Source organism: Sciurus carolinensis, chromosome 4 (genome assembly GCF_902686445.1).
Source record: "Sciurus carolinensis chromosome 4, mSciCar1.2, whole genome shotgun sequence".
NCBI classification, from domain to species: domain Eukaryota; kingdom Metazoa; phylum Chordata; class Mammalia; order Rodentia; family Sciuridae; genus Sciurus; species Sciurus carolinensis.
Window position 1 is genome coordinate 144,673,255 of NC_062216.1, and position 288,358 is coordinate 144,961,612.

Here is a 288,358-nt window from a genome sequence, read left to right on the forward strand (position 1 = left end):
ATCTTTAAATAATAACTGTGCCAGTATTCTACTGTAGATGACAGAGATTGTTCTAATTTAAACAGAATAAATTCATAAATGAATTTGGTTCTTACAAAATAATTATAGAGACAGAAATAATTTGAGTCTTGGCTTCAATGAATGACTTAAAAAATAATACAAGTGAATTCTGTTTCAAACCAAAGTGAAATAACAGGCACTGGATTTAGATTTCTGCCTAAAATAACCATCATGTACAATGTACTAGAAAAGGATGCACTTCAAAATATTGGACTGAGATGAAGGACAGTGATTCCTGTGTGACAAAACAAACGAAATGAGTTTAATGATTTCCCCACTTTTCTGACTAGAGAATTTCCAAGACATGGGAGTATTCAGAAGATGGAAATGCAGAGTAGACAATCCAAGGAAATCAAGGCAGCCATAGTTGCTGATGAAGAATAAGACAGAGAAGAGAGATCACAGAAAGAACATTGTGCATATCCGCAAAATGTCAGCAGACATATTCTCCATAGCACTGTTTCACCCTTATGCATAGGGAACCACACAAAATTGGATTTGGAAAAAATATGTAAAGAGGAAATAATGCCAAGTCCCAACTCAAAATTAAGAATATTTCCAGGTCTCATCAGTCAGAGTAGAAAACCTCATAATATAATAGACATTGGGGAAAGGACTGAGAACATCTCGAATAGCGCACACAACAAAATAGCCCTAGAATGAAGATGGTTGGGTCCTAAATAACAAATACCAAAGATTCAAAGAGAGAAAAATACATGTATATACCCACACACAAATACCCAGCAAATTATAAGGCACATTTCACAATGTAAAGGCATCTGAATAAAGATTGGGTGTATGAAGAAGTAGGAAAACATGGCCCATAATGAGAAATCATGCAAATAAATCATTCAAAACAACCACAATGGCACAGGTGTGGGAATTAGCAAAATAACAGCATTAAAAGTTACTATAATTGCATTCAGTGTGTTCATACAGATAAGTACATACATAGAAGACACAAAAAGAATATTAATGGAACTTGTAGTAAGGAAAACTGTACAGGATGTGATTAACAGCAAAGTAAAATATAGTGAACTTGAAGAAATCACATTGGAAATGGAGCAAAATGAGACATACAAGGAAAATTGAAAAAATTAAAAAGACTTCCTAGGCATATGGAACAATTTTAAGCCAACTAATAATGCAGTTGTAATGGGAGATCTTGAAATTAGTCGGGAAGGGTCAGTAAAATTAGTAGAAGATATAATGGCTAAAATGTACACAGAGGTTCAACAACTTCAATAGACTTCAAGAAAATAAACATGAAGGAAATTATAACATGACATATCATGTTGAAATTACTAAAGGAATGAAGAGAAATTAAAAGGATCAGGAAAAGAAAAATAGACACAGTATATTCAAAGAAATGATGATGAAGAGGATAACAGTTCAGACATCACAAACAATATAAGAGAGAAAACAATAGAGCAATATTTTAAAGTACTGAAAGAAAAAAAAATCTGTAAACTTGGAATTCTATACCTAGTCAGAATATCCTCCAAAAATGGATGTAAAATAAATACTTTCTAAGATTTATAATGGATATAATAATTGACTACAAACCCACACTACAAAAAAATGTAAAAACAAGTAATTCAGATAATATGAAAATCTCAGATGGAAATTTGGATCAACACAATGAAATTGTAAGTATCAAAAAAGAAAACCATATGGGTAAAATAGGAAATATTCCCTATTGTTTAAGTCTCTTTAAGGATAAATAAGCCTTTAAGCAAAAATAGTAACAATTTATTTTGATCTTTATAAGATAATGTAGAATTTAAAATAAGAAAATAATAACAAAAATATCAGAATAAAGAAATTAAAATATACCATTTTAAAAAGGAAAATTAAATATAGCCATAAGTAAATAATCCAAAAACAGAAATAAGTTAAAGTGAAAATGAAATACAAAACGAACAGAAAACAAATAGGAAGACAAAAGATTCAAATCTAACCATATCAAAAGTCACACCAAGTGTTTGTGGTTCAAATATACCAACTAGGAGGTAGAGATTGTGATATTGAATAAAAAGTAATGTCCATCTGTATTCTGTCTACAAAGAAATTCACTGGAAATGTAAAAACACTAACTATATGTAAATGAATGGGAAGAAATATATCAACTAATAATCACAGGAAAGCTGGATTGGCTATATTATCATGAGAAAATTATTTCAGAGTAAATAATATTACAAGGGATGAAGAGATCATTTCATGATTCTAAAAAGGTAATTCACATAGGAAGACATAATAATTCCAAACATGTTCAAGCCTGTTAATGAAATTTCAAAAATATGTGAAATGAAAACTGATACAATTACAAGGAAAATTAGACAATTCCACAATTGAAATCATACAACTTAATATCCTTTTTTCATTATTTGACCGGGTAAGTTAAGAGAATATTCAGTGTGGACACAGAGGACTTGAACAACACAATCAAATCGCTTTTAATGACATTAATTAAGCATCATTCAGAAAAATCACCATATATTTGAAAAGCAAATAACATGCTTGCAAATAAATTACGGGTGAAGAATAAACTAAAAGGAAATTTTTGAAACGAATAAAATAAAAAAAACAAAACATTAAAATACTACAGCAGTTTTTAGGGGATAAATTGCCTATACTAGGAAAAGAAGAAAGATTTTAAATCAATGATCTCAGCTTCTACTTTGAGACCTAATAAAGGAGGAACAAATGAAACTGAAGGTAAGTTAAAAAAAAAAAAGAAAAGGAATTGGAAAGGATCAGAGTTTAATCAATGAAAAGAGAAATACAAAAAATGAACTCTATGAAATCAAAAGCTCATTTATAAAATACTTTTAAAAGATCTTTATTTAAGAAAGGTCAATAAAATTGATAAAACCTTAGAATGCTGAAGACTAAAAAAAGTGTCCAGACAAAAATTATCAATATCAGAAATGAGAAAAGTAATATCACAGCATATTCTAAAGATATTAAAAGGATATCAAGAAAAAATACTAACAACTATATGCTTATAAATTTGCCATCTGTGATTAATTCATTGAAAAGCACAACCTGCTGAGCTCACACATATATTTATACAAATAGATAACCTGAGTAGCTTTCTAGCTATTATAAAGAAATTAATTTGTAGTTAAAAAGTGATATCCTCACACAGAATACTCCAAGACCATTTGGCATTACTGGTAATAGCTACCAAATATTTAAATAAAATAATTCTAATTTCAGATAAACTCTCAGAAAATTGAAAATTAATGACTGCTTTCTCATTCATTCTACAAAGTTATCTTAACTCTGCTATCAAACTATATAAAAATGTTCAAAGAAGACAAAACTATAAAGATCCTTCATAATATAAATGCAAAAATTCTGAATAAATTTTTAGTAAATCAAATCCCCTCAAAACCTGATACATCCTGACCAAGTAAGGTTTATTTTAGGAATGCAGTGTTGATTTAACATCTGAAAATCAGTGACTGTAACTTCTCTTTGACATATCACTGGATGTTATAATCAGTGCAAAAACATAAAATAACAGAAGGTATTCCTATTAGAATGGAAGAAGTGAAATTGTTTTTAAAAATGATCTGTTTTGTAAAAATGTATAAGAATCCACCAAAAAAGCTACTTAAAAATGAGTGTAGTATTTGTGACACATGATTAATACACATCGTTTTGAAATTTTTTTTAGATGCTGGTAGACCTTTATTGTACTCATTTATTTATATGTGGTGCTGAGAATTGAACACAGTGCCTCACACATACTAGGCAAATGCTCTACCACTGAGCCACAACCCCATCACCACATATAAATAAATAAACTTGGATTCACTAAAAAATATGACTAAGTAAGAGTCTGAGTACTTTTAAAATGTCAATTCTTTTTAAATTATCTAGAAGCTAAACCTAAATCTCACAATCCCTAGCAATCTTGTTTTGTGTATGTAGAAAACCATTGAGTCTTAAACTCAGATGGAAAGATAAAGGCCCTGTAATAGTCAAAATAACTTAGAAAAAGAACAAATTTGTAGGTAAACAGGATGGATTCCTAGTTGAAACACAAAACTGTAAGAGTCAAGACAGCCTCATTATTAAGACAGATAAATGAAACATAAATTAAACAGGTTCAAGGGTTTAGAAATATATATATATATACATATATATTATATATAGGTTTATATACACATATAAACCTATTTTAATAAGTAAATATAAAAATTTAGTTAGGTGAAAAAAATAGTCTTTTAAACAAATGGTGCTGAAACAATTTGATACTCACATACAAAAATTTTAATTTGACCTATATCTAATAGTAGGTACAAAAATTAACTCAAAATTCATCATAGACCTAAATATATAAACCTAAAACTATAAAACAAATAGGACAAAAACTTTCTAACTTTGGGATGGATAAATGCATCAAGGGCAAAACTGGTCAGAGAAAATCATTGATGAATTTAATTGATCAAAATTAAAGATTTTGCTTTTTGAAAGCTCCTGTTGAGAGAATTAAGCATAAAAACTCAGACTAAGATAAAATACTGCAGAACATACATAAGAAAGTACCTCATCCAGAATATATGTGAAGTTTCAAAACTCAAAAATCCATTTTTAAAAAAATGAGTAAAAAGAGTTCATTTCATTCCATTCAGAATGGCAATTATCAAGAATACAAGCAACAATAAATGTTGGTGAGGATGAGGGGAAAAGGTATACTCATACATTGCTGGTAGGACTGCAAATTGGTGAAACCACTGTGGAAAGCAGTATGAAATTCTTAATAAAGTTTAGAATGGAACCACCATTTGACCCAGCTATCCCACTCCTCAGCATATATACCCAAGACTTAAAATTAGCTCTATAGTGACATGACCACATCAGTGTTTATATCAGCTAAATTCACAATAGCTAAGCTATGGAACCAACCTAGGTGCCCTTCAACAGATAAATGGACAAAGAAAATGTGATATATATATATATATATATATATATATATATATATATATGCACACACAATGGAATATTACTCAACTTTAAAGAAACATGAAATTATGGCATTTGTTGGTAAATAAATGGAGTTGGAGAATATCATGCTATGCAAAATAAGCCAATCCCCAAAAAACAAAGACCTAATGTTTTCTCTGATATGCAGATGTTAATTCACAATGTGAGGGTGCTGGGAAAGAGTAGAGTTGCTTTATATTAGGTAGAGGAGAATGAAGGGAAGGGGAAGGTGTCTGGGGGTAGGAAGGATAGTAGAGTGAAACACCCATTATAACCTCATTTACATATATGACTGTATGACTGATGTGATCCTACAAAATCAGAAAAAATCCTACAATCGGAAAAATCCTACAATCAGAAAAATGAGAAATTACACTCCTTTTATGTATGATTTATCAAAATGTGTAAATGCAGTCTACCGACATGTACAATTAGATCAAATTTTTAAGAATTTTAAAAATGAGTAAAAACTTTGAACAATACCTAACAAATAAAACTGATATTGCATATATAACCTGAAAAGAAGCTCAACATCATTAGTCATCAGAGAAATTAAAATTGAAATTACACTGAGATACCACTACATCTTTTTAAATGGTTAAGTAGTAACACTTCAGCCAACGAAATGTTGGTAAGGTCATGGAGTAACAAGAACTCACAAACTGTTGCTGTGAATACAAAATGGCATAATCAGTTGGGAAACAGTTTCAGAATTTCTTTTAAATTTAAATATATAACTATACTGTTTTAGTCAGCTTTCCATTGCTGTGACTGAAAAATCCGACCAGAACAATTATAGAGGAGAAAAGTTTATTTGAGGGCTCACAGTTTCAGAAATCTTCGTCCATAGAAGGTGGGCTCCATTCCTCAGGGCTCGAGGTGAGGCAAAACATCATGGTAGAAGAGTACGATAGGGGGAACCACCTCACATGCTGATCAGGAAGCAGAGAGAGATTCCACTCTCCAGATACAAAATATACCCCATAGCCACGCTCCAATTTCCACCTCCTCCAGCCACGCCCTACCACTTCAGTTACCTCTCGGTTAACCCCCATCAGGGGATTAAATCACTGATTAAGTTAAGACTCTCACAACCTCTGAATCTTCTTGCATTGTCTCACAGGTAAGCTTTTGGGGGACACCTCACATCCAAACCATAGCATGTACTATGATCTAGGTATTCAACCACTATCAATTTACCTAAGTAAAATGACTGCAAAACACATCAATGCAAACACCAATATACAAACACTCAGGGCAGCTTTATGTGCAACAGCCAAAAATTTTAAAAGATCCAGTTGTTCATAAATAAGTGATTGAATAAGTAGTCCATGGTATATCTGCACCATGATACACAATCCATTGATTTAAAAGTAGTATGAACTTTAAAAAAAGAAATATTAAAAAAAAACTACAAATTGTATGATCTCATCGATACACATCTTTAAAAAATGAAAATGTATGTATTGCAGTGGATACATCTATTGCAATGGAAAGCAGCCTGCCTAAGGATAGAAAAACTGAGAGGGACAGGAAGGAGGAACTACAAAGAAGAAAAGAGAAGACTTTGGGGGACATAGGCATGTCTTGATTGTAATAACAATTTTGTGCGTATGTGCATATGTATGCATGTATATATATATATTTACAATTTTTCACTCTAAATATACCCAATTTATTGTATTGTTCTTCACAAAATCTGTTAAACATATGTAGCAGAACCAGTCCTTCTAAGGAAACATAGATACCACCGTTGACCTGTGATGAGTTCTGCTCTCTCTAATGTTGAAGTTTGAACACTAGAGAAGCCCGGCAAGGCAAACATATTAAGCAGGATTTATTTAAAGGTAATAATCCAGACTTCTCCCAGGAGAGAGAAGGGGGCCGTCGCTGATGTTCTAGAATCCCCAGAAGTGAGTGCACCCTACGTCTCTTATAGGTTAAGGTCTGTTTTGTTATCCAGTTCTCTCCCCGCTTATCTTTCCGAGATGTAAAAAGTGAGAAGTGAATGGGGCAGGGGGAGGGCCAAAGTGATTCAGCCAGGCAAGGGTCCAGGCAGCTCCTTGCCTGCAGTCCTTGATAAGGGCAGGTAAATTTGGTAATCAGTGGGCTCCCGAGATCCTTGACATTCCATTCTCCCAGGGGTAGTCACCAACTTCCAGAGGCAGATGGCTTTCATGGACTCCATTTTCTCAATTTGACCCGATCCCCTGTTTCTACACTAACTGCCTGTCCCTAATTCTGACTTCAACATTATCTCTACAACTGTTAGTAAGGACAGGTATCAGGAAACTGTAGTCCATCAAAATGGGTAGATCTAGGAACACGTGTGCCCAGAACAAAACGAATTGACAATTTACTGTTATGCGCCGCCTCTCTTTTCACATAACTGTTCTGTATTATGTCTTAAACAAATGTATCTGATTGGTGGAAACTAATTTATATCAGAATTCTAGATGCAAGAGCCACACGGAATGTGACTTTTAACTTTCCACTTACAATGCACAATAAAACACAAAGAGAGTTTGTACTATATATGGAGAAAGCCAGTAAAATGTGTGGCACTGTGTGGCACTGTGTGGCAGTGCATTAGGCTGAGTTAATTTTAACATCTATTTTTTTATTTGTATACATGCTATTATTTAAATTACTTATATTTTCTTCCCCAGCACCTCATCTGCATTTAATCCTGTCCAGTACATGTTTTACCTCAAAGATACATTTTTTCATCCGTAGGAGTTTGAGTCTTTCTATGATATCTCCCACGTTCAATATAGATCCAAGCTCCTTCAAAGTATTTCATATGTTGGTAATAGCTGATATAATGTCCTTTTCAACTAATCCTATTATCTGTGCCTTTTGAGGACTCTTTTAATTGATAATTATTATTTTTCATTTGTTCTAATTTGTTATACATGACAGTCGAATGTAATTTGTCACATCATATATAAAAGGAGTATAACTTCTCCTTCTTCTTGGTGAACATAATGTAGAGTCACACAGGTCATTTAACCACATATGCACATACAGTAATAATGTCCAATTTGTTCTACTATTATTCCTACCCCCAAACCCCCTCCCCTCCCTTCACTCCCTAAAGCGCAAAAGTAAAATCAAGAATCAATTAATGAGATGAAATTGAACTGAAAAGCTTCTTCACAGCAAAGGAAACAATCAAGAACTTGAAGAGAGAGCTACAGAATGGGAGAAGATCTCAGATAGAGCATTAATCTCCAGGATATATAAAGAACTCAAAAAACACCAAAAAATCCAACCTGTAATATAATGTAAAGCTGCTCCCCTGCCCTTTCCGCTGTGGTCATTTCCCCACCTCCCAACTACTTGTCAGTCTGTGAAAATCCTTGCTAGCTATTGGTCCATCAGTCAGCTTGCAAGTATCCTTCTCCATTATTGGTCCCCTGTTAGCCCAACAGAATTCAACTGCTTAAGGATAGCATCCCTGCCATCTTTTTCTCATGCTTTCTCTCTCCTACTCACTTTCTTTCTCTCTTCTCCTCACATTCATGCTTTCTCTCTCTTTTTCCTCTCATTTTCTCTCTTACTCTGCAGGGAGACACTCTGTTTGCTTAATAAACCCCCTTATGTGAATTCCCATGTCCGGCATGGTTTTCTGGTTTCTTTCACAACCCAATCAATAAATGGGCTAAGGAACTGAACAGATACTCCACAGAAGAAGAAATATGTTAGATCAACAAATATATGAAAAAGTGTTCAACATCTCTAGCAGTTAGAGAAATGCAAATTAAAACTACACTGAGATTCCATCATACTCCAGTCAGAATGGCAATTATCAAGAATACAAGCAACAATCAATGTTGGAGAGGATGTGGGAATAAAAGTGCACTCATACATTGCTTGTGGGACTGTAACTTGGTGCAACGATTATGGAAAGCACTTTGGAGATTCTTCTGAAAATTTGGAATGGAACTACCATTTAACCCAGTTATCCAACTCCTAGGTTTAATTATTGTTCTTATTATAAGAGACATATTTTTCTGTTTATTTGCATACCTGGTAAAAGTTTAGCGTGTGTAATGTTGGACATATTTGTATTTTTAAAAATAGGTAATTGTGCTACTTTTCTCTAAATGGTTCAGAGAATTATATATAGTTTTATCCTTCCAGTTCCTAATATTAAGTTTTCTCAAGTGGGCCCAGGGAGAATTTAGGCTAGGTTTAATAACTCCTTTACCACTCATACCCTAATGAGGCAAAATTATGTTTAGTACTCCATCCAATACCCTATGTAAGCACAAAACGATGGATGCAAACCTCAACAGATTCAGAGAAGCCCTTTAGTCATTCACAGACTCAGGCACCATTGGAGTTCATTTCCCAGATGCGAAAACGGCTGTCAGTTGTAGAGGGAATTTTGATTTATATGGTACAATGGGGGTAGTTTAATCATTGGAAACTGTACAGTTGGGCAGTCAGGGGCTAGTTGTGCAGGTTAAAACTTTAACTTAGGAGGGTAGTTGTAAAAAGGTTGAAACTCCTTGTTATCAAGGGAGATAGGAGCCAGATTCTGAGGGATGAATACTCAAATCTTGCCCATTACTTTTCTTTCTCTGGGTTCCATTGTTTCCCAGAGTTTCATTATTTGCTGTGCCTTCATTGAGGACTAATTTGCAATGGGAGAAGGTCAAAGTCCAGAGTTCAGCATTCAGTATCCTCCCCTTTCCTTCAGGACTCATTGTTATTAGGAAAGGGTTTACTGGGAGGTTAATGCTTGGCTAGTTTCCCTTCCCTCCTCCAGAGCTGCACATCTCTCTGTTTTTCTTGGGGGGCTATCTTGTAGGAATATTATTTTCCATAACCCTTACCCTGTGCATTATAAAGTTTTCAATTCTGACTCGTAGGAAAAGGAAAAATGTCATGCTCTAGGTAATGTTAGAGATTGTTTCTTCTGATCTCTTTCTATTGGTTCTTTCTCACACAGGGGTAGTCTCATTATATACATGCCCTGATGAATACTCATTTGGAAACTGGAAATGACCCCTGAAAATCTCCAGTGTGCCTTAAAAACTACAGTTATATTTGTAAGAACCCAGAAAACCACGCCGGACACAGGAATTGACATAAGAGGGTTTATTAAGCAAACAGAGTGTCTTGCTGCAGGGTAAGAGAGAAAATGAGAGGAAAAGAAAAAGGGCGCACGTAAGAGAGAGTGTGAAAAGCAAGCGAGGAGGAGAGAAAAAGAGTGAGCAGGAAAGAGAAAGCATGAGAAAAGATGGTGGGGAAGTTATCCTTAAGCAGTTGAATTCCGCCGGGCTAACGGGGGACCAATAATGAAGGATACTTGCAAACTGACTGATGAACCAATAGCTAGCTGGGTTGTTCACAGACTGACAAGTAGTTGGGAGGTGGGGAAATGAATGCAGCATAAAGGGCGGGGTAGCAGCTTTATATTAATATTGATCTTTCAGATTCCCTTTTCCATCTCTTGCTTTTTGGGAGATGGTCAAACTCTGCTTGGGTTCATTGTCTTTTGGTAGCAATGTGGAAATTCTCTAAAGGTAGTAAGCTGGGGAAATTGAAGGGCTCATATGATCTGTATTCCATCTCTCCAGATTTACTCTCCTTTGTATCTGATGTCTTGAAACTTTGTTCTTACAGATATTTGGTCCAACTTTTAAGTCTTTTGAAGCAAGAGGTTAAATCTGTTTCCAATTACATCATCTTGGCTGGAAGTCGAAATATGAAAGACTTTTGATTCTAGAATAAAACTCAAATGATTTGCTTAATAGGGTATATACATAGTCAAGAGGTCAGAACAAGAAAAATGGAGTCTGCAGTTATTTTTATTCTACTTTTACCAATTAGAGGCTGTGGCCAAGGGCAAGTCCTTTAGTCTTCCTTGGCTTGGACATTCTCATTTGTGGAATTAAATTATCAATACCTGCCCTTTGTACTCTGCTTTATTATTGTGAAGCCTCTGATGGCACAGTTTACATATTTTAAATGAAATACTGTAAATAGTTCACTGATGAAAGCATTTCTATGGTAAGGCAATTGATCGTATAAATATTAAAGTGCACACTGGAAAGAAAATGAAATCAGGCTTTAGTCATAGACTTAAAAACTCTTTCTGCTACTTGTTAGGCAAAAGACTTTTTCATTAAACTCTCTGAATCTCAATTTACTCTGCTTTAAAATGAAGGTAACTGAACCTAGATTGAAGGACTGTTACAGAAAAACTTAAAAGAAAATATATACGAACTTTTCCTAGAAAAGTTCACAGAGTAAAATGTCAATAAATGTGCTAATACTTGAATTATCAAATGGGTAGTAAAAGACAACAAGAGTCAGCCTGTAGAAAAACAGACAACTCTGCAACAGCTGTTATATATTTGTTTCCTGGATTTTATCAAAGAAGTGTTTATCAGAAGACTCCACCAATCTACATAGCAACCTCATATGAATTATGGAAAAACATTTCCTGTAAGTGACCAGGGAAAAAAGATGCCTCTTGCTTTGGGCAATACAGCTCCAAACTAGTGTGCGTGTATTTAGGAGCAAAATACAAACTGAAGTTTCAGTCTCTCACTCCCAGGAACAGTCTTTGTGGTGTACAAAACTATGCAGCCTGATATGGAGACCCTGGTGCCAATATACATCAGTACATATTTTCACTACCCTCTCACTTACATGACTTGTTGATCAGAAAATACAGTATGTGACAAAAAGGAATAAACTGAGATTAGAATGGAGCTGGCAATTTGGTCCTGAAATATTTAGAAATAAACTTGTCCTAAATCACCAGAAAAAGTTGAGTTAGAGAGTGGGCTCTTTGGCAGAAGTTAATAACTAAAAATCTATTACCATGTGATCTTCCCTACTATGAACTAAAAAATGCAAGAATTCTTATAAATATTAGTAATTTAAAAGAGGCCTATTCTCTTTCTATAAAAAAGAAATAAAGGAATATAAAATTCTTTTAGAATTTTGCTTTGTGTCAATCAGCTTTTTGTCATTGTGTCCAAAATCTCTAAAAAGAACAACTTAGAGGAGGAAAGATATATTATAGTTCATGGCTTCAGTTCCTGGTTGGCTGGCTCCAAGGCAGAAACATCATGGTGGAAGGGAGTGCTGGAAGGTGGAGGAAAGTGGTTCATGACAGCCCAAAAAAGGGGCCAGGGTTGGGGAGAAGATAAACCCTTCCAGTGACCTATTTCCTCCAATTAGATCCCACATCCCAGTCACCCATTCAGTCATCAATGATTTGATTGACTAATTCATTCCTGAGGCCAAGGCCCTCATGATCCAGTCATTGCCTAAGAGTCCCATTCTGAACTTTACTGCACTGGGGACCACATTTTCAGTACAGGAGGTTTTAGGGAACATTCCATATCCAAACCATAACATTTGAGAAGAATTCCTAAAGATTGTGATGATTCCTTTAAATTAAGTTTCTTGCTTTCAGGTTGCCCCAAAACATAAAGCTAACAATTTTGTTTAGAATTTTTAAATCCAGTGATGAAAACTGTTATTATTGAAGTCTTCCTGTGAAAAATTTGTTGTCGAAAGGAAGAAGTACCAGTAGGGGTAAGAGAGAAGGGGCATTCAGCCAACATGGATTTCTGAAGACCATCAACATTCCAATCAAGACAAATCTCTTTATTTATGAAAAATTAACTAAAACCAAAATACCATAAATATATCTTTGAGTGAGGTAAGTTTTCAGCATTATGAATAAATGTACTATTTTAGTTGACATTTGTATGCAATAGTAAATTCAAAGAACTTCAAAGAACTTCAGAAATATTTACATTTTGTTGTTTACATTTTTTTATGCATATATGTATATACTTACTGAAAATTTACCAGGCCATCCTCCATCTTACTGCAACATTTCTTTACTCACTTCACAGTAAAAGTATACAAAAGTGATGCTCACATTGGCAATCCAAGATTTCTCTCTTTTTCACTACAGTTCACTCCATTTGGCATTATTTTTCAACCACCCTTTGGAACTAATTTCATTAAGTTTAAGGATGACCTCGAGAGTTCTAATTTTAGAAGTATCTTTCTGTTTGTCATTTCATCCAATTTCTTAACAGTATTTAGAACAGTTGACCACATTGTCCTTTCTGTAGCAGTAATTTTTTTTAACTCTATGTTTTAAGGGAAAAACACAAAGAAAGGATTATAACACATACAAAGGTGGAAAAAGTTGGTGGCTTTGGTGACCAGAGGTATAGATGGGTTTCAGCTGCTTTTGTTTTCACTAGGAAATATGAAGCAAAGTAAACAATAGTGAAGGGAGGGCAGGAGAGTCAGACACATTAACAAAAATAAACAGTGATTGGCTTGGGAGTATTTGAGTAGGTTAATTGATTGATAGAAGTAGTGTTCAGAATCTGAGAACAAAATAGGTAATGCAATCTAGTAGCGTGAGTTTCAATTAAGTTGGAAGATTTTAGTGAAAGAAGAGAAATAATTCAACCAGCCCTTACTAGGAAAGCACAGCAATACTCTTTCCAAAATGACTCACATGACCTGCTGGCCTTCTCCTTGTTCCCAGAGGGCTTTCTCCAAACAATTCAACAGACCTGTATAAGGCAGTGTCACTCAATTCTTAATAAAATGATGTTAAGTCTGAGTTAGAATCTTCATTTTTCTAGCTGAGTGAGGAATGTTTAATTTCTAGGTTACAATATTCTCAGCTAAAAATAAGAACAATGGCCACTACCTCAAAGGATAACTATAAAGTTTAAAGTATGCTTTAAAAGTGCTCAGAAGAAATGATTAAAATATAAAATCTCAAACATAAAAAGTTAGGAAATGCAAAAAGCTGGTTATTATTTCATTATTAATTATTACGGTATGGTTCTAAGAAACAGAATTAAGAACAAGAATTAGAACTTGTACAAAAATAAATATTAATTCAATATGTAGATGAACTTTTGAATAGTTCAAACTATCCTCACTGAAAAATTAGCCCAATCTTACTTTCGTCCATGCCGTAGGGCTCATCAGGAAATATGGAGTCAAGGAGTGGTATTTTATCTCACCTTCATAAGAGAACAACAAGGACTGTTTCTTAGATAACTCAGTAACCTTTTTCTCAGGCTAGTATTAAGAGATCTTCTCCTTTTAATTCTGCAATTGATGAGAACTTGAAGTGCTTAATTTATCTATGAGGCACTAAATTTCTGATGGGGGCAGCTCTGTGAATGCCAGAGGATTAAGTAATCATTACATGGGCTGTTATCACAGCCTAAATTTAGCCCAGGGTTAAGATTAAAAGCAGCATGTGTGGATTTGGATAAGGTGCATTTTGGTGACAAAAAGATGCACTGCCAAGGGTTGCTCCTCAAGTATCTTAGACTGTGCTAGCCCCAGGGCTCTTGTGTCATGTCAAGAGAATTAAAAAATAATTTACTGAAATTGAATATCGCAATAACTATGATATATGGGAGATGGGTTAAATCAAATATTAGTAATAACATTGAGTATATTACATCATGCATGATATGAAATAATAAATATTTTCCAGCTAATTAAGTTTCTATCACTGGAAGTGCTATAGCATCCTGCTCTCTAGAGGTTGGATGTCTGGGAAGTTAAAAAAAGAAGGTATTTGTCTTGTAATCCTGGTTGGGTTAACAGTTCTCTAAGTTCTTTTCCAAAATAAAGTTCCATGATTCTAAGATCATAAACCTTTCTAGTTTATAGACTCATTTTTAAAATATCAGATTCAAAGCACTGAGAAATAGATGAAGCATTAAATACATTCCAACAACTAGGATGGAAACACTTTATCATTTTTTGTTTGAAACTATAATCTTGAGACAAAAATAACTTTGGTAAACATACCTATATATTTGGGCAGATTATGTAAATTGGTTTTTTGTGGTATATCTAAAATAGGTATAATATTGAGTGTCTATGCTACTCTGTATACAAGAAGAATATCCCTTAATCAGAATTACAGAGTATGGGATAAATAACTGCCCCACACTTTAACCACCAAAATCAGAAGCAATTCTAATATTGAGATTACCAAGCATAGCTGAGTTTCATCATTTACTTTTAGTTCAACCACATTAACTCTGTGCATTCCTGACAGGTGGTAATAAGCTATATGATTTATTCCATGTGTATTTTGTCTATACGTGAGAGTGTACCAGCATCTTTGTGCATTTACAATTCTTGAGAAAGGAGAGAAAAAAAATCACATAAACATTTACCTATTAAGCCCTTTACAGTTTATTAGATACCATATTATATTCTGAGAATCTAGTCAATTAACTTCAATTGTGCTTTCAAAGTCTCAAAAGGTAATGGGAATATACATCAAATTTGTCACTGAAATTCTACAGCACAATAATGAATGATAGCCTATGAATTTCTAAAAAAGAAAGAAATTAAATATGGTGGACAGGAGTAGAGAAGATGAGTAGGCATCCATACCAAAGGCAGCATTTGAGATGAGTCTTGAAACAAGAGTAAGACACAACAGGTAGAGTAAGAGTCCCAAAGACACGCTAGAGAGGGAAAACCATGAGCCAAGGAATGCACCTGAGACTTGGCAATGAAAGGATACTAAGAAATTATTTCTTCTTTTGTTACAACAGTTGTATGAGGAGGTATTTTTATATACTACACACAAACTAATATTGCAATAGGGCCTCCCCTGCTTTACTAGAATCTAGCCCACTCACTAGATTAAAATTATGATTTTACAATATGGCAGCTTGATCATTATCTCTGCCAGTGGGAGCTATTTCTTACCAGGAAACCATTCCTAATAACTCAGCAGGATGTATATCTCACACCTGGATGATATACCTGTCTAAAAAACCATCTTTATGTGACCTGACAGAACACTCTTCTTATGTGGATATAGACTGAATTGAAAATGACAGCTTGCTTTCTACAATAACCTCTTTGCTATCTGTCTACAATTCCCCAAAGACTCATTTATTCATTATTTTGTTTGTCTTGGATGCTGTGGATTTTTTTTTTTTTCCATTCATGGGCTTTTCTCCAGTCCCAATTCCACATTAATCCCATCCAAGGCATCCAGTAATAAAATGTGGATGCTAATGGACCTGATGGAAAAAAATTCTTCAGTCTGTATTGATTGTACTGAAGCAAAGTACATAATCCAAAAATAGATCCTTTTCTATTTTGCTCTTTCGTCATTTTCCTGGAGTCAGTTACTTTCTTTGTGTAGGTCATTTTTCTTTTCTTGAACAAAAGTTTAGGATTGAAAAGTTCCTGGTTCATCTATCCACAAGATGAGAAAGAACAGATGTAAATATGAGCTGAGTCCTACGAATTGAAAATCAACTCTCTGAAAAGTGAACATTTCTCTTAACCACCTATGAGTCTTCCCAAACATCCCAAACAACAAACATCTAAATTAGGTAACGACAAAAGAGACCAGGCAAATAGACATGAAACACTTATTGGAGCATGTTTAGCAAAATTGCTAAATCTAAATTTCTAAGGGTTTTTATATATATATTCCCATGACCATAGCTCATCTTTTATGCATGACTTTGTTTTTTTTTTTTCTTTCACTCCAGCAGGTTTTTCTCCTTCTGGTGTACTCTGTGGTTCCCAGCCAGGTCAATATTTTTGAAAACATTGTTTCAATAGTGTCATTTGCAGAATCAAAAATGAGCCACTTGCCTCATTTGCCTACAGGATAAATTTTCAGCTTCTTAAACTGGAACAGAAGGGACTGGCTAATCTAAGTAGCCCTATCTTTCCAGAACTAAGTCTGGTCTTCTACTCATAAACCCTTCTCAAGCCAAGTAAATTCATTGCCTGTTTCACTTCACTACCTTTATGCCTCTGCTAAAACAGTATTTCTCCCTGCTATCTGCCTGCCCAGGTTCTTTTCCCGTCAAGGTCCCTGCCAAATTTCATTCCACTCTTCTTTCCATACTGCAATAATCTGGGCTGGCATAAAACTCTGTGGCATAAATAGTTCTATGTTATGAAATAACATGAACGTGTGATAGTATCCTAGTTTCTTAAGAAATTTAGGAGGTCCAAATATTATATGTGAGAGCAAACTGTTCATCATGGGATTTTTATTATAGTAATTTTTATTCTCTCATGTTGTCACTAATTCCTTGTCTAAACAAGTTTATTTCATTTTTTAGATGTTTCATCTTCTATCCAACCAGAATCTTTATCAATAGACTCATTGCATTTTTTTCTTTTTTTTTTTTTCGCTTTTTATTTTTTATTTTTTTTTTCCCACATAGCCCCACAATTCCATAACTGCAGGGAATATGCCTGTTATTTTGTCTCTCTCCTCTACAATCTACTCTGGTAGACTACTCAGCACATACTTGACATCCAGTATGCACTTATTGAGTCAATAAATGGTCAGTCAGTTCCGTAGAATTTTATAGGGATCATCAAACTTACAGTCAGATTTCATCTGAAAGCTGTTAGTGTATGATCTTGGGAAATAACCTATGTTTGGTTAGACACACAACACAAAGGATTTTATGAATTCCTACCAAAAAAGTTAAAAAACTAAAAGAGACTAATATTTCCTTAGTGACTTAGGTATAGCTATTTGGTGAGGTATGATAAATTTGTACACATAAGATGTGTTACTGCCTGATTATATGTCAACATTTATTGATTATAGTCACTGTGTCAGATTCAGGGACTATGAAGATAAAAAAGTTCCTTTTCATCAAAACTCTTAACTAGAGGAAATTGGCAAGTTGACCCACAACTGTGTGCAATGTGATCTGGACTATGAAATAGTTTTTAAATGCAGTAGAACCTTTGTATCTGTGAGCTCCACATCTATAGATGGAATATTCTCAGAAAAACAATGGCATCTGTACTAAACATATACAGGCTTTTTTCTTGTCATTATTGCCAAATAATACAAGTATTTATATACTTTCTACATTGTTTTAGGTATTATAAATAATCAATAGTGATTTAAAATCTATGGGAGAATATGCCTAAATCATATGCAAATACTACACAAATTTATGTAAGTGAGTTTTGAGCATCTGAGTATTTTGGTAGCTGCAGAGGTCCTGGAACTGATACTCCATGGATATTGAGGATCAACTGTACAAGTGCCATGACAGAATTTATTTCAGAGTAGATTATGCAGATAGTTTCTCAGAAGCAGTCATGTGTGAATCGAATATTAAAGAACTAGTAAATATAAGCCTCATTTCAAACAAACAGCAGTAGTATTAGTAAGAGTTTGAAAGAAGGAAAGGTGTGTCGGAATATCCTGTATAAAAGCATAGCAGCATAGACACGTTCCAAGAATTGCAAGTATTTTAGTATGACCAGGGAGTGATTACACTAGGTACCAGGGTGAATATGTGTAGGAGGTTGGGAGTAAATGGGTCATCTATGCCTCTTTAGCATCCATCCTGTAATGAAAGGTGATAATAATGAATGTTTCTAAGCATCAAAGTAAAACGATTGAATTTGAGCTTAGGAAAGACCATTAACATCAAAGTATTGTATGGATTGCAGACAGCAAGACTGAAGGGATACAAGAAAAAGAATTCTGAGATTGTGGAAATAATCCAGGAAAGAAATCATGAAGTCTGAGCTTAGGGGTGATCTTGAGAATGAATAAAAGAGTTCCTTTTTAAGACATGAAAGAGACAGAATCAATAATGTTTGGTGACATACATAGCATTGAGTTAAGAGATAGGAAAGAACAAAGATGATGTTTAAGTTTCTGTCTTTGGCAGACTTTATTAAAGTACCAAAATATTCAAATACCAAGGAATAAAGAAAGAGAAGCAGATCTGAAGTATTATGAATTCTTGTATCCCAAATAAACAGAACACCTATTGTTACAGTCATCATAAAAAAGGAAGAAATATGCTTTTATATTTAAAAATGCTTAAAATAGAATGTAATCCCCTACAAGGATAAGCATTCACTAGTATTGTTTAAAAGTACTTAAGGTTATGTGCAAATTAACATTTTATAAAATGCTTTAAATAAGAGGTACAATTAAAGGACGAAGGAAAAATTAAAGATCTCCCCTGGCATGATCTATGCACACCCTGAATGGAACATCGAAAGAATGCAAACTTCTCAGTAGTTTTGGTTACTAAGGGGAACTCAGAGTCATTCACTTACCTCAAGGCTCTCACTACCTCCCTTAGGGGATCTGGCCAGTCTTTAGCGGGATGAAGTGTCCTTGAGAGGATCACTAGGTTACACAGGTTGTTAGAACAGAGCTTTCTTTGTTCTAACTTGTATTTAAGGAACCTACTGGGATTAGACTTCGGTGTCTCACCTGTGGAGAGGACACACTGACCAGAACTTCCCAGTTTGGTCTCTGAAAAGCTGCCCTGGGACTCCCCAGCTATAAGACTTCAAATGTTGCTATTTCCCCTGATCCGGTGATGTATTTTTTTCCCTTTCTTTCTCGTCTATCACTTTTGCTTTTACTCTTGCTTCCATATTACTACTAAAATAAATGCTGTCTTGTATAAAGAGAGTGTCTTTATTGTCTATCGGCTCCCATCTGCCAAATTCAGCAGCTGCACACATAAGTAATGTTTTAATGTTCCAACAATCTATACTTAATTGCACATTAACAGTTAGGAATCCTTATCTCTTTTTTATTTTTCCTTCATGGTTGGTTATGGTTTGGATCTGGGAATGTAGCTGGAAAAGCACATGTGTTAGACTATGAAGCAATGTTTCAGAGGTGAAAAAACTGGATTAGGACAGTTGTAATCTCATCAGTGGATTAATTCATTTGATGGACTAATAATTTGAATAGACTACTACTGGGTGATAACTGTAGGCAGGTGAGTATGGCTGAAGGAGGCAGTCGCGGGAGCAGGTCCTTAGAGAGTGTTTCTTGCCCCGTCCTCCCCTCTCTGTTTCTGTTTCTGTCTCTTTCCTTACATGCTGCCACGAGACGCACAGCTTTCTTCTGTCATGCACTTCTGCCATGATGTTTCTGCTTTGGAGCCAGTCAACCATGGACTGGATCCTCTGAAATCATAAACTCAAACAAACTTTTCCTCTTCTAAGTTTCTCTCATCAGTTATTTTGATCACAGCCATGAAAACTGACTAACAGAATGGTTTCAGTGACAGATACCTCTCCTACCACTATTTTTCTAGTAACAATTCACTGAAGTCTTCTTCAGGTGATTACTCTTTATTAACTCAATACTTGCTTGTTCAAGTAGAACAATGACAGAAGTAGGGAGAGGAAGGCATTGAGAAGAAAGCTGTTTAAGATCAGCCCTGCTTTAGGATTCACTCACATCATTGCCCTTCTTTATAGACTATTTCATTAGGAGCTAGAATGTCTTCAGCTCCACTGGGCTTAAAGATCTCCTTTCTTCCTATTTTAGGTAACCTGAAGAGAAAACACCAATGTATATCTTGAGTTCTTGCCTTTAACAATGACCATTTTTGCATCACTCACAAACCAGTGTTACTGCTAAATAATACCTACACTTTTATTGTGCTATCTTCAAATTAATTATTTTTGAAATGACAGAATTAACCTATCTTAATAGTACTCAACTTTCTTATATCATCATGTAATTGATCTTTTCCAATGAATTAATTTTTTAATTGTCAAGCAAAAGTGTTATCAATTTATGGTGTACAACTTGATATTTTGATATATGTGCATGTTGTGGAATGACTAGATCTTCCTATTTACCATAAGTATTACTTGGCTACCACTTTTTTGTTTTCATGTTGAGAATACTTAATTCTGCCATGTCAGGATACTTAAGCAATTTTCAAATATACAGTATATTGTTATTAACTGTAGTCACCATGATTTACCTTAGATTTTTTAAACTTATTCCTGCTGTCAATTGAAATTTTGTGTCCTTGGATCAGTACAGACTTTTATAGAGAGGTTTTAAAACAAACAAACAAAAAGATATTTCATTATAAAAGTCATAAATCCTAACTCTAAACAATTCTAAAAAAAAAAAAAAAAGAAAGAAAGAAAAAAAATTAAAAAGCACCAAAAATCCTATCTTCCTCAGATAGTATATGTTAATATTTGGTAAATGACCTAGAATTTGGTGTGGAGAGAAATATTAATTGATACATATTACATTTATGGAGTTACACTGTACTTCTAATTTTATCACCTTTTTTATTAAACAAAGCTTTTTATCTAGTTTTCCATAGGCACACAGTATTTTCTTATTTGGATACACCATAATTTTATGTTACACTACCTTTTAATAAATTTGAAGATATTTCCTTTTTATGTTAATATTAAATGTGCTTCAAAATGAATCATCATCACTTGATTATCTCCTTAATAAGAAAAAGAATTTTATACACATTGCCAGGATGCATCACAGAAAAGCTGTATTAATCTACACTTTCACCAAGGGCATATAAAACTGACTCTTTTCCTATATACTTTTGCTAAAATTGTTTCTTTGTTCATCTTTACCAATTTTTTAGATAAAAATATCTCATTAGTGTGCACAAATGCTACATAGGAAAAAATTACCTTGATTAATCCCAGTAAAAAGACAGAACCCCATTCTGCAGTCACTCTGACTCCCTTGTCCTTTTTCATAGCATGGATACTACCCAACATGCTACACGTGTATTTGCTACTTATTACCTGTCTACAGGGTATCAGAGTGGCCCTTGTCTTTTTTCTTAATTTTCAATCTCTAGCGAGTTGAGCAGGCACTGATATGTAGTAGGTATTCACGAAATAAAATGTTGAAAGATTTAAAAAAAAAAATTTCTTCCTTCATTCACACTTATTTATGCTTCATCTCCTTATTCCAAATTTTATAATATATAAAATTCTCATATTCATTTATATCTATTTTTCTTCTATCAATTTGTTTTATTCGTCTTCAGTTTCTGGGAATAACTTCCCTTTAAAACAAACAAGGAAACAAATATCTCACATTCATAATCAAGAACAAATTGACACGGCGCTGTTAACATTTTAGGAGTTATTTTGAAAAGTCATTTGAAACTAACTCCATACTTCTGGAAATTGTTACTACTGGACTGTTTTATCAAGACTCAGCTCAGCAAAGCAATGCCTGCCTTTCATAGCAAATGAAAGAATTTTCATCTTCTTTAAAGGTAGCTTATTTGGTATAAGCATGCTGGTCCTTCCTGTTGAGAAGCAAGACCAAGGCAAGGTCTTCTGGATTGCTGGGTCTCTTCCAGCTTTTCGAAATCGAACTCAGAAATCCTTGTAGACCTTTAGTTTTACTTCCTGGCAACCAAGCTACAGTGTTAGACAGCAACCTGTTGTCCCCTCAGACCTTGTTGTTCCTTTGAGAAGTGAAGCAGTATCATTGACTATCAATGTGTGAGAGTTCCTTGTTGATCTACATCTTAACAGCATGTGGTGGTAAAAACCTTTTAATTTAAGCAAAGCCAGTAGTGTGCAATGCTATCTCATTTCAATTTCATATCTGCATCTTCTGAATGACTGATGAACTTGGGTGTGATTTCATGTGTTTACTTGCTGCCCACATTTCTTCTAGGAGGCATCTGTTAAAATCTTTTGCACATTTTTGAAATCAGACTGACTGCTTGCTTTCTTTTGAATTTGAAGAATTCTTTACAGAATCTATTTCTACGGCTTTTTATTTTTTATTTTTTTTAGATGAATTTGGGAGTATTTGCAGTTTGTGGGTGGTCTTTCCATTCTCTTTATTGGTCCTTTCCTATGAACCATATATTAACATGCCTGTTTTTAAATCAATATTATACTTACTTTTATGATAGTTTTCTAATGCATTTGAAAAGGACATGCCCCAGCCCTACTTTCTTTTTAGGATGTTCCTGGCAATCTCTTGCCTTTGTATTCTTACAGATGATCTTTTGATTCATTTAATCAAATTTCAGATAATCCATTAGAATTTTAATTAGGTTTTCATGGAGTCTAGAAAAATATTTAGACATTTAACATCTTATTTTTGTCTTCTCTAAGACAATGTCTATGTTTTCAAACTTTTTGTATGTCTATAAGTCAATAACTAGGTGCATTATGCCTTACTGACCGGGTGAATGAGCAATTTTTCATTACACATCTAGTTGGATTTTGGATTACCCTTTGAAAATGTTCGCATAAGGATTTCTCAGAAATATCACATTATAATGTAAAAAAGCACAGTGAGACAAAACCAAAATTTTAGGTATAAAAGAGCTTACACAATATATGGATTAATAGCCTAAAAAATAGCAAAGTCAGTATACCTTTCCCTGAGGCTAAAAATTTATCTCATTTTTCCAAAAACAAGTATCCATAACAATATATAGAAAATTCTATAGATTAAACTCTTAGATGTTTATACTTAAAGAACATTTGAGAAATGTGACTAAATCATGTTTCCAAGATTTCAGATAGTGATTCTTCCTCTTTTTGTTTGCTTGTTTTATTATTTTTTTTTCTTTTTCCTCTATTAAAGACCTGTAATACGTCCAGGTTTTCTAGAGAAACAGCATCAACAGGAGACAAAAAGGGGATTTATTAGGTTGGCTTACACAACCAGAAGTTGGATAGTCCACAAAGGTCATCTGCAAGCTGATTAATTGGAGGAACCAGTAGCTGCTTGGTCCAAGATGCTGAAGCCTCAGAACAAGAAGGATCAATGACGCTACCTCAATCCAGAACCAAAGGCTTCTGGTAATTTCTTGGTGAATCACTGGCAGCGTCCACTTTGGAAGAGAGAAGGAGTGAGAATCTGATGCTTTCTGGTGGTAGAAGAAGGAATCATGAACCTACTTAAGAAAAATCAAGCTTGTATCATCTGCTGCTGCTTCCTTATTCTTCCAACTTTTATTTCATCCAATCCCCCAATTACTGGACTGTGTTACCCACACCCAGGGTGGGTCTCCACTTTCATTTGCTATCCCACCTGCCACTCATTCCTAGAAACACCTTCCTTCAGACAGCCAGAAGCCTCTTAATTTTACACACCTCTTAATCCAATCAAATTGATGAATCAAATTAACCATTACAATGACCTAAAACTAAAACCCAAGAGTAGATGAGAAATAAATGAACATGGTTAATTAATGTATCACTTTCTAGAATTCAACTAGAAAGAGCTCAGGTATATCTTGATCCTTGACAGGGAGAATTAAAAAGCCTCCCATAGTTGAATCTGCGAGGTTGCTGTTGGTTGAATTGCTTTTGTGTTTGTTCTTTTGACACGACTGCCATGCTGACTTTACACAGTCATGAATAGTTGTGTAGCTTAGCCATTAAAGGGAGATGAGAAAACTCAAAATGAAGAAAGTTTCCCAAAGGTGGTTATAAGCCAAACTATTATTACTGGGAGAATATGATTACCAATAAATGTGTCCACAACTGGTTGAGGGGAAAGCCTAAGTAAGAGGAAAGCTAAATTACAGTCTTCTGAGAATTTCTATGACCATAAGCTTAATATGTTATAGGACTTCTGGGTACTGACTGCTGAATTGATTACAGCTTTTTTGATAGGCCAATTTCTTTATGCCCTATTTTAGCTTGAAGATATAAACCATAATTCCTACACTGTTACATTGCCATGATTTGAATGAATCTTCCTGTGTAATTTCCACTAATCATTTTTATGCCCCCATCTGTGCAAAAGACTCCTTGATATTACTAACTAACCATCTGCACATTTATGGAAAGGCTGCGGAGCTCCTGCTTGTGTGAAACCAGCCATGTCCCTTCCCAACACCCAACCAGAGTTCACTGAAAGAGACAGTGCATAAAAATTTGTAAATGTTCCTTCTGATATTAAATAAAGATACATGAGGTACTTAGTATAATCAAGCCCCATAACATAAATATCAGTCTCAATATTTCAAAAGGAAAGTTTTCTTCATTGTGTTGGGGTGAATGTTTAAAAACTGCACACACAAAATAAGGAAATAGCTTTAAAGCAAAGTTGTGCTAAAATGACAGTTTTGCCCCACAACATTTTCTTAGAAGATAAAAAGGTAATTTCTGTCAGTTTTACAAAGCCGCCTCCCTCTCTGCCTTGGTGGCTATTTCCCTAGGCACTTTATATCTTCTCCAGTAGACTGGGATGCCTTCCCTTTAAGGAGTGAAGGGAGAACTAATCCCACTATTGATATTCACCATAGTGCACTCAAATTTTCTGAAATCTTTAAAGGAAGATCTACGATACAGGGACCACAACTTTTATTCCTGCTCCCATGCCCTACCCTTATCTCACTGGAACCCATACCCACAGACTTAAATAAAGCAGGCTGCCTTCACTACTGGAGTATGAATGTTTTGTGCCTTTTCTTGCAACCAGATTTTGTATCTTTTGAAATATTTGAGTAGACTTGACAACCAGAATCACATATTTTACTAATTTTCAAATATATTTTGGTCTCCAAAATTGTCTTTAATGGGATTTATTCAACAGGCTGCATATTTTAACAATCAGCTGATGTGCTTCCTTGATTGTGCTGCATATTTGAATGCTTAAGGTCTTATATATTTTTTGATTGAAATTCCCATTTTAACGAGCTACACAAATTGTGTCTGTGTAGAGGGAGTCTTAGAAACTTAATACTGAAGTGTTTTGAGGACATTTTTTTTGCAACCTTTTCTGTGTGTGTGTGGGTGGTGGGGGAGAGTTGGGAGCAGGGCTTTCCTGGTGTCTGGGTAGTTGCAGTTAGAGATAAGCCTTAGGAGAATGCATTTGCTTTAAATGCATTTCCACTGAATGGCATTGTGCTTTCATTTTTTAAAATGCCTGAAATCTCATTCCTTTGAGATAACATTAATATTTTAGTGACCAATCTTTTATACATCTCTGTGCATATGTATGTGAAAAGGTGTATAAACATTCAAACACACCAATTTTATAACAATGTGCGGAACTCAGTAGTGTAAAAATCAGTAAATTATTTTATTTTTCTCTTATGAAGGAACTTTTTAAAAAAACCATGTGGTTCTCACTTCCCTGCCCCTTGGCAGCCCTGTGATCTGATCTCAGAACTAAAAGTTACTTTCTCAGACAGTGGAAAATTCTAGGCTAAGATAAATAAGTATTTTAATCATACATTCAATATAAGATTTCTACTTTCACTGCAGCCCAGGGAATAGTGCTAAAAAGAAAGCAGTATGGTCTTTTCTTCCAATCTGCCCCTTCTCTGTTAACTATAATTAGAATGAATGAATGAATGAATGAATGGAGTAAATTAATCAATTAATGGTTTCAAAGTCTTTCAAATAACTGGAACTACCTATGAATCTTTATTGGCTGTCATTATCTTCTGTCAAAACAAGGGTCTAAATGTCCAAACACGGTTTCTCTCTGCCACTTCTCTTCTATCTCATAGAAGACAGATTTTTCTTCTCTCCTGCATTCACTTTCTCACATTGCAGAGCTGACTGACAGGACAATGAACTTTGCGGACTTTAGCCAATGGGCCCCTAGGCTTGCCCTATGGCAATTCACCCCTCATGGACTCTTTCAACTGAGATCCCTTTCAAGAAAAGTCCTTTCAAGGCAGTGTTAACTTTGCATCCACTAAGACCAGGACTTGTCCAACTGTGGCCTTTTTTCCACATTCATTACAGTTTCAATTTTCAAACTTCTTTAAGACCAAAGGCATGATGCAGTCAAAATAGTCTTTTGAACTCCTTCACCACAAACGTCAGTCTAAGAAACACATTGCAGAGCCCCCAGCCTCTCTCAGGAATGTACATGGAGTCCAATTCCCTTAACTGTGATTTAGAGAAGGAAAGGAACATTCCCCGTACCATCTGTTTCTATGAATTCCTTCCCCAAATCCTTATCCCTAGTAAATAGATTTCTCTTATTAGTACATTGGGGTAACAATCATTAGGATGATTTAGCTACTGGTAGTCTCGTGCAGATATGCCCAGCTCCTCTTTAAAGGGAATTATTATAATCCATTGCCTTTAGCTGTGAGGCTGATGCCCCAAATCCTAAGACCACAGGGAGCACCCTACTCTGCATCCCACATACACATGTAGAAATTTACATACATACATTTGTATAGTACATGACATCTTTATCAAGAGCGTCTTCTTATTATGACCCATTTTATCCATTCTTTCCCTGCTTTTCAGTTTTCCACACCTAATGATGGTAACTTGGTAGGTGTCCTTCAATATATTTTATAATTATATACACTCTGTACTAGTCAGATTTCTATCACTGTGACCAAAATACCTGACAAGAACAACTTAGAGGAGGAAATTTTAATTTGGGCTTATGATTTCAGAGGTTCAGTCCATGGATGACCCACTCCATTCTTCTGGGCCTAAGATGAGGCAGAACCTCATGACAGAAGGGTGTGGTGGAGGAAAAGTGCTCTTCTCAAGGCAGCCAGGAAGGAGGAGAGAGAGAGAGAGAGAGAAGCCAGGTATAAGATATCAACCAAAGCCACAGCTCCAGTGACTTACCTTCTCCAGTCACACCCTACCTGCCTACAGTTACCATCCAGCAGTCCATGAAAATCTATAGTTTTAGTAATTATTGGCATTTTCCCACATTTTTTCAGATGACAGATTGCATTATTTGTTGGAGCTATCTGCCCCTTCAAATAGGCAAAGTCGTAAACTTTGAAATTTCTTCCATAAGACAAAATACATTTCTGGGTCACTCAAGTGACCTACTTTGCCAAATGGCATTAAGGGATAACAAATGAGCTCTGAGTTCTGAGCCTATATCTTAAAATGTCATTAAACACCCCAGCAAGACTGCTGATATCAAGAGAGAGATGACAGTTATGAGGAGCAGTGCTGCCCTAAACAACCTACAGCGCTGCAGTAAGCAAAGTCCTTGCCCTATAGACTCAGCATTAAGGGAAAGGCGCCCCATACACCCAGTTTTGTTCAACCAGACTTTCATACTAATGATTGCTGTTTTAAACTCCTGAGTTTGGGGGAAGTTTATTGTGAAATAATTGATACATGATACAATTCATCCATTATCCTTATACATATTGTGAATTTAACCCCTTTTGCTTTCCTACATTACTATTACATCTTCATTTTATAATAGCATCTAAAGGAGAGAAAGCAATCATCCTGATAGATTCAGAAAAAAAAATATGAAAATAAAAGAATCTACATCATGCAAAACCATAGAAATGAAAAGATGTACCCCATTTGTGTACAATGAATCAAAATGCAGTCTGCAAGAATAAAAATAAATAAATAAATAAATAAATAAATAAATAAATAAATGCTGATGTTGTTTCCATAATATAATCTCTCAGTAAACAATAAAAAGAAGGGAACTTCCTCAGACTGATCCAGGGCATCTGTGAGAACCTACAGTTAACATTGTAACTAGTACAGAAACATTGTCTTTTCTCTACAGTTGGGAACAGACAATGATATCCCATCAGAATCTTTAGCCATCCTTATGTTGAATATGCTAGGCTAAGAAGAAAGGCAAGAAAAGCAGACAAATAAAAGCTAAGCAACTGGGGGAACAAAAAAGAAAAAGAGAGAGAAACTGTTTTTGTCCACAATGTACACAATGGAGGGCATTAAAAATCCTCAGCATAAAACTTATTGATTGAATTATTTGTTCAAGACTGGAGTCTTGACTGGAAGAATCATGAAATAGAACATTTGTTCAGAAGGGCATATATTGAACTTTTATGAGTTACGGCATTGAAGAGTCATTTATATGTTGTTCTTTTTACCTCCGGATATCCAAGCTTGTCTCTCAGAAAGTAAGATTTTGTTTGATTTATGCATCTAATTTCTTGAGTAGTGTCTTAACCAGGTGAGAAATTAGATACTATTAGGATAGTGTATCTCTTTGGTAATAAGATATCATCTAAGTAATAATAATAAAAATAACCTCAAGCTCTTATAAAATATCCATCAACATTAAATAGATATTAATGTACCGTCTTAGATTTGTGTGCTATCTAGAACTCTGTGGAAGGAAACCTAAGTACAAGTATTATTTATAATGATCTTTTTCATCTCACTATAGAATGAGAAAAGGGGTATTACTTTGTATTATCCATTCATGGATTGATTAAAGGAAACTATATCAAGTGTTTTCTAAAACCAGATACTGCTTGGTTTCAGGAATATTGCTGTGGTAAAAACAAATAGTCTCTGGTATCAATAGATTGTTCCATTAGTACTGGACAGTTTCTGTTTGTGACTCTCTATAATTCAATTACTCTTCCAATTTTATTATGAGTTGTAGTTTAGAAATTATGAAGGGCTTGCTATTTCTCTATTTGAAAGATAAGTTATCTCACCAGAGTTGTATACATACCAGCAGAAAAAAAAATATGAGCTCTGTGCATTGGATACAAAGGTAGCTTATTACTGACAAAAATAGCAATATTGGTTAATTTCTCTCCAATTTCTATGAACAACATGGTAAGGGCCAAATACTGGTAGTACACACAGTGGAAATGTGCAGAGACATGTTTGGGTAGCCCTAGAATGGTGGCTGGCGTTGAACCAAGACGTGGCGCATAGTTAGTGTTAACACGGCGTGATCTACTTTTGCCTGATTAGTTAACATCTCCTCTGCGCTAGTGGTCAACAGATGTTCCTCATTCTTTCTTGGCACATGCTCCAATCATGCTACTTAATCCTAAGATGATTGACTGCCTTAGGTATATAAGACACACACCTATAGGAAGCACCTCTGATAAGCAGCACCTCTGATAGATCGCAGAACACGGAGATTGCAGATTGCAGAACTCGGAACTAAGAACACACCTCCAGATCGCAGGATGCAGGATGCACCTCTAAGAAGAAGCAGGAGATAATAATAGCCTCTCTGAAAGAGTAGCACCTCTAAAATTAAGCAAAGTCTTTCTTCCTGTAAGCAAAGTCTCTTTTCCTGATAAGCAAAGTCTCTCTTTCTCTAAGCAAAGTCTCTCTTCCTCTAAGCAAAGTCTTTCTTCCTCTCAAAGCCTCTCTTCCTCTAAAACTAAAAGTAAGCAAAGCCTCTTTTCCTCTATAAGCTAGCGAACAAGCAAACAAGCAAGGAAGTAGCCCAGATAAAGATAATGGAAGTACTTCAGTTCCAGTCCACCTCCGATAAATTACCGCAGGATTGTTGCTGTGGGTGGCAACAGAAATGCATGACAAGAGAAGAAACCTGAGATGAAGGAGCCCTGGTTCTTCTACAGAGAGACAGAGATTGCTGGGAACCTATACCTCCTCATTTCCTGAAGCAACTCTCCAGGGATAGGAGGCACTTGGATGTTTATTGGAATATAAATACACCTCAGCAAAATTGACTGCCATTACCTAAACATGATGTAATATGAACAATTCATTGATAATTGACCCAACAAACAGAAGATATGACTATACTCTGCTTTGAGGGTTAAGCTTGTGAATCAGGAGTGATTAGACTCTGCCCTCACTCCATACACATGCTTCTTTAGAAAGTACAAATGACCCAAACTGGTTCTAATAAATATGTCTGAAACTACAGGGAATCTTTTCTCTTTCCCTCTTCTCTGAACATGTAAGGATGGTAAGTTAACAATATTAATCCTATATACAGTCTTCAATAGCATAATGAAATTTTAATCAATGAAACTTATTGAACATTGAATAAATGATGCACATATAGGATGTGAAGATGGAATTGGGCATGATTCTTTGCAAAAAAGGTTCAAATATGAATGTCCGGGTGGGGCAGTGTTGGGCACATAAATAACTGTAATCCCATGCATAAAGGAAGCACAGCAGAGTGGTTAGAGTACTGCCCTGGACAAAGACTTCCTTTGGGGTCCATGTTTGTGGTTTAGGAAAACATTGTTTAAACTTTCTCCGGCCTTCATTTGTAATGATGACGTATGAATAAGAGTTAATCCATGAAAAGTTCTTTGAATAGTATGCATACAAATGGTAAGCAGGCTATCAAATTTAGCTGTTATTATGCTAAGTGCTATCCAGGTTATCCTGGATAAAAAGAACAATAGTAAAACATCATGTCCCTAAAATGCCCCTCTCTGTTTCCAAAATCAGTGCCAAGTTAAGCAAATAATGAAAGTGAATCTGACTGGAATATTCATGTAAATATTTATCTCAAAGGACACTGGCTCTGGCTCAGGTATGCTGTGAATTAGTGCAAATAAGTGTTATCTCTAGACTGCTGCATTCTTACATGCACCCCAAGTATACACACACACACACAAACACACACACACATTACATGCGTTGAGGACTTCTTTCTAAATATATATGTATGATGACTTATTTGTTTAGATCTCCCACTTTTTCATATAACGTAGAAGACAATAGAAAGCATGTTTATTTTATTTTTACTATATTCCAACTCCTAGAAAATTACCTTATACTAAGTAGAATCCTATAAAGATTATTGAGTGAAATCTTCTTAGAGTACTCAAAGAAAGTAAAATGTACTTGGAAATTTCAAAGCATACCTGTATTGGTAAAGCATAATTGGAGAAGCAATTGTTGGCTGGAAATTAAGCTGGAAAGGTATGATGGAACTGATTTTTAAAGTATCCTTTTATACCACAGTTTAGATTTTTATCTTGAAACAAAGACTATCATAAGGACCTCCAACAAGAAACTCTATTGCAATATTTTCCTAAACAAACAAACAATAAAACAAATAGGTAAGCAATTTTAAGAATGCATTGAGGGAATAGAAGAGAATGGATAAGTACATATTATTACACAAAAAGTCATAATTCATCAGGTGTGACATCATAAACACCTATTCTAGACCTCATGGGTTGAATTCAAATGATATTGTACAGAAATGACAGATTGATGAGTAATGAAGCTAAGCACAGAGTTAACAGATTTCAGGGTGAGCATACTGTGTGACTCACTCAGTTAACACTTACGTCAACTACCAGTAATTATGGACAGAGTTCCTAATGGTTCTCTAAGGAGTTGAGAGTTTAAAATAGTAGCCAAAGCCAATCCTTCTCTATCTAGTCAATGCACCAATTTTCAAAAGTCCAACGCCACTAACTGCCTCCCCACAGAATTAAAGAAACAGAAAGAAACTAGTATTTTTGTCCTAAAGGGTGTAAATAAGCTTATCACATGCACCAGCTGGCTGTACCTATTATCCCTCTAATTAAAGACAATGGAATTTGAAACTCTGAAGATTAATAAAGTCAAACCAAAGCCTACTAAAATTAAAATCAGGAAAAAAATAAAAGATTCATTCAAAAAGAACTTCAGTTAAAGATTAAGAACTCCTTCTTTTATAAAGCTTTAAACAGTTCACAACAACAACAAAAAATATATAGCAATGCATTTATCTATCACAGGGTGGTAAAAGAATTTTTTGCTCAAAAGAAAAACACAATATCTCAGACCAAAGAATCACACTCATAATTTTGACTTTGGCCTTAGCTGGTAAAGAAAACAATAGAGGAGGCCTTGGAAATTAGAAAGAGTCATGTTTTCTGTGGATTGGTGTAGGAAGTGGTTTTATAGGAGCAAAATAGAAAGAACTTTGATAAATAAATTCTGAAGATTGAATTTATTTAAAGTTAGCTATTCAGCTATAGGTCCAGAGGAGTCAACATAGCTGCATGTAAAGAAAATCATGGTTTGTTCAGTTTCAGAAACTGTTGAAGAATAAACATTAGACTTCCCGAGGAGAGTTTGGGTACTGACTTTTTGTTTGAAAGGTTTTACCAGCTGAGTGAGATGTGATCTGTATGTCTAAGCAGATGCTACATTCAAAAAAAACAACACTGGTTTATTGGTTTGCAATTTCTTTAGTTTGTCCTTTTTAGCTACTTCTGTTTATATGCTGTAAGAAATAAGGTGTGAAAACCAGTGACATATTGTTCTTCCTTTTGATAAGAAAGCACTTAGACTGAAAATTCTGAAATCCCTTTCTGTAATTACTCCCCAGAGACTTGAATAGGTGGTCCAGAGTGAGGGCAACTCTAGGGTTCAGAATGAAGAAAAGGGCACAAAACATGTGTACAAGGTCTGTCTGTGTATGTGCCAATCTCATTCCTGCTTGAGCTCTTTGCTTCTTTTTGTAAGTGGACTCTTTCAATGTACTGAATTAAGAAAAGGACAGAACCTGTGTTTTAAAGTGGTGTAAGAGATGCTGGCCATGGAGCATGAAAACATCTACAGATGGTTTTCCTTTACTATGTAATACTTTCTATCATATAAAGAGATGCACCACATCCCTCACAATTGCCTGAATTTAATCACAGTTATAAATTTTCAAAGTCCATGGCAAAATAGGGCTTTTAGAATAGAAGAATGTGAGAGGTAAAGGTAAATGAATAAACACGGGAGGCTATTCCTAGGCTGGACAGCTGTTTGATCTTACTTCTAATTCTCAAGACAGCTGTTGCAATAGGTCTCCAGCTATCAGCACATGACAGTAAAGAATATCAGATATCACATTAGAGTCAATGATCTGTCTACATTTATTGGAAAAGAAATTTCCCACAAAAGGGTAAAGGAAGGTGGGAGTGTCATGAACCATTTCAACATTGAACAGATATGTGTTCAAATAAGGTCACTGTGAGATTCTCTTTCCATCTTTATTATCATTATTGCTGTTGTTACCATTATGATTATTGTCTGTGCTCTTATTCTGTTGTTTTAATTTTTTAAACCGATCCCTACTATGCTCAGTTGTGTATGTATATGTAATTTATAATTTTTAAAGAAGAGATGTCATAAGAAAGCAGCTTGGGACATTAGCATTTAGAAGACTAACCCTGCCACTTATTATTTGGTTGGGCAAGCAAATTAATACATGTGAACCTAGTTATTTTTCTGCAAAATGAGAATAATAATATCAAAGATCATAAAGTTGTAAGAATTACATTATCTCTTCCATTTTACTCAGTGTATAAAATATCACTATATTAATGTTATCTAAAAGTAAATAAAAGAGTACCCCGTCTCTCATACAGTGTCTTATGAGACTATAAGGGACCCGGTTGGTCCTGTTGAAGCAGAATACACAGCTGCGTACACAGTGCTGAGACAGTAGGCATGCAGTCAGAAACAGGGCTTCTTCTCTGACAAAGTCACTAGAATCACATGGAATGGGTAATGCTCAGAATCAGAGCAGAAAGAAATAATAGACATATTTAGCTACTTTCTATATTAAGATTGTCCCTAACCTGTGGAGATGGCACACACACGCATAACCCCAGGAGCTCCAGAGACTGAGGCAGGAAGATCAAGCGTTCAAAGCCAACCTCAGCAAAAGAAAAGTGCTAAGCAACTCAGTGAGACCTTGTCCCTAAATAAAACACAAAATAGGGCTGGGGATGTACTTAGTGGTCAAGTGCTCATGAGCTCAATCCCCACTATCCACCCCCAGGAAAAAGTAAAAACAAAAAAGATTTTCCCAGAGTGGAGGAAGATTCAGTGTTGAAATGGAAGTGCTTGGTCCAGGGAAGGGAAGATAAGGCAAGAAAACAGGAGTTGACATCTTTTTAGTCTGGTCCCTCTTCTGTCCACCTGCTTCTGGTGCTCTTCCTTTATGCATCACTGAGTCTGCTTCCCATAATCACGTCCACTTCCTACATCTTCTGATCTCACTATAACTTTGCATGTAGTCAGTGATTTTATTGTTCCCTCCTAGACCTTGTATTGACATGTGTTGTTTTTAGAATATAATTGTGCACTTTCACATTATTAAAGACACCAGTCACTTTGGCTTGATCATCTATAATTTAGTAAAAACAAAATGCACTAATGATTTTATGCTTTACAGGAAAAACATTGTTTTAAACTGGCATAGTTAAGCTGAACCAACAAACTATAGGAAAAATATCCTTATATCTTTCATCTTTTATAGAAGGCAGATTTATTTATTTCTAGGAAGTAAGTAAAGAGTAAGTATGTCATTACTTTAGTCCAATTCTTCCGTCCATTGTGGCCTGACCATAATCTTTTTAAAGATATCTTGGCACATGAGATCTTGGTACAATAAAACTGGGAAATGTCCACCATAAAAAAAATGGTGTGCAAACTGAGCTAAGCAGACCTAACAGTGTTTTTGCCCTTTAGGGATATGTTCAGTTCATCTTCCTTGTTTTTAATGCACTCAAAGACAGCCTGACTAATTCATACTCAGAACAAATTACATAACACTCCAAGACTGACACTTCCAAAGTTCATCTGTTCTGTAGTTGCCTGACATTAGAAAGGGCAACTTTTGAAAAGGAATAAAATAGATTTTCTCACTCTGTTGGTCATGTCTCAAAAAACAACTGAACAGGGTTTTTTTTTTTTTTAAACAACCTTAAATAATCCATCATTCAACATTCACCATTTCAACATTGAAATAATTCAGATTAACAAGTCAAAATTTCTTCTAATATCTAAATACCTCAATATTTTGAATAGTATTAAGAATAATTTATAAGGATAATGGCTCTGTCTCTTTCATTCATAAAAAAACAGAGCCTATCTTTCACTTTCTAAATATATTTTACTTAATGAATATTTCTGATAATGCAATCAATTTAATGAATGAGTAAGAATGATCTTCTTATGGTATATGGGCCTTGCATGATAGTGAAAAGCCTAGGCAGATAACCCTCAAGTTATTTATGCATGACAAATCTTATTTCTGGCATTGAATCAATTACACTCAGATTAATAATTTATGGAACCAAAAATAGGCTAGAAACATTCAAGTGAATTTATAACAGTCCATCTTCTTGCAGATGTATCCCACATGTTTATCTATGCCCTATTAGTCAGGGGTACTTCAATTCGAAGCATGTGCTAAACTTATTCAAGCTGGTTTTGTTAAGGAAAAAAGGATGGTTTGTTGAAGAATGTAAACATGACGTTTAGGACTCTAGATTGATTCTAACGTCTAGATACAGGGGCTAAAATACTGTTTCTGTTTCCCCCTTCCTCTCTTGTGTCTCTTTTTGTTAGCTTTCTCTTTTTGTACATGTATATTTTCAGTTTCATTCTGAATAGAAGAAAGGCTTTTCTGAGGTTTTATCTCTAAGTTAAATCCTGAGGTAGATTGGATGGTGATGTCAAATACCCAACCCTGATCCACCAACGAATCAGATGTCCCAGGTATCAGTCATGTTTCTAGTCAGGAATGTTTCTAGTCTAGTCTAGTTATGTCTTAGCTTCCTTTCTTTCACAAATAAAATTATGTTGCATGAATAAGTTGCACTTGTCCTATGAACTGGTTGCTGGGGTCCATTCTACATAACCTTTTAAAATTTTTACTATTTAAATTTTCTTCTTAGTGTCACTAAACTCAAACAGGAGAGATCTGGAATAAAATGGTAGAAAAGGAAGATATGGAGATAAACTCAATGGATGGGTAAAAAGGGAAGTAGTACATTTTTTCTTAAATATTTAGTGAGCATTTACTTAGTGTCAGGTATGGTTTTACATAAGATATAACATTGAAGACATTGGATAAAGGAGCTGATTCTAAGAAACATCAATTTTTATGTCATGAGATTTATAAGATATTAAAGATATTGAGGCATCAACAAAAATGTAATATCTTTGTACTATGATTAAAAAATATAATCTGCCTATACAATGATTATCAAAAGCAACTGGATATGGTGGTACATGCCTGTAATCCCAGTAAGTTGAGAGGTTGAGGCAGGGGGATTGCAAGTTCAAAGTCAACCTCAGCAACTTCATGAGGCCGTAAACAACTTAGCAAGACTCTGTCTCAAAATAAAAAAATTAAAAGGGTTGGGGATGTGACTCAATGGTTAACCACCCGGGATCAATACCTTATACAAAATAAATAATAAATAAGGTAGAAAATGGGGCTGGGAGTTTTTAATATGGAGATCAGAAAAAACTCTCAGATGTGAGCAGAGAACTAAAATACATGAAGAAATAGGCCAAGATGATAATTTTGGGAAGAATATCCCTGGTAGAGGGAACAAAAATTGCAAAACCCTAAGGTCAGGGCAAGCTTGGATTAGCTGAGTAATACAAACAAGTTGATATAACCAGTGCAGAGTAAGCAGATGGAATCACTATAAGAGGTAATTTAAAAGAGATGGTAAGGCTCCATAAAGGGTATATAGGTCATGGTAATGACTTTGGAAGTAGAAGCAGACCAAAATCCAAAGTTACTCTAAATTAATACATTGCTTCTCATTAATTTGAATTGTTCCTGAAAGCAATTGAAATATTTTCATGCAGTGATTATATCAATGGCAACATCCAATGGAATAATTTTATAAATCCCTATAATGTATATTATGAGAAATAGTAGCATTAAAGTGCATATTCTATTATGTCTATTAAATAGAATAACCTTATTACCTGAGAGATGCAATACTTAACATGGTCAGTAAAAGATCAAAATATTTGGCATTATAAGAAATGGTTGATTGTGTGACTAAATAAATATGACAAAATTTAAAATGGGTATATTGCTGTATACCTTCAAGATCAGTTATCACTCAATTTAGTTTTGAATCCCTCTTCTTTCTTCTGTTTCTTCTCTCTCTCTCTCTCTCTCTCTTCTCTCTCTCTCACAATTTGAAAGAAAACAAGAAATTAATAAATTATTAATTCAAGATACACAATTTAACCCTGAGGATTGACCTCACCTTCTGTCATGATGCAAGGTGAACCCAGGTTGATAGGTCAGATAGTCAAAAAAACAAAGCTTTTTATACTACTAGAGCAGCAGAGTGAATAACAACTTGATATATAAAGCTTAGGCTGGCTGTAGGGAAATTTAGAAAGAGTAAGAAGAAGCCAGAGAGTCATTCTTAATATAATTTTCTCAAAATGATATCATGTTACTCATAGTCTCACTTAATAACTTCTCAAATGTAACTCTTGAGATCCCTCCAGAGAGTATCAATCCTCCTAAAGCTGTCTCTGTACTTTCTACACTGCCATAATAAAGATTAGGCTGGAATTATAAAGGAGATAACTTCTTACACTAACTAGATCATGTTAAGAACAATTTTATGGGATTGTATTTTTCTGTTTAATCAAATCATATGCCGATTAGCAATTACTTGTGTGGAATGAGTCTATCATTTATAAGTTGATAAATGTTGTGTTTTTAATTTTAAAATGGGCATCAAGTCCCTCATTTTAACAAAAACAACAATCAAAGACATTACTGGTGTGAACTTTGTGACTATTTAACTTCTGATTCTTAACATTTCTCCTGAAAGAAAAGTAAAAACAGGGAAAAGCATAAACTCATTTTCATGCAAATTATGTAACATAAAATCTAAAAATTGCAACTTGCTTTTAAGTATTGTTAAAACAGCTGAGACCCATCTAGCACAGTCTAGGAATTTTTGTAAGAAGTTTCAGAGGGACAGACCTGCAGAATTGGGAGAGTTGAAACCCCCAGCAATGCTGGCCAGACCCTTCAGTTACAAAGCATTCATAAGAGGTGAGTGTCCCATCATTAATAAGAAAGTTATGAGCAGGACAGATGTTTTACAAGAAGGAATAAAGAGGGAGAAGGAAGGTGGGAAACGCATAGGGTGCAAAGTTCTGAAAGCACCAGCAAGAATCAACTTCCCAGAGTAGGAGAATCATGGATTCTTGGATGCAGTCATGGTGAGAGGCAGCTGATGAAGACACTCAGAGCACAGGATTGACAGGAAGGGCCTGGACCTGTTTTATGCCTGTAGAGACTACAAAGGTGTGACTGGACACAGCACTGTGTTTGAGGAGCAAGTAGCTGTGGAACAGATAAACACTGCAAACATTCTTCTGAGAATTAAAACATTTATAAAAATGATGGGCCAATCAGAGCATGAAAGAACATGTCAAAGTGGAAATGTAAGAAAGCAAGGAAGACGTGGCCAGATGACCCACAAAAGTGAAAAGAGAACTGACAGATCTCAGAAGTGAAGAGAATTTTAAAATAAAATCTTTAGAGAGACAAAAGTGTCCAACAAGGTAGAACCACCAATTGTAACTACTGATTGAAATGGCCTTCTAATTCTCATATATACCTGAGTCTGTCCTTCCTCCTTCCTTCCTTCTTTCCTTCCCTCCTCTATTTTCTTTCTTTTATCATTTTGTCTACTCATAAGCAAGTAGAATAGGTATTTTCATTACTGATTTAAAAATCAGTAATAAATCAAGTACTACTGATCCCTCATTACTCTTTTTAATGTTTTCTTCTTCTTCCTTATTACCATCATGATCTTACTATTATAAATGCCATGCAAATGATACCTCTGTGTATGAGATTTTTGTGTTTGAAACTGTTATTTGTGCAGGTATGCAAGCAATGAACTTGTGTTTTCTTCTATTTATGACTTTAAGACATTTTTGCATTTGATCCATTCCAAGTTTACGCTAGTACATGGTATATGTATTATGGACTGATTTTATTATTTTACCCAGTCTGAATATCACTAATTTAAGTATAACTCTATGAAACAAGCAGTCATATACACTGCTGGAGAAAGTGCAAAATTATAGAGCTATCGTGGAGAGTATTGACAATGTACATCAAAAACTGTGAATACGATGTCTCAGACAGAGGAATGGCTTTACTGATCTCTTGTGGAAAATGGTCAATATAAGAAATAATAATGCATTGTATACTTCAAAATTACTGGAAAGAAAGTTTTACATGTTCTTCAACAACAACAAAAAAAATCAGTATATATATTAGCCAGATTTAATTATTTCACATTGCAAACATATATCAAAACCCCACACTGTACTCTGCCAATTATATATAATTATTATTTGTCAATTAAAATAAAATTTAAAATTCTGTTGGAAGTCAGCATGTTAATAGAATATAAGGAAAGATTTACAAATAGATTTTCCCTATGACCCATCAGTGCTACTTCCGAATTTTTCTCTGAAGTTATTCTAGGTGAAAAGTGACATATATAAATAAATCTTGGCACTCTCACAGTAGCAAAGATTGGATACACATCATTTATTCAATGACAGACTTTTGTAACTAAAACTAAAGTACATAAATCTAATGAGATAGTATGGAGCTAGTAAAAGAAAAAGAAACTCTGTGGACATGAAATTCAACATATACTGGGTTAAAACTATATGTACACTATCTTTGGCTCAAGAAACTGGGAAAGATAAGCATTTATTCACATTTGCTTATACAACCTAAAGAAAAGCCGAAAAGGTAGACCTTAAGAAGTGAAACAGTGTTTGATATTAGATGGCAGCAGAATGGAGAGAAAAAAAGGGAGCAGAGGGACTTTATAGTGTTTTAATATTTGAACTATTACTTATTTTTAGATTTAGAATGTACTTTTCTTTAGATCTTTCTACTCTGATGAATTTCCACTGAGGCATAGTAGTACAACCAAACAGCATGGCCTGAGGACATCCACCCTTCCCTCACCTCCTCTCCCCTCACTTCCATTCCTTCCTCTTTTCTGTGGTCTCCCTGTTACTATTTTATTTGTGTTTTCCACCTTAGATTCCACATATGAAGGAAAACTATGATACTTGTCTTTCTAATGACTTAGGTTCTCTTAACATTATGATCTCCAATTCCATCCATTTTCCCACAAATGACAGATTTCATTCTAGAATGTGAGTTTTAAGAGAATAGATTTTTATACACTTTTACACCTTTGAGAAAATTAAATACACATAGGCCATTTTCATCTACAATAGTTTAAGTGTTTTTACTAAGTAGAGAATTTATAATGCTCTTTCTTAATTTCCTTGCTTGTTTTAGAACATGGGGTACTACTTGAGCTATTTGATATATAATGTTAATAATACAGAACGATTACCCACCTGAGGATATTATCTTTCAGTCTATGACTCTATTGATCATTGGCTACTAGTATGTTGAAGACAATTTTTCTATGGGCTACTAACATTTCTGAGAGTTGTGTAAGTGTCAGCGCAACAGCCATTGTTCAGATATCATTTGAAGGATGCATGTATAATGAACAGACTTGAAAGAGTGATAGTATCTCCTTTTGGAGCAAAAGGCTATATTTGTCACTGCCTAATCTAAAAATAACGCCTCCTTCCAAGGCAAAGGGACAGGTTTGCTTGGAGCCATGAGTCAGGCTTCCTGATTTTGTGGTTCGTTTTCTGTTATGCACCCTACTACTGTGCAGAATCACCCTTACTTGTTCCATCTTCTGTGGGAATCTGAGCTAAGGTAAGAGACAGAGGAAAATGATTACATGGGATTGGAAGTGCATCTACTGGCAGAGCATTTGGCAAGCACCCATGAAGACCTGGGTTTCTTTCCCAGCACTGCCAAAAGAAAACAAGGAAAAACCCAAAGTGATCATGCATTGAGTACTACTGTGGTAGTAAACAATAAACTAAAGGTGGGGGTATATGGCTTATTATAAGAGCACTTGCCTAGACTATACAAGGTCCTGACCTCAATTCCCAATATTACCAAAAATAAATATATAATACATAAATAATAATCATTTTTTCTCTGAGCTTTGAATCTGCTAGCATCCATAAAACATCAGCACACTAACTTCTTAGTTTGCAAGCAACATAAAGTCTCAAATCCAACATGGTTCTTCATTTAGACTTTCATATTGAATTTGTGATAGACTACTTTCAGGTCACATAAAAATGTCTCTTTGTCTCATGAATAATTTCTCTAAATATTAATTGAATCTTATAATCAATAAACGTGTGTGTATTATATAGAAAATTATGTAGGGACACTAGGAACAATCAAACATTCAATATCAGTTTGAAGATGTACCCTGCATTTCTAGACCTATTTGAAGTAGTTTTTTGAAACAGATTTTTCTCATATTGAGAAAATTATTCATTTCAAATTGGCAAACAGTAAAGGCAAGAACGAAAAAATAACATAGCAGATGCATAATTATATTCAGAACCCCTTTTAAAAGTAGTAATTAGCCTCTTGACCAGTTTGTTATTAATGATTATTTTGTAGGGAACCAGTCAATTGTCATCAAAGGAGTAGAATAAAATGTTTCATAAAACAGCAAATACAAAATAATCATTTTTATAGGAGTATGTGCATAGACCTGAAATAATTCAAATTTTAATAGTGATGTTCCCCTGGGTAATGATATATCATGAATTCTTAATTTGCTTCCTTGTGTTGTTCATATTTCTGATAAAGGAACCGAAGGTAGTTTGATTTCAAAAGTTTTAAACTCTTAGAAAATCATTTTTTTCTTCTAAATTCAACTTTTCAAAGGAATTTATAAATATAGGCAAACTACTCATAAACAGTGTCATCTATATAATCTTATTTTATAGTGGGTTCTCGATATATAACCTAAAAATATCATGGAAGAGATCTATTGTCTCTGTAGCTTCAATAGTTGAAATATCAAAAGTAAAAACTCGGTAAGTGCTTGAATAGGAATAAGCTACGTAATGAACTACTATTTGAGATCTACTTTCATGCACACACAACACAAACAACACACAAACATTTTGTCAATTATTTTGTAAGTTGCTCCAAATGAACTCAATTTCTTAATTTAAGACAGCATGCAAGTTTTAGATATTATTATAGTCTAACTTTTAATCTCTATTTTAGCTAGTTGATTTCCTTAAGCAACGTGTTTTTTTTCTCTCTTCTTAATGTTGTCCTTTCAGAATCATTCAGCAGTTAGTTTTTGTTAATTAATAATATGTGAAGTTGTTTGAAGGGGAAGATAATTTAATATATTATTTCTGACATAGCAGGTCAAGAGGCTGAGACAGATATTTTTTGAATTTATTGAAGATACACTTGTGAGATGCTTAATGAAATACTAGTCGGGTGAGGAGAGCTAAGAGAGTGCTTTTTTCATTCCATATTAAATGATTCACTAACCTACTATCCTAATGACTGTCATCGACATTTATGTAGATTCATTTTGTAAAAGCATATAAGTAGCCAGTTCTTTTCATAGTAAAGAAAAAACGAAAAGAAAGAAACTGAAGAGCTTTTCATTTCTTGTTAATATATAGTATGGCTTATCAAGCTCAGCACTATTGGCAATTTGATCCACATAATTTTACAATGTTGGGGGTGGAAACTTATGAGTGTCCTGTACCATCATAGGACATTTAGCAGCATCCCTCTGAAAATTAAGCTGTTCTCTACCTTTGTGATGCAAAAACTAACTGGGAAAGGATCCACTTTGAGTTCATGTGCTTTTTGATCATATTCTGTTCTTTGGATCACTAGAATGAGGACCATGGCCATTGACCACACAGTTCTCTACAACATAAATGGGGAAAGGAATACAGCGAGTCTTGTTAACACACAATAAAGTCACGATCTTAATGACCTAAAAGGCTATCCCTTTACTTTCCCATTTTTACAGGTTACAAGCTAATCCATAAACTCCTATTTTACACAAAGGATGTCCAATAGATGCCCTATAACTCTGTCTCATCATAACAATCAAAAACATTCTCAGATATTACCCAAATTTCCCTAAAGGTAAAATTATTCCCAGTAAATACCATTGCTAAAAGAAATAATATAATCAGAATTTTCCAGAAGTAGTAAGTAGATATGTTAACAAGCACAAATGGGCATGGTGTGTATAGTTAACCAAGTGGTATGTTTTATAAAATGTTAGTTTTGTTCACATTGTTTTGGTTTTGGTAATTTCATCTTGGTAATCTTAGTTCCTCAACTGCTCCTTACTATATGAGGAAAAGGAAAATTTTTGGTAGGTACTAGGAGAAGGGGTTGTTACCCAGTGAGAATGTGCAGAAATTGTATTTGACCCATAAATATATTTTATTCCCATAAGAAGTCAAGGACAGACAATCAATTATCATTCATCTCCTCTCTGAAAACTCACTTTAAGTAGCCTTTTTGATAAGACAAATGAACCCTCCTAAAAAAATAAGTAACCAATTTGCCTGGGAAGTGGTTTATTTGAGTCTGTTACCCCTTTATATTAATTAATATCAATCCCTTTGAATCTCAAAAGTGTGTTGGTTGAGATTTGGTCACCTTAAAATTTAATCTGTTGCTCCTAATTATCCCAGAATATCTACCTACTCCCATTGCAGGTGACTATTGGACTGGCAGTTTAGTCTGGTGTTTAAGAGCATGGACTCAGGTTTGAAAGTCTAAGTTCAAATTTTGTCAAATGTTAGCCATGACATTCGGGTCTCTGTTTCCTAACCATTTAAAATAAGATAAATAATAGAATTTTCTTCCTAATAAGGTAACATACATAGACTATTGAGAGCATCTTCACATGAAACCTTCCATTCTTACTCCATTATTATGACTCTTTTCTTTCTACTGTGCATATTGGAAAAAGATGAGGGAACATACATGCATGCTTTTTGTTATAATCTGCAATTGTGCCACCAACCTATTCATTATACAGTTCTGATGTTTCCACCTGCTATTTTGGTAAAATTGAATCATTTTGCATTTGGTGATTGTAAATTATTTTTATGTACTTAATTTATTTGCATTGATATGATCTTCAATATGACACTTAGATGGTGATGATTGCTTATAACATGTATTTATTCTTTCTGGGAGGAATTATTTTTGAGTTTTACATGGCTAAGAGTTGGAAATGATTGGGGGCAGATTTCTAAGATATTTCCCAGGGACCCTCACTCCAGATAGTTACACATTGTGTGTTTCTTTCCCTTTGAAAATCGGTTTATAGGACCAGCTTTATAACGTATAAAATGTAGCATGGGTAATGGGATGTTGTATTCATGCTCAGTTCAGGAAAGATTGTGGACTGCCAGGTTACCAGACTTTCTGGAATTGCACTCTTAATTTGTACACTTTGATGGAGCAAACTGTCAAGTTAGAGAGGACCCTGTGGCAAGAACTGAGGTCCTCAGTCCAACAACCTGAAGAACTGAATACTATCATTAACCACCTGAACCTGGAAGTGAACTCTTTCCCAGCAGAGTTTTGAGATGGTGAAAAACAGAGGACATTGATTGCCATCTGTGACAGATGATGTAGCAGGGGGTCCAATTTATCTGCACCCAGATTCCTGATCCAAACAAACTCTGAGAAAATAAATATATGATGTTTTAAATTAAGTTTTGATAAAATAAAGTGCAACAATAGATAACTACTTCAAAAAAGGAAAACTGGATGCATATGCTGATGAGCTTTCTTACCTAAAAGTACGTTCATTCATTCAAAGATACATGTTAGTCTTATTACCTCTCTTCCACAATTCCTTGATCTCTTTGACAATATCATATCCTTTATTTTTCATGTATGTCTGTATTAAAGTTTTCCAGAAATTTTGGAGTAAAAGTGAGCACAAGGTCCTTCAATTGATGAATGGATAAAAAAAACTGTGGCATATATATACAATGGAATATTACTCCACCATGAAGAATGATAAAATTATGGCATTTGCAGGCAAATGGATGAAATTGGAGAATATCATGCTAAGTGAGATAAGCCAATCTCAAAAAACTAAAGGACAAATGATCTCGCTGATAAGCGGATGAGGACATATAATGGGGGATGAGAGGGGTTAGCGTTAGGGTTAGGATTAGGTTTAGGGTTAGGGTTAAGGAGGGTGGTAAGAATGGAGGAAGGAAGGACTGTATAGAGGGAAAAGAGGGGTGGGAGGGGTGGGGGGAAGGGAAAAAAATAACAGAATGAATCAAACAACATTACCCTATGTAAATTTATGATTACACAAATGGTATGCCTTGACTCCATGTATAAACAGAGTAACAACATGTATCCCATTTGTTTATGATAAAAAAGAAACAAAGAAAAGTTAAAAAAAAAAGTGAGCACAAGGGGAAGTAGTGGGAATAAAAGAGAACTTGTTTATTTTTTTGCTTTGTTCTGTTTGGGTCTGAGGTAGGTGAACATAGGGTATGAGGATTTGCATCTTCCACAAATTCATATGTTGAAATACTAACCTTGTGATGATGGTGTTAGGAGCATGGTCTTTTAGATTTGATTAGATCATGACAGTAGAGTCCTCACCAAGGAGACTAGTGCCTTCCTCAGAGAGACACCAGAAGACCCCTTGTCCCTTCTACCATGTGAGAACACAAGGAGAAGGCATGATCGGTGATCTTGAAAGTGAGCCCTCCGAAGACACGAAACCTACCTTGATAGTGCACTTCCAAGTCTCTGGAATTCTAAAAACTAAGCCGTTGTTGTTCATAAGCTACCCAGTTTATATTTTGTTATAGCAGTCCAAAGGACAAAGAAAGAGATCCTATAGGACCTTATTAGACTTACATAAACATTCATAAGAGAAGAAGAGACAGATGACCACGGAGGTGGAAGAGACACCTGCAGAGAAGTTCTGGACCAGCCTGGAGACATCCAGAGGAGCACAGAAGGGGGCAGGTTTATCACTGACAGTGAGGCTAACACTATGTCCTTCACCTCTTAGAAGGTAGGAAAGAGGGGTAATTATTCAAGTGTGCTGGTAAATTTGCCAGGGAAAAGAGAAGAGATTGCATAATTCAGAGTATGAAATCTGCATATTATCAATATGGAATGATACAAATGTAATAAAGTATAACAAACTAGTAAAACATAAAGTCATTTACAATGAAATTGCCTCAATTCTTCTGTTTCACTTTGAGAGAACACAAATATGCTATTCATGGGTGCTATCTTCTATGTTCCACTGTGTAATCATTCTGAACATGTGAGGAAGTACAAGAAAATGTGTGCTTTTATCTGTCATCAGAGATAATTAAGTACTGAAATAGATTTAGTACTGAATCTGCAGCCAGAGAGCTAAAATTGAACCTGTACCTTCAAAGAATTACTTATGTTTTAACTTAGCCTCAAACACTGCTGTTTATTCATGCTACTATCAATTTGTGTTACCCAGTTATAAAGAATCAGCTTTATCCTTGCCTTTGATCCCTAAGGGCACTGAAAAATACCTTCTTTCACATGAACTCAAGAGGATGGTATCCTAGTCTAATTCTCTGAGGCTGCTGGCTTCCTGCCCAGATACCCCAAATGCAGGTCAGCTGGTGAAATGATCATGTTCTCATCTTCAAAAGAACAAATGATGCCCTTTTGCTGTATATACACTCCCAGGGCATGTTAAAACCCATCTGAGTTATAAGACAAATGGAAACAAAAAGATTCATGATAAAAGCTCCTATATACTGAAAATGTTTTTAAATACTAGTGAATTTCCCTTGCTATCTATGAGGAAGCTGTTATCAGAGAGAAGTAAAGTGAGAAAATGAGGACACACAGTGACTCATACCTTTTATGTAAAAGTGTTCTTATTATGGTGATGATTGTAATTTTTATCTTTTGTGCTGAAAGGTCTTTCATTGTACGTGGTTGGTAGGAAGGTTTGATATAATTCTTGACAAATTACAGTTGTTTACTCTATCATGATATCTATATATCTTGCAAACACTAATTTTGGCTATTCAGAATGGTCAGTTTTTAATCTTCTAGCAGAGTGGTTAAGAATGTGTGCTCTAACTGGGCATGGTGGCACAAGCCTGTAATCCCAGCAACTGGGGAGACTGAGGCAGGAGAATCACAAGTTCAAAGCTAGCCTCAGCAGATCAGAGAGGCACTTAGTAACTTAGCAAGACCCCATCTCTAAATAAAACATATATATATTATATATATAAATATATAAATAAATATGTGTGTGTATATATGTGTGTGTGTGTATATGTATATATATATATATATATAATATATATATATATATATATATATATAAGGGGCCTGGGGATGTGGATCACTGATTAAGCATCCTTGGGTTCAATCCTGGGTACCAAAAAAAAAAATGTGTGTTCTAAAGGCAGTTTTTTGGGGTTCATGTTTTACTCATATGAAGACACCATGAGCTTAAACAATGAACTATTCCACTTCTCATATATAAAATAGACTGTATGAAATGAAATGTATTTATATTACATTACATAGGAGCAATTTATTAATTTATATATGTTCAGCATCTGTGTAAGCCTGCTCAATCAGGATGGCCTATTGTCAATTTTCCTCATACAACTCTAATCCATGTTCTTAATAACAACAATGAAGACGCGAAAAATCTACTTACTAATCAGATATTTGTTGTTTCTATTATGTTTCCAAAACTATCCTGTCATTCAGAAATATAAAAGTAAGACAGAAAGGACCTCAAAGAGTTTACAAATATTATTCCTGAATTGTCAACAAGAGGTGTATTTCTTTTAAGCAGGTGCCATTTTAAACTGGTAACCTGTGTTTGGAACTGAGCAACCCTATAAGATTGAAGTTGGAGCAGGTGTAAAGTTAAAGATCAGAGGACACCAGGAAAATTCATCTCAGGGAAGGAGACCCAGAGAGATATAAGTTAAAAGAAACTGATAAATGAGCATTTATTAAATTTTGTGTTCGTAAACTTTTACAATGCAGATATATTATTGAAAAAAGCAATCTTTTCACAGTTTTTCTTCTAACATATACTGAATATTATCCTTTACCTTAGTATTCACCTGGTGTCTTGACCCTTCCCCCCCAAACTTAGAGGGCAACAGGTAAGTTTCCTAGGCAAAGCTTCAGATCCTCTTAACACAAATTTATTGCTGGTTTTTTTTTTTTTTCTATTGCTTTCCTGAGCTCAATTTGGAAAATCCATGCACTAATATATTGAATCAAGATGATATAATCTTGAAAATTCAGGAAAAATGGAAGAGTTCCTTGTTTTTCTGAATCTATTTCTATGATAACAGCACTGTTTCGTGCCTTCTAGATTCATAAAAAATTACTGAGAGAATAAGTAGGCCATGCCTTCTAAGTCAAGGAATTTACCAGCATCCACCTGGGCCAAGGAAGTTGGAGGACCTTAATCACACTTTTACCCTTCTCTGAACATCTTGCACTATAAGATGTTTCCTTGTTCAGTTGCTCATGCACTTAATGATTTATGAGTAAGTCTGAATACATAATTGAAGCAAGAACTTAATTAATGCTCAATGGATAAAAATAGAGCCCAAGGCCAACTGAATAATTTTAAGATATACCTGTGATGTTGCATTAGGTAGACAGGAGGCACACATCTTAGAGATCAGGAACAAATTGAAAGAGGAAGAAATGCAGTTGCGAAAAGTCAAACCTGAAATTTACTAAAAATTTTTTAAAGTAACAATGATAATGACAAATGCCTTGCTCAAAACTAATTCCCTACAATATGCTATTGCTAACATATGGGACAAAGATACAACTGAGGATTATACTACATTGTAAGTCTTTTTCAGTGAAAGAGGCAGAAGGAGAAAGGACAGAATGGGTACACTCTTATGAAATTTTAGTCCATGGTTGAAGTGATGCAGTTACCAACATCTGTCCATTCCTAAAGTATCCATCTAACCAAAGGTCTGTGTCTGATTCTGCATATTAATGAAATAGCTAATTTTCCCTGATGGAAAAGACCTGTGGTTTACAGCAGTAGCTATAAGGGAGTGAGAAGTATCCAGGGCTACATGGCTGCCACCCTACCAACTGCTTTGACTGAACAAATATCTATGTTTATACTTCACTTTAGTAAAGAAAGTATGTAGATTCTTCCTCTCAAAGATTGTTCTTTTAATTGATGTTTTGCAACATTTATTTGAAATTAAAATCTACTAAGATGAAAATATTTTTTCAAATGTAATATATGTTTGCATATAATATTTGTTTATGGTTGGCTTTCTTCCAACTCTATTCAAATTTTAAGCAAGATGTAAGCTCTGGGAGATTTTCTTTTCTGTTTTCTGGTATGCAGTATCTATCTTCAATTGTATGATTTAGAAACAAATTAGTTTGTCCTGGGTATTAAAGTTGGCAGACATTATTGAAAAACAAAACAAAACTAAACTACACTAACCAACAATCCAGCAATAATTCTCAGGTAATCCCACCCCTTTCCCCAGAGGATTAAAATAATAGCTCATCAATTGTTTTTGCAAGAATGTCAATAAATCCAGCTTAAATCACAGCCATGAATTCTTTAATCTTTGGGATCAATTTGTGTGAGGAGGATAAAATTTTCAGAGACATAGTGGAATACCCCAGCCTATCAAAAACATTACCTTTAGTACAAACCAATTATTCATCAGAAGAAAGAGAATACAGTCTCAGAGCTAGACTATTATTTCAGATCCAATTTCTAGTTATCTCTCGAATATTTTTGCTGTCACAGAAAAATATGTTGGCAAATGCACAACATTGATCCAGTGTTCAAAGACATTTTTCAGAATCTCCCTCAACAAAAAGAAATATACAAACTCTACCAAAATTGCATAACACTATTCTCTACCTGATATAGTTTTATATGTTCGTAAACATTATTGCTCACAGACAAGTTTCAATGTGATTTAATACTACAGTGCACAACTGCCGGTTTTTTTTTTTTTTTTTTTTTTATAAAAAGAGGTTTAAACTTTTGATACCAATACAAATACTTTAAAACTGCTTATAGTTAGAAAAATGTTCTCAAATATGGACCTGTTTTCTAATCTCTCCTCATTAGTCTTTTGGTCATCCTTGTCTCATTGCCATGTAAATCCATTCTTTTGGGTTTTGTTTCTCTTTTTGTTTTCTACATTCTCATTCCTCTTATTCTGCAGAAGTCCACTTTATTACGACTGAGAGAGCTTGTTTGAAAATAAATCCGATCTTCACCAAAGGTGTTTACTGAATGCCTGCTATGTATCAAGCATTTTGTAGATACTGGGAACATATGGATAAATATCAGTAAGGCATAAACCCTTAAGAAGCTTGCTGGGTTTCTAATTATTTGTTCACTCCTTATTTTGGCATACGTAAATCTCAATTTCAAACCTGATCTCTGCAGTTTGATTTCTCTTTATTGCACTTCATGCACTCAATCCTCTATTCACACTGGACTTCTTTCCTAACTCTGTCCTTTCATTCCTCTGTGTTTTTGTCCCTGGCATATCTCTCTCACCCAAAATGAAATTCCTCCTTTGCCATCTGTCAAAAAACCATCTACCTTGAGTCCAAGGTCAAAGTTTTATTCGACTCAGTAAAATATTTCCTAAATCCCAATGTAAGAGCCATTCCCTCCTCCTCTGAACTCCCTGAGTATTTTGTTCTTTCCTCACTCAGATTATTTAAATTATATCACAAAGTTACATTTTTCACTTCAGATGAAAATTAAGAACATTTAAAATTTTAATGTTGTAAAAGACTAATGTGAAATAAACAGTGTTGTACATTAAGTAAGTAATACGTCAGGAAAAAGGAATATAAGTGCTGTGTCTTTTCACAGCAGAGTAGACTAGAGGGATGGGGAAAGATAATGGTTTACTTTGCAATAGTATTGAAAAACACATGTGCCAAATGTAAGAAGAAGAAACAACACTGCTTTGTACAACCACAATATATAAATTTTTTTTTCAAACAGTTAATTTTGCAGGATACTGAAATTCCTGGTACTCAAGAAACTCATATTAGCATATCAAAGAAATAAGAGACTTATTTTTTTTCAAATTACACTAGAGCATTCAGAAAACGTGGTTGCTCTTGTAGGCAAATCACTTGAAAGGAATCCATTAAAGTAAGTAAGGAGAAAGTTTGAAAGCTGGTAAATTCAAGGACACACGTGTTGAAATAAATATCTAGTGAGGGTTAATGTAAATGGACCACATGCACTTAATTATATTAAAATCTCCCTGAGGTGAACAAAGAAAAGTTAAAATCATTAAAAATAAAGAACTCATAAAAGTCACAGCGTAGGAGGAAGTAGAGTGTAGTATTCAGTTTTGTGTATTAATTTAGTTATGTTAGTGTCCCCAGTTATTCAATCAAATACTAATCCAGGTGTTACCGTGAAAACATGTGGTTAAAGTCCATAAACAGTGGACTTCAATTAAGGGAATGATTTCAGTTAATCTGGCTGAGTCAGCTTTAGTTAGTTGAAAACGTTGAACTGATACTTGACTGATGAGGAAGATATTCTTTCTGGACATCAGTCTTGGCACATGCCCCAGCGTTGCAGCCTGCTCTTCTTGATGGCCTGCCTTAAGGATTTCAGATTTTCACTGTCACCTCCCAAATCATATAAGCCTATTCCTTGTAGTTAAAATCCCAATATATATTTCCTACTGTTCTGCTTCTGTAATTGAATCCTGATTCATATATAGAATTCAATGCCCTTATATGTCATATTTGCAATTCCTTTCAGTCAATATGTAATCATTCGGCAAGTAATATTAGAATTATGAGCAATTAAGTTACTTCTCATCATTTGGTAAATCATCTGTTCAGTCAAAATGATTACCATCTCCTGGATGAGTAACTTATCATGACCAGATTTAAACTCTTGATCTTGCATCCAAACAAGTTCTTCTTCCAGTTTTCCTAGTCTAAATTGATCCATCGTGGTCCATCCTAGAAACCTGACAGTCATCTCTAGCATTTCTTTCTTTCTCATCTTCCTCGTAAAGTCCATCACTGTTAACCACATCAATTCCAGAAATTTACACATAAAGAATTTAGGGAAGGTATGTGTGCACAATCTCCAGTTGGTAAAAAACTGGGCATAATGAGTTTTTTACATAGAAATGAGAGAATGACAACGGCTGATTACCAGAATACAGCACATTAGCTCCCTCCTCTCTCTTTGCATGATCACTATCTCAGTCTATTTTTTCATTTATCAGATATCTTTGTTCTTACTTCCTCACAAGATCTTGAGTAAATTCTCCAATCTTCAGATTCATAGTGTCTCTAGATACGTCATGTTATGGTTTAGATATCAGGGTTCCCTAAAAGTTCCTGTCTGAGACAATTTAAGATGTAGAGGTAAAATGATTCGGTTATGACAGCCTTAACCCAATCAGAGCATTAATCCCTGGATAGGGATTAAGTGAGTGGTCATTATAGGCAGGTAGGGTGTCACAGGAGGAGGTGTGTCATTGGGGGAGAATCTTTGGGCTTTATATTTTGTCATTGTCACTCTTCCTGTTTCCTGGTGCCAATCTCCTGCTACTTTCCTCAGCCCCACACTTCCACCATTATGTTCTGCCTCACCTTGAGCCTCGAGGAATGGAGTCAGCTGTCTATGGACCAAGACCTCTGCAAGTATGAGCCTCAAATAAATTTTTCCTCCTCCAAAATTGTTTTTGTTGGGTCTTTTGATCACAGGAAAAAATTTTTAAAATGATAAAAAAGAACTGGCTAAACACCTTGATTCAGTGCCTTGCTTAAATCTCTTGGAAACATCTGAGAATATTTTTCAATCTACTTAGTAAAACTCATAGTAATGCAGTGATGCTTATAATTGTTAGTATCTCTCCCATTAGTCCATAAGCTTTATAGGTTCATTGTCAGGTCTGTTTTCTGTTTCTTTGGAAGGAGATGTATTTTTAACTTTCTAATTGAAGGATAAAATTAAGAAGGAAGAGTAGATTTATCACAAGTGTGGAGCCCGATGAACTCTGATATATAGAACAGCTATGTAGCAAAATCCAAGATCAAGGGACAGTTTATTACTAACACTATGGAGTTTTCCTCATGTTCTATTCCTGACTCTTGGCTTCCCCCATGGGCCAACTATTATCCTGAATTTAACAACATAGGTTAATTTTGACCTTTTTGTACCTTATATGAATGGAACACAGTGTCTGCTCTAAGGCTGATAAAGTTTTTCAGCATTAAGCTTGTGAGGTCCACCTGCAGTACCTCAGGCAATTGTTAAATTGTTTAATTTCATCAGAGTATAGTACTCCATTGTACAGGCATATCATGATGTACTACCCATCTTACTGGATGATATTGATTATAAGAGATTTATCAACAATGATACCACTCAAATCTTTTACGTAGTGAGATTTTTATTTGTATATATATATATATATATATATATATATATATATATATATATATATAGTCAGTTACTTTTAGGTGAAACTGGCCTAAGTACTGGAGATACCATAAGATTATTTTTTCTAGAAGTAATATTGATAAAGTAATATGAGTGTATACTCTTAGATTATATTTTCAAAACAACAAATTGTCAACTTTCAAATCAAAGTTTCCGTTTTCTCCCTTTTTAATTTTTTAATTTGTTATTTTTAGTTATGCATGACTGTAGGGTGTATTTTGACATAGGGTACAATCTATTACAATTTTGGTCTCATTCCTCTTGTTGAACAAGATCTCCATAATGCTTTCCAGAGTGGTTGCACCAGTCTGCAGTCCCACCAGCAATATATGAGTGAATCTTTTTCTCCACATCCTCGCCAACATTTATTGTTACTTGTATTCTTGATAATTGTCATTCTGACTGGAGTGAGAAGGAATCTCAGTGTAGGTTTAATTTGCATTTCTCTAATTGCTAGAGATGTTGAACATCTTCTAACATAGTTTTTGACCATTTATATTTCTTCTTCTTTGAAGTTCCTGTTCAGTTCCTTGGCCCATTTATTGATTAGGTTATTTGGTGCCTTAAGTTTTTTGAGTTCTTTGTATATCTTGGAGATTAATGTTCTATTTTTGACATGTCTTTTCACGAACATATGAATGGTTTTATTGTGAGTATATATTTAGAAATAGAAATTGTAGACCATCAAACATATGTATTCAGCTATATTCAATACCTCCAAATGGGTTCTGAGAGTGGTTGGATCAATTTCTGAGTCTCAATTTTTCTGAACACTTGGATTCAAATTTTTTCATTTAATCATTCTAATGAATACAGATGTACATAGTAGAATATGATTATTGCTTTAATTATTATCCTAATCATTAATATGATCAAGCAATTTTTCATTTGTTTTAAATATATAGAGATAGAATTAAATATATAGAGAGATTATTTATATGTATTTTCTTTTCAGTAAATATCTGTTCATATTTTGTTTATTTGCAATTTGTATGTCATTTTTATTTACTAAAGAAGTTCTTGTGATGAGTATGTATTTATGTCGCTGTACAGTTTATTCTGTATATATGGTGACTATTTTTGTCCACTCTATCTGATCCGCTTGCAGACTAGTTGTGGTATTTTTTTAATGACCAGAAGTTCTCAATATTAACATAGTTCAATATATTATTTTCTTCTTATATGTTATTTTTATGTGTTTTATTTTTGTTATTCTAAGGTCACAAAGATGTTTGATCTCTTCTTCAGAATGCTCTATCAAATTCCCCTTAAAAACCAGAACAAGACAGGGATGTCCTCTTTCACCAATTCTATTAAACATTGTCCTTGAAACTCTAGCCAGAGCAATTAGACAAACCAAAGAAATTAAAGGGATAGGAATAGGAAAAGAAGAACTCAAACTATCCCTATTTGCTGATGACATGATTATATATTTAGAGGAACCTGGAATTCCACCAGAAAACTTTTAAAGCTCATAAGTGAATTCAGTAAAGTAGCAGGTTACAAGATCAATGCTCATAAATCTAATGCATTTTTATACATAAGTGATGAATCTTCAGAAAGAGAAGTTGTAAACTACCCCATTCACAATAACCTCGAAAAAAATTAAATACTTGGTAATCAATCTAACAAAAGAGGTGAAAGACCTCTACAATGAGAACTACAGAACACTAAAGAAAGAAATTAAAGAAAACCTTAGAAGATGGAAAAATCTCCCATGTTCTTGGATAGGCAGAACTAATATTGTCAAAATGGCCATACTACCAAAAGTGCTATACAGATTCAATGCAATTCCAATTAAAATCCCAATGATGTACCTTACAGAAATAGAGCAAGCAATCATGAAATTCATCTGGAAGAATAAGAAGCCCAGAGTAGCTAAAGCAATCCTTAGCAGGAAGAGTGAAGCAGGGGATATCACAATACCAGACTTTCAACTATACTACAAAGCAATAGTAACAAAACAGCATGGTATTGGCACCAAAATAGACAGGTAGATCAATGGTACAGAATAGAGGACACGGACACAAACCCAAATAAATACAATTTTCTCATACTAGACAAAGGTGCCAAAAATATGCAATGGAGAAAAGACAGCCTCTTCAACAAATGGTGCTGGGAAAACTGGAAATCCATATGCAACAGAATGAAACTAAACCCATATCTCTCACCATGCACAAAAATCAACTCAAAATGGATCAAGGACCTTGGAATCAGACCAGAGTCACCCTTCATCTTATAGAAGAAAAAGTAGGTTCAAATCTTCAATATGGCTTAGGATCAGACTTCCTTAACAGAACTCCCATAGCACAAGAAATAAAAGCAAGAATCAATAACTGGGATCAATTCAAACTAAAAAGCTTTCTCTCAGCAAAGGAAACTATCAGCAATGTGAAGAGAGAGCCTACAGACTGGGAGAAAATCTTTGCCACTCACACTTCAGATAGAGCACTAATTTCCAGAATATATAAAGAACTCAAAAAACTCTACACCAAGAATACAAATAACCCAATCAATAAATGGGCTAAGGAAATGAACAGACACTTCACAGAAGAAGATCTTCAAGCAATCAACAGAAATATGAAAAAATGTTCAACATCTCTAGTAATAAGAGAATTGCAAATCAAAACTACCCTAAGATTCCATCTCACCCCAATTAGAATGGCAATTATCAAGAACACTAGCAACAATAGGTGTTGGCGAGGATGTGGGGAAAAAGGTACACTCATACATTGCTGGTGGGGTTGCAAATTAGTGCAGCCACTCTGGAAAGCAGTATGGAGATTCCTCAGAAAGCTTGGAATGGAACCACCATTTGACCCAGCTATCCCACTCCTCGGACTATACCCAAAGGACTTAAAATCAGCATACTACAGAGATGCAACCACAACAATGTTCATAGCTGCTCAATTCACAATAGCCAGATTGTGGAACCAACCTAGATGCCCTTCAATTAATGAATGGATAAAGAAACTGTGGTATATATATATATACACAATGGAATATTACTCAGTCATAAAGAATAATAAAATTATGGCATTTGCAGGCAAATGGATGCAGTTGGAGAATGTCATGCTAAGTGAGATAAGCTAATCTCAAAAAACCAAAGGACGAATGATCTTGCTGATAAGCGGATGATGACACATAATGGGGGTGTGAGGGGGACAAGAATGGAGGAAGGAGGGACTGTATAGAGGGAAAAGAGGGGTGGGAGGGGTGGGAGGAAGGGAAAAAATAACAGAATGAATCAAACAACATTACCCTGTGTAAATTTATGATCACACAAATGATATGCAATTACTCCATGTACAAACAGAGAAACAACACGTATCCCATTTGTTTAGAAATAAAATAAAAATAAATAAATAAATAAATAAATAAATATAAAAAAAGAATGGTGTATCAATTTGTCTTCAACAGTTATATTTGAAATCCATCTGGAATTGATTTTGCTTATTTTACAAACTATGCAATTCATAGATATAAGCACTAGGCAAAAGTTATTTAATCAATATTTTTAATAACTGAATAAGTAAATGAATGAGAACATTGGTTTGAATCATTTCTAAAACTGTAAGACATGTAGGATCATGTATACACAGCTGACAGTGTAAGTTAGGGGGGCTATTCAAAATTCTATTTCCAACTACATTATCTTTTCTCTTATATAATATTACATTGTTATGTTCTATCTTCCATTGCAGTTAGAGGCAGCCTTGTAGCAGTATTTTTGGCCAGTGAGATATAAGAAAAAGTTAGCTGTCATCATCCTTTCTTTTTCTTTTGCTCTTGGACTATAATAGACACATATGTGTGCCTGAAGGCACAGTAACTATCTTCTGACCATGAGGTTACAAGAATAAAGGAAAAAAAATCTATGTGCAAATTATTTAAGAAAAATATTAAAGCACAAATATAAAATGAGCCCTGGTCCCCAATAGCTTTATGGAACATCTATACTAACTATATACCTAAATACTTTAAAATAGATAACAACAACAAAAAGAAACCCACTTGTGACGTTTGATTTTGTGGCATATATAGGTTTACTTATCTCTTATTGGCAACCAAAGCATAACCAAATGAGACCAATCTACATTTATGAGAAATTTGAGAATGCCATAAAGTTTTAAAGAATACACTTTCTCATCTACCTTGAATGAAGACTTGGGGACTAACTTTCTTCACCTTGCTGTGCTCATATACATTAGAAAGTCCTGACCTGAACCCTGAATCCTGACTCTCTAGTCTACTAGCTGTTTGTTTCTTGAGAAACCTACTAAATAGCAGTCACAGATTTTTTAATTGCTCAATTTAAAAGAATGGAAAACTTCTTTGAGAGTTTAGCTTATGGTAATGTATAAAAGACACCTGATATGAGGTAAGCGGTCAAACATGTTAGGTATATCCCTTCATATCCCCCTCCCATGGACCTTTCTTTAATTTATTTATTTATATGTAGTGCTGAGAGACAAATGCAGTGCCTCACACGTGCTAGGCAAGCACTCTACCACTAAGGCACAACCCCAGGTTCTCCCTTCATTTTTAATTACAGTAAATTTAAAGAACATTCTTGAGAAAAGTGTCAAGCAAATAAGAAATAAACAGAAACAAATGGAAAATACTTTTTTTTCCTGAATAAGTTACTACATTAATAAAGATGTGCATTAGAAACACATTTTGCCCAAATGGCATCTCTCTGTGAAAATATATGATATATATATGACATATTTGAAATTCAACTGAAACATCTTTGACCTTATAGAAAAAGGGCAGGGACATTTTTTGTCATTTATGATATTAAATATTACCTGTAATCACAAATTTGAATTATTTTGTGGCACAGATTTAACAAGTTAACATGGATAAAGGAAGTTTATGATACTTCCAAAGATACAAAAGCTTTTATCAGAGAGTTTCATCCCTGATAGAATCAGGAAGTGCATTTCATATTACTAGGAAAACAACTCTAATTATTCGATGGGAAAATTAATTACTTATCCAAATATCTAGGACCTTAGGGGAAATGTTTTATGATGCTTTCATATTGTTTATCAAAAAGGTATTAAATTTAATTTTGAAATTTATTATCTCATATCTGTAACCCGTGTATGTGACAATGCGTTAATTAAAGCAAAATTATCTTTTTTGGAATAGACAATTGAATCATATCTTAAATCAGTTTATACTAATACAGCAAACATTGATTCAAATATTTTGTTTATTTTCAGGCAAGACAGATGAGGAACTACAAAGAAAAATAAGAGAGATTTCATGAAAAGACTGAAATGCACTTGAAATTGATAAAGCACCAATTTTAGACAGCACACAAACATTAAGAAGATTAAGAGAAAAGAGCAAAGAAATCAGTAAACCTCTAACTGACCTTTTAAAAATTTAATTAGGCTTAGAAATGTTCTCAAAGAAAGAAAAATAACAAGTCTTTCTGCCTTTGTCGTCATTGTTATTGTTCAGGAATAAATCAAGAAATTTTATTTTAATCAATTGAAGATATGCATTTCAGAAAATCAGTGGGCTGTACTGGAGCAAATGTTTGCAAAGCTTATTACTACACAACCCAGTTATTTCAATATTGAGAAGAGAAAGTCATGCCAAATTTTAATACTTTATAGGAAATATTACAGCAATCGCACACAAGGGAATTCAGAATCTGTTATAAAAGTGTCACCATTAGTTTCCTACAGAAAATTCTGTCAAGACTTTGAAAACTGAAAATAAAACATAATCAAAACTTCAGAGCAGCCTATCAAGTGGCTCAGTACATATATCTGATTCTCTTTGTAAAAAGCAATCTGATATTTCTATAGGAAGAACATGGGAAAAATGATAATAGCTTATATTTAGCATGTGTTCCTGCTAAGGCACATTCACATTTGTTATATAATTTGAGTCATTAAATAACTTCAAAATATATAGCAATTAATATGCCCCACTTTACTAATTAAGAGGTGTATTCCAATAAGCCCCGGAGATTATGACTTTGGAATAGAATTCAGTTCTCCTCACTATTAATATGAGGTTATCATTTTTTTTAACTATGGAAGGAAATAACATCAGAATTCAGTCAGTTTTAAAAAGCTCTCTGTACAGTATATTAGAGGTAAACAGAAAAAATCCAGATGATGGATGAGGCTAAAGGAAATCATTCATGGCCTGAAGTTATTAGTGTATTGTAATGTACTTTTCCTTTACAGTACACATTTCTGAATTTCACAGTTGTACTACCAAATGCTAATCCATTTGTAAATAGTATTTGGAATAGTTATAACTACTCAATGTCATAACTACTCAATGAAAGGTTGAACTGAATAGTTAATGTAAGCCATGGAACAAGATGTGATTTCTATAAAAACCTTAATATGAGATCAGCAGACACACATAATTACTGCACATTTCGTGGGACATGTAGGAAATTTGCTTCCTAGAGATGCAAAAGAATGAGATCAAGGCAATAAACAGTTCACTTCTGATGGGTACACAATGCTAGGAGTGAGCATGTGAAAATAATTGCAAATATGAATAACAGGTATGAATAAAATGTGTTGGAAATAAATAGCATCAGTCTATGCCTTATGAAATACAAATAGTTCTTCCTTTTCACACTCCCAACATTCTTTCCCTATCTTTATGCCGATGATGAAAGAAACCTCAGTTATTATGGGTTCTCCCATATCTTAGGTACTCATGGATACAAATCTGAGGCTTCTGAATGCTACTGCATCAGGCTTGGTATGAAGACCATTAACATGTCTGTAAACCTCATGTTTGGGAAACAAGACCTTAGGGGCACCTTTTGGCTTCCTGAGATGCTGTCATGAACACTAGCACAGCCTCCCCAAGGAGCTGATTATGTTATTTCTAGGCTCAGGCTGGAAACACTGAAAATAAAAATTCAAGAATTAAGATTATTAATACTTTCCTGATGGCTTATGAGACCCAGCTGATCTCAAGTTTGTAGATCAACTGTTCCTTTGCAAGGTATAGGAGACAAAATCAAGGTTAAAATTTAACAGAGAAATTTCAATTCATCCCTATGTAGTTGGGGACGATGGACATCATTATCCTTAGTGGGTGAATTGGAAAAATATAAGGTAATTTATGTCTCAGTTGGGCTATGTATGGAGAAAAATATTATTGAAGGAAGGAGTCTTCTCTAAGAATACCTAGCTATAAACTATAGTTGTAGCAAGTGACCACAAAATGCAAGCATGTAATTTAGTTTTAAATAGTTCAAGATAAGTAATGCATCTTGAAGATTTAGCAGAAACAAAGAATATTCCCTTAAAAAATGCCCATGAGACCCAGAATTCACATTATTTCTACATACAAAATTCAAAGATATAGAATAATAAATTTTAAAAATATTAAAATTACAAATGATCCAGACTGATATAAAAATAGGAGACGACTTTGGAATCAGACTCAAGGATACAACATACAATGGCACTATCAAGCATTAAAGGAAAAAATGCTAAAAATGTTTACCATGTAAAAAATAGAATGAAGTATATGATTAATAAGTAACATAGTTGTCATCACTGATTAGGAAGACTAAAAAAGAACTACATTATTCTCATATAAATGTTTCAAATATAAGTAACAATTTAAATTAGAAACTCAATAGTGTTACTGAGTGGGTGAGAATTACAAACCACCATGCATATTGAGCCAAATTGAAAGGGAAAAAAGGGTTCTTTACTGAGCATGACAAGCAAGGGGTGATTGGGAGCAGGTTAATGCCTCAAAGAACTCCCAGAACCTGAATTTTGGAAGTACAGAGTTTATAAAGGCAAAAACCACAAGAACAATTGAGGCACACGTAGGTCAGAAAGACCCTGTTGAGACAGTCGTTTTGATTACATGAGAGAATTGTTTTGATTACGCATTTCAGAGTCATTTTGTTACACATCAAGACCATAGTCAGGGATTCGGGAAGGTCCTACTGTACTGTCAACATAGATATAGCTGTCAGGAGGCTGAAAAGAAAACTTTATAAGCAAGCATATAATGGAGTCAGGTCAGAACAAAATGATATTACTTTGGGTCTTTTCCATTTCAATAGATGTTTTATATAGATACTGATGAAGAGAAAGCTGTAGAAACTGAATACAGATCTGTCTGAACAAATTACATCTAACAAAGCATAGAGAAACAAAGACGTGGGAAAAGAGTTAAGATATGTAAAGAACAGAAAGGTCTAATGTGTGTCCAAGTGAGCTAAATATGAAATAAGGAAGAATGTGGAGGGATATTAAAGGAGGTAATGTTCCAAAATTCATGAAAGAAAGCAAATTCCAATAGAGAAGCTCAACAGTTCCCAATGAGGATAAATTAAGCAAAGCCGAGGTGAAAACATAATGAATATGCTTAATATTAAAACCAAGAGAAGATGATTAAAACAGTTAGAAATGAAAGATTTTTAACAGGAAAAACAATAAAACTGACCTCTCAACCAATCACTGGAAGTTAAAAAGTAATAGAATCATGTCTTCAAACTTCTGGAGGGTAGTATATGACCAGTAAAAATATCTCAAAAATGAAAACACAATGACGGTATTAATTGACTGTCTGACTGTTACTACAGGAGATCCTAGAAGATAGATTCAGGGGTGGGAAGGATTATGTTGGGTAGATATCTAAAAAGAAAAAAACGTTGAGAAAGTACTTGGGTAAATTTAAATAAATGTCAAGTTCATAAAACATAAACCAATTTACTTAGTCAAAGAAAGAAATAGGAAAAATGCTGTATAATAATTGCACATTGGTGGCAATTACATAGAGGAAATCACTAAATGAAAAGATTCTAAGGTCCTTGCATTTTCATAAACTGCATAAAATATATGATTGATGTTAGTCTTTTGAAAGTTAGACAAGCATGTAACCACTAAATGAATATAAATAGTCCATATAACTTCTAATCTCTTTGGGGACAAAGTGGATTAAGATAACAAAACAAAAATCAATCAGTTCAAATCAAGCAAGAAAATAAGGAAAAAACAGAAATAGTTTAATATCGGCAGAAACAAGATGACAGACAAAAACCAAAATGAGTACATTTATATCAATATATTTATATCTAATAAATACAAGAGTTGAAATTATGCCATTAAAACACTAAAATTGTCACAGCAGACTTATTTACCTAAGATATGTGTAAGAGACCTCAGAAATACTGAAAGAAAATGATAGAAAAAGATAGATGTACCAGAAAAATACCAAACCAACAAACAAAAAAATCTTAAGTAACTCGACTGAAACAGAATAAGAATGAAGATAAAAAGCATTTATAGAGATATACACCCAGACACACGACTCCTGTACAGTGACTTACGGTTAAATTCACCTGTATAGTATAACAATACTAAACTAATTTTTACCTAGCTTTAAGCTATATCTGAAAATATCAGAATTGAATAGTTGGACAAATCTACTACCCCCATAGGTTATTGGAACACATTTTCTCATGAATAACTCATGCAAACAAAATGTTGGAAATTGCAATGAAGATTTGAATAACAAAATTGCATTAGAAAAGGAAACAGATAAACTTAGAAATCTCATTGATTCCTACTTTTTAAATTTTGAAAAATTTAAAGCAAAGACTAAAATAGAACTAAATAATTCTCATATAAATGTTTCTGCAAGTAATGATGTAGGGGTCAGGCTGCTTCCCTTCTGTGACTTTACCATTTTCTAGGAGAGGGCTTTCTCAGCTGGGGGCAAGTTTGAATCCTGTGGGAAATTTGTCACTGTCTGGAGACATTTTTGGTTGCACACCTGGGTGCTATTGGCATCTAGTGCACAGAGACCAGGGATGCCACTAAACATTCACTGATGCACAGGACAGTCACACAACAAAGGATTATCTGGTCCCAAATGTCAATAGTACTAAGGTTGAGAAACAGATCTGTAACTCAAAATCTTCTGTTGGATCTTTTGCATCCTGCCAGCAAATAGGGAGATTAGATTTCCATTGGGATAGTTTTTATGGATGAGGTCTAGATGTTACAGTTATGTCTAGCATCCAGAACTACCTCAATTCCTCAGAAAAAAAAGATAAGAAAAATCCCAAGAAAAAGATGGAGGTGAGTCATATATAACAATGTATGAATAAAAATGGGCTATACATATGAGTATGTACTCATATACCTAATATCATTGGTATATAAAAATTTAAAGCATATGGAGATTCCATATGACCCTTCTCAAACTGACATTAATGTCCAAATATTTAATTTTTGCAAAGATGTGAAAAAGAGGAATTTCCTATACTTTGACTGATTGTAAACTTGTATATCCAAGGTAGAGACCAATTTAATATTACCTGTTGTTGTAAAAATGCACAGATTTCATTGCCAAGGTTCTCAACTAGATTTTAATCCTCTACTAGATTTAAATCAGTTAGGGCTGTGGCTCTCAACACTGTCTGTGGGAACAATTGCCTGGGGAACTTTACAAGGCATCAGTGCATGGGTCCCCTTGCAGTTACTAACTCAACTAGGCTGGAACGGGTCCTCAAGAAAGGGATTCTTTTAAAAGCTTCCCAGATAACTGAAATGTTGTTACAGTTAAAATACATTTCCTCGGAATGTATTTTTCTGTGTACATATCTGCATTATTTGTAACAAAATATAAACAATCAAAAGTCACACAGGTACACACTAATTGGTAACTACAACCATACATGCTTGAAAGAGACAAATAATGGGGTTTGATAATACAGTGAAATTTTATACAACAGAAAAAACAAATCTGCAGCTGGACCTGTCTGGAATGGAATTTTAGAACAAAATTAAACTTTATAGAACATTTTGAACAAAAGTGATTCAAAATACCCTAATACATGCCTGTGTATACCATACAGTTTTCTTTCTTTCTCTCTCTCTCTCTCTCTCTCTCTCTCTCTCTCTCTCTCTCTCTCTCTCTCTGTATACCAAAATTGAACAATATATCCTGTAGTAAAATTCCAAAGGGAGTGGGGGGGAAAGCAAAGGAATGATTAATTCAAAATTCAGGGTATGGCGACTTCTCATGGAACTAAAACAGTTCATTTCATGGTTTTTTCTTTATTTTTAAGTTATGCATTAGGCATAGAGTGCATGTTTTATTATGTCCTTTAAACCAAACATATGACTTCTGTACACTCTTATTTTTAATATGTTTCAAAATAACTTTAAGTGAAAAAAAATACAAAAAAATCTTTGAATCCACCAAAAAGATAAAAATAATGAAATGTTCTCATTCCTTTTATGTATCTATCTCTCCCCCAAAATAGAACACCAATTAACTTCTGTCTAGTGGTGGGTTTCCCAGATGCAAAATCTTTATTTTCCTCCACAAAGTAATATCTAGCTAAGAGATTTATATTTCCCTCTGATCTTGAAGACCTGGGGTATGCATCTGTGAATAAATGTAGTTTTTATCCTCCCAACCTGTTGATACTGCTGAAGAGAATCAGGACCATGTCCCATTTTCCCCGTGTTGAAGATTGAACACCAGAGAAACACCAAGTCAAGAGCAAAAGGTTTATTTAAAGAATAGAAAAAAGAGAGAGAAAGACTCCTCTGCAGAGGCAGAGAGGGAGTACAAGTTGGAAGTTGGTGCCTGAGGAAGGTGGGGGTGTCCTGTCCCTTTTATAGATTTTTAGATTTTGTTTGTTCCCATGCCCCCCTTTCCTCTTATCTGACCAAAAGGTGAAGTGATCCAAGGACTAGAACAAGTACACCCAGGAGTACAGGCAAGAAGGGAGCAGCCAAGGGCATTCTTAGCAACTCTCCTGCAGGGAGGAACACTTCCCTGGAGGCAGGTAACCCTGGCAACAGGTTGGAGGAGGCAGGAGGACTCTGGAGGTATTAGCATTTTATTCCCTTTCCTTCTGTACCAACTCCCATTTTTCTGACCTGACCCAACCATACATTACCTATACTGACTGTCCTTTTGCCGCTGGCCCTTATTATCACCATCCCATCCAGAGGGGTTTGGGTGGGAGTTTGGTAATTAGTTACTTTTGGCATAATTATAGTTACATAGTGAATAGATTTGGACAAGAAGAGTTGACTGATTCTCAACCACAAATTTTTAGAATTACTTTTCTTATTGCTAAGATTTTCCAAGTTTCTAGGTTGTCCCAGTTGAGAGATAACCCCTGTGCCCAGTCTCACCATGCAGGTAGGATACTATTATAACTTGAGCCACATGCCTCTCAAAACCTAGGATTTATCATGGTTTTAAGGTTGCATTTGAAGTTTCTTGTTGATTTTCTAGCTGCCTGGGGATAGACAACTTTAGGTAGAGATTGAACCTAGTGTGTTAGCTTGTCTTTCTGATCTCCTTTTGTTGCTCTGAGGGCAAACAGGTCATATTTCACATGTGTTCTCTTCAGTGTATAGCGATCTTCCCCGAAAGAGCAAATAAAAGACAAAGACTGAAGGGCTTCCTTACAATCTTTGCCAACATTTTGTAAACGCTCCTCTTCTGAAGTTGAGTAGAACTCTTTAATCCCCACCATGGTTCACAGATGTTGCATCAGACCAGGGGTTGGTTATGAGATTAAGGGGTGTGTGCACTTGGCAGTGGATGTGCATCCCTGCACCTTTTTAGCCTCCTCTCAGGGAATGCTGTTCATACCTGATTTACAAATATTCCCCTGAATTGCCACTGCTTTAACAAGTTTCAAAAACTCCTGACTGGCAGGGTCTGGTTTGCTCTATCTTCCTGTTAGGTCTTTTGATTTTCAAAATGGAGTTACTTTGGCCTAAAGACCTAATACTTACAAGGGATAGTAAGTTCTGCAACGTTGTATATGGTGATCAGCATTCTGTCTAGGTTCCTTCCTGCTCTCACCTGTTGAAATTAAACCCAATCCATGCCTTCTGAATCTAAAACCCCTGGACTAGGGTTCTCTGTGCTTTAGGATCTAATTTGACTTTAAATCAAGTTTTTTTTTTTTTTTTCTTTCTAAATCAGTGTTCTTTCAGCATTCTCTGACAAAGCCCAGAAACTACGATGTTCCATTTCTAAAGTTATTTCCTTGATAACCTGTTCTTCATTCTTTTTGATTTGCTAAAACAAACTATCATAGACTGGGTAGGTTATAAACAACAGAATTTTTTAAATTTCAGGTCTAGAGACTGGGATGGCTAAGATCAAGGAGCTGACCGAGTTGGAGTCTGATGAGGGCCTGTTCCTGCTTCAAGGATGGTCAACTTCTAATTGAGTTCTCACTGGTGAAAAGGCAAAGGAAATCTCTAGGGTCCCTTTGAGGACATTGAGGACTCTGTCCTCTCAACCTGATTACCTCTCAAAGGCCCCGCCTCTTAACACCATCATCTTGAGGGATAGAATTTCAACATATGAATTTTGATGGGAAATAAACACTCTGTTCATTGCACAGGGATTTCTCAAAGACCTCTGTGGTACTCATTCCCTAAGTATCAGTCAGTTCATGACTCCAGGTATCTGTTATTAATGTGTCATGTTAGTAACGAATGCTCAATAAGATTTCCTTGCCTTTCTCCTGCTGTGACATTTTCTTCTCTTGAAACCCTCCATTTCTGGAAGGTCATTGCTTCTGCAGGAGTAAAATAGCCTACAGAGCAGTTGGCAGCATACCCAGGCTTGGTGTACCTGGATCCCTGGACCCTCAGAATTCCAACAATATTGTTTATTACATGTCCGTATCTCTCCAGGGAGAGATCACCTTTGGAATCTTTGACACTCTGCCTCCTTCTCACCTTTCCTTTCTGTGTTATATCTTAAGAGTCAAACAGCAATCATTACTAGAAAACTTTTAAAATTTATATTACTTAGTTCTCTCTCTTTTCTGAACATTCTGTTGCCTATTCTTTATCTTCTCAGGTGTTTCAGAAACTACCTAAAATATATTTTCAAAGTTAATCTCATCAGAGTTCACTTTTATTCCTCAAATCAGTAGTAACTTTTGGAACTTCACATACAGCCTGCTCAACAATTCTCTAAGAGATTCACAGATGGCCTAAAAACTAAGTTAAGCTTCAATTCAGGAGTTGCAATCAGCACATCGTACATGTAAGTGTGTTGCAAAACGGTTCTTTTCAATTCCAGAGATGGAACTGTTTAGCAGGTACTTCCTAGAAATCTAGTACATGTTAAACGTCACATTTTATGCGAAATAAGCAATTCCAGCACATCTTGATAATTAGTATGTAATCAAAGTCTTTATGGCTGTGCTGTTGTAGGAGATTCTTGATGCTATTACTTAAGTGCTAAATTTGTCTCTCACTTCAGTCATTTTAAAGGTACAGTTTTATTAAAAAACAAATGATTTCAAGTTTCTAAATATTACATATTGATACAAGTTTGTGGCAAGCTACAAATATTCTGAAATATAGACTCTTTTCTCTGGTTACATAAAGAAAATGGAATTTTTATGATTTTAGAATGACTTGAAATTTTTTTTGTTTGATGAGATATGTTTATGTATGTATTTATTTACATATTGCGGCGTGTGTGTGTTGTGAAAGAGAGAGATAAATAAAGAGAGAGTCTGGATGTATACAGTTGTATTATAGTATGAGTAGAGGAGTATGATATTTAAAAGTTTTCAAAAATGGTAACCTCCAGCTAAAATCACCTTCCAAAATGTATTTGATTCAACTTATGTAGGTTTCTAAGGTCTTTATCCACAGGGTGAGTGAAAATTCAATTTCAAATAATATGGTAGTTCCCTCCTTTTCCTTGGGTTATGCAGTTGGAGAGAGGTGAGAAAAGGCAAGGCCGGACGGGAGAATCTTTCAAAAACTGAAATTGCATTTTCTGAGAGGCATCTTCATGGGGTGAACTGTGCCCTTGCGCTCTTCACCACCCAGAGTACTGTGGGGGCTCGGGTGGTTGAGGTTGGCACAGGTATCCTGAATTCAAGGAGACTCACAAGTTCTACTACTTCCTATCCTAAGACAGTTTTCCTTCACTTTTGCTCACCTCAAACAAAAACAAAGCAAAACACAGAAACTCTCACTTACACTGGACACTTCTCCACCCAGACATTCAATAATTGGAATCATTGTCTTTGATGAGATTAGGCTTTTTTAAAAAGGCAATAAGAACGCTTACCTTTTAACATTTCTCTTTCTTCTTTCATCCCTATAACTTCATCAATACCTCTATTTAAAACTATTTTTTTCCAGCAGCAGCTATCCAATACTATTCTAGGAGCTGAAGAAACTACAATAATCAAAATTCAGTCTCTCATGGCATTTGCCTTTCTCAAAAAAAAAAAAAAAATTGGGCAATAAACACATGAATACATAAATCTGCATATGTTGGGTAATGATAAGTATAATGAAAATGAATCAAGTGAGATAGGCTGTAAGACCAGAACTTTCTTTATGTAGAGAGATCAGGGAATGGGTTGTGGTGGTGTGGTGTATGAGCAGAGAACTGATGATTGGGAAGCCAACCCACGAGGTTCTCTGTGGGAAGACATTTCTCGACCTTGATATAAATGTCCAGGAAAAAACCAGACCAGAAAAGAGTTTAGTTAAAGATGCAGAGAGGAGAGTAAAAGCCCAAAGTAGGACAAATTAATAAAATTGTGCCATTATGCATTGGATTCACTGTAAAAGCAAGGTAAATTCACAAATGGTTGCTGATTGTGGAACTGGTTTCTGGAGTTGGCACTATTCCTTAAAGGAAAGAGAGAAGAGTAGCTGACAAGTTTCTCTCCACATCTTAAAGGCCACATCCCAGTGACACCAGGTTGTTATTACAAGTTTATCGGAGGAACCAGGCAGTAGAAAACACAAAATGAAAACTGAATTCTACCATTTATTCAAAGTGGTTGTCTTTAATGAAACTAAGATTTTGTTCAAGTCTTTATTAAAATTTTATACAACAAATATACTGTTAGAACTAGGTGTATATATTATACATTTTCACTTTCACATTATACAACACTCATTTTCTATTTCTTTATTCCCCATTTATATCCTCAGTTCCTATTCAATATGAATCCCAATGTAGGTACACTATATTAATAGACTGATGTAAATCATTACACAATTTTCCCCATTATGCAAACGCAAATGTATGTTTAAAGATATTTTATTTTCTGTCTATGTGAATTATTTTGTGGAAATATGTGATCAGAAGTAATAAAAGTTTTGGTAATTTGGTTTTTCTTCATTACCATCAAACCATGGAAAGTCCTCCAGGTTTTGTAAATAGCTGCATATAATTTTGCTGTGGGCAACCAGGTGGTTTCCAGATCAGTGGCACTCTGGACAATGAAAAAAGAAAAAGTAACCGTTTTCCTTCTGTACTAGGGTTTTTATCTCCTTGGCATATGTATTGCAGTAACATAAAGGGTATATTTATTTCTCATCTTGGTAGATATTGCCCAGCTTATCTTCCAGGTCACTGTGGTAATTCATATCCTTGCCAGCACTATGTTTTAACGTTTGCTTGTTTATGACAATGTGGCAGCTGAAAAATTAATATGGCATTGTTGCTTCAATTTTTATTTTCCTGAAGTTATATGTGGATTTGGAGGATTTTACTCCATTTTAAATTGCCTGTTTATATCTTTTGACCATTTTCACGTTGGGGTGTAGTTTTTTTCCTATCAGTTGGAAAAACTGTGTATTTTGGACCACTAATTCTTAGATATCATAGACATAGAAGATATTTCCATCTGTTTATCATTTCTTTTGATATCTTGTGCATAAAAATATATGCATCTTTATACAGTTACATTTTTGTCTTTTCTTTGGTAGATTTTGATTTATTATTTTAAAAATTTTGTATGATCTGGTTATAAGAACAGTTAAATATTGTAAAATACACAAAAGTACAGAGAGATATTAGGAAGCCACTATAATTACAAAAACATGATTAGCAATTTTGTGCATGATGTTCCACATAAACATGTAAAGATAAACATATGCATGTGAATATAGGCATTTTATGGTGTTCAACTGTTTTTGAGCTAACAATTAAACTTCATGCGTTTTATTCTTTTAGAGTATTGCAAACCCTTTCTCCATGCCATTAAATTTTTACCAGTGTAATCCATCAACAGTTATTTGACCTTGAAAATTGTATCATTAATTTAAAATATAAATTACAAATTGATGAGATTTGAATACACATAATATTAGAACTAATATATTAGAAATATTATTAGAATATAGCAGTACTATGAATTGAATCCAGGGCCTCATACATGCTAGGCAAGTGTTCTATCACTAAGCACCCTAAAATTTGTCATTTTAAAAATACACAACTACGATTCCTTTTACAAAAGGTTCTGGTGCATGATCATGTTTATCTTAGTCTTAGCACAAAAAGGGTGATGGTTGTATTAAAAATCAGAAAGTTTTAAGGATTTTAATAGTCAATGAAAAACTGACCTTCAGAAAGGTTATAGTAATGTACACTGAAGTAGCAATGACTGACATACCCTTAGACTGTGTGTACATTACTATTGTTTCAAAACAATATAATTCTCATAATGTGTCTTCATAATGTGTCTAAAAATAGCTATATTCTTTATAACTCATCCCATGCTTTCCCAATTTTCATGGAAAATGTTTTTTAAAAACACATTTTAAAATTGATTCAAGTTTTCTTTAATCTAATGATGAGCAAAATTTCAAGTAAAACTTTGAATTATGAAGTGTTCTTATTTTACGTAAAAAAGTTGAAAAGTAAAAGACATAAATAATATGTTAGTGCTGCTACTGTAGTTGATATTGTGTTAATGTGAAGACTTGGGATGAAACAAGAAAAAATAAAACCATACAAATATATCATAATCATAATCTTATTTTCTTTCTTAATGAAGAAATGGAATTCAAACATCTTCCAAAGTAATCGAAGAAAAGAATACTCAGATTAAAAATATCATGTATCAATCTCAATTCGCTTAGGAAGAATATAATTTTTAAGCGTCAATAAGTAGCAAAATTCGCAGGGGAATCAGGATTATGACTAGAAGCAAATAGGAAGTGTAATTAGAATACCAACCTAAGAACAAAATGAATTCAATAAATATGAATTTGCAAACTCCCTTATTAAAAATTCCTCATAATGTGTCTAGAGTATCCAGTGATGTTTCATCACTACTCATCCCATGTATCCCAATTTTCATGAGAAATGTTTTATGAAAGATGCATTTTAAAAAAAGTTTTTGTTTTTTTTTCTTTCTTAATTTGGAAAAAGAGGAAAAGGAAGGGGAGAGAAAGGGAAGGAAGATGGAGCCAGTGAGGGGAGAAAAGAGCATTTTTATCTGTCTTTATGATTACACGAATGGTATGAATCTACACCGTGCACAACCCTAGACACGAAAATATGTACCCATTTGTGTACAATGAATCAAAATGCAGTCTGTAAAAAAATGATTTAAAAAATAAGAAAATAAAAGAAAAAAAACAACAGGCTCCCTCTTCCTAATGCCTGAGATTAAGAGCAATGGACATAAAGTGAAGAAGGGATGATGCAGCTTCCTAATTTATTTGTTGACCTGAGGATTCTGAGAATTGCTAACTTTTCTTGTCTCCCAGGGTCTCTATCATTCTTTTGGATGGTGGAACTTCCTTCTAAGTGTGAGTGTGAAGAGGCCTGGGTAAATGAGGCCTGTCACTTTTTCACTGGCTCTTGTGTTTTATCCTTTATAGAGGTGGGTCAGGGAGGGGAAAGGACATAACTATGACTTATTTTTCTCAGGAAAGTTATGACAACACATGTGTATACTTTTATGTAGAGCATATAGTATTTACAAAGATCTGGCAAGAAAGCTTAGTTCAAAATCCCTTTAACTTGTTTTTTCTGCTCATTCTGAAGGATACAGAAGCATCTGACCATTAAGCTTATTTCAATTAGGTAATAAGTTCTAATTGGATACTCCTTGGGATGAGTGATAAAATATCTCGAAGACTCCTTTCTTTTGAGGAACGAATCCATTTGTAAGCAAACTCTTTCTTTACTGACTCATAAAAAAATGGAGGACCCAGTTACCAGAGTTTTGGAAGAGTCCAATGCATAAGATAGCTGAAACCAATGTGGTAAAATTGGAGAATCATAGAAGAGTGTTTTGAGAAGAAAATTATAGAAACAATATTCCATCTTGCTTTTATATTTATCTTACTCTAGAATTTTTGCCTCCAGAAAGATCAACATAGGGAAGGAAGCAGGTAGGTACAAGGAAGGGGAAGGAGAGGTACTGGGGTCTGAACTAGAACATGAACTATTCCATGTTTTTGCTATTATGTCAAAATAGATTCTACTGTCATGTATAACTAAAATAAATAAATAAATAAAAATAAAATGGTACCTCCAAAATTAGGCTTAAGGAAGGAATCTGCTGCTGACTTTGGTATGTAACCAACCAATCTTGTGAAAAGGATACGGAATAAGATGTCACACATTCAAGATCTCAGCACACTTTATGGAGCAGAATTTCTGGGCTCATATTCCTGAGCTACAGGGCAGTGCATTCAAAATGAAGAGAGGGGGACAAAATGGAATGAAGAGAGTTCAGGAAACTTCTTCCTCTCTCTTTTCCTTTACTTACCAACCCTCCTCTTGTCCTAAGAAACAAGGGGCTGCTTCTCCTGAGGACTTTGGAAAATATGGACTTCTGGAGTATGAAAGATCCTTGGTATTTTGTTATCCCCATTCTTTTTAGTCTCACATCATCTTTGATGAAAGATTAGACTGTGTAGTGGGGGTAGTAATAACTTGGAATATGTGTCTTTCCCACTCAGTTCTGTTAGAGAAGTCTTAAAGTTGTTTTCAGCATTTAGGAATAATCTAGGTGGCATGTAGAAGCACAGAAAATAGCCTGAGATAACTTTTGCATATTTTGACAGAAACCAGAAACTGGCATTGGGAAGGTTATGGGCTATCTACCATTGAAAATTCTCAGTTGACTTGGTGATCAAGAAGGTAACTATGTGACGCATCCATCAACATAGAAACTGCTCTACATTTCAACTTCAAAATGGCAATGATCCAGAAAGAAAAACAAAAATAAACTGGAAGATTTTTAGATGTGGGTTAGATGTGGGATAACAGAAGAAAAGTCCTGACTATCCTGAGTCTTCCCCTCCCTTAGGAACAACTCATAAAAAGAAGACTCAACACAATAAAATTAAAATTCTATGCTTACACACATCTTATGTTATCATTTTCAGCCACAAGTAACTCTGTTTAATATGTGTGAGTTATTCTTTCTGTTTTTATAGATAAGGACGTGTAATTTTGAAATAGGGTAGGGATCTTGAAACTGAAAGTTGAGCAAATATACAAACTAATTAAGTTAAAATTAGTGGTCTGAGACTCAGTCTCAAAAATTATTGTCTATGTGGAAAAGTCACCTTCTAAACACACAATTAAAACTAATTCTTACACTAAACTTCATTGATAAAAGAATGGAAAAATCTTGTGTAATTATTTTGAAGGTTGAATGTGTGATGTGCCCAGAATAGTTATGTATCTGTGTAAATGAGAAATGATTTAATATTTGATACCAAGATAAAGTTCAACCAGTAAAACAATTCTGTTAATACTTTGACTAGAGGTTAAAGCATAACTTTCTTGTTTTTCAGAAGAATTTTTATTCTTTGAACTCCCAAATGGAAATTGTTGGCATAGTAAAACTCTGATACATTATAATTCTCATCCGGGGTCCCCATTATACAAATCCAAAAATATACACAGTGATGAGAATGAACAGTCAAATCAAACTTTTTTCCCCAGGTTTCCTTTCATGCATAAATTCCTATGTCCCTGTATGTAGATACCTTAGAGTTAAGCAACTTACTAGGGTGTAAGGTAAGATGAGGTTTGTTCTGTCTGATCCCCTATCTGCTTACGCTGGTTGCTATGTTCTCCATCCTGCTATTCACTGAAATTTCTGTATCTCTCATGCACTTTCAAAGGTTAAAGCCAACTCATCCCTGTCTGCTCAGCCTCTCCAAACTCCCCTAGGTCCTAGTATCAACCTTCAGCCCTCTTGGCTGTAACCATTATTATAGACAGCTCCATTTACCAACAATATATACTGCCACCTAGAATTAATAGAAATATCCATGTTAGGTATTGAACAAAGGAAAGAGTGAGATATAAATATTTGCAAATTCTTTACAAATATTTGTAAATATTTGTAAAATAATTTCAAAATTTAAGCTAATCACAATAAACATCTCTAGATATCTTATTTTTGTGACTTGTGAATATTATTCTAAAATTTATCTTGGTAATTAACTGGCTGCAATAGGTATATGAAATTATTAATTTAGAATGGCAAGCATAGTGTCACTTTGAGAAAATGACAATGATTAAAGTCAGTTATGGCAGACCACTGAAGTTAGTGATGGAAAAATTGATATGTGTAAATTTATAATTAAGAATAAAATCATTTATTTTAATAATACAACCTATGACAAAATCAAATCAGTGAGGAAAGAAGAAATAATTTAGTAATATGTTAAAATATTTGCTTGGTAATATGGAAAGAAATCTCATTTTACCCAAACCACATAACAGGCACAAAACAACTTGTGTAATGAATAATTATTCAAATATCCAATGTCAAATGAAATGCTAATTTAATAATCCAGTGAGGATATGCTGATCCTAAGAATACAACAAGATTACCCATAAAACAATGCAAGACTTTTTATGCGTATGAAGTTAAAGGGATCCTTGAATTTCTTAGGGGAGACGGAGAATGAGGATGAGACAATGTGGGCAGTGCAAAACCTTCCAAGTGACTGTCCATGTTGATGGAAAGGGTGTACCAGTTTTCCTCAAAAGGATAAGTTTCATTCGGTGAGGTAGCTTCCTTCCTTACTGAGCTCCAAGAGAGCCTATTAGTTTGCATTTAATGAGGTTTGCATCAGATTATTTAAGGATGGACAGGTCTGACATGTAGACAGCCTTATGCCTCTATCAAGAATGTGTTTGTGAAGGATTAATGCACTTAAGCCAGTTACTAAATTCATATAACTAGCACAGCAGGATCCTTGGAGTTTTGAAATCAGGTGACTCTAATTTACCATCATTTTCCAACCTTTAGCGAGATACTACATATGGGCATATATTGATGAAGACATTTCAGTAGTCCTAGAGATCCAGGAGCAAATTAAAATATTTTTCTAATACCCATTTACTCTTTAAGCAATTCTAAGTCAAATACAGTGATTACCACATTGGTACTTAATAATTTTGGTTTGGTTTGGGAATATTTGTGGTTTTTATAAAAAATATTATTTTCAACTTTTTCCTCATCTAGTTTATTTCTCTATTTTTGTGGGAAACCCTAGAAAAGTTTGTTCTGCCGAAACACTCCTATAGTTCTGTGAAGAAATGCAAAGTTTGTTGCCACAATTACCTGGTACTCTGGATGTCATGCTAACTTCCTCAATGTGTTATACAGAATGTTTGGTGAATATATTTAGACAAGATGTCAGATACAGATTTTTTGACCCATTACATATTTAAGATAGAAGTTACCTCACTGAATTGTCACTTGTTGAATTTGAATCTCTTAGTCGGTTTCTGGACACTACATTCAAAAGAAACAACAACAACAACAACAGAAGACCTTTTCAGTTCATTCTTTGATATACTGAAATGTGAGAGTCACTCAGTTGCAGGATTGTTAAAGAAGAAGGAACCTCTAAGGAGTCTTAAAAGAAGCAGACAGAGGATTGGGAGAGAGAGAGAGAGGGGAAAAAGAAAGAATTCAGAAGAGATTCATTTCATTCGTGAATCAAATCAATGATAGTAGGAATAAAATAATGAACTCACTCACATATATTGATTTTCATAAAACTACAGACACTATTCAAAGAATCATATATTGCATTGAGAACATAATATCTATTCAGAGAAATGACAGTTTCCAACATCCACTGAAATCAGATTTTAATGTGGAAATCATGTGCATATACTATGGGAATAAAAGGAAAATAACCATAAACAGAAATTCCGAGAAACACAGGTAATTAGTGTGAATCTGTTTTAGTCAGCTTTTTCACTGCTGTAACGAAAAGATCTGACCAGAACAATTTTAAAGGAGGAAATGTTCATTTGAGGTCTCACGGTTTCAGAGGTCTTAGTCCATAGAAGACTGACTCTGTTCCTCAAGGCTCCAGGTGAGGCAGAACATTATGGTTGAAGAGCATGGCAGAGTGAAGAAGCTCACATGCTCTTCAGTAAGCAGAGAGAGACTCCACTTTCCAGATACAAAATATATACCCCATAGCCACGCCCCAATTTCTACCTCCTCCAGCCACACTATGCCACTTCAATTAATTCCACCAGGGATTAATTCGCTGATTGGATTAAGAATCTCACAACCCAATTATTTCTTCTCTGAACCTTCCTGCATTGTCTCACATGTGAGCATTTGGGGGACCCCTCACATCCAAACCATAACTAACATAATCCTTCTGGAATAAGTATAACAAACTTTTTTGACCACAAAGAAGAAAATGGACAGATGAAATGATGAACTGAAAGCTTCTCCTACAAGCTCTCAAAGGCCAATGTGTATCTCTTAGTTAAAAATATCCATCGTAGAACTATTTAGACCTTAGAAATGGAAAAATACTGTAAATCAACCTCTCTTCTGACCACCATGCCTGAAATGGCAAAAAACTGTCCCCAAAGATGAAGAAAGACAGAAAGAAATTCAGAGAATAACCATTAGAGTTCTGGGCAGGCCAGAGTTTTCTTATAAGAAAAGATAAAGATTAAATAAGTAACTATGTAAAGTCTAGCCAAGCAAAGCTTAAGGGGAAATATGATAATTATCTGGAAATGTGTGCAAAGAAGTAAATACCTGACAAAAGGATCATAGTATAGTTCCAGGCATAAAACAAGGATCAAAGTGAGTAACTTCGGTATAATTCAGCAAAACCTAACTAAAAGTGGAAAATGATAGAATATAAAAAAAAATTACTAAAAATCGATTGCTGTAATAATATCTAGGGGCATTGGAAACAGTGCACCAGAAATATCTGCACTTTGTAGAGAATAATTTTACTCCAACACAGAAACTAGAAGAGCTAATAAAACATGAGTAAAAAATTTTTTGCTATTCTGTTTCATATTTTGATCATACTTATTGTTGTTAATTTATCAAATCTGAAGTATTTTCCTATAAGAGGAGAGTTGTTTATATTCAAATCATTGGTACATATTTGATATAATAAATAGAAAACTGAAAGATGTATACATTCCTCATTTTATGTGAAAAATTGTCAATTATTTTTAATATACAAACTTTTCAGTTTGAAAACTGCAGTCACAAATTCAGGGGGAAAAAAAAGGGAAGTCCATTTTTACAACTGCAATTAGGAAAGGAAGACTAATTCCTGGAATATTCTCACCCCGAAGGCCCATGTATCTATATGCTTAAATTGAATTATCCACAGTTCCTCACATTTCTTAGAAGGAGCATATAATTTAAAGATACAGAAAAATCCCATTTCAGGTTTGGTAAGACCTATTTTGTATTCATTCTCATGCTTGAATTGCTATGACTATGTCAAAGGAATCGATATATTTAGGGCTGAATGAAATTTCTTTATAATGTTTTCCATGGACTGAGCTATTTCTTAGAACAATTGGGAACCATTATGCAGCTATACTCAGAGGTTTTATAGGCCTTTTGTTGAAACTTTAAAAATGTAATGTTACATAAGGGAGTATGATATGCCAATTTTTTGATAAAAGTTCTTTACATTTTAATATTGTGTAAGTATTATGCATAACTTGGCTAGTTCACAGTCATGACCATCACCTCTGAATAACTCAGACTTTTAGAAAAACCATAGTACAATGAATTTCAGAATTTATAATCAGTTCTGTGTGAGGAGTATATGTATTTTACTGTAAGTTGTAGTATTACTACATTTTATAAGATAGCCTTTATTGAAGATTTTGTTGTTGCTTCATTCTTTTCAGTAATAACTGGTTTCATTGAAGAGTGTATTATGGTGTATTATTAACCCATTTGCTCTTGGACTTCCCTCCCACCTATCTTTTCTTCTGCCTCTTTAAGCTGTCAGTCCATTGTATTCAATGGAGCATCAGAAAATACCACGGTCTTTCAGCAAAACAGCAGGTGCGCATTTATGAAGCGTATCTGATATATTCAGCAACAGTCAACAGATTAATGTCACTGCTCACAATACTTGTTAGGAGAAAGGGGGAAACAGTGATATAAATATAAAGCTCCTATTTATTTCACAAATTTAAAGATAACTTTAGAAAATGTGTGAAATGGTCTTTCTAGATTCCTTAATGACAGCAAGTAGCACTTTTTTCAGTCTAGTTTCTAGGCTCATTTTGGCTTTAAAAAATACTAATCAGGTGTTCATTTCCTGAAAGTACACAATATTATGGATGAGGCCAAAGATAAAGACACATAAAATTTAGATTTAGAAGATTCAAAAATTCATTGTCCCATTCTATTTGTATGAGCTTCTACAATTTTCAAATAAATTTGGCAATTGAATATTTCCTCTTTCCTTGTTTCATTCATTAAAATAACAACAGTATAATATTCAGATAAAAAAATTTATGAAGTAAGCATAGAAACTTGAAACATGAGAATATAGAAGTTGAAGTACTCATTTCAGTATTCCCCCATTTTGAGAATAACATGTTTAAAATTAACATTAAATTATGTTGAATATTATGGTAAACTGATTTAATTTATAGTCCTAAGTAACAGCTTCCTGCCTATGAAATGTGACTTCACTAACCCCTCACTTTAAGAGGTGGAGTTCCTTCCTTTCTTCCTTTCTTTCTTTCCCATCATCTGTTGAATCTGAACTGGGTTTAATTCTTACTTTGGTTAATACAATATAGAAGTAAGAGTGGCTATTTCTTTTTTGTTGTTGTTGCTGGGGATTGAACACAGGGACACTTCACTGCAGAGTCACATACCCAGTCTTTTAAATTTTTTTAAATTTTGAGACAGGGTCTCACTAGGCTGTTTAGGGCCTAAGTTAACAGATGCTGACTTTGAACTTGTGATCTTCCTGCCTCAGCCTCCTGAGTTGCTGGGATTACAGGCCTGTGCTACTGAGCCCGGCGGGTATGTTATGTCTAAGCCCAGGTCACGTAGACTTTATGTGATACTATTTCCACTGGATTCCTGTCTTGGTCCTGCAGACAAATCTGCATTAGCCTATAAGAGAATGAGAAAATATATGGAGAAAAGCAGATGCCCTAGCATGCAAACCTCAGAAGCCAGGTCAAGATCAACAGAGCCTCTCCTGTGTCAATAGGAACAATCTGTGTCAACCAACAGATCAGTGCAAAATAATAAGTTGTCTTAAGCAATTATGTTTTGGCATGCTTTTTAATTTAATGACAATTTGCTGATACCAGACTGCATATAAATCCCTCATTCAAATTGTCTGTTCCCTGAGCAATGTCAAGGTCCTTTCACATACGGAAATAAAAAGTAATGTTAAAGTAGCCATAATAATGTGAAGAGATCTATGCAGCAGGATTTTTAAAAACTTTCACTTTTGTCCCCTAACTACCAAATTCTATACCACAAAGCCCCAGTCACACCAAGGTCCAATCCAGTTTCACTCTGTACACTTCCCCTCAACTTTACTCCCACAAATTTTGTTTTATAAATCCTAGAACACTAAGTCTGTCAAATTAGAACTGTCCTCTGAAGCCAGGAAGGAGAAAAATGAAATAAAGTGATTCTAAAAGTCCTTCAGCTAGCAAAGAAGGGTAAAAGATAAAGGTCTGCCTGTCCATATCTCCAATCCAGGTGCTTTACCTACTTGGGTCAGTTTTGACTCATCTAAGCAACCAATTCATGTTTATTCTCCCACTCAAATAGGTATCATTTAGAATTAGTACTGTATAAATGATTCTGATTATGATGATTATTTTAGGTAGTCACAAAAGGGAACTAGAATCCAGGGTTCTGATAGAGCCTGTTTTATTTTTCTTTTACCTTATAAAGCTGATCTCCTTTGTTTAGTACAGCAAAATCTAAAGATGTATTTTTGTTCTTGCCCTAATACTCCTGAGATTGTCTTTTTTCCTTTTTTCTTTGGACTTGCTTCCCAGAGTGTACTCATATTTAATTGCAGTTTAGGATGTGTTTAAATTGCTATTTTTCTTTTAAAAAAATCAAAACCTTGGGGAACTTTTATAAATTGCATAACATTGTCAAAGCTATCTCTGTTGTTAACTATCTTTAAAAAAAAAACACTAATTTCATTTCTGTACTGCAAAAGAGAAAATGGTTTTAATTTTTTAAACACAGACATAAAAAGTAGTACAAAACAAACCTACAGCTTAATGAAATACAAGGCGAAGGCACTTGAAACTACCATTTAGATCATGACATAAGGCTTGGTCAGCTATTCTAGGACCCTCCTCATGTACCTTATTCCATCTCAACTTCCCACCTCTCTGTGAATGTAATATTATCCTTACTTTTATAATGTTATGGTTTGGCTCTGAAATGCTCCCAAAAGCCCATGTGTTGAAAGATCAGTCCCCTAAGGCAGCAAGGTTCACAGATGGGACTGGCTGATAGGTAACAGTTGGATCATGAAGGCTCAGATCTCATCAGATCTTAATCAAAGTAATCCATTGATAGCCGAATGGACTACTGGGAGCTAGGACCTCATTGAAGGAAGCAGGTCACCAGGAGCAAGCTCTGGAAGGGTTTATCTTGTCCCCACCTCTACCTCCCACTACTCCCTTCCTTCTCTTTCTCTTCTCTCCAGCTGCAATGAGCTCAGTCGTTTTTTTCCACTGTGCCCTTCCATCATGGTGTTTCTATCTTGGAACCCCTGATCATGAACTGAACTCCAAAACCAAGAACCAAAATAAAGCTTTTCTCCTCTAAATTGTTCTTTTTGTCATAGTGACAAAAAGCTGACTAAGACATATAAGAATTGCTTTCTTACATTCCTTCAGGTTTTAACCACATATGTGAATTTCTATAAACTGTAATTTATTCTTGTTCATTTAAAATATATCTTTTAAGGCTTCTTGAACTTATTAATTTCCCCTATCCTTCTCTATTACTTACATTTAGCTCTTGAATTACCTGTAGACTTTCCTACACTATAGGTTTTGCTGATTTCATGGTAATAGAACAATTCAACATATACCCTTGTCTTCTATATTTTATACAATTGGCAAGTAGATTCAGAATTTTTATGAGCTGCACATTTAATTCATTAGTCAAGGCTACAGGTGATTGTGTTTTTATCAGGAAGTGTCTGGTTGTCTTTTTTGTGTTTGATTTCAATAGAAGTTGATTTCAAAGTCTAGATTTATTAATTCATATATGTGGCAAAATGGTGATAATTATGTTGTTTCTTTTTTTATATTAGATGACAAACTTTTATAAAGAAGAGGAGGGAATAGATGTAGAGATAGATAGATAGATAGATAGATAGATAGATAGATAGATAGATACTAGATACATATTCTAAAACTTCTATATTTCCAGTTAAAAATTAACATCTAGTACAACAAAATTATAACATATTCTGCATGATCTCTCTCTCTCTGTTTTGTTCCTTCAAAGAATCCTTGTTGCCATAGACACAGTAGATAACCAAATTATAACTTCTTTTATTAATTGGTTACTTTATCTCATATTACCCAGAGAATGGCAGTCATAATACTACCACCAACAGTATAATTACTGAGAAGAACTAAAAGTTTTCTTCAGCTGGTGTTCTTTCCAAATTAACTTATTTTTATACTGACATTTTTATCCTACACTATGCATATAGCAACTCACACTAAATATTTTGTTCTGTTCGTTTGCACTCTCATTTAATCTTGGTTGTACAATTAATAATATGTTTAATGCTAACACAAATCCTTACGTTGTAGTCATTTTGGTTCTCTGAAACACATTCTACAATAGATTCTGAGAAAGGTCACATGCCATCAATATTCTTTTAGTTAATATTTGATGATCTTTATAATTGAAAGTCATTTCTGGTAGGTATAAACACCTTGGCTAGCACATTGCTAATTGAATATCTTAGATATCCTTCTCCATCTTAATCTGTAATGAAGCATTGCTCTCAGAGTACAATGAGAACTGAATTTTTGTTGGATTATGTTTCACTGGCTACTCTTACCTAAATATCAAAATAATTTTTTTCTTTAAAAATCAATATTTTATTAAAATGAGTTTTAAAATGAGATGCTCAAGGTGAATAGTCTCATTAATACATTGTAAAATGTACAATGATAAACTTTTAGCTACCTTGACCAAAGTAAAAAGAGAAAATGACTCAATCATCTCAAATTAGAAATGAAGGAGTAGACTTTACCATCAACCTCACAGAATTTAACAGGATTTTAAAGAAATATTATAAAAAGTTTATAACAACAAAATAGATAATGAGATGGGAAAATTTTGGAAGGAAAAATTATTGAACTTGACTTAAAAAGTGACAATATGAAAAGACAAGTGAAGATATTGAATTAGTTATCAAAAATTATCCAGATAGAATATCTCAGGTCTTGATGACTTTACCCTTTAATTGTACCATGTATTTTAAAAAAGTAATACTGATTAACAGTTTGTTCTTCAAAAATTCTTCCCACAAGTGGAAGCAGAAACTCTTCCCAGAGTTATAGAGTCAGTTTTAAATGTATACTAACACCAAAGACAGCACAAGAAAACTACAGACCAGTATCTCTCATGAATATGGTGCAAAATGTCTAAACAAAACACTGTCAAAATAAACTGAATAACATACTAAAATAATTGTACACCATGATTAAGTGGGATTTATCGTGAGCATGCAAGGTTAGTTCAACATCTGAAAACCAATTAGTATAATGCATCATACCATCAGAATAAAAACCAACTTATATGATCATCTTAATAGAAACAGAAAAAGCATTTGACAGTACTTAATAACTTTCTGTGATTAAAAACTCTCAATAAACTGGAAGTAGATGGGATATTCTTTATCTGATGAAAGAATCTTTGAAACATCATACTTAATGGTGAAAGAATGAATTCTTTGCTCCTAAGTTTGGGACAGAGACAAGGTGTCTGCTTTTATAATATTTCCCCAAAATTTTATTGAAAATGCTAGCCATGATAATTGATCAAGAAAAAGATATAAAACACATCTTTGTTGATAAGTAAGATGTAAAACTATCTCTATTCTCAGATGACTATATTAGTAGCTTTCCTTTTCTAAAAGATAATACCTAAGATGATTAACTTAAAATGAGGAAAGATTTATTTTGGCTCATGGTTACAGAAGATCCAATGCATGATCACTTGACTCCATTGTTCTGGATTTGTTGCAAGGTAGAATATCATGGGGGTGAACACATGGTATAGCAAACCTACTCTCCTCATGGTCACCAGGAAGCAAATAGAGTGAGAAAAAAGGAGCCAGGAATCCAATATTTCCCATAAGGGCACGCCCCAAATGACTTAACTTTCATTTATTAGACCCCATGTCTTAAAGGTTCCACAACCCCTCAATGGTGCCACAGGCTGGTGACTAAGCCTTTCAAGCAGGACCTGTGGGGAACATTTAAGATCCAAACCATAACAATGAAATAGGCTTATAGCCAATAAAATTCACTAAAAATACTACTCTAATTATTTCAACAAGATTAAAGGACATAAGATCAATATACAAATATCAATCTTACTTACAATTACCTGTGGATTTGCAATGGACAATCAGAATATAAAATTAAGAAAACAATTCAATTTAGAATAGTACCAAACATTAACTAGTTATGAATAATATAACAAAACAAGTGCAAATCTTACACACTGAAAAGCACAAAATATTGTTAAAATGAATTAAAAATCTAAATAATTAGAGAAACATTATATATTCATTAGAGAGAACTCTTAATATTGTTAAGATAGTAACTCCACAAACTGATCTAAAGCTCTACATATTCAATGGAGTCTCTATCAGAATCTCACATGACATTTTTGTAGAAATTGATGAGCTGCTTCTAACACTCATATTGATTTGCAAGGGTTCAAAATAGATGTGCACGCACACACACACACACGCACATACACACCTTGAAACATAATAGTAAAGTAGGTTGACTAACACTTCCTGAATTCAAAAGGTAGGACAAAGCAATAACAATCAAGAGAGTATAACCCGACACATAGAGATATCAATCAGTGGAATAGAATATAGAACCCAGAAATAATAACACACATCTAATGGCAAAATGATTTTTTAAAAGGGTGCCAAAATCATCCAATGTAGGAACAGTCATCTTTACAAGAAACTAGATGAAGTCAACTGTGTAGTTACGCGCAAAAAATGAAGTTCGACCCTTATCTCACACATATATAAAAAGTAACTAAAGAAGTCATTGAATAGAAGATAAAAAGCTTCAAGAAATATAAATAATTTCAAGAAGACACAAGGGTAAATCTTCCTGTATAAATTATGCATTTGTGTAAAATATCCAGAATAAAGAAATTTATAAAGATAAAAATCAGGTTAGTGTTTTTCTAGATCTGGGCAAGAGTCCATAACTAAAGGGTATAGGTTTTGTTTTTAGATGATGAATAGGTTCTAAAGTTGACTTTGGTGACATATTTGTGAATACACTAAACTTTGCAAAAATTCATTATGTACTTTCAATGGTAGAATAGCACAGTATATGACCTATATTTCAATAAAACTATCTGAAAAAGTTAACAAGTTCAAAAGAAAATACACTCCAAAGGGCAAAGTTTGAGAGTTTCATTTGATTCTACTTGGTATTTTCAGTTTTTCTTTTTATGTATGCCTGCAATATTATTATAGTACAGCTTTAATTTCATTTCTCTGGTAGTATACAAAAATGAGCACATTTTATATACATATTGTAATTTTGATATCCTCCATTGAAAAGTACCTGTTTAAAACTTTTATTCAATTTTCTGTTGTGTTTTCTTAGAAATTCTGTATTTACTCTGGAGGTAAATCTTTTGTCTTAAATATGTTTTACAAATATCTGCTCCTATTTTTGTTTGCCTTTATTCCCTATACTAATGTATTTTAGCAAACAGAAATCTTTATTTTAAAATGGCCCATTTCACAATTTTTCTTTTTATGACTAATACCTTTAGTATTTTGTTTAAGAAAAATTTGCCCAGGCTAAGGTCAGGAAAATATTCTGTTTTCTCTTAGAAACATCAATACTTTGTTGTCAACTTTAACATTCAAAGTATGTGCAATTTGAGGGAGATGTCAATTTGTTTTCTTTTTTCCATATGTATATCCTTTAGCCCAGCATTAGTTATGAAAAAAGTACCTTATCACATTAAATTTCTAAGTTTCCTTAATCATAGATCAAATGATATATGTTCACACCTATTCCTTGGCCTCTATAGTTTGGACTTTTAAGAAATGTTTACTTAGGATACAACAGTGTTCTAAAAGTAAGGTTGATGTCATTGCTTGGGTAATCTATATCTTTATTCATTTTCTTTTAAAATAAATGTCCTCTCAATTCCTGAGAAAACATTAAAATCTTCATCTATGAAGACTGGAATTATTTCTCCATTTATTTTTGGCAATTTCTGCTTCATGAATTGTAATACCATTTATTTCTCAAATGTGCAAATCATTCATGACTGAATCATCTGAGCCTGCAGTTCTATTCATAGGAAAGTATTTAGTTTCAGATACAACTATGAAAACGAATATAGCAGTTCGTATATTTTCTATTTTTTCTACTTAGATTTATGTGATTTTTTGTAAGTTGTATATTTTAAGAAGAATGTCTATTCTAAGTTGCCAAATCAATTGACATGAGTTTTTAAAAATATCTTCATGATTTTTAAATTATCTTTAAGATGGGTAGTGATATCCTTTTTCTCATTCCTTATATTGTTGATTTCTTATTATTGATTTTCAGCCTGTATTCTTTCTTTTTTGAAAATATAAATGTAAAGCTCAAAATTCCTTCCAAGGAGTCCTTTGGCTGAATTTGGCAAGTTTTGTTTTGTTGTTTTAGTTTGGTGGGAGGGAGTACTGCGGATTGAACTCAGGGGCCCTCGACCACTGAGCCACATCTCAGCCCTATTTTTATTTTATTTAGAGGCAGGGTCTCACTGAGTTGCTTAGCACCCTGCATTTGCTGAGGCTGACTTTGAACTAGCAATCTTCCTGCCTCAGTCTCCCGAGCCACTGTGATTTCAGGTGTGTGCCACCGTGTCTAACTGTATTTGGCAAGTTTTATATATATATGTTATTTATGAGTCAGCGTTAAAAAATTTTCCTATTTCCATTTTGATTTTTTTCATTGTTCCTTCCTTGAGTTGTTTAGAAATATATTGAATAATTGTGCAGCTTTGGGACTTTCTAGATTATTTTAATGTGGCTAAAGAATATACTTTGAATTTTTTAATTTATTGAAATTTGTTGAGGTATATTTTATGAACCAGCATATAGTAAATATTGGTGATGTCCCTATGTGTATTTCATAAGGACGTATTTTCTGTTGTTGGGTGCAGTGTTCCATATTTTCCAATTACAATAAGTTCATTGATTTTGGTGCTTTTTTCTTTTGTATTCTTATTGATGTTTGATTTTATTATTTTTTCTTAGATCAGTCACTAAAAGGTATATTAGAACTTCAAACTATGAATGTGGATATACACTCCATTTAGTTTTATAAAATTTTGCATTACATATTTTGAAACTGTTATAGAAGCATGCACATTTTGAATCAAAATATCTTCTTTATGGGTTGATGATATTTTCTTTCTAAAATGCCCCTCTTTAAAAAAATAAATAAATAAAATAAAATGCCCCTCTTTAGGTCAACTTCATGGCATTTGTGTTGTTTTTGTGATGATGGGAAAGCAGCTAAAAGTGTACTCAAAAGAAGATGAACCCAAACTAGGTTTATTGTATTACACAAGGCATGCAGTTAGGATTCTGCTATTTGGGAAGGAGATTTGACACTACAACCTAAAGAAAATTGGGAGATTAGAGAAGTTAGATATTGCATGTACTGTCTCAAGACCAAGAAATGTGTCAAGCTTTTTTCTTGTGTTATTTGATTTGCCTAAGAATCATGACTATGAACTAACAATTATGATTTTAACCAGGTCCTTCAATGGAGAAGTTGAAGTCCTAGTGAAGTCACCTACAAAGATGCTTGATAGAAAATTTGCACAGAAGGAGAAAGAGGAGTGTAGAAAGAGAAAGGCAAAATGAAGAGGAAAAGAGAATAACCCAAATTAATGTGAAATATAAAATCCAGTAATGAATAAACCGATATAATTCCTCAAAACAAACAATAACAAGAAAGAAAAAGAAAACAGTTGGCAACAACAACAAAAAGATCAGAAAGGGGAGGGAAACAGGAAGGACAATAGAATGAATTGGACATAACATTCCTATCCTTGGGCTGGGGAGATAGCTTAGTTGGTAAGAGTGCCTGCCTCGCAAGCACAAGGCCCTGGGTTCAATCCCCAGCACCGCAAAAAAAAAAAAAAAAAAAAAAAAAAAAAAAACATTCCTATCCTTGTATATGAATACAAGACCAGGGTAACTCCGCATCATGTACAACCACAAGAATAGGATCCTAATTAGAATAAGCTATACTGCCTGTATGTACAATATGCCAAAATATCCTCTATTGTCATGTATATCTAAACAGAACAAATAATTTTTAAAAAATCAGAAATAAATCCTATGCAGGCATTAGAATTCCATAAAGTAGTTGATCAAATATTTTTTAATAATTGTATTTTACATTGCCAAAAATATAAAGGAAGTCATAACTCACATTTCATAATATGAACTAAAATTGACATAAACAATCAAAAATTGCATACGTTAAAGAAATTAAAATGTTGACAATAAAAATATAGTGAAGCTAAAATTTAAAAAGATGTAATTAATGATATGCACCCATTAGTAGAATGAGTGAAGGTGAGAATTAAATGAAGTGGCTGTTTATTGAAATATTCTGCATAGTGCTACAAAGAAACACAGAGGCTACAGCAGCTGGTTAAGGTACATGGAGTTTGAAAGGGTATTTTATATCATATTCTATATGTTTTCCCAACTTTATATTTGTTTGTATTTCTTTATATTTTTGTTTGTATTTAACTTACGGATTTACCAGCTACATTATGTTCTAGGAATGTAGTCCTGTGCATAAAGGGCATCTTTTTGTGCTTCTATGAGTCTTAAACAACCCAAATTCAAATGTTATTTGTACCATGACGTAAGCATCTCTGAACTGACCACTAATGTGCCCCAGATTGTTAAAACACAGGTAAGGCCTACCTTTACGCCCTTGATCACAACATTTCAGACTCCCTCTATTTCCACTGCCAACCTGTCTTAATTCTAATGGATTTTAGTAGGACTTCTGACTTCCTGGTTTTCACCAATAGGAAACCACAACAAAGTCATTATTTCCTTGACAAAACTGCAAACATTTCCAAGTACATTCTTTCTCTTAATGAAATATACTCCATAATCTCATCAGTCAGATTTGTGTTCAATAATGACAAGTTTGGCAACCAAAACTATGCTAAGGAATTAATGATGAATAATGGAAGTTTAACCCTTCTTTGTGGCTAATAAGAGGTTGCCTTTTTAGCTGCAAAATGTACAATCTTTGTCTAAATGCAGTATAAGTATTTAAAAAATATGTTTTCTTCCTATCATTCCTATCATACCTTCTTCTTTATCTACCATTTCCATTTATACACAAATAAAATCAAGTACTTACCTAGCTCTGTTTTCCAAGGTTTTAGCAAGTAAGGAATTTTGTTATACATTTCAAAATTTAGTTCTTTAATCACCTAGTAACATTAAGGTTTTCGGTTTAAAGGATATCCCCAAGATAAGGGACTTAGTGAAATCTTGCTATTTATTGAGAAAGTGAAGAAGGTAATTTCAGGCAAAGCCAAATATCCAATACTAAATCTCATTAGCCCCATATCAACTCTTCTCTGAAAACCCAAGTGCCATGCTGTTAGCAATAAACTGAGATTCTAATGCCTTTCCAGAGCTCCAAATTACAATATGTAAATCCAAGTGTAAATAATTAAATGTACATATATTTAACGTGAATTACCCTGTAGACATGCTGTTCTCACCTCCTGCCCCCCACCAGACCTTGTCAGTTGCTGGTAAAATGAGAACATGGCACTAGAGAAGAAGAAGCAGCAAAGGTGGTGAGCACATTATAGCCCTGCAGTGCTTAATCCATAAACCAAGAAGCACAAATTGGTGAATTGGAGCAACGACAGGGTTACACTGAATTACAGAAAAAGGCCCCTTAGGGGGCTAGCAGGAAGTAAATTGTGTTCTATTTTCTGATGATGGTTCATTTACATTGTTGTAATTATTTAAATAATTAATTTCATAATGAAAGAAGCTTATAAAAGCCAAAGCCCCACTGAGCTGCAAATCCAAAATTTGCTCATGCTAAATCAAAGCTGTTCATCCCCCATAATATATCAGTAGATCTATTTAAGGGAAAAAAAAATAGGGGACAAGACTTAAAACACAAATGACTTAGTTGGTTCTACATTCTAAAGAAAATGTCTTAGTCTTGTAGCTTTTCAGTAGCTGTTTTCAAGCAGTTTTCTAACCCAGAGGAGGTAGAAAGAAGTCTTCCTCCTAGCCAGGAAAACATATTCTCATTCATATCCAGCTTAGGCAAGCCAAGAGCACTACAGAAAGTATCAAGAGGATGTGCAAGGTCAGGACCAAGGGGATTAAAGGAGCAGAACATTGCCAGAATGTAGTAAATCAGGTCAGGAAGGTAGCTGTCAGTCTATGGTAAACAGATCAAGACTATTCGTGAGTCAAAGCATATTAAATAAAGAAAGTGGGTTAAACATCCCCAGGTCAAGTTAGACAGATAACTCTGGAGTCTGGGAAGGTTCTCCAAAGCAGAGGGTCAACAAAGGCTGAGAAGGTTCAAGAGGAACACTGCAGAATCAAACACTACAGAATCAGTTTGACTTTGGCAGATTTCTTGATTTTTTTTTCTTGCCTTGTCAGATGGAAAATAAAAGAATGAGAATAATTCTAGTTCAAGTATTTAAGTGAGACACCGAAGAGGAAAGTTTGAAAATATAACATGACTATTTTTCTTATCTCTGTTAGAGCCTCTCTTCAGAGACACATACATGCTTTTCTCCAATTCTTTGGAGATATTATTAACTTATCTTTAGATATGTAACATTTAGGGATCTTCTCAATATAATTTAGATTCAATTTCATTTCTAAAAATGGTTATAAAATAGTACTTACCTCACAAGAGATATTTCTTAAAAAGGACTTTCAGCATAGTGCTTGAAACACTGTGAACACACAATATATTTGACCTGAATTAGTATGAGTCTTTACCCACTTTCACCACATCAACTATTCCAATATAATACTTGCTAGTATTATTTCTATTATTAAGACTTTGTCTTTCTATCCATACTCACCACAAATTTATAAGCTCAATCAAACATAATTTCATCATCCAATGATAATGGTATTCCTCTCTTTCTTTAGTCCAATTGGCCCTCTTTAAGTTCTAGAACTTGTACCATATAGTCTATGACTTGGAATGAATGTCATACCAAGCCTCAGCCTCAACAGATCCAGTTATGAATGTGTCTTCACCTCTCCTTCTCTCTATGGTATTTTCCAGGGGTTTCCCAACCTTGGTGAATGTGAAAACCAAAGATCCAACTACCAGAAAAAAAGTACTTGGGAGTTAAGTTTGAACATTCATTCTCTTGAAGTATCTACTCGTTTGTTTATTTGGTTCTATAGTATGGATTTCTTGAAAAATACTTCTATAAATCACCACTACCTTAAAATAATCCCCCTTTTCTCATGTATTGCTGCAATGACCTTCTAACAGTTGTCTTTGACTCTACAATGTCTTCCTTCAAAACTAACAAAATTTGTCTCCTTTCAGAACATTCTTCATAACTTTATAACTTTGAACTCTTATCATAAATAGTACTCTAATGTTTAAATGATTTAATGGTTTAACACAGTCATCAATGAAATAAAATTTGTACACATAGATTTATATTTGTTCCATTTAACATTGTGGAGTTTAACTGCCAAGATTCAAATTTATGCTCATATCTACTTCCTGGCTCTGAATCAGGTAAATTACTTAACCTACCTAATTATATGATAATCTCATAATGTAATCCCATATACGCTTTAAAATTCTGAAATTCTATTTCTAATTTATTTCTTTTCAGACATATTGAAAGTAATATAGGATACTTTGGCAGCATACAATGAAGGTTAGATGGAATTACTAATATTTACATGCTAATTTCTTTACAATTATCCCTCATTAGATTCTCTCCACCTATCTTTCTGGTATAGGTACTGTAATCTTCACTTAAACATGTGAGTTTTAGATAGATTAACATCTTTTTCAATGTCACAAATCCAATTAGTAGAATAGTTAGTGCAGATTTGTCAGTCTCCAATTTCTCTGTTTTTTCTATGTCTGCTTTGTTGTCTCTTACAGGAAGTTCAGCTGACATAATTATGCCTGCCTGTATTCTTATTTTTAATTAAAACCCTCAATTGACATGTGCAATTAAAAAGTATGGTTGGCATACTTTCCAGTAACTTGGAAGTCTAAGCAGTAGGACTGCAAATTTGAGGCCAATTTCAGCAAATTGGCATTAAGCAACTTAGCGAAATCTTGTGTCAAAAAATAAAAATGACTGGGAATATAAATCAGTGATAAAGTGCCCCTGGTTCAATCCCCACTACCAAAAGAATAAAGTAAAAAAAATTTTTGGTTGAATTTAATTTTGAATGAGTAAGCGCATGAAAATTTATACCACTAGATTGTATTCCTCAAAGTATTAAGGACAACTTCCATTATGTTCCCTAAAAGTCATTTAAAATCCAAATCTTCAGACAAAAACCTAGATCTTCATCATAGGAATTGTTAATGGTATTTCCCCAAAATATTCTAATGGATCCAAAGAAAACCACTGACTAAAAGTGAGGATAAATATGCAAGATGTAATCACTAATTGTCAAGTTGTTAAATGTGAAGGACATACCAGTGGAGAATATGCTTATCATAGGTACTTTTATCAAATATGTGTCTGGAAAAGATATCAAGAAAGGAACTGCAATAGTTATTTTGTAGAGTCCAATTAAACTGGAAAGGAGAAAGAGAAGGGAATCAAATTTTAATTTTTTATTGCTGGTTCTATAATGCATGTATTGCTTAAATTTCATTGATAACCCATCTTTTTTTCCATTTCTAAGAAAATGGTAGAATTATGACTTCCTTCTGGTGAAGTAACACATGGCTATACCACTTAATATAAGCAATTAAGTATGAGTGGAATTGATGTTTAACATTTCTATGTGGAATCATTGAATTGCTTTTTTTCTTCATTTTTTAAATGTTTACTTGATTGAATTTTTTGGTTCAATGTAATTATACATGAGTGAAATTGATTTTGCTATATTTACACATGCACATAATTTGATCCATCTCATTCCCCAATACCTTGCCTTCCTTCCCTTCTTCCTTCTCCATGATCAGTTTTCTCTACTTTATCAATCCCTCTTCTATTATTATTACAATTAGTGCAATTTATATATATATATATATATAAATCTATGTACATGTATGAAATTCATTGTGGTATATTCATACTTGGACATAGCATGATTTGGTAAATTTCATTCCTTACTACTTCCCCATGCCATTCCCTCCCTCTTTATTTTGGTGGTGGGGTGAGTTCCAGGGATCGAACTCAGGGGCACTGGACCACTGAGCCACTTCCCCATACTTATTTTGTATTCTAGAGACAGGGTCTCACTGAGTTGCTTAGTGCCTGGCTTTTGCTGAGACTGACTTTGAACTCACGATCCTCCTGCCTCAGCCTCCCAAGCTGCTGGAATTACAGTCATGCACCACCTTGCCCAGCTCCTCCCTACCTCTTGGTCACTTTCTTCTATTCTTGGACTTCCTTCAATTTTCATGAGATTTCCCTTTTTCTTTATTCCTTTTTGAAAATGGTTTTGTCTTTCTAAATTGCATATATGAAAGTAAACATTTGATCATTGAATTTCTGAGTGACATATTTCACTAAGTGTGATGTTCTCCAGTTTCACGCATTTACCAGCAAATGACATAATTTCATTCTTCTTTTTGCCTGAGCACACTCCATTGTGTATATGTATTACATTTTGCTTGGTTTTGAATACACCTCTTCCCCAACCCCAGGATAACAGGAGAAGGTATGCATAAGAATTTACATGGTGAGCCATCACCTGATAACCACTCTTCTGAGGAGATGCTGAGTCTCAAACTAAATATCCAAGTAGTAAATCACTAAGGTTTATTTTATGTTTTTGTTATGTTTTACTTTTGCTAAATTAACATAAACTATACCACTATCTTAACTGATATAGAAAGTATTATGTTTATTAAGTGACTTTTTAAAACGTGAATTAATTGAAATATTATTCCAATTAATTAACTAAAGGAGATATGGTTGTTTGATTAATTCATTTAAAATAGGTCCAGTTGCCTCTAGGAAAAAAATGACTTTCCTTACTTTGTTTCAGATAGTAATGTCCCCAAAGAGGCAAAGTGGAAACAATTAAGTGAAATAATCTTCCATGTTGGAATTGTCATCAAATAATTAGATGAGATTAAGGATGCATGCCACCATGCTAGGTGTCATGGGGTTTTCAAAGCTTAAAATTAATCTCCTTTGAACTGCTTTTGACTCAAAGCAACCTTAATTACAATAGTATTCCCCAAGACTAGTCTACTAATGCAATTCCAGACCTGTCTGCTTATTAAAAGATTTCAAAGATGTATTGATATGCATATGGTATGATCCTTTAAAAAGCTACTATATTAAAAAGTAAATGCAAAAAGTTTAACACAAAGCTAAATGTTGGTATTCAATTGATTTTTCCTTTTCATGTGCTAAGAAATCTTGTTTTATGTTTAAAATATCTTTCACATATAAGGCATAAAGAATAGATTTAGATGCGTTTCACTTAAAATTTAGAGTACCTCAAAATAAATAGCAGAACAACTGCCTCTAAATTATTCCCTGCCATCATTTTATGCAGGAAGGAAATTTTCTAGAGTAATCTAACTATCAATTGTGAAAATGAATGGAAAAGCTAATCTTCCAATACTTGTTCTAAGAATTGATGATATTAAGTTTGGGTGTGTACATGCTTGTGAGGGAGGTAGAAACATTTTGAAGTAGTTGATACCAATCTGTTCTGGAAAAGTATGGACATGAAAGACCACACTGCAAAGACTACTGTTCTTCCATTGTGTTTCCTGATTGAGACAGGAATTTGAGGATACATAAAAAGAATAATGCACTGAGTCTCAAAAGGGGAAGACCCATGAACGCTTGAAACAGAGGAAACATCCATGAACCTCTGTAATGTAAAACAAGCAACTCATGAACAACCTAGTCATGCTCTTGACCCCTGCCCTCATCTGCAAAATGTATGAAGGCAATGTGCAAGAGTTAGAAATACTAGGGCAAAATTTTGAACTATGCCCTGACTCCACCCCTAGATCAGCCCTTAGCTACTGTCCCTCTATAAATATTAACACTCCAGACCAAGGGATTGCTGTCTGTCCCATGGAGATGGCCTGCATTCTCCCTTGAACGTGCAGTCCTTTCTTTATCCCCAAAGACATCTCTCTCTTGAGTTAACCCTATTGAGATAGTCAACATTCTCCTCTGAATGTGTGTGGGGCTCTCCTAAATAAATCTGTCTGTATCTCTGACTGGTACATGCTAAAATTCTTTTCCATCACATATGCTAAGTAATTCACTTATCCCGAGTCAAGTTTCCCTTCTCCAAGAACTTTCCCAGTACAACTTCAGTTTGATGAAGAAAGTATTTTGTGTTTGTTTATCATTCATTCCACAATTATTTATTTTGAGCCTATTATTTGCCACGCTTTGTTGAGACACAAGCAGGGGGGGATGCGGTATACAAAACAAGATAGAGTTCCCACCTTGCAGATTATTTTATAGTAGTGTGTAAGATTGATATTAATCAATTACACAAAGTAATTTAAATGTGAGACCATATTCTCAATCTTTTCTTGCTTTTGATCATCTTAACAGTTTTCAGAAGTACCAAATCTCCTATGCAGTATGAATCTCAGTTGGAATTTGTTTGATTTTTTGCATAATTAGAATTGGATTATAGGTTTTTAGGAGAAGGTCTCAGAGATAAAATGCCATTTTCATTACAACATATCAAGCATATATACTATCAACATGATTTATGACTTTTGGTGCTTGCCTTAACCACTTGGCTGAAATGGAGTTTGATGCAGGATTCTCCACAGTAAAGCTGTTTTCTGCCTTTTCCACACTCTCCTTTTTGGAAGGAAGTTACTCTACACAACCAGCATTTAAGGACAGAGCGGCTATTTTTCCTATTGTTTTTAAAAACAATTTTGTAGTTGTAAATAGACATCATGCCTTTATTTTATTTATTTTTTAAAATTATTTAATTAATTATTTATTTAATTTATTTTTTACAGAGTACATTTCCTGGGATCCACTAACTTGCTAGATTTTTTTTTTTTTGCATACATTAAGGTTTTCTCTTTGTATTGTAAAGTTTTGTGGGATGAAAAGATGTCTAATCATGTATCCACTATTACAGTATCATATAGAATAGCTTCACTACCGAGTTATTTTTAAGCCATGGCAATATTCAAGTATTCAAAAATCTTTCTTTTTCAGTGTGTTTTGTACTGGGGATTGAACCCAGGACCTTGTGTATGCTTGGCAAGCATCCTACTACTTAATCTACATTCCCAGTCCTTTATAAATTTTAATTTATTTTGAGATAGGCTGCCCAGGCTGCCCATCAACTTGTGATCTCCCTCTCAGCCTACCGTGTAGCTAAGATTACAGGCACATGCCAAAGCTCCTGACTGTAAAAAAATGTTAATGTCTATAAGTTCCTTTGAAAAGTATTATTATCAAACTGAATTTCTTATTTTTATAAGATGATAATGATAGCTAACTACCATACTTTATTATTGATAATTTAAAATTATTGTTATCATTATTAAGACAAACTTGATGTACAAGTTAATGAAAATACTGGGCCTTTAAAGTGATCTTTTGGGTGATGATATCAAAACATATACCAATCTTGAGCATTTCAATAAAGTGTTGTGTTATAAATCAAATTCATCATGACTCCAGGGAACAGCTTGTATATACCATGTTGTCCTGGAGATACATCTCTCACATATTGTTTGAAATGATTGTGCAATCAGTTCGTAGCTTGAGGATATTTTGAATACAATTTTGTTTGAACAATATTTTTATTACTTCTGAGTAAGTCTTCATGCTGGCCATGAGTTCATGGGATTTGTGAATAGCAATCTTCTTTGCAAGCAATTGAAGAAAAAAAGAACACTCATTTTATTGGTTCAGTGTCATATGTAATAAATAATTGAATTGTAAAATAGTTGGAAGAAAATCAAACAAAATTATATCTCTGAGTGTTAACAAATTGTTAAATAAATGTAATAAGTTCTATAACTCAGAATGTAGGCCTTCATAAGTCTTGAGATTTCAGTTTGAAAATCAAATAAATGAATCTTTCTTTGTTGTTTTTAAAAAATGTGTTGTCACTCATAGAAACCCTGTTCCATAACACCAAAATATTCCTGCCTGAGTCACTATGTCTGTTTTGATTTTTTCAAATCCTCAATTTCACTTTAAAAGTATCCCAAGTCCTCACACCTCTCAAAGGCATGTCATGTAAGTTTATGCCATATTGCACATTCAATTTGAGCTTTTAAAGGATGATTCTAAATGCTGGTATCTTTGTAATTCAAAAACAACTTATACATATATAAAAATAAAATGTTATTTAATATGAGGTTTCTTCCTCAGGGCCTCTGTGTTTGCTCTTCCTGAGTCTAGAAGAGCATCTTCCCTCAGATATCTGTATATCTCGTTTAGTATCCTTCAGTATTTTGTTCACATATCCCTTAATTAGTAGTGCCTTTCTGGACTCCCTTCTATATTTAAATGAGGGTCTATTTTCTGTCCATTACTCTATGTTGGTCCACAGGTACCATTCCTCTCCCCTACCTACTACATTTTAGCCACTCTGGCTCATTGAAGCTCCTGAAAGACATCAAACTCCTACACAACTCAAAGTCTTTGCACTTGCTATTTCTCCACCTGCCCCTCTTATTGCCTGATTTATCTATAGGAATGGCTTCTTCTAGTCCTCCACACTGCCCCTGATACTGGGGATTGAACCCTGGGGTATTCTATCACTGACCTCCATTGTCAGCCTTTTTTACTTTTTATTTTGAGAAGGGTCTTGTTAAGTTGCTTAGGCCCTTCCTAGTGCTGAGACTGGCCTCATATTTGTGATCCTCCTGGCTCTATCTCCTAGTAGCTGGTATTACGTGCCTGGAACCTACTCTTTTTCAAATATAAACTACTCACTGTGATAAGGTACAGGGAATACCACATCAGATAAAAACCCTCATTTAGTAGTGGAAGTTGTAAAGTAAAAAGGTAACCAGTTTCCTGTTACATTAGGAATGGGAACTGAGATCACATAGGAAGTATATACTGCTCAAACCAGGGGAGGTGTCTTATAGACTGGAGCTTAGTGTTAGAAGCAAGTGAATCAAGGACAGATGAGAGGATGAAAGAAGATTTGAAGTTGAAAAACAATATGTGCCATCCAAAGAATTGTACAATGTCTGAAACAGGGTAAATACATTTATAGGTATTTTTTGTACATGATCCTCTGAAACTAATTCTAGAAAAAAATTAGAATTAAAAAATCACTATTATTTGATATTATATCTTACGTGTCTCTACATCCAGTCTTGCCCCTCTAGTACCTCTGGTATTTTCCACTTGGCAACTATTATAATCACTCTAAAAATAGGTCATATCATGTCACTCCCTTCCTCAAATCTTCTGGTAAATATTACAGCCACACTAATCACTATGCTTTTCCTTGAAACAGGTAGACCCCTCAAAGAGGCACTGCACTGGTTATTTTCCTTTCTTGCAATCCTCTTCCCCTGAAACTGTCCCTGGGCTCTTTCTTTGCTTTATTCTTTCTCCAGATGCTAACTCCTTTTAAAGTGTCCTAAACTGACAAGCCTCTCTAAAAAAACCCCACTCCCATCCTCTTACCACTGTCACCTGCCCCTGCTTCTGTCTGTTTTCCTGTCCTCAATATGAATGTCACGTAATTAGGAACCCTGTTGATAATTATTCAGCATTATATCCTCAGTATACATAACAATGCCTGAAATGCAACAGATGCCAAGACCATATTTGTTGAATGAATGAGTAAACAATTACATAGTTGTTGCAATAATTAACAAACACATATTTGTTGAAGAACTTAACAGATTAGGGTGGAGATGTAAGCAAGTGTTATGTATAGGAAGAGATTTTGTACTGGGGGGTCAAGAAGTTTCCCTTCTATCTTGAGGAAAGGGTACACTGAGAATAATTTTATTAAGGAGTGAGACCTGATCAGATTTTAATTTCCAAAAGGTAACCATGGCAACAGGGTTGAAAGCAAACAAAAGGGTTTAAACTTAGAGCCAAGTTTCCCACATAAAAAGGGCTGAAGCAATAGAGTGACATATCCAAACAGGGAGCCCAGTACGAGTGGCAGTGGAAATGGAGGGAAGTAACTATGTCCTGGAGACATTAGAGAATAACTTGTGGTTAATTAGTTAGGGAGTGGGAGAAGAGCAGCACTAACTAGAGGAAGGAGGTCACAGTTTCCTTAGGATTCAGGTTAGGTCATTGGTGGTGTAGACAGTTATTAGGATTCAGGAAAGAGGAAGCACTAGTGGACTAAGAGAAGTCAATGTGCACCTCATACTGCATTTTGGATGTTGCAGGGAATAGCAATCAGCATTTAGGTAAACTGGACAAGAATTTGAGAGGAAAAACCATAGGACAAATATATATTTGGGTATCGTTAGCAGAGAGCAGGAAACTGAAACTGTTGAAATTGACATCCTATCTCTCAAAGACAGTGGATAAAGAGAAAGAGATCAGAAGACAATATTCACAAAAACATAGGCACCTGAGGGATTGGGAAAGAACAAGAAGCCCACAAAGAGACTGAGAAAAGAGAAGAGTGGAAGTCAAATAAGAGAATTTCAAAAAAGGTGTGTCCAAATATGGAGAAAGTGAAAGGGAGAAAGAGATAAAGTAATTCATACTTTCCTTCCTTCTTCCTTCTTTCCTTCCTTCCTTCCTTCCTTCCTTCTTTCTTTATGGCAACAAGAGACTTCCAAGTGGAATTAAACAGGACAAGAATGGAGATTTCAAGATTTCCAATAAAAGTGAGGTAAAAAGGTGAAACCCACATTATTTAGGTAACTTAACCATGAAGATTAAAAGTGATAGGGCCTGAGATAAATATCAGATTAACAGGGTATTCTATGATAAAGATATTGTATGCACTTTAAACAAAGACTGGAAAGGAATAATACACAAGAAAATGTAACTAATGTATGAAAGTGGGGGTGGTAATAGCATTAGGAAAAAGAGATATCAACCAGGGCATAGGTTGAGCTGCGGGCCTTGGACTTGAGGGAGGAGATCGATTCACTGGGGCAAGGGCAAGATGTTATGAAGAAAGGATGCATGAGCCGTAATTGAGAAATTATTTACTGAGGGCACTCTTTTCACTAAGTGGGTGGAATCAACTGAGTTTAAGAGAACAAATGAGATGTAAGTAGACTGGAGGGCAAAAGTTTGAAATAGTAGCTGGTGATAAAGAACTCACTGAAGAAATTAAAATAATTTTACAACAGAAACTGAAATGTCAACTAAAGGAAGAGTCAAGTAGTGATTCCAATCTGGGTGAATAAATGAATTCCTTCAACACTACACTTAGATGTGGTAGCAGAGAGAAGAGCCAACAGCTGTAGTTTAGCATTTTACCATTAGTAGAAATGAAATGTAAAGACAGGGAAGTAGAAAATGTAAGACATCAGTCAGAGTGTACTTAAGTGGCAAACATCAGAATCTGCACTGCATAATAAGTTTAGATTCTTGGACTAGGGTTCAAGAGAAAGGTTGGAAGAGAGGAAGGAAAGACATCAAAGGAGTCTGGGTTTAATCAGTTGGGCAGAGCTTGAGAAATGATAACAATTTTTTTCTTCAGCCTACAATTTAATCAGTGTGGTGACTGGGGTGGAGAATAAGGGTAATCCTTTGAGTGTGCATTCAGCCAGCTTCACAAGCTTGGTCTTTGCAGGGGGTTGGACTTTCCTTAATCTCTACTTGATATTAGGAGTATTGGTTTTATGTCACTCCTATTTCACTACACCTGAGGCTAATAGGGAGCTGAAAATTACTATAATTCTACTTAGCACTGCATAGGCTTAACTAGAGCTACTCACTGGGATCCAAAGTGCTGATGACAGCCCAAAATTCTTTTGGCATTGTCAAACTCATAGAAAAATATTTTGCATTCCTACTGGTATTTCTACTTTGGCAGAGTGCCCAGTTCTTACATCTGCTTTTATTCTACCAAAGTCTGTTTCCAACTGGGAGTCTCAGACTTCCAACACATGATGTCCTTGCTATGTCAGGGAAAATACAAAGAAGTTGTCTCATTTGAAAAAGAAAAATATTATCTTGGTTACAGACAGAAGAAAAGCATGCTTCACTTAAATTATAAATAACAAATACAAATTAGTAGATATTGTTTAGTCCCCAAGTACCCCTGCCCTAAAATGAACTTGGAAAAATGGAAGATGAAGGACATTTAAAATAAGAATTAAATACTTTTCGTTTTTTTAAAAGTACATGAATTTTCTTTAGGGAGTAGCAACTATTAAATGTACAGAATATTTGTACTTGACTATAGTTAATTCATAAATTATGTATATGTATATATATGCATCTATACATGTATATGTACATATGTAGATGCTATGTACATTTCATACTGCATATTATATGTAATATTACTAAGTATACAATATTATGTGCATTGGTTTTAATTATGAAATTATTTAATTTTAGTTTTTACCTCTTATCTTGGTGATACCCAAGTTAAATATATCATTCCTATTTCTTAATTACAAAGAACAGAAACTAAATCATGTAAGTAGTCACCTAATGTGGGAAAAAAAAAAAAAAAAAAAAGGAGGGCTGCATTAAAAGGATACTAGATAGATCCTAAAGTATCAAGAAGGAAAATATCCCAGTCATAGAACTAGCTCTGAAGACACTAATCCCCCAACCTGGGAACACGTATAATTCCAATTACGTCACCAGCTCAGGACACCAGAGTGCTCATGGATACATTAAATCTGCTCTTTTTGGAAGGAGGCACGGAATGACCACTATTTCCACCTTTCATCCGGAATCTTCTTTGTAGTCCATGTTTCTTTGGGTCTCTGGCTTCCACTCAGTGTGCCAGCAGGTGGCGCCACAGTCACAATGCCACTCTGGTTACCAGGTGCCTGGAATGGGAGATTCCCCTTCCCTAGAATACAATTTCCCCTCTTTCAGATGGAAACTCCCATTTCATCAGGAAGGAAAGTGAAGCCTTATTCTGTTCATAATAATCTTTCCACCTTTGTAGAATTTAGGAATAATTTGTAGAAAAATGTTTTTGCCTTTTCCAAATGAGAGTGACTGAAGTTTTTCTTTAAGTCTCTAAAATCAACCTTTCAAGATTTGAAAGCAAGTAAGTGTGGCAGAATTATAGAAACGTTTACATATTCCTGGACATATAAAAGGAGCGTTAATCAATGAGATTCTGTTTTTTTTAAGAACCAGTTAATTAACATATTCTTTTACCTTCTTTTAAATGATTTGACCTCCTCTATCCCAATCATCAGTCCTAGAATAGTCCACCCAAGAAATAGCACTTTAGTTACTTTATTCGCGATTATTTAATATGAGGAGTCAGCTAAACACGTTTCAAAAAATTTTAAAGACTAAAAGTTACACTAAGGCAACAAGGACCTAGTAAGTTTAGAAAGCAGTTATTACCCGTGACGTGGGCAAGGGGAAGAAATTGATGCCGTAAGAACCTAGAAGACTAGAAGAGGGAATTCACAAAACCAGGACACAGGCCACTGTGGAGGGCATTGTCCTATTGACGTGGATTCCTATGTCAGAAACAAGTAAAGCTGGTTCTTGGAGCACCCAAGTGGGGGACAGGAAGGCTACTGCTGAGTGTCATTACTGGCTTTCAGTTGCCCTCTAGCTAAAACCCTATGAATAGGAAGTAACAAGGAGCCACCTGGAGGAAAACTGTGATGCGCAGTGACACAGTTCTAATATCACAAAGCAGAGGTAAAAGGGTTTGATCCGAGAGATAATAGCTTAATGACTAAAAACTCCCATTTCCATTTAAACAAGGTAATATATGGCTGATGTTCTTTAATTAGATAAATCCCAGATTAATGACACCTTTCTAAACCTTTTAGAAATTTTAATCACTAATAGTTCTGAAAATAACCTAAATATAGATAACTAATTTGCAATTACTCTCTCAAAGTAGTAAAAAGTCATCATTTTACAAGGGAGATTGAAATGTGCAGTTGACTTCATTTTAGGCCTGATTTTATTGTTTATAAATTATACCATCTTGGTTCACTTTTGAACTGCTCTGCCTGAGTTTTCTTTTATGTAAATGTGATTTACAAATGCCTTCCGTGTTTTTCATAGTTATTATGCAGATCAAATTAAAATATGTATGTTAAAAAGCCGTGTAAATATCTAGACCTAACATGGCAACATAAATACAGGTTTTAAATTTCTTTCCATTCTGGTGCAACATTTCAGGGAAAAATCTCGTGCAAGAGGCTATAATCTCAATGCCATAACTGATGAGAAATGTCTGCTGGGTCCACTGCACATGGGAAAGCTCAGAAGGATAATCTGCAGGCACCCAACCTGAAAAATATAGCACCTATGATGTTGCAAAACATTCATTCCCATAATTTGGGAGGAAAATAAGACTTCGAGTAAAGTAAAGATGTTGGGTAGCGAGAAAATGACTAATATATGACTTGCATTGTCAGGGATCAGTAGAAATTGAAAAAAAGTATCAAAACAATATGTTGAGGTTGATTTCAACATTACAGCCTGGAGAATATTCACAGTATGGGAAGGGACTTAGGTGAAGTGCAGTGAATCTTAGATGAAGTACAGCTTGATATCTGATGATAGGCTAGGCAAAGAAGGTACTGTAATCAGAATGTTGGCTCTTACTTCAAGAGCTTTGTCAAACACATAAAAACAGAAGGCAGAAGTTAAGCCATTCTGAGGTATAAACCAGTAAGTTCAAAGCTCTAATTCAAGTCACTTTTCTCCCAGTGTATTAGATTACTAAAATAATAAAGTAATTTTTATAGTAGTTTGTTATTTGATTAAAATCAAATCTAAAGAAGATATTGAAAGAGTAATTTGTATAAGGAATGAAACTATGGAAAATCCACCTATTTTTTTCTTGCTTGATGGTTAAAAGGAAGTTTTGGGGACACTATCCTCATTCAAGACTGAGTGAATTATATTGAAACTCAAAGCCAAAAATCTAAAACTGAGTAATGGCAATGATAACAACTACCCTCAGCACAAACAAGTGTCACTATAAAATTAAGAATAATTCAGTTCTCAAGATATAATAAATTCATACTTTTGAAAAAGTTTCAAGAAGGAAATTTTTAAACCTATGAATGAAAAACTTGAAAACAGACTTTAAGAACTAATAGAGGATTTTTTATTACAAAGATGGAATAATAAGAACAAGAATCACCCTTCCACCAGATACAACAAAAAGACTGTAAACCGTATGTGAAACAATATTTTACTAGTTACTGAACTTTAGGCATTGAAGACAGTAAAACCTGACAGATGGGAAACATAAAAAGGAAACCCTTTTTTGGCCCAATTTGATCCCTTGACAGCATTTCCAGATCTAGATGAATTTACTGGTAAATTCTTCTAAAGCTTAAAGAAGAAATTAAACCTATTATTCACAAACTCTTCCATAAATTCAAAGTGGAGAGAACCCTTCCTAATTTATTCTGCAAGGCTAACATTGTTTTGATTCTAAAACCAAAGATAATACTGGTAGCAATGGAAAGAGAAGGAGGAGGAGGAGGAGGAGGAGGAGGAAGAACCACAATAGAACAACATCCCTCAGAAGTCTTAAACAATATTTGAGCAAATAAAATTCTTCAATACATAAAAGGGACAAAGCACCATGAATAACCAAGTTTTATCCCAGGAATCCAAGATGGCTTTTACTTTTGAAAATTAATGTAATCCATTGTAGTAATAAAATAAAAGTACATAATATTATCAGCTCAATAGATACAACAAAAGCATTTGTCAGATGCAAAATCCATTTCTGAAAGAAAAACTATCAGCAAATTAAGGACAGAATGGAACTTTTATCAACTTGATAAAAGGCATCTATGAAAAATCTCCAGTTACATATGAATTAATGATGAAAAACTGGATGTTTTCCCTGTAAGATCAGAGACAAGAGAAGATGCTTGCTTTTGCCACTTCTACTTAGCAAAGAAGTGGCAGCCCTGAAAAGTTCAAAAAGGCAAAAGAAAGGAAAAAAAGGAGACAGAGGAAGGAAAACTGAGTTGGAAGGAAGGAACAAAGAAAGAAGAATAAAGGAAATTAAAGCAACATCCCAATTGAAATGGAATACATAAAAGTTTTGGTAATTCTTGTTGATTTTGTTTTACTTGTTTTGTCTCAGCAGGAAGGGAAAGGTTTATAGGATCTCGTGTGTAGAAATTTGGAAGGAATCTACAATAAAGCTACAAAGTCCATAGGGGAGTTCAGAGAGATAAAGGTATACAGTTTGGATATATAAAATTAATCATATTCTTGTAAACTGATAATAAGTAATCAAAAGTAAAAACTGAAAAGTACTATATTTATCTAGTGTCAATAAATATGAAACACTTAGGGATATAGAGGACTAAAGATTTACAAGATTTATATGCTAAAACTAGAAAAAAGTTGACTGTAAATTAAAGAGGACCTAAACAAATTTGATGTTCCATGTTCATGTATAGGAAGATTCAATGTTGTTAAGAGATCAATTTTCCCAAAATAATCTGCAGATTCAACTTATGCCAAATTAAAATCTCACCTGAACTTTTGTAGAAATCAACAAATAAACTGATTTTAAAATTCATAAGCAAATGTAAAGGACATAGAATAGACAAAATAACTTGGAAAAGGAAGAATGAATGTAAAACCTACTAATACCACCTGATTATGAATTGTCATAAAGTTATAACTAAGAAGACAGTTTGGTATTGGCATCAAGACAGAGATCTAGAACGATGGGACAGAATAGCAAATGTGGGAGTGGATTCACATATATAGGCAACTGTTTTTTCACAGAAGTGCAGAGCAAAGTCGATAAAGAACAATAGTATTTTCAACAAATATTCATGGATAAGATATCTGTTTGAGAAATGCAAAATTTAAAGAGGCTAACAAAAAACAACTTATACCTAAAAGTAAAATCCTCAAATCATAAAACTACTAGAAGAAAACAGGACAAAATTTGATAACTTCAGGTTTGGTAAAGATTTCTTAGAACATTGCATAAAGAAAAACTGATGTGTTTAAAATATGAGATCTCAAAAGACATCTTTAAAATAATCAGGAAACAAGGTAAAAATATATAAAATATATGTGATGAAAGACTTGCACTTATGGATAAAGAACTCCCAAAAATTAAAAAAAAAAAATGATAAAAATTGTCAAAATATTTGATCAGATACTTCACCAAAGAGGGTGTATATATGACAAGTAGGGTATTAAAAGATTTAAATGTTACTTATAATCATTGTTAATCTAAAATTGCTGCATAAAATAATATAGGCAGATGGTCTACCAAATCCTCAGTCATAATCATTTTAGTGAAAAGAAAAGCTCAAAATCATAGGTGACTGGGAATTTTGAAAAATCATGGGAAGACTTTGGATTTTCAGTAAGAATAAGAATGATTAGCTGTGGTTATAGGTAATATAGGATGTGATTTTGATGAATTTATAATATTGATTTTGATTATTTTTATTATCTTATTTACACTTATCTGGATATTGTTTATCACAATAAAATATGTCATTTTAACATTTAAAATACTTGTTAAATATGTGTGATTATAGAAATACATTTCAAATGAAACAAAATTAAAGATGTATAATAAATTACTTGTTAGAATTTAGAGACTAAAGTTGATGATGCTAAAATCTTAAAATATGCATGAGCACATATAAGAACCTGAGGGAAATTTTATTTTTACCTGGTCACTTGATGCAAAAAAAAAAAAGTACCATTCAAACAATACCACTAATTACTTTGTATTTTATTAACAATAAGTGCTTTTGAGATTGATAGAATGCCAAACCAAAGGTGAAGGGTACAATCAATCTCAGTAGACATTTATCAAGAGTACACTGCAAAGCAATTAAGATTACTGTTTAAATCACTGCAATTCATCTCCTTGGAGTGAAAGGGCATATTGAAAAATTCAAGGACCACACCCAGTGTGTATGTGTTCTTGAAGCAAGTTATAATTAGTACACATGGAAGGGATGAATGGTAAATGGACAAATGATTAAAGCAATACCTGATGAGGAAGGACTGAGTAGAAAAAAAATATTAGGGTGATTAAAAATCAAATTTTGCAGCCAGGTGCGGTGGCACATGCCTGTATTCTGGTTGGCTTGGGACACTGAGGCAGTAGGATTTCTAGCTCAAACACAGCTTCAGCAATTTAGCAAGACCCTAAGCAACTCAGCAAGACCCTGTCTCTAAATAAAATATAAAAATGGTTTGGGATGTTGCTTAGTGGTTAAACGCTTCCAGGTTCAATACCTGGTACCAAAAAATAAATTAATATTTTGCATAAGTTTTAAAAATGTAATCTTTGCCTTACAAAGAACAAATTCTTTTACAAACAGTATGAATTTGCCTTTGATTTTGTTACTTTGATATATTTTGAACAACTCGCTAAGACAAAGTAGGAATCTTACTTGTCATTCAACAAGGGAAGGGGCATCAAGTCAAGCTTACAGACTCCTGATATACAAAGAATCAGACAAAACTTTGATGAAATGTCATTAAAGCTGTTACAAAGAAGGGTAGGGAGGGCCAACCTTATGGATATGTGACTTGTGTGCAGTCACTTGGAACTCTGAGTTTAGCAGGGCCCACACTTTATTCAATACTCTGTTAAAATTGTCTTGAAATTCTTAATATTTTTTTTACATGAAGTCCTGTATTTTTATTTTGCACTGGGCCTGAAAAATTATCTAACTCATCCTGAGAGTCTCAGTGAGTAAAGATGTTAAGGAGAAAAGGGATTCCAAGAAAAAAAGATAATATTCAGAGATCATGAAATGCTATGTATGGCACATGAGTTCATAAAAAATAAAAATGACTCTGTATTCCTTGAGATCAAAAGGGAAAATTGCACTTGGCAAGGTCAGTGCAATGGAGGAAAAGTCTAAATTATTAAATGCCTTTTAGGCCAAGTTATGGATTTTGTTTCAGTTCAAGTATTTCAGGAAGCAAGTGCCAAGATATACTTAGAAGTGCAAGGGATTTTGGGGGGAAATGCCTGATAAATATTGTAGCATTCTGGGAGACTTCAGACAATGATAGAGGTCTGACACTTGGGGGGAAAAAGGAGCATTGGGTACAAAGAATTGAAGACAGCACTGCAGCACTAGTAAAGTCTTACTAGCTGAAGGAGACCCAAAGCTAGATCACCTACTAGACAAGTCCACTAATGGTCCACTAATGGGTAGCAATGGACTAGTACTTGTATTCTTACCATGCTTAGTCATTAGCTGCCAGCATTTTGACTTCAATATGAGCCTGGAAGGCAAATTCTTCAGATGAAAGCTGTCAATTAATTCCATTCCGGACAACAAAGTGTTTTTAATAGAGATCTGGGGAAAGAATAAGAGATTTTCAAACCTTCCAGACTTTGATTTTTCTTACCTGACACCAAGGGTCTAATATGGGGTTATTCAATTAGCAATTATTCCACTTCAATTATATATAATGTAATATATATATATAATATATGTAATACATAGATATTATATATAATATATATAATACATATACATATATATATAATATATATAATACATATATAATATATATATGTAACTTGCGAAGTGACCAATTTGTGGATCTTTGCTACTGTGGATCCAGTCTAAGTTGAGTTTTAGCTAGGAATTCATTTACCACCTCATGCCTTATGTCACCAATCTAGCAGAAGGCTATGAAGGTGCTCTGTATCCTCAAGTCAACTAAGACCCTTCATGTACACGTCCTTCAAATGCTGTGGTATTCATCTTTCCTCAATGGTCAGTCAATTAAGTAAATGACTGTAAGTTCTGTTAGGACTGGAAGAATCTTTGTAGTATGTACTTGCAGGGGTGCCATAGGGTCCTTCATCCTATAAACCTATGTGTCATATTTGTGAGAATTATGGAAACTGAGGAAGGAATTGTGACTTTATATTGGGTGTTATAGTTTCAATAGTAGGTGTCTCCCAAAAGCTCATGTGTGAGAGAATGGAAAAAAGTTTAGTGATGAAATGATTGGGTTGTGAGAGTCTTAACCTAATCAGTGCATTAATCCACTGATAGGGATCAATTGTGTGGTGACTGTAAGCAGGTAGAGTGTGACTGGAGGAGGTGGGTCATTGTGGGTGTGTCTTTGTGGTATATATTTGTCCTTGGTGAGGGGAGTTTTTCCTGCTTCCTGAAGATCATGTCCTGAGCTGCTTTCCTCCACCACACTCTTTTGCCATGATGTTCTGCCTCATATGAGTATCCAAAGAATGGAGTTGGCCGTCCGTGGACTGAGACCTCTGAAACCCTGAGTCCCAGAGTAAACTTTTCCTCCTCTAACTGCTTTTGTCAGGTCTTTGGGTCACAGCAGAGAAAAAAAAAACTGACTAAAATACTACGCTTTTGTCATCTATGATCACCCACCGCCCACGGGGACAATCACAACGCGTACGCTCTTCTTGATCACAGGAACCAAAAAAAGTTTATTCCGTAAGTCTCAGACTTATATCAAGAACATCAACCTATCAGAGCGTAGACTACCAGGAAAGTCAGCCTATCAAGGAACAGTCTCCAGGCAGATACCAGGATCGCCTCATGTACAACAGCCAACCAGAGTTACTTCCTAAAACTTGTATATGAGTGCAGCTATGTCTGGCAAGCTGCCAGGCGCCATCTTAGAGATCAGGCCACAGTGCGGCTCTGGGGCCCTCAGAGCCCGCCCCTGACAGTCATCTACCTATTGCTCCTCCATAATTTACTCCTTCTGACTGTTGGTGCTAAGTAGCATCCTAGGACTGCCCTTCTAATTGTCCTTAGTGATGCCTGTTCTATAAAACATCTCCACAATCACCTGTGAGCCAATACCTCTTGGTAACCTTTTGACCTTGCCAGCCATTATGAAAATGGTTTGTCTCTCAATTTGAAAAAAAAGAGGTAGGGAACTCACCTCTTTCATTTAGGTGGGGATAGGAAGCGGCAATTGTATCAATGTGGCAATTCTCCTTAAAACTTTTTTTCACTCCAAGTCTTCTCTGATCTTCCAAATTTTGTCATAATATCTACATTGGATACAACTATAAGAATCATGTGAGCCCATCTCTAATACTCAATCTTCAAATTTTAGTATTAGTATCTCACTTCAGTTTAGCATTTGCATTATTTCTTGATGCTTTGAGATCTTCAGTTTAACAGCCCAGTTACAATTGCATGGAGTGATTTTAACACTTATAATTAAGTGACAGATTGCAATGAGTGTGAGATCAAAAATGGGGAAAAGAAAAGTAGCTCGTCTGTTAAGAGTTATGACTGTAGAAAAGGAAAGATACTGAAAGATAGAGGGAGCCCGCACCTGTATAAACACAGGCTTCCCCAAACTGCCCCCAGCCTCCTGAAAGTGGTAAAGAATTTTCCATCTCTCATCTTATCTGTGAAGGCCAGGGGGGCTGACCCAAGAGTAAACCTTGCTAACAACAACCCTCTCGGAGGTCAGGGTGACTCAGAACTTAAGATAACATGCTTTACAATTGTATATGTTAACCAATTAGGAAGAACACTGTATAACTGCTTGCCTTTCATTATATAAACCCTGCTAACGAGGGCTCGGGGCCTCTTAGCGTCACTGGTTGAGGACGCAGAGGACCAGGCTCAAGCTTGCTAATAAATGACTCTTTGTTGCTTGCATTGATCGTGGTCTCTGGTGGTCTTTGCGGGGTCTCGAGCCTTTGGGCACAACAATACAAGAGTGGTGTAGTTATTCAAGGGGATTGTTTCATTTTCCTTTATTTATTTATTTTTGTGTGTGTGTGTTTTTCAGCTCGAAAATTTATTTCTTTCCTTTTATAATCTCAATCTCTTTTTCACCATTCTCATTTTGTTCAAGTACTGTTTTCTTAATTTACATTTGTTTTATTTTGTTTTGTTGTTTTAGTACTGGTGATTAAACCTAGGTAGGCTCTACCACTGAACCTGTCTCCAGCCTTTTTTTTTTCTTAATTTATTTTTATTGTAAACAAATGGGATACATGTTGTTTCTGTTTGTACATGGAGTAACAGCATACCATTTGTGTAATCATACTTTACATAGGATAATGATGTTTGATTCATTCTGCTATTTTTCCTTCCCCCTGACCCCTCCCACCCCTCTTTTCCCTCTATACAGTCCCTCCTTCCTCCATTCTTGCCCCCCTCGCACCCCCCATTATGTGTCATCATCTGCTTATCAGAGAGATCATTTGTTCTTTGCTTTTTTGCGATTGGCTTATCTCACTTAGCATGATATTCTCCAATTTCATCCATTTGCCTGCAAATGCCATAATTTTACTACTCTTATTGCTGACTAATATTCCATTGTATATATATACTATAGTTTCTTTATCCATTCATCAGTTGAAGGGCATCTAGGTTGGTTCCACAATCTGGCTATTGTGAATTGAGCAGCTATGAACATTGATGTGGCTGTATCTCTGTAGTATGCTAATTTTAAGTCCTTTGGGTATAGGCTGAGGAGTGGGATAGCTGGGTCAAATGGTGGTTCCATTCCAAGTTTTCTAAGGAATCTCCACACTGCTTTCCAGAGTGGCTGCACTAATTTGCAGCCACACCAGCAATGTATGAGTGTACCTTTTTCCCCACATCCTCTCCAACACCTATTGTTGCTTGTATTCTTGATAATCACCATTCTAATTGGGGTGAGATGGAATGTTAGTGTAGTTTTGATTTGCCTTTCTCTTATTACTAGAGATGTTGAACTTTTTTCCATATGTTCTTTGATTGCTTGTAGATCTTCTTCTGTGAAGTGTCTGTTCATTTCCTTAGCCCATTTGTTGATTGGGGTTATTTGTATTCTTTGTGTAGAGTTTTTTGAGTTCTTCATATATTCTGGAAATTAGTGCTCTATCTGAAGTATGAGTGGCAAAGATATTCTCCCACTCTGTAGGCTCTCTCTTCACATTGCTGATAGTTTCCTATCAATAGAAAGCTATTTAGTTTGAATCTGTCCCAGTTATTGATTCTTGCTTTTATTTCTTGTGCTATGGGAGTCCTGTTAAGGAAGTCTGATCCTAAGCCAACAAGTTGAAGATTTGGACCTACTTTTTCTACTATAAGATGAAGGGACTCTGGTCTGATTTCAAGGTCTTTGATCCATTGTGAGTTGATTTTTGTGCAGGGTGAGAGATAGGGGTATAGTTTCATTCTGTTGCATATGGATTTCCAGTTTTCCCAGCACCATTTGTTGAAGAGGCTATCTTTTCTCCATTGCATATTTTTGGTACCTTTGTCTAGTATGAGAAAATTGTATTTATTTGGGTTTGTTTCCATGTCCTCTATTCTGTACCATTGTTCTACCTGTCTATTTTGGTGCCAATACTATGCTGTTTTTGTTACTATTGCTTTGTAGTATAGTTGAAGTTCTGGTATTGTGATACCCCCTGCTTCATTCTTCCTACTAAGGATTGCTTTAGTTATTCTGGGTTTCTTATTTTTCCAGATGAATTTTATGATTGCTTGCTCTATTTCTGTAAGGTACATCATTGGGATTTTAATTGGAATTGCATTGAATCTGTATAGCACTTTTGGTAGTATGGCCATTTTGACAATATTAATTCTGCCTATCCAAGAACATGGGAGATCTTTCCATCTTCTAAGATCTTCCTCAATTTCTTTCTTCAATGTTTTGTAGTTTTCATTGTAGAGATCTTTTACCTCTTTGGTTAGATTGATTCCCAAGTATTTTTTTTTTTTTTTTTTGAGAGGCTATTGCAAATGGAGTTGTTTTCCTCATTTCCCTTTCAAATGTTTCATCCCTTGCGTATAAAAATGCTTTAGATATATGCATGTTGATTTTATAGCCTGCTATTTTGCTGAATTCATTGATGAAGCCTAAAAGTTTTCTGGAGGAGTTTTTTGGATCCTCTAAATATAGAATCATGTCATCAGCAAATAGTGACAGCTTAAGTTCCTGTTTTCCTATCTGTATCCCTTTAATTTCTTTAGTCTGCCTAATTGCTCTGGCTAGAGTTTCAAGGACAATGTTGAATAGAAGTGGTGAAAGAGGACATCCCTGTCTTGTTCCCATTTTTAAAGGGAATGGTTTCAGTTTTTCTCCATTAAGAATGATGTTGGCCATGGGCTTAGCATAAATAGCCTTTACAATGTTCAGGTATGTTCCTACTATCCCTATTTTTTCTAGTGTTTTGAGCATGAAGGGATGTTGTATTTTGTCAAATGCTTTTTCTGCGTCAATTGAAGTAACCATGTGATTCTTATCCTTAAGTCTGTTGACATGATGGATTACGTTTATTGATTTACAGATGTTAAACCATCCTTGCATTCCAGGGATGAACCCCACTTGATCATGCATTTTCCTTTATTTTTGTTTTCCTTTATTTTTTTGAATATGAGCAACTTAAGGACATTAAGTGATATTGAGAAGGTGTGAGTAGAAAGGAAATTGTTGATAATAAAAGAGAAAATATAATGGATAGTCTATATTCCTTGAAACTGTAAGATCTGTAGTTTTTAAACTAACAGTGAAGGGATGGGTTTTAGCAAGGAAAAGACAATGAGAATAAGAAGAAAAGACAGATACAGTCAGGCACCACAAACTGATGTTTAAGTCAATGATCAACAACATATATGATAGTGATCTCAAAAGATTATAACAAAGCTGAAAAATTCTTACCAGTGACATTTTGGCTATTATGAATTATTCCTAATGAAATATGTTACTCATATGTTTATGGCGATATTGATGCAAACAAACCTACTGTGCTGCTACTTGCAGAAAAATATAGCACATATAATTACATACCATACATAATGATTAATATTAATAGTAAATGGCCGTGTTACTGGTTTATGTATTTTCTATACATTTTATCAGTATTTTAGGGCATAATCTTCTATTTCTTTTAATAAGGTTACTGGAAAACAGTATGCTGTGCTGTGCTGGCAAGAGTCTCACTCTTTTGGTTGCATCAGAAGGCCATGTTGAATGATTGACTGACCTTTGTGTAAGTACACACTATGATGTTCACACAACAATGAAATTAACCATTGCATTTCTTGGAATGTATCCCCTGAATGACACCTGACTATATAAGCAAGTTCTAGGATTGGAATTTGATCCTCTTTGTTTTCTTTTCTTTCTTTTCACTGCAAAGTAGAAGTTGAAGGCATCTCAAATGAGTGAGATGATTTTGAGAAGAAATTTTAAAATGTCCTCTAGAGTTTAAACCTGTTCTCCCCTCCAAAAAAAATAATAAATAAAATTGAATGGAGGAAGATACCTAGAGCTTTCAGTGATTATATGGTGAGAGACGAAGATGGAAACTGTTGATCCTAATGCACTTCCACCAGTTGATACCATAATCATGTGTAAATTCCTTAACAGGAAAGAAAAAGAGGAATATATATCTTGGCTGATGTGGGAGGTTTATATCTACAAGGAGGCATCAGGATCTGGGGATGATACTCAGAGGTAGAGTGCTTGTCTAGCATGTGCAAGTCCCTGAGTTCAATCTTCAGTACCACAATCAATCAGTCAATCAGTAAAAAGAGACACTGGTAGATCTTACCATTAATAGTAGGATCAAGGAGGTGAGGTATAGTCATAAAAGATAGCCAGAGTACTGACATTCTATTGTCTGCAAAATTCACCTGAAATAATTAACATTTGTCCTAATGAAGAACATAATGGCCAGCGTGATTTAGTCAAGACAGAGTTTAAAGCAGCATTAACAACATAAAAAAAATCTAAATCTAATTCTGCCATTTGCTTCCTTCCTCCCCAAACTTGAATCTATAAAAATTCGGGTACGGAAATGTAATGGAACAAGAAGAGCAAAGGAGTGCCCACAATCTACGTTTGCATTTCTTAGTCTCTAGTTGGTTCTGATAAAGCAGAAGACCTGAATTGAGTTTACCTATTTAAATGTTATAACTTGAAGAATTCCCTCATACTAAAAATTAAAACTGTGTCCATATTTCCTTTATTCCTTTAATCCATGTACATAGTTAGTGTGTATTTATCCTCTACTATTTAGCTCTATACATAGCTCTTCTGATATGAGAAGTCTGAATTTAGAATATAAAAATACTGTGATCCAGATGGTATTGGTGCTATTTCAGGAAATTTACCAAAATAAAATTAGAGAAATTGAAGGAATGATTTACCTGTCCATTCCCATGTGTTCAGTGATCTGCCATACTGTGATATGGCTAAAGACCATAGTTGGGGGTTGGGGGAGGGGAGAGATGGGTATGAAAGCCCATTAAAAGAAGGTATGTTGGGGGTAGCTCCTCAGTGAATCTGAAAAGTGATCTCTAACTAGAATAAATGAGAACATTAAACTCTGTTTTCCATTAAGTTAAAGGAAAAAAAAAATTATAGAAATCTTGCCAGTCTAGTTACAATTATCTTAGTGATATCTATAAATGTGAATCCTGAAAAACATGTTTCAGAAATGGGGAGGGATTTTAGGGGAGAAGGAGAGATATTGAGTAAGCTCTGCAGAAACTGCAATGTATTATTTCCTGAGCTGGGTAGATTCAGTTCTAAACTCAGGACCTATGAAAGCATGAACCATAGTTTTCTGATCCTTCCTGAATCAGTTGAGAGATTGGCTGGTATGTAAAGGCTTGAGAAATTCTGGAGAAATAGAAGAGTGAGCCATGGGTCTATGCCCTCCTGTCTACCAGATCTTACCAGGGTGAGTCAGAGGAGGGAGAGGATAAAATAACACTTTTTTTTTTTTTACTATAGAGATTCTTCTGGACCAGAAAGAAAGTTATTACAGAAACCTGAGAAAAAAGATAAATAGTTATATAGTCTCCAACATAGCTTCTACCAAACTCTCACACAAAGGATTTCAAGAAAATATTAATAACTGTTAATTCTGATTCCAAAGACAGGGTTCAAGAGTGAATGATTTTTCATGAACACGTTAAAAAGATATATTTTACAGGATATATAAATATAATCTTATTAGGAAATAGAGCATTTACAGGTGTAATTAAAAGCAAGTCATACAGGATTAGGGCATGCACTAATCCAGTGACTGGTGTCTTTGAAGAAGTAGGCCCTATTTTGCTTACAGACACTGGGAGATAAGGATGCTATGCTCCTTGATCATTATATTTCAGAGGCATAAATTTCAGGTCCTTGAGAAAGATTTTCTTAGTTGTAAAAGTGAGAAGCTTGCATCTCAAAGAGGCAGAGAAAGAATTTAAAATTCCAAGTATTTAAAAATACTCCAAGAAAAGAAAGGTCATGCCCTAGAGGCAGGAAGACGCTTGCCTAAAATTTAATGAAATTGAAGGAATCTTAAGGTTATCTTGGTCAGCTTCCAGAAAAATTCAAAGCCGTGGGCACTTTGATTCAGAACTTTTAGCACCCAGCATGGTAAGAGAATAGATTTCTGTGGTGTTAAGCCTCCCAGGGTGTGGGAATTTGTTGCAGCAGCTCAATAAATTAATACAATAAATGATGAAGTGTAACTTAAGTCACCTCTGAAATGGTGATGGTGTATCATCATCACTCTGAGTTCCAAAAAGAAACACAAAATCTGAGTAATAAAAACACTCTCTTAAGGAAAAAAAAAGTGCTATGAAATAGAAAAACTATTTCTGAGATTAAAAGAGATTCTAAATTTAAATAGGCTAGTTTCATCTGAATGTTTGTTATGTCTCAAACATCCTTTGTCCTTATATTTCTTAACTAAAATTTACTAGCCAGAAGTCTACACTTAAACATCACTGCCTCAGCGAAGACCTCACTAAACTCTTACATATGTCTACACTTACCTTACCATGTTTTAATTATGTTATTGAAAGTTTGTCTCTTCTGCTTGGGTCATGGCTCACCTTTATGGACCTCCCATCCCCTCAGACCCTTCCCTGTGGCTGTGGCTTAAATGGACATGGTGTAAGAATTAGTGAATGAATTTCCTTACCAATTCATTGAAAATGCACGTACATCTAAGTGAGATTGAGGATGGCTAATACAACATTAAAATACGAACAAATAAAGATCTGCGGCAAAGGAACTAGATCATGGAGTTCTATAAAAGGCATTATTAAGTATATAAGTAGTTATGGTATGTAAAGATATAACATGGTCTTAAATGGTGTATCCCCAGAAGGATACTATATAGGACAGTATTCATAAACTGACCTTATCAATGTTTGAGGTCAGCGTCTCTCTTTCTTGAAATTATCCTAGAAGTCTATACATTCTTTTACATTACCTAATATGTAACTATGTATTCTACACTGTTTAAGAAGTTCTTTTTGATTCTAATGATGAATATATTAAATTTTTTGTTATTAAACTTTCTCAGCAATTGATTCTTTTTTTAATTTTTTTTATTTTTACAGACTGCATTTTGATTCATGTTACACAAATAGGGTACATCTTTTCATTTCTATGGTTGTACACAATGTAGATTCATACCATTTGTGTGATCATACATGTACATAGGGTAATAATATGTGTCTCCTTCCACCATTTTTCATATCCCACTCCCTCTCATTTTTCTCTACATAATCTAAAGTTCCTTTATTCTTCTCTTACCCCCCACTCCCTCCCACCCCCATTATATATCATCATCTACTTATCAGGGAAAACATTTGGCCTTTTGTTTTTTGGGATTGACTTATTTCACTTAGCGTAATATTCTCCAATTCCATCTATTTATCTGCAAATGTCATAATATTATTCTTATTTATGGCTGAATAATTTTCCATTGTGTATATATACCACAGTTTCTTTATCCATTCATCTGTTGAAGAGCATCTAGGTTGGTTCCACAATCTAGCTACTGTGAATTGAGCAGCTGTAAACATTGATGTGGTTGTGTTACTGTAGTTTGCTAATTTTAAGTCCTTTGGGTATAAACCAAGGAATGGGATAAATGGGTCAAAAGGTGGTCCATTCCAAGTTTTCTGAGGATTCTCCACACTGCTTTCCAGAGTGGCTGCACCAATTTGCAACTCCACCAGCAATATAAAAGTGTGCCTTTTTCCCCACATCCACGCCAACATCTATTATTGTTTGTATTCTTGATAATAGCCATTCTAATCGGAGTAAGATGAAATCTTAGAGTGGTTTTAATTTGCATTTCTCTAATTACTAGAGATGTTGAACACTTTTTCATATATTTATTAATTGCCTTTATGTCTTCTTCTATAAAGTGTCTGTCCAGTTCCTTGACCCATTTATTGATTGGGTTCTTTGAATTTTTTGGTGTAAAGTTTTGTAAGTTCTTTTTAAATTTTGGAGATTAGTGCTCTATCTGAAGTGCATGTGTAGAAGATATTTCTCCCACTCTGTAGCTCTCTTTTCACACTATTGATTGTATCCTTTGCTGAGAAAAAGCTTTTCAGTTTGAATCCATCCCATTTATTGATTCTTGCTTTGATTTCTTGTGCTTTGGGAGTTTTATTAAGGAAGTCTGACCCTGTGCCAACATGATGAAGATTAATTTTTCATCAAAAATTTCCTAAGTTAAAAATAAAGACTACATGATGTATTCGCAATACAAAATTCCTGAAGAGTAAAATTTTAGCAAGAAAATTAATTTTCATTGGTCCCCTCAGATTTCTGTAGCACCTAGAAGATACTTTTGCCCTAAACCAATGTTCATTTAAACCACAGCCAAAGGTGAGGACCTGAGGCAAGAAGAGCTACTCCAAGATGAGAGAGAAATCCTAGCAGGGAAGACAATATTTTAATTAAAATAAACTGGATAAGGGTAAAGGAGAGGTTAGTTAGGTGATTCAGACCATCTTCACTCATCTTGGACATCTCAAAAAATGCAAGTATTTTTAGTCACATGTAAAATACCACAAAATTCATGAAGAAATGAGAGTAAACTTAACTCTGAGAAATTTTAATTTTTTAAAAATCAAATTATAAAATAATGATGTTCATGTTATTTGATAGACATTGTGTAAAATACTTAGAAAATACTTAAGTAACTATGATAGTCAACATTAATTAACTACAACTAACTAGTTTGATAATTGTCATTCTTTGATCCTGACATTAAAATTCACCCTCTGAATTAGGATCACTTTTATCCATAGTTCTTCAGATTGCATTCAACTCTTCTTTTTAGCATATTTAATAGTAGGTATACTGATTTGGGCTTCAGACAATTCTGGATTTGGATCCTTGTGACACATGTAGAAGCAGTGAACATGAAGGGATATTGATTAAACTGTTTGAGGTTCAGAGATTTTTCCAATATGTACTATGGAAAGAAATTCTGAATCTGATTAAAGCAGAATGACATTATTTTATGCAAAAACCCACTCCCTCTAAAACGTATCAAACTACCACTTGTGTATTAAAAGCATGTGCATGTAATATAGTTAATTAATTACCTATTTTTTATTTATTTGTTCTTTATAAATATACATGACAGTAGTGTGTATTTTGAAATATTATACACAGAATAAGTATCACTTGTTCCAGTTAGGATCCCATTATTGTGGTTGTATATGATGTGGAGTCGCATTGGTCATGCATTCATACATAAGGATAAGAAAGATATGTTTGATTCATCCTACTGTTTTTTCTATTCCCATCTGCCCTCCCTCCCCTTTGTCTAGTCCAGTGAATTTCTTATCCTTCCCTCCCTTGTTTTGGGTTAGCATCCACATATCAGAGAGAACATTCTGGCTTTGGTTTTTTTATGGCTGGCTTATTTCACTTAGCATGATATTAGCCAGTTCCATACATTTACCGGCAAATGCCAACACTTCATTCTTCTTATTGGTTGAGTAATATTCCATTTTGTATATATAACACATTTTCTTTCCATTCATCTGCTGTAGGGTACCTAGGTTGGTTATACAGCATGGCTATTGTGAATTGAGCTGCTATCAATATTGAAGTAGCTGCATCACTAAGAGATTGGATACACAGGACTTTGTGTAAATATGGATGTAACTGAGCATGAATGTGTATACTAAAATTCAGAGTCAGAAATTTCCCTCAACTTCCACAATGATGTATTTCTGTAGTTGGGAAAATATTTTTGTTTAGACTTATTGTCACAATTGTCATAGTCTTCTAATGGAGGATCGTTCTCTTTGGCTTTTTATTTCTCTAGTTGTTTTCAATTTAAGTGTGGGTCTTATTCCCTGAAAAGTGAAGGCCTACCCTGATGAATTTTGCCTGTTCTTTTGCACAAAGACGGTCCTTAGAAACATGCTAAGATGTTGAATGATTGTACATGGGACAAAATCCTGGGTGGCTACGCTTTGCATTAGATGAATTAAGATACAGTGCAAAGCATTTCAAATTATTAACTGTATAGCATGTTAACTTGCTTCCTCTGTGAGCTTTTGAATTAGATAGGCTCATATGCCACCATTCAAATGTTGATAGGTCTGAGAATAGAAATGGAAAATGTTAGCTGCAGAATATGTAGCATCCTTGCCCATAACTGTCCTTTGGGTTATAGATGACTGAGATTTATTGAGATCATATACTATGTCTCTAATATAAGGCATTATGAATCTTTGGGGACTTTTTCAAGTATAAATTAATTAACTTATAATACAGATACAGACAAGAAAATAGAAATATAATTGTTCAATAAATATGGTTGATACGAACTGGCATCAGTGAATATAGAGGACAAACTTTAATTACTTGCAGTTTTATTTAGGATAAAAATGGATTCTATTAATATAAATTTCTTATCATCAGTTATTCTGTTCTTCACATTATACTGTACATTGCAATTCAGTACTAGATAATTACATAGTGACTCATTTTGATATTCAATAGAAATCACATTGCAAATGCATTAAGAAAATAAAACTGAATAATTTATATGCCTTTTAAAAAGGAAGAAAATTTCTAGACTGTATGGTACAATATAAAAAAGTAACAAAAGTGGAAACACAGTTATATACGGAAGGATCTAAATGTTCAAAGGGTAGAAGAAAAATTACTTTTCATACACTGAGTTTTTTAATAATCAAAGGTATGTATTTATAATATACAACAGTTAATTGCTGTCATAAGGCTTCCCAGTATAACTGATGATTGGTCCTATGTGTGTTTGGTTTTCTGCTTTTTCAATACCTATAGGCCATCTCTGATGTTTAGTTCTAATTTGTTTCTGATGATTGAAGGATAACCAGTTCATTGCATATTTCAAATATATGCAGCTTTTCTTTTCTTCAAATGTGTTATCACTAGTACTATTAAGAAATTCTATTTGTTTGTATAAAGTATTTGTCCCCATCTATGAAAAAAATGGATGGGAAGGTTGTCATACCCAATGGAATCAACCGAGTCCAACAGCTGAAAAGAACCTGAAGGTGTAGGGTTGCTCTCATGGAGCTTGCAGAGGGACATGAATAGATGAGCAATGCTGAGGTTCTAGGAGGAGCCAAGGGAAGTGCAGATAAACAGACAGTGTCTGATTTAGATTTCTGCCAAGCTTCAAGAAAGTGGAGGCAATCTGTGAAAATACTAGCCCAATTAAGAATATTTTCATCTCTCTCACTCCTTTTTTCTCCCCAAATCCAGCCAAGGAGAGGTCAGAAGTATAAATTAGCCAGTTAGTTGAGGAAAGAGCAAAAAAGAGAGAAGGAAAGAACTGAGGAGAGCAGAAAAACTGAATAAGAGGGAGCTCCTCCTGCCTTCCTGCCTTGAGCTGAAACGCGGGTCTTTCCCTACCTTTGGACTCCTCTTTGAACTGAAATGTTGCCACTTCTTGAATCTGGAGCTACAAGCTTTCCAACTGGAGTTACACCATCTGCTGTTCTGTATCTCAAGTTGGCCAACTCACTCTACATATCTTGGGACGTCTCAGCCTCTACAATCACAAGAGCCAGTTTCTTATGGTAAATGCTTCTCTGACACTTCTGTTCCTCTGGAGAACCATGACAAGTACAACTGTGGAGGAGATATGTTATTAAGTCAAATATGAAAATTTTTATGGGGGACTTTTAGTTATGATTGTTGATTTGAGCTGATATTGGAATATAGTATAACCACAAGTCTGCCTAGGACATTTTAGTTCCTAATCCTGAACTGAAAATTCGTGAATCTGGTTCATATTTTGGGGGTGGGGGGTGTGGTACTGGGGATTGAACTCAGGGGAACTGAACCACTGAGCCACATCCCCAGCCCTATTTTGTATTTTATTTAGAGATAAGATCTCACTGAGTTGCTTAGCACCTTGCTTTTGCTGAGGCGGGCTTTGAACTCATGATCCTCCTGCCTCAGCCTCCCAAGTCCCTGGGAATTCAGGCATGCACCACTGGCGGAATCTGGTTCACATACGCACTTAAGATTAAGAGAAGAATTTTAAAGGAACAGTGTAAGAAAAAAAACGAAGTTGCCTTTTAATCACATCCTACAAGTTGACTGTCGTTAAAAGGGAGTAAGTTTATAATTTCAGTGAAATAATCTACTTATGAGTACAAATGAAAACTGAAGGAGAATGAATGTCACTGAAAAATTGATAGAGTCAGCATAGTTCAAAAAACTGACTCATGATGATAACATCAAGTAAGGCAAATGTAAAGGCAGGAAATATATCACTTTTGTTTCCTAGATTATTTCATTAGGTAAAAGAAATAAGAGTTTTGTTGTTATTCTTCCTCAACTTAATTATTTTATTTGCCGATATTTGGGAGAATTCTCTATTTCCTCAAATCAGAATGTATGGAAACCTATTGTGTTCTATGAGAAAATAAAAATAATCTTTCAATGTATAGGAGATACAATAGTGTCTCAGAAAAATCTTCTAGTTTCATTTTTCCTCCTCTTGTTATGCAAACATATTGAATTTAATAAAACAGTATTAGGAAAAAAATGCAATAAAGAGAAGCCAGTTTTTGTCACTCAGGAAGAAAATTATGAACACAATAGCTTGGTAATGGCTCAGAAAATATTTGTACATTATAATTTAATAAAAGAACTATAAATATCAGTGCAAATTGTAAGTGTCCCACACAATATTATTTCATAAGAACAATGAAATCAAATCTGTCTTCATTTTCATCTTTACAAATATGCAATTAAATACTGCTTAGGTACCAGGCACAATAGTTGCTTGGTTTCCTCAGTGTGTGTGGCATATTATAAAATAGCAATAGCATAGTTGGATTTTAAATGGAGAATCACACTTATTAGCATAAAATTAGAAGTAAGCATACTGCTATAAAATCTAAACTCATGCTAGTAATATAAGATTCAAACTGCATCCTATTTAAAAATATAATTTGAACTTGAAAGTCAAAAATTGCCGTATCTTCTTTATCTTCTGACTTTCAGTGACACAATCCACAGTTCAATACTCTGCCTTCTGCACCGATATTTAGACCACTGGATTCTACTACATGGAATAACACAGGTATTTTTGCCTTGTTTTTTCAATTTAAGATATGATCATTTTGCTGAATTTTACGTTTGTGATTCAAGCTAAGACCTTTTATCTACTCTTATTATTGAGAGGGGGAAAAAAAAGCTTGATGGCTTAATGGATAAAAATTCTGACCTTTCCAAGTCCACATTTAAGCCCTAACCTCCGGTGAGAAGTAATCCATATCTCTAACACAAATACAGAGTTCTATTCAGTCAACCTGGTGATTACAGAAACCCCAAGGAACAGTTTGGGCCTATGTTTTTCAGTTCTTCCCTGTGCTCCTTTATTCCTGAGCCTGAAAAAGGGGCTAACCAAATAAGTGAATACAGACTTTCATTAAGCAGAAAATCTTCTCCAAATGGAAGAGAATTCTTTATCCCAGAATTGCACTTAATATTTTCAGCTATCCAAAATAACTTTCAGTCCTGTTTTGTCTCCGCCAAATTATGACTAGAGTCACCCAAAATCAGAGAGCAGAGATGTTCCCACAAAGTAGGGCCCCAAACTGTCCAGAGATGGGCCAGCTGGGATTCCAGAGAAGGAAACCTAAACATCAGCATGATCACTTCAAAATATTTGTTAGGGGAATTTATTTATAGAAGGGGCTACAGCAACCCTCAAGATGGACAGTGAAAGAGATGCTCTATTTAATTATGTCCACAGAGGTGTTAGGGTATGGAAAGTGTATGAGGGTTTAAGGAATTTGGTTCAGGACCAGGCTGTTTCTTTCAGTGGCTTGAGTAACAACCTGCATACCTTTATCAATGTCAGGGAATGTTCAAACCCCAGGCCTGGGCGTAAGTCTGCAGGCAAAACATGTAGCTGACTGTGTCTCAGGGCAGGTAAGGCATTCTGTATTTCTCCATTAGGACACAGAAAAAGGTGGAGGAACCAAAGAAAACGTTATAGCCCTATTTTAATAATAATATAAAATAAAATTTAAAGTCACTCCTGTGTATTATCTTAAAATAAATGCTTGTCTGTAGCATTATTTAAAAATTGTGATGCTTAACTCTAGTTAAGCAGTTAAGGCATTTAAACCAAATATCTCAGACAACAATTCCAGTTTGTCCATTTTCTATGGCAAATTCTGTCATATTAAGATAACAGAATTTTTAAAATCCGTATCTGTACATCTAAGTTAGCTTTAAGCTTAAGGTTCTCAAACATCTCATTTCTCAGTCCTAGTAATCACATCATGGGGTGCCACACGGAGTCCTGAAGGCATTACATCTAAACCAAATCCACCTTTTCTCTTTTTCACATCCCAATTTGCTCAGAAATCCAAGTCGGAAACTATGTATTCTTCTTTACTTCATCCTCTAAAACACATATCCAACAGGGACCAATGCCTTGACATCTTTCATCACCAACTCTTTCTCTCCAGTTTCACTTTGCTTCTTTGGTTGTAATCCCTGCACATTCTTGTAAATCCTCCTTCTTGTTTCCATCTGTCAGATGGCGCCAGTCAAGCCAGATCAAGCAATTTCAGTTTCTGGTCAGGTTAGACTGAGTAGTGGAAAACTAAATTGATAATCTGCAAAGATGACAAGAAAGATTTACAGCAATAGTTGTGTGTTGAAGCACAACTTGCTGCTTCTCTTTTTATTTCTTGTATCGTTTGATTAAAGGATGGGGAAAGCATATTTTGAATAAATTTTAAAAATGCCAAATGTGGAATTTAAAAACTCTTCACTTGTCATTTTACAAAGATATTGTAACTTATCTTTTCCAACCATTCCTCTGTTTTTAGACTACAGTGTGATTTTCTTCTGCAAGAGATAAAAAAAAAGTTGCCTTTAGCTTAAAATTTTGCTAGCAATGAAATCTAGAGCTTCATAATTATGTTAGTCTCACTGACTTTTTAGAATTAATAAGACATTTTAAAAATTAAAAGAGATTTTCATTTCATGTGGTCATTTCTCAAGACCACCTCTAACTTCTTACAGTCCTAATAAAATTTAAAAGTTCTTCCAATACATGTCATCTTCTTACAAACTTATGAAGTCTTTGTTTTCTTTGTGGTGTTTCAAATACAGATTTAATTTTCTCTGTGGATATTATATACTTAATGTAATAAAAGACTGCTTTAATGTTGTATTTTGATAAGAATGTATAAAAAAATATGCTTACATGCCATGTGCACACCTGTCATCCCAGTCACTCAGGAGGCTGTGAGGCAGGATGATCACAAGTTAGAGCTCAGCCTCAGAAACTTAGCAAGACCCTAAACAACTTAGCAAGATCCTGTCTCAAAATAAAATGTAAAATGGACTGGGGATGTAGCTCAGTGGTAATGATGTCTCTGAGTTCAATTTTCAGTACAAAAAGCAAAAAGTGTGTTACATTAAGATTGACTCTATATAATTTGATGGTTGGCAAATTATGAAATTTCTAGAAAAAAATATACTAGAGAGGAATTAATATAATTTTAGCAAGCATTTATTGAGTGTTATTTGTGAACTCCAAGTTTGAGCAATGTGAGAGACAGACATGTGCATAAATAAAAGGCTTGGGGACATGTAAAATTTTTCTTTTTTTGGTGTTTTTTAAATAACTAGTAAGTACACAGTGTGAGAAGTGTCAAATATAGGCCTAGTATAAGATGTAACGTTTTTGGAGAACTATTGCCTGATGTTTTGCTAAATATTGTATGTTTCATTTTAATTCTCACAGAACTGCAGATTGCTTGATTAAATGAAGAAGTTGAGGAATAAAGAGTTTGACTAACTAATATCACATTGCTGAATTTTAACCGAGATTTTTCTCATTTTAAGTCCATATTTGACCTTTAAAAGAAAATGTACGTATTTGGGAGTCAGAAAAGTTTTAATAAAGGACGTTTAAGCTAAAATCCCAAACAATGATGAAGTACTTTTTCAGTTAAATGAAGTGAGGGGAGAGAAGTTGGTCAACCAATAAGAATAAAGAAGAAAGAGTATATTCCAGGGAAAATAGTTGGTATTTGCTGATTTGGGGAAGTTTCCAATAGAATATCTTTGTAAGAAGGTAAAAAAAAAATAACTTCCTTCTATTCTTCCAAGTTTTCAGCTGGAGCCTCTGAAACAAAATCAGATTAACTAGAAAAAAAAAAAATCAAACAAGTTTATTAATGTGTATATCTCATGTATACAGGGAAATGAGTTCATCTCAGAGGTGACTTAGGTACTGGCTTAAATATCATCTTCAGCTAAAAACAAATAAAGAAGAGATTGCAGGGGCAAGTTATGGAAGTGATCAGGAGAAGCTCCATCATCAATGGAAGGGTTTGTTGTGCAGATAAGTCCATACTTTCTCCCCTGATCAGTCCTGTGATTTAAAGTTACCCTTCCTTTCCCAGAACAGCAGAGAAACAGCTTTACAAATGGAAATTTTCATTCTCTCTTTTGTTGTATTTTTGGCAGTGCTGAGGATCAAACCCAGGACCTTGAACACGTAGGCAAGAACTCTACTATTGAGCTGCACCCACAAACTAGAAATCTTCTTTATAAATTTCCCTTATAAAATAATAACCCACTTTAGTTTCAGAGCCCCTCCCAGGTCTGTCGTTTCTCAAAATACTGCTTCTGGAAAAGAGGCATATTCTGGGGTGGCATATTCTGGTTTACTAAAACTTGAACAGGATTAACATGAAACATGGGAAGGTAAACAACAAATCACAAAGGCCTATCTGCCTTGCTAAAGAGGGTGAACTATATCTTTCAGCTAAAAGCAAATCTTAGCACACTTTATCAAGAAGTTAGGTGATTGGATTTAAATTTTAAAAAGATGATTTTGGCAAGGATGTGAAACTTGGTGATAAGGAGAGATAAGAAGAGTAGATTTAAAAAGTTAGAAAGCCAACATTCATGCATTATTTATCCAAATATATCTAATAAACTGCTATACCTTAGGCATTATGATAGGAGTTGAGTATAAAGCATTCAATTGAATAGACTTGATCTTTATTCTCATGCAGCTCATGGTCTTGTAGTCTGATAGGACAGACTTTAGTAAAGGAAAGGAGAAAAAATTTCTTGTTTTAGGTGTGAGGCATATTTATTTACTGTTTCTTTATATAGATGTTTCTATGTCCTCTCTCTCTCATTTATAAATGCTTTTTGTTCAAATGTCTTCCCTTCTTCCTGTGTTCCTTCCTTCTATAATGTTCTGTATTAATCTGATTTCTCTTGCTAATACCTAAGGTTGGGTAATTTATAAAAAAGTAATCTTCATTTTGATTCATGGTTCTGGAGTAAAGGGGCAAAATACATGGGGGAATCTTGCTTTATTACAGACACTCTCCTGACCACTAACCCACTCTCAAAGGAATTATATTAATCTTCTCATGAAAACAAATCTCTTTTAATGCAAAACACCTTTTAAATACTCTAATAATGTCTCAACATGTATGGGGGAGCCAAGCTTAAACATGAGTTTTGGTAGGGACAAACCAGATTCAAACCAGAGCACACCCTTATTCCCTAACTGGTTTGCTAGCTTTAATGGTGTATCTTATGACTGAGACAGCCTTAACATTTCCATCAACTTGGTTAATATTGGACGGGCTTCTTCCTGTCTCTAGGCCTTTGGCCTCCTGACCTCACTCTCAACCTGACTCTGACAGAATTCAGAAGTCCTAACCACAGCTCCTTTCTCTCTCTCTCTCTCTCTCTCTCTCTCTCTCTCTCTCTCTCTCTAGGTACTGGGGATTGAACCCAGAGATAATTAACCACTGAGTCACATTCCCTGCACTTTTTTTTTTTTTTTTTTTTTTTGGTTAAGAAGACAGGGTCCCACTAAGTGCTTAGGTCCTCACTATTGCTGAGACTGGTCTCGAACTTGATTCTTTTGCTTCAAACTCCTGAGGGGCTGGGTTAACCAGTATTCACCACCACACCCAGTTCCCATCTCCCTATTTTCTTAGTGTCCTTGCTTTTGAGAACTTATTAAAAAAAAACACATACATATATATATATATATATATATATATATATATATATATACTTTCTTTGCCACTTTGAGCAGAAAATCTTTTGTTCTTGCCAGGTTTACAGTCTAGGAATGCTCTTTTCAAGAATCTAGGAGCCATTTATTGAAATGTAATCATCAAGGAAGACGGCATTCTTGTCTGTTTGCACTACTATGATGAAGTAACTGAAGCATGCTGACTTCACAAGCTGACTTTATAAAGAAAAGTGGTTCATTTAGCTTACAGTTTTGGAGTTCAAGGGCATGGCACTGGTATTGGTTCAGCTCTAGCCAGGTCTCATCATGGAATGTTTGTGTGTGTGCGAAGGATCGCATCTTGGAAGAGGTAGCTGAAATGAGAGTGGGGCCCCCCAATCCATTCCCAGGACCTGTCCCAAGTGACTTAAAAACCTCCTACAAAGACCCACCTCTTAAAAGTTCCAGCACTCCTACACTAACACCACACTGATTAAATCTCCAACACATGGAATTTGGAGAGACAAGTCATATCCAAACTATAGCAGCCCCTATGTTTCCATCTCTGTGGAGGACATAGGCCTTTCTCCACGTTCTAAAACTATCTTCGCCATAAAGATAATAACTTGAACGCTTTCTAACACTCTCACCTTATTGTTCTCATTTTTATTTTTATTTATTTTTTTTTATTTTGGGGGGCGATGGGGATACTGGAGATTGAACTCAGGGGCACTTAAACACTGAGACATATCTCCAGCCCTTTTTATTTTTTATTTTAAGACGAAGTCTCACTGAATTGCTTAGGACCTTGCTGAGTTTCTGAGGCTTAGCCTTGAACTTGTGATCTTCCTTTCTCATGCTTCAGAATGGCTGGGATTATAGGTGTGCACCTCCCTCCAAGCTTCATTTTTATTCTCCTTATTGGTTTCCCATCATTCTTTAACTCCCTTAATTAAATACTCAGTTAAATGTATTATCTTCTAGTTACCTTGTGATTTAGTCTTCCTTAATAATATGATTTCATTAGTTTCTTTAATTTCTTCCCTGAATTAGATCATCTTCTTTTTTGAATTTCTGATTGAATTGTTTTCATATTCATAAATGTTTGAGAATATTTAATTTAGTTTGAATGTTCAGTTACAGTTTTATTCTATTGTGTGTGTGTGTGTGTGTTTTAGGGGAACTGGTAAAAGGATCATTTTTATATTTTGATTACCATTTCTAGTTTTTTTTTTTTTTATTTCTTAGAGTAGCTTCCTTTCTTTATTAATCTTCATGAAAAAGTGAGAATTTTCCTAACTTCAAAGATTCTTGTCCCAAGAATGCCCTCTTCTAGTGTGCTGAAAAGCAGTTTCCTTAACTGAGTTTAGAGGAGGACTGATATGTCTTACATTTTGTGATTTTATTTCCTCATTTTTCAGAATCCCAAAACTTTCCCTTGTTCTTCTTGTCTTCATCATTCAGTCTACGAGTGTCTCCTCCTTTCTGTTTACCTCCTTCTTCCCTAGAGCTAATACACTCCTGAAAACAGAGCCTCTGATCTTGAAGTTTCAAGTCCTCTCTCTCTACTCCATTTGAGACGCACTGTTTTTATTTTCTCCTTTTTCCTCCTATTCATGTTGGACCTGTATTATCAAGGAAAAAGATTTTTCAACTCTTTCTGGTGGTTTTATCACCCGCCAGCCTTTCTAAGCCCTTCACTCCCTGTTCTTCTGTACAACATCTTTCATCTTCTCCCACTTTCTGTGTAAGTGGGGTGGAAATGGTGGTAGTGGAGGTCAGAAAAAAACTGTTAACATTTAGTGATTATTTCTCTATGGTTTTGAATTGTGTAGTATTCTTTTTCTCCTACCGATGCTGAAGTTGTATCCTTTTATTATTTGTATTTTTGCCTTGCTAATTTTTTTTTTTACTTACTTGAATTTTTGGAGAGTATTTAACTTTAGGATGATGCTATTTTCAGAAGGCAACATGGAACATTTTCCATCCAAGGATTTTATCCTTGCATTAATTTTTAAACACATATATATCTTCTACTACTTTATTATGCATTAAAATTTGTATGTGTAATTTTTTTCTCTATGACAGTTCTAATTTGTTTTATATGAAGCATCTAGTTATATGATTGTACTTATGTCTGTATCTCTTTGAGTAGACTAATTCATTTGTAACCTTTTATAGAAATAAAAAATATATACTGAAAAGTGCTCATATAATGCTGTCCAACACTCTGAATTTTCACAAATTGAATGCTTCCACAATGCCAACTGCAATACCAGAAAAAGATGGTTTCAGTCACCCTAGAAGCTCCCTTGTGTTTTTTTAAGTCTCATATACTTCCTAAGATTCCTCTGTACCTTCATAGTTCATATTTTGCCTGTTTTTCTCTAATTTTACACACTCCTTTTTTTAGTTAAGTTTTACCACCTTTGTAAAAAGGTGGACCTGTGGTTTCATGTAGTTCAGTTATCATCCTATGTACTACTTTTTTTTTTTATTCAACTCTTTAAAAATTTTTTTGGACATATACCTTTATTTATTTATTTATTTTTATGTGATGCTGAGGATCTAACCCAGTGCCTCACACGTGCTAAGCAATCCCTCTACCACTGAGCTACAACCCAGTCCTCATTCAACTCTCAATGAGAAATTGCAATTCACTTATATTTACTTGATTATTGAGGTCTTTATTCTTTTCACTTGTTTATTTTCTACTTAATGATTCTTCTTTGTCATATTTATGCCATAGTTTTGATTGATTCAGTTTAGTTTGTTTGTTATTTATTTTTCTCTTGGTTTCTTCAGAAAGTAACTCTTCACTTTTTTTTTCCTTGTGTTGCTGGGATCCAACACAGGGTTTCACACATGCCCAACAGGCACTCTACCATTTAGGCACAACCCCATACACCTTAATTCTGAAATATACATATTTCAAAACATACGTTAACATATTTGTTAAGAGAATGCATATCTTCTGCTAGAACTGTCTCTACCGTATTCTTCCCTTTCTCAGTTTCATCACATCTGATTCCTCTTTTTCATTCACTTCTGAATCCAAATGTATATTTCAAGTGCCTAAAATGATGTTTGGCACAGATTAGTCACTATGGGTATGAACTGAATAAATGAGTGAATCATTGAACACTTTTTTCTATTAAAATCCTGAGATGGTTTATGCCCCTCACCCACAAACCAGGGTTTACCATACCTCATTGCTCTCCTTTCTTCTCCATCCAAGGTTATCTGCTAATTTATGATCATCTGAGATAGTAGTTTCATGTGTCTTTTTTCCTCCCTTCCTTCCTCCGTTCCTTCTTTCCCTCTCTCCCTCCTTCTTCTTTCAATGCTGCCTTCCTGCTTTTTCTTTCTTTTACCCTCCCTACATTTCTGCCTTCCTTTGTTTTTTTTTTTCCTTCTTTCAGGTGGTTCGTTCAGTATTGTTTCTTGGATTTCACATATTCCTTTGAGTTTTCTATCTAGCATGCGTTCTCCTTTTTCTGAATACATTAATTCTAATTCAAGTTCTCCTTCACTAAAACTGGTTAACTGTTATACTTTGATGCCATTTATTACTTTTTTTTTTTTTTTTTTGGTTGTTGTTGTTGTATTGTTTTGTCTTGTTTTTAAATTTCTCTCTCCGCTCCATCACATTGGTTTTCTTTAAGAATTGGGGGGATGATAGCATGTTCCTTTAGGGGAAATTTCAGCTCAATTATTTGTGTGCTTTTTCTGTGTAGTGTCCCTGCCTCTAGTGACCATGAGCTTCTGGCCTCTGCATCATCCGTTCATCTTCTGATTGGACAAGCAATAGCCACGGACACAGCCACATTCCATATCACACTCACCCCTCTTCTTTAGACAAATGACTGTCTGAACACTATCGTGGAAGAATGGGAATTGGATAGGGTAGCACCAATTAGCCTTACCACCTCCTTTATAGTTTTTCCACCATTCATCTAAACACTGGTTCCTACTTCCAGTTTCTATTTTTCTGAGATTCATTTACAGTAAAAGCACTCTAAACTTTTGGCAGCAAATACTCTCCTCTAATTTCCTCCTCTTTCTGTTAATCTTCTTTCCATTGTTGAAGATATTTTTCTTCCTCTTCTTTTTCTTCAAATTTTTGTTCCTTATATTAACTTTTACTTTGCAAATTATTAAAGTATGATTCTTTTTCTCCTGTTTCTTCTTTTCATCCTCCTTATTTATTTTTATTAAATTGTCTAAAATTTCCACTTACATAGGAAATTAGGAGAAATCAGTTTGTGGGTTTAGATTACCAATTCAACTTAACCATTTCAATATTCTTTTGGTTATCAAGAACAAAGAAATGAGCGTGGCACAGTGGCACACACCTGTAATCCTGGTGACTCAGGAGACTAAGGCAAGAGGATGACAAATTCAAGGTCAGCCTCAGCAAATTACTGACACCCTAAGCAACTTAGTGAGGCCTTGTCTCAAAATAAAAAGTGGAAATGGGCTGGGGATGTGGCTCAGTGGTAAAGTGCCTTGGGTTCAGTCCCCAGTACAAAAAAATTAAAAAATGAAAAATTTTCTCATAACTAAATTCCACATGGGAAAATTTTTATTTGCAAAATAAACTAGACTAGAAGTCTTATAATAAAATGTTCCCACATGGTTCATTCTCTAATAACTTGACATAGTAGCTCAGTGTCCTGTTGTACATAAAATTAGACATATAATCTTCCATTCCCAAGCAACCGATGTTGTATTCAACAACTTATCTAATATCTTACATCTGGCAATTCCCAGCCTTATTCAAATCTTCTTTTTTCTTTCTGTCATTGGTCTTTTTTTGTTTTTCTTCACCCAGTTGAGAAAAACAGCTACCTTTCTCTGATTTCCTGAACAATGCTCACATAAGGCAATAATAAAAGATTATTATAGAAGACATGAGGATAATTGAGAATATTATGTCACATCAAGCACAGCTGAAAACCTAATTCAAATATCATTTCTCTCTGGATTCACATGCTGTTTGCCTCTCTGCCTGGAACATTGCTTACTTGTTGGCAAGCTCTATGTGCCTGTCCAACTCCACCTTTTCTGGTAACCTTCTGCTGAAGTCCCTTTCTTAAATTAACTACAAACTTCTTAATTAAAAGCAAAAGTCCTTCCTGCAAAGAATTTTGGATAAATTTTGGGCTTTCATCATTGGCGCTAATAATTAAATGGGTGATAGTTTCTGGCTTTTCATGGTGCTCACACAGCAACATTCCTACTTTGTTCCTTAAGATATCTGAAGTATTTAGCATAATATCATTGAAAAAAGGTACATGTCCCTTAATTGATGGCTCTGACCCTTTTCCCCTGAGGCTTGTAGTTGACCTAAATTAATCACACAGGCCAATTATTATACTGGAAAAAAGAGTTGCAAATAACTAATCTTGGTAAGGGCAAGATTGAGACTGACTAGATCTCCTGATAGTAAACAGCTTACTCTAAAGGGGAAGAAAAAGAAAGAAATCTCAAAAATTATCAAGAGGTCCCTAGATAGGGGGAGAACATACCAGCACAGTTGAATGTAAACTCCCTGAAAAGATAGTTTGAAAATAAATGGTCAAACACACAGATAAGCTTGAGGCAAGACTAATTATTGTTGGATATTTGTAGCTTTCATGAAAAAGCAAAGGAAAAAAAATGAAATCTACATGAATACATTTAGAAATCTATGTTTGTATACAACTATACGTAAAGGATACAGATTTAAGAAGTCAGAGGGAGGTGAAAATATCAGTAATCTCCCACATTCCTCAATTCCTCTCTGCTGAGAGACTCATCAAAGATCTGTATGTTAACAGTAGCCATATTTCCCATGTTTCTCCAGGAATAGCCAGGAATAGAAGCTGATCGCCCGCTGCTTATGTGAGTTCATAACTTTTAAAACAATGTAATTTGCCATTTTCAAGAAGACAGAGAGACAAGTGAGGTCATTTATCTAGAGGGTAAATTCTCTGTCTTGGTTTCCCATTTAGATTTGTATGCTAATGCCAGAGAAATTATATATTACATCAAAATTTTAAAAGGCAGGATGAAATCATAGCGTGAGTGTTTATACCATCTTCCAAGAAAGGGAGTGGAATTATGTAATTAGGTGAAAATTTGTTCCTCAGGAAAACCTTAAGAATGACTTGCTTCATGTGAGGTTGGCATTTTTTATTCTCCCTTCTGATTCATGCTCTTTTTCTGAAGACTCATTGAAGGATAGAAACTGTTTTTCAATCGTGTCTTGAATAAGTAAAAGATCAGAAACCTAAAAATAATTTTTAAGACAGAATTTGTGCAACTAAATCATATTTTAAAATCTCTAAAAATAAATTTTAGGAGGTGAAAATTTCCCATCACTTATGATCTCATCCAGAGAATCTCCCTGGGGAGAGGAAGATTAGGAGGCCCAAATACTATGCGTGGTAAGTAGTCAGTGAATACAGGGTTGGGAGGAGGGGGATCAATCTAATCAGTGGGTCAGCTATGTGTTTCACCAGCTTCTAAGAATTCTCATTCATACAGCATAGTATTGGGTCTCTTCCTATTTGCAAACTCAGTCCTTGAGATAAGCTTCTTGTCTTCACACTTAGGTGGCTCTGCCCAGTTCCTCTCTCCCTACTTTTTGGTCCAAATTGATCTGATTTCTAGTTTTATTTCTATAATACAAAGCTGCTCCCCCGCCCCTTCCGCAGCATCACAACCTAACCTTTCAGTCTGAAAGCTGCTCTGCCTGCCCCTTACGTTGCAGCCATTTCCATCCTACCCTGCGGCCATTTCCTGCCTTCCAAGTTACATCCTAGCTTGTCAGTCTGTGAACATCCTAGCTAGCCATTGGTTCATCAGTCAGCTTGCAAGTATTCTCCTCCGCTATTGGTTCCTTCCAGTCCAGGAGATTCCAATATCTGGGAGAAGCGCCCATGCCATTTCTCTTTTTTCCTTCCTTCCAGCCCCATTGGCACTCTAATCATCTGCATAATAAAATCTCTTGCTTGAGGTCTTGTGTCTGGAGTGGATTTCTGGGTGCTGTTGCTGGAGACTCAAACCAGGTGTCTGGAGCGCCTGCTCCCTTGGATTTAAGGGCCAGAGATGCCTTGGTACCCGAGCTGAGCTGCAGTTTCTTACAATCTCCTTTTATTGTCATTTGTACATTAATGCTATCAAGAATTTTATAAGCCATTAAATTTCAAATTTTAAATGCAGTCAAATATGTAAATAAAAATTAAAAACTTAAATTTTCGGTTTTCAAAAACTTTTCCAAACTTAAAGAAATGATTAAAAATACAATATTTTGAAGAAATAAAAGATCCCTGAATATCGGCAATTCTTCAGTTTTGCTTTTCTAGTCTATACTTTCTATGAGAAGTTGATTATGAGTAGTCTGATTAGGAAAGTGGACATTTCATCAATCTATGTAGGGTGCATATGTATGACTCATTCAGCTCTATTCTCATCACTTTTTTAAATTATTTTTTATTCTTACAGATTGAATTTTGATTCATTGTACACAAATGAGGAATACATGAAAAAGTGTTCAACATCTCTAGTAATTAGAGAAATGCAAATTAAAACAACTTTAAGATTTCATCTTACTCCAATTAGAATGGCTATTATCAAGAACACAAACAATAATAGATGTTGACATGGATGTGGGGAAAAAGACATACTTAAACATTGCTGGTGGAGTTGCAAATTGGTGCAGCCACTCTGGAAAGCAGTGTGGAGAATTCTCAGAAAACTTGGAATGGATTCACCTTTTGACCCAGTTATCCCACTCCTCGGTTTATACCCAAAGGACTTAAAATCAGCATACTACAGTAATGCAGCCACATTAATGTTTATAGCAGCTCAATTCACAATAGTTAGATTGTGGAACCAACCTAAATGCCCTTCAACAGATAAATGGATAAAGAAACTGTGGTATATATTGTCATCACTTTTTAGAAACAGACCAGGTCTAAGGAATTCCCTGGTTCCAAACACAATGTCAATTATAAATGATAAGCAATCAAGGTTTTACATCTCTCAATGAGCTCCTTACCCATGTGAAATACTTTATTGGTTCTCTCTTACATGAATAACCATGATATTTTACCTCATTTTCTCCCTTGGACAGGACTCCTAGACCTCCATTGCTCTTCCTAGCCATGTCAATGGGGGAAAGGTTGTAAGGAAGAGGTAACTCTTACCTACTTTCACTGAAACTAGTTTTGGGTTTCCATTTCCTTCTTCCTTTAAATTATTCGTGATTACCAAACTGGAAACCTAATTTCATTATTTTTGCAGTATCCCTTTGCTGTAAGTTTTAAGTGCAAGGACGTCACTGTGGAGATAGTTTTCATCTATTTTAATTCAGGGCAGAGCTGTGTTTTCTACATGTGTGAAGGACTATGCTGAAGATGTAGAAGAAAATGTACTTTTCTGTTTTGTGTGAGTCTCAAAGCCTATCTAGGAACCTCAAAAGATCATTATCCATTTTACAAAGAGATTACAAAGTTTCAAAGATGTTTTACATATTCTCAGCCAGGCACAGAGTCACAGGCTTGTAATCTCAGTGGCTAGGGAGGCTGGACAGGAGGATCAAAAGTTCAAAGTTAGTCTCAGCAATGATGGGGTACTAAGCAACTCAGTGAGATCCTGTCTATAAATAAAATACAAAAAGGGAGCTGGGGATTTGGCTCAGTGGTTGAGTGCCACTGAGTTCAATCCCCAGTTCCTACCTGCCCCCCAAAAAAGATTTTTTACCAAGTTGCAAAGATTTTGAGACTTTATAGAAAGCACATAATTTTAGTAATCTCTAAGCAGAGGAATGGGAGGCTTCAACTGTCTCAGAAGCTCCCATGATTCATTCTTCATTTTAAAAAATTATGGTTCACCTACTGTGTGCCAAGATCTATTTCAGGTAGTTAGAAATATAGCAGTAAGTATCAACATAAAAATAAATATCAATGATCTGTGACTTCAAAGAGCTTATATTCTATAAAGAAGACAGATAATACCTTAAATAAGAAAGTGACATGGTATGTTAGTTACAATTTTAATATATTTATATTTTTGTTTAATAATATAAATATTTAATTTATATTAATTATTAATCTAGTGTAATGAAAAAATTTAAACATTAGGAAAGAAAAGAAAATAGGGCAAGGAGTCATTGAGAGTCAGGGGAGAGTGTTGATGGGTGTTATATAGTGGTTGAGGGAGGCCTTAACAGAAGGAAACATTTGAAAAAAGACCTGGGAGTAGTGAATGAAGGAACGAAACTTCCTCTAAGAAATCTTCTCAGATCTCCTCTGTCAGGTCTCACTTGACTACTTAATCTCTAAAGCCAACATTCTTCTCCAACTCTCCCTCTTTCCTTGCTCTATTTTCTTTCTTTATACTTAAGATATTCTCACTGAGAGAGCCACTAGTGCATAGATTCAGAGGTGGGTGTGCCTTGGCATACTTAAGAAAATGGTAAAGACCTAGGAAAAAAGGTAATCCCAGTTACTCAGGAGGCTGAGGCAGCAGGGTATCAAGTTTGAGGCCATGGTGGGAAATTTAGAGAGATCCTGTCTCAAAATAAGATATGTTCATGCATGTGTAATTTTATCAAAATGGACTCTACTGTCATGTGTAACAGAACAAACCAAAAAAAAAAAAAATGTTAAAAACAATTAATAATAAAAGGGTTGGGGATGTAGCTCAGTAGTAGAGCACCCCTGGGTACAATTGAAAGAAAGAAAGAAAGTGAGAAAGAGAGAGAAAAAGGAAAGGAGGGAGGGAGGGAGGGAGAAAAGAAAGTAGGAAGGAAGGAAGGGAGGGAGGGAAGGAGAGAGGGAGGGAGAAAGAAGAGAGAAAGAGGGAGACAAGAAAAACCCATTAAGAACATGAGCAGCTCTAGTCCAGTGACTCTTGGGGCTGTAGGAAATGACATCAGAGAAGTATGGAGTAAGATTATTAGGACCTCCTCGCCCGTGTGGAGATACTGGCTTTCACTCTGAGTCATATGCAAAGCCACTGCAGGGTGTCAGCCCAAGAGAAATACCACATATAAAGTTTCAGAGGAGAGACAATGATGACAGCGGGGATGGGTGACCAGTAACCTGGATGTATTTGGCAGCAGGAGCTGACAGGTTCTACAGAGAGATCACGCGTGTAGTATAGGGTGAATTCCACTTAAAGATCTCTTTTATAAAAGCCCTGAAGATGGCACAGCAGCCCGTTCCTGTTCCATGACCCCCCGACCCTCAATGCTGAGCTCTTCCAAGGTCACTCTGGAAGCAATCAATGCTGCTCCCACAAAAGCTTTCTCATACACATTTTTGGTTGCCTTTCATTTTTCCAGCCTCTCAGTCAATGGCATTTATCCTGTGTGCTTTCCTCCTGAAATTCCTTTAAACTGCCCTCTCCACCAATTCTTGTTTGTCATAGTAATACATTTCTTTGTCCCTTTTTCTTAATCTTAATTTTCTACGGTTTCCATAAGATTCAAGGAGAGAAGAGATAAACACGTGCTCAGTCAATCATACATTTCCATTTTTTTTTTATTTTAAAAAGGAAGGAAAGAAGGAGTCGTTGCTAAAAGAAAGCAAAACGTAAAAAGTCATTTTCTTTAACATCTGTGTCAGGACTTGGATTTATCTGCAAGTAATAGAATCTGGTAATAGCAATAGCTTAAATAAGAAGATTGTGTTTCTCTCATGTACATGTAAAGAAATCTAAGATTTTTAATTGAGGGCCAATATAACTAACTCATGATGGGCAGAATCTAAACACCATTTTTGCTTTCTCTTTTTAATAAATGGTTTTCATTGTTAAGGTTAGCTCATCATTTAAAATAGTTGCCAGTGGTCCAGACATAATGCCTACATTTCAGACAGAAGACAGGAGCAAAGGGTACAGCATTAAGGTACACATGGTAGCCAACAATCCCTCGAAATTTAAAACAGTTCTCTTTGATTAAGTAATAATGGATAATAGATTTGTTAGGAAACTCTGTTAGTATCACCTACATGCTCCAATCTTTAGTCAGAGAACTTCCACTACACGTTTTACAAAGAAGAATTTTCAAATAAGTTTTGGAATTTTAAAAATGACTTAAAATATCAATCCAAAAAATGAAATTATCTATTGAGAGTTCTTGAAGTTTCACATGAAAACAGTTGCCTAGAAAATCAGAACATGAGTTGACAAAAAAATTATATATACATGTACATATGTGCCATATTAATGAGCAATGAACTTTGACATCAGATTGCCTGAACTTTAATTCAGACTCTAAGCTGTATGCTAGTTCAGCTGGACTGTGGTCAAGCCAATTAACCTCACTAGCTCTCAGTATCCTCAGGTAGCAAATAGATATCTACTTCCAACTTCCTGTATGAGGATTAAAGAGTTATGTAAAACTCTCTGAAGGGTTTTTCGAACTTAAAAATCACTTAAAAAGTGTCACACAATTGTTATTTAAATTAATTTATTTGCTACTGATTCCCAATAATTTTGGGGGGAGTCTGAGAAGACTTTTGAAATGCATGCAGCCATATCTGATGTGAAGCTGAATTTGAGAACATGCATACTTCCCCTCATAAAAGAAATTATTCAAAATCTAGACATAAAGATCACACAAAAATGAAAAATAGGTGATTCTCATCTCTGAACAGCAAAGAATCCTGTTGGTTAGTTAAAAATCTGACTTTTCCTATATAATTAGGATTCAGAAGAGCACTCAGGACCTCTGCATAGGTCTTCTCTGTAAGGGAAGGTATCATTCTAAAGTTACACTTTTCCTCCAATAAAATCATTTAATAATATTTAATCCATATGTTGTTTATACAAATGAAATAGTCTTCATCTTCCAGAATAGATATACTTGGTGCTAGGCAGAGATGTTTGATTTCTCCAGGGAATTACTTACATACAAATAAAAAATCAGGTAGTTTCTTGTTTGTTTTGCATTTTCCAATTTTCCTATATCTAATGTTTACACAATCATACAACAGTGTCCTTGGGGGATTGGTTCTAAGAGCCCACCATGAATACCAAAACCTGTGGATGCTCAATATCCTTATATTAAATGTAGTATTTGAATATGACGTACACACATATTTCTATATACTTTGAATAATTTCTTCATAACTTCCACCTAATACAGTGCCAATACTACATGAATAATTGTCACACTATATTGCTGAGGAAATAATGACAAGAAAACAGTCTGTTCATTTTGTATACAGATTCATTTTTTATTCCAATTATTTTCAGTTGGTGGTTGGTTGAATTCACAGATGGGGAAAGCCATGAGTGGAGAACCAACTTTGTTTCTATCTGCATATTATTTTCATTGATTTTTAATCTCTCACCCCTTCTCTACCTCTTCCTTTTCTTTCTCCTCCTCTATCACTCTCTCTCCCTCTACAATTATTAGGAGGTTTTCTTTCTTTCTTTCTTTCTTTCTTTTTTTTTTTTTGGTTCATTTTGTTTTATTCATCTTTGTCAGGGCTTCTTGATGATGAGTGCCTGACATTTTAGGTCAGATGATTCTTGGTTTTGCAGGTTATCTTGTGCATTTTTGCATGATCAACAGCATCCCTGGTCTCTACCCACTAGATTGTAGTCACTCCCCTACATTCCCAATCATGACAATCAAAGCTGACTCAGAAATTGACAAAAATCTCTGAAGGACAAATCATTCCCAATTGGAACCAATAATTTCAATAATTTCCATTTGTTTTCTTATATATTTTCTGCTGTAAATTTGGATTGTGTTTCACAGCACTTTGTGTTATTTTCTTAACTTAGTTCTCAGGACCTTCCACACAAGTCCATTTGAACACTTAGAAGAATATGGGGGGATCTGCCCTTAGGAGATCTGGACTCGGGTTTCTATATGTGACTGGCAATCACAACTTGGACAACCCCATCATGCAGTTTATCCCTGAGTTGCCTCAGTCAAAAAATAATTGGACTGGGTGATGTCTAAGGTTTAAATAAAATACAAAATGCTAAAATGACATTTCATTTCCCATGAATGATTTCTTAGGGAAGAATTCCATACTACAATATTTATTTTTTCTTTTTCTTTTGTCTCTTTATGATAGCTCTGTTTTCGGACTTTTCCTTCAATTTTAATATTTTCAACATTGTTACACTTTCTTAAAATAAATATAGTTTATACTGTTACTCTTTATAATTATCTCTATTTTCTTCTAATTCTTCCAGTTTATTATCAAAGTGCACTATTTTCCAAATAAATTCACAAACTAGAAAACTGAATAACACTCAGAGAGTTTAAGTTAATTTCTCTAGGTTTGGGATGTATTAGTCATATGTGTGAAAAGTTTTTAAATATAAATATTAGATTTTTTTAGCTACATTGCTTTGCTTTTTAAATAAGATAAGATATAGTCACTGTTTTGAGAAGTTTGTAAACCTAAAAGAGAAATAAATCAATTAAAAAAAACCTTTCCTACAGGCTTGAAAATAACAGCATAAAATTTAAAATTAACTAGAATATTATTGAAATATGGATTTATAACGACTATGTTTAACATGAACTTTCCCCAAAGGATATATTTTGAACTACATTATTAACTAATGACAGTTCATGTAGTAAAATTTATAAATAAAAGCATACTCATATTTGAAGATAAAGGGCAATAGTAATTGTTTTCTTTTGCTGATAAAAATACAAAGAAACACTTTGTAGATTGTTGGTACAAACATCTGTTAAAAGGATGGGAAAAAACAAAGACAAAAATGAGCAAAGAATAAAACTTAATATACAGTAACTAAAGTCTTTTGGAGTGATACATGACATGCGTTATGGTTTAGATGTGAGGTGTCCCCCAAAAGCTCACATGTGAGACACTGCAAGAAAGTTCAGAGGAGAAATGATTGTGATGTAAGAGTTTTAACCCAATCAGTGAATTAATCCCTGGTGGGATTAATTGAAGTGGTAGGGTGCTGCTGGAGGAGATGGGAATTGGGGCTTGGCTATGGGATATATATATTTGTATCTGGAGAGTGGAGACTCTCTCTCTCTGCTTCCTGATCACCGTGATGTGAGCTGCTTCCCTCTGCCAGCTGCTTCCCTGTCCAGTCTCACCTCTAGCTCTGAGGAATGGAGCTAGCCTTCTATGAACTAAGACCAAGATGTCTGAAACCATCAACCCTCAAATAAACCTTTTCTCCTCTACAATTATGCTGGTCAGATCCTTTTAGTCACAGCAGTGAAAAAAAAACTGAATAAAACAACATGTTTTATAAAAAGAGGAATTTGGCAGTCATATTCAGTATGAAGTTGTTGGGGAAAAGAACTGAGCAGTTGAAACTGTAGTTGCAATTTTTAACACAATTTATGTCACTAAACAACTTTTTATTATGGTGTCTTGCATACTGGTTATGATTACGTTCTCATTTCCTGAAGGTTTTTCTCTTGCTCTCTATACCTAAGGAAATAGAAGATGTGAAGTATATTTTAGATCAATGAATGGCCAAATGATCATAACTATTAGGGATTCAGGAGTAATCAGTTTGATGACATTATATCCCAGGATTCAAAGTCAGGAAAATTGTTTAAATCCCTTTTAATGAACCATTATTTCCTCATCTAATATAAAAGTATAACAAAGGTAGCGATAACTGCTTAATCAATAAAGATGTCTTATTTATCCAATGCTATCCCATATATAAACAAGTAAAATTGTATCTATAAAAACAATAAGGATAACAAAACATTAATCACTTAATCATGAAGGCATCTTACTGGCCCAATGCAGTCCTAAAAACAAAGCAAGTCTGATAGCTATCCAGCACATACTTTATGCTATTTTTCTTTTCTGAACATAGACCTCCAAAAATCATTCATCAATTAGTGTCTGAAACTTAACCTAATAGGTAAATATTTTTTGGTTTTCTTATTTCTGTAAGTTTTGGGAAAAAATATCAAAGCATAGTTCATTTTCCAAAAAACTTCATTGGTCTCAAAGAAGAATATTAACCTGATTTCAGTACCCAGATTCTGGAATAGTGATCAAAATGTCAGGGAAATATTTAAGAATGTAATCTCTGTTTTGGGGCAAACAGCAGGTATCCATGGGAAAAGCAGAATTCACCATCACTAAAAATATCTCTGCCCTTTAGGACACCAAAAACCTGAGAGCTTATGATGGTGACTCCAAACCCCAGGCTATGAAATTGTTTAGTTATGGACATATATGGGATTTGAAAGGAAAAAAAAAAAGCATATGACATATAAAAAATAAAGGAACTTCACATTTTGTATAGGGAGATGTATAATCTTTGCAATAACTCTCCACTAGATTTATTGAATTTAAAACTAAGCAAAATTTCCTAAGTGAGACAATGTATCTATATTAAAATGAGGTGATTTTGTTTGGCAAAGGAACTTTACTTCCAAATTTCTCCTCTCCTCCTGGAAGGTATGTGCATTTACTTTATCTGACCCAGGCATGATAGAAGAGGTTAGGTTCTAAGTACAAATATAATAATAAAATAAAGAAGTAAATAAGGAAAAGAAAATCCAGATTTTAAGATGTTCGTATTTAGTTTCCTTGCTTTCTTCCCTCAGTCAAAATCCCTCTCTAGATACAGGCCTGTATAAATATTCCACTTTTTCCCTCTTAAGTACCTTTATTCTGTTCCCTTGATCTATGGTTAAGAGAGAAGCCAGATGACTAGGTCTGCAGTGTTGCATAAGGAGTCAGAGATTGGTCACACTTTGTTATTTGACAAAAGATGTACTAGAACTCTTCCACAAGCAATTCTCATTTTGTTCATGAGTGCTTTTCTTTTACCAATTTAACAAGACTTGTTGCTGATAAAAACCTTGCCATGTTAAGATCAGATAGAAATCTCAAGTATAAAGAGATTTCAACACAAAGGTCAAAGAAAAAAATTGAAGCCATTCGTTTTCAAAACGTAGAACAAGAAACTTGTATATCCACATGTAAAGCGAAGAAGTCTATTATACCTCCACCTTTTCCTGAAATTACTGTATTATGATATTTGTCTTGAAGGGTTGCTTTCCCCCCATTACTTTATAAAGTGAAATAAAGCAATACAAGTTTCTTATATAAATAAGAAAGTAAATTATTCTGATTATAAACCCTGGAGTCTTTTGATTGAGGTAAAAAATATCTGATTGTTTTTATGTGGTAATTTTAGCTGATAAGCTTTCAGAGACAGACTGAAATCATTTTCTTGAAATACAGTTTAGAACTGGAAACTATTGGGGCATTGTGGATAGAATTTCATGCCAACCTGCTTGACTGGTTTTAAGTATAATTTTGAAAAGATATCAGTTTCTAATGAAAGGAAAGAAAAACAGAAAAAGTGTTTAAAAATAGGTATTTTTGTACTCTACTTCCTGACACTTATTTCAACTCTATTGCTTTGTATTTTAAATGGTGATTATATTCTGAATAAAAGAAATGGGTGTTTCAGAATACAATATTTTAGTTAACTGACTTAAATCCAAAAGTGGGAATTTGATGTTTCTAAAATTTAAGTTCTAAATATGTTTCAAATTTATCCTAATTATCTTTTTAACAATTAAAAGATTAGGTAACATATTTATTAACAGACTAATTCATTCATAAATATCTATTGAGTAATACTATCTGACAGACTGTTCTTGGCACTGGAGCTACAGCAAAAAGAAAAAAAACAAACAAAAAAACAGAAATACACCATGTCTTTATGGATTATGATGGAAACACAAACTAGAACATAACGTATTGGCTTATGATAAGGGTGAATAAGATAAATGGAGAGGAAAGTGGTGACAGGGAGTGATGGGGATGCTATTTTCAGCCCATCTGGATGATCTGATTAAAACAGATAACCATTCAATGAGGAGGAACCTAACACACATGAGACAGGGAGGTCTAAGGATACTGGGGAAAAGCATGACACACAAAAGGAACCACATCCAAAGGCCCCACGAGGTGTGTACAAAGGATGCACAAGATGCCAACGCCTCGGTAGCAAATGAGATCGAAAAGATTATTGGTCGCCAGATGCAGGGGACTATGTAAGAGTAGTGATGTTTACTCTGAGACACATGAGAACCTCTTAGTAGGTCTGAGTTGCTCTAACTCCCTATGGCTTGCTAGCTTTGACTGCTGTGTAGAGTGACTGCCAGGAGGTCTGGGGTGGAAGAAAGGACCTGGTTAAGAAGTTACTGCGAGGATCCTGCGGGGAAGCAATGTTTGCCTTGTCTAGGAGGAGCTTAGTGACGGTGCGTAAACAAGATCAGAAGTCTGACTGTAGAGATTTGGGAAAGACTATGCAATTTACTAATGAATGGCAGCTGGTTCTGTGGGGGGAAGAAGGAGTTTAATGATGACTGAGTATTTTTCGTCATGGACAATAGGAGGAATAAAATTCTTAGTCACGGAGGGAGGGAAGATTGAAAGAAAAGGACAGGTTAGTTGAAAGTCAGCAGTTAATTTTAGGCCATTTTAAGTATTTGTTAACCTGTCATTTGTTATGGGATTATCAGCTGTGACCATAATGATATGAGGAAAACCATTACACCTTTCTTGGCCTCCTACAATAACAAATTCTGGCACAGAGTAGGTGCTCAGTAAACCTATGTTGAAATTAAGAATGAGCAGGTATTTGGCTGTAATCCCCAGGAGGAGAAGAAAGGAAGAGTTGAAGGAAAGAAATGGAAAGCACAGTTGATGCGTGTTATGCCTCAAGGAGAGGTTCAGAGACTGACTAGTAGCCATGCAGATGGGTAGAAAGCATCAAAGGAGATGAAGAAGGAGAGTTAATAATGAAAGAGGAGAAGCAATTCCAGCAGCATTCTAAAGAGTACATTTCAAGGTTCAGTGCTTGGTCACAGGTTGCTCATAATCTCCCCAGTTACCAGGTGAAGGTTTAGAAGGGAGAATGTATGCACAGTGATCATGAACAAGTTTTGAAGAATAGTTTTTTTAAAGAAGAACAGATAATATGGGTCAAAAGCCAGAGCTGGATGAAAAATTCCAAGAGAATTTTTAACTATGTGTAACTTTAACAATAAACTTACATATAATTTCCACTTCTAAAACATGTGACCAAAAATCATAACACTTTGAAAAGTGGGATTTCTCAAAACCTTAAATAATTTCTAAATAACCCCAACCCCTTGCTCACAACAGAGTTGCATTGAAAATTAACACTCTAATCTAAAATGATAAAGTTATGGAGTAATCATTTATAGTAATTGGTCTGGCTTCTCAATTAACTCCTTTATTCTGTAGGATTAAGTCCAAACTCTTTAGTATGATGTATATAAAACATTATAAAAGATATGACCCTAAATCAAAGTTTTGACCCCATTACTAGATTATTTCTGACACAAAGTACATCTATATGAGCTATTTTTAAAAATTTAATGTCTAGATAGGTAGTGCATTTGCTGCTCTCTTTGAATCCCTAAAATCTATAATATTGTACACAACAAGTACTTCTTTGGTATATGCATAAATTAAAGTATGAATAAAGTCAAAGTGTAAACTGCTCTCTAACAAGATTGGAAATACTCCTAACCAATCTATAGGATCCTTAATAAATGCACTTCCTTTGTGAAACTCATCCCTCATAGTGTTACAGAAAATCTCTGGGTTAACAAAAAATGTGCTGATTAGAGTGACAGTACAGTAAATTGGGAGAAAGTACTGCATGGAATGGGAAATTAAACTCAGGAATGTTTAAATTGCATGGGAATTTTGGAATAAATTTCCAATATGGTCTTTGGAATCTTTCAGATTTTGCAAACCTCAGTTTAGTGATTTAAAGCAGTGATCTTGAATAAGTGTTCAAATCTCCCCTCATAGGTAAAATAGGCATTATGGTCCCTGATCCAAAGGATTTTTCCAAGGACGAATGAGACATGTGAAATATACATATTCTACTGTGCACTATTTAGGAAGAAGTATTATTACATTTTGTATATCTTTATGTCCCCAGAGTTTGCTATACCTCAGTTTTAATAGTAAGGGTAGTCTGTGTTTCTGTTTTAAGAAGGCACTGAGACCACTTCAGATTTCTTTGTAGAACAGTGTCATGTTAAAAAATCTAGTATCAGCCAGGGCAGTAGCGAAAGGGGAAACATGAATGCCACATTTGGTTAGAGTTTTCATGGAGGCAACTTTTTATTGGTTTCCCTCTTTGGAGAATATTGACTTAATTGTCTCAAAGTCTGAGCATGACAATACAGAATTTAAACTTCCTGAAATGTGAATGCTTTGGTAAATAAGTAGATCGAAGGATAATAAATAAAAATGTAAAAAGCATTTGAACTCAAAAAGTAGATTAAAATGGATGGAGAAAATGAAATAGAAACAATTGTTTGTAACTTTTAGCATCTAATGTCATATAATATGCAAAGGCAATATTTCACATTTAATTATTCTTGGGTCTAAAGAGACTTGAAATAATTTAGTCTGATTTCCATAAAAAGTGACTATTGCACTCAAGTAGTAAGACTGAAGATTGCAGACAATTATACCAGAGGTTTAACAAATCTCAAAAGGAACGCATAATTAATTCACCCCTACATCACTCACGAAAGTCACAGGAGTTCTCTGATGCCTGCAGGGTTATTTTTTTTTCAATCATTTAATATGCTTGATACAGCAAAATGTAACAATGTCCCCAAAGGACAGCTATTTATTATGAAACATACACATAGGTTAAATTCTTCTCCTAAACTTTCCTTCTGGATAAAATGGAAAAATTAGAGTATTAATGTTCTATAAATGACAATAGTTGATGAACAATTTTCATACATTTGTAATTTCAATGCTGAGATATATTAATAGTAGTCAGATATAATTTACAAAATGTATTCAACTCTCATGTGCTCTGCTGCAGTGAGACAAATTCTAGTCTCAGACTCACTGTATTTGCATGATGCTTCATAAGTCATATATCTGAAAAATGAGAGCACGTTTGGGGGTTAAATTAATTGATTTTTAAGATCCCTACTGATTCTATAATTGTGTTATTTTAAGTAGTTAACCATGTTTTATATGAGCTTTAAAGAGTATTATATTGAAGTTAAATAAATTACTCAATTCTAAGCACTGGCAAATATATATTTTTCCAAATAGCTTTCTTTTATTTATTTTTTTTCTGGAATTAATATAAAACTCATTGAATGACTCATTAATTCTGGGCAGCTCAGCTCAGAAAATTCCATCCAAATGAAATGGATATATACACTCTTTCTTGATTCTACCTGAAAATTTCAGCTCTCTACTTTCAGAGTCAGAATCAATCACCCTAGCAAACACAGTAACTTCCATCTTCGCCTCCTGATTTAGAGATATAAGGAGCTCAGTGTGGTTAAGGTGACATTCTTTAACATTCGGTTCAGTGGAATCATTGCTGTGTTTTAAGGTAGAAGCGTTCCCCTTGAGTTACCCCTGTATCTTTCAAGTCCATCATGATGACTATAATCATTAAAGTCTTTCTAGAAATGTGACATTGCTTGTGGTTTAACAAATTTCAGAGTAACATGCATATAGTCACTAAACTCCATACTATACACAAGTTACTTAGCTTCATAAACTGCTTACACTATGGACTATCAATAATCTTTACTACAGAAAAATAGTCATTAGCACCTTTCAATTTAATCACATTAGAGATAATACCAGAAAACTCAGAACCAATGTATAAATAGACATATAGAGATTTATTGTGAGAATTGGCTCATGTGATTATGAAGACTGAGAAGTTCCAGAATTTGCTCTCTGCTCCCAGGAAGTCAGTGGAATACTTCCAGCTTAAACCCTAAGTTCTGATCATAAGAGGGGCTGATGATGACGTTCTGGCCTGAGTTCAAAGACCTGAGAGTCAGTGATGTCAAAGGGTAAAAGAAGATGGACGTTCCAGCTATAACAGAGAGCAACTTTTTCATTCCTCTGCCTTTTTTTAAATTTTCAGATTCTCAATGAATTAGATTATGTCCACTGTATGAATGAGTTTGATCTTCTCAATTCAATCTACTGATCCACTAAAAGTCAATTAAGAGAGATACTCAGAAATAATGTTTTACCAGGTATCTGGTTATTCTGAAGCCCAGTCAAGAGGACACATAGAGTTGACCATCCTGGCCACCAGTAATACACTCATGGAAAATATAAGGTTATAGTAACTTCAATAATTATTGAACAACAAATTTAAATGTCATAAAATTATATCTGAATCCAGCATATGATTTGCAAACATATTCTAAATTGACTAATGAGTTTGATGTCTCCAATGAACCAATCCAAAATGTCTTTTCATTATCTAGCAAAAGCATCATCTATATTGAATATATGAAAATAGAAATGTATGTTCTTGATGATTCCCCACACTGACTTTAAAAATATATTCCTTCAGTGTTTAATTTAGCAATATTAAATTACTTTTTCATGAAACATGCCTATTAAATGACAACCAGCAGTCAAAACATTTGCCCTAATTTGACTTTGTATTACTATTATTGCTTTCTTAATCTGTTTTCAAACAGATTTTTCACTATCATAGTCCATAAAGAAAAACACCCTTTCAAGTCAATACTATACTCATATGTGTCCTATGCACATAAAACTTGAAAAATTATTATTTCAATATTTTTATAATAATTTATACCTAATCTCATCTGAAAAAGAGGTTTTATTGTTTTTCAGGAGCGTTTTATCATAATTTTAATCAGAGAGATTTTTCATCAATATTATCATAAATATAACTTGATTCTTATAATTTAAAAAATTCACCAATTATCCTAGATATATGCTGACGTATACAACCATGCTGATTATATTTATGTTGTCCTATATGTATGTATTTATTCTTTCTAGATAAAATTACCCACGTTAAAATCCTAAACTAATTTCATCACTTAACTCTGTATCTGCATGGTCTCTGTGTACCCTAAGCTGACCATCTGCCTATTCCCCATAAGCTAAAAATGTTATGAAATTGACTCTTTCATCGACTACACAATATCTTTTCCTCCCAATTTCAGGTAATTCTACATTGAAAATCTCTCAAAAGTATAATACTGTGTATCTTCTACTCTGTACTGAGTTATCTTCTCCTAGCCCTTTCAACTGGTCAGTCTGAAAACTACCTCTTCTACCTGGAACCCATTCACCACAACATGAGCAAACTTACCTTTCTAAGAAATATATCTGATTTTGTCATTGTAAATATTAAACCTTTGTATTCTTTACCTTAGATGGAGAGAAAGTCCAAATAGATTTTCTAACAGGGCATACAATCTTTCCACAATGTGTTTGCAAACTTACTCTAGATTCAGTATCACTATCCACTCTCTCCTCAACTCATAATCAATTTGAATGTCTTATGATAGTCTTGCTGTTGCATGCATGGTAACCATCTCTTCCCTGTGTCTACCTGATCTAATGATGTAGAGTTCTCTTATGCATATCCTAAAATTATGCATAGATTTTTTTGAAAACAGACATTATTTTTTCATATTTTAATTTTTATTATTAATGTTTTATAGTTTAATATCTAGTTCCACACAAAATTTTATGCATGTATGATCCTACCTTTAGTCTTATAAATGTATAATCTATGTAATTGATTTTAGCAGATTGTATTACTTTTATTTGTACCTCAGAGAATTGAATAAGAACACCATTTTTCACATATATGTTCAGCATATAATACATAGAAAAAATTAGAAGCTTTAAAATATAATCAATTCACTCTCTACTTTCCGTAAGTATAGCACTTTGATAATATGCTCAATTTCTACAGTTTCTGATTTAATTTTTTCTATTTTATGTCAGATATCACAGATACCAAGTTATTAAAGAAAACAATGCAATTTAATTAAAATTCCAAATTATTATTATGTAAAAGACTAGGATTTTAAAATTCATTTACAAGTTAATTTTTTATAAGTTCCTCCCATTCTTTTGTACTGATTTGTATCTATATTATTGTGCATCAAAATGCCACAAAATTCGCAGCATAAAATATACCAATTTACAAACTCATTTTGTGAGGTCAAAAGTCAATTATAACATACTGATTCTTTGCTAAGAGTTTCACAAGGTTTGGTATTGTGATGTTGACCGGACTGACTTCTGGTAAGGCCCTAGGGGAAAAATCACTTCCAAACTCATTTTTGCTGTTGGAAAAAACCAGTTCCTTATAGCAGAATAAATAAATTTTATTTTATTTTTTTCACACTTCAATTCAGGAGCCACTTTCAGACCCTAGAGGCTACCTTCAACCTTGTCAAATAATCCTGTCTATTTTTACTTTAGCAATGACTCATTGTTATGATTTAGATAAGAGGTTTCCCCAAAAGCTCATGTATGAAAAATTGCAAGAAAGTTTAGAGATGAAATAATGGTTTATGAGAGCCTTAACCTGTTCAGTGCATGAATCCCCTGATAAGGATTAACTGAGTGGTAACTGTAGGCAGGTAGGATGTGATTAGGGGAGGTGGGTCATGACCCATGGGAAATGCCCTTGGGGTTTATATTTTGTCTGTGGTGAGGGGAGTTCTCTCTTTTTGCTTTCTGATGGTCATGACCTGAGCATCTTTCCTCCACCACTATTACACCATGATGTTCTGCCTCACCTTGAGTACTGAGAATTGAGACCTCTGTTGAGTTCTTTTCCTATTCATATTCCTTTAATTTCTTTCAACTGATTGCTCTGACTGGAGTTTCAAGGACTAAATTGAATAGAGGTGCTGAAAGGGAGTATCTCTGTTTTGTTCCAGTTTTTAAAGGGAACGATTTCAATATTTCTCCATTTAGAATGATGTTGGCCTTGGGCTTGGCATAGACAGCCTTTACAATGTTGAGATATGTTCCTACTTCCCTATTTTTTCTAGTGTTTTGAACATGAAGGAGTGCTGTATTTTATCAAATGCTTTTTCTACATCTATTGAAATGATCATATGATTCTTAACTTTGTCTATTAATGTGATGAATTACATTTATTGATTTCCAGATGTTGAATCAAACTTGCATCTCTGGGATAAACTACACTTGATCATGGTGTACTATCTTTTTAATATGTTTTTGTATGTGATTTGCCAGAATTTTGTTAAGAATTTTTGCATCTGTGTTCATCAGAGATAATGAAGTTATCTTCCCTTGATGTGTCTTTGTCTGGTTTTGGTATCAGGGAGAAACTAGCTTCATATAATGAGTTTGGAAGGGTTTCCTCTTTTTCTATTCCATGGAATACTTTGAGGAGTAGTGGTATCAGTTCTTCACTGAAGGTTGTAGAACTCAGTTGAGAACCATCTGGTCCTGGGCTTTTTTGGTTGGTAGGATGTTGATGGCATTTTCTATTTCATTGCTTGAAATTAATTAGTTTAAATTGTGTCTGTCCTCCAGATTCAATTGGGTGGATCATATGTCTCTAGAAATTTGTCGAGGTCTTTGAGATTTTCAATTTTGTTGGAGTATAGGTTTTTAAAATTATGTTTTGTATTTCAATAGTGTCCATCATGATATTTCCTTTTTCATCACAGATTTCAGTAATTTGTGTTTTCTCCGTCCTTCTCTTCATTAGTGTGGCTAAGGGTTTATCAATTTTGTTTATTTTTTCAAATAACCAACTTTTTGTTGTATCAATTTTTTCAATTGTTTCTTTTGTTTCAATTTCATTAATTTCAGCTCTCATTCTAATTACTTTCTGTCTTCTTCTACTTTTGGTGTTGGTCTATTCTTTTTCTAGGACTTTGAGATACAATGTAGGTTATTTATTTGTTGATTTTTTATTCTTTTATTGAATGAGCTCAATGAATTTTCCTCTTATTACAGATTCATAGTGTCCCAGAGATTTTGGTATTTGCTGAGGACAAGATTCTATATTTAGAAGATCTAAAAAATTCCACCAGAAAGCTTCTAGAGCTAATAAATGAATTAAGCAAAGTAGTGGGATGTAAAATCAACATTCATAAATCTAATGCACTTCTATTCATAAGTGATGAATCCTCTGAAAAAGAAATTAGGAAAACTACCCCATTCACAATAGCCTCAAAAAAAAAAAAATACTGGGGAATCAATCTAACAAAAGAGGTGAAAGACCTCTACAATGAAAACTACAGAACACTAAAGAAAGAAATTAAAGAATTTCTTAGAAGATGGAAAGATCTCCCATGTTCTTGTATAGGCAGAATTAAGATTGTCAAATGGTCATACGACCAAAAATGCTGTACAGATTCAATGCAATTTCAATTAAAATCCCAATGATGTACCTCATAGAAACAGAGAAAGCAATCATGAAATTCATTTGGAAAACTAAGAGACCCAGAACAGCCAAAGCAATCTTTAGCAGGAAGAGTGAAGCAAGACCTTGCACTGTACTACAGAGTAATAGTAAAAAAAATGGTATGGTATTGGCGCCAAAAGAGAATAGAAGACACAAAGACAAATCTACAAAAGTACAGTTATATCATACTAGACAAAGATACCAAAACCATACAATGGATAAAAGATAGCCTCTTTAACAAATGATGCTAGGAAAACTAAAAATCCATAGGCAACAAAATGAAATTAAACTCCTGTCTCTCACTCTGCACAAAACTCAGCTTAAAATGGATCAGTGACCTAGGAATTAGACCAGAGACCCTGCACCAAATAGTAGAAAAATTAGGCTGAAATCTTCACCTTGTCGACTTAGGATCAGACTCCTTAACAAGACTCCCCAAATGCAAGAAATAAAAACAAGAATCAATAAATGGGATGGATACAACTAAAAAGCTTTTTCTCAGCAAAGGAAACGATCAATATTGTGAAAAGAGAGCTACAGAGTGGGAGAAAATCTTTACCACATGTACTTCAGATAGAGCACTAATCTCCAGAATTTATAAAGAACTAAAATAACTTTACACCAACAATACAAAGAACCCAGTCAATAAATGGGCTAAGTAACTGAGTAGACACTTCACAGAAGATATATAATCAACAAATATATGAAAAATGATTCAACATTGGTATTAATTAGAGAAATGCAAATCAAAACTACCCTAAGATTTCATCTTACTCCAATTAGAATGGATATTATCAAGGATACAAGCAATATTAGGTGTTGGTGAGGATGTGGGGAAAAAGGTATGTTCATATATTGCTTGTGGGTTTGCAAATTTATGCAGCCACTCTAGAAAGCAGTATGGAAATTCCTTAGAAAACTTGGATGGAACCACCATTTGACCCAGATATTCCACTCCTTGGCCTATACCCAAAGGACTTAAAATCTGAATACTATAGTGAAACAGCCACATCAATGTTTACAGCAGCTCAATTCACAATAGCTAGATTGTGGAACCATCCTAAATGCCCTTCAGTAGATGAATGGATAAAGAAACTGTGATTATATATACATGGTGGAATATTATTCAGTCATAAAGAAGAATAAAATTATGACATTTGCAAGTAAAGGGTGGAGTTGGAGAATATCATGCTAAGCAAGATGAGACAATCCCCCAAAACCAAATGCCTAATGTTTTCTCTTGATAACCAGATGCTGATACATAATGGGGGTGGGATAAGGGAAGAATGGAGGAACTTTGGATTGTGTAGAGGGAAGTGTGGGAAGGGGAGGGAGCAGTAGGTAGGAAAGATGGTGGAATGAGACAAACATTATTACCCTATGTACACGTATGATTACATGAATGTTGTGACTCCACATCATGTACAACTAGGGAAATGAAAAGTCGTACTCCATTTGTGACAATGAATCAAAATGCATTCTGCGGTCATGTATAAATAAATAGGACAAACAATAAAAAATATTGAGACCTCTGAAACTGTGAGTCCCAAAATAAACTTTTCCTCCTCGAAAATTGTTCTTGTCAGGTCTTTTGGTTGCAGCAATGAAAAAGCTGACTAAAACACCCATTGAATCCTTCTCATGTTTTGAATCTCAATCTTCTTCTGTGACCGGTCACAAAATTCTGCTTTTAAAATTTTTATATGTTGACAAATTATAGTTGCATATGTCTATTGGGTACAAAGTGAATGATTCAATTAAGCTAATTAGCATATCCCTTGCCTCAAACATTGAATAGGTCTATGATAAGATCATTTATTTACTCTTTGTGATATTGAAATGTGCAGCACTCAATTTTTAGCTACCATCTGCATGCTTTGCAATTGACCTAAAAAAAAAAATCAGACTTAATCCTCCTGACACTTTGTACCCTTTGACTATTGTCTGCCACTTTTCCATTCTCCAACCTCTAACAACCACAGTTCTACTTCTCAAGTGCTTTAGATTGCACTTACATATATTATTGTTTCTCTGTGTTTGACTTATTTCATTCAGCATAATGTTCTCCAGTTCTATCCAGGCTTTTGCAAATGACAGAACATCTTTTTTTTCAAGGTTCAATAGGAGTGCATGGTATGTCATGGTTTATGTATGTGTTTGCTTATGTATATTTACATACACTAAATATTCTTTATCCAGTCATCCCTCAATGGACCCTTAGGTTGATTCCATAATGAGGCTAGTTAGTTGATAAATATTTGCTAGCTGAATTATTAAAACAATTAATTTTAAAAGTCATCTCATTTTGTTTCTGAAATTCAATGCCTGCAATTTTCTACAACCTGTGTTCAAGACATTAAACGTCTCACCTTTCGCAGAATACTAAGCCATTTCACACATTTTTTTTGTCTTGACACATGCTCTTAGCTATTTTTGTAAAGGCTTTTCTCACTTTCTCTGCTTCCTAACTTCAAGATACATCTCACATGTTTCCTTCAGTGTGAACTCTTCCATGATATCCACAAATATTTTAGTCTTCTTCCCTTTCTATCACGTTGATGACCTTATGAAATTATAAATGGCATAATCATGTCAGGAAGAAAGTTCTATAATGTGATAGTGTGTTTGGAACTTCAAAAGGCTATCATACAGTTTTTGAAAGACGATGAGCTGAAAATACTGCTTGTTCTATAGCGAATTGGGCAAAATGATGGGTTACAAAATAAACAATCTTGACTCATAAAGAAGAAAGTTAACTTTTGTTTTCACTGGATGATAAAAAAAAGTATGTGATATCTATTTATGGGAAGAAATTGCAGTACAGCATATGCATAGAAAAACACTAATGAAGATAGAAGGGCCCAGCACTCGGAATAGCACATACCCACAAGGAGGGAGGATAGGAAGTAGGAGGGGGCCAGAGTGAATTTGTAGACTCCACAGCAGTTCATAGGTCATAACCTCATTCAAGAGCCATTTAGCACTGATAATGGAATCAACTTTAAAGCAAGAATAGTGAAATTGGGATATGCTGGGAACTGGTGACATCTGAGATGATCAAGGACCATAAATGCTATTCCAACAGAATCTGGTTCATATTATCTTATTTCTTCATATCACTATCAAAAATTATTTTCTTCATTTACTTACAAATTCATTTGTCTTCTTCAATTTTTAAAAAGAATTTTGGCTTATTCAAAACTCTGTGCACTTTGAGTTGTGACTATTATGGTTTAGATGTGAGATGTCTCCCAAAGTTCATTCACAAGGCAATGCAAAACATTTCAGACGCAAATTTATTAAACTATGAGACATGTAACCTAATCAGTAGATTAATCCACTGATATGGATTAACTGGGTAGTAACAATAAGCAGATAGGATGTGACTGGAGGAAGTAGGTCACTGGGGGTATCCCTTTGGGGTTGATATTTTGTCCCTGGTAAGAGGAGATCCCCCTCTGCCTCCTGGTGGCCACATCCTGAACTGCTTTCCTCTCTACTACACCTTTCTCTCGTGATGTTCTGAGTAACCTCAGGCCCAAATCTATTAACAGCTAGCCATGAATGAAACTCTGAAACCATGAACCAGTTAAACTTATCCTTCTCTAAATTCCTGTCAGGTCTTTTGATCACAGCAACAAAAAAGTTGACTAAAACAAGTGCCAAGTTCTCAAAAGTTAGTTGAATGAATATCAACAGAAATAATCACAAGCAAAGGAGTCCCTTCTGACTTAACCCCCTACAGTGTTTTGGGTCCACTGAATCTTGCATTGGATGTCGTCCAATATTCTTACATTTTTCTTCCATGTACCATAAGATACCATCATTTTTCATTTACTGAAACCCACGTTTCTAACAGCCTAGTTCAAATTATTGTTATTGGAAAATTTAACCACATAAATTCTTAATATCAATTTCTTCAAAATCAGTTGTTTTTACCAAGGATGACTCCTTTGGCTCTACAAGTTAAGATATTAGAAAAAAAATAAGTTCAAAATTGCAAGATTTCAGGGGAAAACCTTGAATCTAGATTCTTAGATCCTTGCCACATGTTGAAGACATTGATTTCCAGGGCCTTTCCTGAAGGAGAAACTTTCCAACTTCCAGCACCATGTTTTAACCCAGACTTTTTCCATTATTTATTAACTGCCAACTACATGGTAGGCCTCATTCAAGAACTGGAAGATATAGAAGTGAACAAAGCAAAGATCCTGCCCTTAGAGAGATTGGTCTAGATAGAGGGTGAAGACAGCTAATAACCAAGTAAGATTATATTATATAAAATGAATTGAGAGTGATGAAAAAAAATTATGTGCTGTGTTTATATTATTAAATATCAGATTTTCAGAGACATATGTTCATGGTAGGCAAAGTCCTGAAGGAGTGATAATGTATCTCATAAACCTTCATAAAGAAAGAGCATAGCAGGCAAAGGAACTCACCAGTGTAAAATCCCTGAGTGAAACAAGATGGTATCAAGGATATCCAAGAAATAGAAAGGTCAGCATACGTAGAACAATGCAAGCAGAGAGTGGGAGCAGATGAAGTCAGAAAGGTAAAATGCTGAGATGTGGGTTATGAAAAACCTTTAAGATCAATGTAAGGATGTAGGATTTAATCAATTAAATATAAGTCTGAAATGTTAATCTGAGGGAGATTTGAGTACAGGAGTAATAGAGTCTGACATATTTCAGATGAGTCATCCTGTGTGTGAATATTGAAAATATATGTTTTAGTCAGCTTTTTCACCACTGCAACTAAAAGACCCAACCAGAACAATTATAGAGGAGGGAACGTTTATTTGGGGGCTCATGGTATCAAAGGTCCCAATTCATAGACATCAGGCTCTTTTCCTTGGGGCTCAAGACAAGGCAGGACATCATGGCCGAAGAGTGTGGTGTAGGGAAGCGACTCACGAGATGATCAGGAAACAGAAAGCAAGGTCTCTCTCCACTTCCTAGATACAAAATATTTACCCTGAAGCCAAGCCCCAATTCCCACCTTCTCCAGCCACACCCTACCACCCTACCACTTCAGTTACCACTTAGTTAATCTCTATCAGAGGATTAATTCACTGATTTGGTTAAGACTCTCACAACCCAATCATTTCTCTTCTGAACCTTCTTGCATTGTCTCACAGTTAAGCTTTTGGGGAATACCACACATCCAAACCATAACAATATATTTCCTCCTTTTTTTAGTTTTAAAAAGCAGAAAATTAGGATTTTTAAATTTTTAAGCTCCCCAAAATCATTTTGAAAAAATATTTAATTTACAAAGGGGAGACTTTTCTCCAGATTTCATTATATACAATATGGTACCAAATTCTTCAGTTGAATGACTTGACATTTCCAATACTCAAAAGTCATAATTTGCAGAAGGAAGCAATTTCATAAGTCTTAACCTGTTATTAAGTAGTCTAAGAAAGATGCTTTTGTATCTTCTGCTGCTTTTTTATGCATTTTTCACAATAGTCTATCAATTATTATTTTTTGCCACAGTTTTCCAGATCTTTACATCTGTCCCTGTATAATTCTTCTGTGTTATATAATTCACTCTAAATAAGTTTCCTGAACTTAGATGATTTTTCATACTTTACTTCCTCTTTGAACTTATGATGTTTAAGTTTCTAAATTTGGTGAGAAATACAGACATTTAAGAGTGGAATACAATTTTCAATAAAGTTTGAGACACACAAATATAATATTTTCCACACATATAAGATAAAATGACCAAATTATCTTATGAAAATCTCTATTTGTAGGGACTGCTTAGTTTTTCCAGAAATGTTAGATTTCCATCTTCATTAGTGCCTATAAAATGTGGTAAATATGACTTTCTGGAACATTTAAATCATTGACTAGAAAAAATATATAATAATACTAATACTATTATTATTATCATAATTATTATTTTGGTACTGCAGATTGAACCCAGGTGCTCTTTACCACTGAGCTATATCCCCAGATCTTTTTATTTTTTTTTATTTTGAGGCTCATTTTATTTTAAGTCTCATTAAGTTGCCGAGAGTCTCACATTTTGCTGAGGCTATCATCTTAACTTCTGGTCCTCCTCTCTCAGTCTCCTGAATTAATGTGATTACAGGCATGTGCCATTATACCTGACCAAAAATGCTTTAATTTTTAACAATGAGGCTTAGTTTCTGAAAAAAAATTTAGAGGGTATTTAAATTATGATCATGCAACTGTGCTCTTTGAGAAGAAAATACAGTGAAGGCTCTTTTCATAAAATTTCAAAGTTGTATTCCTGTGCTCTTTAGCTAATTTTTATTTTTACCAAGATTAAAATCTGTTGTGATAAACAGTGATACACTGTCATAAAATAATTAGTATGGAGCAGAGTGTGGTGGCACATGTCTGTAATCACAGAGGCTTGGGAGGCTGATATAGGAAGATCAAAAGTTCGAGACCAGCCTCAGAAATTTAGCAAGACTACACAACTCAGCAAAAACCTGACTCTGGGGTTTTTGACTGGGGATGTGGTTCAGTTCCCAATACAAATGGATAGATAGATAGATAGATAGATAGATAGATAGATAGATAGATAGATAGGAAGGACAGGATCATTGACAATTGCAGCTTCAATTTCACTTAGTGAGAGAAATATCCTAAAGAATTGTGCTTCCTCAAGAAAACTTGGGTAAAGGGTAGTTCATGTATATATGATAAACTGTGTTTCAAAAAATAATTGCCAAGGAGAATTTTTCTCTCACTGAGTTAAAATTACATTTTAAGATTGCTAGATATAAGAGATTTGATAAAATTAACTACACAAAGAGATTCAGTAATATTAACTATGGGTTACCAAAGCATAATCCTGAAATAAAATATTCTGTGTCACATGTGTCAATAAACTGACTATTAATGGCCAATCGCAGCAGGAATTTTTTATTGCCTCTAATCTAAGCTTTATTTTATTGTTTTTTTTAAATAAAATTAATTAAGTTTCCTGACAAGTAGTTTCATGAGGCATGCACCCAAACTAATTAAGCTTGTTTTCTTAGGGATTTATGACTTATGGTTGATTGACTTTGTAACTGAATTACATACTAATCTTCTAGGGTTATAATTCCTGATATTTTTTACTTAAACGGTGTTCCTTTTGCCTGATAATGTCTATAGGAATGTTTTCATGGAAATTCTTATTACTGCCATAACACAGATTTGAAATAGTCTCATTGTTGCCACCCGCTCAATCTTATAACAATAGAAATGCTTCACACGTAGGAGTTTTATTAGGGCAATGACCGAATACACTAGGGCCACAGCCATCAGGTATTCAAAGGAAGGCAGTATTGGTAAATACAATCAATAAATGTTTTGGACTGAATGAATTAGTTGCAAAACAACCCTTCCAGGATCTGACATTATGGTATAAATGTAGTTTGATAATGGAGAGGGGAAAAATACCCAGGGTCTCCACCTATCGAAAAGACAAACATTTTAAATAATATCATCTTGAACTTCCATATGTGGAAGCTGTAGAGAGTTGTTAGCCTCTGTCAAGGATTTTATTATAAAAATGTCCAGATTTTTGTGGTTGTACATGATGTAGAATTGCACTGGTCATGTATTCAAATGTGAACATGGGAAAGTTATGTCTGATTCATTCTACTGTCTTTCCTATTCCTATCCCCCTCCCTTCCCTTCATTCCCCTTTGTCTATTCCAGTGAATGTCTCTCCCCCACCCATTCTGTTAGCATTTGCATACCAGAGAGAACATTTGGCCTTTGATTTTGGGGGGATTGGCTTATTTCACTTACCATGAGTCCCCAGTTCCCTCCATGTATGTATAATATGTCAAAATACATTCTATTGCCATGTATAAGTAAAAGAACAAATAATTAAAAAAATAATAATAATGCATTCATTTTTAAAAATGTCCTGATTTTAAAAACATACCATCAAGTTTTTCCCTTCTGCTTACATTATAAAAGTGAACTAGGTTTAAGATGATCTGAAAGATATAACTTACAATCTGTATATTGTTTCCCTCTAGTTGTTCTTGGTTTATTAAAATCTGCTTTTCTGATCTCCTATGGAATGTCAACATGTTCTCACTTGGATCACCAATTACAAACTTCACAGAGAATAGGTGCTTTAAGTTATGTGGTTCTCATAGGTATGCTACTTATTTGGTTTAGCTTATTAATTAATTCTTAATTCAAGCCTGACTCTCTGTGGTCTAGCCTGCTCCTTTCTTTTCAGTACTGAAGAGACATATGCTCTTGTTGACACATTTCACCATCACTTCTCCTGCTACCCATCTAAATACCAGCATCAACCCCACCTCAGTGAAAGAAAAATAAGGCCTGTTCTATGTAACTGCTTATGGAAGATTCAAGGAAAAGTTCCCGGCTCTCAGTTACAAAAACCCTGACTTGTTCATCAGTCCTCTGGATTCAGCTTGAATATCTACGGCCAAGTTAATGTATTTCAGTCTTAGACTTCATGAGACAGAGAAAAAAAAATACTTTATGTGACACCGAAGTGTCAGTATTTTAAAGTTTTAAAAGGGATAAACAACACTGACTGCAAAAAAAGAATTGAAAAATGCAAAATTCATTTTGTTTTTTCTTATTGTAAGTTAAAAATGTGATAGACACTTGTGTATCATTAAGAAGCAGAATAGAGGAGTAAGTTCAGTGCCTGTGTAGAATAAAGAGATTGAAGGCTCTTGCAAATTCAGTTTCTAGATCAACAGTGAAGACTGTCCACTGGGAAGCCTAATGGAACTGCCGTCAATGATCAAGTCCTGAGCACATATGCCTATTGCACAGGCCATGTGAGCATACACACGTGTGCACACATGTGCACATGCAGGCACAAAACATAAAGAGCCAATAAGAGAATCAGTTATGCCCACTAATCAATTACTTTTAAAAGAGATGGCGGTAGAATATACATAATATAAATTTTTATTTTAACTATTTTTAAGCATAACCATTTTCTTTGATAGAGTTTTATCCCCCAAATCCTAGTTGTTGGTAGCTTGGTGTTTTTGAGTTATAAGTAGCAAAATAACCATATGAGCTACCTGAAATAATTAATGTCCTGTCTTCCTTTCTGACAAATGCTTGGAAGCAGTATGCAGAAATACAAAGCACGGAATGGTCAAACACACTCACACAGATCAAGATCTTAACCAAGACAAAAACTTGCTAATGACTAGGGAGGCACAAGCAAACCGTGGCATAGATGCAGCTCAAAGCATTGGTCACTTGAAGGGATCTAAGTCATCAAACCAGTTCAAAAATAGTTATTCTTTCTGCCCTGAAAAATGTTTGTGCAAGTTCTAAGGATGTGTGGAGTGCAACTTAGAGAAAAGAAAGCTGCTCTGATTTGGGCTTCTTGGGATTTATACTTCATTATGCATTCAAGTTGGGAGCCTGCATGACTTAACTTTTTTCTTTACCCAACTATTCACAAGGTAGTCATTGCAAGCTTATTTATAATAAGCAATCTAAACATATGCAATGTATTCTACTAAATACATCCCTCAGTAAGGAGATTTCCTAGTTATCTTCCTGCCAGGAAATGCTATCCCATTGATGTTCACACGATCGACTTCAATAATGTCTGTCAAAGTCCACAGTGCGTCTCACATCCCTAAGGAATGGAGAACAAGTTCCACATCTTCTGCCAACCCTTCTCTTTTCAATGGATCACATCAAAATCATACATGCAAACACTAGCATCAGATTTTCTGAGTTCATATCTAGCTCCACTGCTTATTAAATGTATGACATTAGACAACTTGCACAATTTCTGAAAGACAGTGCCTCGTGTGTGAAGTGGCATTATTATTAAGTCCAAAAGCATTTATGATTAAATGACCCAATCCCATAGATTACTTTCCCCTTATATTTTGCACAGAAAGTTCTGTTTATTTTTCTCACAGATGTAGACTCATCTGGAATAGCAACTCACACAATATTAGGCACTTATTAAAACTTTTTTGCCAGGGGTTGGGGTTGTGGTTCAGCAGTAGAGTGCTCCGCTACCATGTGTGAGACACTGGGTTCCATCCTCAGTACCACATATATGTAAATAAAATAAAGGTATTGTGTCCACCTACAACTAAAGAATAATTTTAAAAAATTTTTGACCTGTTTCAATGAGTGAATGAATGAATGAATAAGGTCAGGGACCACACTGCATCCCTTTTGGGTTTCTCAGCAAGAATATACATCTTGAAGTTGAAAATCATGTTCATCCTACATAAGTATTTATCAAAAACATTTTAATTTACCTAATGGTATAATAGTTTGCAACTTGTTTATTCACTCATATATTTAAGGATTTCTTGATACATGATTTATTTGTATCATACATATATAATTTGATGTCTGTATCATACATATATAATTATGTATTATGTATATATAGACATAACATTCTAGTATATGAATAAATGATTTTATAGTATTCACTGCAGATAAATAATGACAAACTATTTAAATTATCTCTATTTAAGGAATACCATTATGAATATCCTTCTACCTGTATCTTTGTGCAAACATGCAAATTGTTCTCTAAGGTATATACTAAAACAGTAGAGTTAATGGATATTAAAGCATCTCTGTTCTCAATTCTACTATGTATTTTCAAAGTAGTCTCCTAAATTGTGATGAAAATCTACTTTATAAAGTAATGAGTAACTTTTCTCACAACATTGCATAATTCAAGACTGAGCATCATATGAGTTTTTAAATGTATGGCAACCTGACAGGAGAAAAATACTTTGCTACATTCTGTTATTTTCCATCTTTTACCTGTTAGAAAAGTGACTGCCCCTATTATCGTTACTGGCTATTAAAACTTTCTTAATCTGTGTATTAACTGTTCATATTACTTGCTAGTTTTTCTATGGAATTTGATATTTACTCCTCTTTGACTTGTATGTATATTACTGAATTCTGAATACCAGACTGTTTTATTATTATTGAATTTTATGTAAATATCTTTTTTCAATCCATAAAGTATTTTTAACTTTGTTCATGTTGCCTTTGTTTTATAGACCTTTTAAATTTAGAGTAGTAAAATTAATAAGTTGCACCATGATGATTTCCATTTTTTAATGTCACATTAAGGAAAACCTTCATTTCCAATGCAATAAAGATCTGATCCTATAAAGCAACAGCAGTAATAGATTTTTATTACTGTTTTAATTTTTAACAATCTGAAAATTACAAGTAATATTTTTGTTATTTGCATTTGCCCAACTACTCAAAAAGTTAGATATCTATTAATAAAACTGTTAAACTTTTGAATTTGCTCCAAAACGCTTATTCATAATTGTTCCTTACCTATAGTTTGTATTTTTGTCAATTTCTAGTAGTTAATTTTTTTCTTACACACGTTTAGTATTTTATTCATAGCTTCATTTACTATATATATTGTGAATTGTATCCTCCGGTATGTCAGAGTTTTACATTTTAATGTGGTCAATGTCAATCTTCTCTCTTATGGCATTTGAATTTCTAGTCTTGGTTACATTGGTGATATATTTCTATCTATCTATCTAGCAATACATTATTTATTTTTGTTTTCTAAGCTGAAGTCTTCATTTTTTGTGTTTTTATTAATGCACTGAGTTATTCACAATATTGGGGTTCATTGTGACATATTCATACATGCATATAACATGCTTTCCTCCATCTCATTCCCCAGGACATCCCCTCTCCGCACTTCCTTCCTCTAATCTCTTTCTTCTACTCTACTGGACTACCTTCTACTTATTTATGATTTTAATTGATATATTATAATTATAATTATAATAAAAGTGGGGCTTATTGTACTGCTCCTTTATTTTGCATGTCATTACCTGTCCTTCTTAGTGTTTTAATTTTTTATATTTAGTATTCAATTACTTGATCTATCTACATGCACCATTTTACATTGTGAATGAGTCGACTTTTATTTTTCCCAGTTAGATACCCAATTGTGAGAGCCTTCCATTCTTTTTCTCCTGAATTAAACTCTTACCTTTGTCAAATATTTACTTCTGTATAACATGTAAGGGTAAAGTGTCAACAGAAATCTTGTACTAAACCTGTAGTTCACAAATAAAGGCATTCACTTCAGCCCCCATCCCACCTCCCATGAGGATGCTTAAATTTGACTCTGGATGTTTGTATCAGTCACAACCTGGTGGGGAGAACTACTGGCATCTGGTGGACAGAGGCATGGATGCTGCTAACTATCCTACAATGCTAAAGACAACCTTCCACCCCTTACCTCAACAAATGATAATCCAGACTTACAAGTCAACAGCACAAAGATTGAGAAACACTGTCCTAGATCTAGGGCTCTAGATGTATAATGCTGGATTTCCTTTCTTGTAACACAACTATCTTATAGGTGATAAAAGAAGGTAAATGTGAAATATTCAAACTGCACCTGGTTATCAAAATTGTTACTAGTGAAATGACTTGATGATGAGCTGTAGCAGCAATCGGAGCAAATCAAGCGTGCAAATATTCCCAGAGAAACCATGACAAGTATTAGTAAGAGTAATCAGTAAACACAGAATAGATAACTTCTCTGAATTGAATTGGTCCATGGAAGCTTCAACCTGCTTTCTAGCAACCACATGTGCTCCCTGGTGTGGGAAGGCCAGTAAGTTGAGTTTGGCAAGCTGTGATATCTCCTGCTGCGACTACTGATTCACAGGGACCTCTATCACCAGCCATAGCCTAGATACAGCTATGTAAGTTGGGAACATTGTGTGTCTTGTGAGTCATCATCAGGGGCAACTATTTGAGTCAGAAGTCATGTCAAATTCATAATTTCTTTTAATTCTCTATTCCGTGATATTGATCCATTCACTCATCCTGAAATCGCAAACTTAACCGAATGAAGTGCCTTGTTCCAATGGTATATGCTTAGAACCCTATGCGCTATTCTCATTTTCATTGTTTTCTTAGATATTTTTGTGAATTTATTCTTCATTTGATTATGAATTTTAGTCTACCTGACTCTTAAAAATGAAAAAAAGGAAATACAAGGAGTGTCAGAATTCTAGCTAGGATTGCTGTGTATGTGTGTGTGTTTATGTGTGTAGAATTATTATAATATATATACAATATCATTTTTTTCCTTTGTCAAATGTCATTTTTTGACATTGAGTCTTCCCATGAAGAATGGAATTTATTTTCACTTCTACAGGTCTGTATATCTTCAATTATAAGTTTTAGCATTCTTGGCTCTTTCAAAGTGTTTTATTTTATTATATTGTCTAATGCTCTAACATTGAAAAATTGAATTTCCTTAAAGTGAAGGCCAAATGGAAGTTATGGTTTTGTATAAACCTTAATAATATTTGTGTTTTCATTACTGGATTTAGTTTTCTAATATTTTACTTAGAAAAAATCTTTATTAATGATTTTAACCCATGATTTTCCTTTCTCATTTGATATTTGTGCTGTTGGTTCATGCAAATTCTGGCCAAAAACTTAACAGTAATTTTATATTATTAGTTACTTCTAATTTTACAATTTGTGGAAAGAAACTTTTAACATTTTGTTAATAATCTGAATTTACTTGATCCAGGAAAATTCACTGTGCATGAATAGAATATGTATTCAGATTATGTAGTGTTAAAGTCGTAGACTTAATGACTTTCTTCCATTTTTCAAGTTTCACTGATCTGCATATAAAGTAAACCTGGAACCTAAGCTTTATTGGTATCATGTTTGAATTTTAATTACACTTCCACTAATAAACTCATCTCAACAACATGGATTATTGAATCAGCAGAGACTAAAGTTAGTTATCCCCCCTTGCTAAATTTGCAATGTTATATAATTAAAAAATACATTTTAATAAATTAGAGAATTGTCTACTTTTCTCTTTACTTAAAAATATATTTTAAATATGCTTAACTTTAAAGAAGTACAGTTGTAAAATGATTTTTGTAATTATTCATATTCATGTACAGAGTATACAAGTACTCTCTTTAAAAAATGAGTTCTTTATCCATTCATCTGTTGAAGGGCATCTAGGTTGGTTCCACAATCTAGCTATTATGAACTGAGCTGCTATAAACTTGAAATGAAATGATATACCCCATTTGTGTAAAATGACTCAAAATGCAGAAAAAAAAATTTAAAAAAAGAGTTCTTAAACACTAAACACAATAAGTATTTGGAACCAAAATAAGCACAGTTATTGCCACAGGGATTTTTAGATGTTAAAAGATTAACCTGACACCTTCTGCCCCCTAAATTGGAGATTATAATACACAAGCACGGGACCAACTAAGAAAACTAACTAGCATATCTTAAAACTTTCAGTCATTGGCTTCTTCTAGCTCTGTGTAGGCAAAACTAAAGCATCTACTCATTGAATGTGTTGCAATTATTCAAAAGTTGCTAACTTGACTTAAAGCAATTAGAATTCTAATGAAACACTAATGTAAAGTCACTCCAGTGAGTTTCAGTGCCATTCTAAGCCTGAAAATCACCTAGGGAGGTGGTGAAACTTTCAGTCTCTGGTACATCCTAGAAATTATATTTTAAGAGTCATCTTAGATCACTCCAATGCAGGTGGTATCAGAACATAATTTGAGAAACACTACATTAAATCATCCAAACACACTGGTTCACGGGTATTGATGGTCACATATTAGCATGCCTCCTTGCTAGAGAAATTGCTTTCTGGTTTCCTAGTGTTTAAATTACAATATTCAAAGGATGTGGGAAAATCATTGATGGTGAACATAAGGGTCTGAGATAGCATTATGTTTATGTTTAATGTATTCCGTGTGAATTATACAGTGGCTCTCCTTTTTGTAAATTGACAATTCAGTCATAGAAGCTCTCTTTAACTGTCATACTCTTTTAAGCAGAACACCTCCATCTTCAAATGCTTTGAAATAACAAAACATAATTTATTCTAAAAACATAATTACTGTGAGGAAAGGCAGATGTTTTAACTACTTTAATCATGTGTGTGTGTGTGTGTGTGTGTGTATGCATGTATAGTAATTATCCTTGCTCTATTGAAAATTCCCCAAATTACTCAAATTGCTACTAGTAAGCAGTACATTTCTATATATATACTTATAATGTATGGAGATAAAATGTTGGAATTACAGTAAGTCCTGAGAAAGACAGATTTATGGTACTATGTTCCAACTTTTTGTTCTTTTTCAAAGACATGGGATCTTTGCTAACTAGATGACTAAGTGATGCTTATTTCAACCCTGGTTATCACTTTTAATGTTGGTCAGAATCATATGTCATAACTTTAATTTTATTCCTTTTAACATATCTGTAGGTTGTAGAGTATGTATTTGTACAATGTAGATCTCAGTGGGCAGCATGGTCACAGAAGATAGGAAATGGTTTCTTCTTTTAAAAATTCTTTTGATTAAATTTCTTGTTTACAGGTACATAAAATGTTTTAAATTGTTCATACTAATGGAATAGCTTATGATGTTTTGATAGATGTAGACATCATGTTATATTTAAATGGGGTTAAATATATCAATCTCCTGGGAGCATTTATCATTTTTGGTGGGGGGAATACCAGGGATTGAACTCAGGGGCACTCAACTACTGAGCCACATCCCCAGCCCTGTTTTGTATTTTATTTAGAGTCAGGGTCTCACTGAGTTGTGTAGCATCTCACTAAGTTGCTGAGGCTGGCTTTGAACTCCTGATCCTCCTGCCTCAGCCTCCCGAGCCATTGGGACTTCAGGCATGCGCCACTGTGCCCAGCCATTTTATCACTTCTTCATAGTAAAAATTTTCAAAATCCTTTCTTCTCGCTTTTTGTAATGTACAGCATATAATTTTTATTTATGGTCACCCTATTATACAATGGCACAACGTACTTGTGGTTTCTGACTGCAGTTTAGTACACAGTGATCAATCTTTCTGCATGCTTCTGTCTTCCTGCTTCTGCAGCCTGTGGTAACAACTATTCTATGCTTAACTTCTATGAGATCAAACGTTTTAGATTCCACTTAGGATTGAGATCATGTAGTACGTGGCTTTCTGTGCTTTGCTTATTTCATTTAACGTAACAATCTCCACCCATTTTGTCACAAATAACAGGATTTCTTTCTTTTCATAGTTGAATAGTATTCCTTTACATGTATAAACCCATTTTCTTTATCCATTCTTCTGTTAATGGACTGATGTTTCTATTTCTTGACTATTGTTAATAGTGCCACAATGAACATGGGAGAGCAGATGATTTTCTGACATATGATTTGAATTCTTTTGGATATATACCCACCAGTGGGACTGCTGAATTATCTGATATTTTTATTTTTAATTTTTTGAGGAATATCCATACTGTTTTTTTTTTAATGGCTGTACTAACTTACCAACAATGTACAAAGATTCCCTGTGTTCCACATCTGTGCCAGCACTTGCTATCTTTAGTATTTTTGGTTAATAGCTGATCTTACTAGGGGGAGGTGATACCTATTGTGACTTTGATTATTACCTCATATGACTTTGATTAGTACCTCAAATTATCGGTTCTCTAAAGAGATAGAAGAAGTAAGAACTCTGGTAACATTATGTTTGAAGGATCACATTTTTCTTGAGCAGTTTTTGGACAAAGATGATTTAAAAATGTGATCTATTATTCACAGAACAATTATTTAATGAGTTAGAAACTATGTAGCACATGCCAGACAAGGTTGCACAGGTAATCCCAGTTACTCAGGAGGCCAAGGCAGGAGAATCACAAATTTGAGGTTAGCCTCTGCAACTTAGTGAGGACCTGTCCAAAATTTAACAATTAAAAAGGTGTCGGGATGCAACTGAGTGATGTAACACCCCTGAGTTTAATTCACAGCATGGGGGAATAAAGAAAAGAAAAGGAAAAGAAAAGAAAAGGAAATTGCGCATCACAGAGGAAGATCCGTTTCATTTTTTGAGAGTTGTATCAGCTGAAACCTTGCTGGGCAGAAAAAAAAAAAAAAAAAGGAAGAAAAAAAAAAAAAAAAGAAAAAGAAAGACGCCTGTCCTCAGCAATCTGTTCCCCAGTTTTTGACTTAGAGCAAGACCAAAAGAAAAGTAAAGGGGGAAGAATAGTTTCTCAGAGACCCTATTTGGTGGTCAGAAAAAGATGATAGGAACAATTTCTGCTTAAAATGAGATCTGGATAATGATCTTAATTTCCCATTAAAGTATATATGAAGATTTTGAAAACAATAGAACATAGCAAAGGTAAGATTGAGCAATGCCCAGAAAACTGTCGGATTTTATGATTAAGTTCTACTGTTGCAATATCTATGAAACTGGAATTAGAATATCAGTTCCATCACATTATTTATTACCTAAAAAGAAATGGAGAGAAGTTAACACATATCTTTACCCATTCAATATTCTGCTCCTGGTCAAGTTTCTAAGGTCTGTGCCAAAGAAAAAAAATGGGCAGTCGTCCTTCTGGTACATGAATATTGCTTTTCAGATGGCTAAAATAAACAGCATGTCTAAGAGTACAGTTCATTCTATTTTTTGTTCTAGGACTTCATTTACTGGAAAACAACATGTTAGCAAGCAGATGGAATCAACGAAGACACATTGCAACACAAGATCAACATCTTTGGGGTGGGACCCAGAGGTCTTCATGTTTTTAACACACCCAGTAACTAATTCACCTAGAAGGACAAAGAGAACCTCTGACTGAGCTTTAGATCCATTTCTTTTTTACTGTAAAGACCTGACTTTCTTTAAAAAAAAAAAAAAAAAAAAAATCTCTGCTTTAGAATCTTGTCACTATGCATACTTTCTCTGCCCTTCTGAAATCCATGTAAACATTCTTTCATGTTTTACAACCCAGCAACTACCTTTCTCAAGGACCAGGGAATCATCTTTTTCAAATGTATACATCAAAGCAGATGGTACCCCATCACCCAGTCTCTGTGGTGGGAGCCTATCTTTGGTTATAAAATAATGCTCCCCATTGTAAAACTACTTTATGTCATGAAGATAGAAGACAATTTACTTTTTCCTTTGGGTAAGGGCAATTTAGCAAGCACAGATGGCCTAATCCCGAGAAAAACATTTGCAAGTCAGGAGTTACTCCATGCATCAGACATCCATTGATGAACCCCATCTCAACACCCACCAGGACTTATCCACTAGCTCACTCCAGTGCTTAAAAACCCTTCTGCCTTTTGTTTCAGTGGAATTGAGTTCAGTCTCCTTCCCTTTTTTCAATAATCAGAATAAAGTTTCCCTTGCCTGTTGAACTTGACCTGGTGCATATTTAGGCTTGACAACAGTAGAACTGGAGACTTGCACAGCCATCACATTCCGGGAAGGTTTTCTTCCACCACCACCTTCTTCATCTTATCCATCTGGCCAATACCAAAAGACTTAGTTTAACTATGGACTTCATAGAAAGTATTATTTAGTCTCCCTCCATGTTCTCCATCCTTGCTACTCAAATTCCTGATACATGGGGGTGACTGCAGTTTATTTTGTTATAATGAAAACACCATGGGTTTTGGCTTACCATTACACATATGATTTCACTGTAAGCCTGCTTTGTGAACTTAATAGAATCTGGGTTCTTTCAGGTTTGACAAAGAAACAATAATACCTCCTCCCCAAGGAATGTGATTTGATTAAAATGTATAGTTTTAAAGTTCCTATTGTATGATCCTCCATTCTCTTTTGAATTGACTGAATTTTTGTTTATTGGACATAAGTGTGGTTAACTGGGGATATACTTGTCTTCTGAGTAACTTTCTCCTCCCTGGATACAAAATTCCCACTTTCTCTTTGGAGTTACCCTTTCACTATCCACTGACTCTGCAGATTTCAAATATTGAATGGGCTTGTGACTGACACCAAGACACAAGCAGCTTGCTTCATAATGGAAATCAACAGCATCAAGAAAGTTTTTCTTTGAAGAAGAAAAATACAGCCTAACTAATGAGTACAGTCAGTGAGGTAGGTGATGTTCTTCCTGATACAAGCTCCAGTTCTGCTTTCAGAAGAGTGACAGCAGTTGGAAAGCCTCAGATGATTCATGAACACATTTTGAGCAGCACTGACCTTTCTCCAGTTCAGGTATTGGTGGGTATGAGACTAAAGTGGGTCCAAAATACTTCCAGACACCTCCTCCACAGAATAATATGGAAGATGGCATAGAGATTGGCATTTTCTGCTTTTGAGAATGTGCAAGGTAAAAGCAACAAGGCAGAAACTGCCAAGGGGATATTAAAGTGAAGATGGGTCATTGTCTAGGGAAAATAAATTTCTTAAAAAACAGATAGAATTACAGTGAACCCAAAGTTTTGAAGTCAATATTACTGAAATTGATTTTAAATATTCTCATTTACCATGACTTTCAAATTCAGTGATTGACCATATAAAAAACCTTTAGCTATAGATACCTTTTAAAAATATTTCTATAAGACAACATCTAGAAAACATTTTTTTTAAAAAGCATATATAAATGAAGTTATCCTGATTAATGTGATGGTGGTGGTTCCAGAACCTTAATTGTGCCCTACTGGTCATTCTGGCCCATCCATATATCCTAGATGCCATCTCAGAATAATTTCCACATCACTGGATGGTTTCAAAACTCTAATCTGTAGAGACTGTTAATCTCTCTAATTTGTCAGAAGGCTTTTGCAAAGGCAAAGAACTACATTTGACAAATGAATTAATAGTCGTGTATAACAATGGCCTTATGTGATTATAACGAGACTGAAAAATTCCTATCACCCAATGATGGAATCATTGAAACAGTGTAGGGCAACACATTTCCTGTGTGTCTCTGGTGATGCTGGAGTCAACAGATCTACTGTGCTGCTAGTCCTATAAAAGTATAATTATGTATAGTGTGTGCTACTTGATAAAAAAATGGCTGTGTTACTGGATTATGTTTTTCCTGCACTAAACTTTTATAATTATTTTATAGTACATTTTTGTCTACTTATTTTAAGAAAAGAAGTAAAATAGTTTGCTCTGTTTTGGGACAACAGCCTCATACATCCCATGTTTACTGAGTCTCTTGATAGCATCATTTTCTCTTGTGCTTGATTTAATCTCAGCCGTTTTGTTCATGATGACCTCTAAGCATATCAGATTCACAGCTAATGTTGTCAGTAATAGGTCACCTCAAGTGATTTTCCTGGATGTGAAATTAAAGGTGAGTAAGGACTCTGAAGGTAGAACATCAGTGATGGTTATTGTTTACCTGTCAGGCATGTCCCTTTCCACCAGACCTAAGATCTTGAAGAACAAGAAAAAGTGAGAGGAGGTATTACAGGATCTGCCTCATTGAAGGCAATGAGATTAACTAAAACTCAAAAAGGGCCAATATCCAATATGGAGCAACTCCGAACAACCTGGACTGAAGACCAGACAGAGGAGCTAATCCCTCACAGCACCCTGAGGTTCACAGCCAAGGCAAAAAACTTGTTTTTGATGTTGAAAGAAAAGGCTGGACCTGACTCTGATGTTGAATTTACTACCAGATCCGGATGGTTTAAATGAGTCAAGAATCATTATTCATCACACAATGTGAAAGAAGTGGTGAGTCTGTGAGTGCTGATGTGAAGGCAGCTGAAGAATTTTTAGCAACTCTAGATAAGCTGATTGTGGAGGAAAAATCACTTGTCAGAGAAAATCTTCCATATGATGAAACCTCCCTATTCTGGAAATGGATGCCTGAAAATACTTTTATCCATAAGGAGCTAAGTCAAGCCAGATGCCAAGGCTTTTAAGGACAGGCTGAGAGTCTTGCTTGGGAGCAATGTTGCAGGCTATATGTTGAAACCCTTTGTGATCTGACACAGTGAGAACTTCAGGACTTTCAAGCATATCAATAAGCACAAACACAAATGTTCTTTAGGAGCACTATGAAGTCGTGACTGACCCAGCTCCTCATTTAAGCTGCCCTCCTGAAATGTTTTACTGCGTGAAATGGAGAAGCATGTGTGGGGAATAGCACACCTTTCAAGATTTTATTTCTTGTTGTTGATGCTCCCACACATCCTCCTTTTATTGGTGACCTTCATACCTACATCAAAGTGGTGTTTCTCCCCACAAACACCACCTCTTTGAATGATCCATTGAATCAAGGAGATATAACAGCTTTTAAAATCTCCTGCCTGACATTACATTTCCCCAGGCTGTTGCTAGAAATAAGGAAGACATTGAGAACATGTCAACGTGATCTGAAAGGACTGTAACATCGAGAATCTTTTTTGGGCTTGGAGTGATGTCACCAGTGTATGAATGGCAAATGGAAGAAGACATTCAAAACATTCATCTATGAGTTTAGTGATTTTGCCAACGAAGAGGAGACTGCAAAAATCAACAATACTGTGATTGAGGTGGTAAACCACTTTAACCTGAGAGTGGATGAGTATGAAATTGGGAAGTCTTTGAATTGGTTACTAAGGAATTGACTAGGGAGGAGTTGGAACTAAAACAATAATGCATAGCTAAGAAGAGGCAAGAGGAAAGGAACATGATGGAGAAGAAAAATATGAAGAACTCCCAGGAAAATCCATGGGAAGGGATTAACAGAAACTGCTGCAAACTTTAGTAAGTTCCTTTAAGATGTTGAAAACAGGGACCACAACCCAAAAGTTATTCATTAATAGAGGGAATGTTCATGGTGTGTTATCTGCTATAAACAAATTTGTGATGATAAGAGGAAATGAACCAAGAAATTTTCCATAGATGTTTTTTAATTTTATATAATATCTTAATATCTATGCATTGAATTATATCTTAATTATACATCTATATATATTTTGAAAGAAGTAGCACCTCTCAGGTATTTCAGAAGAAAACATTGTTAACAGGAATGACAGCTCCTCTTGAATGCACCTGACAACCTCCTGGTGGGGACAAAACTTGGAGGCATAAGACAGTGATATTGATGATCCTGGCCCTGTGGAGGTCTGAGTGAATATATATGTTTCTGTCTCAGTCAGTTTTTAACAAAACATTCAAATGGTAAAAATATAGAAAATTCTAAAAATAGAAAAAAGTTCAGAGAAAAAGGATGTTTAAAATATTTTTTCACAGTTATATAATGTATATGTGTTTTAAGCTAAGAATTATTTAAAAGGTCAAAATTAAATTTTATGAAGTTAAAAAAACTAGCGTGAGATAAGACTAAATTATTATTGAAGAAAACATTTTAACTAAATATAACATCGCTTAAGTGTGCAATCTTTGTAAAGTCCACAGTAGTATACAGTATATCCCAAGCTTTCACATTCACATATTTCTCATCTACTGCCTCTGTTATGGTTCACATCTGAGGTATCCTCCAAAAGCTCATGTGTGAGACAATGTCAAACATTTCGAGGTGAAATTATTACATTACAAAATATGTATCTAATCAGTGAATTAATTCACTGATATAGATTAACTAGGTAATAACTGTAGGCAGGAAGTGGGTGACTGGAGGAAGTAGGTTACTAAGGTGTGCTTTTGGAGTATACATTTTGTCCATAGTGAGCAGAGTTGTTTCACTGCTCACTGATTTAGCAACCTGAGCGGCTTTCCTCTACCACACCCTTCCACCATGATGTTCTGCCTAACATTGGGCCTAGAGCTATGGAGTTGGCCATATATGTATTGAACCTCTGAAACTGAACATCATTCTAGATTGATCTTGTTGGGTCTTTTAGTCACAACAGTGCAAAGTTGACTAAAGCAGACTCAATAAGAGCAACTATCTTCCTGTAAGTTTATTTATGGTAATTGCCCAATACAAGTACACTATTTTTACATCTTTTATGACACATTTTCTACTATACCTTTGCTATGTTTAGTCATGCAAATATTGGTATGTTAAAGTTGTCTGTAATAGCATAGTAGCAAGCTATATATGTATGTAGTTTAGGATCAATGAGTTGTATTATACAGCCTAGGTGTACAACATTAGTCTATCCAACCTAGGTTTGTGTAAGTTTACTCGATGTCTACACAATAACAGAATTGCCTAAGGATGCATTTCTCAATATATATGTCCAGGTTAAGTGATGATTGACTATTAGGGAAACATTTCCCAAATGTATGTTTGCTTTCACCTAAAAATGATCAGGAAATGGACAATATCAAAAATATGTTTATTCTCAGAGGAGCAAAATATAGATAAATCGATGGAATAATATCTATCCTGGTATAAAAATGCATGAAAAAATTTTCCCCAAAATTCCAACTGCTTAGTACTACTAGAATGGAAACAAATCCATCCCATTCAGTCCCAACATGAAATTTGGCCTTATGAGACATCATTTAGTTGGTTCACTCTTCTGCCTTTGCACATTCTCCCTATCAAAGCAGATTTCAACACGCCAAATGACTCAGATCACTGACTCTACGGCCAGCTGTTGTAATATAGCTTAAGTTGTTGGCTAAGGAAGACATTATTGTCTGTTGAAATATTTATATTTTGGCATATCTTTTTAACAGGTGCGACCCAGGAAGAGAGACTAAAGATCAGGAGGCATTACAGGTGCTAGAGAACAGATCACTAAAATAAAACTAACTTGGAATAGATTTGTCACTTGGCACCTATGGATTTTGAGATATAGTTTGATCAAACTACACTTTAACATTTAGTTGCTGTAGCAGTTAGATTTTAGAGGATGCCCAGTTTCAGTTCATGTAAATATTTACTTGAATGAAATTTACCTTTAGTTATTCATGCCAATAACATTGGTTCTACCATTGCTAATTCTAAAGCTACCTGAAAAAAAAAAATCACTTAAAAAGAATTTGCAGAATATTTTTTTCTAAAAAAAGAACTGAAGGAATTCATGATAGAGGTCTAGAAATAATAATTTAGGGGAATTAAGTACTTTTTTGTGAAATGAGAAAAATTTTGAAAGCCACTAGACTGTGTTAGGTAGGGAAATTTCTGCTTCAATTTTTTTCTTTGCTTTTTATGCAAATGTTGCCTCTGTAGATCTGTTTGAAGTTTAGAGTTTTCATAGCTCGCAGTCACTTTCCATTTAATAACTCACTCTGGAAAAAGCTAAAGGAAGCCTCTCAAAGGACACCTGGCATCTTCAGAAGCCTGAGTTATTTTAAAGTGGACTTCTAAATGAAATCACTGTTTTCATATACAAATGGCATTCACATTTGACCATGAGTGTTAGATTTTGTGATAGAAAAAATTACCATCTCAAAACAAGTATTTTTAACGTGTGTTTTGAAGCAAGGCATATATTTCTAATCAAAAGAATATATCAATTATTTATAGATTTTTCTTATGTTCTAATAAAGGTAGCATTGTATGGGTGGAAAAAAGATACCAAATCTCTAATTATTCCATTGTTTTAAATTTGTCAATAAATTTGTATTTCCTGTACAGTAGAATAAAATTCCTGCAAGTAAAGACTCTAGATTTTTTTTTTGGAGTCATCCAGACATACCTTCTTTGCTGAGTAGTCACCCTGAACATCCCTTTTGCTCTGGCTACCATCATCTCACTGTCACTTTTGTCTGGATGTTCCCAACATCGTCATTCACCCTGGTGTTGCTCTTTCTGCTGTGTGTTGCTGGGTCTGCTCACAGAAATTGATCTGCTCTAAGATGTCTTGGAAAGACCATTTGGAGGTTGTTGACTCTGCAAGGCTTTCAATAAATGCATGTATGTCTTCTACAAGTAGGCCTTCTATTGACAAGGAAGTGAATTGTTCTGCATAAAATGCATAATGTTTGTGTCTATGCCCATTTATGGATAAAAGTGTCTCATAATTCCTGCTGTTTGAATATGGAGATGTCTGCTTCTAATTGTAAATTGCTGCTATTACTGTGAAATAAACTTTTTAATCTGAAATTTTAGGTTAAGATCATCACAAAATACAAATGCCTTCTAAAGGATTTTCCTTTATGCTTCTGTGTAAACAAGGAAACAGGACTGAATTTCAAGTTAGGACAAAGGAAACAGGAATCACTTCAGGATGGGAAACACAAGGGATTTTCAACAGCACAAGACATGAAATCGTAAACTTCTAAGAATTCTCTAAAATTTGGGAAATGTCACTGGACTGAGATGTGGCTTTGGATGCCATAATTTATTTTTGCATATCTCTGCCTGCACCAGTCTCTGTGCAAGATCGCAGGGACATTAGCTAGCTGCTATGATACATATGTGACTTGACAAAACTATATTTTATCACTAAATTTATATCAAAAAATTAAATATACCTTTTCCTGTCATAGTATATCCTCAAAGATTCCAAAATATTGGTAGTTATGTGAACCAAACTTTATGTACCTATACAATAAAGAAAAATACATTGAAGGTCCTTTAAATATTATGAAGATGAATATTTTAGCTGTAAGAATAATAGGAAAAATTAAAAACAATAAATTTTTTAGAGAAAAAAATTTACACTCCAGAAGATTAAAAAGAATGATAAAGAACATTACTTTTGATCATATCATTTTCATAATTTGCATCTATCTTCTTGCTATGTTTCAATAATTTAATAATTTCTAAAATATGTTAATGGAGTCTTAATATGTAGTATATGATATTTTATCTTTAAATAACTGAAAATAAACAACGATGCCTTATAGCAGAAGGATTTTTGAAAACACATTTTGTTTTAGAGGTTCACCTGTGAAATAAGAATGGCCCTTTTTGTAAAAAAGAATGAATACTTTGAAACCTGTTTTATAAAGTATGGAATTCCAAGGAAAAACAACTATAGTACGCCTCACACAGGACAAAGATATTTTCTATAGGAACTAACTTACCCTCTAATATCCTCGATAATATAGACTAAGTATGTTTTACATTGCTTTTCTTTTTATTGTTTCTGTTTGCTACATTTGATTTGACCAGTTCACGACATGTCAAGATGAAGCATGTTGTAGTGGTACTCTTGTGAAAATGCATAAATTCCAGCATGTTTATATTATTTAGCTTTGGTGCTAAACTTAAAGAGTTTTCAGATTACATTTTATGGGAGCTGGATTTTATCCAAATTCCTGAGGTCCCTCATTATGAGATAACATTTTGCCAAGTAACTTGTATAACCATAAGCAATTAAGCAAACTGGATATATCTATATCTATGCCTATATACATATATAATCTCCAGCTATTTTAGGCACAGTATTCACCTTGCAATAATTTATTCACCAGCCTCTTCAGTGGTAGCCGCTCCCATTTCTTCATTTTAATCAATGGCACAGCAGTGAAGTTAATAGTCCATTGACATCCTAATCACTATGAGGTCTTGCAGCTAATGTAGATATACATAATTATGTAATTAGTTTTAAAAATTTTTATATCATTCTCAAAAAGAAAAGCATTTTAATTTATATTGAGAGGAAATAGATTTACAATAATATCTATCTCTAATGTGGTGAAAATTCCCATTAAAATATACATATACTAAGATATTTCAATTAAACAACCCATTAGTAGGGAATTTAATTATTTTCCACCCTCCCCCTTTATCTTCTGTTCCATTTACTATGACTACGTAACAAATTCTCTTAGACCTTAAACATTCACCTTATAGACAGACTCTCTGAGCTTACTGCACACCATCTGATTAATGTAGTTAAGATTCTTATAGCCGGAGTGGGCAAAGAAGTTACTCAACAGAAATTTAGATTCATCTGACAGTGTGTGCTACTGCCCAAGGTGCTCACTGTGGACAGTGCTAAGAGTTGTGGGAGACTCTGGGTGGAAACTAACATGGATTCTGGTTGGGGACCTGTCTGTTAAAGGGGAGATGAGATGATCTGCAATACTACCTATGACATGAGGAATCTGGAGGGTGGTTGAACAGTCACTGCAATTCAGCGAAGATAAGAAACAGCATTGACCTGGCAGGAGCTGATAAGGAGAGTCTGAACAACCCTGATTTATCAAATGTTTTCTCACATGAATGGGTTTTAAAGTTTCAAAAAAAAAAATCATTTCGGTAACTGCAAGTTTTGCAGTGCACTGGAAGGGGATGTCTTACCTACTTTGACTGTGTGTGTGTGTGTGTGTGTGTGTGTGTGTGTGTGTATAAAATATATCTCATATATACACATTGCATATATATACATATCATCTCTGTACTTTATTTTAAAATTATATCTGCTGAACATTTTTTTTCCAAATGCCAAGCTATGAAAGTATTAAAAACTTTCTAAAAAACATGGTTTTATAAAGTTTTGTGACTATCTGGTCATTTTCATTTTTCTGACATACTCTGGGATCCCAAGAAATAAGGCAGGTTGTATTGTCCCTGTTTTTGTTTTTTGTACTTCCTTCTGATAAGTAAACTGCTATCATTTCTGTCAAACAGCTATAAGTAGTTTATCAAGTTGTATATTTCAATTTTGAGATATTTATAAAGATTAAAAAGGTTTTTTTGACTCAAATTAAGCCTGAACATTATTTTTAATTGAATAAATTGGTAAAACAATTCCATTGTCATCACAATTATCTCCCTGAAGACTAAGGAGTAGAAATTTGAAACAATAACTAAAGAAAATTAGTACAAGTAAATTTTGTCAAGTGTAAAAAGAAATTTTTAGAAACTATGTTTTGTTTTAGTTTTACCATAGGTATACATCATGTGTGTCTCGTTTTCAGGGCCCAAGCTTGTAACAAAAAATTTTAAACGTATAATTACAACTTAATATCATTTTTTAGTCAGAATTTTTTGTTTGTTTTGAGACACAGGTCTTACTTCATAAAACACAAGTACAGGGGAAGATTATTGTAAATATTTAAATAATAAATTAATAAGGAAACGGCACTCATGAAAATGTGAGGAAGTGATGGGAGTCACAGAGGAGTGAGTTGGACGTCATTTTGAGGTATCCTGGTTAGCCTAGGGTAGCTTACAAACAGAAATTTATGTCTCATAGTTCCAGAGATCAGGAAGTTCAAGATCAAGGTCCTAATTGAGTTCCTGCCAAAGGGCCCCCCCCCCCACTGGCTTGCAGACAGCCCCCTCTTCACTTGGCCCTCACCTAGTGGAGTCAGGGGAGCACTGAACTCTTCCTCTTCTTACAAGGACACTCATCCCAACATGCCTTCCTCTCTGAAGACTTCATGGAAACATGACCATCTTCCAAGGTCTCCACCACCAAATGCCATTCCACTGACGTTCAGGTTTCAGGATATGAAAGACACGAGTCCTCTCTAGGGATAACAGGACCAGGGATTTGAAGGCAACGATTGAAGAAGTTGGTCTTTTTTGACTCAGCAGCATTTCCCATCTGCTCTTTTTACCCCAACAATAAATGCTTAATACTCAGCAGAGCATCCAGGAGTGGTTTTCCCCCTGGATTTTCAAAACCTCTATTCAAAAATGTATCAGAAATATCTGATGATTCTGTTACTGCTACTTGGAACGATATGCAATTTGATTTATTCTCTTATCACTACTTTATCTTGTGTCTCTAAAAGATTTTAAATCTGTATTAGAAAAATACAAGATAAACTGAAATAGTCTAATTACAAATCTATAACTCAGAAGACTGCATGTTATTAACTAAAAAGATTGAATACATAAATCAAAACAGCAATGGTACTCCAATAATATATACTATTTTTAAATTTTTATGTATCAGTTAAAAATAAATTTATTTTTCTTCAGTGCTGACTGAACCCAGGGACATGCTCTTGCCAGGCAAGCATTCTACACTGAGCTTATGAATTGAAGGCTTATAAATTTAACTTTAAAATATTGTCAAAGAGTCAAAAGAAATAGATTTGTTTGGGAACAAAATTGCAATAGAGGTGCACTGAATCAGGACATCCCTGAATAGTGAGTATCCTGTAAAGCAAGTACAAAAAAGTTTTTTTTTGTTTGTAGATTTATAAGGTTTTTCAGAGGCACTTCATTGTCTGGGCAGAAATTGTAAATTATAAGCCCATTTTGATTGGCTAGTTAGTCACTCCCAGCTGAGAGATACCGAAGGCCTTTGAATACTGACTTCAGTCGTTTATCCAAATCTGTGGGAACATTCTACGCTTTGACCTTTAGCAGGTATTAGTATACCCTTCTCACAATTTCCTCACTCCACCTCAGAAACTCTTAGCCTTAGTCGCGTCATTCTCTTTCACAGTGTTAAAGGCTACATGTTTTATGATTAGAAAATATTGAAAAAAATTTCTTCAAAATAAGAAAAAGAATAAACAAAGAATGAATAAAACTTTAAAAATGAATAAAGGCAAAATAAATAAATATCGGGTCAGCAAAAAAAGCAATACTTTTGCATGTTTCACATGTTTGCATATCAATCCATGTGTGTGTTTTAGAGAATAAGTAAATGAGAGAAAAAGTCAAAATGATCATATTTAGGTTGGTGATATATGGGTTTTGATTGTGCTATCTTTTTGTTTTCTTGTATGGTCAAAATATTTTATGATAGAATTTTAGGGGAAAGTAGCATGAATAAAAATCACTTTTAAATTATTTAATTTAATTAAAATTATATAATTTATATATTTTACATAAATTTGTCACTCTGAATATAAATTTATCACTCTGCCCAAGAACCTCACATTGTTCCCTACATTTTCCATCTTTGAAAGGTAATTTGTGTGAGTGCATGTACAATCTAATTTGCATTTCTCTCACTATCAATATTCTTCAAGGGATTTCAGTGTTTCCAGACTCAAGTGGTTTAAATTCAATCAAAATATAGAAAACTTTCTAATGCATTGAATAAACAAACTTTTCATTTGCCATACATAGGACATGTGCTCCTTCAAACAAATCTCAAAATAATCTTTTAAAATGTAGCATTTATTATTTTGGTGTTCCATAATGAAATTGTGCATGTCCATTTAAAAATATTTGAAAAGTAAAGAAAAGCATAAGGAAAGAACAAAAACTTGTAATTACACTAGTTAATAAATATTTATCTGCTATGGTGTAGATGTGAGGTGTCCCCCAAAAGTTCATGTATGAGACAATGCAAGAAGTTTTAGAGGAGAAATGTTTAGGTTATGAGAGCCTTAACCAAATCAGTGAATTAATCTCCTGATGGGATTAACTGGGTGGTAAGTGAAGGTAGGTAGGGTTTGGTTGGAGAAGGGGAGTCCCTGGGGGCTTGCCTTTAAGATATATATTTTGTATCTGCACAGTGGAGTCTCTCTCTCTGCTTTCTGATCATCATGTGAGCTACTTCTCTCCACCACACTCTTCCACCATGATATTCTCCCTCACCTGGAGCCCTAAGGAATGGAACCCCAAGGAATGGAGTCTCTCAAACTGTGAGCCCCTCAAATAAACTTTTCCTCCTCTACAACTTTTCTGGGAAGGTCTTTCAGTCACAGCAGCAAATAAGCTGACTAAAATATTAGGTAACATTACTTCCTGACCTGTTTTTCTTTTTCTTTTGAAAACTTGAGGTATTTACTTACTACAATACCTTTTTGAATATCACACGTGAGCTTTAAATGTAATTCCATTTACGTAATCTTCTTCATGTGTACTTATAGAAATAGGTCATTAGATTGGGAATCAAACATTTTGTGTTCCCTCCTAAAACATTTTCCTCTTCAGACTTCCTTTTTCCATTAATATTCTACTGGTATCATTTGCTAAGTCTCAATGTCAGAATTATTTGTGATTTATGTTACTGCTTAGAATGGGTGGTTTACAAGTGGCCCCAAGGGTTCATGAGTTGACATCTAACACCCATGTTGAAGTACTCAAGTGGAAATTTAATCCGAATGTGGTGTTTAGAGGTTGGTGTTTGGGTAGTGATTAAGTTTAGCTAAGGTCATCATGGTAGAGCCCTTGTGGCTTTATAAAAAAAGGAAGAGAGGCCAGAAGAGAGACATGCATGTGTGCTCCCTCTCTTTTGCCATGTCATGTCATCCCACATTGCCTCAGGACTCTACTAACAAGAAAGCCATCACCACCAAGGCACAGTTGCACACATCTGTAATCCCAAATCTCAGGAGTCTGAGGCAGGAGGATCCTGAGTTCAAAGTCAGTCTCAGCAACTTAGCAAGGCCCTAAACAACTCAGTGGGATACTGTCTCTAAATAAATTACAAAATAACTTGTTTGGCTCAGTGGTTAGTTGCTGAGTGCCCCTGAGTTCAATCCTTGGTTAAAAAAAAAAAAAAAAAAAAAAAGCCGTCACTTGAAACATGAGCTAATTAAATTCATTTGCTTTATAATGTAACCCAACCTCAGGTATTTTATTAAATACATGATGGACTAAAACAGCCTGTTTATATATACCCTCTCACAAAATCATATTAATTCTTATTTTTATTTGTCCTCAACTTCAACATGGGATTTTAGCCAATCCTATACTCAGTACCTGATACTCAAAATGAACCACATCCCCAAAGCATAGGTATATAAAATTGCCCTCTAAGAATTAAAAGCAACAGGTCCAATATATTTGTAAAGTACAAACAGGCCAAATTAACTAAAAGTAACCAAATGACTGGTTCAACATCCAGGCACCTAGGAGTTAACTGTGACCAATGGTTACTGGGAACCGAGTAAGTCTATCCGAAAAGAAGATATGAAAAGGGAAATTTACGCAATAAGCACATTGTTATGGAAATGTATTCAATTCATATTGATTGCGTGAATTTCTAATAATGCTGTGTTGGTGTACTATCTAACAAGCTGCCTAAGAACCATCAGATACTAGGGAAGAGCTCTTTGATTTACTGTTTATATCGATCAGAGCAGGGCAAGACAGTTTACATCTGCATAATTTTAGAAATTAGCTTATAGAAAATAGGCAAGTTTTAATGACATATATGTCCAATAAAAGAGACAACCCTAATTGTATGGTTTTTATTGTCCTATAATGCATTAATTTGCTTTTTATCTATTTTAGGAACTTTTTAACTAACTACATTAAATCATAACTATTATATTCTTCTATAAAATAGATTTCTTAGTCTGCAAGTTCCCTCATTCATGAGTTAAATCAAATTTGACAAAAATATTTATAGTAAGAAAATGGATATATTAGACTATCAGTAATTGAAATCAAATATATATATTCGTATATATAATATATAAGCATGTATATATAATATATATATATTAAGTTCTTTTATTCTGATTCTAGTTGTTCTGCTTATGATTTGACTGCTCAGTAGCATGTTTCCTGGGAGAGAATTTGATGGTCAAATAACAGGTATCTGGCTCCCTGATTTAGTTGTAAGAAAGTCCATATGTGAGAGAAAAATATATTTTTTTGTGTCTATCTAAAATCTGGTTCCTAAGAGAACTGAAGAACAGGTTCTAGACCATGACCAAATAGATTCACTAGCTCAAACATGCCTTCACAAGTGGCTGGCTCCCTTCACTTCAAGTAAGGAGAATGTATCCCTAAACTGAGCTGGAAAAGAATACTTCTTGTGTGTGACAGGCGATAGGATTTACAATCTTTTCCTGGGAAGACATCTGTGTTCCTAATAAAATGATCAAGCAGGATTTCTATAGATGATTATCAGAGTAAGAATTTGGGGAAGCTATTCTTCCACACTCAACTGAATTTCAGCCTAGTGTGTTACCGTCAAATAAATAGTCTTCTGTTTTTATATCCACTCTAGTCGAATAAAAATAATTTTAAACTTTTTTTCCCCAAAACAAGTATCTACACAAAGAAAAATCTTAGAATGTTTGCTAGTGGCATTTCTCTTGCAGCAAGATTGTGATGAAGTTTTAATGGTCTGACAGTTTATGTCTTTCAAAGTCTTAAAGGCCAGTCTTGCTTGACCACACCTGACCATCTGACCCCTATTTTCTTCACAATCTACTTATAGCAATCAAATTTTTTGTAAAACAACTCTTAAATTGATGTTACTTCCTTGATTAAAGTATCAATGGTTCATCATTGCCAACCTAAACTAAACAAACCAGTGATACCTAATTCCTACCTAAAGGCGTGTGCTCACCCTGAGGCCTTACTGCAAGTACTCTTTAACAGACAATAGCATCACTCACCACTCACTCAAAGATATGCTATGTATTTTATTCCTATTACTTTTACTTTCTTCCTGCTTTTATCAAACTTTACTCTTCTGTCTCACTTTTATACATTAATATTTATATGGAATTGGAGCTCAAATGACAACTCCTGTCATTTATCCTTAATCCTTTCAGCCAAAATTAACCCTTTCCTCCTCAGAAAATATATTAACTTACTACATAGTTGATATTTATTAAGAAACCTAAAGTATGCCACATTATAGCCTCAACAGAAACTGAGGACACAGGGTATATTTGGAGCTCTAGTGGGGTAACAGATGATTCAAAAGTAAGCAAATTATTACATCAGACAGTTTTGAAAGCTAATAAGGAAAGGCCTAAGAAACATTCCAGAATAAGTTAGAGTATACACCCTTGGCAGAAACAAACTTGGGGATTCCACGTAATGCAGTTTCTACTTTTTTGTTGGAGTCGGCTCTCCGTATCCATGAGTTTCACATCTATTAATTAAGCAAACCAAAGATCAAAAATTTTTTTAAAAATTGCATCTGACATAAACATGGAAGGACTTTTTTTGTCATTAATCTTTAAACAATGCAGTATAAACATTTACATAGCATTTATGTTGTACTGTATTATAAGTAATGTAGAAATGATATAAAGACAGCAGGAAGATGTTTGCAGGTCATATGCAAATACTGCACAATTTTATACAAGGGACTTGAGTATCAAAGGATTTTGGCATCTGCAGGGTTTCTGCAGTCAATCCTCCAGGGATTCCAAGGGGTGGTTTTTGTATCCCACCCTTGATAAAGGAATCAACCATGATAACAGCAGAAGGTCATAAATCCCTCTGCTACAAAACTAAATTTATATCTTCAGGAAACTAATAGATAGCATTTTAGTGGACAGGCACTGTGGCAGCTTTGAAATATATGTAATCAGTGCTCTTTAGGAGTAACATTTTCAAGCTTATGTCTAGAATATCAGCCTTTTCTATACCTAACGGTCTCTCCTCCTCTGAATAACACAAAACAATTCTCTAACAAGGTCATAGGTGAGATGTAAAAGGCTTAAAATAACACATTACTAGTTGGAGGAAGAGATGGAAATGTGAATGAAAAAATGCTCCTTTTATTTCTTTCTTATGTGTATGTTTTAATAAATGTCAAACTATTATTTTAAATCTTGTCTGTCACCTTGCTTCCTGTTCCACCTTGTATCATACTTATGGTAGCATCCCTTTGGAAGTAATAAATTCCTGAGGCCAGGGACCGTGCAGGATTCATGTTGGTACTTGCCACCTCACCCATTTTACAGCAGAAGAGTTATTCTTAATACCTTTGTGCTTAATAAGTGACATATATGTGTCCCTTCATAAGGAAAGTCTTTACAACAATATAGGTTCTAAATTTATTGCCTTTTTAAAAAAGACAATTGGTAGAAGTAGCGTTATTGAATATTGACTTGACTTCCAGCAGTCCTGGATAAAGCAGGCTATCAATAAGTATGTCTGAATATTGAATTAAAACATTTCAGGTTTTATTCATCCAAACATGCATTGGTCTTCAAAGCCATCAACTCAGGAGGCCACTTTTTTCTTCCAATAATTCAACCCTTGCTCAAAAAATTCTTGAAAAATAATTAATATACTTTTGAATAGGATCAAAAGTTTCATAGTAAAGTCATGCTGGCTCCTTTGTAGATACATCTGGTTATTTATTACCAAGAATCACTAACTCTAAATTAAAAAAAAAATCATTCCTGCAATAGCAGCATTTCAATGATGAAGTAACAGTTGAGGAATTGTTCAGACTTAAATGGAAAAGTGATCATTTGCATGTAAAACTTCAGATTTGAAAGCATTTGTCAGACACTAATGAGAAAATCAGCTCCTCCATAATACAATGATGCTGTCAGTAGAAAAAAAAAAGTCCTTCTAAAATAAATGAACTATTTTCAAATGTGTATTATTAGTACAGGTTTCAAATAGGCTTTTTGACATTTCTTAACCCAAGGTCTATTCCCTGTGGAGCATCACAAGACAGCTCTCCCCAAGAGTCACAGAGTCTTGTCTACTAATCACAGGGGAATCTTTAGGAGAGTCCTTAGGTACTTATACAAAAAAAATGAAGGAAAAAAAAAAAAGATACAACCTTAAAATCATGATGAGTTGCAGAAACAGGGTTTGGTGGTTGCAAATTATTTGTTCTTTTCCATTCTGCATCTGTGGCTTTTATTTCCCTATATAAACACCTAAGTTCTAACAGCACATTATTAACATGTGATGTATTTTAAAGTATATGCGAGATTCCACTCTGCATAACATCTCAGGAGTCATTATCAATTCTCAGTCATCAGATTTATGTGCAACAACCAAGCATGCCCACAAATGTTGCCTTTTCACGCCACCAGACATTTTTTAATCAGATACGAATCAGGGTGAGTTTAGTCAAGGGACTCATTTTCCTCCGGCGGTGATTGCATTAGCTGTCACAACTGGAGTCTAAACTCATGTACTTGGGGTCACATTTTCCTTGATCCAGTTCTGTTCCTGCCGTTGGCAATATCAGCAGCTGTGATTATTATAACTACCCCCAGGTGCCAGAACTTAGCATTTCATTTTGGGGGAAAAAAAAGAGAAAAGTAGTGAAAAGGGATGGAAGGTTTAGTATCTATGTAATGTTTATGACATTCCCAAGTACCACTCGGCTAGAAGAACAAACTCCATCTAAAGCTGCCTGCCTAGGATGAGAACAGAGGGCACCCTAAATGGGTCATCATTCAAGCAACAGTGCATTAAAAATTCCTTTTCTCCCCAGTAATTGGAGTTGCATTGGAAAAAAGAAAAAGTTGCTGTTATTTCAAGTCATTTTCCCACCTCAGTCCTGCTAGATACTATGTTCATGATTCTCTTTGTTCCTTATTCCTTCCCATATCAGGGAGAAATCGATGCATGAAAATAACATTTTTTTTAAAAGATTGATATTTACGCTGTAATTCAAAATAACAAAAATCTAATGTTTCACCAAATAAATGCTAATTACACTAAAAACAAATTATTTTCTTAGTGAATGGGCAACCCAGTGAAGCTCACATACACATACCACATCAGTTTCAAAGTAATATAGTTTCACAGTTTAAAAAACAGAAAATGGGTTGCACCTGTTAAAAATATCGCATCCTGAGATGCTGACACTCATAGCATAAACATACCCAGTCATTACATTTTGTGTGCAGAGTTTTAAAAGTCCTCCAGTGGGAATAAAGGCAGCATTGGATAAGGTTTGTTTTTCATTTTCCTATTATCTTAGCTGGATCTTTCCTCCATTGTACAAAATCCAACAGGATCTTTTCCTGGCTAGTATATTTGGAAGAAGTTGAGTTTCTGTAAATCTTTAAACGACTGAAGTATTTTTTTCAAACCATCAGGAGGAAGAGTTTTTTGGAGAACTGGTAAATAAACAACACCTGTGCAGAGGTGCACAGCAGTCCTATAGAAGCATTACAAACTCTAATTTAATTCATAATTGTAATACAATTTAATGTTTAGATTCTTGATTCTTACTACAGAAATTTAGAAATGTTGGCTTTTATTTGTGTGGAATCCACCCATGTATCTTACAAACCTACTTATGCTAGGACCCTTCCATATTTGCTTAACAATCTGACCCTCTGCAAATAAAGTCTTCAGTTCCCCCAAGCAACTTGCCATACCACAGATGGCACAGTGAAACCAGGAACTTGACATTTCTGTCATAGGGTGAACTGTAGGGCAAGAACCAAGGATTAAAATACTGATTTCTACTATCTACTATTTTTCCTTGATTCTATGCTTAGTCCCCTTGAGGTCAAGTTCAGCTGGGCTGCAGCATACTGCCACTATGCTTGACACTTAGGGATGCAATACAAACCCCAGTTGACAGTGAAATATGGGGGGAGAGAATTCTTCTGCCACTAAAATGCTCAAGGGCTCTGAACAAGTAAGGAATTTAAAAATATGCCACTTCTCAGCATCCTATCCAACTGGTGTATAAGTGCTATATGAAAGTTGTATCCTTTTAATGACTGGATTATCTTCTCAAGGTAAACAAAACTTCACCTTGAAAGTATAAGCAAGAGAGGTGTCTAGTATAGACTGAAGAGTTTAAGTGTCTTAGATCTCACTTGTTCTATCTCATAACAAAATTTAATTGAAAATATTTGGAAGCTAAAATATCTGGAATTGTTGAAAAATTTGTTGGCTTGCTTTTTGATTATAGTATGTGTATATATTCAGTTGATAAAATAAACAGAATTGGGAGGGTAAAAGAGAAAAAGGAATTAGAATTGTAGAGATAGAAAGTAGAATGGTAGAGTCTAGCAACTGGAAGAAATGGAAATGAGGTGATGGGGCTCTTAGGTATATAGTTTTAGTTTGGGATGATGAAACAGGAAATGGATAGTGGTTATGGTCACAACAATGTGAACATATTTAAATGTCTTTGAATTATATACTTTAAAAGGATACAGTAATAAATTGCTTGTTATGTATAGTTTACCACGAATAGAGAGCAAGAGAGAACATAACTCCTCTGAAATTTGACCTCATTTGATATATTAAGGACTATACCAAAACCTGAGACAATTTTATAAGAATTTGACTTATTTCTGTGCATCTGGCAAAAATAGCTGTCTTATATTGCTCTGAGTAAGGATATTTTGAATGTTAAAACATTATGTTCCCTGCATATAAATATATGGCATTTGTTGGAATTTTAAATCAGGAGATTCACCTATGAAGGACTTAATTTTTTAGATGTATTATTTTCCTGTGATTGATGAAGTAAATATCCAAAAACTGAGTGACTGGAAACAACAGAAATTTGTTCTTTTATGGTCCTAGAAGTCAAAAGTCTGAAATAAACTATTAGATGGACCCTTTCCCTACAAACACTTCAGGAGAGAGCCTATTCTTTTGCCTTTTCCACCTTCTGGTGACTACCAGAATATTTTCCAGGTGACTACATCACTCTGCTATCTGCCTCTGTCTTCACATGCTTTCAATTGCTAAAAATCCAGCACAATCTCCTCATATCAAATTAAGTTAAATATATCTACAAAACCACTTTTATCCAATTAAGGTAACATTCATAGATTCCAGGGATTAGAATATGGATGAATTATTTTTGGGGGGGTACCATGCAATCTATAATAGATGATAATGCATGGATCATAATTTTAAAATTCATAAATAATATATTTGTAAGTCATCCATGGAAAAATATTGTCACTGAAATTACCTTTGTTCTGGACTCTGCTTTCTGCTATGGTCCTCTATAATCTATTATCAGTAGAGCAGAGATGGTGATTCTCTTAAAACATGACTGAATTTATACTACTTATTTGTTCAAAATCTTTCAGTGATGTTCATACTCCCCACTCCAGTCTCATCCAGCATAAGAAGCCAGGTGTTTGTGTACACCTGCTCACCCTGCAAGATCTCTGGTTTCCCTGCACTTTATCTTCTCTGACCTCATTTCACAGTGTTCTCACTATGTACGATCTGCTAGAGGTACACCATTTATTTGCTGTTCTCTGGGCTTGTCAGGCAGGTGCCCACCATTGCATTTGTTTCTTCTGCCTAGAATGTTCTTCTCTGAGGTAATTATAAGACTTTCTGATGACCTTCCTCAGTCATTGCCCAGTCATCACCTTCTTTGTTCTCCTAACCACCTCACTATTTTTCTCCAAAATGCCCATCACCTATTACTATGAAATAATACACATAATATATATGATATATAATTTGCTTATTAATTTTTATGCATTATAAATTGAACCCCATTAGATGGAAATTCCAGGAGTCAGGGGTTTTTCGACAGTTTTGTTCACAACTGTATGGAGATAAGTCAATGCCTGAGACATAAGAGATTCATAATGTATAATGGTTGAGTGAATTAATCTGTAAATAACTCACCCATGAGTCATTATCAATTCCTTATAAATATTTAACAAGAGAGAAGTAATTTTTTTTCTTTTTTTTTTTGTACCAGAGATTGAACCCAGGGGTGCTTAATCACTGAGTCACCTGCCCAACCATTTAAAATATTTTTTATTTAGAGACAGGGTCTCTCTGAGTTGCTTTGAACTTGGAATCCTCCTGTCTCAGCCTCCTGAGCCACTGGGATTACAGGTTGCACCACCATGCCTGGCAAGAAGTATCTCTTGATAAAATGAAGTATGAAAATTTTGGATGGGGAGACTTCTCAGAAAAAAGTAAGGTAGAAGGCATAAGGGAAATTAGATTCATGAAGATGCTCTTGGCTTAATAATTTGATATTAAAGTATAAAGCCGAAAGTCATTTTCCATTTAGTTTTCACTTTCTTTAATTTTGAGTCACAGGGATAAGGTGCTCCAGGCAATAATTATCACCAGTGCCTTCCAAATCCTTTTCAATAATATCCTGAAATAATCTTGTTCAAATCATATATGGAACTAAAAGGCCATGTCCATGTGGAAGTGGATCTTAGTCTATGATAATCCTCTGTTCCTGAGATAGTGCCAAGACAAAAAAAAAAATACCTTTAGGGTTGGAATGTTAATTCATGTAACAAACATGCAAAGAAATTAATTGGAACACTCATTTTCCTGTGGACAAATAGGAGAGACATAAAGCACTGTATTACTCTACTTTGGGCAAATTCTGTAACAGCGCCATGTATTTGTGGTATCTGATTCAGGTGGACAATAGCAATACACAGTCAGGAAGGATGCTATATTAAACATACCTGTGAAATTTGACTAAAGTTGTTGATGAAGGTCATTTTCAAAACCCCCTCACTACACAATAATTTTTTGTGTGACTTTTCCATTTTTGTGTAAAGTTCTCTGTTATCTGTCTCATATTGTTTCTTTTGAGCCCTGCAAGAGCTGCAGTTTTGCAGAGATTTTTTTAAAAATTGAAAAGGTTAACAGAGGGTGAAGGTGAAAAATTGTGGATCTGCCTATATTTTTCAAAAGACTTTTCTGTGGGAGAAAAAACAAAACCATCATAAAAATAAATATGTACCATGCTCCCTCTTCAGTTGCTGAAAGTTGGTTTGAGGTCAATAAAATAATTTTGGAATACTATTGTTGGCAACAGAACAAAAATATCAAGGGGAGGAAATATCCATTTAAACTTCCTCTGTCACATTTTAAAATAAAAAACAAATTATTTTCCAAAGCAAAAAATAAACTAGTCATCTGATTAGTCCCCAAACCTCTTAATTGAAACTAAAAAGAAAACCAAATTCAACATTAAATTATTAATGTTTAGTGGAGATTCATTGTCAAAATTATATTGTGGTCAAAGTAAAGTTGTTACACCAGCTGTTTCCTGTGTTAAAGCAATACTAGCATCATGCTCCTGAACTTCTGCAGTTACTTTTCCTCTCTGGAGGTAGAGCAAGTTATCTGTTCCATGTGGACACATATGGGTCCACCTTTCTCTTCCTATGGATTCAGTCAACCCACAGGAGATACACGGTGTCCCTTGCTCCTTCTGGCTGTTACAGGAGCAGAGACCAACACCAGAGAAGCTTGCAGCATGTATGTCTCTATATATCTGGGATTTAACATTAGGCAACTCATTATTGTCACTTATAGGTTCCTGAGTATTAGGATTTACAGTGATAAAATGAGACATTTCATCTTCATCTCTGGCAGCTTTGTCTTGTTTCTCTCAAGTGATTCAGAACATGGGATGGAGGAAAGAAGAAAGTTACTGTCCTTGGTCCACCTTCAAACTCCAGTGCCAAATTGGGTTTTTATTCACTGGAAGGCTTACTTTATAAAACAGAACTTCATGTAGAAATAACATGTGATCTAACTTTTCAAATGGCTTTTATTATCTCTGATTAAAATCATTATTGAAATTTTTAGAGGCAGATATTTCTATGAAATATTTTATTATAATAAATGTTTATATTTATTTAATTTATTTTTACTAAATATCAACAAGGGAATCAAGCAATTTTCTGTTCAAATAATAATCCACTAAGGAAAGTTTAAAATATCTGAATCTTGATATTGTTAATAAATGGGATAAGCTATTCCATACACACACACACATACAAATAGTCCTGTTGCTAGAATTTATTCCCATAATTGCTAAGACTATTTTCATACTCATTTCTTTAAATAACTCACTCTAAATGTAATAAGTACCTCTAACTTTTTCCAAGGGGGAAATAAAGAATGTTAGCTTTCCAACTCATTACTGTACAACTCTCACCAATAAATCCTTATTAGTGTTTTCTCAAATTTGAGTTCTAGCTCTTAGAGTAGGAGAAAGATTGCTATTTTTTCATGCTATCTATCTAAAGGCCTACTTTCTTCTATTTTTTTCAATTATAATTATATCAGTCAGAGTTTATCAAGTAAACGGTGGTTTAAATAAAAGTAATTGGGCCTACACAAATCTAAATCCTGGAAAGACTCACTAGAAAATGTCCAGGAGTTCCTTACCCAAAATTTCAACATGAAGCACCATAGCAGACATTTATTAGGAGCTGACCAAATCATTAATAAAAATCTTAATAATTTTGGTGATCAATTCTGAGATGGGGGCAGAATCTGTTTGAGTATTTCCAAATGCCCACATTAAAGCAGACAAACACATATCAAGGCCAGAACTTCATGGAAAGTGTTTATAATAAATCTAGGAAGCAAAGTATAACTGGAAAGTTCAAATTATATGCAGGGTGAACATAACCTACCCATAGCCACTAGATCTGCATATCAGGTTCTATGCCAGAAGAAGCAGAGAAAAGCAGTAGAAGCTCTGAAATAAAAAGAAATGAGGAACACAAAAAGTCAATGTGAATTCATAACAACTGTTCCTGAAAGTGGCACTGCCTAGCCACAAAACATGTCAATGTCAAAGATTTTTCCAGTAGGGTTTAAATATGCTGAACGGGATAATCCATAAAATCTTAGAATTTACGAACCACAAAATCCCTTAGAGCAGAGACCCCTCACTAAGGAAAATATTTTTGAAGTGGAATCAAACTTGAGTAGAAGAGGGATAAAACAGAAGGAAGGAGAAGGCCCAGATAAAAAGGGTAGGAGCCAACAAAATTGGTGCATTTCAGAATATAAGTTATCATATTTCTGAGGACTACATGAAAACCACCCACACAAAAAAAGTGGAGTGAGGGAGGGACTTTATGAAGTTAAGAAAGATTATATTATGCAGTAATTTCTCTTAAATATTAAGAAAATTAATATAACATTAAAACAAGCATAAGAAAGTTTTGCAGTCACATTCCAAACAAAGGAAAAATGTATGGAGCAAAACAACTTTGATACAAATGATGAAATTGCATTAGAAAGATACAACCACAAAATCAATCAAATGAAACTGTAATTGATACACTTAGTTTTTGTTTTATTTTGTTTTGTTTTTCACCAAAAATTAACTTTGGAAAAGAAATAGAAATACAAGGAAATAAATCTTTAAACTAATGAAGGTAAAACTAAAAAGAATATGAGAATATATAAACACGGCCTTAAGGAAACTAGAAGGTGAAATGACAGTCTCACTTTCTTACATAATAATAAAAAGAAAACATTTAAGAACAGTTTGGGAAAAAATAATGCCCCGATAGGTAAATAAGATCTAACATATTTAAAATAATAGTCCCTGAAGATAAAAGGCAAACACAGAAACAGAACAAATACTAAATATTTTTCTTCAAGAAATTTTCCTGAAATTAACAACAATAACAACAAAAGAAAACTAGATTTAAAACATATTCCACACAACAGAGAACTGAGAATAGTAACCTGAAATGACCAAAAGCCAAACCATGTTCTAGGAAAAATCACTGGAGTTTTACAACAAAAATTTCTTTGGAGATTTAGGGGATTTATAAAAGGAAGAGGATTTTATTATTACCAGACTTCATAGCAATTCATTGTGTTGTAAAATAAATGGAATCACATATTGAAGACACTAAAGGGAAAAAATTGAGCCAAAGTTATTTTTATATTTTTATATTCAGAAAAACTGACTTTCAAGCACAAAGGTAGAGGTAAACATTTATCACCAAATAAAAATTCATAGATTATTATTTCCATGGGCTTTAACTGAAGTATCTACTAGAAGACAAGCGGCAAGCAATCAGCTTGACTGAAGAGACATAGGTTCAAAGACAGAAAATGAGGACTAAATACACAATTACTTGTTGAATTAAAAAATTTTAAATTTTTTAGTTTAAAGCCAACAAAAGTTGAAATGGAGAGAGCAGAGTGGGTCGCAGCTATATGCTCTGAGAAGATGTGTATAGTCATGAACAATTCCTGGAGCATGCTGAGAGCAGCACTTGCTAACTGATTTCCAAGTCATGTAAGTGGTGGTACTATTAGTACTGCTCATTTGAAGAAGTCTGTGAGTATATTAGTCTGCTAGGACAGTTATTAGAATATAACTCCTCCTGGATGGCATAAAGAAAGAAAATTTGTTTTCTCACAGTTCTAAAGCCTAGAAGTCCAAGATCAAGATGTCATCTGAGTTGGTTTCTGGGATCTCTCTCTTTGGATTACTGATGGTCACCTTTCCGGCATGTCCTCCTGTGGCCTTCTCTGTGTGCACAGGCAGAGAGGGAAAGGTCTGGTGTTTCTTCATTGTCTTACAAAGGCACCATCCTGCAGATCATAGTCGTACCCTTATGGGCTTTCTTAACCTTTGTTACTGTGTTATAAACTGTATTTCTAAGTACAGGCACCTTGGGGGTTCAGCTTCATATAAGAATTGTAAGGGAACACAACACCATTCAGAATAGAGAGCATGTTGTGGGATAAAGAGAACAATCAATCATGAGGTTTCCTAATTTTATAGTTTCCTGAGTCCAAGTGAACCAGCATTCTCCTTGTGCAACAGGAGATACACATGTGCTATAGTTAACTGCAAGCCCTGTAATCCTGAATTTAATTTGCAACTATTATTGTTTACTTATGCAATATTTTGTTGTACCTACATGCATATAACCTGGTTCTGCCCTTTGAAAAGGCTAAAAAGACATTGACAGCTCAACAGTGATGAGTGTCCTCCACACTCAAACTGTAAATGTCATTGTCCACTGAATGAAATAAAGGTCTTCCAGAGAAGTGGCTGCTTCCAGGAATGGAGTAGTAAAAGTAGATTATATAAAATAAAGTATTATAGTCTCTGATTGTAAAGAAGCTATCAAAAATTGCCAGTCATGTCAAAAAGTTTAAGGCTAACGTTAAAAGACACCCACTGGTCAAAGATGAAAAAACTTGGGCATCAAGAAAGAAAATTATTTCAATGATTTGAAACTCATCAAAAAAATTAAATTAATGATTTTTTAAAGTTGTGGAACCCATCGAATCCAAAATAAGTTGGATATGCAGCTTGAAAATAAGTTCATAATAAAGGAACTGATTTACTGTCTTGACAACTGGAAATAAAGAAGAGGAACCAAGCATAAATGTCCAACTTTTTAATTTGAACTGTACCAGTGGAAAACCAAATAGTTTAGAGGAAGTTTTGCTTTCTAACACAAACAGTAATAGATGTCGGCATGGATGTAGGGAAAAAGGCACACTTTTACATTGCTTGTGGAGTTGCAAATTGGTGCAGGCACTCTGGAAAGCAGTGTGGAGATTCTTCAGAAAACTTGGAATGGACCTACCTTTTGACCCAGTTATCCCACTCCCCAGTTTATACCCAAAGGACTTAAAATTAGCATACTACAGTAAAGCAGCCACATCAATGTTTACAGCAGTTCAATTCACAATAGCTAGATTGTGGAACCAAACTAGATGCCCTTCAACAGATGAATGGATAAAGAAACTCTGGTATATATACACAATGGAATATTATTCAGCCATAAAGAAGAATAATATTATGGCATTTGCAAATAAATGGATGGAATTGGAGAATATCATGCTAAGTGTATTAGCCAATCCCAAAAAACCAAAGGTCAAATGTTTTCCCCAATAAGTGGCGGATGATATATAATGGGGTGGGGGGTGAGAGAAGAATGGAGGAACTTTAGATTATGTAGAAGTAAATGAGAAGGATGGGGTATGAAAAATCATGGAATGAGACAGACATCATTACCTATGTACATGTATGATTACACAAATGATATGAATCTACATTGTGTACAACCATAGAAACAAAATGATGTACCACATTTGTGTACAATGAATCAAAATGCACTTTGTAAGAAATAAAAAATAAATAAATAATTTTTAAAAAGTATTTTCAGTTTATTATTTTTATATCATAAAGGGTAGAATAACATCATGGTGAAATCCCAATGAGTTAATGAATCCAAGTTGCAACTTTTGTAAGAATAGAGATTGAGCAGACCTCCTACTGAAAGAAGAGACCATTAGCACTAAGAGAACACTCTGTCAAATGGGTAGCTCCTGAATCTGAATAAATATCTGAATCTGCCTATCTGCAGAAAGAAAAAAAAAAAAAAAAGCAGTGAACAGTGGTCCATCACAAACTGCACAACGAGTATACAACAGCAACACTCAGACTATAGGGGATTCTACAGGTTCAAAGGCATTTTGAGTTGCATCATAAGTAGGAAATCAGTAGCATTCAGACTAGTCCAAAGAAAGGAATGAAGAGAAATTCTATGCATTATTACAAACTTAAAAGACATCATCATTTTCAAAAGGAGGAAGTGGGGGACAAGATATTACTAGAGTGTTCATGTTAAGTAAGCAAAATCAGTTCCTTAGAGAATAGAAGTATATTCTTATCAGTTCTGTGTTTTACAGAAATTAACACCATATGGGGCACTTGGTAATCTCTAAAATTGGACAATTTATGAAATCTTTCTTTTCTGTTTATATATGTGTGACTAATCCATGCACCTACAATACACACATCCATTATTCAAGTGAACAAAATCTGAGGTCCTCATGTAGCTCTAATAGAAGTGGGATATTTGAGAACCAACCAATCATGTTCATCCACATCACCACTGAAATCGTTATAGGTACCCACGATCTGTGGTTAAGGCACGTAGGATCTACTCCATTCTGTGACCTTTGTGAAGTGGTTCTGCAGTATCATAGTTCATTCCAACAATGACACATTTGTTGCCTAAACATTTTACAATAAGAATTTCATTATTTTATCAAATCTATAATCATATGACCCTCTTTTTTTTTCTCCATCAATGTTGTTGGTTTCAGAAAATAACAACACGCTTTTCCTCATGGTGTCTGAAACTTGGAATACAATATTTTGAAGGTGTACAAACAAATCATAGATTGTCAAAAGATAAATCAGAATGGGATTCAGGATTCTCTGCCATTTCAAGCACTTGTAGTACCATCTGTCTCAGACAAGATCATCCTAGAAGTGATTTCTTGACATTGCACGTTTGATGACAGATGCACCCAATTCTTCGTTATTTGACAAGGAGTTCTTTATGAAGAGAAGCTTATGCATGAAAACACAGAACACAACTTTCCACAAATAACCACAAGCAGTGTCATGTTAGAATTTGTCAGGAAGCAGTGCAATACACCATGCATTACTGTGTAGTATTCCTTGTCCCAGTGTCCTAGTTATAGGATAGCTATTTTGGAAACACTGAAAATTTGAAATACATTGTGTTCCTTAAAATAAAATGATGCCCTCCTCCAGAAAATACTTTCATGAATGCATTTCTTACATTGCATGAGTTATGTATATACTATTTTACTCAGACTTTTGCACTAAAGTTTATGCCATTTTCACAATGAATTTAAAAGTATTTTCAAACACTGTCATCTATTACTTTCCTCAAAATATTAGAACTCATAAAACATAAGATTTATTTTAACATTACCTTAGTGATACATTTTTGCTTGATTTTAAGTTTTTTCTGGGTGTCCTATATACAGAACAATGGGACACAATGGGTTAAGAAATGAAGGCACTCAAGTCATGCAGAGAAACCAGGTTCCAACTGGCTATCTGAAGATGTAGAGCTACAATACACTGCAGGTGCAAAGCTATGCCATGAGAAGAACTATTATGAAAGAATACAGACCTTCTGTTCAGAGTGAATTATCATTAGAAAAATCCCCAGAGGCTTTCAAACCTCTTATTCCATGAAACCTCTGTTCCAAGCATTAGGAAAAGGGAACTTGTTGAGAACTTTAAAATGACTATGAACTGCTTAGGAGATAGAAAAAACAGCTCTTTGGAAAACTCTTACTTTCACAGAAATTTCTAGTTTTCTTCACTCTACTTGAATTCTTTTCTAATACATAACTTTTCAAAGACATTAAGAATTGGGATATACCCTTGAATTCCAGCTCATTAAATAATCCTGTCAATTTCTACTTCCATCAAATTACCATTATTACATTGGCCCAATGAGTACTGGATGTTCTAGAATGACCATATTTGGAGGGGGGCAAAAATAAAATCTGCCTGTTATTATCAAAGTTTCATGAATTGGGGACTTCCAATACTACATAATACTCAACTGGTGTATGTTTAAAAAAAAAAAAACAAACTCAAACTTCTCCTATACAATAGAAAATGGTCAACTCACTCTCTACTAAATTTTGAAATTTTCTAAAAATCATTATGTAAGCATAGATGCAAATCATAATATTTTCTATAATAATATTAAGTGAAATCTGTAATTTTATATGTAGTTTTATATTAATAAATAAATATTTCTCAGGATCAAATATTAATATTTCTGATTTCTGTACTAACCCCAAATTTTTCAATTCATTTCCCTGTTGTTGCAATAATTAAAGTAGAAAAGATAAGAAAACAAAAATGAAAAACATGGTTATCTTAAAATTATTTTAGAACATTCTTTAGTATAATCTTAATCAATAAAGTCTTGGTTTCTGAGTTCACATTTAATAAAGAGGTACAACTTTTACCAAAGCTGCTCAATTAAGTAGTGTCTGTTTCAGAATCTTTAGACATCCTTCTGATGTCTCAAGGCATCTTCTAAAAGGCAACTGATTTTTCTGCTTTTTATATCCTAAAGTTATTTGCAGGTCAACCTAAAATGAAGCTTTTGAGGTATATCCTGTTAGTATTAAGAGTTGTTTTGCAAATATGAACATGTATTGTTGTCTGAATCTAATAAACAGGACATCAGTGGAGGATCCTTTATTCTAAAAGGCAAATGGACACAGAGAGACAATAAAAAGGAAAGAAAACAAAGTAAGATACTGAGACCTCTCGGTCTTAATTGTGAGCTCACAAATGAGCGTGGGGGATCCTTTACTTTTGTGCACCAACACCAGGATCCTTGAAGTAAACATTTTTATTTTCTCTTTTTGTGCAAATGACAATTTCAATAGACTTTGAAAGAGTGTGCAAGTATAAAACATTGGTTTTTGTATTTCAAAAGTTGGAGGAAGATATCCAGTCATTTAAAAGTCTACAAAACATAAGTCACTAGGCTATATAAAAGACTATATACAATATATTAAAAAAGCTAAAATCAGTTAATTGTAAAAATAACTTTAATTTTTTTTCAATTTAAAATATCATCTATAATCATCCTTTTGCATGATGTGTTTGTCTTCTCTTAAAAGTCAATGCTGAATAAATATTACATAATTGAACAAATGGCAACATGCATGGATGGATAGATAGGTATCTGTCTGGCAGGATGGACGCTGAGGAAATAAGCTTTTAAAATGCAGAAAATTGAAAGAAAATGACTTATAATAATGAAGAAGACATAGTATTGGATACCTCTCTAGATCAGTGATCTAGAATCATGTTACCAATAAATTTGTAACAAGCCTCCTAATAAATGTTATTGAAATGCCTTTTAATATATATATTACACATTATAAAATGATGTTTTTAAAGTATGATATAAATCTCAATAAGATAAAAATCAATTAAAACGTTCCATCACCCCCCTTCATGTATCATATTGCATATTGGAGTTTATTCATTTCATATTGGAAGTCACAAGCCTAGACAATGAATTTGGAAATTAGACCTTTTGCCTGTCTACTCAAAATGAGCAAAAAGATCAAGCAAGGGTAGAAGAAACACGAAGGAAAACACTCTTCTCTCCTAGGACAATTCACACCATGAATCTGATTAATAAAACAGGAGTTCTTAATAATTCTGTTTATTATGGACTTATTTGACAGTCTAATAGTTTATGGATCTACCTCTCCTCACAATGATCACTCAAATGCATTAGAGAACATACATAAGATTATGAAAAGCAATTATATTGAAAGTTATTAAAATATTATAGTTATAATCTAGTTAATATATGTACTTCTTGATTAATGTATGATATATAAATATCTTATGCTGATTATAATAATAACTAAAATTTAAAAGTAGCAATATTTCAGAATTGTCTATAACATATGCAACAAGATGTAATAATAATCTCATTAGTAATGCTAATATTGCTGTGGTTTTTTTGTCCAGATTTGAGAATGAGGAAAGCTAAATTCTAGTTGGAGTTTAGCAAAAGTAAAAATATTTATTTTCCCATCTAGTTAATAGCATTTCTAAATTCTACTAATGGACACTTAAGGGGTATTCAGCACTCAAGATTCAAAACTCCTACATTGAAATAGTTTTGTGAGCCTTGTGAGCCCTCTATTTCTTTAAGAGAAATTGCCTTAAAACCCTTTTAATCATTTTATTTTCATATTGTATATATTTGCGATTTTATATCTGTAACATTACAGAGTGTTATAGTTAAATAGGTATGCTCAATTGCTAAAATAGCAAATAAAATTAAAGATATCAATAATTAATAAGTATATGTTATGATATTAATATTTCTTCTACATATGGTGTGAAAACTTTACTTTTCTGGTATAATTTTAATATTCATAACAAATAAAAGAAAAAAGTATACTGAGTTGGCTGTATATTTAAGGAAGCATAAAAGCAATTTTCTTTTTAAAAGGTTCAATTATTTATTCAAATCTCTTTTTCAAATATAATTTCTCTGTACTTAATTTGGATTTCATTACATTTCTAAGTATATATATTTTTCTGAAACTAAAATTGGTCTGTTGCATCTATCAAATTAGGGAAGATCATAGAAATTTCTACAACCATGTTACAAATCAACTGATACTTTGCTCACCTATGAAAAAAAAAAAAAGGAGCAGAACACAGTCTTAAGTGACAAAGGATCAAGAGAGGATAAAGTGAGAAATGATTGTATAATATTTTCTCTTAAGATTATTACATTATTTATTACTTTGAGGGCCTCCTTATTAAGATTGCAAAATATATGAATATCCTAGTATAAAGAAAAATACAATTACACAATGCCTCTTTGAAGTACTATCCTAGTTATCTCAAGAAATTTCCTTAGCCATCCTGGTGTGAAGTTTTAGGCTTCCCAAAATGTCAATAATAAAACTATTTTGAAAATTTATACTCCAATAAACTGGAAAATTGAGAAGATATTGACAAATTTCTAGACACATATGATCTACTCAAATTTAACCATGAGTACATAGCAAACATAGACCAATATAAAGCAATTCAATTGAAGTAATAAATGAAAAGCTTATAACAAAGAAAATCACAGGACCAGATAGATTCTCAGCTGAGTTTCACTAGACCTTTACAGAAGAACTAATGCCAATTCTCCTCAAATTATGATGAAATAAAAAGGGAAGGAACACGCCAAATTAATTATATGAAGCCAGTATCATCCTGATACCAAAACCAAACAAGACACATCAAGAAAAGGAAGCTTCAGACCAATATCTCTGTTGAATTTAGATGCAAAAATCCTTAAAACACTATTTGCAAAACACATTTAAAAACACATTAAGAAAAAAGCACACCATGATCAAGTGGGTTTCATCACAGGGATTCAAGGTTGGTTAAACATATCCAAGTCAATAAATGTGATTTACCACTTAAGAGAGTTAAGGACAAGAATCACATGTTTATTTCAATAGAATAAGAAAAAGCAGTTGACAAAATGGAGCACCCATTCATGTTAAAAATGCTGGAGAAACTAGAGATAGAACTTGCCTCAACATTGCAAAATTTATATATAATAAATCCCAAGTTGATATCATACTGAACAGAAAAAAATTGAAAGCATTTCCTCTAAAATCAGGAACAAGACCAGGATGTCCTTTTTCACCACTCCCATTCACTCCTATTCATGTCCTTGAAACTCTAGTCAGAGCAATCAGGCAAGAGAAGGAAATTAAAAGGATACAAATAGGAAAAAAAAGAAGCCGAATTATGTTTGCTGATGACATGATCCTATATTTTGAAGACACAAAACCTCCACCAGAAGACTTCTAGAGCTGATGAGCACTTTCAGTGAAGTAGTAGGCTATGAGATCAACACACTAATTAATTGCATTCCAATAAAGACTATTTGAGAAAGAAATTAAGAAAACTATCCTATGCACAATAACCTAAAAAACATTCTTGGTAATAAATCTAACAAAGGACTTGAAAAACTCTTCAATGAAACCTATAGAACACTGAAGAAAGAAATGTAAAAAGAACTTAGAATATGGAAAGACCGCCCATGTTTTCAAATAGGCAGAATTAATATTGTTGAACTTGCCACACTACCAAAGGCATATAGATTCAATGCAATTCCCATCAAAATATCCATGACATTATTCATAGAACAAGAAAAAATAGTCCTAAAATTTGTTTGCAAGGACAAGAGATCCAGAATATTCAAAGCAATCCTAAGGAAGAAGAGTAATACTAGAGACATCATAATACCAAATCTCAAATTATATTACAGAGGTATGGTAACAAAAACAGCACAGCACTAGTATCAACACACACATGCAGACCAATGAAGTAGAATAAAAGACACCGAGACAAAACTGCATATAGTCACTTGATACTCAACAAATATGCCAAAAACATATGTTGGAGAAAAAATCTTTTTACCAATGATGCTGGGAAAACTGGATATCTATTTGTAAAAGAATGAAACTGAATCCCTATTTCTCACTCTGCACGAAAATCAACTCAGAGTGAATCAAAGACCTAGGAATTAGACAAGTAATTTTGCAACTGGTAGAAGAAAACAAAGGCTCAATACTCCAACACATTGGCACAGGCACGGAATTCTTTAACATCATTCCTAAAATGCAAGAAATAAAACTGGGAATCATTAAGTTGGTAGTATCAAGTGAAAGTCTTCTTCAGAAGAAAGGAAATGATTAAGAGCATGACGGGAGCCCACAGAATTGAAGAAAATCTTCAGTAATTGCTTCTCCAACAAGGGAGTAATATCTTAAATATATAAAGAACTCAACAAACTTAAAACCCAAATAACCCAGTTAATAAATGGGCAAAAAAACAAAATAGACACTTCTCAAAAGAATATAAATGGACAAAAATACATGAAAAAATTTCAACATCTCTGATAATCAGGGAAATGCAAATCAAACTCATATTGAGGTTTTATCTCACTCCTGTCTGAATGGCAATCATCAAGAACATAAATAATGAATGCTGGCAAGGATAGGAGCAGGGAGTATATTCATATATTGTTGGAAGGACTGCAAATTAGTGCAACCACTATGGACCCAAGCATCCCACTCCTTGGTATTTATACAAAAGAATTAAAATCAGTATACGATAGTGATATAGCCACATCAATGTTTATAGTAGTGCAAATCTCAATAGTAAAGTTGTGGAACCAGTTCATGTGACTGTCAACAGATGAATGGATAAAGAAAATGTGGTATGTATACAAGTGGAGTTTTACTCAGCCAGTGAATCTCCACGTCACATATAAACACAAGAATGTAATCTTATTTAGAAAACAAATATACTGCATGTATGTATTCTATATCAAAATATACTCTTCTGTCATGTATATCCAAAAAGAACAAATCAAAAAAGTTTGGCATAAGAGAATTGACAGTATGTAAAATAAATCCAACTAGATTTATATTCACAAGAAAATTCCTGTGATCCTAAAAAAAAAAAAAAATATGAATTTGATATCAGTTAAAGGAACATCACAATTAGGTCTTAAACTCATTTCAAACTGACTGATTAGACATGTTATTAGACATTCTCAGAAGAAATACAAGACATTAAAGCAATGACAAAAAATAACAAACCATAATACTATGAATTTAAAAACTTAAGTAAGGAATATATCAAGACATGGGATGGAAAACTAAGTCCAAATTCCTATTCAATTTGAGAATGATAAAGATAAAAAGGTAACTTTTATTGAAGATTTTTAAAAACATATCAAATTAGATATTATAATGCTACAAATACCAATATTTCCAAGATCTAGGTATTAGTCCTTAATATTTCACTGTATTTTTTACATGTTTATGTTTAATGTGAACTGCAGGTTTGATTCAAGACATACTGTTTCCATTGCTCTGCAAAATATCTCAATTTTAATTCATTTGTCATGTCCTCCTTTCATTCCCAACCACAGTGTTCTCCCAGGTAGTAATATATGCTTAATTGTATAAATGTGCCAGAGACATACATTTGATATACATTTTGGTATAAATATAATATCTTAATTTTAATGCAGAAGTGCATTTTAAGAGCTATTCTATTTGTAATATTAAAAAAATAAGTATCTTTAATGATTATTGTTACATTGTATTTATATCTTTGCATATATCATGGTTAATTTATTCATTATTTTAGTCGGTCTTATTCTGTTCCAGCTGCTATAACAAAATACCAGAGATTGGGTGATGTAATTTTTCTGTTTTGGAGCCTTGAAGTCCAAGATCAATGTGTTATCTGACTTGGTTCTGGGTGATGACTCTTCCTCCATCCCAGTGTCCTCACTTGGTGAGGAGAGGGAAGAAGAAACTCTTTGGTTGGTTGGTTTGTTTTGTTGGTTGGTTTAGTTGACACATAGTGAATGCACATATTTATGGAGTACAGTGTAATAATTTGATATATGTTTATAATTTGTAATGGTTGAGTAAGAGTTATTAGCATTTCCACTTCTTTGTTTTTATTGTTTGTTTGATTTAGTTATACATGAAGGCAGAATTCATTTTGATTCATTGTACAAAAATGGAGTACAACTTTTCATTTCTCTGGTTATACACAATGCAGTCACACAATTTGTGTAATCATACATGTACATAATGATGTCTGTCTCAATCCACCATCTTTTCTACCCCTGCTCCCTCCCCTCCCTTCATTACCCTCTACACAATCCAAAGTTCCTCCTTTCTTCCCTTATCCCCACACATTATGTATCAGCATACACTTCTCAAAGAAAATATTTGGCCTTTGGCTTTTGGGGATTGGCTTATCTCCTTTAGCATGATATTCTCAAACTCTATCCATTTACCTGAAAATACTATAATTTTGTTATAAACAGTACCATTTCTTTTGGTTGGGAACCTTCAAACTCCTCTCTTCTGGTTCCCCAACATTCTATGTAACATAATTTCTCCCATCTAACTGTATTTTGGTACTGTTTTCTCAGGTCCTTCTATCAATCATAACTCCTAACTGCCCAGACTCCATTTGATCACTCTTCTAATCATTTTTCAATCAGATCTGTTCTTCCCTTATAAGAGCACTAATGGCTCTATGAGGACACCATCCTCATGACCTCATCTAAACTGAACAGCCCCTCAAATGGCCCCACCTACAAGTATCACATTGGGAGTTGGGGCTTCAATACATGAATTTTTGGAGGACAGAATTATTTAGTCCACATCAGTTAAGTTGTTCTGCCATAATGCTGTGGAACAAGCAATTTTGAATCCTTGATAGTTTATACAGGCTTACATATTTTCCATGAATGTGCAAAAAAATTGTGTCTCGGCAAAGCTCAGCCTAAGTCAATGCTGCAGTAAAGTACATTCTTCCCTCAGAGAAGCCATGTAAAGGCTGGGGAGAGAGAGAGAGGAAGGAGGAAGAATTGTGGAAAGATAGTGCTTTCACCACTGTTGCTAACATGGGATGGAAACATGATAACAATATCATGTTATATGCATATATGAATGTACCAAAGGGTTTCAATCTGTTTTCAGACGAGTTTCCAGCATCAGATAATGTTGACTTCATTCAACGATTTGGGAAGTGTTTCCTCATGACCAGGGCAATGAATACTCTTAAACATGATTCCTAGGGCACATGCTGAAATTGCTATCAGACATTGACTAGGCCTAGATTTTCTGAGTTAATAAAGTTACTGTCTCTAATTACTAACATTAGGTAGGCCAGACTTTTAGAAAAGCTGTGCTATAATACTTCCACCAGCAAGATATCAGGGTTCTCAGCACACCAACATCACACCAGCATTTGGTGTCACTTTCCATTTTATTTATTTTCCAGTTAGATGGTAATAAAAAATATCCTAAACTTTTACTTTTTTTTTCCTTTTTAATTTATATGGTTTTAAAAGTAGTTGGGATCCTCTTTCAGAGTTTTTAATTCAGATTTCTTGTTCTGTAACTTGCCTCTCCACAGGAGTCTACTTTTTCCTTGCTGATTTCCAGGCACACCTTTAGAAATTCATAAGTGACACAGAATCCCCCAGTGAACCACCCTATGACAACATTTTCATGGCTTTCCAGATGGATCAGAAATTCTTGGTTGGGACTAAAACTGTAGCTCAGTGATACAGCAGTTGCCTAGAATGCAGGAGGGACTGGATTAAATTCTCAGTACCACAAAAAAAAAAAGAAAAGAAAAGAAAAAAGAAAAAGAAAGAAAGAAAGAAGAGGAAGAGAAGGAGGAAGAAAAAAAAATTTTTATTTATAAAATTATTTATTTAAATATTTTATCAATGGATATCATGGCCTTAGGGTAGTATATAAAAAAATTCCATCCATAAAGTAACAGCAGTATTCTCTATTTTCTAAAGATGAGGTTTTAAAAGTTTAACTTTTCTTTCTTGTAAGAAATGTCAGTCATAACATTTGGGCTGCCTTTCCACAAATTTTTCAAGTTCCCATAAGGTTCTACCTTCTCTTTGTCTCCTCTGTTCTTACAGGACATTTCTTCTGGGACTAAAGGGGAAAAAAAATGTCTCTGAAACGTCTTTCAGAATCCAGTCTCTAAATTTCATCCTTTTAACCCAATAGGGTTATAAAAGAGCAGCCTGGTTTCTCAGTCTGTTGGCTGCCTCTTCCTGGAATCATTAAATCCTCCATAGAAGAAACCCAGGACTCAACACTGAATTCACTGAATTTGGGTCTGTTCTTCCCAAGAATTATTTACTATACTAGTAATTTCTTCAGACTCTCAAAAAGTTCTTGCAGTTTATTCATTTGCTTTTATATTTTTTTCAGTTTTCCTAGTGGTACTCTGATGTTTTCTGATATTCTATAATAAATAAATTTTTCATTATTTATTTATGTGTGTTTGAAATAATTATCTAATATATCATTCTGTATGATTAACTTGAGATTTAACTCACAAACTGTACAATAACCCATTTAGAGAATTTTTTAGTATATTTATCTAGTAGTGCAGTCATCATCATAAACCAATTTTAGAACATTTTTATGAATGCCCCAAAGAAACTGCCCTTAATCACCACTGAAATCTATCTAAAGAAAACACTAAATTTAGTTTCTATAGACTTGGCTAATATGGATATTTCCTATCAATGGAATTGTATAATTATGTAGACATTGATGACTGGTTTCTATGTGACTGTTTCCAAGGTCCATCCATGTTGTACCTTGTATCCATAATACTCATTTTTACTGCTTACTAATTTTCTATAGTGTGGGTTGACCACATTTTCTTTATTCATTCATCAGTTGATGAATGTTTCGATGGTTTCCAATTTGGTAATGGTACAAATGAAATGTTATTAAATTTGAATGTAAGTATTAGTATGAAAATATGCTTTCATGTTCCTTGGGTGTATGTCTAGGAATGGAATTTCTGGGTAATGTAATAAGGTTTTCCAAACAGCTGATAAGTTACTTCAGAGAGTGGTAGCAAATCATTTTACTATAGCATCAGCATCAAATCCTCCACATACTTGCTAACATTTGTTAATGTCTTTTTCAATAACAGTCATCATAGTATATGTAAAATAGAATCTTGTTATGGTTTTGGCGCGTCTTTCCTGAGGAGTACTAATATTGAGCGTCTTTTATATGTTTATTATTCATTGGGGCATTTTTATTGGGGGAATACAATGCAAAAACTTTGCATAGTTTTAAAAGTTGGTTGTTTTTTTATCTGTTGAGTTCTATGAGTTTCTTTTTGGATTGTCTACACAAGTCATGATAGTTAGGATTCTCCAGAGAGACAAAATCAACATATTTCTATAAAATACAGGAAGACAATGAGGAAGTGATTGGTTCATTTTATTAAAGAATTGGGAAATCCCATGATTTGCCACCTATAAGATGGAGAACCAGGAAGGTCAGTAATGTAAATTATGAGTGTAGAGACCTGAGAAGGAGAGGAGCCAATGGTGTAAATCTTAATCTAAGGGCAAGGGAAGACTGATGAGCCAGCTCAAATCACTAAGGCAAAAGAAGGAAAAATTGTCCCCTTTGCTAACTTGTGTTCACGTTCTTAACAGACCAGATGATGCTCAATTGGGAAAATTGATTTGCTTTATCAAATCCACTGATCCAAATACTATTCTCACCCATAAATACTCTCTGAGACACCCAGAAATCATGTTTAGCCAAGTATCTGGGCACCTATAATCCTGTCAATCTGACATAAATCAATCATAGCAAGTCTTTAAGACAAACAAATTTTGGAAATAGTTCCTTCAATTGTGTTGGGTATCTTTTCAAGTTCTGAAACACAAAAGACTTTAATTTTGTGGTATCTAACTTATTTTAGTTTCACATCTAAGAATTCTTTGCTTAAGTCAGTCACAAAGATTTACTCATTTTTTTCTATTAATTTCATAGTCTTATCTCTTAGGTTTTTCATCCAGTCTGAGTTAGTTTTTATTTATGGTATAAGAAAGGCATTCATCTTCATGCTTTTGTGTATAAATATGTAGCAGTTCATAGCTATTTGTTGAAAAATTATTCTATCTGATCTAATTGTTTTGACGCCCTTATAAAAAAATCAAATAATATAGAGTGTTAGCCCTATGTTGCCCTAGAATAGTTGCAAGTTTTATCATCTAACTGCTAAATCTTTGATCCATTTCGACTTCACTTTTTTGTGCAGGGTGAAAGATAGTGCTCTAATTTCATTCTTCTACAATTGGATATCCAGTTTTCCCATCACTGTTTGTTGAAAAAACTGTCTTTTCTTGAACATATATTTTTGGCATCTTTGTCAAGTATCAGATGGCTATTAAGAATGTGGGTCTGTCTCTATGCTTTCTATTCATTCCATTGGTCTTCATGTTTATTTTGATGCCAATACCATGCTGTTTTTGTTCAACTTCCCCTAAAGCTTAATAAATAAAACCAAGAATCAGTAAGTGGGATACAATCAAATTAAAAACTACTGCACAGCAATGGAAACAATTAAGAGCACTGCTCTTCTGACAAAATATTAATATTCAAATTATGTAAAGAACTAAAATATTTAATGTCAAAAAACCAAATAACTCAATCAATAATGAGCAAAAGAACTAAACAGACATTTCTCAAAAAAAAGAAATACAAATAACCAACAAATATCTCAAAATTTTTCCAGCAATCAGGGAAATGCAAAGATGTGCATTTTCAAACTGAGATTTCACCTCACTCCAGTCAGAATGGCAATTATCAAGAACACAGTGATGATAAAAGGCACACTCTTGCATTGTTGTTGGGAATGCAAATTAGTACACCACTCTGGAAAGCATTACTGAGATCACTCAAAAAACTGGAAATGGAACCACCATATGGCACAGCTATCCCACAGCTATACTCCTTGGTATTTATTCAAAAGAACTAAAATCAGCGTATTATAGTGATACAACCACTTCAATGTTTATAGTAGTACAATTCACAATAATCAAATTATGGAATCATCTCATGATACTCAACAATATATGAATGAATCAAGAAAATGTGATATAACACACACATATATCATATATATCATATATATATATGCCATAAAGAAGAATGAAATAATGACATTTACCAGTAAATGGATAAGAATGGAGAACATTATGCTCTATGAAAGAAGCCAGACCCAGAAAATCAAGGATGGAATGCTTTTTTTCACATGTGGAAACTAGAATAATATAAGGGAGAGAAGGTGGTGGTTGGGGATTGGATATTAAAACACACACACACGCACACACACACACACACAGAGGGAAGATCAGTGCAGTAGAAGGTGAAGAATGAGAGGGAGGGAGGAAGGATGGGAAAGGGGAGGAAATATGGCATAAATTTAACAATATCATGTTATATGCATATATGAATATACCAAAGGGTTTCAATCTGTTTTCAGATGAGTTTCCAGCATCAGATAATGTTGGCTTCATTCAATGATTTGGGAAGTGTTTCCTTATCTTCCATTTTTGGAAAAGTTTATGAAGGATTATCATGAATTAATTTTTTAAACATTTGCTAGAATTTACCAGTGAAGTATTCTGAGATTGTACTTTTCTTGGTGGGGTTTTAAAAATACTAATTAATAAGGTTCTATTCAGATTTTGTTTCCTTTTTTCTTTTCTCAGAATTAGAAGTTTGTATCTTTATACAAATGTGTTCATTTTAGTTAGTTACCTTATTTTTGCTAGAATAGTCTTTATTTCCTTTTGATTTTTGTAAAAGTGGTAGTAATGTCTTATTCATTTCTGATTTTAGATATTTGTGTCTTCTTTTGTAATTGGTCAATACCAAAAAAAATATTTTCTTTTGCTTTTGCTTTGAATTTTGATTTTCTATTTCTGGTTTCTAAAGGAGGAAGATTGTATCATTTGCTTGAGATCTTCCTCTACTTTTAAATGTAGACAGGTACAACTGTACCTTTTCCTCTAGGCACATTTTTAGCTATATTCGGCACAGGTTGGTATGCTGTGTTTTTGTCTTCATTCATCTCAAAGAATTTTTCACTTTTTCTTGTCATTCCTTCTTTGATTCATTGCAATGTGTTGTCTTAGTGTCGTGTGTTTTAGAATTTCTCAAACATCTACTTGTCACTAATTTAAAATATCATGTCGTTGAGGCCAGAGAACATATTTTATGACTTAAATCCTTTAAAGTTATTAAAGCTTTGATCATATATAATTAAATGGTTCATCCTATAAATTAATCCACCTGTAACTTATGAATAATGTACATTCTGCTGATGTGGTGTGGACTATTCTTCATACAATTGTTGGTTCTTAGACGTTTGTAGTATTTTTCATGTCTTCAATTTATTATTGATCTTCTGTGTCATTCTTCTTTCCCTAACTGAAAGTGACATCCCCAATTATCCATGTTAATTTACTTATTCCTCCCTAAAGTTTGGTGAAGGATTTCTTCATTCATTTTTAAACTATGTTCTTGGGTTCAAATACATTAAAATTAGGTACTCTTCATGGATTGAATATTTAAATATTATAAAATTTCTCTCTTTAGCTTCCAAAGTTGCTAGGATTACAGGAGGACATCACTGTTCCTGGAAAATGTGTAGTTTTAAAATAAAATTTTTAGTCACTACTCATTCATATATTATTTCTTTTTTGTATTTCCTCTCCTTTTATGTACTTGTCATGTGAACACTGGTATGCATAAGGGTACCCCACATTTCTCCAAGGCTCTTCAAAATTTTCTTCATCATTCTTTCCTTCCCATACCTCATATTGAATGATTTATATCTAGTTTTCTCGAAGTTCATTCATTTTTTTTTCCGCCAAACTTGAATCCTTCTGGTAAATATTTCATTTGGTTATTAAACTTTCAATTCTAGCATTTCCATATGGTTCTTTCCAAAATAACACCTCCTTATAGATATCAATTTTTAAAAGGTATTGTCATCATATTTTTCTTCATGGCCTACTTTAGTCCTTTGTCCATATTTATAAGAGCTATTTTCAATTTTTGCTAATCCAACTCCTGTGTAAACTTAAAGACTATTTTTATTGTCATATTTTACTGTTGTACAATTTTCTTCCTTTCCTATTTCTTTGACTGTCTTACAATTTTTTGTTGTTGTTGAAAATTGGGCATTTTAGGCAATGCATTGTAGTAACTCTGGCTATTAATTTCTCTCTAGAGCCTTTGTTTGTTTGCTTGCTTGATTGCTCATTCAGTGTCTTAGATGTAGTAATTCATTAAACTACATTTCCATTTCATTGCCAAACTTCATTGTCATTGTTTAGAAGACACAACCTGTACATAGTTACACCCTAGGGATTACTATGCTTTTCTTTGACTCTCTTTTTCCCTGAACTACTTGTTAAGTTTCTTTCTGGTTGCTTTTATTAGTATCATACCTAGACGTTAGCTTCCACTAATTGTTAACTGTTTCCTATATTGTTCTCAACAGTGCATTGTTCTATAAATGTTTCCAATGTTTAATGCAATGGAAGTCAGATTTCCTTGCAGGTGTAGTCTACAAAGCCACTTTGAGGCTTCCTCCAATCTCGTAGGACTTGCCATATCTGTAATTCCCCCAATTCTCCCTGTGAAACGTGGGATTTGTTGGCCATTTTAGTTGCTGCTACAAAAAAAATTAACATCTCCCTTTTAGTTGCTCACCACCAAGATTTTCATTGTTTGTGACAGACTTGTCCCTAACATAATATTCCACATAAAGTCCCCTTAGAAAGAACTATGGAGTTCTCTGTTCTGTGACCTGCCTCTTTCCCTGGAAAAAAACTGTGCCACTGCTCCCATGTTGGGGAGCCCACTTCTCTTGGGCTGACCTCACTATCCTATGAATGGGACACTGGATAGGGCTGGTTGCCTCTGGTCTCCTCAGCTTGCTTCATTAAGCATGGAAATTCTACCTAAAAATGCAAGCTGTGATCAGGCCCGAGGATTCATAAAATGCTGTCCTTGTGGTAGAACCTCCCCTCTAAGAGTGTGACACTATACCTCTGGTATGCATTTTTCTAAAATAAAGCTTTTCCATAAGGATAAAAGGTCACAAGAATACTGATGACCTGCCCATCTCAAGAAAAAATTGTGACCCTAGACTGGGAGTTAAGTGACAGGGAGTCTGTGATCTTAACTACACTAGAGTAGACCTCCTATCTCATTGAGCTGAGACATATGGATCACAAGTCAAATGCCATAGACTCACATTGTTTATTAAGACTTCATATACTTTCATGAATAAATGTTTTTATATTTGCCATAAAAGCTCAGGGCAATTTTGAGGTTATTGAATGGTTATATTTGTCATTTTCTATTATAAATTTTATCTTATAATTTAATTTTCTTTAATAATTGTTTCTTTGGGGAAATTATCATTAAACCTCCTCACAATATCTTCTGGAAATGCTTCTCCCTGTAACTTCTTTTATTTATGGACATTTCTAAGTTGATAACTCTACTCTTTACTCTTTCCCTGTCATAGACCTATTTTTGGACCAGTAATAGAGATTTTTACTTCAATTATAAGAAAGAAGATGTAATGCCTGTGTGGTTCATCTTGCATCTATTGTATGGGGTATGGGATAGCAAACGGTCTCTGACTCACATTCTAATAGACTTCCCCTTACATTTAATTATTCAGAAACTGTTTTTTTTTTTTTAATTGTAAATAATGGGATACATGTTATTTCTCTGTTTGTACATGGAGTAAGGCATATCATTTGGGTAATCATAAATTTACATAGGGTAATGTTGTTTGATTCATTCTGTTATTTTTTCCCTTCCCCCCACCCCTCCCATCCTTCTTTTACCTCTGTACAGTCCTTCCTTCCTCCATTCGGGCCACCCTCCTTAACCCTAACCCTAAACCTAACCCTAACCCTAACACTAACCCTTCCCACCCCCCATTATGTGTCATCATCCGTTTATCAGTGACACCATTCGACCTTTGGTTTTTTGAGAATGGCTTATTTCACTTAGCATGATATTCTCCAATTTCATCCATTTGTCTGCAAATGCCATAATTTTATCATTCTTTATGGTAGAGTAATATTCCATTGTATATATATGCCACAGTTTCTTTATCCATTCATCAATTGAAGGACATCTAGGTTGGTTCCACAATCTGGCTATTGTGAATTGAGCAGCTATGAACATTGATGTGGCAGCATCTCTGTAGTACGCTGATTTTAAGTCCTTTGGGTATAGGCCAAGGAGTGGGATAGCTGGGTCAAATGGTGGTTCCATTCCAAGCTTTCTGAGGAATCTCCATACTGCTTTCCAGAGTGGCTGCACTAATTTGCAACCCCACCAGCAATGTATGAGTGTTCCTTTTTCACCACATCCTCGCCAACACCTGTTGTTGCTTGTGTTCTTGATAATCACCATTCTAATTGGGGTGAGATGGAATCTTAGGGTAGTTTTGATTTGCATTTCTCTTAATACTAGAGATGTTGAACATTTTTTCATATATCTGTTGATTGCATGTAGATCTTCTGTGAAGTATCTGTTCATTTCCTTAGCCCATTTGTTGATTGGTTTATTTGTATTCTTGGTGTAGAGTTTTTTGAGTTCTTTATATGTTCTGGAAATTAGTGCTCTATCTGAAGTATGAGTGGCAAAGATTTTCTCCTACTCTGTAGGCTCTCTCTTCACATTACTGATAGTTTTCTTTGCTGAGAGAAAGCTTTTTAGTTTGAATCTATCCCAGTTGTTGATTCTTGCTTTTATTTCTTGTGCTATGGGAGTCCTTTGAAGAAGTCTGATCCTAAGTCGACACATTGAAGATTTGGACCTACATTTTCTTCTATAAGATGCAGGGTCTCTGGTCTGATTCCGAGGTTCTTGATCCATTTTGAGTTGAGTTTTGTGTAGGGTGAGAGATAGGGGTTTAATTTCATTGTGTTGCATATGGATTTCCAGTTTTCCCAGCACCATTTGTTGAAGAGGCTATCTTTTCTCCATTGCTTATTTTTGGCACCTTTGTCTAGTATGAAAAAATTGTGTTTATCTGGGTTTGTGTCCATGTCCTCTATTCTGTACCATTGATCTACCTGTCTATTTTGGTACCAATACCATGCAGTTTTTGTTACTATTGCTTTGTAGTAGAGTTGAAGATCTGGTATTGTGATACCCCCTGCTTCGCTCTTTCTGCTAAGGATTGCTTTAGCTATTCTGGTTTTCTTATTCTTCCAGATGAATTTGATAATTGCTTGCTCTATTTCTGGAAGGTATGTCATTGGGATTTTAATTGGAATTGCATTGAATCTGTATACCATTTTTGATAGTATGACCATCTTGACAATATTAATTCTTCCTATCCAAGAACATGGGAAATCTTTCCATCTTCTAAGGTATTCTTTAATTTCTTTCTTTAGTGTTCTGTAGTTCTCATTGTAAGGGTCTTTCACCTCTTTTGTGAGATTGATTCCTAAGTATTTTATTTTTTTCGAGGCTATTGTGAATGGGGTAGTTTTCCTAATTTCTCTTTCTGAAGATTCACACTTATGTATAAAAATGCATTGGATTTATGAGCATTGATCTTGTAACTACTTTACTGAAGTAATTACTACTTTACTACTTTACTGAATTCACTTATGAGTCCTAAAAGTTTTCTGGTGGAATTTCCGGGTTCCTCTAAAAATATAATCATGTCATCAGCGAACAGGGATAGTTTGAGTTCTTTTCCAATTCGTATCCCTTTAATTTCTTTGGTTTGTCTAATTGTTCTGACTATAGTTTCAAGGACGATGTTGAATAGAAGTGGTGAAAGAGGGCATCCCTGCCTTGTTCCAGTTTTTAGGGGAATGCTTTCAGTTTTTCACCATTTAGAATGATATTGGCCATGGGCTTAGCATAGATGGCCTTTCCAATGTTAAAGAATGTTCCCACTATACCTATTTTTTCTAGTGTTTTGAGCATGAAGGGATGCTGTATTTTATCAAATGCTTTTTCTGCGTCTATTGAAATAATCATGTGCTTCTTAACTTTAAGTCTGTTGATATGGTGAATTACATTTATTGATTTCCAGATGTTGAACCAACCTTGCATCCCTGGAAAAAAACCCCATGATCGTGGTGCACTGTTTTTTTAACATATTTTTGTATGCAATTTGCTAAGATTTTGTTGAGAATTTTTGCGTCAATGTTCATTAAGGATATTGGTCTGAAATTTTCTTTCCCTCCATGTGTCTCTGTCTGGTTTAGGTATCAGGGTGATATTGGCTTCATACAATGAGTTTGAAAGGGTCCCTCCTCTTCTATTTCATGGAATACTTTGAGAAGTATTGGAATGAGCTCTTTTTTAAAGGTTTTGTATAACTCGGCTGAGAACCCATCTGGTCCCAGACTTCTCTTTGTTGGTAGGCTTTTGATGACTTCTTCTATTTCATTACTTGAAATTGATCTATTTAAATTGTGTATGTCCTCCTGGTTCAGTTTAGGTAATTCACGTCTCTAGAAACCTGTTGATATCTTCAAGATTTTCTGTTTTGTTGAAGTACAGATTTTCAAAATAGCTTCTAATTATGTTTTCTATTTCACTTGTATCTGTTGTGACATTTCCTTGCTCATTGTGAATTTTAGTAATTTGAGTTTTCTCTCTCCTTCTCTTTGTTAGCATGGCTAAGGGTTTATCAATTTTGTTTATTTTTTCAAAGAACCAACTTTTTATTTTATCAATTTTTTTATTGTTTCTTTTGTATCAATTTCATTGATTTCAGCTCTGATTATAACTATTTCCTGTCTTCTTCTACTTTTGATGTTCCTCTGTTCTTCTTTTTCTAGGGCTTTGGGTTGTAATGTTAGTCATTTATTTGTTGATTTTTTTCTTCTTTTATTGAATGCGCTCCATGAAATAAATTTTCCTCTAAGAACTGCTTTCATAGTGTCCCAAATATTTTCATATGATGTATCTTTGTTCTCATTTACTTCTAAGAATTTTTTTATTTCCCTCCTGATGTCTTCTGTTATCCATTCATCATATAATAGCATATTATATAATCTGCAGGTATTGGAGAAGTTTCTGTTTTTTATTCTGTCATTTATTTCTTATTTCAGTCCATTATGATCTGATAGAATACAAGGTACTATCTCTATCTTCTTGTGTTTGCTAACAGTAGCTTTGTGGCATAAAATATGGTCTATATTAAAGAAGGATTCATGTGCTGCTGAGAAGAAAGTGTATTCGTTCTTTGTTGGATAGTATATTCTATATATGTCCGTTAAGTCTAAATTGTTGATTGTGTTATGAAGATCTATGGTTTCTTTATTCAAATTTGTTTGGAAGATCTATCCAGTGGTGAGAGAGTTGCGTTAAAGTCAACTAGTATTATTGTGTTGTGGTCTATTTGATTTCTGGGATTGAGAAGGATTTGTTTGATGTACATGGATGAGTCAATGTTCGGGGCATAGATATTTATGATTGCTATGTCTTGCTGATTTATGCTTCCCTTAAGCAGTATGTTATGTCCTTTATCCCTTATGACTAACTTTGGCTTGTAGTCCACATTATCTGAAATGAGGATGGATACTCCAGCTTTTTTGCTGTGTCCATGTGCATGGTATGTTTTTTCCCATCCTTTCACCTTTAGTCTATGGGTATGTCTTTCTATGAGATGAGTCTCTTGCAGGTGGCAAATTGTTGATCTTTCTTTTTAATCCTATCTGCCAGTCTATGTCTTTTGATTGATGAGTTCAGGCCATTAACATTCAGGGTTATTATTTGATATGATTTGTATTCTAGTCATTTGACTCATTCTTGTTTTTTGACATGATTTGGTTTCTCCTTTATTTGGCTATTCCTTTAGGATAGTTCCTCCCATTGCTGATTTGCATCATTGTTTTTCATCTCTTTCTCATGGAAAATTTTGCTGAGAATGTTCTGTAATGCTGACTTTCTTTTTGTAAATCCTTTAGCTTTTGTTTATCATGGAAGGATTTTATTTTGTCATCAAATTTGAAAATAAGTTTTGCTGGGTATAAGATTCTTGGTTGGCATCCGTTTTCTTTCAGAGCTTGAAAAATGTTCCAGGCCCTTCTAGCTTTTAGGGTCTGGATTGAAAAATCTGCTGATATCTGTATTGGTTTCTCCCTGAATGTAATTTGATTCTTTTCTCTCACGGCCTTTAAAATTCTGTCTTTATTTTGTATTTTAGGTATTTTCATAATAATGTGACTTGTGGGTCTGTTGTAATTGTGTATATTTGGAGTCCTATAAGCCTCTTGTAATTGATTTTTCATTTCATTCTTCAGATTTGGGAAATTTTCTGATATTATTTCATTGAATAGATTGTTTATTCCTTTGGTTTGCTTCTCTAAGCCTTCCTAATCCCAAAAATTCTTAAATTTGGCCTTTTCATGATATCCCATAATTCTTGTAGATTCTGTTCATGATTTCTTACCATCTTCTCTGTTTGGTCACCTTTGTTTTCAAGATTAAATATTTTTTCTTCAATGTCTGAGGTCCTGTCTTCCAGGTGTTCTATTCTATTGGTTATGCTTTCTATGGATTTTTTAACTTGGTTTATTGTTTCCTTCATTTCAAGGATTTCTGGTTTTTTTTTTTTCCAGTATCTCTAACTATTTATTGAAATGATCTTTTGCTTCCTGTATTTGCTCTTTTAACTGTTGATAGGTGCGATCATTTAATGCCTGCATTTGCTCTTTCATCTCCTCGTTTGCTTCCCTGATTGTTTTAATTATGTACATTCTGAACTCCCCCTCTGACATTTCTTCTGCTGTGCTGTCATTGGGTTTGATTGATATAGTATCTAGGTTTGTTTGGGACATCTTCTTTCCTTTTTTTCTCATATTGATCAGATATCAGTGGGACTCTGAGATATTGCAGATTTCCTCTTTGGCTTATAGTGTCCCTGTAGATTTCCAGTATATCACCTCCCAGCCTTCAGTAGCCTGAAGTCTTGGAGGAACTTGATAATGCAGTGCTTCCAAAGAAAGCTGCCCCTAGCCAGCTACTGGGTCCAGGGCGGGGGGTTGGTTCTGCATGGAAATCCTCTCAATGGGCAGTCCTGCTCCTAGGAACTGTTTAATTGACCCTTCTTACTGCAAGAGAATCATGGGAAATGTTATCTGACTTTATTTTCTTCTGCTAGAATAGATTTTTGGCAAGGAAGAAGGGTGTTTGGAAATGGCTATTGCGTTAAGAGCTACAGTGTATCTCAAAATGTATCATGTCTGTTTTCTTGTTTAACCTAGTGTCCATATGTTTATGATTTGTTTGGTTCTAAGAGATGCCTTTAGTACTAGTTTTTGATTCACAAATATTCTCTTCATCTGGGTTTACTGTGTAATTCAACACTGAATTGTTTAACTGATGACATGCAAATCATACTGTTTATCATGGATTTGCTTTTTCTTCTTTTGTTTTTTTTTTTTTTTTTTTTTTTTTTTTTTTTTTGGTACCAGGGATTGAATTCAGGAGCACTCAACCACTGAGTCACATCCCAAGTCCTTTTTTGTATTTTATTTACAGACAAGGTCTCACTGAGTTGCTTAGTACCTCACTAAGTTGTTGAGGCTGGTTTTGAACTTGAAATCTTCCTTCCTCAGACTCCTGAGCTGCTGGGATTACAAGCATGCACCACCATGCCCGGCTGTCATGAATTTATTTTTATTTATTTATTTTTAAACTTGAAAAGCATAGTTTAAAATAGAGGAGGTAATTTTTTCCATTTTAGTTATATTACTTTTCATTTTTTTCAGAATACCCAATGCTTTTGCTCACTATGCCCAATCATTGCTTTTTTTTCCCTCTTTATTGGTTCTTTTTAGTTAAACATATATACATACATTAGGATTCATTTTGATATAATTGTAAAAGCAAAGAATATTATTTTCTCTAATTCAGTCCCCAGTACTTCTACTTTCCTTCCTCTCCGCCCGCCTCCTGTTCCCTTTCCTCTACTTTACTGATCTTTCTGCTATTTATGTTAGTCCTCTTATATTTTTATTTTTAGTATCTTGCAGAATGGTGGGGAGATTCAGTGTGGTACAAGTTAGGCCAGGAAAGTTAGGTCAGATTCCTTCCATTGTTCTTCCCTTACTGTCGCTCTCATGAATAATCCTCTCCCTAGTATCTATGTTTCATACCTTCCCACTCTTATATTATAACATCTATTTGTATCTTTATATCTTTGAAAACATTTACCATACTTATTTTAATGTCTATTTTCCCGTTGTTTCATTATCTATTTTCCTGGATGTGAAATAAATTATATATAGTCTATATATAAAAGTCACCATCATCTTTTATTGCCTGGACTTTCTCATATGTCCTGCAATTTATTCATGTGAATGTAACTCCTACAGCAATTTTTTGGTTCTTCTTTTTCTTTTTAACCTCTATTGGCTTTTCTCCACCTGTTTCTTACTGTGGGCATTTTCTAATGGAGTAATATCACCACTGCCTTTGCACTGTCTTCCAAAGTGTTCTAGCCTTGAGCAAGATTGTATGTCCTTGATACAGATGATAATTGTTCACAGGGAAATTAGCACAAGTATTTGCTCTTTAAATATTTGTTTTAATTTATGGGAAGAATCATGGCTGGAATACTGTGCTATGTAGTTAGAAAAACCTGGCTATAAACTGTACTAAATATATAATTTCAGACAGGTCCTATAACCTCCTTTAGTCCTTGTTTCCTTATATGTAAAATAAGGGTAATATTTCTGAACTTACTCAAACTGTAGAAAGGTCTGGAGATAATGTGTAAAAAATGCCATCGAATAATCAGCACAGGCTTCTCTGAGGAAGGTCTACCCAGCGAGACACTTCAGCACAGAGTGAGGGTCCCAGGACTGGGCAGCAGAATCAGAACCCAGGGAACCTCACAGAGGAGGGTTGCCAAGCCCAGGTGGTAGTTCTGGACTGAAGGAAACTTCTTGGAGGAGAGCTGCCCAGCAAGACTTACCCACCAGGTGAGTCTTCCCCGCCAGGGGAGGCTTTCCCACCAGAGTGGTAGAACCAGAGACACAGGCCCAGACCAGCCATGCCACAGCCCACAGTCTAGTCCCCCTTTTGACTGACCATCAGTCAACAAGTGGAGGCACGTCTCCCCACCTAAAGGCCACCACCACTAAAGGGGCAGCTTCCTTATGGATCACTGCATTATTAAGTTCCTCCAAGACTTCAGGCTACTGAAGGATAGGAGGTGAGTTATTGGAAATCTACAGGGACACTCTAAGTCAATAGAGGAAATCTGCAATATCTCAGAGTTTCACTACTAGAGGGGAAGATACCTGAGCAATATGAGAAACAAGGGAAGAAAATGTCCCAAACAAACCTAGATGCTACATCAATAAAATCCAATGACAGCATGGCAGAAGAAATGTCAGAAAGGGAGTTCAGAATGTACATAATTAAAATGATCAGAGAAACAAACGATGAGATGAAAGAGCAAATGTAGGCTTTGAATGATTGCACCACTCAATAGTTAAAAGTGTAAAATATGGGAAGCAAAAGATCATTTTAATATAAGAGATAGAGATACTGAAAAAAAAAAAAACAGAAATCCTTGAAATGAAGGAAACAATAAACCAAGTTAAAAAATCCATAGAAAGCATAACCAGTAGGATAAAACACCTGTAAGACAGAACCTCAGACATTGAAGACAAAATATTTAATCTTTAAACAAAGTTGACCAAACAGAGAAGATGGTAAGAAATCATGAACAGAATCTACAAGAATTATGGGATATCATGAAAAGGCCAAATTTAAGAATTTTTGGGATTGAGGAAGGCTTAGAGAAGCAAACCAAAGGAATAAACAATCTATTCAATGAAATAATATCAGAAAATTTCCCAAATCTGAAGAATGAAATGAAAAATCAATTACAAGAGGCTTATAGGACTCCAAATATACACAATTACAACAGACCCAAACAAAGGCACATTATTATGAAAATACCTAACATACAAAATAAAGACAGAATTTTAAAGGCCGTGAGAGAAAAGAATCAAATTACATTCAGGGGGAAACCAATAAGAATATCAGCAGATTTTTCAATCCAGACCCTAAAAGCTAGAAGGGCCTGGAACGACATTTTTCAAGCTCTGAAACAAAATGGATGCCAACCAAGAATCTTATACACAGCAAAACTTACCTTCAGATTTGATGACAAAATAAAATTCTTCCATGATAAACAAAAGTTAAAAGGATTTACAAAAAGAAAGCCAGCACTACAGAACATTCTCAGCAAAATATTCCCATGATGAAGAGATGAAAAACAATGATGCAAATCAGCAAAGGGAGGAACTATCCTAAAGGAACCGTCAAATAAAGAAGAAACCAAGTTGTGTCAAAAAACAAAAATGAGTCAAATGACTGGGAATACAAATCATATCTTAATATTAACCCTGAAGGTTAATGGCCTGAACTCATCAATCAAAAGACATAGACTGGCAGATTGGATTAAAAAGAAAGATCCAACAGTATGGCTGCCTGCAAGAGACTCATCTCATAGAAAGAGATATCCATAGACTAAAGGTGAAAGGATGGGAAAAAACATACCATGTACATGGACTCAGCATAAAAGCTAGAGTATCCATCCTCATATCAGATAATGTGAACTTCAAGTCAAAGTTAGTCAGAAGGGATAAAGAAGGACATTTCATACTGCTTAAGGGAAGCATAAATCAGCAAAACATAGCAATCGTAAACATCTATGCCCCGAACATTGGCTCATCCATGTACATCAAACAAATCCTTCTCAATCCCAGAAATCAAACAGACCACAACACAATAATACTAGGTGCCTTTAACACAACTCTCTCCCCACTGGACAGATCTTCCAAACAAAAATTGAACAAAGAAACCATAGATCTTCATAACACAATCAGTAATTTAGCCTTAATGTACATTTATAACAAAGAGTGAATACACTTCCTTCTCAGCAGCACATGGATCGTTCTCTAAAATAGATCATATATTATGTCACAAAGCTAATGTTAGCAAATACAAGAGGATAGAGATTCTACCTTGTATTCTACCAGATCATAATGGATTGAAATTAGAAATAAATGAAAGAATAAAAAACACATACTACTCCAACACCGGGAGATTAAATAATATGCTATTGAATGATGAATGGATAACAGAAGACATCAAGGAGGAAATAAAAAAATTATTAGAGGTAAATGAGAACAAAGATAAATAATATGAAAATATTTGGGACACTATGAAATCAGTTCTTAGAGGAAAATTTATTTCATGGAGTGCATTCAATAAAAGAAGAAAAAATCAACAAATAAATGACTAACACTACAGTTCAAAGCCCTAGAAAAAGAAGAACAGAGCAACATCAAAAGTAGAAGACAGGAAATAGTTATAATCAGAACTGAAATCAATGAAATTGATACAAAAGAAACAATAAAAAAACTGATAAAATAAAAAGTTGGTTCTTTGAAAAAATAAACAAAATTGATAATCCCTTAACCACACTAACAAACAGAAGGAGAGAGAAAATTCAAATTACTAAAATTCACAATGAGCAAGGAAATGTCACAACAGATACAAGTGAAATAGAAAACATAATTAGAAGCTATTTTGAAAATCTATACTTCAACAAAATAGAAAATCTTGAAGATATCAACAGGTTTCTAGAGACATGAATTACCTAAACTGAACCAGGAGGACATACACAATTTAAATAGATCAATTTCAAGTAATGAAATAGAAGTCATCAAAAGCCTACCAACAAAAAAAATCCAGGACCAGATGGGTTCTCAGCCAAGTTCTACAAGAAATTTAAAAAAGAGCTCATTCCAATACTTCTCAAAGTATTCCAAGAAATAGAAGAGGAGGGACTCTTCCAAACTCATTGTATGAAGCCAATATCACCCTGATACCTAAACCAGACAGAGACACATGGAGGAAAGAAAATTTCAGACCAATATCCTTAATGAACATTGACGCAAAAATTCTCAACAAAATCTTAGCAAATTGCATACAAAAATATGTTTAAAAGACAGTGCACCACGATCATGGGGGTTTTTTCCAGGGATGCAAGGTTGGTTCAACATCTGGAAATCAATAAATGTAATTCACCATATCAACAGACTTAAAGTCAAGAATCACATGATTATTTTGATAGATGTAGAAAAAGCATTTGATAAAATACAGCATCCCTTCATGCTCAAAACACTAGAAAAAATAGGGATAGTGGGAACATTCCTTAACATTGTAAAGGCCATCTATGCTAAGCCCATGGCCAATATCATTCTAAATGGTGAAAAACTGAAAGCATTTCCCCTAGAAATTGGAACAAGTTGGAACAAGGCAGGGATGCCCTCTTTCACCACTTGTCTTCAACATTGTCCTTGAAACTGTAGACAGAGCAATTAGATAGACCAAATAAATTAAAGGGATATGAATAGGAAAAGAAGAACTCAAACTATCCCTATTTGCTGATGACATGATTATAAATTTAGAGGAACTGGGAAATTCCGCCAGAAAACTTTTAGAACTCATAAGTGAATTCAGGAAAGTAGCAGGATATAAGATCAATGCTCATAAATCTAATGCATTTTTATACATGTGATGAATCTTCAGAAAGAGAATTTAGGAAAACTACCCCATTCACAATAGCCTCGAAAAAAATAAAATACTTGGGAATCAATCTAACAAAAGAGGTGAAAGACCCTTACAATGAGAACTACAGAACACTAAAGAAAGAAATGAAAGAAAACCTTAGAAGATGAAAAGATTTCCCATGTTCTTGGATAGGCAAAATTAATATTGTCAAAATGTCATACTACCAAAAGTGCTATACAGATTCAATACAATTCCAATTAAAATCCCAATTTCGTACCTCACAGAAATAGAGTAAGCAATCATGAAATTCATCTGGAAGAATAAGAAATCCAGAATAGCTAAAGCAATCCTTAGCAGGAAGAGTGAGGCAGGGTGTATCACAATACCAGAACTTCGAGTATACTTGAAAGCAATAGTAAAAAAAATGGCATGTTATTGGTACCAAAATAGACAGGTAGATCAATGGTTTAGAATAGAGGTCACAGACACAAACCAAAATAAGTACAAATTTCTCATACTAGACAAAGGGGCCAAAAATATGCAATGGAAAAAAGATAGCCTCTTCAACAAATTGTGCTGGGAAAATTGGAAATCCATATGCAACAAAATGAAACTAAACCCATATCTCTCACCATGCACAAAACTAACTCAAATGGATCAAGGACCTTGGAATCAGACCAGAGACCCTGCATCTTATAAAAGAAAAAGTAGGTCCAAATCTTCAACATGTTGGCGTAGGATCAGATTTCCTTAAAAGAACGCCCATAGCACAAGAAATATAAGCAAAAATCAATAACTGGGATAGATTCAAACTAAAAAGCTTTCTCCCAGCAAAGGAAACTATCAGCAATGTGAAGAGAGAGCCTACAGAGTGGGAGAAAATCTTTGCCACTCATACTTCAGATAGAGCTAATTTCCAGAATATATAAAGAACTCAAAAAAATCTACACCAAGATTACAAATAACCCAATCAACAAATGGGCTAAGGAAATGAACAGACACTTCACAGAAGAAGATATACAAGAAATCAACAGATATATGAAAAAATGTTCAACACCTTTAGTAATAAGAGAAATGCAAATCAAAACTATCGTAAGATTCCATCTCACCCCAATGAGAATGGCGATTTTCAAGAATACAAGCAACAATAGGTGTTGGAGAGGATGTGGGGAAAAAGGTACACTCATACATTGCTGGCGGGGTTGCAAATTAGTGTAGCCACTCTGGAAAGCAGTGTGGAGATTCCTTAGAAAACTTGGGATGGACCCACCATTTGACCCAGCTATCCCACTCCTTGGCCTATACCCAAAGGACTTAAAATCAGCATACTACAGAGATACAGCCACATCAATATTCATAGCTGCTCAATTCACAACAGCCAGATTGTGGAACCAACCTAGATGTCCTTCAATTGATGAATGGATAAAGAAACTGTAGAATATATATACAATGGAATATTATTCAGTCAGAAAGAATAATAAAATTATGGCATTTGCAGGCAAATGGATGAAATTGGAGAATATCATGCTAAGTGAGATAACCCGATCACAAAAACCAAAGGATGAATGATCTCACTGATAAGTGTATGAAGATACATAATGGGGGGTGGGAGGGGACAAGAATGGAGGAATTAGGAACTGTACAGAGAAAAGAGGGGTGGGAGGGGTGGGGGAGAAGGAAAAAATAACAGAATGAATCTAACACGATTACCCTATGTAAATGTATGATTACACAAATGGCATGCCTCTACTTCATGTACAAACAGAGAAACAAATGTTTCCCATTTTTTACAATAAAAATAAATTTACAACAATTATCAGCACATAATAGGTTCTTATTAATAAGAATTCAGACCCTGAATTATATTAGCCTATTTATAAGATGATTATTGACATATACGATTATCTTCCATTAAGATCTTTTATCATACTTTAGACACGTTGTCAAGGCTGCATGTCTACTAATTTGTTTATCTAGTAGTGGGTGAATTGAGATATTAATGTTTTCTGCACAGTCACACACATATATACAAATTTATATACACACAAGTATCAAAAAGAAAAAACAATATGCCTAGTCTTAACTTATTTGCATAAGAAGATAGAATTCCAGGAAATTCATCTTTATATTAGAAACATTATTTTAGTCAAGGCCCTGAGAGGGCATATGAACATATGTGAGGCTGTATGTGTGTGTGCATTCTGTATATTTACGAGTACATATAGACAGGAGAAGCTATTTCAGAGTAAAGGAAGTTACTGCTGTGTTGGAACATTTAAGCACCACATTCATTACTCACTAGCTTTTTGAGCATGTTTCTTAATCACTCTGGGACTCAGTTTTGTCATCTATAAAATGAAAACAGTAATTATCTCATAGAATTATTCAGTGGATCAAAGATAAGAAAGTTGATAAAGCAACAAACAGTATTATTTTGTAAGTTCTTAAGAATTTAAGTAGTTTAATGATCACAAATATGTTCATAATTCTCTCACTGTGAAAAACAATAAACTCTTCATGAAACACCAAGAAATACTGGTACATTTACAATTATTTACATTTGACACATTTTATTATTGGTATAGAAAGTGAACGTTGTGTAGACCTTGGAATTGAAGGTGAGCATTTAGGTATTTCAAATTTTGTTTATTAAGAAAATCATTTACCCACCTTGTGCCTCAATATCCCCACATATAAATAAGGAATATTAACCTAACAGGCTGTTAAGTAAATTAGAGTGGCAACACACAGAGTTCTGGGAAGAATGTCTGATACATAATATAAAATATGCAGGAGATTTTATTAACATACCATTATCTAAGCACAAGGCTGCATTACTTTTATGCAATATAAAGTTAGTAACTTGATAAAGTCAATTTATTTTACTATTCCCTTCTCTGTGATCGTGAGCATGTTGGTGCTTGTGATTGTGTGAGGAATATAATCTCATCCTGCATGGTGTTTACTACAATATAGAAATTGTGGCATATATAAGGTAACAATAAGCTCTCTAACATTTCCCTTGTCTACAGTTCAAGCAAGTTTCAGTTTACCCTTTGTAATCAAAATTTCTCAACTTCTGGAATTCACTAGAACACAAGAGGAATCGGGCTAAAACGTTAAGAAAACTTTAATGGGAGAAAGCTTTTACAGTAAGAAAAATCCTATCCCAATTTTAAACTTTATATTCCCTGCACTTACTCACTCTAACTGGAAAAAAGTTCACTGTTATTTGATTTCAGCAGTAGAAATACCCTGCTCCTATCACAGGTCCATGGTACCTCATGGGCACAGAGTATCAGCATCAGTAAAGAAATTGTTCTTAACCTCCTTTACACTTTATTTTTTTTTAAATTTTTATTTTTTAGTTGTAGATGAAAACAAAGTTTTTATTTCATTTATTCATTTTTATGTGGTGCTGAGAATTGAACCCAGTGCCTCACACATGCTAGGCAAGCACTCTGCCGCTGAGTCACAGTCCCAGCCCCAACTTACACTTTAGAAAACCAAGCAAAACTAGGATGAAAGAGAAAAAATGACTGCATGGAAAATTGGCATGCTGTCTTCTGAATACAGTTTGACTATGTCCCACAAGGCTTATATACAGGAAGCTTGAACCCAGTGTGGCAGTGTCGAGGTGATGGGCCTTTAAGAGTGGACCTCATTCAGGGTGATTTGGTAATGTGGGTGCTGACCTCAGAAGGGATGAATGTTACTGTCATGGAGAGCACTAGTTCCTATGAAAAAGCCAGTTACTACAGAAAGAGCCGTCGAGGCTCCTTCTTTTGACTCCTGTCTTACTGTTTTATCTCCTCTGCACACACTCCTGCCACTATGGTGCCATCATCCATAAGGCCCTTACCGAAAATAAAAGATGCCAGCACCATGCTTTTGAATGTCCAGCACTGTGAACTAACTAAACCTCTTTTCTTCATAAAGTACTTGCCTCAAAGATTGTATTATAGCAACATAAAATAGACTAACAAATGACATGCAATAGAGATCTCCTAAATTGAATAATGTTTTTTAATTGCCTGACAAGGATGAAATTTAAAAAATAAATAAATAATTTTTCTTTCTGTGAAAATCATCACTGCTGACTATCATTTAACATGTTTTAAGCTGTGTCACTAACACATGAAATATTTGATTTTTTTTTTAGAGCAAGAAAATTCAGTAAGCTATCTCCTTTATTGGATAAGGAGCAATAGTGCATACAGCTCTGTATAAGTAACATTTTGACAAAGATCCAATATGATAATTCATATTTAAAATACTGAAATTTATATTCAAATTGACTTACCATTAGATTAGCAATTTATATAGCCGACAGTCATCTTTTCTCTCAACAAAGATGTGCATCAGATGTCAGCAGAAACAAGATGTATTTGTTTGTAGTTAGTCTAAGATGTCAGAAGCCTTTCATAGAATTTTCCCATGTTCGGCAAACTCCATTTTATTTCATTTTTAAAATGTGAAGCACTCCCTCCAGATTGGTTTATTTTTACTTTATTTCAAGACTCAATAGAGTTATCTGTGATCAAATTTTATCTGCTATGGTTTAAACAGGGTTTGTTTCCTTGGAAAACTCATGCTATAATTTAATCCCCATTATGTAGTACTTAGAGGGTAGAAACAATCTATTAACAAGTATTTACAAGTGGGGTTTTTGAAGATGATTAGGACTTGATAGTTATCATGATTGAATCCTGGTGGCTTTATAAAAAAGGGAGAGAAACCAGAACAAATGAAAATCACAGTTTCTCTTTTTCTTACAGGCAATGTCCTTTGCCACCTAGGGACTCTTCCTGAAAAGGCCACCACCACATGGAGTCCCCTGACCTAGGGCCAGAACTATGAACCAAAATGAAGTTTTTAATATAATACCTAGTATGTAACATTGTGTTATTAGCAATAGAAAATGACTTAAGATAGTATCTTATCCATGTAAAAAGTATTTGATTTTATTATTATCAAATGCCAGGGAAGAATATGCTATAGGAGAATAAAGAGAAAACAACAACAAGAATTTGGTTCATCCTGTGAACTTGGTCAAGTTTTTTAACTTCTCTGAGTTCACAATGTGATCATACCAGCCTTGCAGTGAGAGAACGCAAAGAAATAATCAATAACATCAAATGAACAAATGCAAGTTAGAGATGTTCTTTAAATTTTAAGTTAATAATGCCAAATGTAGGTTTATTAGGTGAGGAATAGCAATTGTGTTTGTTGATCCCATTTAACCAAGGTCTCTTATGTGCAATCAGTATGGCCCCATTTTAGATTTCTTACAGGGAAAAAATTTACAACTAATAGAATATTCACAGTTCTGTTCTTTTCAATTCTTCATTGGTCAGTAGAGCATTTCAAGACAGAAGACAATGGAAAATGAAACAATTGTGTCTGTCACAAAGAATCAATGAGACAGAAGTTAGGTTTAAAATAGCTGGCCAGTAGTCCCTGCTGTATACTCTTCCAACTTCCACTAATATACACATAAAAAGCAGAAATTTTTGAAAATTTTCAATGCAGAAAACTATGATTGACAGTCAGCCAATTGCCAGAATGTGGGGAAAATTTCCTGTAGCTAAAAGCCTGAGAGAACTAGATTGAAAAATATCAGATAGCCTGCTGTGGTAGGCTTCACTTGTCTGATTTCCTGAAAGTGGGTAAAGAGACCTTTACTGTCTTCTTCATTGTCAGTCATTTTCATTAAAAACAAAACAATCCAAACAAACTGAAGACCAAGGTGGGCAGAACTTTGGGATGTTCTTTCTTTTTGTAATGAGAGTTATTTTTCAGAAATAGGAAACGCTGATCCTCAATTCCCCTTTCTTCATCCAAAGAAACAGAACAACTTTCAGAAGAAAGCTTAACAGATTTGGAGCATGCGTGACTAAAGGCGAACCATTTCATTCTTGAGACAAACTCCTAGCAATTCCCACAAAATTATCTGAGTCCAGCAAGGTGGTCTGCAGCAACCCTGGAAATCCAAACTCCTTTTCTCCATTTGTAGAGATTATAAACTCAGTCTGTTGGAAGAGGATACTGAATTTTTTTTTTTTAAATAATTTCCTAATGTTAAAGGAATGATGCTGCCTGGGAGTCACTGACTTAAGGTTCTTGGTGGATGTGTTCCGAGTAGTTCCCCTTTGTTGTCATTGACTCTAAGGTTGTCATATTGCTTTCTGTGTGCTTTACATCTGTCACAAGGCAGTTCTTTTTCATGAGAGAAATTAGATCCAGTGTAGCAGTTCCCCTGGATTCTTTGTTCACTTTGTCACCAGTGAAATTTTCAGCAGGGTGAATAGGAAATTTATCAAAACTGTTGCAAGCAAGATGAGATTTCTCATTTTTCTAGATAGTTAAAAGTTTACAATCATACCATCATTTAATAGCTTACTTTGCAATTTTTCTTTTTGTAGTTACATTTACATCCTCTATTTAGTTTTAGCCCATCTTCTGTCTTCAATTTTTTCTTTTCTGTACTAATGTATAGAAAATACTCTGATATCATTTTAATTCTATGAAACTCTATTTTTCAGGGGATTTTGGCCACATTTTTTCCACTTATTTTGCTCTAGCTTCTGCATATGAGAGAATATTAACCCTTAACTTTCTCAGTCTGCTTTATTTCACTTACAAAATAAGTATACATTTGTATAGTTTACATAAATAAATATGTATGTATGTTAACATTTATAAATATATACAAAGTATATTAATATAAATTTTATACATACACATATATGCTTATATATGTATATATTTTATATAATATATGCATAAACTAAATTATTTTCAATGTATATTCCAATTATGTGCCATACTTCAATAACTGCTAGCAATTCATACAATCTTGTGATCAATTTTCCTATTGACTTTATTATCATACACTACATTTGCTTAGGTAAGTCTATGGTTATTCCAAGACTCCCTCTGATATGCTTCCTTTGAGAGAATTTCAAAGATGTATATTCCTTTGAATGAGAAAAGAAGTAAATGAATTCTGGAATTGAATATTTATATAACTAGAAAGCAATTTTGATTATTATATGTCAACCTGTCATAGGAAGACTGTGCCTTTTGCCTTTTATCAGTAGAATTTATCTTTGCTGTAAAATCAAATTATCCTCTTGGTAAAATGTAAGAGCTATTTGATTTTTCAAATTACATCAGAACTCTAATGCTATTATTTTAGAAATGTGAAGGAATCAACACAATATTAACTGACATCATCAACCACAATCTGAATAATTAAATAATTTTCACTAATACTGGGACTTTAGTACATGCTGCCTGCAAGATGAAAAGGCATCAAAATCTAGAATAAGTTAGTTTGCTAAGTTTAAATTTGAATATATTATTAATTAATAAATAGTATTATGTTTTTAAAAAATCCAGGCCATATTGTAACCCATGGAAGAATTTAACTTTTTCTAGGTAAGCAATTTCACAATAGATAATTTATTTTCAGTACAGGAAAAATACTTGAAAGAAATATTCTGAATTGAAATGCTTCCTGATTCTATATGGTTATGACTTAGAAGAAATGCAATTGATGGATTTTAATAAGCATACGGACACTTGTACATTGATAGGAGTGTTTTTTTTTTCCTTTTGAAGTGTTTATGTAGGAGGCTATTTGTATATTCTAACAGATATTATTGCTCAAAATATTTAGGTAATTTCTCTTTGGGAATAGATCTTTGTGACTATACAGCACATGTTTAAGTATCCATAATGGTGAAAAATATTTCTCTCTTGAGAGCAGATTTAATTTTTTAAATGTCTCAGAGTCATCTGGAGGCAAGCATTAGGAGTAAATTTGATGATCAGGATGAATGTTAGCTTCTGGGTCAGCGATAAATCTAAAGTAATGAAAACTAATTTAATTGCACACTTTATAACCTGCTTTTATGGAAATTATCCCTCTAAAAAAATTACAGGATAACGTTGGGAATGGGTAGCATTTTTTAAGTATATAAACTCCAAAAGATAGAATCCGTTATTTGATTTTTCTGCAAGTTTGAGTATAATATTTAAAAATCAATCTTATTGCTAAGGAGCCAACTCCATATCTTCTGATATGATGCTTAGTATATACCAGGGAAAAATGTTACTAAAATTAATAAGAAGACATAAGTGTTAATCAAAAAATGTTTATGGTAGGAAAAATAATTTAAGTAAACCAGTGTTTTTTAAAGGTACTTTCTGAAATTACCAATAGTACAGATAATCTATTTATTTTAGAAATTCTTATAGTAGCTATATTTATTTATACTTTTCTTTATTGCATCTACACTTATATTTTGATAATACACATGTTTATACCTTACACACAATTTTTATTAAGAAAAAAAAAAAAGAAATACTTAACCAAAAAATGCTATCATGGATTGTTATGGCTAGATTGCAATAAATCACTGAATCAATCTTAAAGCAGGAGACAGAACTGTCTTTATTCACCAGTTAGTGGTCCAGATCCACCAGCTGGCAAGACTGAGGGGTGCTGCAAGGGTTAGAGTATAAGTTTTATACCATAAGTAAAGCATATCAGTACATTAATCGTAAGTGGCTGTTCCTATGATTCAGAACTACAAGCAAACATCATGAGACCTAAAATCATAAGCAGAAGGGGAAGTGGGTCAAAACGACCCTAGTTGAGTACAAGTTAAAGAATGGTCACTAACATCGAGACAATCATTCTCTGACAGGGTACATTGTCCAAGAAAAAAATGAGAACCAAATAGAGAACAATTTTACATTGTGTAAGAAGAACAGAAAAGTTTGCTTTTCTAAGCAATGTGTGCTAAGCAGGATCAGGATGGCAAAGGTGCGGTTTCCTCATGGGAGACTCATTTCTTACATGACAAAAAGTCTCAGGGTAAAATGGGGTCTATTTGGTCATTGCCCATATAGCCTGGCTCATAACAGGACCATGTGAACTCCTGCCCTTTTATAGATACTGCATTTAACTTCTTAGATTCCTTGATAAATAAAGAAAACCATTTAAAATTATTTAGTGCCAACTCTAAAATGTAAATATTTCCAAAAATTTATGACTGCTGCCCATTCCCATTCATATAATTTATCCTTTCTCTTGTTGTTCATTCTATGGCCTGGGCATTTTGATCTGCTATCCCTTCTTGGTCCTTTGAATGTGAATTTTCCTCTTTATCTGATTACTCCTGCTCAGCTTTCCAGTCTTAAATTGACTACTACTTCCTACCACTTCATAACTTCACAAGAATGCTTACATTATTACATTATTATTAATATAATTGCACTATTATTGTATTATTGCCTCTACACTCAGGGTTCTTTTAAATTGAGTCTTTTATTTTTCCAACTTTGTACCCCAACTTTGGACCTCAATATACAGTTTAGAGCATAGTAGGTGTTCAATAAACATACGTGGGGTAAATTAATGAAGAAGTCTTTCTTTCAAGATTCTCAGTTTTTTCAAACCTGAAATATTTATGAACTTCTCGTTTTTGTTTTTTCATTTGACATTAGTACAAAGCTGAAAAAGGAAATATGAATAATCAATTGTCAGTGAAATATATGTACATTTTGGACTATAATTTGGCTTAACATTATTACAAATACAATTACTAAAATAATTTGGAATTCTTAAAATATTATACTGCTGGATCACTAGTTCCTTAACAAGGAGACTTTCATTATTCAACAAATATTGATTTTAAGCATAAGTATGTAAAAACGTGTGTTTAGGTTTTAAAGAAAGTATGTTTTCTTTTTTAAATCACTTATTTTCTCAATTTATATTCTATCAGATTTCACACAGAAATACATAAGTAAAAACAGTAAATCTGTAACCATGTTTTATTCAAGGAACTTTCACCAAAGTGATTTGAGTAGGGAGATTAAAATGATCTTCCTGGGGTTTAGTTGAATAGAATCAATGAATTATTTCCTGCAATCTTTAGGTTACTGTTACTTTAATTTAAATATTTGCATTTAGAATTTAAAGCATCTTAGTTTATTGGAGAAGCCAAATTGAAAAACCCTCACTGCTTTGGAGGGACAGGATTTTTCCATTAATACCTACCTAATGGTTTTGTTTGAGAAAACAACCTGTTGATCATTTTCTGTTGCTGACAGTAATATTTTTAAAATCAGTCCTTTAAACAGTGGTCCTTTACTTACTTAAAGCTCAGATTTTATACTCAAAATTTTAAAGAACTAAACATACATTAGTTTCCTTCTACATTGACTAATTTGTATTAATGGTAGTAGGTTAAGTGTGTATGTGTGTGTACCTGTGTGTTTATACTTCTGTATGCATGCATGTGTGTACACACAGATAGTATATGTGTGCATTATTTTGAGAAAGTAAACATTATCATCAAAGTTTATAAAATGGAAGGAAGTGATTCTTCATTTGAACAATTATTTTAAGAAGAATTTTTGAATGTGTAATGTAATTTGTTTCTCCATATTTCACTTTTATAAAAATACCTAGTAAATATAATTATACATAAACAAATACCTCCCACTTAGCAATAGCACAGGCTTCAAGTATCTAATTATCCCATAAAAAGGAAAGTAGACAATGGAATAAAAGAAAGAAAGAAAGAGGAAGAAAAAAGAAAAAAAGAAAGAAACAGGATTCAAAGAGTGAGAGAAACTGGTTGGAAGAGGGAGAGAAATAAGAAAATATGTCTGCAACTAAAGGAACAGGGAAGTAGATGGCCTTTTCACACTAGTATGAAAGAAAATTTTGATTATAATTGGAAACGAAGTACTATAGTTGTTTATTCTCTGACCAGAAAAGCAGAAACTGTTTTGGCATTCCAATAAAAAGCCAAAACTGACATGCTTTAGAGAAGAGAAATAAGAAAAAGATGAGACAATGTGTTAGTAGTAAAGCAGAAAGGATGAACCAAAAGTTTTGAAAGACTGGAAAGGAGCAACAAGCAGCAGGATTCCACCAAAGGAGGAGAAATGAGGCCACTTCTTGGCTGACCAAAATGGAGTTATTCTGTGTTATAACTATTGGGCAGTTTCAAGATGGTGGAATAGAGAAGGTTGCTTTCTTGCCGGCTCCATGATGTGAAACCAAAAAAGCAGATAGGCAACTTCTCAGCAAGGTGAGTAAATTAAAAAAATAAAGTGGGAAGAGGACTATACTGGCATTTAATAGTGGATATTCAAAGCAGATCAGGGATTCAGGAGGTCGGATACAATAAAATAAGGAAGAAATCCTCAGCACCACCTCTGTTGCCACTTTTGGAGGCACCAGTCAATGCAGTCCCTCTGCAAGCAAAGAGGAGGAATAAGGGAATTAAAGGGACCCACATTTTTTAGGAGGCCTGGAGCATGTCTGGGTATAGAGGGTTTAAAGATCAAAGACACTGCCCAACTAAACTGAAAGGCGTGCTGCACAATATCCTAGTGAGGGAAAGAAGCAGCATCTCTCCTGGCTGTGTGTGGAGGAAGGAATCATTTTGCAGCCACAGCGCAGGGGCCAGCAGCTGGAAGAGCTGATTCCTGACATTCTGAATTTGGCCTGAAATATAAGCCTGGTAAACTCACACTGCAGACATAGAGTATACCTAAGTGACCAGGAGAAAATCAAACACACACTGGGGTTTACACAGGGTAATACTGGACATGGAAACCCACCAGGATCTCCCACTCCCTCTCTAATCTGGTTGTTTGAGGACCAACTGGGATAGATGCACCTGCCAGAAATTCTAAAGGGTGGGACTGGAGAGACTGATTTTGGAGATTGAACCTGAGACCAGGAAACATGGGGTTCCCAGATGATGGAGTGGACTAAGAATTGACTCAATTCATAAGAGTGGAACCCAGGGGAGGTCCTGAGGTGCTGTCTTCCAGGGTGGACCAGAAATTACTAGGCCTGGAGGTGCACTGATTTAAAATCTCCAGACCAATTGGCATTCAACAAAGAGCTGGGAGCCTACCAAAGCTTAAACCAGCCTCCAGGAGTTCAGCCTACAGGATTAACTCTTTCACTCTAGCAAACCCACCCTGAGGTGAAGAAAGCATCACACTCCCGATGACCCCACCTAACACTGCTGAGAATGGAAGCTGAGAATATTTTGAACTCCAACAGAAACAATTTTTAACTTTTCACCAATACTTTTTTTCATTTTTTCTCTGTAGAATTGTGTTTTTTAATGGTTCATGGACACTTACACATATTCATATTTGTTTTTTTCTCATTTCTATCACTTTTGAAACCAGTTATTTTTCATGGATCAGTAATTTAAGGACTAGGGTGTTTAATTAGTACATTTCAGTTTTGTTTTATATTATTTTATTTTCATTTTTAATTTTTTCAATTTTTACTTTATATGTATCTTTTTTACTCACTTATCTATTTCCCTTGATTCTCTTTCTCTTTTCTGCTGATAACAGCCAAGCTCTGTTGTTCTCTCTTTCACACTTGCTTTAATTTTTTCTTCTAACTTCTCTTCTCCTCTCTCACAATCATCCAATCCTATATCATTTCTGTGTTCTCCTTCTTCACCATTCAAAATTGTAAGCCTTTTTTGCAAACTTACAGTCTTTACTGCAGGCAATAACTGATCATATCATTTCTGTTTATTGTGACAACATTGTAGACATCACAGCAGAAATTATTTTTTTAAGGCTGTATACTGTTCACACTGATTGTTGTTATTTTCTCCCCCTAAATAGTGAGGTATTGAAAACATTCAGGGATACTATCAGTCCACAGGGTAGAAACTCTACTGCCACAGATCTGTAATGTTAGATGGGTAAACACACAAACAACATGAAAAAGCAAAGGAACAAATTGCCCCAAACAAACCAAGATACTTCCACCACAGTGGAAGAAATGCCAGAGAAGGAGTTTGGAATGTACATGGTTAAACTGATCTGTGAGGTAAAGGATGATGTAAGGAGTAAAATCAGAGAAAATTTAGGAAATGAAAGATCACTTCATGAAAGAAAGAGTCTGAAAAAAATAAAGCAGAAATCCTCAAAATGAAGGAATCAATAAGTCATATTAAAAATTCAATGGAAGGCATTACCAGCAGACTAGACCACTTGGAAGACAGAGTTTTGGGCAATGAAGACAACATATATAATCTTTATTATGACTATTATTATTTTAATAGGTAACAGACATAAGCAGTGGGAACATGAAATTAAAGGGATGATTTTATAAACTGGCCTTCTGTGCTTTCTTCATAAAAGCAATTTACCTGTGACCCTGCCTGGCTTAAGGATATGAGATATTCCTCAGCAAACAACCTGTTAAGTACAGGAGAATTTTAAGGCCAAAAGGTGCCTCTCTGCCAGTAAGAAGAACACAAGTTACCCTGAATGGGAGACTTTTTCAACTTTTATACAGACTCAATTCCAGGATGCAGGGAGATAGGACAATTAAAAGTAAAACCCTCTAACCATAAAATCTGTAAGAACAAGCTCCAATTAGAACCAGTCAGAGTGGGCCAAGGTGACCTGGAGTTGCCTTGGATCTTCAACATGTTATTATAATACTAATATCTTCCCCTCTGTCTTGTAAGATGATGTGTAGTGGGATCTTGGAAGTCTGATGCAATTGTGTTGTCAGCCAAGAGTCATAATAAACTCTTGTCTGCTACCATGTGTGACACATCTGAAATCTTTCCTGCATGGTCACAAGAACTGGGGAGGGAGGACATCCATGGTCTCCTGGGTTCCACAATGTTCTTGCTCTGCAGTGATTTTAGTCATTCTTAAAGTGAGTCACTCTTACATAGGACTGCTACTATGTGTAAGTGGTGGGGAACAGAAAAAGAAGATCAGCCAAGGGAAGAGGTCAATTTCAATATTTTATGAAACTTTCCAACTGGGATTGGAAAACTGAAAATTATTGAATAACTATTATGTGTCAGACATTGCATAAAATGCTTCATATTGTTATTCTTTTACAAATTTCTCTGAATTATGCAAAAATACAAAACTGTTTGAATTTTCTTTTTTAGGGGAAGACAGGGAGCACAATTGCAAAGTCTTTCCAGAGTGCAAAATCTGCAAAATCTTTTCCTAAAAATGCAAGATAAATTTTATTTTTTAATTCTATAATATATTTATAAACACTTCAAGATAAAAACAATGCTTTAGTTTCCTCATCAAGTTAAAGCAATGATTAGAAACATGGATATAATCTCCATACCATCAGGTATAGGAAATCTGCATTTTAATAATGGTTTATACAATCTCATTTAATTTTTTTTAAAAGAAATTTCAACACAAGCTTAATCACAGCTATACAACACAGAATCTGTTCTTATCTAAATGAAGAACTCTCTAACTTGGGACTTCTCTGATTCTTGTTATATTATAATAAAGAACATAGTTATAATTGTGTTAATATTAGATAAGTGGCCAGATTCTGGATATATGTGGATATATGGGCAATACCACTCCTGGGAGTTAGGCATTCTATCCCCAAAGGCTTTTCCTCATTTTAAATTATTAAAACTCTAATGTATTATAAAATACGATAACTAAAATTTAATAAAAACTGTATGTAAGTGATGAATTATGTCACAGTACAAATGCTTTGTGATTACCAAACTATTAATATAGACACTGACAAAGATTTATTTGTCAGTAATATCACCTGTTACTATTTGTTAGAAAAATCTGAGGGACTTATTTCCTTTGTTGAGACTTTTAAAATATCTTCCACATGATTTTGACATTTTATAAATTTTATTTGGAATATACTCAACATTTTTCCCACCAAGACTTTTCCACACATCATTTTGTCAAAATGTTCATTCAGAATTTGTTAAAATATTTGTGAATATTTTTTGAATATTAAAGAAGTTTTATTGAATTGAGTTTTGAGGATCTAGATGTAATTTTTCATTCATAATATTCATCTGAAAAATTTTGTTTTAACAAATGTATGTACATTAACTGAAGTTTGACTCAAAGACCAAGAGGAGATAGAATAAACAGGATGATTTCTCATATGTAGAATCCAAAATGATTGATCTCATAGATGGAGAGAGCATGATGGTAGTTAAGAGACTGGAATGTTTTAAGGAGAGAAAGATGGGGAGACACCAGTCAAATTACATATAATTGTAGATAGATAGGAATTTTAAAAATCCAGATTAGGCAAAGATATAAGGCAGAAATTAAACAAGTGATTGGGGTCTGGGAGAAGATAGGTGGGAGGGTAGGAATTCCTACCAATGGTTTTGGAATTTCTTTTTTGTGTGATGAAATATTCTACAATTGATTATGGTGATGGTTACACAGCTCTTAAAAATCATTGTACACTTGGATAAATTTTGTATGCAAATTTTTCTTAATAAAGCTATTTTTATTTTTAACACTTATTTATTTATTCATTTTGTGCTGGGGATTGAACCCAATGGTACTTTACCACTAGTCCTTTTTATTTTTTATTTGGAAACAGGGTCCCATAACAAACTTGTGATCTTCCTGCCTCCAGAGTTGCTGGAATTTCAAGCATTTGACACCATAACAGGCTTCAGAAGAAACTATTTTTAAGAAAATTAAGAAGCATTTTTTATTAGTAAATATTAGCTAAATAGAAGTTCTACAGGTTATACCTCTTTTTTATTCATTTTTTTCTCTCTCTAGCTTCTACGTGTGAGAGAAAATATACTTGAATTTTTGAGTCTGTTTTATTTCATTCAGCATGATGTTCTCCCATCACTGAGAAAACCAAACAATGAAAGAATGGAGAAAGAAGAGGCCCAAGCTCTTCTGAGCATGCTGACATTAAAATACTCAGAAAAGAGAAGAAACCATCAGAGTGGACCAGGGCAGGCAGAATGACAACTTCCGAGACCTGTCTACAACCTAATCCCAAGAACCTGTGACTATGTTATGCCATGATGGAATTATGATTGTCAATTGCTGACTTTAAAATAGGGTATTTGTGATGAATTAGTTGAGTATTTCTTCAAAGTGGAAGTGGGAAGCAGAAGAGTTATTGTCCAAGGGATACAATATAGGAAAGATTTGGCCAACCCCATCACTGAATTTGAGGATAAAAAGGAATCAAAAGTCAAAGGATGTGGGCAGCATCTAACAATGGGATATTAAAATATTTTTGGTGTTTAATGAGATATTAAACTATTTTTGGTGTTTTTCAACTTGGCCTGCACATTGAAATCAATGATTGAACCCAGAGATACTGAGCGACATCCCTAGTCATTTTTATTTTTTGAGACAGGGTCTCACTAAATTGCTGAGACTGGCCTCAAACTTGTGATCCTCCTGAATTAGTCTCTGAGTTGGTGGGATTACATCTCAGGCCTGTGCCACTGTGCCTGACGATCCTTTTAAAATATCTCATGCTGACAGTCCAACTCCATTGTGATTATTATTTTCTTTTCAAAAAAAAAAAAAAGAATCTCTTCATTATTTTACTGTGCATCTGGTTTTGAGACATGTGTTTTTATTTCCATGAGAATTACCCATAATAATACATATAAACTACTTAGGAAACACTTACTAAGGGCTTAATTAATACCTATTTCAAATACCATAATTTTACAGTTGAAAAAATTAGGTTTAGAGAGAAAAGAAGTTTGCCTAATATCACAACTGACAAGTGGAAGTGTCAGATTTAACTTCAAAGAAGGGTTCAGTTTAGTAGCAAACACAGGGTACAGAAACAAAAGACAACAAATGAAAGACCTGATTTTAAATTTAAAAATGTATTAACAGCAGTCTACACTGACATTACTTAACAATTGATATGTTACTATGTACAGACTTTAATCCAACACAGTTTTGCTTCCTCTTTAACTTTTAACATTTCACAATCAAGGTGTTAAAATGAGTTTGAATATTTTAGAGATAGATTTTCCATGGTCCATCTTATCCTATTTTTCTCTGTAAGTTAAGTTCATCAAATAGTACATTTCAAAGAAGTTAGCCTACACCAAAGGGAATTATGAAGGAAATTAATTCACTTGAATTTCAACACTTATTTACTACCCAGTGGACACAAGTCCTAAATAATGAAAATAAAAATAACAATGGTTAAGATTTATTGGAAGTTTGAAAAGTAATTTACATGCATTAAGTAATTTAATCTTTGCCAAAATCCCTTGAGTTATGTCCATTTATTACTCCATTTTTTTCAGATGAGTACCATTCTGAACCAGTTACCTAGTCTGTACAATAGACAAAGGAAAACTGCAAATAAAAAGATGATATGAGTTTTCTAGTCAGACAAAACAGAGGAAATGGAGTCTGAGGATATCTGAGGGAACAAAAGCTACAAGAAATTTACTTAAAATAACACTTGCTAGTGATGGAGCAGGAAAGCTAATTTAATCTGAATGTGTGGAAAAGAAACAAGTGCCAGAAAAAAGAAATACTTTCCAGGAAATGAATGTATTTTGCCTTTCTATACATAACTGTTTTGGGTCTGAACATTCAGAGAAAATTTGTGCTTGAAGAGGCCAAGGCTGCAACAAATACTAGGTGTGACTTGTGATTCCCATGAAGGCAGGCGCTATGGTTTACATATCAGGTGCACCCCAAAGTGCATGTGAAACAATGCAAGAATTTTTAGAGGTGAAATGATTGGATTATGATGTATAACCTGATCCATAGATTAACCCACAGATATGGATTAACTGGTTGGGAATTGAACTGGAGGAATGTGGTTGCTAGAAGAGGTGGATCACTGAGGGCGTAACTTTGGTGTATAGATTTTGTCTCTGGGGAGCAGAACTTTCCTAGTAACCATGTCCTGAGCTGCTTTCCTCCACCACACTCTTCTACCTTGATATCCTGCCTCACCTCAGACCTGGAGATATGGAGTCAGCCAGCATTGGACTGAAGGCTTGAACTAAAACAAATTTTTCCTCCTGTATATTATTCTTTTCATGTCTTTTGGTCACAGGAATGAAAATCCTGACTAAAACAGTAGGGATGAAGGCACAGGAGTCTGAGGGGTGAGGGTGGTTAAGAGGTGTCAGCATTGGAGGAAAGGATCCATGGAGGTTGTCTCTGATATGAACCTCCTGGTCGCTTTCAGAAGTTAAGCATGTTTTAAATGGTTATAGATTTGGTCCTTAGAAAGCACTACTCTCCACAGCCTCATGACTGGTCCAGCAGAGGTTGGGGAGCATTGGAATAATTACCCTGGAATCCTAAATGCCTATGAATATTACAACCTGAACACTGAAGGACTCATGCAGAGTAATTATATCAGCCAATGTGGAAAAATGTATCCAGTCTAAGTTCTCCAAGAGTTCTGAGTTTCAATATCTAACCTGTGTCCTCACTATTAATTTGTGCATTGTTTACTAGTTTTGATAGATTCAGATCCCAAACACAATGTTTTCATAAGTATGCTTGTACCTTTTCTCCAAGAAGAAATACTTCTAAAGGGAATGTGTTTCCTGACATTATGCTATAAACTAAGTACACAGGAAAAATCTAAAATAATACTAAGATGGGTACTAAATAATGTCCATATTGAAGATTTTTTTTTAATTGGGGATAGAAACATTACAGAGAAAGTGTCCAGCATAATTATTGGTACTATTAGAGGGAAAATAGTATTTCAAGTACAGAAGAATTCGTAACTGCAAAAATCCACCTTATAGCTATAATAGAGCTGTGAAGTCCAATTTTCCACACAAAATAAACATTAAATAACAAAATATCTTTCATTAGAAAGAATCATACCTGAAAATAAATTGAACAATGAATTCCACAGCAAGATATGGAAGGTATATGTATCCATCTGGTAGTTTCCTCATTTTCTGGGCAAATCCTAATAGTTCCTCTAAACACAGGCTAAATATGTTTATCAGTGCCTTGTCCTTGGAGTTCTTCCTAATAGATACGATCAAATCCAAGTCTGCTTGGGCTGCATCAGAGTAAATCTAGTATTCAAATGCCAAATCCTTTCTTGTTATAATTTTATCTTCATTTATTAAGTGCAGAAGAAAATATATTTGAAATATATTTTCTCTAACATGCATAAAAATAGTCTTCCAAAGCCTATATGAATATAAAATGTGAAATTTTGACACCACCTTCTTTTTTTATTTTGGACACCACATTTGCAATGTCATCACAGTTCACATGTAAATTGTGAATAAAGTATAAAGATTGCCCTCTACACATTTATGAAACTATATCACCACTTCCCTTCTCTTGTAGGCTATAGTGTTTCCAATCAAAGCAATAAGTGTGATTGCTCATGCAAAAATCTGCACCTGTGACCACTTAAAAAAATCATACACTGGTATGTACTAAAAATCAGTATATTGATGAGATGTGCATGACATTTTTCAAAACTAATGCAAAACCCGAGGGACTGTAGAAAAATCCATTATTTTGCATGTAATAATCTGCCAAAGAAACACAAAAATTTGGCCTTCCTTATTCACTGTAGGTATCATTTTGAGAACGTGATGCGTTTGTCAAGGATAAGATAGGAAAATAAAAGCTGTGCCTACCAAGTCTATATTCACTATTCACACTATCTTTTCTCATCAGTATTCTGAAGGGGGTTTTTTTCCCCTTGAAGAATCACTGTCACTTTTCACATTTTAACACCCCGTCATCAACTTTTCCAAAAATGCAATAACACCAGGAACTTCTTCATCTGCATGTGTCAAAAAGAAAATGTAAAAGATGTATATTTTGTGACATAATAACATTCTACAAATTTCATGATGGAATTCTGCAACCTTTGGAGGTATTTTTCTCAGACTGATCCAATAGCTGTATCTTTCACATATGAGTTTTATTTTCATCTTATTTTTGTTGAATTCTCTCTCTTAGTATTATATCTCTCTACCCATATAATACTTTAGATTTTTCCAGTGTTTTACCTTGTGCTGTTAAAAACACATTTAGTCTCTTGAATTTCATAATGTGGACACCAGGAGATAAGGGGAAAATCAAAATAAAGTTTAACCCATTTGATTTAAAATAAAATTCCTATTTGAATAAGTATTTTAATTTTACATGAAAAACATGACCTCTGAAAAACTTCTGTGGACTTCCAATAAGATAATCACAACTTTATAAACACAAAGCAATACAGTAGACCTGATATATATAAACCAGGTCCACCATGAAATCCTAGACATTCAGGGTTCCTTTGAGCATTAAATTTATAGAAGTTTGGCATATAGTAAGTGGTTTTGTTAGATTCCTACTACTGTTATAACATATTACCACAAAATTAGTGTTTTAAAACAATAAAAATTTATTCTTTTTTCATTCCAGAGGTTAGAAGTCTGAAATCAGTTACGCTGGCTAATGTCAAAGATATCAGCAGAGCTAGCTCCTTTGCTGGCTGAAAAGAAAATCCTTTTTGTGTTGCCTTCTTCAGGTTTTAGAGCTACAAGCCTAGTGTTCGTGGCTCACACTTCCCTTCTATCGGGAGCAGTGAATGAATCATTGCTTTCTCTATCTTCAAAGGCAGCATTATGGCACCTCCAGATCTCTGTTTCCAAGATCACATGGTCTTCCCTCTCTCATAAAGCCCCTTGCAATTGCATTAGTCACCCAGATAATTTGGGATAATCTTCCCATTTCATGATTCTTAATCACATCTGCAAAGTTCTTTTGTTATATGAAGTAACATATTCACTCATTCCAGGGATTAAGACATGGACATACTGAGGTCCCCTTTTCAGGTGATGTACATGCTCAATAAATGATAGTATTTATTATTATCAGCAGTAGTATATAAATGAAATAGAAATTTGGTAAAACATAAAAAAGTAGCAATAATCATAAGCAAGGCATAGTTAATGTGATGGTTTGGACCTGAAATGTCCCTGAATGGCCATGTGATAAGGGCTTGGTTGCCAACCTGTGGCACTACAGGGTCTAGGTGAAGACTTGGAGAGGTGGGGACTGTTTGGAAGATGTGGGTCATTGGAGGCATCCCTTTGAAGGGTATGTTTTGCTCCTGGACACTTTCTCTCTGAATCTCTCCTTCTTGACCTACATGAGGTGAGTAGCTTTGCTCTGCTATGCCCTCCTCCACGGCATGCTGCCTCACCATGGGTTCAGAAACAATGAATACAGCTAGATATGAACTGACACATCTGAAGCCATGAGCCAAGACACATCTTTCCTTCTCTAACTTGTTTTTCTTGGGTATTAGGTCACAGCAATGAAAAGTTGAGTAATAGTTAAAAACCAAGTATAAGATGATGAGTTTTAAAAGATGTTGGCTCTCTGTCATACACAATCTTTCTGACAAGCCTACAATGAAACATAAATTTCTATGCCTAATTCCAATTCTTTGATTTTAGCCTTTCTTAGGCAGACAACATATTAATCCATCAAGTTCCTACATGATATAATAAAGACATAATATAAAGAGTGATAAATGCTTCTTCTTTATGTCATTGGAGCCCAGTAAATCCTTTAAGTAATGATGCATAAAATGAATAGATTTTTATGGAAAAGAAGAAGAAAGTTCTTCTTTGAAAGACAAAGTCTATAATGTGTCACAACACAAGGAGGGATACATAAGAACAATGAAGAAGAGGAGAATAAAAAATAAGAAGGAAGAAGGAGGAGAATATTTATTGAGTTTCCATAATGTCTAGGAACAATTTTTAGCAGGTTACTTGCATTCACTCTGATAATAATAAAAGCTTTATGAGGTTGATGCTAGTATTCTCATTTTATAGATAGAGTAACAGAAACAATGAGTCAAATTGCAGTGGGCCTAGTACGTATTCCAGGTGTCTTGTCTCCAGGTTGCAGACTTTTAATCAGGAAGCCTCAGTAGAACCCTGTGACTGGTCATGGACAGCATGCCTCTCTAAACTCCAGTATGTGGACTGCACCTGAAAGGAAGTGGCTGCCTCAGAGTAATAGAAAAAGAGTGGTTAACCAGTGTGCCAGCATTGGGAGCTCACATATCTTTAAATTTGAGAATTTTACCAAATGCTGTTCCTTTGAGATGAAAGGAACTCAGGTGAGGTGGGAGGGAAGACAGGAAGGTGCATGAAAATTACAATACACTAATAAATATTGAGTTTGATTTAATTAAAATATTTTTCTTATTTAAAAGTTAATATATGTGCTTCATTGAAAACATGGAAAATGCAGAAATGAACAAAATAGTGAATAACCCAATGGTACCTTCCTCACCATGTTTTTTATAGAATTAAGATGTTTAATATCCTGATTATATTCTAAGATTTTAGTTAGACTTCATGAAATTTAACCAAAAGTGAGTTTGAAGAAAGATGTCCTGTAATTCTTATAATTTGGAATTTCTGAAGATCATGATGCTGATAAAATAGTGGTTGTTATGATTTAGATATGAGGTGTCCCCTGAGAGTTCTTGAGTGAGACAATGCAAGATAACTTAGAGGTGCAATAATTGGGTTATAAAAGCCTTAGTCTAATCAGCTCTTCAATACACCATTAGGGAGTAACTGGGTGGTAAGAGTAGGCAGGTAGGATGTAGTGAGAAGAAATGGGTTATTAGGGGCTTACATTTGGGGTATATTTTATTTCAGGTAAGTAGAACTCTGTGCTTTCTGGTACTGTGTTCTCAGAAGCTTTTCTCTGTTAAACATTTCTGCCATGATCTGCTCCCTCACCTTGGGCCCCGAGTAATGGATTAGGCTGTCTGTGGACTCAGACCTCTGAAACTGTGAGCCACCAAATAAACTTTTCTTCCTAAAATTGTTCTTGTCAGGTCTTTTAGTCACAGCAGTGAGAAAGCTAAAACAGTAGTAAGATCTGATAAAAGCTAGAGAATGCATTTTATAGCAAAATTTTTAAGATAATTTTGGAAGATTTCAATTAGGATACCTTTCATGTTCATCAGAAGTCAAGAACCTTTACTCTAGATAATTAAAATCACTTCTGCCAGACTCTGCCCTGGCAATCTGGAACACTGTCATCACTGGTTGCTATTATTTTCAAAATAGAACACCAGGAGGTCCTATTTTAATGGACAGAGTTTTTCAGTGTTCTCACATATGTTAATTTAGAGGAACATATCTTTTTTTAATGTCAATTTTCATATGCTAATTTCTAGAAGAAAGTTATAAGAAATGAACTATAATACTAAAATGTAGTAATTCCAACTTCAGTTTTACATTTTATTCTTCAATTTATTTTTAAAGTGGAATATTCTTAATGTAATATGTTTTCGTTCTTATTTGTCAAATATGGAAAAGTACAATAAAGGGACATATTAAACATGTTTCAAAAATTAATGATGAACTTTTATTATAGATTAACTTTCCTTCTCTTTTTATAAATAAATAATTGAAATTATACTGAATATAAAATTGTTACATTCATTTTAGGTTAAACATGGACTGAGGAATTTCCATATCATTAAATATTCTCTGAAATCATTTATGAGTAAATTTATGAATAAGATTACATCATGTGGGCTGGGGATATAGCTCAGTTGGTAGAGTGCTTGCCTCGCATGCACAAGGCCCTGGGTTCAATCCCCAGCACCGCCAAAAAAAAAAAAAAAGAAGATTATATTATGTAAATTTATTTAGCCAATGAACACTCAGTTGTACCCTAGTGATTGCATTATGAATAACCATCTATAAATATTATGTATGCATTTATGTAATTACATGCATTCATATATATATTTAAAGTGTTTGTTTCCATCTATAAAGATTCAAGTATGTATCTGGAAACACATTATACCAATAAGTAGTGGAGAAATTAAAACTTAAAAATATAGGAGAAAAATGGAAAGAATTTGAGGAAAGGAAGAGAAATTCAAATGGAAGTCTACCATAATTTCCATATGAAAATATAAAAAAAGTGAAAGGGACAATTTTCAAGGAGATGATGAATAAGAATCTCTCAGCATTGGGACAATGTATAAATTTTCTAATTAAAGAAGCATATTTATACAAATAAGATAAGGGAAACAAATCTATAGCTAGAGTGAGTAAAGTAAAAGTTTACAGGATTGCATACAAAGTAAAACAATCTGGAAAACTTTGAAGTAGTGGGAAACCATTAAAAGAAGTGTTAAATCATTGAATTACTTTAGATAGATATATGCCTTGATTAGATTCAATTTGGAAAAAAATATCCTGGTGTAAGAATTGAGAATATATTTTTATGGACTAATATTGAAGGCAAGTACATTGCTGTGACAGCCATTGCTTTAATCTTGATCATTAAAGCCATGGGAAATGTCAGAAAGGGATGAAGAAATACAGCAGAGTAGGCAACTGCTCCTCAGTGCCCAGTTCTTTCCTTCCTGAGTATGAAACTGAAATACACTCTTCATCCTCATTTGCCTGAGCAATGTCTAATGGAACTGGATGAAAATACTGTGCTGTACTTCTAAGAGTCACCATTAAAGTATCTGAGCATTCTTCTGACATCCTTCTTGTTCTCTTACAATGATCTTGTAGCCCTTTATAGACTCAGCAGGTGAGGATTGCTGGCCAAAGGAACTAACTCACCAGGGACAGGCACTTTAGATTTTACATGAGTGAGAAATAATTTCTTTTGTATATGTGAAGAGTTGAATGTTCTGTGGATTGTTAGTGATAGCAGTTGACATGAATTACTCTTATTATTGCAAAATGAAACATGTATATGTCTGTGGTATTAGACTGGCAGCATCGACAAGACTGGGCTACCTGTTGCATGTGAATGAGGAAGCAGAGGCATCTCCATGATGACTCCTGGTTTTCTGGTAGTGACTCTTGTAGTGCTAAGTTATGTGACACTCAGAAATGATTGCCTTTCACTAGAGAATTAAGAAAGGGAGATTTTAAGCTAGTAGCAGCAGGTATACTTAATTACTGTGAAAAAAGATCATGATTATGGTTTTCATGGATAAGAGTTAATGCTGGTGATCTGATTTCAGACAACGCTAAAAGTTTAAAACTTTTAATTTATTCATTTCCTTAGCCCATTTGTCAATTGGATTATTTGCATTCTTGGTGTAGAGTTTTTTGAGTTCTTTATAGATTCTGGAGATTAGTGCTCTATCTGAAGTATGATTGGCAAAGATTTTCTCCCACTCTGTAGGCTCTTTCTTTGCATTGCTGATAGTTTCCTTTGCTGAGAGAAAGCTTTTTAGTTTGAATCTATCCCAGTTATTGATTCTTGCTTTTATCTCTTGTGCTATGGGAGTCCTGTTAAGGAAATGAATAGACATTTCACAGAAGAAGATCTACAAGCAATCAACAAACATATGGAAAAATGTTCAACATCTCTAGTAATAACAGAAATGCAAATCAAAACCACCCTAAGATTCCATCTCACCCCAATTAGAATGACGATTATCAAGAATACAATCAACAACAGGTGTTGGTGAGGATGTGGGGAGAAAGGTACACTCATACATTGCTGGTGGGGCTGCAAATTAGTGCAGCCACTCTGAAAAGCAGAAATGGAAACTTGGAATAGAACCACCATTTGAACCATAGAAACCATAGAAACCATTTGAACCATAGAAAACTTGGAATGGAACCACCATTTGACCCAGCTATCCCACTCCTTGGCCTATACCCAAAGGACTTAAAATCAGCACACTACAGAGATACAGCCACATCAATGTTCATAGCTGCTCAGTTCACAATAGCCAGATTGTGGAACCAACCTAGATGTCCTTCAATTGATGAATGGATAAAGAAACTGTGGTGTGTATATATATATATATACACACACACAATGGAATATTACTCAGGCATAAAGAATGATAAAATTATGGCATTTGCAGGCAAATGGATGAAATTGGAGAATATCATGCTAAGTGAGATAAGCCAATCTCAAAAAACCAAAGGACGAATGATCTCACTGATAAGTGGATGATGACACATAATGGTGGGTGGGAGGGGTTAGTGTTAGGGTTAGAGTTAGGGTTAGGGAGGGGGGCAAGAATGGAGGAAGGAAGGACTGTATAGAGGGAAAAGAGGGGTGGGAGGGGTGGGGGGAAGGGAAAAAATAACAGAATGAATCAAACAGCATTACCCTATGTAAATTTATGATTACACAAATGGTATGCCTTTATGCCATGTACAAACAGAGAAACAACATAAACAACATGTATCCCATTTGTTTACAATAAAAATAAATAAATAAAAAAATAAAAAAAACAAGTAAAAAAAAAAAATTTTAATCTGATTGTACTATCTAAAACATACCACAGACTGGAGATGAGCAACAGTCAATAGCAGAGTCTAGACAAGAACTCTGGAGGCCTAAACCAGTGTGTGACACTGAAAATGAAAAGAAGGGAATGGATGAGATATTTTGAAATGTAGAATTTTCTCCATTTTGGAATGTAAGGTGATCAGTTTAGAGATAGTGAGTGGCAGGAAACAGAAAAAAAAGGAACTGTTTGGACTGATACTATAGGTCAAAGATGACACCAAGACATTAAACTTTAAAGAGAAGTTTAATGGCACCCTTCACAGTAAATAACAACATAGATAAGGGAATAATTTTGAGTAAATAGGTATAATAAAGTCATTAACAAAACCTTCAAGTGGAGATGAGGATTAATTTTTTTTTTAAATTTTTAAGCTGTTATATCACTGTTAAGATATGAGTGTTCAAAAAAGATGCTGTCCAAACAGATGAAACAGATGCAAATAATTGATATGTCAGTTATTTGGTTTATCCAAAGGAGAATATAAATACTGGTAAAGGATTCAGGAAAGAGGAAGAAACCAAATTATCAGGCAGATAACTGATAGAAAAAATAATGACAAACAGGATGTGACAGTCATTGTTCTGAACACTTTGCATCCCTTAATTCAATTAATTTTCCCCGCAAATCTATAAGGTAGTATTGTAGTCAGCTTTTTCACTGCTGTAACCAACACCTGACAAGAACAATTTTAGGGGAAGAAAAGTTTATTCGGGGGCTTCCCAGTTTCAGAGGTCTCAGTCCATACATGTCCAGTTTCATTCCTCAGGGCCCAAGTGAGGTAGCACATCATGGTGGAAGAATGGGGTAGAGGGAATTAGTGCAGGATGTGGCCACCAGGATTCAGAAAGTTTGCTCCCCTCAATACGGACAAATTCTATACGTTAAAATATGCCCCCAGTGACCCACCTCTTCCAGCCACACCCTACCTGCCGAAAGTTACCACCCAGTTAATCCCTATCAATGAACAAACACACTGACTAGATTAAGGTGGTTATAACACAATCACTTTACCTTTAAACTTTTTTGCATTGTCTCATGCATGGACTTTTGGGTACACCTCGCATCTGAACCACAACAGATAGACATTTTTATTAATTTCATTGCACAGAATAGTTGTGCCAGAGCAGTGGGGTAGGTTGAGGAGAAGATGAAGAAAATGCCAGAAGATAACACAGGAGACATATGATTTATTTGGGGAAAACTTAACAATGGATTAGAGATTGTTCCAAGAAGAGTTCAGTCAATGGGTTGACAGCATCCTCCGAGGTGCTCTGCCAAGCCTGTACCTCTTTGTCCAGTGGTAGCTGACTGGACCGGTGATGTATATCCTCTCCACAGTGCCCTCAGTTCCATGCTCATCTCTATTCAGAGAGGGGTTTTACATGGCAGGCTGCAGAATCAATGATGTCATCAACATTAACTTGCTTATTTTACTTACATGACCAGTGTCCTGAGTAGCCCCGGTCTTGGTAAACTTGTAAGAAAGTAGCTTTCTACATTAACACCAACTTTCTCTAGTTTCCATTGTGCATAGGAAAAAGCCGGTGTCCTCCAGGATAACATGTCCCTGGACTTTCCATCCCAGGCTTACTGCTATTGTTCCCTCCATTCAACTAGGCTTTTGGGAATAGAAAGGGAGCATTCAGGGTCATGGTGTTTTTCTATCCCCCTTTATTTTAGGGACAATACAGATGTGTAACTAGAATTTGAACTCAGGTTGTTTAGTTCAAAAAATTTCTCTCTTTAACTACTGAGCTACGCTAATTTTTAAAAGGAAAGAAAACAAAATGCAGTACAATAGAATCACAGTTGACTTTTCAAAAAGTCATGGATTGAAAATAATACACAAGGCAGATAAGTCAAGAGGCATGAAGATAAAAACAAAACAAAACAATAGCAGTCCACAAGTTTAGAGATCTATGAGAAAAATTGATTTTAGCAACTGATGCAGATAATATTCTGAAGAAGGAAGAGTGAGTGTTAATAAGCACTCAGGAGGTAAAGGCTTTGAATCTCAAAATATTTTATGAACTGAAAAATGAAGAGATGTGAGTAGGTTTAGGTATAGCAGAATAACCCAGAGGAAAGAATTTTGAAAGCAATTAAAATATATGTTTTAAGTGAATGCAACAATAAAATAAATTACTGGGTATTTAGTTCATTTAATCCTTAAGAAATTCTTATGATCAGTGTTATGGTCATCCCTATTTTAGCAATGATGCAAATGAGACAATATAAATTACTAGACTTTAGTCTCAGCTAGGTATGGGTAAAACAGGGATTCATACCAGTCGTTATCTTCATTCTTTAGCTTCTCCTACTAAAATCTTAATGAATAACAAGCCAAAATCTAAATTAAATCATTAAGAAATGAATCCAACATATTCATTAACAAATTAAGAATTCAACGACAGTCAGTTCCATCCCCCAAACTCTTCATTTTCAGCTGTGAATCAGGAATAAAAACAATTACTTGGTTCTAAGACAATAAGAGTGTATTTTAGCAAAAGAATAAGGCTTTTAAATATTTTATGATTCAGTTAATATGGTTCTTTTTAAAAGAATTTTATGGAGAAAATAGAATCAAAAAGACAACAGTAAAATATTGGCTGTCACTGCTGGAAATTCTTACCAGGAACCTGACATCACTGGATTTTGCTTTAGGGTTTTTTTAAAGGTCATTCTTGACTGCAGAACAATTTAATAAATTATAAGATTCTGAGGTTTCTTGAAAATACAGAGAGGTTTTGGATTTTTGTATTCACTGACTAACCCATCATTTATTTTGGTATTGACTCTAAGGTTTTTATTTAACTTTTTAAAAATATGTGTATAATATTTAAAGTCATACATGTCTATAAGCAAGATTAGGAACTGTTTTTCTTACTATTTGGAAGAATAATTTGCTAGGGGTTTTCAATACCAAAAAAAAAAAAATGAAATGTAAATATGGGTGGCTGATTTCATACTTTGATTTATTTGAGATTGCAAATTAAAACGTATATAGTTCTACCTATCTTTGTAGCCTAAAGGCTTTTTGTGTAGTTTAGCTATGTTGCAAACTTTACACTGTTTTTTTATTCAATAGTCCTCATCAAAAACTGTTTAAATATTCAGCAAAGCTTTAAGGCAATTTTTATTTGTATTAACTCTTTGGCTATTTATGCATAGAAATACAATGAAATTGATAAATTATAAATGGAACTATGAACTTCATTATGGGCAGAAAAACCCCTCTGAAGTTAACAATACAGCTTAAGTGTACTGTGGGATTTGAAAAAGTATTTATTCACTCTATCAGCGGTTTGGATTTGGAGAGGATTTTTTTCCTAAGGAGAACCAGTACAAACATTTGTACCTGTTTCATTTATCCAATGAGGCACTGATCATGGTAAGTTCTTCTGGTATAAAAGAGATAATGGAGACACCAAACATCCCAGTGTTCCAATGCACCTTTGCATTTGCTCTCATTTCAACTTAGCTCATGAAAATGCATCATTGATTCCCTCCGGTCCTTCTTACAGATTCTTTTTGTTTCTAGTTTATTTAGTTCATTGTTTTTGTATTTGGAAATTAAGAACAGTTTATATGTATGTATTCAGTTACTGGAGCAAAAATGACCAGGAAGCTCTGAACTCCAACTTGTGACCTTAACAGCTGAGATCTGTGCCTGGTTCTACTACATGAGGCTTCTCTGAGCCTCAGCTTCCTCATCTAGAAAATGGGGAAAGTATCTACATAGCTCATCATTAGAAAATAAAAAATTTTTTGCAAGGACACAATGGAAAGTATAAAGTCCATATAAATGTGAATAGTAGCAGTCCTGCTGACCTTCAATCCTCATTTTTTTAATTGCTTGTTCCATTTAGTTATGCATCATAATAGAATGCAATTTGATTCATTGTACAGAAATGGGGTACAACTTTTCATTACTCCGGATGTACATGATGTAGAGTCTCACCTTTCATGTAATCTTACATGTACATAGGGTAATGATGTTTGTCTCATTCCACCATCTTTCCTTCCCCCTTTCTTCCCCTCATTTCCCTATACAGATTCCAAAGTTACTCCATTCTTCACTAACATCCTCCCCCCACATTATGTATCAGTATCCACCTATCAGAGAAAACATTCAGCCTCTGTTTTTTTGCAATTGGCTTATTTCACTTAGCATGATATTCTCCAACTCCATCTATTTACCTGCAAATGCCATAATTTTATTCTTCTTTGTGGCTAAGTAATATTCCATTGTGTATATATACCAGTTTCTTTATCCATTCATCTATTGAAGGGCATCTAGGTTGGTTCCACAATCTAGCTATTGTGAATTGAGCTGCTTGGTACATCACGGCGGTATGTTGATTTTAAGTCGTTTGGGTATAGAATAAGGAGTGGGATAACTGGGTCAAATGGTAGGTCCATTTCATTTTCTGAGGAATCTTAATACTGCTTTCCAGAGTGGCTGCACCAATTTGCAACTCTCCCAGCAATGTTCAAGTGTACCTATTTCCCCACATCTTCACCAACACCTATTGTTGCTTCAAGTCTTGATAATAGCCATTCTAATTGGAGTGAGATGAAATCTTAGGGTAGTTTTGATTTGCATTTCTCTAATTACTAGAAATGTTGAACCTTTTTTCATATATCTGTTGAGCACTTGTATATCTTCCTCTGCGAAGTGTCTGCTCAGTTCCTTAGCCCACTAAATCCTCATTTCTGAGACCTCTCTTAGGGGATAGTTTCTCCAGATATTTCTAGCACCCCCTGAATGCACAGAATGATCATTATGCAGAAGAAAACCAGAGGAATTTTGTGAAGTCAAAATAAGGAGTAGGGTAATGAGACATAGACTGTTATTTGACAAGTTTGTCTGTAAAGATGCATATATGCATGTGAAAGGCCAGATTCTCAGTCTGATGTCATCTTAAAAGAATGTACTCTTTTCATAAAGTACATAACTATACATGTCTAAGACAGCACTTTTACAAAACACACAGCGATCATCAATGCACACACACAGCTTAACTTTTCACTTTTTTTCTACTTGGCATGTCTTTAAGACTGAGACTGGATTATCTTGTTAAGATGATTTCAGTATCTTAACAAGAGTAAGTGTGTGTGTGTGTGTGTGTGTGTGTGTGTGTGTGTTTTAACAAAAAATATACTGAGCAACAGTAAATTGACAAAGTGCAGTTCAAAGTACATAGGTCTACACAGGAATGAGCTGCCCTGACAGCAGCAGAGGTGAGACTGGCCTCAAATACCCAGCCTCCTTCACAAAGGAGCAAATTCAACCAAGCACTGCTTAGGGGTAGAAGTAAATAAAGATCACAACACAAAGATTTGAAAAGGAGAATTTTTTAAGCTTTTTACTGTGTCATTCGGTTAAGGACATCCCTTCTCTTTTTCTTCCTTCACTAATTTCCTTTGGAGCCCTGATTTCAATCTTTTAAAATAAGGAAGGGGACACCTTTCTTCGTAGGTTGATTGGAGACTGAGGGCTTACAGAAAGATGATGCTAGAAAGAGATCAGTTTCAGAAATCAACAAAGCCACTTTGAAGCCCTCTAAAGCACACAGGGCTCATAGTCATATGGTACCAAACATGCCATTTCTCAATGGCATAACACATCATCTTTCTCTCTGCTCATTCATCAAAGAATATTCACTCTTTGATGTGGTGTTTATTAGAGAATAGCTACACTTTAATAAAAATATTCTTTTACAAACAAAACCCTTAAAGCTGTAGAATAGAAAGAAACATTAACTTACTGAAGGAAGTTTAAGGGAAAAAAAAATAAGATATTATGCAGGACCTTCAATGGTTGTTATGGAAAAACAACAAAAAGGAAGCAGGAAAATGCAAAATATTGGAATTTTTTTCAATATATGAAATTCACAGGATGAAATGTTTATTCAGAGAACATAGTAATTTAAGAAGTTCTTAAAGGTGATATTCTATCAAATTACTTAGTCATCACCTTTTACATCTCTGCTTCCAAATTATATTGCAAATAGATGTTAAAATGTAAAATAGAGATTATGTTTTGGAATATAAAATTCCAAAATTATGCTGAAAGATATAATTTACAAATTGCACAATACAGTTCCAGAGAACTCCCCTTCACAAGCTGTGATTCATACTGCAAAGCATTTCCAAACAGGGTCTGTTAACATAGCTGATCTCTTCCCTCAGCAAGGATCAGATAATCAGAAAAACCTTAATTATCTCATTCCCTGGTTCTCTCCATCCTGTTTTTAGATATATTTTCCATTTCAATTCGCACTGGGGAAGACATCACCTACCAAGAAGAAGAGTATGCAAACCTTTGGGCAGCTTGACAGCTTGTCAGAAATCTAGCTCGTATTGCAAGACAGAAGGAGTACAACAAAGTTTGTCTGACATTCACCAAGCCAGCAGCTAAAGGAAGATGTAACTTTTTCTTCTGAGGTTGTTATTTCCCTAGGGACAGAAATCCTTTTCTGACTCACTGCTTTCCAGAAACCATGCATAGTGCATCATTACAAAATGAAAAATTGGTTTTTAAAAGAAAATTTTGATTGGTTCAAGTTTTGCTTCACTGCATAAACTAGAACTCAGCCTGGCTCTAGGAACCTTTTTTTTTTTTTTTTTTTTTTTCCATGCAGCCTGTCTTTCACTGATAGAAATTCAAAGTCTGAGGTTTTATAAATCATTTTTCTATTCCTTCCCTTTCCTTTCTTCATAGCCCTGATGCCTTATTTCCCTTACTACAAATATGTATATAGGTCTAATCATTTGCAATATAACAAAAACATATCACTCATATATAAAGTTGAAACATTATATTTTCTGGAAAAAAAACATGAAAATGCCTTGTTACAGTAAAATCAGTCATTTATATAAAGCTGATAAGCTGGAAGATGGGGAGAGACTTTAACCCAACCATATTAGTAATGACCAACTTGAATTTGAGATAGTTGATGATCTAAAAATTACCACTATTTATATGTCATAAAAATTAAACTAAAAATGCAAAGCTGGAGAGAAATTATGCTTTTTTAATAGAATAAAAGTAAATAAAAATTATGAAAATAAATGGAAAATGGACTTGATATTGCATTGTCTCATGTTTCCTTATTTATCCATACCACTACCAGATGCACTGTTGCTAGCATAAGGATCACAAAGCAAATAGCTGATTAAAGCCTTCCCATTCATTCTGTCTAGAAGATTGATTTTAATCTTCACTTACCTAAATAAGACACTAACTTTGTAAGTATAAAGACCAAACCAAAATCTAATTACTGAAAATTTTCCATAATAATAGAAATAAAAGCCATCTTATTTCTTTTATATCTTCTAAGTAAAATGTGTAACATACTTTGGGTGGGGGAGATACTCTACTTTCCTGGAATATGTGGGTTTTTTTCTCTTTTCTCACTGAGTACTCTAAAAATGGGAAAATATGTCCAAATGCTTTCTAATTCCTGTGAAATATGAAAGGAGAAAGCCAGGTCCAATCTGTAGATATAAATTTTAAGAACATGCTTTGATATCTTCCCTGTTTAATTGAATATTTATACATGCTATAAATATCTCTCCCAAAGATCCTACACTGCCCACCCACATGGTATCCTCCAAATGTCTATGAAAAGGAAAAACGCATTTTACTAAGTGAAAGTCAATTGCCTCATTCCTAAAAGTGAAAAGGAGACAGTTAATATGAGAGGTTTACTGAATATGACTTAGTTAATGATTGGGAAGCTCTCTAAAACACATTAAAAAGAAGAAAAAGACTTTTTCAGAGTGTCTGTGGTGTGTTTTGCTAGTCATCTTAATTGATTTTTCTCTGCAAAAAGCAAATGTGCAAAAAAGACAAAAGCAAAGAGCTACACCTCCGACATTATGCATCATTAGCTGAGCACTACTCCATTTTAATGCTCCCATAATTGATTTTGCAGCCCCAAACAAGTACAAAGAGCAGTGATTGTGGGTACAGGGTAGCATTAATTCTTTGAAGAATGTATATACCTTATGAATACTTTGATTTAGAAGCAAGAATTCCCTGGGCACTTTGTCTTCAGCTATGGTTCAAGTAAACCTCTTGCTGATATCAATGGACACTTAGCTTCCCTGGTCATCAGGGCTAAATCCGTGGTTAAGAGGTCAAAGAACAGAGTGTCCTTAAGTATTCTGGAACTTTCAGGTAAAGGAAGGGCAACATCTTGATTAAAAATTTGATCTTTTTGTCAATGTTGGAGCTATTTTATACAAGATCAATAATAACTTAACAATTTCCATGTCTCACAATTTCTTTCCCCTAAAGTTTATGTTAATTTATGTAATTTTAATTGCATGTGTTTTTATAATCTGCCTTGCAGGTTGAAACACACACACACACACATGCACACAAACACACACAAAACACTAAAATAAAAATCCTTGATTTTGGAAGCCTGTCCAAAAATATGCTAAGAAAAACTCGTATAATCATAGCATCTACTAACATTTTCACAACTCTTCCTCAAAAGAGATTTGTATTCAAGTTACCAATTGATAAAAATTCGATTTTTGCTTGGGGGACTGGAAATAGCATAGCAACTGCTGTTTTCAAAGAAAGTCCAATACCAGTTTAAAACAGACTTCAGCAAGCAACTCAGGTTTGTTGCTCAAAGGAGTGTGGAGACCTAAGCTTTTCCATTCCATTCTTTTATTTCTTGCATGAACTTGACCAATTTTTCTCTGTGGCCTACAACTTGCCTTGACGCTCTGCCTAGTCAGACCACCATTTTTTATGAAACAGTGGTTTCGGCTCCCTTACTATCCCATATCACAAGACTGTATGATGCCAGTCAAGCATTCTGATTTTTTTTCACTCCAGCTGTGTTGAACCACATGTTGATATGAAGTAACTGACCTTGTTGTTCATTGACTTGTATATGATGCTTTACCACCTACTGTTCTGTGCCACTCACTTCACTTCACAGATCTTCTCAAGTCATGACCTTTGCAGCAAATATAATTCGCCAAGCTAGTTTTAGGAAAGCAAAACATTAAGTACAATATGGCCAGCATTATGGAAATATCAAAGACAAGCAGAGTTTACTCTTCTATGATCAAGGGAACTAAAACCTTTTGCTTTCCAGAAGAATGATAAATTTACACTATATGGAAAAGTTTGCTGTATATAGTAATTTAAGAAATATTTAAAGTATTGACTTATTTGCTTATTTTTTGCTTGCTTATTATAAACACAGTTAATTCTTTCTTTGGGGGCTACGTCTATTGGATAGTCTGTAATAGGAGGATAGATTTCAAACATTCAAAAGAATTAAGGAGAGTATTTATAAGTAAGTGGAATCTACCACTGAATTCTATCAGCCACAGTTTTGAAATTGGGCAATTTACATTCAAACTGATATAACCTTTATATACCCAGGAATAAATCTGAATTCACAGCATTTGTACAAATAGTACAGGAATTATTGGAATACCTATCAATCAAGTGCTAATAACATAGACATTATTTACAGAAATTTTGAGAAAATAGAAATTAATCTATAAAAATAATGATATAAATTATATTAATCATACATTTTCTCTTTTTTAGGATCTATTTTTACTACCCATTGCATTTCATGACTATGTGATAATGAAGGTCTGTGTATGAGTGACCTCAGACCATATCAGAATGAATTAAAAACCCAGAATCATGGGCATTTGTTAAAATGCTAATTGTATCAGTCAGTATTCAGTCTTAAAAGAAGATAGAACTATTATGGAGAAAAGAGAAATTAGAACTAGTGAAGCTGAGGTTTAAGATATAGGAATTGGAGAAACAAAGGAAGTCTCTTACTCCCTGAGAACTGATTTTGTTGGGCGGTTCAGAGTCTGCAGTAAAATTCCAGAAGTTACACTCTTGCAGATGCTGCAGGAGCTCATTGAGAGGTCTTTGGAAGCTATCATTTCTATAGAAAGTGTGCCCTGATGCTTGTCACTGTTGTTGAATTCTAGTTACCCAGTCCAGGAAAATTTGGAGCCACTTAAAGTTTCTCAGATTAATTAACTAAATCCAGAACTTCTAGTAAGTTGTCTTCATGTTAATAAAGTCAGCCCTCTGCAGTCAGCCCTCTTCCATCACTATCTATCATCTTTAGAATGCATTCTCATTTTTATTCTTCTTCAATGGTAATTGAAGAAATTATTTTGGTGTGCAAGATATATCTTGGTAATTTTGTTCCCCATCTCTTTAAGCACTTTGTACCCAACCTCCTTTAAGCACAGCAGAATTTGAATTTGTTTATAGTTCTAGAAACAATAGATAATTCTAGGTATGAGTCTTGAGTCAAGTGCAGTAAATTTTTTCCTGTGGTCATTTTCTAAGGCTATTGCAATAAGATTGCCACCAATTTGTTAAACTAATCAACACAAATGTATTTTCTCACAATTCTGGAGACCAGAAGTCAGAAATCAGTTTCCTCTGCTAATGTCAAGGTGTGCACTCCCTGCAGAGGTTCTAGGGAGAATGGGTCTTTCACTGGTTTCTGCTTCTATTGACAGCTGGCATTCCTTGGCTTGCTGACTCCACCACTCTAATCTTTGCTCTGCTTTCACATCCCCTTACCCTGTTCTTTTGATGTGCTATGTTAAAACATAAATCACAAGCTGCCTCACAGTTGTGATGTCATGACATGAGGGCCCACCCAGATAACTCAGAAGCATTTCCCTGTCTCTAAGTCCTTAAATTGATCACATCTGCAAAGGACTTTCTTATTTTTTTCTATTTTTTTTTCCAACTAAGACAACATTTACATATATTAGGGATTAAAATTTGTATTTGATGGCAGACGGTGGGGGGTGTCATAGTCTAATAAACCTACCAGATATTTATTTATTAACTTTTAAATGATCATCACAAGTTCTTAATCCAAGATTGGTCACCATTTTCCAACAGGTGTGCACTGGCAAGGGCGACATATGAGAATTGGGAGTGTCAATATTTAATATAATCTGTCCTCATGTCCCCAATCTCATCTTCTGGAAGTTACTGCTTCCTAGTCAATACACTAAATGGAAGACTTTGCAAATCTACAATTTTACTATAAAATGCAATTTAGCCATATATAGGAACAAATTTGGGTTTACATTTTACAAATATTAAATCTTTAGTTACAGAAGACAGTTTTTTGAGCAACTGTAGAAACTTTCTACTTGCTTATTCTGATTGTGAACTGGAAATATAAAACACTGTGTTAATAATTTTTCTTTATTTAAGTTTTCCTTCACACTTTTAGGAAACCATAATCCTGATGTTGTTTATTTCCACTATGATTTTCAATGACAGAATTCATCCAAAGCCTAGCCTTCTATATAGGCAGCTGACTCTATAATAAAAAATGATGATTACAATAACTATTTTGCCTCTAAATGCCAACCACCACTTGCAAATAGGCCATTAATGCCTTTAAATCTAATCGGGTCAGAGAACCAATTTCCAGAATCACAGCCTTAAGGTTCTGCTTTCTTGGAACCAATATATAATATCTCCCTCAGTTAGAGCTCAGTCAGAAATCCAGAACCATTAGAAATACTGAAATTAGAGTTTGCTATAGGAATTCCAATGTACACAAACCAAGGAGCTGTGGAGGTACGATTCCAGAGAAGGGAATGTTGTAGGGTCAGAGTTACCAGTCACAACACTACACCTAAAGTACTGAGCTGTGTGTGCAGGTCAGAACTTGCAGAAAAATCCCAGGAACCAGTCATATATGGCTGCCAAAGTAGCCAAGGGGGAAGTTGGAAAAAAGTAGTCATGCAGAGTTCTTTTTTTTGTTTTTTGTTTTTTGTATGATCTTTTTATATTTTTTTACTTTTATTTTTTTTAGCTGTTAAAATATTTTTATTTGTTATACATGACAGTAGAGACAATTTTGACATATTTATACAAACATGGAAGCTCTTCATTTCTGTTTGTTTGAAAGTTTCTTTTCTTTTTTTTTTATTGTAAACAAATGGGATACATGTTGTTTCTCTGTTTCTACATGGAGTAAAGGCGTACCATTTGTGTAATCATAAATTTACATAGGGTAATATTGTTTGATTCATTCTGTTATTTTTTCCCTTCCCCTCCACCCCTCCCACCCCTCTTTTCCCTCTATACAGTCCTTCCTCCATTCTTGCCTCCCTCCCTAACCCTAACTCTAACCCTAACACTAATCCCTCCCACCCCCCATTATGTGTCATCATCCACTTATCAGCGAGATCATTCTTCCTTTGGTTTTTTGAGATTGGCTTATCTCACTTAGTATGATATTCTCCAGTTTCATCCATTTGCCTGCAAATGCCATAATTTTATCACTCTTTATGGCTGAGTAATATTCCATTGTATATATATACCACAGTTTCTTTATCCATTCATCAACTGAAGGGCATGTAGGTTGGTTCCATAGTCTGACTATTGTGAATTGAGCAGCTATGAACATTGATGTGGCTGTATCTCTGTAGTATGCTGATTTTAAGTCCTTTGGGTATAGGCCAAGGAGTGGGATAGCTGGGTCAAAAGGTGGTTCCATTCCAAGTTTTCTAAGGAATCTCCACACTGCTTTCCAGAGTGGCTGCACTAATTTGCAGCCCCACCAGCAATGTATGAGTGTACCTTTCTCCCCACATCCAACACCTGTTGTTGCTTGTTTTCTTCATAATCGCCATTCTAATAGGGATGAGATGGAATCTTAGGGTGGTTTTGATTTGCATTTCTCTTATTACTAGAGATGTTGAACATTTCTCCATATGTTTGTTGATTGCTTGTAGATCTTCTTCTGTGAAGTATCTGTTCATTTCCTTAGTCCATTTGTCGATTGGTTTATTTGCATTCTTGGTGTAGAGTTTTTTGAGTTCTTTATAGATTCTGGAGATTAGTGCTCTATCTGAAGTATGATTGGCAAAGATTTTCTCCCACTCAGTAGACTCTTTCTTTGCATTGCTGATAGTTTCCTTTGCTGAGAGAAAGCTTTTTAGTTTGAATCTATCCCAGTTATTGATTCTTGCTTTTATTTCTTGTGCTATGGGAGTCCTGTTGAGGAAGTCTGGTCCTAAGCCAACAAGTTGAAGATTTGGACCTACTTTTTCTTCTATAAGATGCAGGGTCTCTGGTCTGATTCCGAGGTCCTTAATCCATTTCGAGTTTAGTTTTGTGCACGGTGAGAGATATGGGTTTAGTTTCATTCTGTTGCATATGGATTTCCAATTCTCCCAGCACCATTTGTTGAAGAGGCTATCTTTTCTCCATTGCATATTTTTGGCCCCTTTGTCTAGTATGAGAAAATTGTATTCATTTGGGTTTGTGTCTGTGTCCTCTATTCTGTACCTTTGATCTACCTTTCTATTTTGGTACCAATACCATGCCGTTTTTGTTACTATTGCTTTGTAGTAGAGTTGAAGATCTGGTATTGCGATACCCCCTGATTTGCTTTTTCTGCTAAGGATTGCTTTAGCTATTCTGGGTCTCTTATTCTTCCACATGAATTTCATGATTGCTTGCTCTATTTCTGTAAGGTACGTCATTGGGATTTTAATTGGAATTGCATTGAATCTGTATAGCACTTTTGGTAGTATGGCCATTTTGACAATATTAATTCTTCCTATCCAAGAACATGGAAGATCTTTCCATCTTCTAAGGTTTTCTTTCATTTCTTTCTTTAGTGTTCTGTAGTTCTCATTGTAGAGGTCTTTCACCTCTTTTGTGAGATTGATTCCCAAGTATTTTATATTTTTGGAGGCTATTGTGAATGGGGTAGTTTTCCTAATTATTCTTTCTGAAGATTCATCACTTATGTATAAGACATGCAGAGTTATTTAGAAATTGTTTTTTTCTCCACAAAGTGCAATTGAGCCCTTAGTGATGATTAGTTTTTTTTTTTTTTTTGGGGGGGGTGTTTGCGAGTGAAAGACCTCTGTACTTTGCCAGTTCCAATTAGTTGAGGAAGCAACTGGAATCTAGAACTGCTGATTGTGTCTGATGACCACCACCATCTGAGAGTAATAGCTTCTGTTTAAATTCCACCTTTCAGATCATACACAAGTCATACACAAGTTGTGCTTTTGACTAACTATAACCTTGACCACAGACATTAGGATTCTGAGAAATGTAGGCCCTAACTGTAGACAAAAGTGTTGATGCTAAGAACACAAAACAGACTCCAACACAAATCCTACTAATAAGTAGGGCTTAAATTCTAAAAACAAAAAAGAAACTAACAACAAAATCTTTTCCATTATGATGAGAGGGATAGCTGGAAAATATGCAATTAGGCAATTTTTAATAAAGTGTTAACTCTGTAAAAGATACCTTAGTCCTCATCATTTCTTACAAAACTATGGGGAAAGGATCAAAATATCTACACTATTCCTATATGCTCAATTTTCCCTATTCACAAGCCTAGAAAATAGATTGTGTAGGTATTTAGCAGGTGGTGGCCTAATTCTAACATCTTACCTTCTAATTATTCTTGACTTATGTCAGAAGTAATTAGAAAAGAAGAAATCATGTTAAAAAGTGGAAAACTTCACATGGCAAGGATTGTGTTGGAATGTAACGGTAGCTTTTGTTAGCAATGATTTTTAGCTTCCCAGTTAACTAACTAAATATTATGCTTCTCATGATCTGAATAAAGGGAAAGGAGGCAAGTACTTTGACCAGTCTTCACTTTCTAAGGCCAAAATAAATTATTAGTATTGAACATAGAAGACACTTTACCAGCAACTTTCTTTACATTCTACCATCTTTCTTCTTTGATGCAATAAGCCTTCATTCCTGACCCAGCATTTCCAGGTCCACAGGAAAAACTTAGCAAACGGAAAATGTCAGGGATTGGAAAGTAATGCACATGTCAATGGTTTTCACTGAAATTCTTCTTCTATTTTTTAAGTGCTAAGAAACTTATAGTAACTATACTAAGTTTGTGAACTTAAGCCCCCTCCATGATCCTGAAAATGTACTGCTGTTAGCAGTCAATTCAAAGGATGGAAGGCAGAGTTTTATGAGCAACAAAAATTTTAAGATGCTTTGAACATCAATTCTTTCTTCTTTCTCTCTTGTAGACCATGATGAAAGTCACATCTTTTGAAATCTTGAGGCATTAGTCTCTATGCCCTCTGTAATTTTTCTCCCTTTCTTCACCATGTCTGAGGCCTTGATCTCTGGCCATCTGCTTGTTCTCTTACTGTGGTGTCCCACCTTTCATTTGTACCCGGGTCATACTCTTTTCAGGTGTGAAGCCTCTCCATCTTACCTCTGAACTAAAACAGCTTTTTGAAAAGCCATGAATCTACCAAAGGCTACAGGGAGGAAAAGTGAAGGGAAGTTAACTTAAAATAAACCATAGTATTTTTCAGATAAAGTATCACAAAGCCTTTTTGATATTTTTTAGCTTATCTTCTAGAATATTTTATAAACTGTAAGATTTTCTTCTTCCTCTTTAATAACTAAATGGTGCTGTTATCAAATACTAACTGTTGTGTTCATGTAGAATACAGGAATATGCACCAAACAGCTAAGATAATGATACCAAAGAGTTTAAGATAACGATTAATATCAATTTAAATGTCTTAGACATTTTTAAAAAATTCAAATATTATTAAAGTATGAATGTACACAGCAATGTATTGTATGTACTCTATAGTATAATTATTATGTGTACTCTATAATTATTCCCATTCTAAAGATCAGAAGAGCACCACATACAGCAAGTTTATATCCCTTGCAGTGGTCAAAAATATGTATTTAACAGACATTAAATATGTATTCCAAACATCACTTTTTTCTTACAAAATGAAGACAGTCTCTCAATTCAGCAGTAGTATATTTATTTATACAAAAATATTGATTGAGAGACTACCACTATAATTTTTTTTGCTAAATGGAGAAAATACAGTGGTTAATAAGACAATAATTAAGGAAACAATAGTGGTAAGTGTTAGGTGTGAGGTAAGTAGGTTACCGAAATAGTGCATGGAAAGGTAGATGCTTCCCTCACATGTACACATTGATCAGTGAATATTGTCCTAGAAATAAGTAAACTAAGTCCTGGAAGATTAGAAGAAGTTAGCTATGTAAGGTGAAGAGGCAAGTATTTTAGGTAGAGCAAACTGTAAATAAGAGGGTCATGAAGCAGGTGAAAACTTGGTATGTTCCACAGGTTTTTAAGGAAACCAGAATGGCTTTGCAAAGTGCATGAGAGGTCCAAAAGTTAACTGAATTGGAAAAACTTAACTGACAAAAATCAAGGATCTTGAGGGGCTCCATGGGCCATCAAAGTGAATATGGAAGTCATTGGTGACCCTGTTTTTGACAGGAACTTTAATGACAGAAAATGTAAACCAGAAAGTTTGTGAATAAGAAGTGATATAGAGGCGACAGTGACATCTATGTGTAGACAACTCTTAGCAATCTTTACTGAGAGATGCATTGATGACTAGTATTCTGCTGAATTATTGAATTCCACAAAGTAATATAGTACATATTAAGTGAATTTACATGTGGAATAGACGAATACATCTAAAGAAAGTTACTTTACATATTCAAAACTATAAGATTGTATGTATAGTTTTATAAGAGTTCAAAACAAATGAAAATTAAAACTATATTTGAGAGAATTAAAACTATATAAAATAGAATAGGGGGCTGGGGCTATAGGTCAGTTGGTAGAGTGCTTGCCTAACATGCATAAGGCCCTGGGTTCAATCCCCAGCACCATTAAAAAAAAAAAAAAAAAAGAATAAATTTCTGGTACATGTAGTTTCTTAGAATTTTATGTGAAATTACTTATTTATGACGATAAATGCTAAACAAGATATAAATTAGGTCTTAGGTCTGACATAAAATTTTCTGCCTTGAGCAAGTTTCTGTCAGATTCAATTCTATAATTTTTATAATCAAATAGAATAAGTAATATTACATTTTCTTTATGGTCCCCCAAATCCATAATTTTTATCAAACCATATAATAAATAAATATTTGTTTTTGTGTGATTTTTTTGAAAGCAAATAACAGAGACCTTTCATGTTAGCTTGATTTACCTCTCCAGAGACTATACTTGAACAGATGGAAAAAATAAATATGCTTGCTTAAGAGAGTACCATGGTAAAGGTGCAGTTCTTTCTAAATTAAACTATTAATAAAATTAACATGAGCTAATAAAATAAAAGTAACTTTTGGGGGGCTGGTAACTAGATATACTGATTTTAGAGTTCATATGGAAAAAATACTCAAACAAGAATGGTCAACAAACCTCTGGAAATTTATAATGATGAGGAGAAATTAGATTCATCAGCTATTTTAATTCATAATTCTTCAGTATTTAAAACTGATGATTCTGGCACATAAATACAGTAATCAGTACAACAGAAAAGAGAGTCTAGAAATGACTGATGAAAACATGGACTGTGTACAATTATATTCAGGATAATGGAATAGCAATTTGAGAAAAATAGTTCCATATACACTTTTATCAGAATAACTTTCTAAGAGATCAAAGAAGGGGCAAATTGAGGCATTGCATGGACTCACTCCTTGCCATGAACTTGCTGTGCCCCCTCCACCATGAAATTCTGCTCTACTTTATACTCCTTGATCTCTGCCACACTTGTCGTTTCCACATCCAGAGCCTCTCTGACCTTCTGCAGAGTAGGTCAGAGTTCTCTGCTGGTTGCAGACCTCTCCATTCTAATTCATTATTTGGCAACTCACCCAATCTGCTTTCTATCATTCAGAAATAGATTGAGATAGCTTAGCTTCACATACACATGCACAGGAAAAGAACCCTCTAGTGCTGTTTGTTTACATCTTTTCTTCCTTTCTTCTAACCATAATGCAACTTGGAAGTAAAATGATATGTATCTCAATACAAGTGCTTAGCTCTGAAATTAAACTAGATCTTACTTTAAAAACCAAAATCCCCAAGAAAGGAATGTGAGAGAAACCATCCCTTTGTAGCCTGACTTAGGACATAATTTAATAATTAACTCTCTCTGTGAGAGGACCACTACTGGTCAAGTAACCTGTGGCCTTGTAGAAAAAAGCAAAGACAGTTTCTTCTCTTTGGTACCATGGATGGTGAGGGCAAAGGGTATCACAGGAGTCGAGATGGTATAGTTACAAGGTGCAGGAAATCATAATTACAGGAAAAAAATCACATTAGTGACCTCTTACAACTTAGTGACTTTTCACATCATTTCATTGAGTATAGTATTGTTTGGCAAAATCACAGCCCAGTATAACAAGCCTAACTTGAAATTTCTTAAAAAGATAATTTGTCCTCTGGAATAATGTTTGAACTGCATTTTTAAAATTATTTTTAAGGAATATAAGGACTCAATTTCTCCACATTAATGTCATCAATGCATTGCATTTTAATATCTTTGTATTTTCAACTTATGTTATCTGACAGGAATTCTTACATTTTAGAAATCTGTTCCCCTCTAAACTTTGTCATTCTAAGAAATATTTTAAATTTCTTAGCTACTTATATTTAGGTTTGGAACCTTATATTAGGTTTGGAACCTCTGTGCTCTTATCTCATTTTTAGATGATGACACAAATTAGAGGTCTTAATATTGAATAGTTGTGCTTTCATTTCTTCCCCACTTCCCTAATCGCACCCTATTCTATCATAGGCCCAACTTCTGCAGAGATTAAAAGTACAATGAGTTAGCTCTCAGATACGCTATGTCAGTCCATTATCCGTCATTATAGCAAAATATCAGAGGTGGGTTAACTTTATTTAAAAAAAAGAGGCTTATTTAGTTCACAGTTCTGGAAATTCAAGGACAAAGCATGGGCATTGTCTGGGCTGTGATAAGGGTCTCATGACTGACAGGGGATGGTATCACAATGATGGGAATATATGCAAGAGGAAGAGATCTCATCTTCAAAGAGGATCCAGTGAGAGACTGGTATTCTAAAATTCCTTCTAATGGCACATTTTTAATTGAACTAAGGACCTCCCACAAGGTCCCATACTTAATTGTCCCACTGCCTCCCATATCACCACAACGGGCCCTCAAACTTCCAAAACCTGAAACTTTTGGGAATACGTGTAAACCATATCCAACCTACAGCCTGTGACTGTCTCTTAGATTATATCACCAAGTTCCAAGAAAAAGATTCTGAAAGACTGCTTCCCTGTACAGTTAAACAGTGACTTTCTTGATGAGATGGGCCATTCAGGGATTTAAGATTTAAGATTGAGACATTATTCTTTTAAATGAAAGAAATAGAAATATAGCAAAAATCAATATTGGGATAAAAATTAAAAGCACTATTCATCTAAATGATAAAGGGCTGCTCATAGAGTCAGTTTACTTAGAAAAAAATGTTTTTAAAGGTACAATAATCTTACAATCTTCTCAATCAACAACTGCATGGGTAATTGTGACTGCTTTCATTTCCCATGACAGAGTAAAGGCAGAAGAACCATGTCTGTAAACCAATACTCAGGGAGAAATTTTCCCAGATAGTAAATAATTTAGAACAAATTTTATTAAAACAAGCAATGATATATTATATAATAGAATATAAAATCCACATGAATAATTTAGAATAAAGCAGAAATCCACAAAAAAATCTCATTTATGGTTGTTCTCTTGGGAATTTATCATAAACACCCAGGAATATTCATATTATCCTCTACTTTCTTACTGGTTGGAAAAGTTTGTAAAGCAGTCGACTATAAAATTGAACTATTTTAAAATTTTCTAATTAAATATATACAGAATTTAGATTGATACAGCCTTGAGTAAAAAACTGAAAAAAAATGAATAAAATGCTCAATTTAGTACATAGTAGGAAGCAAAAGTTTCTCTAGTCATTTTATTAGGTGGTTTTATGTGGAACGTTAGTAGTGCTTCCAAAGTCCCAATTTTGTAAAAAATCAAACCTGATATTAAAGGAGTTTCCTATTCGTGTTTAAAATCTAATAGATGAATTGCATACAAATATTTTAAATATCTATCAGGTAAAAATGAGAAAATCTCAGCAAATTTAATATTGTTTAAATTGCAATGTCTATAGAAAATAGCAGAGACTTGGGGATCAGTTATATTCTTCATCCCGCCATATTGTATCTGCATGAGATTGAACAAGTTATTTTTCTTCTCTTAGTGTCTGCTCATTCATGAGTAAAACACAGACAGTAATACCCCTGTTAATAGTGGGAAGATCCATAAGAAGTCACATAATCTCTGTAGCTAACAGAGTAATGCAGAGCTTGAGGTTTTGGGGTTTGGACAGTGATAGGCAAGTGCTCTAACTCTGAGCTATACCTCCAGTCTGAGACTGAGATTTTTTAAGTGTATCTAACCAGATTCAGTTTGGTTTTGGTTTGGTTTTTCCATAGGTTCTCCTGTTGATGAGACAGGAAGGTAAGCAGAGTTCTACAGACCACTTACCTTGAACACCCAGCATGCTCTGTGGTGCCCCTTCCTTGACACACTAGAAAGGAATAATATATTGTTAGCCTGGATTATAAGAAAAATCAAAACAAGGAGACTAACAAAAATGTGTATATATTTTTAGACTCTGTTGCTACTTTTTGATATTGCCTGTGCTCAATTTATCTTTCAATTTAATATCCCTAGTTTTGATTCTGAAATCTCTCTCCCTGAACATAGTCTTGTCCTCCTCCATAGTGTTACTTGCATCACTAATGTTAGCTCTCATTTTCTTAAGGAGGGAAAAGGACTGAGAAAGAAAGAACAAGTTTAGGATAGCAAAATGAGTGCATAATGCAATGCTGGGCTCAAGAGATAAGCTGTGGGTGTGGTGATGCTTATGCTACATGCCTGTCCTTTGCTTCAGAGATAAGCTGTGCCAGGTTGTAGCATTAGAAGTTTAAACTAGAATTAGTAAATCCATGCATAGGCTATCTGATCTTTGGTTAAATGTCTTACTAAAATGGAAACAACACAAATGGACATTTGAGTTCACATCCTGGCTAGTTAAGGGAGGGGACCCTTATCTGTCTTTCCGTGCACTAAAAATGTGGGACCATGCTTACTCCATAGAGTTCTCAAATAAACTGATTGATGGACTTGAGCTTGAATTTTTTTCCATATAATTTTAAAATTACCTTGAAACCTGTACCATTTATTGAAAGGGTATAAGATGTACCATTTTCTTAAATGCAAATTTCCCTACTTGGAGTCTTTCAATTACACAAACCCTTCACAACAAATTCATACTTCATGGGATGATATATCATTCCCCTAAAACCACTGCAAAGCCTCCCTAGTCTTATTCCTAATATTTCCACCCATGCACCTCTCTCTCTCTCTCTCTCTCTCTCTCTCTCTCTCTCTGTCTCACACACACATGTGCACACACACACACAGTATTCATATCAATATATATGCAGTTCTTGTAATACTACAACTTTTAAGACTTATACCTTTGCAACTTCACACAGATATCTTCTTGTGCTCTTTTCAATATTTAGACATAGCTCAAATCTGGGGGGACCCTACAGTTTGGAGAGTGTGAATCTTCTGAGCTGGGCACAAATCCATTGTGTCCAAGTCTTTCTACCACACAAGAGGTGCACATCTTGATGAAAGGATCATGGCTTTTCAGTTTATGGTGTTTGGCGTAAGGAATATGAAATGACTGAGTCATTTTATGAGATTAATGATAAATGAATTAATGAAATGATATTCATTTCTTGATGTATATCAATGAACATTTTTCTGTGATTTTTAAACTTTTAGTTTTAAAAATATCTAGAGAATGCACTAAAAAGAGACAAAAGTAAATATGATCTTTTGTCTTACTATCTCAGGAAATAATTATTAGCAGTTTGCTTTATTCCCTGAATTCATTCATCTAAACATCTCTAATTTAAAATAAAAACAGAATATTCTAGGGCTGCATTTTTTAATTGTGTTACTTTAAAATGAATCAATGGGTATTTTTAACAAGCTGGGTACATCCATTTTAATGCCATGAAAATAGCAGGTTATTTCTAAAGAAAAGAACTGCTTTTTCTGTTTGGGAGAAACCTTAATGAGCCCTTTAGATATTGTAAGGAGAGACTAGCTTGTAGAAGCTGAGGCAAATTAGAGTTAATTTGCCCAGTGAAACAGTGTAAAAAACAGTCTTGCTATATTGAAAGAGGACTGCTGATTTTTTGCTGTATAGACGGCTTCGTGAAATGAAAGCACTTTCCAGACTCCCAAGTAGCTCAAAACATAAGGTAAAGTCTCCTAGAACTGTCTGTAAATGACATGTTCTTGCAACCATCTCTAAAAAAAGATGCCACATACTCCTAACCCCTTCCTCTTCCCTTGTTCCTTCACTCTGCTTAGAATGTGGCATGGTCAGCCTGGAACCCTTCCTGCATGTCCACACAATGGCCATGGCCTCTCTGGAACATAAATCTGATATACATATCTGTTTTGTAGGTAGTTGTTTCTACAAAGACAAATGTGCTTCATGTATTTAAAACACTTTATCAAATTGCCTTCTGGAAAAGTTGTAACATTCTCACACCAACAATAGGGGAATGTTCTAATTCTGTGAATTTCAAATATCACTGGACATCTCGTGTTTCAATCCTTGCTTATTTCTCAACAAAAGCATCTCACTGACATTCTAATATGCACTTAAATATTCCTAGTTAGGTTAAATTTTACTCATGTCTAAAATTGTGCTTTCATAATTTTTTGCTCTTTGTCTTTACATCATTTTTTCTATTTGAATTCATCATGCTTTCAAAGTAATTGAAAGAATTATATATTTTAAAATTTAGCTCTCTGTGCATTAAAGATAAAAATACATTTATTTTCTACTATGAAATCTGTCTTTAATTCTCATTATGTTATATTTCAAGGTACATAATTTAAAATGATTTGATAAAATGTGCTTCTAGGCTACAAAATATATTAGTAGGAGACACTTCAATTGTTTATTGTTTAAAAACCTTATATCTAGCTGGGGACAGTGGCACATGCCTGTAATCCCAGACTCTGGAGGCTGAGGCAGGATGATCATAAATTCAAAGCCGCCTCAGCAATTTAGAAAGACCCTGAGCAACTTAACAAGACCCTATATCAAAATAAAAGCAAGCAAAACAAAACAAAATCCCTTATATCTATACATGTCTATACACACAGAGAATAAAGAATAATGTCTAATAGAAAACTTAAATAAAAGTTGGAGTAAAATCTTCTAATAAATGTTGAAAACAACTTGCTTGTATCCACACAGGGTAAGACCTTAGTAGGATGAAGAACTAATTCAGCAGTTTTTATTAACAAGATCTCACTTTTCAAGAAAAACTAACTGAAGAAATGAAGTTGTTATGAAAAACTTTACTTATTACAGGAACATTCTGAACATTTGTTTCTTTGAAAAATATATTGCTCTACTAGCCCTCTCTCAGGACAAGAGATTACTCTTTATGGTAAATAGCCTCTTTCTGAGGGTACAAATCACTCAACTGGGAAAACCACTTTTTTTAATCAATATAATTTACTCATTAAATGCTTGTCTCACTGTACACCAGTTCTAAATAATTCTTATATGAACTTCACCTGATCCTAATCAGTTTTCTAGATTAATGAGATTAGACCTTCCTAAAACCAGATCCCTTAACATCACAAATACATAGACTTAACACATACATATTTCATAAACACTATCAGATAAGTATTTTATCTTCAATTATAAATAAAAATAAACTTTGAAAACATAATAAAGCATCAAGGTGAATTCTCCCTTATTACAGTAGGCAATACTATAGGGTACACATACTTATTTATATATTAAATGTATTAAATATTATTTATTTCTGCACATATCAATATAAAGTATATAAGGAGCTGAGAGCAAGAAAGAGATTTGAAAGGATTAACTCATGGGATTACAGAGGCTAAGAAGTTTAGATCCAAGAAATCCAGTGGTATAGTTTCAATATGTGCCCAAAATTTGATGAGGACCATGTCCTGACCCAAAGACAGACACATAGAATTCTTTCTTACTCAACTTTTTGTTCTATATGTTAAAACCTTCAATGGATTGGATGAAGTCTACCCACAAAGGGAAGGCAATCTGTTCCCTCAGTCTATGGATTCCAATATTAATCATATCCAATAGCATCCTCACAAGACTCAGCCAGAATAATGTTTAACTAACTATATGAACATCTGATGGTTGGCCCCATCAAGTTAATACTTAAAAAAAGCCAACACAAGTCTACTCCATGTAAACTTGCACTCATACACATTTCCTTAAGATATATGTAATCTCCAAATAAAGACAGTAGTAAGATCATAATGCTGTAGAGCAGAATAAAGCTATCCTGTGTACCACCCAAATTTCACTGACTCTGTCCACAAATGGGGAGTAAAATCTTTGAGCAATGTTTGGTCTTCTCCTTGATGTCCCTTAGCTTAAATGTTATGATGGAAACTTAATAGTTAAGTGCTGTGATAAGAAGTCAACATAACTTATGTTACATGATAAGGGACTAGGAGAGGGAATATAAAGATTTTGCAGGGAGGAGGTTCTTTATCAAATCTGATTTTTATTCAATAGCCAAGAACTTTTCCAAGCTTTCCTTTGCAGAACGTTACTTGGAGAAAACAGGAATTTGTTGTTTTCTTTTTCTCCCTAGACTTTTTCTTCTCTTTAACCTTACTGACAATAAGAGTATTCCCAAAACTATAGAAAAAAATTTAAATTTCCAAAAGCTATACAATTTTATCAGTTTCAGTCCTGCAGCTACAAAACATAAGGGTGTCCTTCAGGACACACATGGACACTTTCAGGTGAATTATACAGCCCTTGCCCTGGGAATGAAAATCCCTGGGCTTATCTATCTTTTTCAGCACTTTGTCCAGTGACACTAAGAGCAAATAGTTAATCTCATTATATTAGTGAGATTTCTAAAAATACTTTAAAAGATACAGTTACATATAGTTACCCATCTCTTCTTCTATTAAGTGGTGAATTATCCAGTGAGGTATTTTGAATATCTTTATTGCTAGATTATACTGTGAAATTTCAATGTTCTTTTTACAACTAGAAAAAGAGTCATTAGGGAGGGTCTTTAAAAATAATATAGACAGACAATTTCAGAAACCCAAGAACCAATCTAGAAAATTTGCCCCTAAAATTCTGTTTGTCTAGATCCATTCTTGATACCAAAACCTGTTTTAGTAATAAGGGTTCTTATAAGAAACAAATTAATAAAATAGATAGATTATAGATGGATAGATAATTATCTAACAGACTTATTAGGAAATCTACACCTTCCTTAAGGATGGTATATCCTTTTTAATTTACTTTCATTTCTTTTTCATTTTTGATTCTAGCATAGGTTGCATTAATTCAGGTCCTTTAGAATCTATTCTTGATTGGAGACAGTGACACATGCCTGTAATTCCAGCAGCTCAGGAGGCTGAGACAGGACGATTGCAAGTTCAAAGCCAGCCTCATCAACTTAGCAAGGACCTAAGTAACTTAGTGAGACCCTGTCTTTAAATAAATAAATAAATAAATAAATAGGACTAAAGATGTAGCATAATGGTTAATTGCTCCTAGGTTCAATATCTGGTGCCAAAAGTAAATAAGCAGACAAAATCCATTCTTGAATGTGTGGGCTGTGAATGGAATGGGAGAGGGGGTGGGGTCATGAGAAGAGCAGGAAGACACAAAGCTTAGAATTATTGCCAAAGTGAATTTTTATAAAATTCATTTCTGTTAGTTCTTGTGCTAAAAGTTTACCATTTTCCTCCTCCATCTTGGTTCATATCACCTCATTTATTTTTTCAATCTTGGGGCAGGAATTTGAGGAGAGACACAACATGCCCTGGTATTATTGAAAAGATCTCATAGATCTTACCTCTGAGTCATTGGTAGAAAAAGAAGAAAATGCAAAATACTTCCTCCAAATTTTACAAATGATAATTTTTCTTCCTATCAAGCAGTAAGTATGTGTCAGAACAAATAACCAACTTTCTTTCCATTTCAGTATTTCAGTGAAGAAATTAATGAACAGGTAGACTGTCAATTTGTTTTATCAAATGAGTTTTGAAATGCATATATTCTGTACATTTATAAAGATCTTCCTAAAATTTTCATTTTCATCAATGTGATACTTGGTGAATTTCATATAAATTTACTAATTTTGTTGACCACATTTATAATTTTCATTAAAAAAATTATTATTTTTATCTTGTTTTATCATTCAAGTATCAAAGTAGGATTTTTGTGCTTTTTATAATTTTTCAACCTAGATATCTTCTACACAGCAGTTCTTAAATTTTCAAGACAAAAATTTATCCTTTAGCATTTTATAACTTCAATTTTCAAACATCATTTTACCTATTAAAATATTAATTCTGATGAGAATTTATCCATGATATAGAGTTTACATCAAAATAGACTTTTCCAATAAACTTTATAAAAAATATTTAGATGTTCTATTTTTAAGCTGCTCTATTTTACAGTATGTCTATTAGCTCATTATTTTATTGAGAGGCATATTTCTGAATTCTAGTCAAAATTCTACACATCTTGAAGTTTAGCATATGATTTATAAAATTTTTTTAAAATTTGTGTAATTATACATGACAGTAGGATATACTTTGATACGTCATATATAATGGAGTAAAATTTCTCATTCTTCCGGTTGTACATTATGCAGATGGTATAGTTATATATATATATATATACATAGGGTAATAATGTCTGATTCATTCTACTACCCTTCCTACCTCCATACCCTCTCCTATCCCTTCATTGTCCTCTACCTAATCTACCTATTCTTCCCTAACCCCACTCTTATTGTGAATTAGCATCAGCATATCAGAAAAAACATTCCACCTTTGGATTTTCTGGATTGGCTTAATTCATTTAGCATGATATTATCCAGCCCCATTCATTTATCAGTAAATGCCATAATTTCATTCTTCCTTAAGACTGAGTAATATTCAATCATATATATATATATATATATATATATATATCACTTTTTTTATTGATTCATTTGTTGAAGGACACTAGGTTGGTTCCACAGTTCACCTATTGTTAGTTGAGCTGCTATAAACATTGATATGGCTGCATCACTGTAATATGCTAATTTTAAGTCCTTTGGGTATAAACTGAGGAGTGGAATAGCTGGGTCAAATAGTGGTTCCATTCCAAGTTTTCTGAGGAATCCCCATACTGCAACAATTTATATTCCCCAGCAAAAGTATAAGTGTACCTTTTCCCCCATATTCTCACCAACATTTATTGTTGTTTGTATTCTTGATAATTGCCATTCTGACTGGAGTGAGATGAAAGCTTACAGTAGTTTTGATTTGCATTCCTCTAATTGTTAAAGACATTGAATACTTCTTCATATATTTGTTGATTCATTGTATTTCTTCTTCTGTGATGTGTCCAGTTCCTTAGTCCATTTACTGATTGTTTTTTTTTTACCTTTTTTTTTAATCTTTTAAATTTTTACAGACTGCATTTTGATTCATTGTGTAGAGTTGCAAATTGGTGTTAAGTTTTTTGAGTTCTTTATATATCCTGGAGATATAGTGCTCTAATGGAGGTGTGTGTGGTAAAGATTTTCTCACATTCCATAGGCTCTCTCTTCACATTATGAATTGCTTCCTTGGCTGAGAAGAAGCTTTTTAGTTTGAAACCATCCCATTTATTGATTCTTGATTTTACTTCTTCTGCTTTAGGAGTCTTATTAAGGAAGTCAGATCATAAGCCAACATGGTGAAGATTTGGGCCTACTTTTTCTTCTATTAGGCACAGGGTCTCGGGTCTAGTGCCTAACTCTTTGATCTACTTTGAGTTGAGTTTCATGCAGGGTGAGAGATAGGGGTTTAATTTCATTTTGTTGCATGTGGATTTCCAATTTTCCCAGTACCACTTATTGAATAGGCTATCATCTCAATAGATGCAGAAAAAGCATTTCATAAAATACAGTGCCCCTTCATGTTCAAAACACTAGAAAAACTAGGAATAGTAGGAACATACCTCAACATCATAAAAGCTGTATATGCTAAGTTCAAGTCCAACATCATTATAAATGGGGGAAAATTGAAAGCATTCCCTCTAAAACTGGAACAAGGATGCCCTCTTTCACCACTTCTATTCGACATTGTCCTTGATACTCTAGCCAGAGCAATTAGACAGGAGAAAGAAATTAAAGGGATATGAAAAAGAAGAACTCAAACTATCACTATTTACCTAAGACATGATTTTATATTTAAAAGAGCCAAAAAAATATTCAGCAGAAAACTTCTAGAACTCATAAAGGAATTCAGTAAAGTAGCGGAATATAAAATCAACACCCATAAATCAAAAACATTCCTATACATCAGTGATGAATCTACTGAAAAAGAAATTAGGGGTCACAGAGTGAGCTGGCAGGGGAGCCAGGCCGCCTACATCACGGAGGTAGGCAGTGGGCAGCTATTCCGCACAGCCAGCAGGCCAAGGACAGACATCATAACCCAGCGAACCCGCCTGACCCCTGCATCTAGGTCGGTGCCATCACTGGTTGGTCGCAGTAGCGGAGACCAACTGACCACCACCCAGAGGTTTGTCGCCATCATGGAGTTAGCCAGAGGCTTCTTTATAGGCTGGTGCAGGCATTTTGAATTACTCCTGAGGGTGTGGCCATCATCATTGGAAGGGCAACTCCTTTCCTGAGACACCTAAAGGAGACTAGAGGACCTTTGACAGGACCCAGGAGCCAAGAAGAGGAAGTATTGAGAGACGCAGAACCAACTCAGAGCCATGAGGGAATATACCCCACCTGAAGGTCACCACCCCTAGAAGGCCAGCTTCCTAGTGGAGCACCGCATTATCAAGTTCCTCCAAGACTTCAGGCTACTGAAGGGTAAGAGGTGAGTTATTGGAAATCTACAGAGACAATATTAGTCAATAGAGAAAATTTGCAATATCCCAGAGTTTCACTATTAGAGGGGTAGATACCTGAACAATATGAGAAAACAAGAAAAGAAAATGTTCCAAATAAACCTAGATGGTATAGCAATAAAATCCAATGACAGCATGGCAGAAGAAATGTCAGAAAGGGAGTTCAGAATGTGCATAATCAAAACGATCAGGGAAGCGAACGAGGAGATGAAAGAGCAAATGCAGGCATTGAAGGATGAGATGAAAGGTCAAATGCAGGCATTGAATGATCACACCAATCGACAGTCAAAAGAGCAAATACAGGAAGCAAAAGATCATTTCAATAAAGAGTAAGAAATATTGAAAAAAACACAAACAAACAGAAATCCCTGAAATGAAGGAAACAATAAACCAAAGTAAAAACTCCATAGAAAGCATAACCAATATGATAGAACACCTGGAAGACAGAACCTCAGATATCAATGACAAAATACTTAATCTTGAAAACCAAGTTGACCAAACAGAGAAGATGGTAAGAAATCATAAACAGAATCTCTAAGAACTATGGGATAACATGAAAAGGCCAAATTTAAGAATTATTGGGATTGAGGAAGGCTTAGAGAAACAAACCAAAGGAATGAACAATCTATTCAATGAAATAATTTCAGAAAATGTCCGAAATCTGAAGAATGAAATGGAAAACCAGGCACAAGAGACTTATAGGACTTCAAATATACAAAATTACACAATAGACCCACACCAAGGCACATTATAATGAACATACCTAACATGCAAAATAAAGACAGAATTTTAAAGGCAGTGAGAGAAAAGAATCAAATTACATTCAGGGGGAAACCAATAAGAATATCAGCAGATTTTTCAGTCTAGACTCTAAAAGCTAGAAGGGCCTGGAACAACATTTTTCAAGCTCTGAAAGAAAACGGATGAAAACCAAGAATCTTATACTCTGCAAAACTTACCTTCAGATTTGACAATGAAATAAAATCCTTCCATGATAAAAAAAAGCTAAAAGAATTTACAAAAAGAAAGCCAGCACTACAGAACATTCTCAGCAAAATATTCCATGAAGAAGAGATGAAAACAATGACATATATAAGCAAAGGGGGGAACTAGCCTAAAGGAACAACCAAATAAAGGAGAAACCAAGTCATGTCAAAAAAAAAAAAATGAGCCAAATGATCAGGAATACATTATATCTCAATAATAATCCTGAATGTTAATGGCCTGAACTCATCAATCAAAAGACATAGACTGACAGATTGGATTAAAAAGAAAGATCCAACAATTTGCTGCCTGCAAGAGACTCATCTCATAGAAAGAGATACCCACAGACTAAAGGTGAAAGGATGGGGGAAAACATAGCATTCACATGGATACAGCATAAAAGCTAGAGTATCCATGAGATAATGTGGACTTCAAGCCAAAGTTAGTCAGAAGGAATAAAGAAGGACAATTCATACTGCTTAAGGGAAGCATAAATCAGCAAGACATAACAATCAATAAGTATCTGTAACCCGAACAGTGGTTCATCCATATATGTCAAATAAATCCTTCTCAATCCCAGAAATCAAATAGACCACAACACAAAAATACTAGGTGATTTTAACACACCTCTCTCACCACTGGACAGATCCTCCAAACAAAAATTGAACAAAGAAACCATAGATCTCGAAAACACATCAATAATTTAGACTTAATGGACATATATAGAATATACCATCCAAAAAAGAGTGAATACACTTTCTTCTCAGCAGCACATGGATCCTTCTCTAAAATAGACCATATATTATGCCACAAAGCTACTGTTAGCAAATACAAGAAGATAGAGATAATACCTTGTATTCTATCAGATCATAATGGACTGAAATTAGAAATACATGAGAGAGTAAAAAACAGAAGCTACTCTAACACCTGGAGATTAAATAATATGAAATTGATGATGAATGGATAACATAAGCTATCAGGAAGGAAATTTAAAAATTCTTAGAGGTAAATGAGAACAAAGAAACAACATATCAAAATCTCTGGTACACTATGAAAGCAGTACTTAGAGGAAAATTTACTTCATGGAGCACATTCAATAAAAGAAGAAAAAAATCAACAAATTAAACGACCTAACACTACAGCTCAAAGTCCTAGAAAAAGAAGAACAATACCAAAAGAAGTAGAAGACAGGAAATAGTTAAAATCAGAACTGAAATTGACAAAACTGAAACAAAAGAACCAATCGAAAAAATTGACAAAATAAATATTGATTCTTTGAAAAATTAAACAAAACTGGTAAGCCTTTAGCTACACTAACAAAGAGAAAAAGAGAAAAACCCAAATTATTAAAATTCGATATGAACAAGGAAATATCACAACAGACACGATTGAAATACAAAACATAAATAGAAGCTATTTTGAAAATCTATACTGCAACAAAATAGAAAATCTCAAAGACATTGACAGGTTTCTAGAGACATATGAATTACCTAAACTGAACGAGGAGGATATACACAACTTAAATAAATCAATTTCTAGTAATGAAATAGAAGAAGTCATCAAAAGCCTACCAACAAAGAAAAGTCCAGGACAAGATGGGTTCTCAGCCAAGTTCTACAAAACCTTTAAAAAAGAGCTCATTCCAATACTTCTAAAAGTATTTCATGAAATAGAAGAGGAGGGAACCCTCCCAAACTCCTTCTATGAAGCCAATATCACCCTGATACCTAAACCAGACAGAGACACATTGAGGAAAGAAAATTTCAGACCAATATCCTTAATGAACATTGATGCAAAAATTCTGAACAAAATCTTAGCAAATCGCATACAAAAAATATTACAAAAAGATAGTGCACCAGGATCAAGTGGGCTTTATCCCAGGGATGCAAGGTTGGTTCAACATCCGTAAGTCAGTAAATGTAATTCACCAAATCAATAGACTTAAAGTCAAAAATCACATGATTATTTCAATGGATGCAGAAAAAGCATTTGATAAAATACAGCATCCCTTCATGCTCAAAACACTGGACAAAATAGGGATAGTGGGAACATTCCTTTAACATTGTAAAGGCCATCTATGCTAAGCCCATGCCTAATATCATTCTAAAGGGTGAAAAACAGATAGCATTCCCCCTAAAAACTGGAAGAAGGCAGGGATGTCCTCTTTTACCACTTCTATTCAACATTGTCCTTGAAACTCTAGCCAGAGCAATTAGACAGACCAAGGAAATTAAAGGGATATGAAGAGGAAAAGAAGAACTTAAACTATCCCTATGTGCTGATGACATGATTATGTAATTAGAAGAAACAGAAAATTCCACCAGAAAACTTTTAGAACTCATAAGTGAATTCAGTAAAGTAGCAGGATATAAGATCAATGCTCATAAATCCAATGCACTTTTATACATAAGTGATGAATCTTCAGAAAGAGAAGTTAGGAAAACTACCCCATTCACAATAACCTCCAAAAAATAAAATACTTGGGAATCAATCTAACAAAAGAGGTAAAAGACCTATACAATGAGAACTACAGAACACTAAAGAAAGAAATTAAAAGAAGATGGAAAGATCTCCCATGTACTTGGATAGGCAGAACTAATATTGTCAAAATGGCCATACTACCAAAAATGCTATACAGGTTCAATGCAATTCCAATTAAAATCCCAATGATGTACCTTACAGAAATAGAGCGAGCAATTATGAAATTCAACTGGAAGAATAAGAAGCCCAGAGTACCTAGAGCAATTCTTAGCAGGAAGAGTGAAGCAGGGGGTATGACAATACCAGAACGTCAACTATACTACAAAACAATAGTAACAGAAACAGCATGGTATTGGTACCAAAACAGACAGGTAGATCAATGGTAGAGAATAGAGGACATGGACACAAATCCAAATAAGTACAATTTTCTCATACTAGACAAAGGTGCCAAAAATATGCAATGGAGAAAAGATAGCCTCTTTAACAAAATGGTGCTGGGAAAACTGGAAATCCATATGCAACAGAATGAAACTAAGCCCCTCTCACCCTGCACAAAAATCAACTCGCAATGGACCAAGGACCTTTAAATCAGACCAGAGACCCTGCATCTTATAGAAGAAAAAGTAGGTCCAAATCTTCAACTTGTTGGCTTAGGATCAGACTTCCTTAGCAGGACCCCCATAGCACAAGAAATAAAAGCAAGAATCAATAACTGGGACAGATTCAAACTAAAAAGCTTTCTCTCAGCAAAGGAAAGTATCAGCAATGTGAAGAGAGAGCCTACAGAGTGGGAGAATATCTTTGACACCCATACTTCAGATAGAGCACTAATTTCCAGAATCTATAAAGAACTCAAAAAACTCTACACCAAAAATACAAATAACCCAATCGACAAATGGGCTAAGGATGTGAATAGACACTTCACAGAAGATCTACAAGCGATCAATAAACATATGAAAAAATGTTCATCTTTAGTGGTAAGAGAAATGCAAATCAAAACTACCCTAAGATTCTATCTCACCCCAATGAGAATGGCAATTATCAAGAATACAAGCAACAATAGGTGTTGGAGAGGATGTGGGGAAAAAGGGACACTCATACATTGCTGGTGGGGCTGCAAATTAGTGCAGCCACTCTGGAAAGCAGTGTGGAGATTCCTTAGAAAACTTGGAATGGAACCACCATTTGACCCAGCTATACCACTCCTTGGCCTATACCCAAAGGACTTAAAATCAGCATATTACAGAGATACAGCCACATCAATGTTCATAGCTGCTCAGTTCACAATAGCCAGATTGTGGAACCAACCTAGATGTCCTTCAATTGATGAGTGGATAAAGAAACTGTGGTATAAATATATATATATATATATATATATATATATATATATATATATACACAATGGAATATTACTCAGTCATAAAGAATGATAAAATTATGGCATTTGCAGGCAAATGGATGAAATTGGAGAATATCATGCTAAGTGAGATAAGCCAATCTCAAAAAACCAAAGGACAGATGATATTGCTAATAAGTGGATGATGACACATAATGGGGGGTGGGAGGGGTTAGTGTTAGGGTTAGAGTTAGGGTTAGGGAGGGGGGAAGAATGGAGGAAGGAAGGACTGTATAGAGGGAAAAGAGGGGTGGGAGGGGTGGGGGGAAGGGAAAAAATAACAGAATGAATCAAACAACATTACCCTATGTAAATTTATGATTACACAAATGGTATGCCTTTACTTCATGTACAAACAGAGAAACAACATGTATCCCATTTGTTTACAATAAAAAAAATAAAAATAAATAAAATCAGCATACTACAAAAAAAAATTTAAAAATAAATCAGCATACCTCAGAGATACAGCCATATCAATGTTCATAGCTGCTTAATTTACAATAGCCAGATTGTGGAACCAACCTAGATGTCCTTCAATTCATGAATGGATAAAGAAACTGTGGTATATATATCCAGTGGAATATTACTCAGTCATAAAAAATAATAAAATTATGGCATTTGCAGACAAATGGATGCAGTTGGAGAATATCATGCTATGTGAAATTAGCCAATCTCAAAAAACCAAAGGACGAAAGATTTCACTAATAAGGGGATGATGACACATATAGGGGGTGGGAAGGGGTCAAGATTGAAGGAAGGAGGGACTGTATAGAGGGATAAGAGTGGTGGGAGGGGTGGGGGGAGAAAAAAAATAACAGAATGAATCAAAAACTATTACCCTAGGTAAATGTATAATTACAAAAACGG